The sequence below is a fragment of the Balaenoptera acutorostrata genome, chromosome 3 (assembly GCF_949987535.1).
Source record: "Balaenoptera acutorostrata chromosome 3, mBalAcu1.1, whole genome shotgun sequence".
NCBI classification, from domain to species: Eukaryota; Metazoa; Chordata; class Mammalia; order Artiodactyla; family Balaenopteridae; genus Balaenoptera; species Balaenoptera acutorostrata.
The window spans coordinates 76,336,750-76,591,057 of NC_080066.1; the positions used below are offsets into that span (position 1 = coordinate 76,336,750).

Consider the following 254,308-nt stretch of genomic DNA (forward strand, 5'->3'; position numbering starts at 1 on the left):
GGAGAGTGAGTCAGGCCCACAAATCACGCGTGGTAGACAGCGCCACAGAAGCAGACTCACAGCTCCTCCAAGTTGCTCCGGAAATCATCATACCACAAACATAATTACGTTTCAGGAGGGAAAAAAAGGATAGCAGATCAGAGTGTGTCGAAATCAGAGAATATCAAATTAGAGTTCATGAACTGTGAAACTGAAGCCAAAAGTCTTCAACTGAATGCTGGCATATGCAAAGGTCTTCCTCTGGGAGCAGAAGTCCTTTCTCTAATATTACTAAGTGCGACGGGCCCCTCTTCTCATTGCCCTTCGGAAGAGGGAGACAGAAGGGGTTGTGCTTTGAGATTTTTTTTCCTTGATAAATCTGACCTCCTGTCATGCTGCTGGCACCTGTCATCTGCCTTAGGTCCCTGTAACCAGCTGACATTGCCAAGATGAAAGCTCTTAGCCCAACCAGGAAGTACTATTCCAGGATACTTTGGGACCAGGGGGAAAAGCAGAAAAGTGAATCTGGGCCCTACACTTAGCCAGCAGGGAGCTGACATCCCTGTTCACCCTGACTCCCACAGCCTGCACAGCTCCCCCACCAGACTCAGTCCCTACTTCCGATAGCATCTCTTTGATCCCTAGATGACTTCTTAGAGGTGACAGGGAGCAAGATAATTAGGAGCGGTGACAGCTGAAATATGCTAGATGCTGCCCTGGTGTGAAGGGCATGGAGACATCTCATCCACTTTGTGTTTAGAATTGGGAATGGAGGATTCAGTTGGGCTTGGACAGTCAAGTCAATACATATTTCTCTGATGGTGAATAATCAAGCTTCCTGTTGGTGGCTTTGCTGCTTCCAGATATTTCATCCCAAATGGAAGTGAGGAATTGAATTTTATCTTAAAAAACACCGAATCGGGCTTCCCTGGTGGCGCAGTGGTTGAGAATCTGCCTGCTAATGCAGGGGACACGGGTTCGAGCCCTGGTCTGGGAAGATCCCACATGCCACGGAGCAGCTGGGCCCGTGAGCCACAACTACTGAGCCTGCGCGTCTGGAGCCTGTGCCCCGCAACGGGAGGGGCTGCGATAGTGAGAGGCCCGCGCACCGCGATGAAGAGCGGTCCCCGCACCGCGATGAAGAGTGGCCCCCGCTTGCCGTAACCAGAGAAAGCCCTCGCACGAACCGAAGACCCAACACAGCCAAAAATAAATAAATAAAGTAGCTATAAAATATAAAAAAAAAAAAAAAACACCGAATCTTGTCTCTGTTGTTCTGCTTTGCTTATATTTCCTGCCAAACTTCCGTGTGAAATTTTACCTACTGAGCAAAGCTCATCTCTTCCATGGAAGTTTCTCCTGCCACATTCTAATTCACATGGAACTTCTCTAAACACAAACATTTCAGTACTGAACTTCTGTGTACCTTGTCTCTTCTGGAAGCCAAAGTGGTCCCTGCCTTTCTTTTTTTCCTGAGGGTGCTTAGCACAGTTCTACAGATGGTGGGCACTCAGTAGTGTAAGTGTTTTGCTTTGTTTTTTATTAAATAACGTTAGTCTCTATCCCTAAATATATAGCAAATTAAGCAGGTAGGTATAGGTGTGATATACTTTCCCAGACACAGATTAGAATGTCTGCCACAGATTCAATAACACTAACTGGTCTTTCTCTTCTTCAAAGAGCTACAGAAATAGTGTTTGGCAATATTATATAAAAAAAACAACCTTTTATAAAGCAAGCTATGTTTAGTTAGGGGTCAGATGATGCTTTGTTCAGTGAAAGACATTTCACAGATGTCTTTTATCGTAAGCAACAAATCTTTCTGTGTTGGTGAACATCTCTGAAGCTGATGTCCTGTGACCCAGGGTGGAGGTTCATTCTTTGTTCTGTGATATATTTGCCTTCTCTTGAATTGCAAGCTCAGTGACTCAGCTTCTTTCTCTCCTCTACAGAGATGTCAGTGACTGTTGTTTTGCTCTCTGATGCTTTATACCTCACAGGGATTTGCTTTTGTAAACTGCATGGCTAAGGTGCACACCTTAAATAACACCATTAAATAACTCTCTTTTATACCCAACTGTGCTGCCCACAGTTGTCTACAAGTCAAGTCTGAGTGCACATAACAAAGAACATGAAACAATAAAAGCAGTATAGAAACACACACGAGAGTGATATATTGGATTGCAAGAAAACAATTTAGTTAGCCATTGCCAAAAGTTTCACAGAAATTTGTCACCTGAAAGTGGCCACATGATTACCATGACATTATACACAGAGCTGAATGGCCGTTTTGGAAGAGTGCACTAGACCATTCTAAAGCATGGTACGAAGGTGTGGGTCTCTCAAATCACAGAAACCTATTTTTCTGTGTCTGAAAATGGAGGGAGAACCTCCCCCCAGCATACGGAGAAGTCAGATGTCCAGAAGCCTAGTAGTGGGTCATTACCTTGGTGACTCTCTCCTCTTGGCAAGGACCAGCTTTCAGCTCCCCCAAGCTCAAAGACTTGTCTTTGCAATATTCAGAGATGTGAGGACAGACTCAAATCCCACAGGCTCCCAAACTGATGTATAAAACCAGAATGTTCTTGTGTTTATGTAAATGAGAGATTTTTCCAGCTCTTTCTTCAGTGGAGCTCCAGATGCAGTAGTTGACTTGTGTTTAGGGCAGTGGTTCTCAAACTTTATCGTGCGTTGGAATCACTGAGAGAGCCTGTTAAAACACAAACTGCTGGGCCCTACCCACAGAGTTTCTGATTTAGTAGGACTGGGTGGGACCCAAGTTTTCATGTCTAACAAATTCCCAGGGGATGCTGATGCTGCTGGTCCAAGGATCACACTTGGAAACACTGGTTAGGGGTCATATTGAATGAACAATAGCTATATTTAAGCACAGAAAATCGCGAAGCACAGAGAGATGCTAATAGGCTCAAGCACTGGGGCTGATTGAAGAACCAACAGGGTCACCTCCCCTGTTTTCACCTCGCCCTCCCTTTCTCTCTCCTCCTCCGCTTTCCTCTCTCCTTCTCTTCCTCTTTCTCCTCTCAGTTGCCCCCTCTCTTCCTCTGTCTCCCTTCTTCTTTCTGTCCCTCCCTCCATCCCTCCTCCCCTCCCTCTCCCTCTCTCTCCTAACTCCAGTACCTCATCGGCGTGTAGGTAGTTGAATACACATAAATCAGGCAACTCAGCTTCCTTCCTTGCCACTGGGAACAACTGATTGGGGCCTTCGGCCTGAAAAATCCCTAGAAGGGCATTGCCCAAGTTGGTTTCCATAAGCTTCCTTTCTCTCTGCTTCCATGGTCAGACTTCATGGTCATATCTTCTTTTGATGTATTTCTAAATCAAGCAGGTTTCAAATTTTGTCTTCCAGAAAGACTTCTGTAAGGCAACTGCATATCTCTGCTGTGACTTTTTATGTGGGATAATATAGTTTAAGTTTCAGGCCGTGGTCTTTTTTTCCTCCCTAGGACTTATTCTTGGGGGACACCTCTGTTATCCCCAAATATTGGCAACATTACTATTTGCACTTTAGTTCAAGTATAAAGATCTCCTGTATTGAAATGTTATTTTGCTTGGGAATCTCACTGTGATACTGATCATTCCTCAGTGAACTTGGCTTGGCCCTCACTTGCCCGTGAGGCCTTAACCATATGCTTATCATACTCAGAGTACCTAGTTTGGCATTTGTTTCCTCACTTGTCCCCTTTCACATCTCAGTATGGGGCCCTGTTTATGGTGCTACAGTTGGCAGTTTTACTAAGTCAAAGAAAGCACCCCATGAAAGCAGGAAAAAAAAAAAAAAAGATTGAGAAATGAGTAGGGGAGGAGGTTGAGAAGGACATTGACTAATGTATTTCCGTATTTAGCTCTATTTCCAAATTTAGGGAACTCATAAGAAGCATAATTGAGTCTCCTACTTATAAAAGTTCTGAGCCAGTATTCCTCCAGAGGAACAGGCTAATACCATCTCGGCAATAAAGGGGCCGACGGCAGAGCAGGTGTGTGCTTATTTTCCACATGGTCCCCAGGGCTTGGTGTTGGTGAGTGTCCCTCTAGAAGAAGGAGATTTCTATCAAAGGAAAGTCGTTGCTGTTGAGAAGGAAAATAATATGATGGGGGAGGGGCAATATCTGAGTCTGCTTCTCTGGGGGCTGAAGATAGGACAGTGTGTGTAATGTGTGAGTGAGTAGGTGTGTGAGTAGATGTGCGTGGATGTGTGTGTGGATGTGTGTGTGTGTGTGGATATGTGAGTGTGTGAGAATATGTGAGTGTGAGTACACGTGTGAGTTTTCGTGTGTACATGTGTGTGAGTGTATGTGGGTGGCTGTGGTATGAGTGGGTGAGTGAGAGAGAGACAATGAGATTAATTATCCCATCTTAGACAGGCTGGATAGGCTTGCTTGACCTCCCTCTGATATGATGAACAAAGCTGGTCAAATCAGGTAAGGGCTTCTTTTTTTTTTTTTTTATAGCTACTTTAATTATTTATTTTTACTTATTTATTTTTGGCTGTGTTGGGTCTTCGGTTCGTGTGAGGGCTTTCTCTGGTTACGGCAAGTGGGGGCCACTCTTCATCGCGGTGCGGGGACCGCTCTTCATCGCGGTGCGCGGGCCTTTCACTATCGCGGCCCCTCCCGTTGCGGGGCACAGGCTCCAGACGCGCAGGCTCAGTAGTTGTGGCTCACGGGCCCAGCTGCTCCGTGGCATGTGGGATCTTCCCAGACCAGGGCTCGAACCCGTGTCCCCTGCATTAGCAGGCAGATTCTCAACCACTGCGCCACCAGGGAAGCCCAAGGGCTTCTTTTATTTGCTGATTTTTTTTTTTTTTTTTTTTTTGACTGGGACAGTTTCTGCCCTGAAACTCCGGGAAGGCTTCCTAAAATGTGATGGTAGATTCTTCGGTGTGCCCTGGGTGCAGGAAGCCAGCTGCTTGTTGAAGATTCACCACAGGGAGGAAAGCTTTGGCCTGAATTCTGAGCAGGCAGCCCAGCTTTGCCCCCTCTCCAGAATCTGGAAGGTGCTGGCTCATTCTCACCTACCTTTCCATCTTACATTACCCAAAAAGTGGACACTCACATCCCCTTACCCGTCAGATTCCATTTCTGTTTTCCTTGATGATTGCCATATTTGAAAACACTGTATCATAGTTTTAGATAAGAGGTTCTTTTACATGTATCTAAGTTGCAGGGGGGAGGTGCATATGCAGAAGCTGCACTATCCAAACAAGACTTTTTAAGGCAAACTTTTTGTTAATTCTTGAGAGCTCTTAGATGGAGTGTCTGCTGGAGATGTGCTCTATTCCATTGTACGGTTCATTTGGGCGATCACTCAACTCAGTACCTGCCATCCATTGGATGTTCTCTTGGGCTCTAGGGGAACAAAGCCATTCCCCTTGCAGAGCTTCCAGTCTGGTGGGGAAGGATCCCAGTTCATTAGCTCAGAGGCCTCCTGTTTTCCCTGGGATGTGTCCTCTGCAGATACTTGACTGAAAAAGAATCCTAACAGCAGTTTTAAGGTTATGCAATTGCTATCCGCTTGTGAAATTCAAACCCATGGTTGGTCATAATGGAGACAGTGACTCCCATAAATGAACGACAAACTGGATTTCATTTGGGGCACCAGCTAGAGTCAATGCGTAGTGGCCGCCTGGAGTGCTGAGTACAGAAGAAATCTGAGGCCGCGTCCTGGTTCAGTGGGAAAGAATGCCACAGTAGATTAGTGATGTCTGCCATAAACAGGAGTGGGGGTGTTGGGATGCTTGCTGAATTTCTCCACCTCTCCTCTGTTCTAGTCAACAAAAGAAAGCCACCTCCTTTATAAAAGTCTCTTTTTATTTGCTTGGTGAAATTATCTTTTGCTTGTAAGCAGTTGGGGCCATCTCTAGACAGGTGACTGATACTCAGCTAATTTGGAAATCTTACTGTTTTTATTTTTTGTTTTCTTCTTTAGGCACATCCCCTCTCTCTTGCATCTCTCCCTCCCCAGTTTTAGAATCCTCTTCCACCAGAAACACTCAATGTTTTCAGATTGAATCATACTTTCTGGGAAGGAAAGCACCCAAACAACTAAGTGGTTGCTCGTTCCGAAAACATGCATGTTTAAAGAGAATGTTTAAAAAAATTTAAAAAAAAGAGAAATGTTTAGAGTTAGCCATGTTTAGACCAAAGGAATGAATTTCTATTGGTGAAATTCAGGTGTACTATCTGGAGGTTTGAGGTATGGCCCGTTTCCTGACACAATTCAAATGACCATATTCACCATCGCTGATAGCTGTTCGCCCCATACGGCCCATCAGAGTTCTCAAGTCTCTTGAGGTAAAAATGATGCACTGCTTCACTCTGCTTTACTACTTGCTACTGTTTAGCCCTAATATATGCCAGATTATTGTCAAGAAACAATATAAATACTGCTCTTTCTGTAGAAGAAGCATTCCTTTCCTACATAAAGTAGCTAACTTCTGAGACACAACAATTCAGACTGTAATACACCTTTCAATTTATTCTAAATAATACTATACAGCCGTTGGAAAGAACTATGCAAATATAGATATATCAACTTGGAAACCAATCCATGATATATTATTTTTTTATTTTATTTATTTTTTATTTATTTATTTATTTATTTATTTATTTATGACTGTGTTGGGTCTTCGTTTCTGTACGAGGGCTTTCTCTAGTTTCAGCTAGCAGGGGCCACTCTTCATCGCGGTGCGCGGGCCTCTCACTATCGCGGCCTCTCTTGTTGCAGAGCACAGGCTCCAGACGCGCAGGCTCAGCAATTGTGGCTCATGGCACTAGTCGCGCCACAGCATGTGGGATCTTCCCAGACCAGGGCTCGAACCCGTGTCCCCTGCATTGGCAGGCAGATTCTCAACCACTGCGCCACCAGGGAAGCCCCGTGATATATTATTAAGTAAAACAAAATAATCACAAAACAGTGTGCAAAGAAAAATATAAGTGAACACACACATACATATATGTATACATATATATATATATTTAAGCCTATATTTAAAGCCTATAAAGTAGCCTAGAAAGTTTAATATTAAAACCTTTTACCGTAGAAGAGACGAGAGGAGTTAGGGAATGTGGGAGGAAGTGAATGCGGTCTTTTGATATTTTTATTCTACATCTGACTGTATTTTTTAGCGTTTACAGCCAGCATGTATTACCTCTATGTTTTAAAGAAAGAATGATTGAAATTAATTGGAAGAGAGCAGCAAAGGAACTCAGGCCATGAAAGGTTAAGGCCATTGGACCAAATGCAGTTATTCAGAGTAAGGAGAATGGCATTTCCTATGTCCTTGATAATCCTAAAGTTTCCAGCTGGTAATGATCATCTCCTGGGGTCCTGTACACACACATGAAATGAGAGAGGAAAGCCATCTTCCTTTATAGTGAAGAGGGCCTTCTAGCATCTCCTACTTCAGGCCCTCTCCTGTGGTCAGCTGAAGGAAGGTAAGATGCTAGGGGCCTCGTATGGAACTGCTGACTATTTTTAAATGATATCAAGGTCTGCTCTTTAAAAATTGCTTCCCACACGCTAGCTTTTTACTCTTGTTTGTGGCTTTATTTTAGTACGACAAGAGATAAGCGTAAAGAGTGACAGGTCACGACAAGGGCCACTTTGATTCAGGGCTGTTACTACCCCAAGACATGGGACCAGCAAAGAGGGAATCTAGCAATTTTTTAATGTTGAAGCTACATCTTTGGTCAGCAGCTAGCCTTAAAGCAGAGAGATGAAATATCAGGTGGAAAATATTACATTATTAGCGCTACTCCTGACTATATAAAGCGCAGTTTGGATTAAATGCATGATGAGAGGAACAAGTAAACAAGTGACTGCGTTTTTATTACAGTCCAGCTGGGATGGATTCAATGCCATTTGTTGTCACAGTAGGACAAACCTACTCAAAGTACTGTAGACAGGGCTCCTATCAAAAAGATTCCCTGCACGTGACTAAAGTTCCCATTCATGGTTGTCTTAAAATGTGTCCATATACCTCGTGAGAGATTTGTATTACATATTACGTATAACATGGTGACTCTGCTACTGTTGAATTTTAACAGTGAAGAAAACAGAGGCTCAGATAAGTAAATGGGTTTGTCCAGGGTTACTATAGTGAGTGATGAATGTAGGACTTGCACCCAAGACTCCTGACTCTACTCTCTCCATCTTTCCTCATACGGAGTTTGCTTTTGGTTCAGGACTCATCCCCGGAAGACCTTGTTAAAATATATTTTGTTGGAGGTTGGAATAAGGAAAGCGACCGAGAGATTGAGCCTTTCCAGTTCATGTGTTGGCATTAACTGGAATGCTCTTCATTGGCATTTGTGGGGTTCCTGAGTGATGAAGTTTTGATGAAGCGGGAGGCATCCAGCGTATGGGGTGGAGTGGAGGATCTGGGAGGGAGGCCAAAGTGGGAAACTGCAACCTAAAGAGAGGGACACCAAAAAAATAGCAGGTAAAGATCAGCACCAGCTTCAGCTCTTCCTATGGGCTTCCAGCTCCTGTTGCTAATACTAATTAAACATAGAATAGATACCCCACCAAAGAAAGTTGTAAATATCCCATGTATGGAAACTAGAGTATCACTTTGTATTCAAACGGGATAATTTAAGAGGAGACCCCTGCCAGATGAGATGAATAATATTTTATGTTTATATAGCAACTTCATCATTTTATAATTTTTTTTAATCTGCACCTCTCTTATGGTACTTTTCACACTCTGACTTGCAATTTAATTATATGTAAGTGTGACTTGCTCCCCCTCAATCACTCTCTAAGCTTTTTGAGGGCAGGATCTGCACCTGCCTCATCTTAGGTATTGGGAAATGACTAGCACTCAGCATGTACTTGTTGAATTAATGAGCTGAGCAAGGATGTCGACACAGATCTTTTTAACTCTCTTTAGTGTATGATAGTTGTACGTGCATGTACTCATAAAATACTAAAAAGTGGGAGACTCATCTATCCTTCATTTTTAATCTGCTTGTTCAACTTTATAAGTGAATTGTGTGTCTTTATGGGAGTTTTGGACGAGAAGAATGATGATTTATTGAGTAGTGATATTTTAAAATCACACAGACGAACATATGTTTGTCTGTATTAACAAACTATAACTTGCTGCTCAACCAAATATATAATCACATAGGAGCAACGTAGTCCCCACACAAGCAGGGACAATATAATCCCTATTCCATATTGCCTAGATCCCAGGGCAGTGAGCATATTGGAGATCATTAATCAGTACTAATGAATGGTAAGAGAACATCTGTCTCTCAGTTATGGATTCGGGTTTAAAAAAAATAGAAAACAAACAAAGGAAGCATCTTCATATCATGTTAACTCCTACACAAAGAATAGTCACCCAGATGGGAAGTAGAAGTAAGATTTTAGTTCCAATAGCATGCAAGAAAAAATGGAAAAATTCCTTTGGCGTGCATTCTCTTGATACAGAGGAAAAACACTGGGCTCAGCGTTCCACAGACCTTGGTTTCCTAATCTCTGGTTAAAGGCAGGAGGCAGCCTGTTGTGAGCAAGCAGACCTTTCAAACCCGTTTACTGTGTATTTGGAGGGAGGAGGGGAAGCCAGGCCCAAAAGAACCTTCAAAGAGGGGACAGATACCTTCCGGCTGCTGTGACTGTCAGAAGCCCTGTGAACCTCTCCTAGGGTTTCACTTGGCAGCCAGGCGCCCCATTGAAACCACTCCCTGGGGATCTCATGGGATCTGAGATCCTGCTCCTTCTCTTACTGGGTGGGATGAGAACACTGGGCCGGTTCATGTGAGGACAGGGACAGATTCTTTTCATTTGCATGCCTTAAAAAAAAAAAAAAAAAAGGGCTTCCCTGGTGGCGCAGTGGTTGAGAATCTGCCTGCTAATGCAGGAGACACGGGTTCGAGCCCTGGTCTGGGAAGATCCCACATGCCACGGAGCAGCTGGGCCCGTGAGCCACAGCTGCTGAGCCTGCGCGTCTGGAGCCTGTGCCCCGCAACGGGAGGGGCCGCGATAGTGAAAGGCCCGCGCACCGCGATGAAGAGCGGTCCCCGCACCGCGATGAAGAGTGGCCCCCACTTGCCGCAACTAGAGAAAGCCCTCGCACGAACCGAAGACCCAGCACAGCCAAAAATAAATAAATAAATAAATAAATAAATAAAATTTAAAAAAAAAAGGCCCAGACAACCTGTTCCAGGCCTTTTTCCTTCGCAGCGTGGGTCCAAGCTGCCTTTTCCTTTCCATCTTTCTTCCCAAGGATCCCTGCACACCTGAAGCATAGAGCCGTGTGCAGTCTTTCCCTGCTCTGTTTTGCTCCTGAACTATTCTAGTTGACAGCTTGGAGCTTCAGTTCGTAAGAGATCAGCTGTCAAGGGCAAGGAATGTGAGGCTCTCAGTTTGGACCGGATTTGGGCACAGTCTGTCTGAATCCTTGCTTTTGTCTGGAAACATTAAGAACGATTATAGCACTGTGTGCCCAGTAGCCTAGGAGTGGAGGTGCATCCAAGCAGGGGTCTGTTAGCTGAGGAAAGTATGCTGGGAATTCAGTGGGTTTGCAACCGTCGGGATTCCAAACCATAGTAAAGGCTCAAGGAGCACAGGGAAGCAATTACAAGGAAGGGACAGAACGGAGGCGCAAGTATTGTTGCGCTTGGGGCTATTCCTGCCAAAAAAAAAAAAAAAAAGCAATGGGCTGAGTTCAACTGAGCAGGGGAGTTAGCTGAGGGCAGAAATCTTTCTTTCTGGTTGTGGACATGTAATCGTGAGGCTTGCTGGGGAGGAAAAGCGGCCGACCTGCACGGGCTGCTGTTTGTGAGGCGTTCACCGGAGTTTGCCATCCAAACGATTGTGAATGTGAAAGTTATTACTGCTCAAAAAACACTTTATATCAGGGTTAATTATAAGGAGATTCTGGAGTATAATTAGTGTTCTTTCTATGGAGGATTAAGGGGCTCTCCTAAATGGCCTTTTTGATTGCCTTCTTCCCTTTTTTAATTTCCTCCTTGTCCTTTTTTGATTATCTACCCCACGACCCTCAGGGCTCCTCAGTGTAATACAATTAAAATAACATTTTTGTGTTAGAGGGTTTTATTTTATGAGCTATTAACCCCCTGCTTGCCTGCAGTCTGGTGGCGTCTGCTGCGTACCCGCCATCCCCAGACACCTGGCGTGTCTGCAGCCCCGCGGGAGGGAGGTGAGGCTGGGGACCAACTTCGCTGGGTCTTTCAAGACCCCATTGGATGCTGACTTTCAGGGGGGAATGGAAGGCAAAGGGAGCCCTTCTGGCTCATCTGGACTTAATGCAAGTCTGCAGCTGGGTGATGTGACTGCGTCCAGAGTCTGTTCCACTCTGCACTGTGGCAGATTGCCTTGCACACAGTAGGTGCTCTAAACTGGCTGTGGATGACCAGTGTTGAGAACCATTTGCCTTCTTTGTTTTTGCAATGGTACCACAACCAGGGACTTAGACCTTTCAGCTTCTCTTTCCTTTTGGTCCTGAACTCATTCATTTATTGGTCTTGCCAGCTAGGCTTCTTATTAACCTTTATTTCCCTCATTCTGAGCCTGAAGGAGGATTCTAGCTGGTACATGCATTTCAGATGAAGGTGACTCTGAGAAGCAGTATAAAGAAAACAAGTATAATTTTGGAATCAGAGAAACCTGGAGTCCTACATGAACCCCACCCCTGTGTGACCTTGTCTGAGTTATTTAAATTCTCTGAAACTCATTTTAATCATAGGTAGAAGGAAAGGGGCATTATGTCCACATCCGAGGGTTGTTGTGATTACTAATCAAGTGCACAAAACATTTAGCCCGGTGCCTAGCTTATGTGGCCATTCAATAAATATTGAACAACGCCCCATCACCACCCTCACCTTCTGCCTTTCTTACCATTCATATTTGACCAGAACTTCTACAGTTCTGCCTGAAGACTGCTCTATAGAACCTCCCTCCACTACACTTATAAATACCCAGTAGTGGAGGACATTTCTATTCAGTTTATTAGAGGGACATAACCTTTAATGACATTCCATGGACTTTCCCAAACCACCATGGAACCAATACTTGAGTGACTAAACTCTGTGAAGAGGCACAAGTCACGATGGTCTCTTGTCAAGAAATTTCCACAGGAGACAGTCAGGAACGTGGGACCATGAGTTAACAATGCAAGAGCCAAATAAGAAACGGGCACAATTGGAGCTTCCCTGGAGGCGCAGTGGTTAAGAATCCACCTGCCAATGCAGGGGACACGGGTTCGAGCCCTGGTCCACATGCCGCGGAGCAACTAAGCCCGTGCGCCACAACGACTGAGCCTGCACGCCACAACTACTGAAGCACGCGCGCCTAGAGCCTGTGCTCCACAACAAGAGAAGCCACCGCAATGAGAAGCCCGTGCACCGCAAGGAAGAGTAGCCCCCGCTCGCTGCAACTAGAGAAAGCCCACGCGCAGCAACAAAGACCCAACTCAACCAAAAATAAATTTAAAAATAAATAAACTTATAAGAAAAAAAAAAAGAATTGGGCACAATAGTCTATATCTCTAAGTAAAATATGACTAATTGTCGAGTAAATAGCCCGGGAAATAAGAGCACAGACGATGAAAGAGGGGAAAGACCATGTCAGAGCAGGAGAAGGAAGCCTTTGGTGCTGCTGGTGTTGCTTTAAGATGAATCGTTGTGGGAGTGGTACGGGGGGGAGAAAATGTTGAAATGCCTGAACTCATAAGATAATTAAAAATGCCCATTCCAATTTTTAATATAGCACTTTTGAATATACTAAGTTAGACTGAAATCAAGTCAATTTTATAATCACTAATCAAGAAGACCTTTTCTCCCTGCAAGATGTGCTTCTCTGTGTTTGATAAAACCTGGATGCATATGCTTTGCAACTCACAGATTAATAGTTGCTTAACTTCAGAAGCAGCACCTAGACAGGTAGAACTATCCAAATACAAGTAGGTGAAGCCCCCGGCAGTTGCCACCATGAAGGGACCAGTGTGGGGAGGAGGGAGACAGGACCTGGATGCTTCTCTCCGGGAGGGCTGTACAGTGTTCATGGGAAAGTGATGGAGCCCTCATGCATTCAGTCAACCCACACCAGCCTTGATTAAACATCTGCTGTAGCTCATATATGCTACCAGGCACTGACACCTTGAAAGTGAGACGGACACAGCCCATGATCTTGAGGAGCTCACCCTCCAGAGGTACAAGTGCTCAGATGTGGGGACCTCCTACTAACCCAGCCACAAGGTCAGGGAGGGTCACAAAGAAGATGAGGCCAGTATTCCAGAAGGCCCCCAAGACTACGTAGGGCCCAACATAAGAGTCCTAGGGTCAAACAATAGAGTGAGCCCAGTAAGCAAAGGGCTTCTCTACCACCTCCTAACACATTACATCAACTCTCTGTGCTTCGTTTTCCTCATCTATGAAATAGGGATAATAATCGTGACAGTCTCACATGATGATCATGAAGAAAAAATGAGAAAATGATTGTAAAGTGCTTGGAATGATACCTGACACACTGGAATCCTCAATGAACATTACTTGTGATAATAAAAATTACCATCTTTGTTATTGTTATTACGTGACCTAGTAGGGTAATTGTATTTATTTTTTAAGAATTTAGACCTCTTTATTTCCCAAGAGGCTTTGAGGTGGCTTATAATAATAGAGACAGTACACAAGATACAAATTCAGTGAATAAATCAGGGTGGAAAGAAAACACGGGTAAAATAATAAAATGAAGCCAGAGGTAAAGTATACAAATTGCATGTTATCAGATCTTGCTAAGCTTTGAGAGAATTAACACCTTTACCTAAGTACCTAGTCTCTCTAACACAAGGTCAAGGGCTCCAGAGTTAGTTGGGCTACACAGATAGAACCACCTGGTCTCTAGTGTGGCTGAGGAGAGCCCTACACATCTGCACATACTGCAAACTGTTGCCTTCCTCTCACCCTCCTTGAGGACTGAGAGCTTGCCTTGGTCCTTCTTGTAGCCCCCAGTCTTCAAGCACAGGATCTTGCACATAGTAAGCCCTCGATAAATACTTCTTGATTTGTTATTTGAATGGATGCATGCATGCATGCATGCATGGGTGAATGCATGGATGCATGATGGTGTTGAAGATAGTCCTGCCTTGAGCCATCACGCTGAGGCTGATAACCTCTCAGGAGTTTATACCATATTTGTTTGGGTTGTGAAAATCTCCAGGAAGAATTATTTGTTTAGAATCTGCCATCTGTTTTATTTAGGGAGATTCAAATCATTTCAAGTCATTTTCCAGATTGTTTCATTGAGAAAGTGCTTAACCCATCCAAACCTACCTTCTTTTCCTTTGCTTTTCCCTCCTTCTGACTTTTCCAAGAAAATGGCCATTTGTGTGTGTGTCTGTAAATGGTTTGAGAGGGGTATATTTGTCTATATCTATCAGTTTTGAGGTGACAGATGATCTTTTTCTCTCCTTTCAGGCAGTCTTTCAACCTCTTCACTCATCTAAACCAAGGGTAGCTGCTATTGCTGAAATAAAAGTCCTCATATTAGGCCATTTATAGCTGCATAACTGTTAGGTTTTTAATAAAATCTAGCCTTGGCACTACCTTCCTTGGCTTCCTTCCTTAGATAAGGAGACCTGTATCCTAAGAAAACTTTTATGTTTTCTTATTTTATGATTATTGAAAAAAGTGTAAGTCCGTTACCTCCACACCCTTAAGGTTCTCAGCAGCCTGAGGACAGCTACTCCAGAGAATCCAGCATTTCTCTCCAACTAGTCTTGTTCCATCTTTGCAAAGAGTAAGTGAGACAAACTCAATAGTCTGTAATATGTTCACAAGCAGAATTCCTGTGGCTTCCTGTCTCACTGGACCCTGATCACCTCTCTGGGAAATGTTCTCGTTGTTTGTGAGACATGGAGAGAGAAGGGTGAGGAATGGGAAGGAGGACTCTGGGGTCTGATGTTGGACATCACTGATGCAGAACAAGAAGGTCTGCATCCTCCGAGGGTGTGGTCCTCCTTTCCCGTACTCTTCTGGGATGACTGCAGGACACGGCTGCCCAGGAATGACCAGAGTCCAGCCTTGCTTGAGGGATCTGGCATGTAGACAGTCCAGGCCAACAGGGAAATGAGTCCAGGGAAGTCAGCTGAACCACAGAGGAGCAAGTCTAGGTGATACCCTAGGTGGGCAGGGCCCAGAGTCCAGGAGGTCAGACAGGTGACAAGAGCAGTAAAAGTGAGCCACAAACTCTGATTCTTCAGAAGGAAGCTTTCTTCTGGTGTCATCAGCCTCTTGCATGTGGGTACCCAGGTCCCTTCAAGGTTAATCAGAGTCAGAAGTTCAGAGAACTGCAGATAAGTCCTCTATAGGAATAAGGCAGGGCAGAAACACTCATTTTATTTGTGTATATGTAAAGATAAGAGTTCTAAGAAATAATGTAGTGGGTGACAGGAGCGAGCTACCACTTTAGCTGCACCTCAGCTTGGTAGTTATCTCCGAGATTTCATTTCCACTTAGTTTGCTAACTGCAGCATAAGCTCAGTTCTTTAATGACATGTAGATAATGTCATGCACTTATGTTAATGATATACATTACGTTGATAACACGTAGACATTTTCTTGGAATTCAAGACTCAAGAAATTAACCAGTATTTGGCAAACCGAAAGGGAAGAGAATGGAGTCAACGGTGAACAGTGATAACATGGGCTATTGTTATTTCTTTGATAGGCTTTCAGTAGAAAAGGTGTTGGTATAATGTAGCCAGTTGTAATCATGTAGACTTTGGCTGGGCTAAATCCATAACAAAATGATTTGCTAAACAAACGAATATAGGTATATAGTTTGTTTAAACAACCGATGTGTTTCTAAAGAGCTGGTTGTACATGTTCTATGGTGAATTCTTCTGTAAGATAAATCACCAGCCTCTAAGGAATGACCCCCAAAGCGTGAAGCTCTGTAGGAGCGTCAGGCGCTTCTCACAGAGACGTCCCTTTGCCGAAATCATCTTTGCTCAAACTGCAAAGGATTTTGTCTTTTGTTTTAATCAGGAAGACCTATCCTGATTCATCTGTAATAGATGTGTTTCATATATAAATGTTTCCTGTGTCGGATTTGTTTAAATACCCCTGTACATAGATAGTGTAAATAAGATTTCCAGCAATTATTTTTTCCTACCGGAAGAGCACTTAAGAAATAGCTATTTACCAAGTTCTTCGAAGATACCCAGATCTGCCTTCCTGATGGCTCATCTTACTATGAATTGCGCATAGTGGTACTCAACAAATCTGGTTTGTATGAGTAAATAAATATTACTTAAATAATGTACGTCAGAATATGTAAATAAGAGTATTATTGCAACGGAAGCAGCGCCTCGCTGTCCTCTGAGAGGTACTTGGCTATTGTGGTTTCAGTTTCCTCTTATCTGTTTGTGAATCAGAACTTACACCAGGCAAGTTTATTTGTCTCGCTCTTGAGACTGGATATAAAATAACAAAACAGTATTTTGATCATTCAAAATTTTTGTTCATTTGGACTGTCCACTCCCCGGCGATCAGTCCATTTTTTTTTTTAACATCTTTATTGGAGTAAAATTGCTTTACAATGGTGTGTTAGTTTCTGCTGTATAACAAAGTGAATCAGCTGTATGTATACATATATCCCCATATCCCCTCCTTCTTGTGTCTCCCTCCGACCCTCCCTATCCCACCCCTCGAGGTGGTCACAAAGCACCAAGCTGATCTCCCTGTGCTATGCAGCTGCTTCCCACTAGCTATCTATTTTACATTTGGTAGTATATATAAGTCCATGCCACTCTCTCACTTCATCCCAGCTTACCCTTCCCCCTCCCCGTGTCCTCAAGTCCATTCTCTATGTCCAATCAGTCCATCTTAATGGGGTTATTTTTCTGTACAGGCTGATCTCTCTGAGACACGGAGTCAAAGAACCCGTGGCCTCTTTTTCTCTCTTCTGCCCCTGACTCATTCTGTGACCTTCAAAACGAATGCAGTGCTACCCCAGGAAAGGTGGTTGTATTGATTGCAGTTGAGAACGGAGGCTTCTGCGTTTCTCTGGTTGTTTGATTGATGATGTGGGATGCAGGGAAGGAAAGCAGCATCCGGGGAGACTCTCGGGGGTGGGGGCGGGAGGTAGTGAGTTTTCGAGAACCACAAAGTTCTTTCTCCCGGCTGAACTGAGAGCCAGCAGGGGGTTTTGGTTAAATTGTGTTTGAAAACCTTAGCATCCCCCAGACGAAATATGGCAAATTCAGACGTGAGGAACACTGTCAGAAGTCATAACCACAAACTCTGGGAAATTACAGCCGACAGTTATTAGTCATTCTTACGGGCAATAGAGAGTGTTGTTTAACAAAAAAATTCAAATCTGATGCTGTGAGTAAAGAGATGTTCATTCCTGGACCGGATAATAATATTTCCAGGATCGATTCAAGAAATTAATAGGAGACCTTGCTCTGGGCTGCCAGCAAGCTTCCTTTCTTGTCAAGTTCAGGCGGCACACAGGTGTTCTTAAGTTCGTGGGGAACCATTAATACATAGAATCCCAAAGCACTCGCTTATTTAGGCAAAAGTGCAGGCACTAAGGGGGACTGTTAAATCTGCTACTGAGAAAGGTGATTGGACCCATTCAGATATTTTTGACTGAGGAGTCTAGATTTTTTCAATTGCTGACTTAGATCCTGCTGGTTATCTTCTGCACCTCTCTGTTCACTTTAAACTTAGCAACCCAAATAGGACTCTTGTTTGCCATCTAGCTCTAGGGGAGGGAGATTTGGGCCGCCCTTATGGTGGGAAGGGCGTGGGTGTGAGATGCTGTTCCCGTGTCCCAGAGAGGCACCGAGGCAAGGTCATTGTCTAAGATTCACAGTAGCACATGGCAGTAGGGGGCTGAATTCTAGGTTCCTGCTTCTTGGTTAGCCCATAGCCCTCCCTTCAAAATGCTGCCTCTGTCCAATTTTTTGAACAGAAACTGGGAGAAGAAAAATAAAGGTAGGTGGGAGGTTTGTAGACCAAAGGCCTCTCCAGCAAGGTAGTCTATCCTGCATTAGATAACAAAGCTATGCCCCATATATTCCGAGCCATGTCTCTGCTCCTTCCTAAGCATATGACACATCTATTTGACCTGTGAACATCCACCCCCACCCCCAAATCAATTCTGCCAGTACCCAAGCACCTCCTCCAATCCTTGAAGCAGGAGTCTGCAAGGTGAATTTCCTAACAAGCTGACTTTTCAAAGGTTTTACAGCTCTCGAAAACATGAAAGCCGTGTTTAAAAATTTAAGGGTCTGATATGTACCAGTTCTGTGGTGCAGCAGCAGGACGTAGCTCTTTGCAGTGCCATGATTCCCCAAACCCCAACTCTTTAAATTAAGATGTTTATGACAGCTGCTTGGGCTTAATGGAATGCACGTAGGATTGGCCATTAATTATTGCTCTCGGGTTTTTTGCACTTTTTCCCTGTGTTTTACCGCAAAAGGTGGTATTGTTGTGTAAACTATTTTTAGTGCTTTTTAAAGAAACCCTCTTTATTTGGGGTTGGATTTTTTTTTTTTTAACCTGTATTGTAAAAATTTCTGAACATACTCAAGAGTGGAAAAACAATGCAGCTCTCCAAAGGACCCATCATGCAACTTCAGTAACCATCAACATGGTATCAGAGTTGTTTTATCTACTCCCCCACCCCAAAAACACACATATACTTTTTAATTTTGCTGGAGTATCTTAATGAAAATCCTAGACAACATGTCATTTCACTAATAAATATTTCAAGGTAGACATTCCTTTTAAGTTGTATATGTCCATAAAGCCATTATCAAAATGAAAGAAAATTAATAATTCCTTAATGTTGTATAATTTTGAGTCCATTTTCAAATTTACAAAGAGCCAAACAAGGAAGAAAAGCAGTGAATCATAACTGAGTGGTTTGCATGATGTCTTTTAGCAGCTTTAATTTTGTCAACCCTCGTCTAAAAGTGCCACACACACATACACACATGTACATACAAACACACACATACACACATAGAAACATACACTCACACACAGATGATCTTTTTTTTTTTTTAAAGCTCAAGAAGGGTCAGTCCTTGAACTCTGACCTCCACACTTCACTTTCAGAAGGGATCCAGAGCCTGTACTAAACAGAAACTTTGCCTTGGTAATGACACAGTGTCCTGTATCTATTGTGGAAATTCCTCAGCTTTGTGACAGAACTTATTATTTTATTGTGGTAAATATTTGTACAGTTGCTTTTGATGTTCATCAGTGAAAGGCACACAAGTCTTGGTGTGCCTTTGAGAGATCCCTTTTCCACATATTAATGACTTCATCTGCTTTCTGCCAAGTTCTGTGCTTTGGGTTAGAAGGAGGTCAAGACGTGGATGTTTAGATGAATTTCCTGCAACCCGAGCTTTGTGTATTATGTTCTCACTATTCCACTCAGGCTCTAGTTATCTTTTTTAAATTTATTTGCAACATGGTGACAATTTTGACAGGAAAGTCAAACTTAGCAAACCACTATTCATCTGAATGTGCTTAAACCCAAGACTTTCATTCATACCCAGCCAGAAAACCCTCTTCTAAAGTGGTTTTTCCTATTCAATTTGTAAATCTAACTTTTTTTCATTGACTGGACGAGATTTTATAAGTGGGGGGGTCCCCTTTTTCTAGGTGAACGTCTTTACTTCTCTGCTGTCACATTCACCTTGAATTCCACAGCAAGAGAAAGACGTTTAGAAAGTTGGCAGGTAGAGTGGCTGCATCTGAATGTAGCATCAGGGACGAGGTGAGAAACTTGAGCATTCTAGAAAGATTCTTCCACTGGTGACTGATGGATGACCAGAAGGATAAATATCTTCCTAGTGATGTTCAGACCACCATTTGTTTCTGCCTGTATGTCGAACTAATTTTTATTATGCCAACTCTGCCATGTTGACCTACCTTCCCTGTTAGAAGGTCCCAGCTAGAGAACATCAAATACTAGAATGAAAATGCAACATTTTGATCAATTATCCAAAGTTTTCCTATGTGAAATCCGACTAATCGGGAAGCTGGTCACATTTGGAGGCATCATCCAGATCAGGGGTCCCCAACCCCCGGGAACGGGGCCGCACGGCAGGAGGTGAGCGGCGGGCAAGCACGAGCGAAGCTTCATGTGCCACTCCCCATCGCTCTCATTACCGCCTGACCCATCCCCCCGACTCCCTGGTCCGTGGAAAAAATGTCTTCCACGAAACCGGTCCCTGGTGCCAAAAAGGTTGGGGACCGCTGATCTAGATATTTGATTCAGTGTCTAGCACATAATAGGAGCTTTAATAAAAATATGTTAATTAAGTAATTGATGAGATCCAAAGACACCAATTTAGGAGTGATGACAGAACGTAATGCAGGACAAGGATTTTATAACTTACCTGCCAAGAGAGGAAGATTGTACCTGTATTTCCACCCACCTTGCCTTCCAACTTCCAGTGTCCTGGGCAGATCTTAGTAACATGATTTAGGTGTTACAAACCCCATCCCCTCTTCAAGTCTGTGCTGATCAGGCCACATATGAAGCGCTGATTCTGGGCATGACACTTTAAAGGAAGGAGGAAAGGGGCCTGATATTTGCTGAACTCCTATTTTGTGCAAGGCACTGTGCGGGGGTCTGTACATTCCCTCATTTATTCCCAGTGACAAGCGCATGGGTAGGTGTCTTAGCCCCATATTACAGATGTGGCTCAGAGATGAGAATTGCCTGGCTAGTAAATGGTGTTGCTGAAATGCAAACCCAAGTTTGCATGCTTTTTTCCTTGTGCCAGTACAACAGACTGCATCCTTTAGGTTAGGGACTGCAAGTACCTTCAGAAGAGTGGGAGGAAGATGGTACCGAGGCAGTACTGCAATGAGGGAAGATTCAGAAGGAACACAGTGGTTCCTAGAAGCCCGCTCCTCTGTAATTGTCTGTGGCCCATTTCCTTCCCTGGTGAGAACAACGTTAAGTGGGCTTCATCTAGAGTTGTGCTTCCCAAAGTTTCATCCATGGACCGGAAGTTGTGGTATCACCTGCACACTTGTAAGAAGTATAGATTCTCGGGGCCCAGTCTAGACCTACTGAATCAGAATCAGCATTTTTAACAAGATCTCCAGGCAATTTGTATGCACATGAAACTTTGAGAAGCACCGGCCTAGAGGCTTGTGGGAAATGATAATTAAATATGCTGACTGAATAGTTCTAGTGTAGCGTTAAGATCATTTCTGAGTAAAGGCACTTCTCCTGCATTAGGCTGAGAGGGAGAATCATAATTTTTTTATTAAAAAAAAAAAAGTATAACAATTTCTTCCAACTGTGAAGCTCCAGATTGGTGGCTTGAACTAGGAAATGGGTCTTTCCCTTCTCCAGCATTTAGATTGCTTTTGGACTACTAAACCTGGAGTATGTGTGCGCCCACACACACACACAACTAGAAAAAACTAGCCTATGAATTTATTAGAAACTGTTGTTGGGCAGTGTTTGGAACATTAATGGAAACTCAATTGTGTTTTCATTACATTCCCTTTCTAAAAATATGATTTTGGTTTTGTTGTTTTTCAACATGCAGAACAATTTGCCCAATTTGTGTGAATGCAAACCTTAAGGAATAAGTAAAATCGTGGTTTTTCTAGCTTTGTTCGCTCGGGCTGCCTCTACTCTCCTTAGACAATCTCCAAGTTAGCCCCCTTCAGTCGGTCATGAGACACCATGTGAAGGTCTTTGGAAAAACAGAGTTTACCACCCAGCTGTTGCCAGGAAGCATTTCAAGGAAGTTAGCAAAGGAAAAAGATGTTTTGCAGTTGAACTTGCCGCATCACCTTGTTGATAGGAGGTTCTCAGTATTCGGTGTTTTCAAACTTTGATCACAACTGAAATTCTTTTTGCCCCAGATTTGTGCCTTTCCCCCTCACTGTGTCCTTGTACGTTGGATTCCTGCTCCTTGTAGGTCTTCTTGTAGAAATGATTATACACTGGAGGCATAGCTGAGGCATTGCATCACAGAGCCTACTAGAGAAGGGAGGGGGTGTGTTGCATAGCTGCTGAAGCTGATCCTCTCTTGCAAGAAAGAGCTAGAATTAGAGTCTTGCAAGGCTAACACTCTCCAACAGCATAGTCAATCAAGCCAGCTGCCAGACTGTGAAATGAAAAACTCATTTGACGGGAAAGCCACATGACGTGCATGCTGGCCCCACCCTTGCCTCTAAGTAGTTAAGAGATTTTGGTCCTATTTCTTCAACTCTCAAGGGTTGGCTGGCACTTCTGCAAAAAGAGAGCTGGTACAACCTCTTCTGGCCTTGGAATTTAAGGATTCCATTATTCAGTCTACAAAATAAGGAGACCACGTTTTAAGTGCAGCAATAGGCTCATTAGATGATCTCCTTTTCTATCTGGTCACAGGTCCACGTCAGTCTACTATCAAACTGGGAAGGCAGAAGCCCATTTTGACACATCCCAGGATTCCCCATAAATACAAATTTTCTGTGTGGGAAGAATAATCCTTCTTTAAACAAGAAAGAGAATTAAGAAGGTGCTAATTCAATTGCTCTTGGGTTTCTGCAGGGTCCAGTTTTGCTAAACAAGGGCACCTCACTCATTCGAGATGGTTGCAGAACTTTATTATTCTATGAAATCTTAGCCTGAGAGGCTCCGGGTCAATGGTCTACCAGCTGGCAGCTATTACCATATATTGTAAATCCTGTTGTAAGGTGCATGTCTGAGAAATCAGGTGCTTTCTTTAGAAAACTGAAAGGATAACAGCAGCTCCTGTATATTGAGCCCTTCCTATGTGACGGGTAGTAGAATCAGGGACTGACGTTAACCTCACTTTACTGACGGGGAGACTGTGGCACGGAGATGTTTGTGTACTTACCTAAGCCCACCGGTACCCGAGTGTGGTGATTAGGATTTGAACACAGACAGGAGGGGAACATGACATCCGCCTCCCTCTTACGGGAATATCCCCAAGGGCCATCTATCCCTTGGCTGGGGAGAAGAGAAAATTGAGGAGCGTGGAATATATGGGGAAGTGTATTTTAAAATGTTTGTTTAAGTTTGGATCTTTTCCTCCTCGTTACCGCTGTTCAGTGTCAGTTTCACAAAACTCTTCAAATATATCTGTTCAGTGTTCTCTGATCACTGGGAATGCCGACAGTAGGAACCAAGAATTTTAAGTACAGAATTAAACATTCCCTTTGTCCTTTTGCCAAACTGATAAAAGGCGCCATTGGTTTTCTTAGTGGGTAAAGAGGGGTGGGAGGAGGCGAGAAGCCATTTCCTTGAACCGGATGACCTATTGAGCCTCATTGCTGTGGTCTCAGGAATGACTCTCCTGCTCCTGGGTGGCCGGGCAGCCTAATAAAAGGCGGAATTCCTGGGCTCCTCTGGCGTGGATTGCTGGCTTTAGCACGTTCATTTTCTTAGGGAAGATGACTGTATTAATGACTATCATCTTCCTACCTAATTTAGAACAATTTAGTGTGATTGTTTACAATTACAATTTAGTGTCAGTGAAACCCTGGCCACAGTCTGAGAAAAGTAAAAGAAATGAAAAATCTGTTTGCCTTGCTGATTAATGTAACCTTAATTGTTGTTTTTTTCTAGCTTAACTGGGGTTCAGAGTATCCACCCTGACTGTTGAATAGGGTAGAGGCCCAATATTTTGGAGCAGAGAGATTTGGGGCTTGCTAGTCTGAGAGACAGGATTTCCATCTTCAAGATAGGTAGATAGTTAGATAGATAGATAGAGAGATATAGAGAGAGAGGTAAACTCCGCCTTTTCTTGAATATAGAAATAATGCGGGACTTCCCTGGTGGCGCAGTGGTTAAGAAACCGCCTGCCAATGCAGGGGACCCAGGTTCAAGCCCTGGTCCGGGAAGATCCCACTTGCCGTGGAGCAACTAAGCCCGTGAGCCACAACTACTGAAGCCCGCGCGCCTAGATCCCGTGCTCCACAACAGGAGAAGCCACCGCAGTGAGAAGCGTGCAGCAACAAAGACCCAACGCAGCCATAAATAAATAAATAAATAGATGACCTTTAAAAAAAAAAATATGGCAACAGAAAGCCTATATTCTATCATTATACACTCACATTATACAATTGATCTGAATGACATACTATGTATATTCATCTTAAAGGAAATATCTGAATGTTTAAATATTGGAATATAATTCAGTTTGTCAAAAGTGCTAAACAGCCATTTGTAATCCAAGTAGAACATGTAGGGAACCGCTGGTGCGTCACCCCTGGAGTAAACCTTCCTCCCTAAACCAACACAAGGATATTTTCAATATGTCCTATTTAGAGTCTGGATTCCATTTGAAAATATCAGCCAATTCTTCTAAGATAACAAACATGACTTCTAATATTCATAGAAGGAAAATTACTGTTGTTGACATAGATTTCACGTCTAAAAGAGAAAGAAATCCATGTATTATTAGATTACCGATCACAAAATAGTTTTATTGTACTGTTGCAGGAAAAATGAGAGTTGAAACCACTGTTCCTATCATTTATAGCATCTTGAGGGTGAGCGTGGGAAGGCTGAGGAATTTGGCATTTTATTATCATATAATTTGTTTCAGTAAAGGTGTTTTACATTTTGGATTTTTCTAGTAGGTACTGGATGCGAAAGTGTGTTGCTGGACACTTTTGAAAAATGTGGAAGGCTAATCTGAAATTAAACCATCTGCCCTAAAGGAATTATCATCTCCCCATAGTCCTTGAACTAGCAGGTATCAGGACCGGAGGAGGCAGCAGGGTCAAAAACAGTGAGAGGGAATAAGGAATGAATGGGAACAGAACAAAACCCACCACTAGGGGCGCTTCTCACGAGATGGGCAGCCCTCCACCTAGCTTCCTTTTCAACCGTAGAATAGCTCCCGAAAAAATAAATCCTCTGGTTCATGGTGCGTGTGTGTTCATGGAAGGCAGGGCACAGTAATGGGGAAGAAGAGTCACCTTATATTACTGCTTCTTGCTCTTGGCTTCTAATTAACCACTGCCTCAAGCTGTCCATCTTCTTGAGTACCGTAGGCAACTTTTTGACATTTATTCATTATACATTCATTTATTTAATAAATATGTATTGATTACCTGCCCTACGCTGGCAGCTATTTGGGCAAAAAGAAGTTGGCAGTGAAGAGAGAAAGAAACATAGTCCCAGGCCTGCAGAAGTATGCATTTAGAAGTAGGAGTGAGAAATGTACATTCATGACTAATTCCAGGTGAATGAAGAGATACATGTGGCCTTGAGGACATGTGCTGGGAGCTGCGCATAGGAAGGGCAGCAGTGACCCATCGTTATGAGGCATTAGAGAGGCAATGCCTCTCCGGGATCAATTTGCCTACATTGGGCTCCAGGGGAAGAAGAGAGGCCTGGCACCATGGGGTACAAGGAGCTCTGGGATTCTAGACTCAGCACACCACTCCCTAGCCGTGGGACTAGGTATGCAAGGAGCTTCCTTTCCCATTGCCTCGGTTTCCCACCTCTAAGTGATGGAGCTGGAGGAACCATCCCTGAGGCCCCTTTCTGCTGTTGGGGCTACATGTCCTGACTGCATATGTGTCCCGGAGTGTGGAGGGGCAATGGTTGGCTGGGGTTCCTCCTGCTGGGCCTGCCCTCCCTCTTCTCTGGCCTGAGACCAGTGCAATGAGAGAAGAGCCTTGCTTTCCCAGGCACCATAGAGCCATCCAGAAGGCCCATCGTGCTCTTCAGGGGGAACTTGGGCCACAACAATGAGAATATGAGTAAATATGCCAAGTGAAGGCCATCCGGCCATTAACAGCCAACGTCTTGTGTCTCACGGTTCTTGCCTTGGTAGAGATTTAAATGTCTCTTATGCCACATCCTAGATGGATATCTATCTACGATCTGCCTGAGCATTTACAGTGGAAGGTTATCTGCTCTATTGTTTGGTATAGATCATTCCTAGGGCAAGGAGGAATCCTTCTTTCCAAGTCCAAGTGCAAGACAAGACAGGGGCTTTGTCCAAAGTGGCAGAGCCTGGCTTAGAATCTAATCTCCATCTTACCAAGTCTCCAACCCCAAAGTGTTCCTGAGACAGTAAAATCAAGGTTAAAAACTCCAATTAACCCAACACTTGATATTTAATTACTTCTTCCCTCCGCATCAAAACCCTCAGGCGCCACTCTCTAGCTGTGGCCATGGCCTCCTTTGCATCATGTGGAAAGGAGGGTGGTCTAAGGGAAAGCAATGGGTTTTGGAATCAACAGGCCTGAGTTTGAGTCTCCAGTCTGTTACTTCATAGCTATGAGATTTTAGGAAGTTACTTTGCCTCTGAGTTCCTCAATCAGTAAAACGAGAGTAGTAATAATGATTTCTCAGTGTTGTAGAATTAAATGAGATCTGTATGTAAAATACCTGGTGCATAGTAGAAACCCAGTGAATGGTAGTAGCTGTTAATTACTGCTGCTTAAGAAACTTACAGTTAGTTCAAAGAGGAGTTTACATGCAGTTCATCAAGCAAGGGGAGGAAAGATTAAGGTATATTATGTTGTAGAATCCTACCACTGATCTTTTTGAAATAAGTTTGGGGGTGGGAAGGCCTGGAGGAAGGGCCTACGGCTCAGTGGTTTCTTGACAGGCTCTGGGATTCCCCCCATCCTCGTGGACTTTCAGGAACTGCTCTGAGATACTCATGTCTACCTGCTCACACAGCCTTTGCTGGCTGCTGACACCACATCAAGGCCTTTTCCCTGCATGCCCTTGTGTTGTTCAAGGTCTGCAGTGAAGCCAACTGTATAGCATGGGGTTTTACCTTATCATCAGTACTTGTTTTCAGCCTGACCCCTGGATGCCCTGTTAGGCGACAGATCTCCTGATTCACTTCCTTCTCAGAACTCTACTGCATAAACAAGCCTAAGCTGTAAGATGTAAATAATTCTAACTCTAATACCAAACAGACTTAGCCGCAGTGTAGCTGCTATACCCTGGGAACAGGGAGGGTGAAAGTGTAGGGAACATAAAGGGCTTGGGAGGGAGGGGAAGGTGTCAGAATTTCTATGGAGAGTCTGGGGAGCTGAGTGAAAGAATTTTTGTCCAAATAGTACGGAAAATTCCTTCCTGGCCCTTTATATAATAGAAGCTATTTCTAAGTGTTTCTCCCACCCACCTTGGGACACACACAGGCATAAAATGACAAAGAAGCTCAACTTCTAATGCTAAGTCACAATGGAATGCCACTTGGATGAGAAGTTGGTGACATTTTGAGTTTTAAAAGAAGGTAGGAGCCTAGGAAAGTCCCAGTTGGTCAGTAAATACAGATAACACAGAAGGACCCTCTGTGGCCAGAGTGCTGTGGGGAAGTTCAAAGGACCCGAAACATACTCTCTCTCCCCACCAGAAGCCTAAAATTTAAGCCTCAGTCCAAGGAGTCCAGAGTTTCTTTGCAGGGAGCAGGTTGAACAAACATCAATAATCATGTATGCAAATGGGTGATAAACATGAACTCAAGTATGTGTGCAATTAGTTTTATGTAAATCTTACAGGGCTCCTGAGATGATCAGGATGAGAGCAGATCTGGGAGAAATTAGAGTGGGATCCCAGTGTGGATAAGGAGGAAGGTGAATTTTTTTTTTTTAATTTATTTATTTATGGCTGTGTTGGGTCTTCGTTTCTGTGCAAGGGCTTTCTCTAGTTGCGGCAAGCGGGGGCCACTCTTCATCGCGGTGCACGGGCCTCTCACTATTGCGGCCTCTCTTGTTGCGGAGCACAGGCTCCAGACGCGCAGGCTCAGTAGTTGTGGCTCACGGGCCTAGTTGCTCCGCAGCATGTGGGATCCTCCCAGACCAGGGCTTGAACCCATGTCCCCTGCATTGGCAGGCAGATTCTCAACCACTGTGCCACCAGGGAAGCCCGAGGAAGGTGAAATTTGAAGTGATGGAGTGGTATTCTAGACTGGAGAATGGCCGGTGTACAAGCTAACAACGTGGCATAAGGGGGGAACTCAATAAAGTAAGAGAAGAATTGTTGGAGAGGAAGGAGCCAAGGAGAATAATAAAAGAGGATTTATGTGGGAGTGAGAAAAGGAGGTGGTCCTAGGGACCACAAGAGTGACTTCAAGAAATAGAGGATCATGGATGCTTAAAGGGAATTATTCTTGCTTTCTGAGGGGCAGACTAGAGTCAGAGAGTTAATTCAGGGATTGGAGGAGAGGTCTTCCCTTTGCAATAGCCAGCAGTAAGCTAGTTTGCCATTCTGAGTTGCTTCAGCAGATGCCCAACTCTGTACTAGCTAAGCAAGACCCACAGACTCCAAGGACCACTTGAGGGCCATCAACTGACCTATTAAGTTCCAAGGTTGAGCCAAGTGGTATCTTTCCTCAGAACACACCATATACCTCCTCCATTTGCTAAACAAATGACATTAGTAGTGCCTTAAAAACAAACAAACAAACAACAACACAAAACAAGTAACAGTTTCTCCTGAGCTAGGTAAGTAAGAATCAGAAACTGTTTATTATCTCAACATGTCAAAAACTGTAGTTCACATCAGAGGCGACTAGTTTATTAATTTGAATTTTCTCTTGGGGGTTTTTCCTTTTCAAAAAGTGATTTTAGCTGAGCCCAATTCCCCAGAGAGCTTGGCACTAAAAGAGTTTGAAGTTGAGGAAATGCTACCCAGGCTGTTGTTTTCAGGCTTGCTCACTCCTTGCTGAAGCACCCTCTTCAGTTCATCAGTTATTGATCAAAACGCTGGTATAGGCTTCAGTCTCCAGAGAGGGTGTGTAACGATGGGAAGCTGAATTCTGCCAGTGGAATGTTTACAGATGAAATGGAGCATTCCTTGAGGCAACAGGGCCAACACATTCTCTCTCAGGACTCCCAGGATTAGATCTCTCTTGATTCAAGAGATGAGGACTTATGGCATGTTTCCTATCAATTTCATATCAATAGATAGAAAATAGCAAACCAGTCATCCAACCGCCCTGACCCCCTGAGCCCTTCTTACCAAGGCACCACACCCCAAAATACCACACACAAACCCACATTGCAGAGGGTCATGGACACCAGTGTGGTCAACCAGACCAAACCAAAGGACAATGAGAAGCAAAACTAGAGCCACACGGCTGGTGTGCTATTTGAGAGTACTGTGTCAAGCAACACATAGAAAATTCGAGTTATCCGCAGCATTGGTGCTATATCCAAGTTTGCCTTCTGAAGAGACCACCAGGCTAAAAGTCAGGAAATATGGGTTCTTTCATTGGCAGCCCCATTAAAGCTCATGACGCATGAGCACACTTGGGGGAAGGGCAAAGCATGCAGTCAAACTGTCCTGTCCTGCTGTTCATTCGTCAACAGTATCAAACTTGATTGATTCTTTTTTTTCAGTGAGTTGATGAGGTGCTTTGAGGTCATGCAGACGTAGGCGTGTACCCTTTTTACCACTCTTTATACAGCTCCATTTCCTCACCTGAGACCTGTTGATGATCTTGATGAACCTTCATAAGACTGGCCACCTCCCTTCCACCTGGGGACCCTAGGAGGATTAATTAGATAGTATCTATAATATGCTTATACTCCTTGGAGAAAGATTCTACATAAAAGCAAAGTAGGGGCTTCCCTGGTGGCGCAGTGGTTAAGAATCCTCCTGCCAATGCAGGGGACACGGGTTTGAGCCCTGGTCCGGGAAGATCCCACATGCCGCGGAGCGACTAAGCCCGTGCTTCACAACTACTGAGCCTGTGCTCTAGAGCCCGCGAGCCACAACTATTGAGCCTGCGTGCCGCAACTACTGAAGCCTGCACGCCTAGAGCCCGTGCGCCACAACAAGAGAAGCCACTGCAATGAGAAGCCTGCGCCCCGCAACGAAGAGTAGCCCCCGCTCACCGCAACTAGAGAAAGCCCGCACAGCAACGGAGACCCAACACAGGCAAAAATAAATAAATAAAATAAATAAATTTTTAAAAGTAAATAAAATTTTTTAAAAAGCAAAGTATTATTATTTCTAAGAGAGATGATACTTATTAGCTCCTTATAGGATAATTAAGCAAATAAATTATGCTTCCCTTTAGAGAAATTATCTCCCAATTTTCCTAATTCTTACAGTCTCTAGAATGGAAAATACACTCAAAACAAGAAAAAAAAAAAGAGCAGGTTGGTTGGTGAAAGAGAATGGGTTGGTTTCCTACCCGTAACTCAACAAGCTTGTTTTTAAGGACATAGTTAACAAAGAAAATAGACACTGCTATCACCTTCCCTCTGATTTTATAAAATGCCCTTGTCTCCTTTATAATAATTACATGGTAAAGATAGCTCTACATTTCTCTGTTTGTTCATTTTATGGCCTTTTGACCGTTCCAATTGTTGAATCCTTTGATTAAATGGCATTGTAGTTGAGTAGCTGTTCAGAAATCACAGGTCATCATTGCACTCATACTTGTGGTGATATTTTACAAATTGATAATGTGAGTTATGAGTGGAAATTTTTAAATCCAGACTCCAGTCCACAGAAATTTCAGGGAAAACTCAAACCAGTCTTCATTTTATATTCACCTCATTTTCCAGATCGTGTCAAAATGCCTTATTCAGCATTTAATACAAGCCCAGCCTTCACATGAAACCAGTTCGACGTGCCCTGTGTTTTGGATAACTTACTACAATGAGGCGCAAACTGCCTAGGTTTCTTCACTACGTGGGTAGGGAACTGCTCACTTTTTCTTCTCCTTCTCTTTGTCTGACAGAAGAATTTCATGGTGAGAATGAGAATCTTTCTGGGGGAAAGCAAAACAAAGCACGAAGTAAAAAAAAAAAAAAAAAAAAAATGAGACCTTAAAGTAAGTTGTTGAGTGAATTTTAGAGAAGAAAACCCAAAGCAAATGTATGTAGTGCCTCTGTGTGCCCACAAAGAGCATTGCCAGCCCTAGCCATCACAGGTCGAAGCGCATGCGAATCAGATCTTAATCCATTAAACTCATTCACAGGAAAATGTAATGTAGGTCACTGTGGAGAGCAACGTGGTGTCATGTGCAAGCTCATTCACCATCCCAAATGACATGAGTCAGGGGCGTTCAGTGTGGAAGATCTGAGGCCGGTATATTGCAGTCCAAAAGGTAACCGTGGAACGAACTGAATGAGTAGCCAACAAGGCCTGGTGTAAAGTGTCTCTAATACAGCATGCTGTGAACTGGCACCCATCCGACCTAGATGAAGCATTTGAAGCACCCACAATTTCAGTACTATCTCCTCTTTCTTTCCAGTGCATTCATGGCCATCTTTTTCAAGCGTTTATCTTTTCCACTTTGTTTTATTTATTTTATTTTATGAGAAGGTTAATGCTTCTCTGAGGGATTTAAGCAAAACTCAGTCAACTTCTGTGGCCAGTAAGGGCAGGGAGAAAGGAGACAACAGAAAACTTTGCCCGAGAGAGCTTGGGTGATTCTTTTTATGATTGTTTTTATTTTTGCATCTCAGCCTCCTCAGCCCCACCCTCTAGGAGTATGCCTTCAGCATCTCCAGGGAGCCACCCAAGCAGTCTGACAACAGGGTTTGTGGGTTGTGTTTGCTCTTAGGATGGGTATGGTGAAAGGAGCATGGCCACACCCTTCTTTCTTTGTAACCACAGCCTGATATAGCTCCTCCCACAACTCCTCTCCAACCCAAAACCATGAAAAAGCTCCAGGAAAAAAAAAGCCAAAATGTAGACACTTTGGAAAAATCCTCAACTTTCCACTTTGCCCATTCAAGTTTGGAGTCACCCACTGTGACTTTGTCACAACTGTGTTGCCTACAGTGAGAGGTAAACTTCCTTGAGGGCGCTGACGGTGTTTAAAGCATATTTTGTCAGAATTGATTTTTTAAGAAATTTTAATAAATTATCAAAATCAAATTAATTTTATTGTCCACACTATAAAAGTAAAACAATACTCATTATTTAAAAATTGGAAAAGATATAAAAGCAGAAAAACACTAGACATGTCACAGTTAAAATTTTGATATATTTCCTTCTAGACCTTCTTTCTTCCTTCTTTTCTTCCTTCTTTCCTTTTTTGTTTCTTTCTGCACAGCAAAGGAAACCATCAATACAATGAAAAGACAACTTACCAAATGGGAGAAGATATTTGCAAATCACATACCCAATAACGGGTTAATATCCAAAATATATAAAGAACTCACACAACTCAACAAGAAAAAAACAAACAACCCAGTTTAAAAAGTAGGCAGAGGAGATGAATACACATTTTTCCAAAAAAAGACATACAGATGGCCACAGGCACATGAAAAGATGCTCGACATCGCTAACTTTAGGAAAATGCAAATCAAAACCACAATGAGATGTCACCTCACGCCTGTTAGAATGTCTGTCTTCCTTCCTTTCTTTCCTGTAAGTGCTCAGATTTTTCTTAAACCCCAGGTAGTATGTTTCCAGGCTCAAATATGTGGTATTTGGACATATATTGCTTTAATCAAAACACAGGGGTGAGTAAGGATGCACCTTACATTACCCCATACCACCTCTCCTCCAGCACCTTCCCCACTCACATTGGCCCAAAAGGATGTGTGATGTGAGCTGGCATCCTCTCGGTCCCTAAAGCAACTGGAAAAAAATGTTAGTGACATCAACCTAATTGCCCTCAAGCAGATTAAGTCTCCTAGTTCTAGTGGTAAAACCTGCTGGTGACTGTCCTCATCTACACCCTCCATATCCAATGTTGATTAATTGCAAATATCCGTGCTTCAAGACAGGGGTGAACACTTGTGCCCCTCTGGTGTTCTCTGCCTGTTCTCTGTTCTTTGAGGAAAGTGGAGCCAAGTGGGAATGTGGCCAGCAATGCAACTGGCTCTCTGATGCATGTTTCTGTAACACATCTTAGTGCTATATTTGTCAGTGGACTTAGGGCCTCAGAGAACTTTCCAAGGTGAAAACCTAACGTTGCTTCCATGGATGTTGAGGGTAAAGCCCTTAACCCTAGGACTTAATGAGAACAAAATTAAGTGCTTCTTTAAGCAGCTTAGATTTACCCTGTCAATATAAGTGATGGGAGACTTCATCGTGTGCTTTGGAAAAGACATTGTGTGTGTGTGTGTGTGTGTGTGTGTGTGCGTGTGTATTAATCTAAAGCATCGTCTCCTTGCTTCATTATGTCACCATACACACTGTTCCTTTATGATAGACAGGGTTCATCTATTCCCCTGCTCTAAACTTAATTACTTTGCAATTAATTCTTTGTTGAAAATAGCAAGGCTCCTAAACTCAGAACATCTCATTGTGAGAAAGGCTGTTTATGGATAGAGGTCAAGAGGATGTATTGGAATATTCCGTAGCACTGCCACAGATATTTTGAATGAAAGCAGCAAGAGAGAAAAGGCCCATTCCAAACGAGTTTGCCATGGAAAGTGAGGCTTCTTCCCAGACTGAGTTCAGAATTTTAAACTTAACAGGATAGAAAAATCTCATTGCAGTCATCTTAACATTTCACATTTTTCTAGGGTTTACCTTGTGGCAACCACTCGCACATGAATTGTTTTAGTTAATCCTTATAAAAGTCTTCCCAGTTAGGTATTATTAACACTATCTTATAAATGACATAATTTCTTAAGATTATACAGATGGCCCCTAAAGGAATTCATTTCACGTGGTCATTGCTGAATAGTCTGCATACATAAGATCGTTGAATCCATTATGCCCGTTTTACAGATGAGAAAACTGAGGCTTTGAGAAGTGACTTGCCCAGTGTATTACAGCTGGTAAGTGCTAATCCCAGCCTCAGACTCCCTTGTCTGCCTGCGTTGTCAGCTGTGACCCTAAATTACCTCCCTCCCAAAGTCCTTGTCCTTATCTTCCACCAGCCTGGGAAGACAGTCTTTCAGGGAGGGCCCTTCATGCCAGTTGGTCAAATAAGTGTTCCTTGGAAGGAACTCAGAGGAAATTACAGAAGTGTGCCCTTTATGAGAAGATGCTTCTGTCTTATGTATCCTGGGGTCTGTGAGGATCCGAGGCTGACTAATCAGTCCCTGCGGTACCCACAGCCCTTTCCAAATGCTACCTCAACAGTCTTCCCACCAGACCTTGGAAGTCAGTGATGAGGACACTAGTGACACCAGTGGAGGAGGCCACCATCTTTCTCTTGTACAAAAATGGGTACATAGGACAAGATTGGGAAAAATCAGAGCCTCAGCAGTCAGGGTCTGGCACTTCCTGTAGCACGTGCTGCAGAGCAGGGTCTGGGCGTTGCTGGGGGTTCCACACATAGTAAATAATAGATAAACGTTGTTGAGTGTGCGAATGAATGAATTCTCACAGTTATAAGGGCAGAGAAGAAGCAGTACATTGGTGAGTTCAAAATACTTTGCCCACTTTACCCTAACTTTAGAGAAACTGAATCTCCAGTGAGAAGTTTCTCTGTGAGACCCTGTGAGGCAGTGATACCAGCTCACTTCCTCTGTGCAAATTTTTTTAACTTCTACTGACCCCTCTGATCTTCAATGGTTCTTGTCCGAGCCCCTCTTCAGAAACTTAACATATGAGCATTATTTTGTGTGTTACAATGCTTACAGGAAGATAAGGTACTCATATAGAACCGTGCATTTCTTGAAGGCATTCCCTTTTTTTTTTTTTTTTTTAATTTTTTTTTTTATTTATGGCTGTGTTGGGTCTTCGTTTCTGTGCGAGGGCTTTCTGCAGCTGTGGCAAGTGAGGGCCACTCTTCATCGCGGTGCGCGGGCCTATCACCATCGCGGCCTCTCCTGTTGCGGAGCAGAGGCTCCAGACACGCAGGCTCAGTAGTTGTGGCTCACGGGCCTAGTTGCTCCGCAGCATGTGGGATCTTCCCAGACCAGGGCTCGAACCCGTGTCACCTGCATTGGCAAGCAGACTCTCAACCACTGCGCCACCAGGGGAGCCCGGCATTCCCTTTTTTAAAAACTTTTTACTTATTTATTTTTGGCTGTGTTGGGTCTTTGTTATGCACGGGCTTTCTCTAATTGCGGCGAGCGGGGGCCACTCTTCGTTGCGGTGCACGGGCTTCTCATTGCGGTGGCTTCTCTTTGTTGTGGAGCGGGGGCTCTAGGTGCTCAAGCTCAGTAGTTGTGGCTCATGGGCTTAGTGGCTCTGCGGTATGTGGGATCTTCCTGGAGCAGGGCTCAAACCCGTGTCCCCCTTCATTGGCAGGTGGACTCTTAACCACTGCGCCACCAGGGAAGTCCCAAGGCATTCACTTTTTTCCCTTTTCTTTAATTGCGGTGTAATTGACAGAAGGCATTCACCTTTGATTCATTCAGCAAATATCCCAGAGGTATTTTCTAAGGAGCTACCATGTGCCAGGCACAATGGCAGGAGCTTAGGACTCAGAAACAAAAGATAGCGTCCCCGTACTTAAGAGGAAGGAGTAGTATTTTCTGACTTTGAGAGGGAGGATGGTGCGTGATAGAGGATAGGGGCGTGTTTAGACAGATAAGTAAATAAAGATCATGTGGCATGACAGCTACGAAAATGGTAAGCACAGAGAAAAAAGGCAACTTTGGGGGAATTTAGAAAAGGCACCCTTTCCTAGAGGTGGATGCAGATGCAGACCCGCACCTGGGCTCATAGATTCGTGAAGGAAATATGTCCCGCCCATCCTTTAACCAGTGCCCGTGAGCTGTGACCAAGATGCACAACAGAGCAGAGGCCCAATGAAGGGTACGCTGATGGCAAAATGCAGTTTGCACTGAGTCTTGGAGGTTTTGTGGGAATTAGCCCAGGAGAGAAAAAAGGTATCGCATTCCTGGCAGAAGAAACAGAAGACCAGAAATCTCAGAGTTCTTTAAGAACATGGAATACTTGGGGAGCTATAAAGGCTGAGAAACCAGGAGCCTTTCTTCATTAAGTAACTTCCTCGATGCCTTGGATACAGCATTATATTAGGAAAATGTTTATTGCTGGTGAAATATATCAGCAGAAAGATTCCTGATTTTTCTTGCTTTATCTACTGGGCTGTCCTTTCACACACACACACACACACACACACACACACACACACACGAAGTAGAGGATGACTAGTTTACACCTGGTTCCCACATCCATAAGGAGTGAGTTGAAAGTGTTCCCTGTGAGTGGAATGAAAAATTTCCCTTAAGCATCATCACATTGTCTCTGCTTCCTCCAATTTCTACAAAACTAAAGATGTCAGGTGTTGGGGCTGTGGTGAGACAGGATCAAGGTCAAACCCCTGCTCCCCTTCTCTTACTGCAGGCTTTACTTTTCCTTAAGGAAAGCATGCTGCTGAAGATGGTGTTCTACATGACCTCTTTGCTGGCAATTGTCCTGGCGAAAGGAGTAATAAGGAAGAGTTGTTATATTTTAGACACTTTTGAATAGAATGGGAAATTGTTGTTCATATCCCATTCGATGACCAGGGTGCACATTATTTTTCCCATGCTCTAGTTTTTTCATAAAATGTATGCTTTCCCCACCTACCCACCCCCCTCATTTCTCCTAATGAGCACAGTTCCCACATCTGGACAGGACAGGCCTCTCTGCAAGGTCCTTCCTGTCTCTTTGACCTCCCTGGCTTTCCTCCTGGACAAAAAGCAGATCAGCTAGTGGAATTGCATCGGGAGTGTCACATCGTGTGCTCTGTGGGAAATCAGTGAATGGGGCCCTCTTAGCTTCTGGAATATAAAGTTCTGATCTAAACAAACTTGGGTCAAGAGCACATGGGGCCTAAGTTATAGAATCAGCTCTATTTAGAAAACTCTTGGTAACTATTAAAACGTCACCAGTAATTTTCACTGCAGGCCAATACGAAATATACTAAAGATAAAAGGGAAACTTTGTATGGTGCCAGGGATCTGCTATAGAAAGTGTTAGAAATTGGTGCTGCAGTTCTCTGCTTCTCCCCGTAATCTGCATTTTACACAGAAATCGGGAAACATGCCCAAGTCTACTTGGTGAAAACAAATTTAAGAAATGAATGCTTCAAATCTTAATGTTGGCCTCATTTTCTATAGGAGGGGTGAACTGACTCAAATTCTATATATAAAGCTTTTGGGCTAGAATTTGGCGCTAAGCCTTTTGATATTTCTGGTTTTTTTCCTGATGTGACAGGCACAGTGACATACCTCACTTGGGAGGAGAACAAAAAAAGACATAAGATAGTTGGTGTATTGTTTAGACTCAAATCTCAAGAAGTGGAGTGGAATAATTTATCTACAAGCTAAGCTAAAGAAAGAAAAAAAGGAAAGTATATCTAGATAAATTCCATTTGAATTTTAAAATTAAATATGAAGAATACAATCATAAAAGTAATTTTTTTTAAATATAGGCAAATATATTTTTGGAATAGACAAAGTCTTTATAGGCATATAAACAAAGGCAGAAACTATAAATAAAAGCCTGCTAGATTTGATTCTATCCCCTTAAATAAAATAAAATTTCTTAAATTTGCACATGTAAAAAGAATAACCCAAACAAAATTTAGATAGAAAATAAGCAACATACGATTAACTTTGCAGAATTATTTTAAATTGGTAAGTAAAAGACAAATACTACCGTAATACAAAAATGAGCAGAGATTATGAACAGGCAATTAGCAAAAGAGGAAATACAAAAATCAACAAAGTTAAACAAAGCAATCTCATAAGTAAGCAAAGAAATGTAAATTAAAAGAAGATACCTTTTTAGCCAACTATCAAGATTTATTTTTCATGATGATGTTCTGTATACAGTACTCTAGGAATTATAAATCATAACACTTTCTACAGGATGCCTTAATATATATTCAATTCTTTTTAAAAGTTAAACTATCAAGAATGTACTTTTTAAAAAATCACCTGTTAATAAACATCTGTGTAACAAGGATATTTATAGTACAATTCTTTTTAATAACAAAAGGAAATGGCAGAAAGGGCTATGATTATTAATAAGTGGTAGAGTTAATGGGATTTTAATTCTCTCCTTAAATCTTTAAAAAATTTGTCCAGATATTCTGCAGTAAATATGTATTACTTTTTTTTTTTTAAGTGATGATGGATCTTAAGAAAGATATTGGAGGGCTTTCACAGTGCCATATCAAACAGGGGCAGGTGATGGGAGTGGCTGGCCCTGGGGAAGGAATATTTCATCCCTGGCATTGTTTAGAATTGTCAGCCCATGGTAATCATCAAAAGCAAACCAGCTCTTAGCTGGGATTTTTATTGTTTTTAAATTATTGCCTGCATCCTGGGCCATTGCTCCCACGGCATTCTCCCCTCCTCGGTACATAACTGTGTCTGCTGATGCTTCTGGAAAGAAAGAGGAAGGGGTGACACATCAATTTCAGCAGCAAGTATGTAAAAATCACTCAAGATGGGTACTTTCTACCAGTTTGTACCATAAAATACATAATCATTTCATGACTACAAACACGGGAGCTTTTTTCCAGCTTACCTGGGTGATCCTACTTCAAGAGTGGAGTGGCACCGTTTTCACTTTGTCGGCTTTCATATTCTGCGTGTGTGTGGAATCCCACAGGAGTCTCATTTGTCCTATCAGACAGGAACTTCACAGGTGAGAGTTGTCAGCTGACTGAGAGGTATAACTCTGCGTTTCCATCCCGGAGGAACCGTGAATGAGATGCCATATAATATGAATGGCTGTCCCCCTAGGCACCCTATAAATTTATTATAAAGCACTGGATTTTGCAATAACAAAAATAACTTATGAAACTGAAGGAACGTGTAAAAATGAGAAATTTCTGTCTCTTGAGGGTCGCAGTAGACCCCAGATTGTACTGAGTGGCAGGCCTGATTTCATTAACACAAGAGCAGGCCTGGTGTGACCCAGACCTGGCAGAAATTCTGCAATGCGTGAGTGGCTCTGTAGTTTCTAGTGTTTGGGAACAGAAAGTTAGATGTGAGTCAACCAGTTTTTCTGGAAGGAAAGAGCAAATGCGGGACAACTCTGTAGATTGAGAGGATGAGGACAGCTGGTTAGATGATACTTTGTTTGCTTTTAACATTCACTTTGTAAAAGATCCTTAGAAAGGTCCGATTTGGGGTTTTGACTGTACTTGGGAGATTGGGGTGAGGGGAGGCCTCATTTGGGCAGCTGTGTGGCATAAAGAGCATCTAACTTAGGCTTTTGGTTTTTGAAAAAGCAGTCTGTTGGGGTTTATGTAGCTCTGTAGACGTTTATTGTCGCAACTGGCTTGGCATTTAGTTACCTTTTAAGGAAGTCCTGAGTAGAGGTAAAATTTGTAATATGGACATTACTCAAAATCCTACAAAAAGCAATCTATACCAGCTGGAGTTGTGTTTCGTTTGTTGTGGCACAAAAATCTCTTCCCCTCTTTATTGTGTCACCCAGTCAAGAGCAAGGGCAGAACATAAGGCCTCTTTCAGACGTCGGACCTTCATTTTTGCTCCCCTGAAAAACCCTTTAGAATCTCAGAAAACAGTTTCCCAGTTTCAGTTGCCCACCCTAAGTGCAGGTATTGTTTATCTATTATATCAGTTTAGCGAGAGGACCATCTCACACTCATTAAGTTGACTGAAAAATGATCAGAAGAATCGCAACTGTATCCTTCGAGAATATAAATGCCTCCGAGGCCATCTCCATTTTAGGAAAATCAGGTCTTTTACCTTTGCTCTTGCTTCCCCTCAGCATTTTCTCCTGCAGCAGAAATAATGCGTTTAGTCATTTTGGAACAGCGGTTTAATACCTTAATGATTTCAGGTGCTGTTTCTAGAATTTTGGCTCTGCAAATGTGATCTGGTGAGTGGGTCAGAGGCGGTGAGTGAGGGTCCTGGGAAGTGAGGATTTTATGAAGCCAGGATGCACTGCAATGAAAGCACAAGCATCCCACGTAATTAAAACACATGAGGCATCCGTGCTGTGTAGCCTGTCAGAGACACATGTGGCCTTATGGTGGGCTGAGAGGAGGGGAGGGGAGAATGAAAGGGGCATTAAAATGATGCGAAACCAGAGAAATATGAGCCTCCTGTTCCCCAGCTTCTGGAATTAGGGAATTGTTATATAATCCAAGCCAGCAGCATGAGGGGATTTGGCTAATAGTTAACTTAATTTTCTGGAATGTCCTTTTTTTCTGTAAGTCAGCCTAAGTGGAAAGAAAGTGGAACTCTTGTCAATGAATCAAACGGCGGGAGGGGCCGGCTGGGAGGGCTGATTCCCCCTGGATCTTGTACATATTACTCCATTCCTTGGCTGTACTTCCAGTGTAGGTTAAATGAATTGTTCCCATTAGCGAGCGGATAGGACAGCTCCTTTAGATGAAGGAGACTCTGTACTTTGAATGTCACCGTGAGGAAAAGGTAGCCCTCGTAGAAAAGTTGACAGTGCCACTTGTGGCGGTATTTTACTGTCATTGTTAAGACTATATCAAATGATGACTTACAGTGAGGCTCAGAGTTTCAGCATAATATATAGTAGTAATAATACTTCTGTCAGCTTAGAAGTGATGTCAGGTTTCCGTGCAGCTTCGTGCTTTATCTGAGACATGGTGTGGTCGTGGAAGCAGTACTTGGTGCCAGACTTGCTGTACGAGGCTGATTCATTCTGCCATGGATGCTCCTGACTGAGTCACATTCACTCTGATTAGTCACTTTGCCTTCATGTGCTGAAACTAAAATCCTGAATTTGCTTCATCTGTGTATTTTTTAGAGCCATATTTAAAGTACCCTTCAGTAAGTGACACCAAATATGACTGTTGGGGGGAAAATATTAATAATCAGGAGGACGTTGAGTTGGCTGAAAGGTTCCTGATGTCTAAGTTCAAAGCCATGTGACATCATATTGACATTCCCATATTGGCAACAGGGAGATGGCTTGTTTTATTTGTTCTGTTACCTTGGAAACTGAGGCATAGGCTTTATTTGTGTAAATAAAGAGTAACGAGATCAGTTATCTTCATCATACAGCAGTTGTAGGAATTATTTGGAATATTCAGATCATATATAAGAATCTTTTAGAATGCAAATTTAAAAATCAAGATGTTTGTATGGGAAAATATATAAGCAGGAAGAAACCCCTGTCACATACATTCTTTGATGGACATTGGTACCCGAAAAAAGTCAAATAGTTTCACACTTTCCTTTGGTTCTGGGACCACATTAGTGACGGTTCTGAAAATAGAAGTAACTAGAGCTACCTCCCTGGATAGGGGTTGATTTCCAAATTCATAAAGGCCTTGAGAGCGCTGTTTTAATGTTGCGTGGGTGAAAGGGCAGAGGGTGGGATACGTGGCTGTGAGTGGCAGAGTGGATCACCATGCGTTTGCATAACATAATATCACAGGAGTCCAGTCTCTCCCTCTGGCAGCAAGGACTGTCCCAGGGGCTTGGGCTAGTCTCCTCCTGTGTTGTTCACAGATACAGGGAGCAGAACAAGAGGCACTCACTTGTGCAGCAGTAAACCATCTAAACTCTGGGTTATCAAATCCCAACTGCACAGAATGAGAAGGGACAGCCAGAACGTAAAGCTAGGAGAGCCTTTTGGTGAAAAAGTTAGTGCTGGTGGGAGGTGATGGGAGAACACAGGGAGCTCTTGGAGCCAGGATTCAGATGTGTGTCTCTGGTACCGTTTGCTGGGTGCCTTTGGTTTTTGGTGTGGGCATGGGAGGAGCCCTTAAAGGGTTCAGCCAGAGGAGGAAGTAACTGCAAGGACCACTGAAAACATCTCATGGCTGAGCCCTGGCCCCAACTCTGTCACACAGGGGCCAGTTGACCTTGAGCATGCCCCTCAACTTTTCGGACACCGTTTCCTCACTGTAAAATTGTTTGACAGTATCCTCACTGCTTACATCAGAGGTAAGGTGAGGTACATCAGAGGTACAGAGGGAGGTGAGGGAATCAGAAGATGGGGTGAAAATATGCTGTCCACTGTACAAGAGTGAATACGTTGTTACAATGGTGAACTGCAAGTTGCCCTTGAATAATCTTCAAATGAGCTTTTTAAAGGACTCAAAAAATAAAACCCTCATGGAGATTGCTCCATCTTGTTTAAATGAGGATCAGATTGCTATTCTGGATGATGAATTGAGATTACCTGCAGAGGGACAGAGAGAACAGACTTCTTGTTGCCAATGAGGAGGGGAGGTGGGGGAGGGATGGATTGGGAGTTTGGGATTAGCAGATGCAAACTATTATATATAGAATGGATAAACAACAAGGTCCTACTGTATAGCACAGAGAACTACAGTCAGTATCCTGTAATAAACTATAACAAAAAAGAATATGAAAAAGAATATATATATAAATATATGAATCGGGCTTCCCTGGTGGTGCAGTGGATAAGAATCCGCCTGCCAATGCAGGGGACATGGGTTCGAGCCCTGGTCCGGGAAGATCCCACATGCTGCAGAGCAGCTAAGCCTGTGCACCACAACTACTGAGCTCACGTGCCACAACTACTGAAGCCCGCGCACCTAGAGCCCGTGCTCCGCAACAAGAGAAGCCACCCAATGAGAAGCCCGCGCACTGCAACGAAGACCCAATGCAGCCAAAAATAAATAAAATTAAATCTTAAAAAAAAAAAAAAAGAATCACTTTGCTGTACAGCAGAAATTAACACAACAGTGTAAATCAACTGTACTTCAACAAAATAAATTTTAAAAAAGAAATTACCTGCAGAGGGACTGAACTGCAAGTTGGAGACAGCCATTTGCCTTAAAATAACCATTTAAGAGGGTAGCCAGGATTTCTCAGGTTTTTGTTTGGAATCATCAACCAAGAGACTTCTGATTCTGTTTAGGTTTCTGTGTGGTTAAGCTGGCCAGCTTTTAAGGGTGGCTGCTATTATATGGCACTTACGGGACTCCATCCAGCCAACAAAATGTGGGCTGCTCAGAACAAAGGGAATCACGCAAAAGATTGTCCAAGAAAGCAGAGCCATCAAAACTCTAGTAGAAAGATGGTGGAGGGCTGGTGAGGGGCCGGTGGGATTCAAAGTCAGTACTCCTGATTTATGTTCTACTGCGTGCTTCCTTCACACGGCTTTAACACATTCCAGTATTCCCTCACCAACCAATGTTCCTGCAGTGTATCATGGTGGAGAAAATCATGATTGGAAAGACTAAGACCTCATTGGAAATGAGAATTAAAGGGGAGGAATAAAAGCGATGACATATTCCTTTTCATATAAAAAATAAAATGAATGACTAAATAAATAAGTAAATATTCTACGGGTATCTGCTCTACAAAGTATGCAAACCTGCTCTAGTGACTAACACTTTTTTTAGCTGCTGAGGAAGTATGACTGCTGCGTATTCACGCACACGGGCAGAGTCACCCCCAAACTCTGTCTGAGGGAGACCGAGCCGCTTTTTAATGTTTTCCAGCCAATAAGGACTTTTTTATTATGGAAACTTCAAACATATGTAAACGGAGGCAACAGTGTAATGAACTCCGGTATACCCAACGCTCAGATTCAACACAAGATTTTGCCACACTTGCCTTATCTATTCCCTTTTTTCTTTGCTGAAGCATTTTGAAGCAAATCTCAGACATTGTATCATATCACTCCTACATATTTCATGTTCATTACAGCAACTAGATGCCTGGTGCACTCACATTTCCCCTTGTTTCCTTTTCAAGGCCACTCAGAAAGGTTTTGTGATTGTTGTGTTTTCTAAACCTGCTGTGTAGCATAAACTGGTTTTCCCTTTCAGTACTACTCCCATAGACATGCCCTGGACCATGCGGTCCAGAAGGGTATGAATGAAGAAATGATGCTGCATTATTCAATTTAAGAAGAATGACCCCAAACTCACATATCAAATGATAATAATAATAATACAAGGATTTGAACTCTGGGGTATACAAATATAAAACAGAATTATCTTTAAAAAATAAAAATAAAAAACTAAATTTGGCAAAGAGACTTTTGCCAAACTGCTATTTCCTCTCGGTCCCAGCATAATTCAGTGGCGGTGGTATCCTGACTTTTATTTTTAAGTCACTTTGAATAGAAGGGAGATTGCTAAACCCAACCTCTATCTAAGAACCTTGAGTCCTGAGGTCACTGCTTCCAAAATAGCTTTCTCCATCTCAGCAGTGGGAGAGTTAAACTATTCTGAATTGCCATGTATGAGAAGCCACGCAAGCCCTTACTTCTTGCTATAACATATGGCTAAGTGGGAATTTTTCTGTAGGTTCTTTGTTATCCCAGAGCCAATATGAGATTAGCTTTACAAGTTGGGTTATAACCTTTACAGCTTCTATGTCCGGGATCCGTTAACAAGATCATAAAGATCTTGCTAACAGATAAGGCCGATGTGCCCTGTGTTCAGCTCCGGTAATGAACAAATTGATTTTATGAGAAGTGTTTAAAAGGGCCATTTTAACTTTGCTGTTGATTGCCTGACCTCTGCTGTGGGTACTGGGGTCGGTATGTGTTCTCCCCCCTCTCACTTTTTGTATGGAGTCTTCCACTTTCTCTTCACCTGGGCAAACCTTTCCTTCTGTGCCCCTAAACCGTCTCATTTAGCACTTGGCCCACCATCTATATATTCCCCTTGGGCCCTCTGTACATTTCTGGAGGACTAAGCTTTGGGGTCACAATCGGTAAACTAGACGCATAGCTTCCGGGAGCCGTCTTCGTTCCCTGGACAAATTTTCTCGAGCTTCTCCTTTGTGCCAGGTACATTCAAAGCACTAAAAAGTTCAGTGATAAATCAGGAACACGAAGTTCCAGCCGGCAAGAGCTGACCTTGTTGGAAAGACACACGTCAACTATTCAATAGGATGTCAGAAGAGAAATAACTGTGAAAAGTAAAGCAAAATGGAGAATGGGGCAGGGAACACAATTCTGGATGAGCTGGTCGGGTAGCATCCTGAGAGGACGTGACCTGTGAGGGGAGATAGGAGTGGGTGTGAGGGAGGACTCGGAAAATCTGGAGGAAAATTGAACCAGGCAGAGGGAGTCATAAGCAGAAAGGACTCAGGGCCAGAGCAAGCTCAGAGCTTTAGAGAAAATCCAAGTGTAGAAGAGTGAGCTAGGCCAGGTAGGGAGCGGAGAACACGAGGTGGAGACCCAGGTGGGCTGGGTCGCGTGGAGGACCTTACGAGCCATGGAAGGAGTTTGAGCAGGAGACTGATGGGATCTGATTGACAACTGAAAAAGTCGGTCTAGCTTAAGTGATGCTTCTAAATGATGTGGGTGGTCTGTTGAGGTGTCTTGTATGATTGTGGGGAGACTTGAACACAGCCAGGCCTCAGAGCCTGCAGAGCTGAGTGCCATTCTCTGCCCTGCTTCTCACTGGCTGGTTGACTTGGAACCAATCCCCTAATTGCTCTCAGGCCCTAAAGTTTCTGAGTCCTTATCCAGGGAGAGGTACAATTTCTTAAGACTCTTCCAGATCTAACATTTGGTGGTTCTAAACTGTAAATGAGAGTTACTTCCTGATCATTTGTATTTGTTAAGGTAAAGGCTAGAAGCTGCTGTAGCAAAGAGACCCGACAACACAGTGGCCTCTATGAGGTAGGGACTGGCTTCTCTCGCCTGTGGGGTTTGAGCCAGTGGAGGCTGCCAGGGAAGCCCGGCTCACGAGCTCCGCGGTCCTGCCTCCAAAGATGGCCCTTCCCGCATGGTTGGAACTGGGTGGCGGTCTCATGCAAGTTCCAGTCTACGGGAAGAGAGAGAGGGGGGAGATCTGGGCAAGCAGTGTCCTTCATTTCCTTCTAAGTGACGTGGAAGTTACACACCCTCCTTCGGATCACAATTCTTGGGGAGAACCTAGTGTTGTGGCCGTACCCAGTCCCAAGGGACTCTGGGAAATGCAGACTCTAACTGGCCCCTCTGTCTGCCCATCTAAAATGTGCCTGCTGGGACTTCCCTGGCGGTCCAGTGGCTAAGACTCTGCGCTTCCAATGCAGGGGGTGCGGGTTCGATCCCTGGTCGGGGAGCGAAGATCCCACATGCCGCATGGCACAGCCAAATTTTTTAAAAAATGAAATGAAATGAAATGAAATAAAATGTGCCTGCCATGGAAGATGGGAGAATGGATTTGAAGGGGTAGCAGGAAAACTGCCACATCCTGTTTTTGAAAAATTCCAGAGTATTGTCAAGATAACTTAAACTCTTAAAGTTTCCTGGACCTTTGTATTAATTTCCTGGGGCTGCTGTAACAAATTGCCACAAACTGGGTGGCTTAAAAGAGCAGAAATGTGTTCTGTCACAGTTCTGGCTGCTAAAAGTCCAAAATCAGCAGGGCCATGCTCCCTCTGAAGTCTCTAGGGGAGAATTTCTAGAAGTTTCTCTCCTAGCTTCTGATAGTTGTTGGCAGTCCTTACCATTCTTTGGCCTGTAGCTACATCCCTCCAGTCTCTGCCTCCATCTTCATGTGACCTTCTCTGTGTATCTTCTGTGTCTCTGTATCCAAATATCCCTCTCCTTTCTCTTGTAAAGACAGCAATCACTGGATTGAAGGCCCACCTTAATCCCATATGACCTCATCTTGACCGCATCTGTAAAGACCCAATTTCCAAATAAGGTCACATTCACAGGTACCAGGGCTTAGCACTTGAACATATCTTCTTGGGGGATGTAACTCAAGCCATTACAATCTTCTTAAGACTAAAAGAAGCAGGAAGAGACAGAGAGAGAGGGAGGGAGGGAGGGCTGTGCTAACTGAAATCAAACAAATTATGACAAGATATATCAGTCTCAAAAAGAACCCATAGTTTGTTCCGAAGCTCAGTGCCACCTTAATGCCACAGTCTAAGGACGCATAGGCCTTTTTTCATTCCCTTCTCCATGGGGACATTCCAACGCATTGGTGTAAGATACCTTGCTTAGGTAATGGAATTCAAGAACCATTGACAGCTTTCAGCTTTGCGGTGTGTGTTCCATTTGATGATCAAAACAGCCCCACAAAGAAGGTATTCTTACCTCCATCCCACAGAAATTGAAACTGCAGCTCAGGCTAAGTAACTTGCCTAAAGTGAAATGACTTCACTGTTGGTGGTGAAGCCGGGCTTGCAGCCTGGGTCTCCTGTCTCCAAAGATCCTGCTCTTCACATTACATGGCTCTGAGTCCCAGCGACTTCTCAGGGGATACTGACAAAAGGGCTCACTCTTGTCTTGAGGGATTTGTGATCAGTGTCTGAGACCACACATGCTCTGCAGAGGTCTCCACAAACCCATGGGGGACCTGAATGCCAGAATGTGCCGACAGCGCAATCAGATACCCTTAGTCATCAGGATAAACAAAACCTCTATTAGGTAGCTATAGGACGCTTGTTTGCCCAGGAGTCAAGGCTTGTCCAACACCAGAGTCCAGGTTTCTCACTGCATTCTAGAACATTATGCATTGAACTCAAAAAGGCTTATTTTTCAGACCTTCATCAGCATGTTGATTGGTGATTTGATTACTACTTTACCAAGTCCAACTGACCCTTGAACAACATGGGTTTGAACTGCACAGGTTCACTTACAGGCGGATATTTTTCAATAGTAAAAACTACAATATTACACGGTCCAATGTTGGTTGAACCCATGGATGTGGAGGAACCATGGTTATAGAGGGCCAACTATAAGTTATATGTGGTTTAACCCTGAGTTGTTCAAGAGTCAACTGTATTATGAGATTGCCCATCACCATGGGGCCCTCCTATAGTTGCCAGCTATGCCATCACACATATACTAAAGACTTCAGATAGAGTTCCCTGGAGTGTGTAATGCAATTAGTAGTTGCCATAGGAAACTGGGTCTCCTAATGGTCCCAGAGAGGTGATGTTTGTGATAATAACCAATATTAAGTCACATTTCCATTCATTATTTCATTTTAATATTGACTTTTCTTTCTTATTATTAAAATCTTATCTGTACAGCTTTATTATAGAAATTTAAAAAAACATAGACAAAGAAGATAAAATACTAATCATTCATAATTCCTCCACTCAGAGATAACCAATGTCATTAATCTGGTGTATATTTTTTAGTCTTTTGTTTTTCTTAAGACATCTTTCTTTGCGATTTTTTTTTAATTTTAAAAATTAATTTAATTTAATTTATTTATTTATTTTTGGCTGCGTTGGGTCTTTGTTGCTGCACGCGGGCTTTCTCTAGTTGCGGTGAGCCAGGGCTACTCTTCGTTGCAGTGCATGGGCTTCTCATTGCAGTGGCTTCTCTTGTTGCGGAGCATGGGCTCTAGGCGTGCAGGCTTCAGTAGTTGTGGCACGTGGGCTCGGTAGTTGTGGATCGCAGGCTCAGTAGTTGTGGCGCACAGGCTTAGTTGCTCCGCAGCATGTGGGATCTTCCCGGACCAGGGCTTGAACCTGTGTCCCTGCATTGGCAGGCAGATTCTTAGCCACTGCACCACCAGGGAAGCCTGCGATTAAGTTTTCATTATTTTAATAATGGTAGAGTATTCCATTATGTCAACATACATCGTTTACTTAACTCTTCCTCTACTGTTGACATGTGAGTGGTTTCCCCCCTCATGTGTTGCTTATAGAAACAATGTTGTGATGAAAGCCTGGTGTTCATCCATAACTACTTCCTAAGTCTACATTTCCAGTGTTTGCACTGCCAGATGAAAGGAGAAAAAATTTTCCCTTGTTTCAGAGATGAGGAAACTGAGGCTCAGAGAGATGAAGTATTCTGGCCAAACTCACACAGCTGGCAAGTGACAGAGCTATACCTGGGATCCAGTTTTCCTGACTCTAAATCTCATATGGGAGAAGAGTTTCTGCATCTAATCATTATCACACTAGATAAATTCTGTGAATGCAAAGCAAATGCCCTGGCAACTACCTTCTTTTCTAGAATTGTCACCCAGCAGTGGTCAATCCAGACAAATTGCCAAAAATTGTCATCAGAGGAGAGTAGAAAGGCTATAGACAGTTAATTTAATTGGACTTGTCATCTTTCTTCTTCAAGATGATAATAATGTTGACATTTTTAGAAACCTTTACAGACCCCTGGTATCCTGTACATTCAGGAAAAACTGAAGCCATCTCTCCACTTCTAAATACTTATTTGATACCCCATTGGATTCTGGGGCTTTTAGTTCATCCTAGTTCTGAGAGTAGAGCTCATTTCCTCCAAATTTAGAGCCAAATTCCCCTTGTTTCCACTTCAACAGATTCCCTCTCCTTTCTAGGTGATTCAGCACATGAGTGAACCCTTGGAATTGTTTCCTCCTTTGCCATAACTAGTATACCCTTGCTTTATCTATGCTTCTGACATCAGTAGCAGACTTTGGTTTGGGATGGCTGCAGACCAGGTGAGATTTCTTCAGTCATTACTTGCCTTGACCTGGTATGCTGACCAGGATCCATGGTCCATGAGGTATGATTATGTTGAGTATACAAGGACATAATATATGAGGAGTATCCATATACAAGGACATAATATATGAGAAGCCTGACTTGCTTCGGGACCCCAACTCCATAATCTTTGGGTCATCCTTGTCCAACCAGTTCTGGTAGCTTTGATTTGGGGCATTGAAGCTAGAGCCACGTGTTTGACAACATCCAAGCAAGTCACCTACAGATCATTCAAGTCAGTCCCTGCCCTATTAGTAGCAAAGACAGACAATTTCAACAGATTTCAGAGGCATATAAGTAAAGCGTTTCCTGGAAAAGCACGGTAAAATATGTTGATCGTTACCTGAGTTGGATCATTCACTTAAAAAATAAGACTACTCAATTCCAGAAGGCTAAGCTGGAAGTGTTAATAGTTGTCAGTTCACATCTCTGCCCAGAGCTCTCCAAGATCAAATTTAAGTTAACCAAGTAATATCTAATGGGTAACTCTATTTTCAGGATAGAGACTTGATAAAAGGAAATCAATGTGAAAGAACAAAGATTCTTACTATTCTTAATGTCCATTAGTGCTAATCATACATTTGGCACCAGCAAGTCATAAGAGGAGAAATTACCCTCCTTAGGTATGGACTTTTCGTAATGCAGTGAATAGTCATCTCTAAGAGAGAAAGTGGATGTTTCCCAAATAAGTTTAGTCTCAAAATTTCTTTCTAGGATAGACTGATGGTCTCTTGATGTTGCCTTTGCTGGGGGACCAGGAATGATGTTTTGTGCTTGGAACTGTTTTGTCAAAGATAAAGGGAGGACTTGAAAGAGTGTATAGCTCTGTCCTGCCTGCCCAAAACTAAAAGATATTTCTGGGCACATATGTCAGGAAATATGACCTAGAGATTGAGTGCAATCATAAACATTTTTTTAAAATTCACAAACCAGAAACAATTTCTCTTATTCATTCCCATAACCATTTTTCAAACTAAAATTAATTTTTGTGTGTGTGTTGTAAGAAGTACCTCGATTGGTAAAGGAGCTGAAGTGTTATCGAAACAGCTCAACCTAGGCTCAAATCTAACATAAAAGAAACCTCATGTTAAAGTATTATTTATCTTCATAATTAGTATTTCTAAATGACTTTTAAAGGCTTTTTAATGCAATTAAAAAATGTTTGATTGTCGTAATGTTGCTAATGTTTTGATGCCTTCCAAGTGTTGTCCTTGGTCCCTGCAACCCTGGCACATAATTTATTTCTCTTTTGAGTGAACCCTAAGCATTAGTGTCCATTAAGAATTTTTAAAACAAAGTCCAGAGATTACTTGGAGCACTTTCAATAATATGTACTGATTATCATTAATAGCTCTTTTGTCCTAGACAAGGACATTGTTTTGTAACATCATTTTGTTTGGCAAGGCCCTATTCGGGCTGTGTTCCTGATCTGAATCCTGCACTGATTCTCTCCTTGACAGTGTGGAATAGAGCAAGCTCATGGGACAAGTCAGGGCTGTGGGGAGTGGGGACAGAGGCCAGCACAAAGTGATAGGTTTTCTTTATGAAACAATTGTTAGCCATTCAAAAAAAAAAAAAAAAAGAAAACAATCCTACATACTGGGCCTTGTTTCTTATCTCATGTTCTTACACTGCATATAAATTGCTCTTTTAACTACCAGCTCCTTACAGTGAGGAAGTGAAAGAGAAGGACGGGAGAGAGCAGGTGGACCCAGACGATCCCAGCCTTGTCACTGTGTGTGTCGGTTTTATGGCAGGAGGGAGGTCTAATCTTCCAGATTTTAGTTTGAAAGTTCTGCCCTTGCTCTCAAACGTTTATTTCCCAGATTATCCACCTGTTTAACAGCAGGGCTCTAATTAATGGGTATTGCCTGTCTTCACCCAAGGAGTAGCTCTCTGTTTATCCAGTGCAAAGGATCTGCGATTAGAAACATCTTTAAAAGGAAGGAGACACTCTGCTATGTGTCCCACGTGAATTGCCTTATTTAAGTCTTACTATAAACCTAGCACTGAGAATTTTATCCCCGTTTTATGGATAAGAAAACAGAGGTTCAAGAGTGGTTAAGCCATTCTCCCAAGACCACGGCTTGAATAATGGGTGTCTTATTTAATGCAGGCGTCTTGTGAGGAGGGAGAATAAATCTTGCAAAGGCCTTCGTATTTTGAGCCCTCCTTTTCTAGAAATGAAATGAAGAGTTAGTGTTCTGGGGCTTGTGTACATGCCTGTAACAAGCGGGCCCATTACAGAACAGATTTTGTTAATTATCGTTCAGCACCTCTCCTTCTCCCTGCCACACACACTCACTTGAAATAGAGAAATACTGATCTATTTAAAAACAAAAAGAAGAAAAGAAAAACTTATTTTTCACAGCATCTTATTTTAGGTATTTTTTTATTGAAGTATAGTTGATTTACAATGTTGTGTTAGTTTCAGTTGTATAGCAAAGTGATTCAGAGATATATATATATATATATATGTATCTATATAAAACATATATATATATGTTATTTTTCAGATTCTTTTCCCTTATAGGTTATTACAAGATATTGAATATAGTTCCCTGTGCTATACAGTAGGTTCTTGTTGTTTATCTCTTTTATATACGGTAGTGTGTATCTGTTATTTCAGGTATTTTTTTGTTGTGTTTCTTTTTCTTTCTGTTTTTTATTCTAACACAGAACTTATACACGTTGCATATATCTCTGTCTCAACAATTGTTATCTCATTGTGAGAGAGGACAAGAGAAGGCACACAGGCTGAATATTAGCAAGGTGGCAAAAGGGCATCTTTGTAGCTAGGGACTTGTCCAAAATGCAGGGCCTCTGGAAATGCCATTGTGGTAATTGGTATGTCTGGGGAGGAGAAAAGATGCCATTTCTTACCAAAAAAAAAAAAAAAGTTAAAATAAACTTGGTACCCAGAAAATTGCCTAGAAACCAAGAGACAGTAAGAAGTCCACCAAGGAAGTTAATTGGTCCAAGATTTGGCACTGATTGGAAAAATCAGATTCTATCCCTCAAGTGCTCTGCTCTGCCATAACTGTAACTCTGAAACTGCTGATACCCTGACAGTGATAAATTTGTGGTATTTTCGTGACATTTCCTTTGCTTTACTTTGAAGCATAGTCGGCTAAATAGAGTCAGGGAATCTTGCTGTATTAGAGGTCCTAGTTTGGGGAGAGTCGTTGTGGAGATTTTTTCCTCTTCGTTTTAAGGATATTACTTGTCAATTTAAAATTGTTATCATAGCGTTAAGTTAGAAATTACTCTAAAGCATTACCTGGGAATGTTTCTCTCTCTCTCCATATATATGATGGGCTGGGTAAGATTATAAGGAGTCTCACAACTTTATCAAAAGGTACCATTTTTCTCTAGCCCAGATAATTTAAAAATATCACCCAAAAGAAGTGTATCTTTTACTTATACAACGTTTTGTGGATACTGCCTTCTTTCTTCTTTGGTTTTTAAAGGCAAAAAGAAAAAAGTTTCAGGGGGTTGCCCTTGATTGTGAGCTACATTAGATTTTTTTCACACTGAGAAGTAGATCTGGCAGCCTGTTGCTTAGAGGAAGTTTGGTTTGATAGCTTGAAAGCACGGCAAGGAGTCATCGATCAAGGCTCTAGAAGGGAAATCAAGAAAGCGTGTAGTTCAGCTATCTCATTCTACAGATGAGAAAACTGAGGCCCAGAGAAGTTAAGTGACTTTCCCAAAACATCCAGCAAGGTCACTTTTGGTTCACGGTTTGTGAGTGCTTTGCATTTAGAGAGTTGGTCCCACCCATCACTCTTCCACAACTCCACGAAGTCCCAATCTCTGTGGCGTGCATGCCTCTGATCAGTGGTCTGTTTGTGAATCTCTGGGGAAGGATCTTGGTGTCACTTCCCAGGCATTGGGAAGTGTATCAAAACCTTCACAACATCTGGACTTGGCTTGACACCCTTTGGTGGTGGTGATCCAAGTCCTTTGCCCACTTAGCTTACCTGCCCCTGAGCAAGTATCTTCCCTTGATTTTAGAGAGTAGAGTCCAGGGGAGTTTGGGGTCTAGAACAGAGTACACTTACTTTTAGAAACTCGGTTCTCTGTCTTACGCTCTCCTCCATCAGATATGAATTTTGAAGTCAGAGCCCTTGGTCCGAAAATCAGAATCCCGGGCTATGAGTCAGTGTGAAACCCAGGAAATCATGAGCAGCTATGGCATAGCTTTCAGTAGAACATTCTAATTCACCTTTGTTAAAGTAAGACTGTGTGGGTTGCCCACCTTTTGTGAAAGTTAATAATTAACATTTATATCACACTTCCCACTTTGTGAAGGTCTTTACACATCCTTATTTTGTATGGATTTTCACAACAGCCTTTTGAATATTATTATGATTATATACAATTGTAGAGACCTGGAAACTCAGGCCCAGAGAAGTGAAGTAAGTTGCCCAAGGTCTCTCAGCCTTGGGTAGGAAAGTGGATGGACTAAGAATGTAAGTTCAGGTCAACTTGACTCCAAATCCAGTTATCTTAAAAACTGCCTTTAAAAAGTTTATTCTTTTCCACTTCTGGGTAGAATTAGAGCTATTTGCCTCCTAAACACTCATCATAATTTATCTTTAGAAAACCCAACTCTCCCAGAATAGTTGATTCAGGGTCACTGCTAGTAGCATTAGGTTTGGATAAGTCTTACCCCTTCCTACTTGAGGACAAAGATGGGCAACGTAGACTGCTGTGATTTCAGAAAGGATGAGCTCTATGGCGAGAAAGACAGGAATCGTGCAACCTCTGGGGAAATGAGAAGAAAGAGAAATGGAAGACCCAGCCACCCCATTTAAGGAGGAGGGAGATGAAGAAATGGCTGCTGGTTGCAAACCAGGGCACACAGACCTCTCAAGTAGCTCTTTCACCCAAGCCCTGATGGGGATTCCTGGCTTAGCTAAGGCTGGGGCACAGGACCCTGTAGGTTTAAATTAGTTATAGAGCTGACTGCTGAGTGATATGCTTTGGGGAGTAAATCTTTTTCTTTTTTTTTTTAAATATTTACTCTTATTAGATGCACTATCTATACCAGGGTTTTTCTGGTTTTTATTGAAGTATAGTTGGTGTATAATATTATGTAGTTACAGGTGTATAATATAGTGATTGACAATTTTTAAATTATACTCCATTTGTAATTATAAAATATTGACTATATTCCCCGTGTTGTATAATGTATCCTTGTAGCTTATTTACACATAATAGTTTGTACCTCTTAATCCCCTGCCCCATCTCTCCCCTCCCCTCCACTGGTAGCCACGAGTTTGTTCTCTATATCTGTGATTCTGTTTCTTTTTTGTTATATTCACTAGTTTTGTTGTATTTTTTAGATTCCACATATAAGTGATATCATACAGTATTTGTCTTTCTTTGTCTGACTTATTCCACTGAGCATAATACCCTCCAAGTCCATCCAGGTTGCTGCAAACTGCAAAATTTCATTCTTTTTTATGGCTGAGTAATATTCCATTATATATGTATGTGTGTGTGTGTGTGTGTGTGTGTGTGTGTGTACCACATCTTTATCCATTCATCTGTTGATGGAAACTTAGGTTTCTTCCTTATCTTGGCAATTGTAAATAATGCTGCTATGAACATTGGGGTGCATGTATCTTTTTGAATTAGTGTTTTTGTTTTTTATTCAGATATATTCCCAGGAGTGGAATTTCTGGGTCATTTGGTAGTTCTGTTTTTAGTTTTTTGAGAAACCTCCATACTGTTTTCCCCAGGTGCTGCACCAATCTACGTTCCCACCAACGGTGTTCAAGGGCTCCCTTTTCTCTGTATCCTCACCGACAATTGTTATTTGTGTTCTTTTTGATGATAGCCATTCTGACCAGTGTGAGGTGATATCTCATTGTGGTTTTGATGTGCATTTCCCTGATGATTAGTGATGTTGAGCATCTTTTCATGTGCCTATTGGCCATTTGCATGTCCTCTTTGGAGAAATGCCTATACAGGTCTTCTGCTCATTTTTTAATTGAGTTGTTTGCTTTTTTGATGTTGAGTTGTATGAGCTGTTTATTTATATTGGATATTAACCCCTTATCAGTCATACCATTTGCAAATGTTTTTTACCATTCAGTAGGTTGTCTTTTCATTTTGTTGAAGGTTTCCTTTGCTGTGCAAAAGCTTTTAAGTTTAATTAGGTCCCATTTGTTTATTTTTGCTTTTATTTCCTTTGCTTTAGGAGACAGAGCCAAAACAAATATTGCTACAATTTATGTCAAAGAATGTCCTGCTTATGTTTTCCTCTATAAGTTTTATGGTTTCCAGTCTTACATTTAGGCCTTTAATCCATTTTGAGTTTACTTTAGTATATGGTGTTAGAGAATGTTCTAATTTCATTCTTTTACATGTAGCTATCCAGTTTTCCCAGCATTACTTACTAAAGAGGCTATCTTTTCTCCACTGTATATTCTTGCCTCCTTTGTCATAGAAGAATTGACCATAAGTGCATGGGTTTATTTCTGGGCTCTCTCTTCTGTTCCATTGATCTATGTATCAGTTTATGTGCCAGTACCATAATGTTTTGATTACTGTAGCTTTGTAGTCTATTCTGAAGTCAGGGTACGTGGTTCCTCCAGTTCCATTGTTCTTTCCCAAGATTGTTTTGGTTATTTGGGGTCTTTTGTGTTTCCACATAAATTTTAAAATTATTTGTTCTAGTTCTGTGAAAAATGCCATTGGTATATTGATAGGGAATGCATTGAATCTGTAGATTGCCTTGGGTAGTATGATCATTTTAACAATATTAATTCTTCCGATCCAAGAACACCATGTATCTTTCTCTTTGTGTCATCGTTAATTTCTTTCATCAGCGTCTTACAGTTTTTGAGTACAGTTCTTTTACCTCCTTAGGTAGCTTTAAATACATACCATGGATTCACTTCCCATCAGATATTAACTTTCTACAGAAAATTTTTATTGTGATGATTGAATTGTCCTTAGTTGACCCATCTGTGAAATGAGAAGGACATTTTCTTTTTTTTTTTTTTTTCTGCTTTTTTTTTTTTTTTTCCACTTCTGTGGAGTCAGTTAATATGAAGTACTGGAGCTTCTATAGAGAAAGGAGAGACACAAGACATTAGTGTGAGCACAGTTATTTTTCAGGAGAGGAGAAGGAAGGGAATTCCAATAAATTTTCTGATTGTTTCGTTAAATTTGTCTTTTGTGTGTTCACATTGTTTCAGTTCGTTTGCTTTTCCTAGAGAAATAGAATTTTGTCTTCATAATGGCTATTAAGTAAAAAAATTGAAAAAAAGAAAATATTATGCACAGTTATGTCTCCATAATTAAGAGTTGTAATGCACTTTAAAAAATATTGCTTTTGTGAGAGGGATGTGTTTTTTAAGCCTTTCTCCGTAAAAGTGTATCTATTAATTTATTGGTATGTTTTTCCTTGCATGTGATAGATATAATTTACATTTTATTTCTATAGGTTGGGGTTGCCAGATAAAATACAGGATGCTCAGTTACATTTGAATTTCAGATAAACAACAAATTGCTAGTGTCTGAAATTTAAGTGTAACTGGGGATCCTGTATTGTTTCTGCTAAATCTGGCAACTCTTGTGTAGGTATATCTCCCAATTACTTATACTCATCGCTAATTGGCAGTTAAACGAAACTGAGGGGCCGAGTTTGTGCTGTTACAGAAGTCATGCTGTCTCCTGGAGACAGATATGAGAAGTTTTAGCTCAGTGCTGCTGTGATCTCAAGGACCAGGCAGCTTTCCTGGAAAGATTTTCAAAATCTATTATCATTATAATCGTCATGAAAATATTTGATGAGAACACTGCATCACACTGTATAATAAATTTAAGTAGAAAAGTCAAAGCAGTGGTATTTTCATCAGGCCTTTGGTTGTCAGGAGAAAATAGTTCCACACTCAGCGAATATAGATAGGTCTGTTTGGGGCTGTGTTAAATCCAATTGTGTGAAGGTTCTGAATAATCAGGAGTGACAGCATAAGCACTTTCTCTTCAAAGTGATTTTACCGAAAGCATCATTTCCTAAGGAAAGTACACATATAGGTCTCATAATGCTGAAAGAGCACTACAGTATCCATTTATTGGTGCTGGTGTCATGAGCTGGAGTTGCAAGTGGTATTCAGATTTTCAACTTGATTCACTGCTGCTGTTGGGGGCAGTTCCCTTCTCATGAAAAAGCTTATTTCAAAAACTCCTCAAACCCTTTGGTTAGTTCCCATGTGAGAGAGCCTTCAAGACTCTTTGCAGAAGCTTCTAACTTCACTGTGCAAAGCCAAGTCAAACATGATGAAAAACAATAGTTGTGCTTTTCTCCTTAGAAAGGGGGGGGGGGAAAGAATTTGAGTTGGGCTATGTAATTTCAGCTTCCCTAAATAAGTCCTGTGGAAATTTGTGGGAGAACAAGTGTGTGATTTTGGTCTTGGTGCACAATTTTGGCACTAGCTTTTTTTTTTTGATGTCTACCATGGATTTTTTTTTTAACATCTTTATTGGAGTATAATTGCTTTATGATGGTGTGTTAGTTTCTGCTTTATAACAAAGTGAATCAGATATACATGTGTCCCCATATCTCTTCCCTCTTGCGTCTCCCTCCCTCCCACCCTCCCTATCCCACCCTTCTAGGTGGTCACAAAGCACCGAGCTGTTCTCCCTGTGCTATACCATGGATTTTCATAACGGATTTCTTCCCTGTCCAATACATTCCATAGCTAAGTAATAGGTCTGATCTGAGTGCCAAATTTTTCAACAGTGTTACTTTCCAGAGGGGGGTTAAATAGTTCTCTTAATAACTTGAAAGAATAAAAGACATGCAAGGTTTACCACACTTCTTAGTCACAAGCTAAATGTTTTCAAGAGCTTTATGACTTTGAGCCTATTTGGTCTCAAGAATATCCCCCAAGAAGAATGAAGCATACAGAATTCAAAATGGAGCACTTCTGAAGTGGCGATAGCACTGTTTGCATTGAAGTGTGCATTCACGTTATCTTTCTGCGGTCTTAGGTGCAGAATCTTGCCCAGTTCCATTCTTCACCCGCTCTCTATAAAGCATCTTAGAAGTATCAAGGGTGCTGACTCATGAACCCCTTATGTTTCCACATAGTTTGTGTTCATTGTGCTGCCATTTGCCGAGAAGTAGCCGTCATTCCCCTTCTGACTTTAACAAGTATAGACAGAGAGGTACAGTTTGTGGATGTATTTTCCCTCACCATTAAAAGTGATGCTTCATGTGAGCACAGAGTCATTTTCATTAAAAAGTAAACACAAAATCAATGGCCAGAGCAAATTAATTGCTCTGCGGCTCAGTTCACTCTTGTCTGAGTAAGTTGGCTTCACTCTCTTGTGCCTTAAATCTTCCCCACTCTGCCTATAAACATGGTCGTCTCCCCTATTTAAAATCAAAAATAAGTCTTCTCTCACTCTGTTTAATTACTGTCCATGCTGCTACTTTTTACCACAGAACCTCTTAAGCCAGTAGGCAATGCTTGCTGGCCCCATCGTTAATGGTTTCGTTACACTGGGGTAGATCCAGTGACGCTGTATGTGAGGTGAGAATGCATCTTGCCTCTCCATCCCCATCTGAACAAAATGCGTTTCTGAGTACACTGGGGATGATGTACATTCTAAGAAGTACACACAGGCTCCTTTCTTACCTTTGTCACTGTTTCTTCTCTTCTAGGTATCTCAGTAACAAAGAAGACACATACATGTAAGTAATGCATTCTTTTTTTTTTGTCCAAAGTTTTCTGAAGAGTTGGAATTCGCATATGTCTGGCTGCTGTGGCCTTTCAAGTATAAACTAATGTTTCAGCTGTGATCCATGGTCAACAGAGGTCATACTTCTCTACCTGTAGTGGTCGGAAGTGGTACATCTCCACCTGTTTGTACTGAGTGTGTGTTAAAGAGAGTCTAGACATAGTGTGATAAATTCTAGCGATTCAAGCCACTCATCTTTAGAAAAACCATAAAATCTAGCCAGGAGGATCATTTAATTACTTACTGATCACCCTTACTCTGGATCCTTCTTAGACGAGTTGGTATGTTTCTAGGAAACATCACCTTGATTTCTTTTAAGCTTTGGTCTCCTTTTCCTCACCACTAGTTCACGATTTAGGCCGTTTTGTACTTGTGTCTGTGGAGCAGAGATACTGACCGGGAATCTAGGCGCTGCCGCTCGTGTGGCCTTTGGGAGCCCTGGTAAATGGCATGGGTAGTTTGATGTGGAAATGTGCGCTGGATTTATCCTCTGTATTCATTCCCACCTCTCAGGTTCAACTGCTTTCATCAATTGCCTTCATTCGAACTCCACCATAAGTTTACAAACTCACGTCAATGTAAAGTGTTGTGATCTGCATTCTGAGCAATGATGTTTGACTGTGCCTTGATCCTCAGGATGAAACCAATACGTCATTGATGGCAGGCAGTCAACTTTCACTGTACTTGACCAGCATATTATTTAGACTTTCACTTAAGAGTGTCATTAGAATTTGATAACTATTTTAGACCACAGATATGTGCTACCTACGAGATGTGTTTGGGCATCCTTCTAAGGCAAGCTATGGAGATATTTACAGCACAATTTAGGGCCGACAAAGACGTGTCCCCCAATTTTTCCTATTTATGCTTTGAAAATTTTTGATTTCATGTGAACCATTTGGAGGAAAAAAAAAATTCTGTGTACCATCAAAGTAGTTTATCTTGTGCCTCAGTTGATTCTTGAAATCTGCTCTTGGGTTTGTCTGTCTGTCTATCTGTATTTGTAGAAAACAAACATAAAAAGCAAAAAAAACCAAAAATCAAACAAAAAAAAAAAACAAAAGCAACTCCACCCAATTTGATGGTTGCCTGACTTTTAGGGCCCAATCCTGCTGTCTCTCCACGTGGCTCTCCCGTGGGCTTCAGTGGAATGTTGGAGGAAAGAGGCAAAGCTCAGGCCCGTAATGGACACATGCTCAGGACAGCACCTCGTCTCTCAACACACGGTTCCAGTTGGCTGTCCCTCCACCAGGGTAGTCTGTGGCCCTTAGCTTTTTGGGGGTTGTTTTGTTGTCGTCGTTGTTGTTGTTCTTGCTGTTGTCGGTGCATAATTGAGCTCATGATGACTGAGAGATTGACAGTGCAGGAGACTGAAGTCCTCTGTATATCCGCAGGGCAGGCATGGTACAGAGCGCTTCCTTGCACAGCCTTGCCCATGAGCTCGTCCCTGGCCTGGTGGGACCCACTCTAGAGGTGGTAAGTAATTCAGTCTTTCTGCTAGCTCAGTCCTGGGCCTCTCCTGAACAGGGGCGGATGGTTGTGCCTACTGTTTATGGCGGTTTGGGGTATGGACTCCTGGCCACCTGGCAACATACAGAAAGCCGCTGACTGTTTGCATTATGACTTGGCTCCTGGATAAATGGACAAAAACCACTAGTTCAGCTCCACTGGATACAAAGAATACCCCTCAACGAATAGGAGAGAGACCATAGATGTTACTTAATATAGAGACCATCCATCCATAAGGACCTTTAAGGAATTGTCATCCCTAAGGATAATTTCATTGGCCTATTGCAGAAATAATAACCCGTGGTTGGATTTAAATTCATGGAAGGATGTGGGTGACAGCATGAGAGTGGTAGCTAGTTGAAAACAAGTGGCACTCCAGTAACAGGCAATAGAACAGGTTGGTCTTTCAGCAGAGGCTTAATGAACTCTATCAGCTATACCTGCTTTAAAACAAAAGCAAGATATAGCCAGAGTGGATAGATTTTGAGTGCCTTTCTAACTGTGAAAATCAGCAGGAAAATTCTTAGGGATTAAGCATAATGTAAATGTAGAAAGATTTAAAGCTTCCTTTATGTAGTTCAAATATTAAATTGATAGAAAGATTTAGATCAGAAGTCATCTTGGTTTTTGTGGCTGATGTTTACATTCATGATTTGGGGGAGAGGGCCCAAAATAAAATGGCCCAATGACAAGTTGGGGAGAAAGCTCCTGAAAAGACAGTTGACACAAAGCTTTGCCCATGCCAAGGAGAAATTGAATTGTCCAAGCTGCATGTTAGTGAAAGTCTTCTATGCCACATAAACATGGAAATTGTTTTTGTCACCCAACTCAGCAGGCAGCCCATCATATTTCTGATCTTAGCATCTCTACAGGCCCCACAACTGGTGAGGAGGAGGAAAATCAATCAGTTCTTTCTCTAATAACTATCACCCAAATGACTTCTTCTTTAGCATCTGTCGGATTTTTCTTGAAAACTGAACTGTCTTAATTTGCTGATAAGTTTTCTTAAGATGTTAAATTTCAGCTCCTCTTAAATCATCTTGACATCTGCTCTTTAAAAAGTTTCACTATCAGGGAAGTGTGCGAATTCATTTTTGGGCCGTCTCAAGACTTCCGATTTTAGCCAGGGTTCAGGAAACCTTGGTCAAGGCTTGACTACATAATCATCAACAGCTGAAGTCAGCTCACATTAGCAGTTTCAATCTGGGTTTCCTAACTGCCCGCACAGAGAGATTGTTCCACTTACAAATGAACATGTACAGTTGCAGAATATATTATCAGACCCGAGTGTCAGCTCACAGGTACACCAGTCAGAGGTGCAAGAACTACAAAATGAACCTGAATAGTTGTGACACTTGATAATATTTTAGGCCACCTTGTTATCTGGAAAGTACAGGTATTGCTTCTTTAAAAAAATGCTTTGGGTGAGTTAAGCAAGAAATTCCCAGGAAAGGAAATCTGATTGTTAGCTTCAGAGAAATCCACAAGCATGGTCTTTGGAGAACACAGATTCTCCTGAGTTCCTGGGATAGGACCGTCAGTGTTTGTCATTAACTTCACTTGGCAGGTGGGGGAAGGCAAAGCTTGGGGCTTCTTGTATGAAGTCATCATGACCAATTGGTCAAGGAATTCTTACATTTGCGACGTTCTTCAGCTGTTGACAGGAAATGTTGCTGCTGGGTTTTGCTGTGTGAACATAAAAGAGAATTTTTACTTGTGGGATAGGGATGTACTCGAGAAATTTTACACCGTGGTGTAGAATTTTAATTTAATTTTTGTGGTTGATTATATAGCACCTGTATTTGATTGGACACTTGCAAGACTGCTTTTGCTTTGTGATTCACAAGTTTGTTCTGGTCTCATTCCTGCAGTAATAGTACTGTGTGGATAAGTATCTTTCTCTGGAATCAACTGCTGTCTTGGTTTTTATTAGTTGCCATATTTTATTATTTGCCAAATCTGTTCATTTGCTCCTGACTTCTTCATCTAATTCTGCATGGGTAGTTCTGCATTCACTAAAATGTTAGAAGATGACATATATAGAGATGAAAAAGTGAAAAATACAACAGAAAATAATCTTAGCTATTTCCAGCTACTGGGAAGTTTGGCATCATAGCTCATCACCTGAGGGAATCTATCAGCCGGCCACCAGAGCGCAGACCCGAAAGATACCTGGTTGGCCCCTGGATTGCTTCCAGAGTCAACAGACCATTGTCACTTCCTCCTGTTCTCATCCTTGTTTGTATTTCTTATTCTTTTTTGTAGAGTTTGTTTTTTATTGAATATGGTTGATTTACAATGTCATGTTAGTTTCAGGTGTACAGCACAGTGATTCAGATATAGATATAGATAGATATAGATATCTACATCTATATCTATCTATATCTATATATCTATATCTATATCTATATATAGATATATATCTTTTTCAGATTCTTATCCCTTATAGGTTATTATAAAATATCGAGTATAGTTTCCTGCGCTATAAAGTAGGTTCTTGTTGGTTATCTATTTTATATATCGTAGTGTATATATGTTAATCCCAACCACCTGATTTATAATCCTAGATTATATTCCTTATTCTTCTTGTTTAAGGCTCTTCTGCTTACTTTCTTCCACACTCGGGAACTTCCAAACATGTAAAAATTACAAGTTACTCCGTAAGCAATCAGGAAAATATGTCAGTTTAATCCAACTGAATGTCAGTTTTCCCTAGTACATAACAAAATCAAATATGCTTCTGAAGCTTCTGGAATTTTTAATCTTAACCCAAATAACCATTAAAAATGAATTTAGTACGTTTGCAAATGTTTGGTTGCAGCAGGCTCATGCCTAAGATGTAAACTTAAAGCAGTGTATTATTTATAAAGAGATTTTAGTTCTCTAGAGTAAAAATATTTTAGTACAAATCAGAATATTTCTTTGAGAACTAATCCTTTGTATTTTTAAAGAAAAAAAAAAGTATTTATTGCAATCATTTAAAGTGGACTAAGTTAATGTATTCACTTCTTACCCCTAGAGGCTTGGCTTAAGTTTGACTTAGAGAAAATGAGTTTTGAGGCCTCGACCACCTCTCCTTGGGTATTTGCTGATATCACAAAACCAACCCAACAATTTGTCACAGTTGTTGCCGTTTACTCAGGGGGCCCAAGAAGTACAGTCACCTTATTTTCTCGTTTTCTTTTCCTTTCCTTGAGGCTATTCCTTTTGGTTGCAGACTCTTAGCAACCCCAAACTTGGGGCTCACCCACATTATTTTCACAGTCCAGGAAAACTCAAGAACCATTCTTGGCAAAGCTAATGGAAGGTGCTTTGGTTATATAGTTAATAGGTTGCTGTGGCAACCCATGTGACCCATGGTGTGACTCACAGTGTGACTCACGGCAATTATAATTTCAATTGCTGGCTGGATGTTTCATTAGGACAGACCTGAGAAATAGCCACACTCAAGTTCTTTCAGGAGGCTTTCATCCAGCTCCCGTCCACCCATTGACAAACAGTCACAAACTAGTACTCACAAAGTTGCCAGAAGATTCATCTCTTAGCTTGCAGACACTGAGCTTGCTGCCGATGGGGCATGACCAAAATACAAGTGCTGGCCTCTTCTAGAGCTAATCAGTGGACAATTGTTTATTGAGGACCTACTATGTACTGACAGGTTCTTTACCCTCAAGGAGCTTACAGACTAGGTTCAAGGTTGGGACTGCGGGAAAGTGAGGACACATAGTCACAGAAAATAATCTGAAAATACAAATGCTAAGTGTACCCTTTTCAGAAGATTTGGCTCATAAACTGGAAAGCAGACTAAGCCGGAAATGTGGGAGAGGAGAGAAGAATTAGAGAGACCTCCAGGGTTCTGACACTGTGATCCAAGTATACAAGAGCAATGAAGGGAAAGGTAAATATTTAACTCTAGGTGCTGAAAACTACCTTTGCTCCTCCTCTCCCCCTATTCTCACCCAGAGGAACATCTATGTCATTCCTTCAAGATCAGTCAGCCCAAGGAAGTAAAAATGCCCCGTGCTGTCTGGAGATGTTTGCCTTGTTAGACTTGGCCTGTATATCTAGAGCCAAACCTCTGAACTTAACAGGATTTCTCTGTCTCATCATATTAGGATATAAATGGATAGCACTTGGCCCTGCCAGTCAGTTCTTCCAAGGTAGAAGATTTGCATAGTCTTAAAATCCACAGTTCATGGTGGGGATCTGTGAATTCCATTTACAAATCTGAATAGTTATGGGCTTGGAGTGAGTTTGCTCTGATTCATAAAGTTTCTGAATAGGATTTGTGATGGGCATACTCTACTGATGTAACAGCATAGGTATATACTTTATAAGTATATACATATATACATATATATTGGTGTTTTAGAGGCAACTGAGGCTACAGTAGGGTCAGAATAGTCATCTGGATCCCAGCAGATTGTTGAGCGGATTCATATTCACATCCACAGAGAGCCATCTGCAATTTTCCTAGTTGTTTGAGAGGCCCTTCCTTGTCAATAGTAGTAGAAAAGTTGGGGGTGGGAGAGGGATAAATTGGAAGATTGGGATTGACATGTACACACCACAATATATAAAATAGATAACTAATAAGGACCTACTGTATAGCACAGTGACCTCTACTCAATACTCTGTAATGGTCTATATGGGAAAATAACCCAAAAAAGAGTGGATGTATGTATATGTATAACTGATTCACTTTGCTGTATACCTGAGATTAACATAACATTGTAAATCAACTATACTCCAATAAAAATTATAAAAAATTAATTGATTAAACATCTGAATATTTAGCTAAATGTTTCCATCAGAGCATCCAGTTGGTTCAAGTTTGCTGTTCATAGACCTCAGATTTGTGAATTGAATTTGGACAAAAAGTATTTGTGTTCTCATCTCAGAACATAGGCTCAAAAGGGTGTATTGAGATGGGGAATGGCTCTTTAAAATCCACCATCACCGCTAGAAAATAAAAATGCCTAGCCTACCAAGTACTGGTGTCTACTTGACGGATTTATTGTATATTTAATGAAACTCTTGTACATGATTGAGTTGATCTTTAAAGAAGGGCCGATGTCTTTTCAGGATTTTGTGTTACTTCGAGTTCAATAATAATAATAATAATAATAGTGTAATAATAATCAAAGTGGCGATAGGAAAGGTCCAGGTACCAGTAGTCTCTGTAGCAGCAGCAAGAGCAGGAGCTACCACCTACTGCGCAGTTCTGATATTCCAGGCATTATGTTGAGCGCTTTACATGCATTATCTCATTTAATCTTCTCATCGGCCCCATGAGCTTTGTCCTACTTGTACCCCCAGTTTAGATGAGAAAACTTGTCTGAGGGGGTCAGTAACTTAACTTCGAGAAGTGAGAAAACTTGCAAACTCATCCAGCTGGAAATGGGCAGAGCCAGGACTCAGAGTAGATTGACTCCTTGCATGCACACGAGTACCACACTGTTATCTCCAATATCAGCATTAGGTAATCGTTGTGGAGCACTTACTAAGTGCTGGATGCTTCTCTAAGCGCTGTGTACGTGTTAATTTATTTCATCTTTACCACAATCTTGTGAGGGAGGTGTTGCTACCATCCCCATTCTACAGGTGAAAACTGAAGCCCAGGGTTCTACAGCTAGCTGGTATGTGGTTGAGCCACGGTTTTGTTTTGTTTTTTTAATTATTTATTTATTTATTTATTTATGGCTGTGTTGGGTCTTGGTTTCTGTGTGAGGGCTTTCTCTAGTTGCGGCAGGTGGGGGCCACTCTTCATCGCGGTGCGCAGGCCTCTCACTATCGCGGCCTCTCTTGTTGCGGAGCACAGGCTCCAGACGCGCAGGCTCAGTAGTTGTGGCTCACGGGCCCAGCTGCTCCGTGGCATGTGGGATCTTCCCAGACCAGGGCTCGAACCCGTGTGCCCTGCATTGGCAGGCAGATTCTCAACCACTGCGCCACCAGGGAAGCCCGAGCCACGGTTTAAAGCCAACCCATAGAGCCTACGATAAAGAACTTCATTCCTTAGAGTGGTCCTTCCACTTGAAAATATAAGAAGAAAGCCAAGCGAGCAGTCATTCCTACAATTGACTCAGGTTATCTTTTACCTTAGAACTATTTTACCTATAAAGGCTCCTAAGCTTGGTGAACCAACTGATTACGAGAAGGAGGTATGCTATTCCCACCATATGAAAAAGTTCATTTAAATCAGTTGACCTAAAATGATCATTACTAATCTTTTTGACAACCTAACCTCATTCATCAAAGAACTGACATCCATTTAACATCACTATTCATTCACCTCAACTGATTCCATAATAAAACAAGAGTTCAAATTGGTTATTTTTGCTTCTAAGATAGTTATGCCCCCCACACGAGTAGTAACATGTATTTCTTACAGCATGAACTCATTTTCCACTGCAACAAAGCCTTTAACAGACATTAATGACATTTATAAGAAAATTGTACGTTAGCATTCTTTTGTCAGATCAACTTGATAATCCATGTATAACTTTCACTGCCACTAAGAGGTAGTATGATTCAGGATACTGTGGTTTCCCTGAAACCTAACCAAAAACAAACAAACACAACCATGAAAGCTAAAAGTTCCTTAGGGAACTGAAATATATATCAAAAGGATGCATAAGAGAATTAAACATCCAGGTTTCAAGTACGCTTGAGAGTACCTGAATTTAGGATTGGATTTACAGTTACACCAACTTCTCTCTTTATTGAGACCTGCATCCAAAGGACTGAAAACTGAGGAGCAGCAGAGATGTCAACGTGTTTGAAATATGAAGAAAGTTATTGGTCTACATTCACTTGCTTTATGAATTATACAAAAAATTTTACACTAGGTCTATCAACTGCACTTCCAGGAAGTTAGTGTATTTGTAGTCTCATGGTCCTTTTGATTATAATTGATGTCCATATCTGCACAAACGGTGACTTTTTCATTTCCACGCATTCAATTACCCTTTTTCCTGTGACTGCCCGAGATTCCTCACAGTGAAATGTTCTCCACCCACTTCACCTCCAACTCTGGGTAAACATTTTTCTTATGTGGGAGTGATAGCTCTTTACCTTGTTCGACTTTGTTGAACTCGTAGGCATGGACTTTAGCTCCTAATGTCTTAAATAGTTAACAGCCGAGCATAACGATTAGAGGGCATATTGAACAGAAGAGCAAAAAATGCAAGAATGTGCAAGATTCAGGTTTGGATTCAGTGAAAGAGACTTAATCCATACATCTTTTCTTATAATTTTTTTGTTTCAGAGGAGAGAAGGAGCAGGCTATATGGTGGATGATCCAGATACCTGTTATACTGGAATCTAAGGAAGGCAGGCTGGAAAGCAGACCACAGCCAATCCCTGTACAAAGGGCAGGCGGCTGGGAGTCAGAAAGATTTTATTAGCTGAATATTTCTAACCCCTTCTCTGTGTCTGGCAGCGTGTTAGGCACAGTGTAAAATAGAAAGTTTAACTCAGTCCTCACACTCCAATAGTTTACATCTGAGGAGGAAGGATAGACCCACTTGAGGGACTTTTAGTAATGAAAGAATTGCACGAGACTGCAGGCCTGTGATTCAGTTGGATTGTCTGTCTGAGTGGAGAACACGGCTGGGGAGCTGAGCTGGATCTGGAAGGGTAGCGAGGTGTAGGTGTGATCAGGTAGATTGATGGAGGACTTGGAGGGGGGAGGGGCGTCGTAGAGACCTGTCTGACTACAGTAGAGTATTAATAAGAAAAGAAGAGGACGTGGACGACAGAGGTAAGGTTTTGGCTTTGTCTCATAACCAGCGGGGAGCCACAGAACGGGCGTGAAAAACACAGTGACCTGTAAACAGTGTTTTTATTGCTGTCATTTAGTGAGCATCATAGCAATCACAGGTTCCGTACTTCATTCCCTTCTCTGAACTCGGACAAAATTCTTATCCTCAGATCGAGGTTCTTTTCTGGTCTTTCCTCTGATCACCTGTGTAGAAAGTGCTTCTTGAGCAGGAAAGATCTAGTCCAAAAAGAGAAGGCTGTTCTAATTATTAAAGCAGAAGCGTTTCTTTTTTCCCCTCCATCTTCCCAGTTTGAAGGTCTAATTGTCAGACCAATGCTTGCCATTTCATTAAAATCAGAGGAATGAAGCAAGCAGTGAAACTTGAAAACTACTTATGCACTTTGAATTGCCTGGCTAATGGTTCTTTTTGCTTTCTTTCCTTCCTGCTGCTAATTGGCTGGAGACGGCTGTAATATACTAGGACTCGGCCACACGTAGCTTTCCAAACATTTGAACCCCGCATGCCCAATCTTGCTCACTCCTTACGTAAAGCAAACTGCATTATTATTTTTTCATAAGCACAAAGAACTGTTTCCCTTACATAGCTGGACAGTACAGTTAGAAGATAATGATACTCCCTTTTCTCTTTGTTGGTCTTTCTTCATTTTCCAAGAACGAGTTTCTATTGTTTCACTTAAAGAACACCAAGGTTCAGATGAGGCTTTCTGTTGGCTGCATATTCAGAAAAGTCTTCCGTGTATAATGAACCGAATCACGTTAATTTATCTGTCTCTCTCCACCGTGTCTTTTTGTGTTGACAAAACTGAATATTCACTTTCCCTCACCAAGTTGGGGTGTCAGGATAATTGATTGTTACCAATCTCTGCTGTTCTTAGACAGGATAACACCAGTGCCTCTAGAGAACAGGTGAAAACTAAACTCTGTCCCCCGAGGCCAATGAAATAGCTGTTTGGTCCCTTGTGTGAAACTTCCTAATAACTTAACTGGGCAGCCTCTGGGTCCCTGGAGGCTTTCTCCACCAGAGTATTCCCTTTCTTTGTTAAGATTGCTTATTAAAAATGATTTTATAATGAAGTTGCCTCAAATAGCAGCTCTTTTCCTGGTTGTCCTTGAAGCTGTGGTGAAGAATCTTAGAGACAACTGTCTAGGGTTTTCCTCCTTGTTAAAAACTTCTCTCTTACCACTGTTATTCTTGATTTTTAAGGAGACAAAGTCTAACTGACACAAGTCCCTCTCCGGTTGATTATGTCGCTTAAAATCCTGTGCAAGGCATTATTGCTAGTTTAGCATGTCATTCGGGCTCAGGAATCGAATTGATCTACATGGATTCAGGCAGGACATTTAAGTCTGCGGTGGGAACAAGGCTGTCGGGCTTCGCTGGGAAAGCAGCAGCCCAGGAACGCGATTGCTAACTCTGCCCCAACTCCATCAAAACAATGAATTCCAATTATTTTATTTCTTTGGTCCTAGGTGTGTCCTATATGCAAACTAACCACTTTCCTGCCACAAGGGACTGTCGTGAAGGGGAATCAAATAGTGATAAAAAATCAGTGTTGCATTCTTTGCTACCCATATACTGTATAAATTCAAAGACTTCTGATAAGTGTGGGCAGTTAGGAGAAAAATCACTTTTTGGTTGTTCACATCATCAGCTTGGCTTCCTGGCTTGAAAGAGCTTCGATATGCTGGTCTATTGAACATGAAGAATGATAAAGCAGTTGTCAGTAAGGCTCACCATTGGAAACGTGTTCTTCAGACTTGGTCTCCCAGTGGCCAGACGACTCAGGAAACAACAAACTGTATAAAGCTGTTCGTGACAGATTCAGCTTGGAATATTTTTCTAACTTTAAGGCTTGTCAGGCAGTAAATCTGCAGCAGAGTACTCAGGATGCAGCTTGGCACTCCTCTTGCTTTGCTGTGTGAATATAGTAGAACACCAATAATAAGAAGGACTGTTGTGAATCTCTTAGTGGAGAGATCAGTCTTGTCTCATGGTGCTAGGGTTGTGTGCTAAGAACATGCCTTGGCTAAATTCTGTTCTCTGAGACCAGGTATATTAGAAAATTCTACCTTTCCATTCAGCAGTTCCTACTCCCTCCTCCCCCGGATAAAAAGAAAAGAAAAAGAAAAACTATGGCCTGCTTTGGGATTCCACTGTCAGCAGGATCTTCTTATTCTACCTCCTTAATGACCCTCTAGGGCTCTCCATTGCCTGAGGAGTCTAAACTACTTAATATGGCAAACAAGGCCCTTCACAACCTGGTCTTAATCTTTCCATTGCTCTTTCCTTGACTTCTATGCCAGCAGTTTTTGCCACACTGAATGACTAGTTCCTAGAAGACTCTGTGTGTGGGTATGTCTCAGTGCCTTTGGTTCTACTGTATTACCTTGTTTGTCTAGGAATGTCTTTTGCCAACTTCTGCACCCGTGGAAGTCTTACTGCTCCACCAAAGGCCAACACAAATAGCAACTTCCATGCAAAACCTTCTCCAACCCTACCTTGTTAGATTAATTGCTGCAGTTCCTTTGCTCCCACAGGACATTGTTAAGGTCACAGTACAGAAAATGTATTATAGAATAGTTGTTTTGTAGCTTTGTCCCACTAGATATGCTTTAATTATCTTGGTATATCTTGGACTTAGCAGAGTGATTGGTATCTACTATGTGCTCAATTAATTTCTGTAGACTTGATGTGTGTGTGTGTGCGTGTGCACGTGTGTGTGTACATACACAGTTTTATGACCACTCTTCTTGCACATTTGAATATGGAGGAAAATAATCATCTTTTCCTTGTTAACAGCTATAAGGAAGAACAGATATTTATTATGTGAAACTATTGTGAGATTTGTACTATATTACTTTGGAAACCAATGCTACAACTCAAAGGGCTTCTTGATGTCTGACAATTTACTGTACGTATTTTGAGTCTCAGTTTTAGGACTGCTTGCTTTTTTTTTTTTTAAGTTGATCAAACTGCTCTGTTTCATGTTTTTAAATTTTTTTAATTGAAGTAGAGTTGATTTATAGGACTGCTTGCTTTAAAGTTTCTGTTAGCAGTTTGTAAGATTTAAATCAGAATCTCATCCAGAAAATTTAAGAATATTTTTATATCATCTAAAGATGAAGAACGTGTGACCCCTTAGATACCATTTGTTTGCATTATCTATACAAGATTTTATAAAGGAAAGAGACATTTTCAGTTACCATTGGCATCTATGTAAATGCAAAGGAGAAAACCACCTACTAGAGAAGAGAACTGGCTGGTCTTTCCAAGAATGGAGGGTATATTCTGTCAAGGGAAACATCCTGTATTTGTCTGGTCTCTAGAGGAAAAGGTGATCCTGATATGTTAAAGAATCTGGGAAGTAGATGTTCTGATAATCCTAGATTACTTACTGAATCTTAAAGTAAATTCTGAAAAGAAATGACATTTATTTATTCAAGGTCAGAACATGTGACATTGCTATGTTTGTCTGGTCTGGAATGTAAGTATGTTCCCTTAACTTAGCAGGGACCATTGATTTCAAAACCATTATCCACTTCATAAGTAGCTGCACACAACCATGGTTTCTGTCTGCTATTCCTTAGAACTGTCTGTCTTTTAAGCTTTATGTGCAGCTTCCTCCCCACTTTTGTTTGTAACTTTTACTTGAGTCAAAACATGAGGAGCAAAATTATCCCCTGCAGTATCAATTCCTTGAGTGGAAAGCTTGCTTACCAATGAGAGGATGAGACGTGACCCAATAAAAGAATCTATTTTAATTTTAATTTATTTCCTGATGGCCTTTTATGCCTCCTTAGGCGATAACCTAACCAATTCCACCTTAACACTGATTTTTTTTCTTCCAAGGTCAAAAAGCACTTTAGAATGATTATAATCAGAGAATAAAAGTCCTTTGCCTCTAATGTAAAGTCCATCTCTTCATATGAAATCTAAATCCTAGTTATCTCAGCTTCACAATAATTCTTCTGTCATTATGCATCTATTAACAAGCTCAATGACAACAGGATGAACTTATGAGATCTTTAGGGACTCGGAAGTTGCTTTTTCATAGAAACACCATCTCTGGTAGTCTCTTTCATCCCTTTCCTTTCTCAGATGGGAGTTTTTAATAACGCAGGGAGAGGAGCTATCTTCATTTCGTGCTGCAGTTTCACACAGCAAAGTGCAATCAAGGTAGAAACGGTCCTCAAAGGCACCTGAACCTATGGTTTTCCAGGTTGGAAAAGGAAAAGCTGTTATGCCATCACACATACATACACACCACCATCCCTCCCCTCCGCCCCACCCCCTGCATAAAAAAGAGTTCTGACTGATATCTCTAAATCAAAGAACTTTCCATGGCCTGATTTGTGGAAGTTACCTAATCCTGTGTATAATTGGGGTGATTTGAGAGATGGGAAAATGTTCTCATTTTCATTATGGGAGCCACTGGGGGACAGTATCATTTAAAGACTATGTTTTTATTGCCCTAAATTGCTTTACCTGATATTCTATTGATGTGTTTCTCTTAAGTTAGGTTTCTAATGAATAAAATGACCAATATGGGTCCCATTCTCACAGATTCTCCTAGTGCTTAAGCTACTCTTTAATGGTCAAACTATCCCAGAGTCTCACTTATAGGGAAGAATTCTAAAGGGTTGGGTTAACTCCTAACCCAAGAGAGAAGAGCCAACTTCTAACATTCTGCATACAGCCAAAGCATCCACATACTGTCCGTGATTTGTCTGTATTAATACAATAGTAAAACCTCATCATGAAATTTCTTATATGGTATGATCACCATTAAGTGAGCTCACCTTGCAATGCCAAACTTAGGAAACTTCTGGAACCAACCCTCTTGGCATCAAGGCTAGGCTGGGACTACCTCACACTGAAGATAGTGAAGTTCTACCATATTCTCATCTAAAAACTCATCATTATTCCCAACTTGTCGCTCTATTAAAGTATTCTTAAATAAGTGGATATCTTAGATTGGGTTCCCCAGAAAATAGACTCGGAGACGCTGAGATTTATGTACAGAAAGCTGATTGGGGAGTGCACTTAGGAACAACACCTATAAGGAGTGAAGGAAGTTGAATTGGACAGGAGAAATTGAACTGTCATACAGTTGTGACCAGAGTTTGGCAGATGCCACAGAGAGATCAGAAGCAGGGATACAGCCTTTCAGAGATGTCCCAGATGGAGGCAAAGGGACTGGATATTTTACCCTGCATCAAACCAGCCACTGGATGCCAGCTGCCCCCAGGGAAGGGCATCATCTTGGGCAAGGCAGCTCCCTTTAGCTAAAGATGAGGCTCAGAAAATGACTCAGCTGTGAGCCACTGGCAGTCAACACTTTGGGCCAGAGGGGAAATAAGGGCTTCAATCCTGAAGGGAGGGATCCGGGTGGCACACCATAGCATCACTGCAGGGGAGCCAAAATGGACATTAAATTTAACTTTTGTGAAAAACATGTTTTCTTTATTTAAAATGACACACATTTTATTGCTTAGCTAGGATTTAAACTAATAAAATATATGCTTGGCCTCAGCATTATGGTATACCAGAATTGCAAATGCTGAAGAAAAAAAAAAATTTTTTTTTCTGTTGAATAAGGTTCTTCGTTAGAATTTCTGGTCCTGGATATGTGCATTATAAATCATGTGTGTGCAGTTCCATATAATGTATTATTTTTCCACACATGGACATTCCAGAGAGTTAACACATTTTTCTCAATTATAAAAATAAATAAGCCATTTCCATCTCTTTGGGCTCATGTGAAATGTATTCATATAGGAACAAAGAACATGCCTGAAAAGAACTAGTTATACACATTACGTGTTACTTTTCAGATTTTAACAGTCTGCTACTGTTTTATAATTGAGATACAGTATCTGAAATATTTTGCAGGGCTGATTTATGTACATAATGTCTCTCTTTTTAGTGGCTTATGGGACTCCACCCTCATTTTGCCTGTTAGCAACTACTTGCCAAATAAACTCAGAATTAAGTTGGAGATTAGTGGTGGCTTCAGTGATGAGGACCATCCTGAGCCAGTAATCCCAGCCCCCAACTGCTGTCATGGAAGAAAAGCTTCTCAATAGGAATTAGTGATGGAGTACAGAATGAATTGTAGTTTCATTCCTTAAAATCGCAACATAACCTCTGATTTAGCAAATTTTGACTTCAATTTTACTTCTAAGAATGAGAGATCCCATTCTGAGAAAATCCAAACTGTCTTCACGGAGTATTATAAATGGAAGGAAAGACCTAAGTGTTTCCACTCTTTTCACCTTGGTTCAAAATAATCCCCCCAACACGAACCCCAACCTTCTAAAGCCCCAGCTTTTTCTTCATGTGTTTCTGAGGTTTCCACGGTTCAGAATACCCCTATTCCCTCCAGAGCCAGAAGCTCAAGACACCTTGCAGATCTGAACGGGAGCTTTCCAGTTTCACAGATGCTGAAGGTATACATTTCTGAACCTTTCGAGTTCAGATGGAGTCAGGGTTTATCTCAGTGGAATTCAATCTTCATGGATTTCCACGGTTTAGCTTCTGTGCCTCTGCCTTGGAAAAGAGGGCCCCTTTCAGGCTGATAGTGAAGTTAATTCAGATTATTCTTTCCCTTATTCAAAGAGAATTAATAGATTGCAGCAACACTTTACCTTGTCTAAAAGCTTCCATGGTTCCAAAAGCTCCTACCTGGGAAAATCCCCAGCCATTATTTTGGAGATCGCTGTGTCTGAGGCCTTGTGAAAGGAATTCTGAAGCTGCCCGTGAATGTCAATGGCAGCCTCATCAGTCTGCCCTGGGTATTACCATAATAATTACAAGGTCCTCACAGATGGCAGCTTTTCAAGTGGCAAAATCATGGGGAGGATAGTCTCCTACTCTTGGGCTCTTGGGAGAGGAATCCCATATATATATCAAGTAACCCATCTAAATTTGCCATTTCACAGATTATGTCTGACCCAAACCATCCCATTGCATGAGCTGTGAATCCACACTACTTCTTTACAATACATGCTGATAGTTAGTGCAAATCACAGTGATTTTTTTTTTAATATAAAGGTAGCTAATGAGCTGACATGTAAAGTAATTGCTGTTTTCAATGGACAGGATGAATCTGCTCCTTAACTTTTTCCTGGAAAAAAAATAGCTCCGTAATTTTTTTTTTTGCCAGAATTTGTGAGCGGTTCACATTCCTGTCAATTACACGCCCTGATTACGTAGTACAACCACGGGGCAGCTGTCCAGGAAAACACAAGTCTGAAAATGCTTCTGTTTTAAGAAAATTAAATTCATGGTTGCTCCTCGTGTGGGCATGTGCAGCAGGCAGGAAGCTTCCACTTTCTGGCCAAGGAAAGGGATAAGGCCCTTGCCTACCTCACCTGGATTCAATAGCCACTCTGACATCTTGAGATCTTGATATCAATGCCCCGCTGCAGGGCTTGGTTTTGGTTTCTAAATAGTCTTGTTTGTTTGTTTGTTTCAGTGTGTGTTAGAAAACACAGACTCGTGTTATAAAACAGTGTTTCTAGTTATGAATCACAGCAGCTCCTGTGTATTACCAGAGAGGCCTGAATAGAGAAATTGTTCACCTTCCTCCTTCCCAAAAGTCGGAGTCTATGACAGTTTAGGGCTCCTAGCCCTATTTACAAAGCTGGCCTCTTTGTTGCTGTGTTCCTTCAGATGTGTCTTTTTCGAAGTAGAGATGAAGCTACAGATGAAAATGCTACATTTGCTGTTGGGCCACTTTACGGTTTAGGACATTCAGCTTTTATATGGGTAAAATAAAGGCCACTAGGGTTTGTCAGATGGGATTCTTCCTGGGAATGTTATAAAGTTTAACAAAATAGCTTTAAAGCATGCAGTTAAAGTTGCCCAAATTGTTTACGCGTTTGAGAAAACTATGAGAATTACTTGATATCTTTCCAGTTGTGGGTCTTTAACTACATTTGTATCTGCTTCATAGAATAGGACATTTCAAATAATGAAATATTAAGTAGCGATGAAAGTGGCCTTCACATTATCTGTGTCCAGATACACTGTGTCTAAGTAATGGTAGCGTCTAAAAGAAATATTTAAAAGACAAAGAATTGTGACCTGGGCGAAATCAGTTTCACCTCTGCCCTGAAAAAGAATTTTTTTAGGTGGTTGATGAAGTTTGAATATGAACTGGTATTTTAGATGATGTTAAGGGATTTTTTATAATATTGTCAGTCATAATAATGACCTGGCAGTTGTTTTTGTTTGTTTGTTTTTGTTTTTGTTTTTGTTTTAATCTCTATCAGTTAGACATGAGTACTGAAATCATTAGGGGGTAAAATGACGAGATGTCTGAGATTTACTTCAAAATGCTCCAGAAAGAAAGTAAATTGGGGATAGGTGAAACGAGAGTGACCAAATGTTTTACCAGGGAGGAGAACATGAGGATGTGGAGATGTGTTATACTATTCAATTTTTTAATAAGCTTGAAATTTTTTTAATAGATTAACTTTTTTTCACCTTCTTGTCTGTGATTTATAAGCTGATTACTTTTACGTTGGAGGTTTGACCATCTTGGATAATTAGTCTTTAAGGAGAACGAGGTGACACTGATGAGCTTGTCAAATTCAGGAAACTGATAATAATCTCTTAAAATCCCTGCTTTGCTATAAAAATTATGCATGAACTGTTAGCAAGCATGTAAGAAAAATTATCTTTTATATTAAGGTTCCCTCACCTTCACTTCAGGTAGGAAAAAGGTATGAGTGTTAGTTGCTCTGCTTTTAAATCTCTTCAATGTTATGGTCATAGAGGCCCAGATTTGAGAGTTGAATGGATCAGAGAGTTCATTTGGTGGTCCCCACCTCCAATATTTGAGATGAGGACAGTTTCTCAGGGAAGTAGAAAGTGTCGTGTTCAAAGACAGTTGTCTTGTTCAAAGTCAGTTCCAGTTGCTTTTACAGAAGTGGAAGCAAGACTGGAACCCTTGGAAACCAGTACCCTTTTCTACTCTTATCATGCTACCTCAATCTTGTCCTTTAAAATACTCATTAACAATCTACTCTCTGGGGATCAAAGCAGTTTTCTAAATCCAGACCGGTGACTGTGAGTCAGATGTTCATGCCGGGTAGTGTGGCCCCAAATTATCTTTTCTTTTATTGAATACCATTTCCAAGTTGTGTGATAAGTCCCAGAAGTGCTAATGTTTAATTCTGTTCTTGTTAATGCTCTGCAGCAGGTTTGCAGCCTGTTCGTCCCCCTCTGGCTTTTCATAGACTTTCCGTCAAGGAAGGGTCAATATACTCAAATGACAGTCCAGGCTGACAGGAAGATACACTTGGCCTAGTGATTCCACAAGAACCATCAGCCTCTGCTATAAAGCCTTTCCCAAGGCCTTTTGTAATGTAAGCTGAAATTCCAAACATCACAATTGAAATAGGGATGTTTTTCTCTAAATGGAAACATTCATCCTGTTGAGCATTTGTGGCCAAAATCTTTCAAGCACAAACTTCCCTGCTAAATTTTCTCTTCTTTGCATAGTACGTAGTAGCAGCTCATTGGGATAAAGTAGAAGATCAGACTGGCATTTATAAAATAATTTTTACCCAGTCTTTTCAAGAGTTTTACAAAGAGCAACCTCTGATTCCTAAAAACATGGTTATACAAGTGGATAGGAAAATAGAAATAGAGACAGAAGGACTGCCCTGTTGGTGTGGTCTGTGAGGAAACCAGCCACTGGGTTTGTGTGTTCATTCAGGAATTGCCCTGCGCTTACTGACCTCCTAATGTGTAGAAAGCACTGGGGACAGAGAATCTGTATCACTACCACCACCCCCTTTTTTTGGAGGAGGCAGGGGCACAGAGACAGAAAAGTACACAAATGCAGGACCTAAGTGCTTTGGAGGCAAGTAATAAGGAAACAGATGACCTAGGACACCCCCCTGCAAACTGGGGGCTCCTGGAAATCACCTTGGGTGAAGATGTAGCTAAGTAATATTTCAGAGCATGAAGGAAGGTGAAGGAAGAGCTGAGAGAATATTCCAGGCAGAGGTAGATGGGAGCACGGTGCACAAACGTGGCTCTTTGTCTTGTCCAAGGTATACTTAATCCCAAGGAATTGAAAAATTCATTTCAACTTTTCCTTTTTTTCTCAAATTATACCTACTAAAAGACATCTACTTAACTTTCTAGAACTCAAGATAACGATCCCGTAGAGGGGTCTATCTTTGGACAAATGAAAACAGGGAAGTGCTTGATTTCAGTAATGGGCTCCCAAGAAGTTTTTGAAGGGTACCCGCTCTGGCTCAGCTTTTCAAGAATTGGTTTTGTTGTCAATACAGGGAGGTTTGTTCCTTTTTCAGACCTTTGAATGCCGCATAATCTGACAGGGGAATAACTCCTCTAGTCCTTGAGGGGCAAAAGAATCAGCTTCCCTTGGTTTTATTCATGGAAATATGGTTTGTCCCATTGTCCAAAGCTGCTTGTGGATTCCTAGCTGGTTGTTGTCATGGAGAGGGCCTGTTTCTTCTGTGGGGTTGGCAGAAGCATCATTAGCTACAGTTAGACACACCGAGATGCCCATATCCAAAATGAAAGGAAAAGGAGGGGAAGATGAAGAGGAGAGAGTGGAGGAGGAGGAGGGGGAGTGAGGGGGGAGAGAAGGAGAAGTAGGAAACGCACAGGTAGCATCTGAGCTCATCCAGGGGCTTTGTTCATGAGCTGACCTCCGACCAGGCAATCCGTAGACAAGGCCTTTTAACTTTGTTCAGGAAACTCTGGAGATTTGTGGTTTCTAATATTCACGGTGCTGTGTGCCAACCCACATAGCCAGTTCTGCAAGCAACTAGTGCTGCAGACACATGACCCATATTTCTCACAAATCCCACTATTCAATGGTCTTTCTTTTCTTCTAATTATACCCAAAAGAGAGTCTCTAGTGGGTAATAATCTCTCTTTGCTAATACTTTGTAGTTGGGTTCCAAACCAAGAGCTTTCCTCTATCACAGCTTGAGTGTGTTATTTTTATTTTAGAGCCAGCCACGACTAATAGGGAGGAGAGAGTGTCTTGGCCTCCTCAGGTGGTGGTCAGTGGATTTATCCTTTACTCGTCCTTCCTTTTTGACCCAGTGCCTTCTTTGGTTTGGCTTTCCTGGATAGACAGGAGATACCTGCCCAGAAGATCTCATCCAATGTGCATTGTGTGGTCTGGCTTGGTTGTTTGTTTTTTCAAATCAGATACCCAAATACGGTGTTTTGTAAAATCCTTTACTAAGTTAAAGTCCAAATACTTGGTTTCAAGGAATCTTGGAAAAAGGAAGAATTTCACTATTTCACAAGTGTGATTACTATAATAAAAAAAAACTGAAAAAAATGTTCAGGGGTCAGTGACTTAAAGATTCCTTTTTAATCTCTACCACTTTAGTAGAGCCTATCTCTGTTTGCTTTGTGTCATAATTTATATGTATACGTGTTATCGCCCCTGCTAGAGCATAAACGCCTTGAAAGCAAGATTGGTGTCTATTTTTATGTGCTTCAAACTTGTACCATCATCTGATGACACAAGGCAGGTGGATATGCATATTGGATTCAGGACTCAGAAGGCCTGGGCCCCATTGCCAGAGAAATGTTGTTATTTCCTAGCCAGTGTGATCTGGGAAATGCCCCCTGGGCCTCAGTTTTCCTCATCTGTGAAGTAAAGAAGCAGGACTAGATGATCCCCAAGGCCTCTTCCTTTCTAAATTATGACCTTAAGAGACAGCCATATCTTAAATTGGGAGAACTAGAGTTATTTTTAGTTGTTATCATTAATTTTTTTCCATTCCTATGTTTCAAAAATGAATCATCTAAATCTCTCCAGTTTGGTAGAAGGTATTGATTTTACCTCTATGATAAATCTAAAAGAATCCTGAATGAGAAGTTACTGTAAATCACTAAAATGATCGTTAGGTGTTAAGTTCCTTAGGAGAACTATTCTTCAATCAGCCAGAATGGCTTAGTTTATTTTTCTTTAAATTATAAGACTTGCAGAAATTGAACAAGCGAGAGGGTCTCAGAAAAGGTGAGGTGTATTACTGTGGTCTGCAGCCCCTGTGGCCAAAATACCTGTGGCTTGTTGGGTTTGTGTGTGTGTGTGTGTGTGTGTGTGTGTGTGTCTGAGGTTAGAGGGTGCTTTCCTTTGCTCTTCTTTAGTTTATATGAGTAAAATCTGATGGAAATGACATCCAGGGAGGCAGAGCAGGCAGAGGTGGGGGGAGATTGACATCTCCTGTAGAAGGCTTTGAAAAGGGGCTCGGGGCAGGGGTGCAAGGTCACGATTATACACTGGCTCTAATGTCATTCATTCTACCATTTTCTTCTCTTTTTTTAAGATTTTTTTTTTTTTTTGATGTGGACCATTTTTAAAGTCTTTATTGAATTTGTTACAATATTGCTTCTGTTTTATGTTTTGGTTTTTTGGCCATGAGGCATGTGGGATCTTAACTCCCAGACCAGGGATCGAACCCTCACCCCCTGCATTGGAAGGCGAAGTCTCAACCACTGGATCGCCAGGGAAGTACCCTCTACCATTTTCTTCTTGAGTGCCTACTATATACTAGACTTTCTTCAAGGTGCTGGTATTTTGCATTGTACAGTATGGACACTGCCTCTTCTTCCTCCCTGTCTTCCTGGGGCTTTGAGTCCTTGGAAACACAGAATAGTTATTCTTAAAGCAGTCAGCCTCTAAAGGCTGTTTATCATGCTCCATGCCCTCCTGCACCTGCTCCCAGGAAAGAGCTTGCTAGCCCTGAAGAGCTAATGCAAAGCTGCATAAACTCTGGGGTCTTGTCATGGATTAACTGAGTAACCGTCCACCCAACTGAGCTTTAAAGAACTGTTCTTCTCATCCTTAGAAATAGGGAATTTTTTAAACCAAAAAATGTTGCCTGAGTTGGGTACATTCCATTCTCATGATTTCCTTCATTTACATTTTCAATTTATTCAGTAAATATTAATTTATGAGTCCATATATATGCCAAGCACTATGCTAGATGTAAGAGGCAATAAATGATAAACGAGTTTATTAGTTTCCTATTGCTTCTATAGCAAATTACCACAAGCATGGGACTTAAAACAACGTACATTCATTCTCTTAAAGTTCTGGAGTTCAGAAGTCTGAAATCAATTTCACTGGGCTAAAGTCAGGGTGTCGATAGGGCTAGTTCCTTCTTGAGGCTCTAGGGAAAGTCTCCTTCCTGACTTTTCCAGCTTTAGAGCCACCTTTATTCCTGGCCGAATGTCCCCTTTCTCCATCTTCAAGACCAGCAACATAGCATCTTCTGGTGTCTTTCTCTCTGTTGCTCTGCTTCCATGGTCACTTCACCTTCTGTGTCTCTGACCCTCTTGCCTACCTCTTAGAAGGACCCTTGTGATTACACTGAGCCCACCAGGATAATCCAGAATAATTTCCCCATCTCAAGATCCTTAACTTAATCACATCTGCAAAGTCCCGTTTGCCATCTGAAATAACACAGTCACAGGTTCCGGGGATTAGGATATGGACATCTTTTGGGGAGGGAGGGCCATTTTCAGCCTAGTGCAACAAAGTATACAATATTTCTAACCTCAAAGAGCTTAGGTTCTGGTTGCCTAGCAAGGGGGAAATGGAGTAGGTTTTTTGTTTGTTTGCTTACTTGTCTGCTTGTTTGTTTTTGATGCTTTATTCCAGCCATATAGTTTCAGTGGAGTAAATGTGGAAAATAAAATGTAGAGAAAATATGTCTGTTAAATTCAAATTGTGTCAAGTTTAAAAATAAACCTTCCTCTTACAAAACTCTACCTTGAAAACCAAACATTAATGGTACCATCAAGAACTTTAGAGTATAAATCTTAACTGTCACATTATCCATATTTCCGAATGAAAAGATTTGAACCTTGATTTACAAAGGGAAGAAATAAGATTCCTCCATCCTTAGCCTATGAGAAACTTCCGTAAATGAGTCTTTATTCCATAGCTTCTTTGATTAAGATGATAGATATTCTGAATCCCAGCTATCCAGAGAGGCAGCGTTCATGACAAAGGAAGAGAAGCCACTTCTTTTTCTTTTTTTTCTTTTATTTATTTATTTATTTTTGGCTGCGTTGGGTCTTCGTTGCTGCGTGGGCTTTCTCTGGTTGTGTCGAACGGGGGCTACTCTTCCTTGTGGTGCGCGGGCTTCTCATTGCAGTGACTTCTCTCGTTGCAGAGTACAGGCTCTAGGCGCGTGGGCTTCAGTAGTTGTGGCACACGGGCTCAGTAGTTGTGGCTCGCAGGCTCTAGAGCGCAGGCTCAGTAGTTGTGGCGCAGGGGCTTAGTTGCTCCGCGGCATGTGGGATCTTCCCGGACCAGGGCTCGAACCCATGTCCCCTGCATTGGCAGGTGGATTCTTAACCACTGTGCCACCAGGGAAGTCTGAGAAGCCTCTTCTGCATCTTCAGTGTCAGCTGCACAGGTCGGGATCTCCTGGCACAATCGATGCTCTTGATGGCATTTTAATTGTCCCTAAAGTGCTTTGTAGCTTTGAAAGTTTGAACGTGAAAAGACGCCCTTGGGTACCTGAAGCATAAATTATAACATTAGGCAAATAAGAGAACCGACTTGGGGAGGGAGGAATCTGACCACAGATAGCAAGGAATATAATATCAGAGACAAACATGAGACAAGGTGGCTAAGGCAGGGCCCGAGAAGCAGATACAGTCAGACTCTGCACAGAAAGCTGGACAGTGTCGTGAGGCCTCCGAGGCATCATCGTAGGGCAACCTTGCATCTCTACCACCACCTGGAGTAACGTGGCTGTGGGCAGGCTGCGTGACCTTTCGGAGCTTCATCTGTAAAATGGGGATGACGGTATCTAGCTGAATAAATAAGGTCACGTGGGTAGAAGCACCTGCTTCCCCAGTGCCTGGCTGATCAATGTGTAATCACTGTGTAACCATCATTTTGTGATGAGGGTTAGGCTGGCAGCCCTAGTCTTATTAGCCCTCCTCTCATTCCCTATTGCACGCTATCCTTCATCTTCTGTGGCCCTCCTTCAGTTTAAGACTGGTCTTGACATTCCCTTTGGCCACTATTTGTAAGGTGCACTTGTGATTCACTTCCTGTCCTGGTCACATTCAAATGCACACACAAGCACAGGTTCACATTCTCCCAGAGGATGACCCTGTGTCTGTGACTCATACGTGACAGCCAGTTTTCCAAGCAAACTCAAGCACTAGACCGAGGGTTGGGCTTTGCCCAGTCGGGTGGGATTTGTCTGCAGACTCACAGGTCATTTCTCCTAGCAAGCTAAAACATTCACTTTCAAAGTGGTTCATCACCTGTAGAAATGAAAGCCCATGGTGTAACATCTCAGAAAAAATCCGGTGTCACTCAGATCGGGTTCACTGGCTGAACCCAGGTGATTACGGAGTGAACTCTGTTGTTGGAAACCTGCATGAGCGTCCAAGTCTGTCATCACTTTTATTGGCAGGTGCCATGGGCTCCGACGGCACGAGGGCAGGATGGGAGAACACTGCTGGGCTAGTCCAACAGAGACGCGGTGGACAGAAGGAGACCAAGAGGCAGCGTACAGAATTTTGACCTTTCTAAAAATGGAACTATTTGTGTAGTGGGAAGTAATGAAAACATATGGCCACGTGCTTTGTGTTAAATGTTAAGTGTTTCAAAATGGTTAAATGTGTTCTGTGCACTCGGTAGAAATGCGTTTCTCTACCAACTGAGTGGAGGGGAAAAAGGCATGGGAGGGATTAGTTTTCTAGAAGGAAAATGAAAAGGAGAAAAAAATAATGTCATTTTACTTTTATTCTCCACTGTGGATTTTGAGAGGATTTATCTTGGCTTTTCTGGAAGGACACATATGTAAATCATAGAATCGTTGAATTTCAAGGGCAGCAGGGAGAATTGCAGTAGCCACTCGTAACTCCCACCTGTGCCCAGAATCCTCCACCCAGCATCCAGGTTAGGCACAAAGCCTGCAGTAGCTGGTATTTACTTCTTCATCTCTTTTCACAGCAGCCCATTCTATTTTTGAGCCAACCTCGTTTTTAGAAGTTTCTTTTGTTTGCTGAGCAGGAAATCTAGCTCCCTACAACCTCTCCCTTTTGGCCCTAGCTATACCTTTCTTATACTATTAATTATCTTTAATAATTTTACAGTTGGAAAAACTAGAGCTAAGACAGGTTAAGTAATTTGTGCATTATTTCATGGCTACCAATGACAGAACAAGGACTTAAATCCAGCTCTGCCTCACCGCCAATCTCCTGTTCTTTCCATATGTCACCTAGACTTTCAATCTAGGTAAGAGAAGGTAGCCTGCTGTCTGGCACAGGGGACAAATCCTAAAGACCGAACGAGAACTGAGTTCCGAGGAGGGAGGGATGAACCAGTGAGTGGAACCATGGAGCCAGAGGGGAAAGGGTACCCGTCTCTGATCGGGCTACACTTTCTTAAGCCGGGCTGACTGTGCTTGTCTCCATGTAACTCACTTCCAGCTATTGACAGCTCTCCACCTGGTGACACACTTAATGGCCCATGAAATTCTAGCCCTCAGGGCTCAAGCCTGATATTTATGGTTCCCCACATAAACCTAAAGTGGATTGTAAATTTATCTCTCTCAGATTTAGGTGACTAAAATGGCTGTTGGAAATTCTGGAAGGGATAGTCGACTTTATAGACATGTTGTACCAACTTTACAAAAGATTAGGGTGGGAGGAGGGTACCTCCTGTAGTGGAAGCCTTCTTGTGTACTTGAGGGTATTGATGTCATGGGAGAACGGAGGCCACTTAGGGAATACACATCAATTTTGTACTGTAGAAGAGATACATAGTTTGTATTACCAAAATATATACTTTCATAATGAAAAAAAGGGAAGTTGTTCAGCATAGGTAGGAAGCTTTTTCTAAGCTCCAGAGTAAGCCAACTAATTGTATAGCAAGTCGTGTATATGGTGGGAGATACCTAAAGAAAAACACTCTGCTTGTGGAAGACTCATTCTTTATTTTTTACTTTATTTTATTGAAGTATAGTTTATTTACAATGTTATGTTAATTTCTGCTCTACAGCAAAGTGATTCAGTTGTACATATATACGTTCTTTTTCATATTCTTTCCCATTATGGTTTATCACGGGATATTGAATATAGTTCCCTGTGCTATACAGTAGGACCTTTTTCTTTATCCATTGTCTATATAATAGTTTGCATCTGCTAATTCCAAACTCCCAATACACCCTACCCCACCCCACCACCCCCTGGGCAACCACAAGTCTGTTCTCTATGTCTGTGAGTCTGTTTCTGTTTCATAGATAAGCTCATTTGTGTCATATTTTAGATACCATATGTAAGTGACATCATATGGTATTTGTCTTTGTCTGACTTAACTTCACTTAGTATAATAATCTCTAGGTCCATCCATATTGCTGCAAATGGCATTATTTCATTCTTTTTTATGGCTGAGTAGTATTCCATTGTGTATATGTACTATATCTTCTTTATGTATTCATCTGTCCATGAACATTTAGGTTGTTTCCAGGTCTTGGCTATTGTGAATAGCGCTTCTATAAACATAGGGGTGCATGTATCTCCTCAAATTATAGTTTTGTCTGGATATATGCCCAGGAGTGGGATTGCTGGATCATAGGACAACTCTATTTTTAGTGTTTTGAAGAACATGCATACTGTTTTCCATAGTGGCTGCACCAATTTACATTCCCACCAACAAGGTAGGAGGGTTCCCTCTTCTCCACACCCTCTCCAGCATTTGTTATTTGTAGATTTTTTAATGATGGTCTGACTGGTGTGAGGTAATACTTCATTGTAATTTTGATTTGCATTTCTCTAATAATTAGCGATCTTCAGCATCTTTTCACGTGCCTGTTGGCCACCTGTATGTCTATGGAGGACTCATTCTTGCTGACGTATGGGTAAACCTTACTGAGACCTTCTCCAGAGGCAAGCAATGTGGGTATTTATGTGACTTTAGGTGTGTGCGTCCTTCAGACTTGACCCTTCTGGAGACAGCGGCTTTCTCATCTCTTGCTTCTCTGATGTGAATTTGCACCATATGCAGGATGGGACTTAAGTTTTACCACGAAGTTCCAACATGCAGATTTTGAGAAGAAATCTCTGTATATTTCCACGAAAAGATGCAGAAATAGTAACAGTGACTGAAGTGCCAACATTTCCCTCTGCGTCGTGCCCACTCCCCAGTCAAAACTCTTTCCTATTCTTCTCCAAAAGTTTCTCTCTCTTCCCATTGGTAATAATACGCTTTGTTAGGAAGGATGTAGTAAGGAGCTGATGTGGCATGTTAGAAAGACCTCAGGCATTAGAGGCAGCAAGACCCAGGTGTGAATCTTAGCTTTTTTACGTATTTGTTGTGTAACTTTGGACTTAATCTCTGAGCCTCAATTTTCTAATTCATCAAATGGGGATTCAAAACACCACCCAAAACATTGTTCTGAGCATGAATGACCCTAAGAACTAAAAAGTAATAGGTTTATGAAACAAGAATATTGTTTGCAAAGGGTGGGCATCGTTCCTCTTTTATTCTGGAAGACAGTTTGCTTGAAAAGTCAACTGTCTACCAAATCCTCCTCCCCAGGGACCATCAGAAAATTGCAAGCTCCTTCTGAGTGGAAACCTTCACAAGGGTTCCACAGATAGCCTCTCTCATCTCCTGGTTTCGTCTCACAAGAAGAGTCATTCTCCTCACAGGCACATTCACACCATGAGAAAGCTTTCTCGCCCTCTCTCTCTCTATGGAATTTCTCTCTCCAGTTTTTGAGATGTCTTCGCCTCAAGGACAGAGCAGTAGTTTGGAAACAAATTCAAATCTATGTGCTTCCCCTCCCTCACACTGGGGTTGGGATGCTCAGACCTTCTTTTCTGAAGATACTTTGTGAGTAACCTGAAGTTGGAATGCCCTCCTGAGGTCGGTGTATAAAAGCCAGCAGCATAAATAGGAACTGAGGCTGAAGTGAGCACGAATGTTCTCAAACAACTTCAATAGAGAAAGGCTTGTTTGATCCTCTCTAAACTTCCTGAAACCGAGCTGAATATTTGTTTGTTTTGTGGTAGCTCAACTTTTTTTTCAGGCCTTGTAGTTCATGGCTGTTGGTTTCTCTGTTTAAAAGGAAAGTGCTTTTTCTCAGTAACGATGCTCGCATTCTGAACTCGGCGATACCCACTTCTAAAGGCCACTTCATCATAAAGATAAAGTTCTGCTAACTCTCAGGTCCCAACAGATAAAGGATGTGGCCAGTTACCATGACTTGTGCTTACCTCCCGAGTGTGTCATTCGGGGCACACACCTACAAGCGTGTGAACAGAAAGTTTCTAGATTTATTTTCACATTGAAAATTGGAAAATATCAACGTAAATGACTATGCAAAAATGACAAAATAGCATTTTGACCTTTCATTTGCCAGAGAAACAAAGGCCAAGTTGAGGTGAGTTTGGTATTCTCTTGCTTTTTGAGGAACCTACTGGTAATTATAGCACTATTGTTTATTATTTGAATATTCGTGGAACCTCAGGGCCACAGATGCCCAGTCCAGGTTAGACAGACAGCCCAAGAACAGTACATGGAGAAACGGCCCAGGGGCAAAGCAGGGGGCTCATTTGCAGAAGATAGCGATGGAGGTGAGTCCTTCCTTTTGGCCTCCTTTCTGGTAGATGTGAATCAACACCATAAAACCAGAATATGAGGTCGAGCTGACAACTCCTGAGACAGAATGTTCTGAAGCTGGAAGAGCTCACAAGTGGCATGTCAGGGATAAGGTGCTTGGCAGAGGTTTCAGATACATGTAGAGTCTTTTTCTATACCTTGTCTCCAAAATGCCAACATCCCCAGCTTTCTGGATGTCGCAGGGCCCCTCAAAGTGTAGGAGACAGCACTTCAGGCCGTGACAGCAATGGTCAGATATCCTGTCTGTGGCCTGTGAACACAGAGGAAATTTGCCAGGTGTCAGATGCGAGAATCTTATACGCCATGGTTTTTTTTTTCCTGGAAGCAACTGGAAACCAACTGAGTGACACTTAAGTCCTTCACCTGCTGCATTACTGTAGCCAGTGGGTGTGAGCCTAAGTGGTACCAAGAAGGGCCCTCATCTGAACAGCCGCAAGAGTTATGGACTCTGGCTTGGAGCGGAATGTTATACTATGTTCAGAGTCATGGCAACTTGAACTTGGCAGCCATATCTGCTTCTGAGATTACGAGTGCCTCCTGGCCAAGTGCACCTGTGACGAGAGTTGACCTTGGAGTGGGATGTAGATTGAGAAACCTCCCTCTTGTAGCTAACAATTCATTTGAACTCCTTTAACAGCTAGATGCTTAAGTAGCAGTTTAAGTGTTGGAATTACCTGGCGCTGCTTTCCATCCTCAATTTATTGAATGTAAGATATACATGGAATCGCTGAAAGCTCCCCTCGTCCCAAAAAAGAGAGGAGGTGCTCAGGACTAAAAGGATGTTTCCAGAGTATCTTTTGTTTCCATCACCCAAGTACATAAAATGAACCTTATTTGAAACTGAGATCCCTCAGTGAAGTATAAGAATAAGTGCTCCTTGCAGAAGAGCTATTTTTCAGAGGATTGTTAAGACTGTATTTCACGGTAGACATGTTTCAACATATTTGCACTTCTCAGAACACGCTACATTTCCTTTCATGTGTTGTGATTAGCTGGTTTCTGTGTTTAATCTATAGCATGTGGTATTTTTCTATAACAGTGCTTCAGTAGAAAATTTTACTCTAGGCGTATGGGAGACCAGTTATAATGCTTTGGCTTGAAAAAGATCTAACATTTCCAATAGTCACATTTTCCTAAGAAAATGATCTATGGGCACTCAAGGTTAAAGTTCCAAAAATTATTTTTGCATTTTCTTTTTTTTAATTTTTATTTGAGTGTAGTTGATTTACAATGTTATGTTAGTTTCAGGTGTACAGCAAAGTGAATAGTTATACATATATGCACTCTTTTTTAGCTTCTTTTCCCATATAGGCCATTACAGAGTATTGAGTAGAGTTCCCTGTGCTACACAATAGGTCCTTATTAGTTATCTATTTTATATTAGTATAATATATATGTCAATCCCAATCTCCCAATTTATCCCTCCCTCCCCCCTTTCCCCCTGGTGACCGTAAGTTTGTTTTATACATCTGTGACTCTATTTCTGTTCTGTGAATAGTTCATTTGTACCATTTTTTTAGATTCTACATATAAGCGATAGCACATGATATTTGTCTTTCTCAGTCTGACTTACTCAGTATGATAATCTCTAGATCCATCCATGTTGCTGCAAATGGCATTATTTCATTCTTTTTTTTTTTATTTTCATTTTCTTCATGTCATTTTTAAATACATTTGAGAAATTGCATTAACAATGCATCCAATATTGATGTAATTAGGATATATAGCATATTCTACTGATAGCAACCTTCTTTAATTTGTGTGTATATATTTAAGGTAGCATGTGGTTTACTGCATATCAAACTTCCCATTTATCCCCACCTTCTTCAGGACTGTATTTGGAAGACACCTTCATATTCACTTGCATACAAATGAGATACTGTCATGCTTTCAAAAGTGTCTTCTCTCCCGCTCTCCCCCTCCTCCCTCAGTCGGCCTCATGTTGAGTTAGCCAATCAGAATCAACCTTACATCTTCCCCTTTGGCCTCCTTCTTACATAAGCCTTGGTGGTCCCACACATTTCCACAGCTACCGCCACACCTGGCTGGGCACCTGCAATAGCTGTCCCACTCTTCCACCTCCTCATCTGATCCCTGTGGCTGACCCAAATGCCTCCTGGGGTATGATGCCAGGGATTCTGAAGACAGCGAGGCAGGATGAGGGTACAGAGGAGGCGCTATGGAAATAATAGCCACCTTCTGGCCTGTATTCCTCTCTTGACAACAAACACTGCATGCGAAGTTTGTTTGGGGTATAAAGCTTTAGAATCTTTTTCTCCTTCTGAACAGTTTTGGTCTTTGAGTATCCCTAGTACAGCAATGGCCTCTGTGATTACAAAACAAGCAAGCAAACAAAATGCAGTAAGGAATAAGAAGGTTTTTCAAAGTAGTAACTCAACCCACTGTTTTGGTTTGTTTTTCTGTCTCTCTCCTACCTTCTCACTGTTACCTCGGGATCAGTTGTTCTTTTGCTCAATCGTTCAGCAAAAAAATTGGCAATGAGGCTGCAGGCTCTGGCAGTGATGGAAACAGTGAATCTGCTGAGGTCTCCAAGTGCTCAGAAGAGAGATGCGTGTCTACGAAGCCAGGCAGAGTCGGGGGGGTCACTTGTGCAAGGCTTCACAAGTCCCTGTGTCTTCTGGCTCAGGGACCAATCCCTGTGGGTTCACTCACAAACTTTTGTGTACCATCTGTGAACCTTGTTTCTTTTCTTTTTTTTTTTTTTTAATTTATTTTTGGCTGCGTTGGGTGTTAGTTGCGGCACGTGGGATCTTCATTGCGGCACTCGCATTTCTCTCTATTTGTGGTGTGCGGGCTTAATTGTCTCAGGCCATGTGGGATCTTAGTTCCCCGACCAGGGGTCGAACCTGCGTCCCCTGCATTAAAAGGCGGATTCCTAACCACTGGACCACCAGGGAAGTCCCTGAACCTTGTTTCTGAGTGTGATCTGAGGGTCTGGGGACTGAGATAAAAGTTTCAGTCATCACAATACATCTGAGCATAAAGGAATCATAGAGAAAGTCCTTGGAGTCAGGGAAACTGAGTCCAAGAGGTAGCAAGCTGTCCCCATGAAGTTAGCAGCAAGGGCCACAGAATGTACTGGAATAAAAGAAATAAATATGTGGTCCTTGCCCCAATCAATACAAGTGAGCCATTTTAGGATGAGAATAGTAATTATAGTTTTTGCTAGACTCTTCTTCCAGCTTATAAACATTTCCTACCACAGGCTACTGAGCCCAAAGATAAATATGGGAAGAAAACCCTTTGCGTGTACGAAGCACTTTGTATTTTCTGCCTCAATCCTTAATTAAGCTTTGCAGCCACCCTGTGAAGCCGGTCATTACCACTGGGTGAGGAGTCCCACGGGAGCTATGTGACTTGCCCAAGCATACGAGCCAGACAGGCCCGGCAAGGTGAGACTTCCCAGTTTCTGATGCCCACGCCCCGTGTGCAATCCAGCCTCATCACCCTGGGTCTTGGCTCAGGGAATAAACAAATGACTATTACATTGCTTTTACTTCTGGGGAGCAAGGGGTTCTTATTTCAAAATAGGAACAAGGGGCAAGACAAATGGCATCCAATAACAAAATTATTGGGGGAGAGTGGTACCGCCATTTAGGGGCTTGGAGTTCTGCTCTTTCTGAAGCTGTGTGTCTACTTGTAAGTTTCCCTTTATTACTCACATCCCCAGGTTTTATTCTGCAAAGGACCCGTATGTCTTGCTGGGCAGTGGGGATTCAAAAGTGGTACCCTGAGGTCTACTTTGTTGTGTGCAGGTTCAATCGCATGTGTATCATGTCATACGTGGTGTATTAGAGAAAGATATATATGGAGAGATACAGAAGTTCAGAAGAAGAAAATTACCCTCCCTGGGGGTCAGGGAAAACTCCACAGATAAAGTGACATTTAAATAGAATCCAAAAAGATGAGTAGGTGTTTGCTAGTTGGAAACAAGGGAAAAGAACATTTCGGCAACCGTGGTAGAGGTTCGATAAATCATGACTTCAGAATGCACCCCTGTATTCAAATCATGTCCCCTATTACCTAGAGTGTAAAACTGAAACAGTAAGCTCTGCTCCCAACTCTGATGTCAAATAAGCTCTCTCTGCTCTTTGAGACGTCTCTCAATGCACTTTCCCCAGGCTGCATGGAAAGCCAAGACCTTGACGGATTTCTGAGAATTCTAAGGTTTGAGAGCGTAAGGGGGAGGCACCAGGGCTTGGTTTTCATGGTCACCTCTGGTGCTGAATTTCTGCTTTTCACTGATCCATTTCAGTTTATCCAGTGTCTTTTAGGTACATGTACGTGTATCTATACACACACGTATATATCATGTGCACATATATATACGTATACATATGTGTACATGTATATAAAATTCATCCCTTAATTGATTTAAAAAATCTATTTCACTTAACATTTTACTGGGGTGTAAAGAAGAGGATGGGCACCGAACAATGGATTTCTTTCACAGAAACACGCACAACCTCAAATTGATCTTTAGAGACCTTGTTGTTGAAGCCCTCCAGCACCTGAAACACCATAATTTTTATTTTCACTTTAGCCACTTTGCCACAGGTCCTTTTGTCTTCCCCCTTTGTCCTTTTTCCCACTCACATCTCTCATCTCTCCCTCTCTCTCTCTCTCTCTCTCACCCTGAGATTCCTAGTTATTTCTTTCCTCCCTCTCCTTCTCCTTTCTCCTCCTTCACTCCACAATCCTGCTCAGCTCAGTGAAGTTGTCTCTTGGTTCTTATTGCCCACCTCATCATGGTCATGGCTTATCATGGAATTTTCCTAAGCAAAGACAGTTCCTTTCCTAAGAGAAGCTTTGATATTACAGCGGTTATAATTTCCATTTGTCTGTGACTTACATAGCATGGCCCCTGGCAATAAGTGGGCAGTCAATATCATTTGTCCTATGAATTGATTAATCAATTAAATAGTACTTTTTAAAGGTTTGTCTTATCCTAGTGTTTGACTCTACTGTAATTCTGCCCTGAATGCTGGATGAAAAGAAGACTTGCCATTTAGTAAGACAGGCCCAGTGACTGCCCACTGCATGGTGATGCCCATCCCTCACGGAAGCCTAGCTGCCTAGATACTCCAAAGGCCAAGTTCTTTAAACCAAATGGCTATTTGGTCAGGCCTGCAGAAGGGCCAAGGGTGGAAGGACGCACACCAGTTGAACAGGGTTTGCCTCTTGGGAAAGAGGAAGAAAGAAGCATGGGAATAGGAAAGCACAACCATAGCATTTTATTTCTTTTAAGAAGAGCTCAAGTAGCAGTTGTGACATCTTGGGAATAGGATATGCATTTACCAAGTCTCTGCATTTTTGCCTATTTTAGATCTTTTGTAGTTTAGAAAAGATTACATCATTGTAAAAGGGAAAAAAAATCCCATATCCAAGATGCCAATTGAAAATGAAGTTGCCTTTGCTAATGAAGAGACATTTCAAAATATGTTACTCTTCCAGAAAGAGAGGCCCACAGCCCCCCAAAACAGGAGATGGCTCCCAGTGAATGTTATCAGCATGAGGCAAAACCCTCAAGTTTCACGAGAAGTCTTTATTGCTGGCGGTCTTTGTCTCTTACCACTGTAATGTGATTAAATCGTTACAGGTCCGTGGTAAAGACTCCCGTACTTGTCCACAGAGGCATTTGCTGGGTGTTCCCAGCTCTTAAAAAACCCTTGGTGAAATGGTCCTCTCTTCCCTCCCTCACCCTCCCTGTACAGGGCACGTTGCAAAGGGCTCTAAGGAATTTTCTCAAACTAGTCCCGTCCCCAAGTCATTTTCAAAGCACCGTGGAGCTAGGTTTTCAAAGTGAATCATTTAAGAAAAAAAAAAAAATCCCAGTGGCTTCCCGTGTTATTCTAGTAACTTCCCGGGAAGGTGAGAGAAATGTACAGACATTCCCACAGCCACTTTTGTTACTAATAAGTCTCAGAGAAGCCGCGTCACGAGGTTCTGTCCAAGTGACCACACACTGTCCTGAACCTTCCTGCTCAGTTTATTTATTTATGTTTTTCCCATTCTAGAACAGCCAGCAAATGATTTCACACCTTTTTGTTTAGCTGCTAAAAGCAACACAATAACTCCCCTCAGGGCTGCCTCTGTGGGTTCCAAAAATAAAATGGGCTCATTTTCATGCTAAGCTTGCAAAGGCTCGCAGGGATTCTAATGAAAGGCGAAGGAAGGAAAGAAAGAAGGTGAAAAGAGGGGTCAGGCTGGGGGATGTCGCTGAGCAGGGGGTCAGCTTCTGCCCGGAGTTTCCAGCCATCCTGCCAGAAGGGAGAGGTAAAGGGTAACAGAGAGTTCTTAGACCACAAATTAAAAGGCGAGCTAATTCAACTCTTAAACTCATCCAGCCTTATCGTCTATCCCTAAACCCAGGGTTATTTTTGGAACACAAACTATTATTCACCAAGAGAAGAAGTAACCTGCTTCAGCCTTCCAGATAAGAAATCTCTTGGGTAGGATATAGCCAGTAACTTCCTTCTGGGTCAGAAAGTAAAACCGCGGATCTATGAGATTCTAGCTTAACTTTTGAAATTCGAAATCTCCTGGGCCTGAATCATTAGCAATAAGAGACTCATCATATTCTGCACATTACATACTAGAAAGAACGCTGTGTGATGCAAATCACACAATATTAGACCCCGCTAGTCAGCCTGGAATTCGTGAAAAGAGCTCCGTGAGAACTTGCCCACCTATAATGGGAAGAATTCTTGTAGGACATTGCTCATTAGTGGTCTGCCTGTCTGGAGTTGAAACATCCAGTGATGGCTCCCGCTTATTGTATTTTTTTTTTTTTTTTTCCGCTTATTGTATTTTCTAGCAGACCTTTGCTTATACATGAGGGCAGACTGACTGCTAGAAGTCCCCTCCATTCATGGCACCAAAATCTGCCTCCCAGTGGCTTCTACGCATCAGTTCTAGATTTGTCCCAGGGCATGTGCGGGACAGCATCTTTTCATGAGAAACCTCCAGATATTTGACAGTTATCAGGCTCCGGTTCAGCTAGGCCTGCCTTCAATTAGGCCTTCCCGTTTTCTTCTCCTAACAGGGTTTCCAGTTCCTTCCCTAAGATTGATCCATTTTGTACGGTGTCCCTCTCACAGCCCAGCCCCAGAAGTGGAATGAATGACTCCCTGAGCTGAATAACACGCCATTCACGCAGTCTGTGCTCACCTGAGCCATTTCTTTTATCAGATGTGTTATGCTGTGGAATCATACTCCTTTTCAAGATCTGTGAACTAAGGATGTGCTAAGCCAACTGTAAATAAGATTGTTGGGAAAACCTTAATGCTACTGAAAGGAACACAATTTTTAAATAGTAGTTTAAAAGGATCCCTTGACATGCAAATTATAAGTCCTTCTTATTTTTTTTCATTAAAGCAGATAGTGTTTCAACTGGGTAAACCTAATACGAATTAGTATATGATGAGTATTTGAAAATTTCCTAACTACATTTCTTTTAAATTATTCTGGGATTCAGTCTTGCTGTTCAAGGCGTCATAGAATCTTTAGAAATGGAAAGATATAGAAAGACTGCCAAATCCAGTCACAAACTTTCAGGAAGTTATCATTACCCCATTTTACATATTTAATCAGAATTCGTTCACCACATGCTGCCCGAGTGTTCTGGGTTTATTCAGGGGTAAAAGGTATAGTCCCCTTCTTTGATGAAGTTTACATCCCCAGTGGGGGAATCAGAGAAGCAAAATTTAAAATAATTTCATGCAGTAATAAGTGCTATGAAAAAAAAATGAAATAGGGCTGTGATAGAGACTAGGTCAGGGAAGACAAATTTTACGAGAGAACATTGGACCTAACTGTTGAGAAGGTTTCAACCACAACACAATATAGAAAGAACTTCTTCCAAGCACATGCAAAGCCCCCGAGGTAGAAATAAACTTGATGTGTTCTGGGGAGTTAAATTAGGCCAGTACAGCTGGAAAATATTAATAGAAGAAGGAAGTGATACAGATGAAGTCAAAGAGTAAAGAGGTAGGCAGGGGCCGGATCGCAAGGAGCCTCGAAGCTTGTGATGAGGTTTGGATATTAGTCTCAATAAGAAGCCACTGGAGGGTTTCAGGTGGAAGAATGGCATGATTTAATATGCATTTTTTTAAACTTCTCTCTGCCTGCTGTGTAGAGAGGGATTGTACAGGGTTTAGAAACAGAAAGAGAGAAAGTAGTTAGAAAGCTGTTGCCTAGACAAGACATCCAGTAGCTTGTACTGGCATGGTAGCAATGGAGTTGGAGAGAAGGGGACAAATTCTGAATATACTTTGGAGGTAGAACCCAAAGGACTTGATAAGAGAAAAACAAGTAGAGTCCGGGTAAGCTTAAACGGTTTGCCTCAAAGGGGAGAAGGAGATGGGCACCAACAGAAGTTGAGCGCTTAGTAGTGCCATGTACGTTAATCCTAATGTTAATCCTAATAACACTGTGAGATATATTATTTTACCTGTATTTTATATATTAGGACTCTGAGGCTCAGAGAACTTAAGTAATTAACTCCACATCAAACGTAGGGTCAGATGAAGCCAGGATTCAAACTCAGGACCATCAGACACCATGTCTCGTAGTCTCTTCTCACTGTTACTACATTGCTTCCAAAGCGGTAGTAGAGAAGGAACTTGAACACAGACTCCTGGGAGAGCGCCCCTTCTGTATCTCTTTTCTTTTTTTTTTTTTTAAAGGATTTTCTTATTTATTTATTTATTTATTTATTTTTGGCTGTGTTGGGTCTTCGGTTCGTGCGAGGGCTTTCTCCAGTTGCGGCAAGCGGGGGCCACTCTTCATCGCGGTGCGGGGACCGCCCTTCATCGCGGTGCGCGGGCCTTTCTCTATCGCGGCCCCTCCCGCTGCAGGGCACAGGCTCCAGACGCGCAGGCTCAGCAATTGTGGCTCACGGGCCCAGCTGCTCCGTGGCATGTGGGATCTTCCCAGACCAGGGCTCGAACCCGTGTCCCCTGCATTAGCAGGCAGATTCTCAACCACTGCGCCACCAGGGAAGCCCCTGTATCTCTTTTCTAACAAGTTATCGATGTTTAATGAGATTTTTAAGCCGATACCATCATTTGCTATATACCCCGCAGTGTGTCATTATATATTTAACCAAAACCTAGACTCTTTTCTCCCATTTCATTCTACCCTCTTCCCTAGCTCCCCACAACCCCCAGGTCTGGGTCAGATCCTCTCTACGCATTTTACCTACCAGAGACATGAGCCCCAGTGCCTGCTTCTCTTCCTAAGGAGCTGTAGCTGGAAATTGCTTGTGCAACCCGATGACAACTTATCTATATTTAGCAGAAAAAGTGGTGGCAAGGATCTGTCCAGCTCAATTTTTTTTACACTTCCAATGTTCAGAATCTCACAGACAGTCTCCTGAAAGGCACATTGGCCCTGACAGTATCTGAGTGGAAAGAAGCTTCCTGCATCTCACTGGGTTATCCACTGCAAGCCTTATTCCAAGAAATTACATGGACATCCATGGTAGAGCAAAGACTACACATGCCTGACACTACCCCTGCCCCAGAAATGAGGAGCTACTTGTTCTGTGGGTGCTTTGATGGCTTTTAAGTCTTATTCTAAGATAGGAAGACAAGGTTTTCCTTTTCCTTTCCATGAAAGGTTTAAAGGAGAAATGGACTCTTACCTAATTGTTTATGTGTTGAAGTGATATGTACGGCACTTGGTTTTTATTTCTTTTCAGTGTGGCATGGAAAGGAAATACAGAGTGTGGCTTAGGGTTTAAGAACAAAGATAAACTTGCTTTGGGGCAGGGGGATGTGAAAAAATTACACCAGGTATTCTCAAGCGCTTACGACAACGAAATGATTGCAACCATGGAGGCTGACTGTCCCTTGTACTTAAAGTGACTAATTTGAGGTTGAAGCACCGTTTAACTTTTCTCCAGCCAGACAAAACCAGATATGGTGTATTGTCCCTGACTCTGACCCCCATCACTGTTTGTCAAACAGAGAGAATTATCTACTGATGAAAAGCAGAACAATTAAGAACTAAGAAAAGAGGAAAGGAGAGACCATTAAAGAAAAATGGAAACATTTAAGACAGTAAAAGAGCACCAATTGTATCACAAAAAGGGCATTTACAAGGAAAAAAAATTGTAGCCAGTGAGTACTTACTCATAGTTCTGTACTTTTTAACATGCAAGATGTATCAATCCTTGGTTGTCAAGGAAAGAAAAAAAAAAAAAGCTATTGCAAAAGAATTCCTATAAGCTTTAGAAACAGAAATTTTAAGAGGTAGTTTTTCATACCTTTTTCCAGTTCCCAGCCTCATTTTGGGTTAAATCTTATTCAGAGGAAAAGCACTTGGTTTAGAAATGTCCTTTCTCATTTTCTCAAAATCTCTTCTAATGAGATGAATTTTGGTGTTGCTGTGTCTATTAAGAAAAGAGGTGAAGAAATAGAAAATCCACTTTTGGTACCGTTGCACTTCTTGGGACTAAGGCTTCCAGTACTGTATTTTCAGAAGTTAATTAACAGAACATTATGAAGAAAAAAACTTTTATGCAATTTGGGGGGAAAAATGCAAATGTAATGAAATTTAAAAAGAAAAAAGTCAACTATAACCCCATCATCCTAAGATACTCACTGTTAACAAGCCTTAAAAACAGAAAATTATTCGGCACATACCTCATAGAACCCTAGCAGGACCATGAGGCTTCCTCTCATTTTTCATTTTGTGACAGTTTCTGGAAATTTTCTACAGATACATGGGTTGAAATCTTTACTGGTGCCCTAGAAGGGGAGATGATCTTTCAACATTAAACATCTTAATCTCCTCACTGGAAATTTTCTTTTCTTGAGGTGAATAAAAAGATATGTAACTTTTCTTCTTTATATTACTGTTACTATGACTATCAAGAAACTAAGAAAGTCCTTTTCTGATTTTCTGTGTCATAGCGGGAATCCCACCCTTCATAGACACAAGAAAAACTCACCTTAGGTGAAGCCTTAGGTGAACTGTATCTTGTTCACCTAAGACCCAAAACTATAAAGGCAGAGATTCTCTTTCTCCAATAATTTTAAACGATCTTCTTTGTACATAATCTTGGCCACCTTTTAAGTGGAAAGAATGCAATATAAGAGATAAAAGAACCTCTAAAAACAAAAATTAGGGGTGGAGAAACTACTGGTTAAAGAATAGGCAAAGAAATCAGTAGAAAACCCGGAAACATAATCTTGCATTTTTAAGAATAGTCTTGAATATGTTTATACAGAATACGTATAAAAACTGTGCAGAAAACAGTTGACAAGTGGTGCCAGGATAATTGATGGTTTATTAGGAAAAAATATATTTTTTCTCATACCATGTAACAAATTAAGTTCTAGGTAGATTCAAGAAATATTATTTTTGAAAAATCGATTAAATAACTAGAAGAATATATTTCTGCATATTTATCTAGTCTAGATGGGTAAAGATTTTCTATACATTAAAGCAATGGAAGAAATATCAGGGTAAAATGCCAATAAACTGAAATATAGAGAAATATAAAATTTTTATACCTCAAAAATAATCGTAACAAAATCAGAGGACAAAAGCAAACGGGCAAGATGTATTTTTTTCAAAAACTGGGGCACAAAGAAAGCTAATGACTGTAGTTTATAAAGTGTTACTATAAATCAATGAGAAAATGGACAAAGGTCATGAACTGATCATTCATAGATGAGAAAATACCAATAGCTTATTATATACTAAACAATTTTTCAGCCTCACCAGTGAATACAAAGTTAAGTAACAGGGACCTGACAGAAGAGCAAAGATTTTTAAATGACATCAATCAATGCAGTCAGAGCTTCAGGAAGACATTCATGTACTGTGTTAATGTAAATTGATACAACCTTCCTGGTAATATTTACTAAAGACCTGAAAAATGATGATATCCTTTGATCCCATATTTTTCTGCTTCTAGTAGATTATCCTAAGGAGATAATTTGAAATGCTAAGATTTATTCACATACACAAAGTATTTATTTAAGTATACCCTAGATGTCTAATATTAGGAAAATTATTAATAAATTATGGTATAGTCATATGGAAAATGATACTACCATTAAAGTAATATTTAAAGAATTAATAATAGCATGAGAAAATATTTTTGGTTGATTGAACAAAAACATGGTATGTGAAATTCTGTGTAAAGAATGATCTTAATTATGTGAAGAAAAAAAGAGCATAGGAAAAAATACTGGAACCATTCCTAGATGTGATTGCATGTGACTAATAAGATAAGATTTAGTCATGTTTTTGCATGCTTCTTGTAACTTCTATATAAATTCCAAATTTTCTACCAAGTATATGTCTTATTTTTAGGAAGGAAAAATTAAACTTGAATGGGATTCAGAGTATGCCACCCCAAAATATGCCACTCTGGCATAAGGCTTATTTTGAGCTGAAAACACAATTGAGAAAAAGCAGACACAAGACAAACTCTACGGCCTCCCCCTCACTACCAGGAAGGGCAGGCCAATTCTTAACCACCGGAGACAGCTCTAGACTCTTAATCAGCCCAGAAACTGCACCAGAGGACTCTACGTAATAAACTTTGCTAAAACAATCCTTATTTTCCATTGGTTTTCCCCATATATTTACCTTCCTACAGTTTACCACCCTTGGAAGCCTAAAACCCTTCTCCTTTGTATTGTCACTTCTCCATACATTTATTGTTCTTTGCTAAGATGCCATAGAAGCCCAAGTTGTAAGCATTCCTTTGAGTTACTCATCACTGAGTATTCTATGTGTTGAGTTCATAAACTTGTTTTTCGCTCATTAATCTGCCTTTTATCAGTCTAATTTGCGGGACCCCAGCAACGAACCCAAGATGGGTAGAGGAAAAAGAAATTTTTTCTTCCCCTACAAATTACCACAATAATAAAAAGAAGAACCGATGGTCGGCATCCTTCTTCAGCAATCTTAGATTGCGTTCTGCTTGAGAGTAGAGATAACTGGATACTTTCAAGCGCATAAAGGTACTCCTACCTACTGTGAGTCAGTTTACTGCGAAGGGCAGATTGCTAGGTGACTTGGGGGAGGGGTGGCTACTTTCCCTTCTTCTGCTTCGTCCAGGTTTAGTTTCCGCTTCTCTTTTACCCACACTTGATCCAAGTAAAAGCAAAAGCCAGGGAATATGAGCACCACACCCCTCCCCCTTTCCAAGAGTGGCGACATAGGGTTGTTTCCATCTGTCCTTCCCAGCCTGAGAAGAGAAAAGTGAAAGGGAGTGGTCTCTGTAAAGACCTGCACGAGCTTCTCTGCCCTCCTTCTTGTAGACCACTTCTAAATATGCAGGAACATGCTTCCTCAGGGAGTTTATTTGAGAAACAGGCACAGGGAATGTTTAACCTAAAAATATATATATTTTGGTGTTTTAAAATGGTGACTCTTAAAGTGATAGACCCTCCATGATCACTACCGCTATTAACAGCATTACAACCACAGTGAGAGCCAGATCTGAAAATAAAGAAACTGAAAATGCAGTCAGTCATACCAGAGTTGACTTGGGTAGAGGAAGGGAGATGAAGAGGCTCAGGATTTTTCTCCAGACAAGTCCAAAATGAATTGGGTTTATTTTTTTAAATAAATTGATTTATTGATTATTTATCTTTGGCTGCATTGGGTGTTCGTTGCTGTGCAGGCTTTCTCTAGTTGCGGCGAGCGGGGTCTACTCTTTGTTGCGGTGCCCGGGCTCCTCGTTGCGGTGGCTTCTCTTGTTGTGGAGCATGGGCTCTAGGCACGCGGGCTTCAGTAGTTGTGGCTTGCGGGCTCTAGAGCACAGGCTCAGTAGTTGTGGCGCACGGGTTTAGTTGTTCCTGGAGCAGGACTCGAACCCTGCATTGGCAGGCGGATTCTTAACCACTGCGCCACCAGGGAAGCCTGGGGTTTTTTTTTTTAGTTGAAATTAAAAGCAAGATGCAGATTGTTTCTGTTTCTAAGGAAATGGAGGGCCGAGTCTCTGATTCATTTCTGTGATGCCACGCCACATCCTTGAATGAAAGCATCGCTGTCCAAGAAGCCTTGAACGCTTTTGGAAAGCCTTTGAACCTGTTCTTTTCCCTCTAAATCTTGTCGTTGCATTCTGATTGCAGAAAATATATTTTAAATCAGTAGGGGCAAATGTAATTGAAATCTGAGTACACAGATTTTGAGTGTCTGGCCAGAAACACCTTGTTCAATGATCACAACTTCCTACAGTTTGATTATATTATTCATCATGTTTTCTTTATGTCTAGAACCCAGGAATTAGGAAAACCTAGCTTCTTCATGTAATTTCTTTGGATTCAAAGCTCTCTTTTCTCCCCTCTCTCCAACAACAGCAACAAAAATCTGATTTATTCAAGTTGGACTAAAAGACATCATTCAGCAATATGCCACCATCACCCTAAGGTTTAATGTTCTCTCCCCTGAAAATAAGTAAAAATAGCACATTATCCTCAAGCTTGGTGGTTAGGAAGAGAAAAATATGGGAAGAGTATAACCTAACAGCTACCCTTAAATTGCAATTTGAGGGCCACACTCATTTGCATCCCTCCACCTGCCCTGAGGCAGCATCCCATGTGCAGAGTTCTGGACGCGGCAGCTTGGCTGGGATGACAGAAACCATTACACCATTACAGAGAAGCAGAGGGCCAGGCCGTGCTCCATGGGTTTCATTAGCTCACTTGTTGTGTAGGATGCAAACGATGTCTGAAGGGCTCTGGACTTGCTAACCAAAATGTTCATCGCTTAGAAACAGCGAGAAATTAGTTAGTGAGATGTTTATCAAGTACCTGGAACCAGAGCTGACTTTCTGTGAAACATCATTGTGGAATCCAAGCCAAAATCTCTCTCTTCTGTTCAGTTGAGCCTGAAATAAAACATCGTGTCAGAATTAGTAAGGCAAACAACAAAGAGAAGGGAATGAAAACAAGCTGATATTGAAAAGGGCTGCGGGGAAAATACCTGAGCTACAGTAATTACAGAAGATCTGAGATTCTGAGAGGTTAAAAAAAAAATTGGTTGCACTGCTTCTTTCAGAAAGACAAATGTCTCAAATACAAAAGGGATATTGAGTTTCTCAGGTGGGTCAGGGAGAGGACTGTGGTCAATAGGGTGTGATTATGAGGTGATGCTAAATGGTCTCCTTAAAATTCAGGTTGAAGTGAGTTTTAATGGGAGAGTATGTGTTTTGTATCTTTGTTTTTTACTTATTATGAAAGTAATAAACAATTACAGTTATTTCAGAAATAAAATATATACTTTTATATATTTTATAAATGTATAAGTAGAATAGACTAGAATAGAATCAAAAGACACCAAATAACCCTATGACTAGAAAAAAATAAAATTATATCAAAAATTTTTAAAAGTTAGGGGTATTTTTCATGTTTTTAAGCATATGCTAACATATATTTCAGTGTGTGTGTGTGTGTGTGTGTGTGTGTGCTGTGTGTTCAGTGACTACTTCTTTGCCTCTAAGAGCCCCTAAAAGTTTCCAACTTCCTAGCCATGGGGAGAAGGAAAGAATATCTGAAGATCATTTGTAAATAATACTTTGAATCTCTCTGCGGCTTATAAAATTGAATTTTAGTCCTATTTAAAGAAAAGTTCCTGTGGTAAAAAGTCTTTGTGTGTGTTTCTCAGGCAGGAGAAGGACAGAAGAAACTACCCACAAGACATGGGTTAGGCAATGATTTTAATCGTGGTTTCTATTAATTACTCAGCAATTTCAGGCAATTCTCCACTTTCACACCATCGTTTTCCCTTATGTAATGGGAAGGGTGATAGAAACTCTGAACTTGGGGACTCGGTCTCCCAGCACTGCTACAAGCTACACCTGTCTTTTGGCCAGCTCTTCTCAGCTGGGGTCACACGTTCTGCCAGCTCACAGGAGCCAGGAGGCTTCATTACCCGTGGTTTCAAAGACCTCTGAACTCTCTTAGGAAGGGGGCTGTTGAAATGCAATGTCATATTATCCAGTTCCTGAAGCATTCATTTTAGAGAGAGAGAGGAAGAGTACAGAGATTGTGCTGTGCTCCAAAGGAAATTTAGGAATTAGCTGGCGGTGTTCACCTTCTCTCCCCTTTACCAGAAGCTGCTCTGTGATTATCTCTTACCAGCACAAACCTGTAAGATGTGCAGCGTTGCTGCAGGGCTTATGCTGCTATGGCATACCCTGGCTGGGTGTGCTCAGATCCCAGGGCCAGCACCACACTTCGACAGTTTCCACAAAACTGAGAGTGGTACATTGGAAGGCTGCCAACTTTATTTAAGAAGTATTATTCTTTTTTCTAAGACTGTGTCCTTCCTACTTTGGGGATATTCAAATGTTATTTTCTTTTATGAATTAATGATCATTGAAGATGGCAGTTGTGGTATTTTTAACATTCTTATTTGATCAAATTTAAACTTGGCAACCATATATTGATCTTCTCACAATTTCACAATTTCCTTTTCTTTTTACATTTTACTGCTCTGCAAAATCCAAACTCTGGAAAACATCAGTCTGTGGCTAATTCTGTCTATATGGTAATAGGGAGAATGCAGATAATCACCATTTTCAATCCAAAGTATCAAATTCTTCCCCTACTAAAACATGAGCCTCAGCTGATGGTAAGTAGGACACGCAATGTGCTTGAATTGTATTTCTCCCTGCACCCTCTAATAGGGTTCCTAAAATTAAGCCACCAAAAGGTCAAAAAAGAAGGAAGCAGAGGCAAAAATTATCTGAATAATAAATAAACCGACTGAGTAACGGACCCAGTGTTGATTAAAAATGAATAAAAATATGTCCTATGTAATGTTTGGAACATACTTACACTAAAAGTTTATTCACTGTTTATTTTTAATTCAGATCTAACTGAATATTCTGTATATTATCTGGCAGCCCTACACCCAACACTTTCTGACCCTTTAGAAAATACATAGATAGTAAAACATGACTTCAAGTAGCCCGTACATATAAATGGCTATTAATGAAATACACCTAAGTGGCTATTAATGACATACTCTTTTGGTTATCTTTATGTTATCTAGTTTTCTCATCTATATGTGAAATATTTAGATGATTGGGTTCTCATAAAACATAACAACCTTCAGGGCTTCCCTGGTGGCACAGTGGTTAAGAATTCGCCTGCCAATGCAGGGGACACGGGTTCGAGCCCTGGTCCGGGAAGATCTCACATGCAGCAGAGCAACTAAGCCTGTGCGCCACAACTACTGAGCCTGCGCTCTAGAGCCCGTGCTCTGCAACGAGAGAAGCCACCGCAATGAGAAGCCTGTGCACCGCAATGAAGAGTAGCCCCCGCTCGCCGCAACTAGAGAAAGCCCACATGCAGCAACGAAGACCCAACCACAGCCAAATATTTAAAAAAACAAAAAAACATAACAACCTTCTATTAAATCCAGAGAGGAGTAAAACACGTTAACTTGCCCTCAACTGGCTTACCTTGCAAATGAGCTGATAACCAGTGTTTACAGGCAGGTGCTGCTGAGTAATTCCCTTCAACCCGTGTGATGTTTCAGGATCTGAAAGTTTGTGTGTGGGAAGTGAGGTGGAAAGCCAGGATCCTGTGTGGTGCTCTTCCAAGTACTCAGCATGCAGCCAACACACTCGTTCTTTGTTTTGCCCTCTGATGTTAAAACGAATACAAAGTTAAAAACTCTGCCTTTTGAAATAATGCCATTTGCAGCAACATGGACAGACCTAGAGATTATCATACTAAGTGCAGTAAATCAGACAAAGAAAGACGAATACCACATGATATCACTTATATGTGGAATCTAAAAAAAAAACGGATACAAATGAGCTTATATACAAAACAGAAATAGACCCACAGTTATAGAAAACAAACTTATGGTTAGCAAAGGGGAAAGGGAGGGGAGGGATAAATTAGGAATTTGGGATTAACATATACACAATACAATATATAAAATAGATAACCAACAAAGACCTACTGTATAGCACAGTGAACTATACTCTATATTCTGTAATAACCTATAAGGGAAAAGAATCTGAAAAAGAAATATATATATTTCTTTGCTGTATGCCTGAAACTAACACAACGTTGTAAATCCACTATACTTCAATAAAAAAATAAAATTAAAAAAATTAAACTCTACCTTTTTTCACCAGACTACCTGGCAAATGTAGAGTTCCACACCTAAGCCTGAAACAAAAGTAATAATAAAACTGTCCAGTAGTGCTAGTAACCTGTCTGGTAATATTTACAGGGAAATTACTTTCCATCTGCTAAGTTGACACCTATTTTCTGTTAGGGAAATGAATTGATATGAGATGGAGATGGGCACTGAAGTAAGAGTCCAGGTCAGATACCTGGTGTATACATTTCATTTAAATGAGTGTGAATGTGGGTAGTATTTTCTTTTGTTTTTCCCCCGGCCACCTCAAGGTTATTGTGGAAGTAGTGTGAGGGAAAGAAAATATATGGTGAACAGTGCTTGATATATTTGAATATATTCAAATGAATGTAGAGTCAGAGCCAATTTTGTGGTCAGTCTCCAGGTGAGTTGCTGAGGATTGGGAAAGGAAAGCTGGGTTAGAAGGTCCCATCCTGGCTCCAAAGCCATCTACCCAGGTGACTCTGGGCATATCACGTTGTCCTCTGGGCATTAGTTTCCTCCCTTCTCAAATGAAGGGATCACAGAGGTTAATACCTGCTGTCCCTTTTAGGCCTGATCTAAGGAGGTACAGAAGAGAGAAGGAATTCCTGCGTTACAAGTCGGTGAACAGGACTCACCTGCTTACCTTCTGGGGGTTCAAAGGCTGTAGATTTAAAATAGCAAAGACACATTGCTTGATCTCATGTTCTGACCTTCAGATGTAGAAGTGCAGCCATTCTTCATGCCTTCCTCTGCCCACTCTTACCTTGTCAGAGGACGATTGGTTGGACCGTGTTCTTGGTCCTCCTGGGGAACCCTGTGAGCTCTGTCACTGACGGTCCCTCTTGACTCCCAAACACACAGGCCGTTGTTATCTTTCTTTTTCAGGGCTGTTACTTGGGTTGGATGAGAAAAAGGCAGAGTTCAACCATTGTAATTATTTATATAGATATACACAGATGACACATACCACTTCAGTTTCTAAATCATACTCTGGACTCAGAGTTTCTTTGCCATATGCTTTCCAGGCCTTTTCCCACTGGGCTTGTTCCAGTCAGAATCTATGAAACACTGCCCTTTGGTCAGCATTTTTAAGCTGGACTCAGATGGGAATATATATATACTTTTGGAGGTAATCAGCATATACTACAATTCTGTCCTTTGTAACCATGTAGAAAACATGGTGGATATTATCCAAGATTTCAGTGGGGTCCTTTCCATTCTGAGCCCAGAAGCTCATTTTTCTTCCTGCTTCCAAAGATCGCTGTCCTTTCCTAGTACTAAATCCTAGAGCAAAAATCACATGTCTTCATCTTCCATTTTTTATTTCTCACTAAGGAGCATTGACTTGAGTGCCCTTTTTTCTCCTTGGGTTTATGCCAACACCAGAGAAGTTAAACCGGGAACCCCCTTTACTTCCAGGAGCTTTTGTGTTATTCTCATTCATGGGGTACATTCTCAACTTAAAAAGACGTTCCTATGGCCCCCAGCCCTCCCTTGACTCCACTTATTCCTTATCCCCCACTTTTTGACTATGAACCCTTTTTGGCCTTCCCAAGATGGAAAACTACTGGATTGCCTCTACCTCTGTGCAGCCCACACCTAGTACATTGCTGGCGTTTGCCCAAATTATGCCACCCTGTTTGGGATCAGCTGACACCATTGTGATCAGTCTCATGACCTGGCAGCATTCCACTGCCTGCCCGGGCCATTGCTCCATCCCAGTGCCTCTTCCAGGGCTCATGGATTTTCTCACTGCCTCATGTCTTGTCGGGCTCATCCAACATCAACCCTTTTACTTATTCAGCAAGATAACTTGAGTACCATTATGTGTGGGTCATGTGCTCTGCCGGGGTGAATTAAAAAATACAGTCCTTGTCCTCAAGGAGCTGAGACTCTAGTGAGAGAGACAGACAATAAAGAAATAAACAATCAGTATAAATGTTGACAAAGGCTATGAAGAAAACAAACAAGGTTGCTGAGAGTGACAGGTGGAGTCTATTTTTGATAATGTGGTCTGCAGGGAGAAGCCAGCCCTGAGAAGAGAGGGGTTGGAAATGCCTTCCAGACCTTGGGCTCAGCAGGTAAGCAGACCCTAAGGCAGGAAGGAGCTGGGTGAGTTTGAGAACTGAAAAGGGCCTCTCTAAATTCTCCCTGCTTTTTCAGTCCTTTCTTTCACGTAGACGTTGCTGACTTCACCCACTCACGCTGATTAATCCATCTCCTAAGCTGCCACAGGTCATTCTCCTGGCTCCCCTCATTTGACACATGCTGTCTTTTGTTATTTAACAGTGTGGAAGATCTTTACAAGGCTTGGGTTCCATACTTCATCTCTCCAAGAGCATCGATCGGGGTTCTATTTATATCGAAGGTGCTAAAGAAACACTTGAATTCTAGTCAGTTCATTAACCATTAAATCAAAAGCCTGGTCTATGCTAGGTGGTACATGCTAGGTATTTTGCTCAGTGCTGGTGTTTAAAAATGAAGAAACCCCAGTCTAACATGATAGAAACCCCAAATTGAACAACATTCTACAGCATACCTTACCAGTATGCCTCAAAACTGTCAAGGTCATCAAAAACAAGGAAAGTTAAAGGAACTGTCACAGACCAGAGGAGGCTAAGGAGACATAATGACTAAACATAATGTGGTACTTGGATGACATCTAAAATAGGGAAGGACATTAGGGAAAAACTAGTGAAATCTGAATAAACTGTGAAAATTAGTTAATAGTAACAACCTAGTGTTGATTCCTTAGTTGTAACAAATATACCATTGTAAAGCCAGATGTTACAACGAGGCAAGGGGTATAGAACAACTCTCTGTATTATCTTTGTATCTTTTTTTATAAATCTAAAACTATTCTAAAATAGTTTATTTAAATTCAAAATCAATAAATAATTAAGACATAGAACCTGCCTTCTGTGAGTTTACACTCCCGTCAAGAAAACACACATCTAAATAAACATTTGCAATACAGCATGATAAGAGCAACAACAAAATTATGTACCAAGTACAGAAGTAGCCCAAATGAGGCCATGATTGTCACTAAGAATTTAAGGAAGGATTCACTGAGGAGGGAAATGCCTGGAGCTGGGTTTTGAAGGATTATTAAGAGTTTGAAGAATGTGGAAGACAAGCCTGGAAAGGTTTGTTCAGGTCAACTCCTTGACAAGGCATGGAATCCTTTCAAGCAGTTTGGCATTGACAGAAGAGAAATAAGGAAGAAACGAGAAGAGCACCACTTGGGTATTTGCTGACCAGTTTTGGTAGAATGGTTGGTAACCTCATTATTTGTGGCTGGGGCTTGAGCACTGTCCACCAGAATTCCCTCCCATCACTCTCCACCCTACTGTGAAGGCCACCTGCTTGGTCACCTTGGACTCTGTAGTACACTGGGCCAAGTTTCTGGAGGTGGCTAGAAAACCAGGAAAAGGCATGAGTGCAGGGAACCACAGGTTCCAGTGATGTAGGGACTGAGACAAGAGCTCAGTGGTCAGTCATGGTCATTGTCTCCGAAGTGGACAGGCCAGAATTCTGCCACCCCCATCACTGCAGGTCAAGGAGGTAGAAGGTGAATCCACGGAGAGCAAGGGCTTTGTGCTCTGTTGGTGCTGCACCCCCAGTGTCCCAGTGCCTGGTTTGAGGTCAGTTCTCAAAAAACAAGTTTCGATGAGTGAAGGAGAAGACTTAACCCCAAGAGGCCTGGTAGCCCTCAGCCACAGGGAAGTGAAACAGAACGGGAACCTGACCTGGGACAGCCCACCCTCGTGTCCAGAAGTGGCTGGCCACCAGTAGCGATGACCTCTCACGTTCTCTCTCATCGGAATAGACGGGACGTCTGAAGAGGAGGAGGCCGTTAGGAGGCAGCTGAAGCCCAGAGGAGAACTTGAGGTGGAGGAGGGTCTCCAAGGACCGTCCTTGAAGGACTTGAGCAAGCAAAATCAATGAGTGAGCCCAGTGGGCAGTGAATAAGCCAACTGGTATCAGAGAAGCAAACATACAGGGAGAAGCTGCAGCCCTGAGGGATACCGTGTTGCCCAGGGGAGTGAGACTGAGGGAGAGGCACGTCTTCCATTTCCAAGGGCCCCGTCGCTCCGTGGCACCCGGGACCTCTGCAATGTTCTGTAAAATGGGGGTAATGGCAGTGACAGCATCATGGGTTTGTGGTGGGACTGAAGTGACATTATCCGAGCAAAGCACTTGGCACAAGGCTTAGCACCTAAGTGCTCCATGTTGTTACTTTTGAGATTGTTGTTGTATTATTCTTATTGGATTCTCATGAGAAATATTCTTATCACTCCACATATAACCTTGTGATGAGCATCCCCTAGCTTGGTGAGTCTTGGTTCCTTGCAACCCCCAGAAAACACAAAACCTAATTCCAAAATTATCACTGGTCAGACTTGCAGCAAACGTTTGGCATAGCCCAGTGGAGGTCCTAATCCCTAGGGATCATTTCCCCTGTCAGTCCTACAGGGAGGGTCCCTGCATCCTCAGATCTATGTTTGATGGATCTGGTGCAGATCAGGTACTTCCTGGTTTGGGGACTGTTAGCTCAAACAGGTGCCAGGTTGACCCACCCTGAATTGAGCTGTGGGCAACCAGGGAAGTCAGAGACTGGGAAGCCAGGTGTTGAGAGGAACATGGGAGAGCTCTGAAGACACACCTCATCCAGCCCCACCACCCAAAAATGGTAAAAGGTTCATTATTTTACTTTGGCATTTGATCAGTGGTTTCACACACATTAACATTATTTGTTTAGTTTTTTTTGAAAAGGTCACATGGGTACATGATACAGCATTCAAAAGGATATAAAGTAGAGGTAAACCCTATCCTTTGGCCACTTACCAGTTTCTTATGCAGCCTTCTAGAAATCATCCATTCTATGGGACTTCCCTGGTGGTGCAGTGGTTAAGAATCCGCCTGCCAGTGCAGGGGACACGGGTTCGAGCCCTGGTCCGGGAAGATCCCACATGCCGCGAAGCAACTAAGCCTGTGCACCACAACTACTGACGCTGGAGAGCCTAGAGCCCATGCTCCACAACAAGAGAAGCCACCACAATGAGAAGCCCACGCACTGCAACAAAGAGTAGCCCCCGCTCGCCGCCACTAGAGAAAGCCTGCGCACAGCAACGAAGACCCAACACGGCCAAAAATAAAATTAATTAATTAATTAATTATTTTAAAAAAAGAAATCATCCATTCTATGAATATATGAGCATGATGAATCCAAACATATATATTCAAATATATTTATACATATATACACACACACACTGGCTGTGTATTGGTCCTTTTCAATTAACACTGTATCTTTAGAGCTAATTCTGTACAGTGCATACAGAGCTGCCTTATTTTTTTTTTTTTTAAGTGTTCTTTTTTGTTTTTAATTTTTTTAAATTTATTTATTTATTTATTTATTTTTGGCTGTGTTGGGTCTTAGTTTCTGTGCGAGGGCTTTCTCTAGTTGCGGCAAGTGGGGGCCACTCTTCATCGCGGTGCGCGGGCCTCTCATTATCGCGGCCTCTCTTGTTGCGGAGCACGGGCTCCAGACGCGCAGGCTCAGTAACTGTGGCTCACGGGCCTAGTTGCTCCACGGCATGTGGGATCTTCCCGGACCAGGGCTCGAACCTGTGTCCCCTGCATTGGCAGGCAGATTCTCAACCACTGCGCCACCAGGGAAGCCCCCTTATTCTTTTTAACAACTGTGTGATACTCCATTTTATGGATACACCAGCAGTTATGTAATCCCCTACTAATCAACTTTTAAGTTGTTTTCAGACTTGACTGATACAAACAGTGTTGCAATGAGTAGCCTCGAGCATATACCATTTTGTACATATGCAAATAGATGTACAGGATAAATTCCTGGATATGGAATTGTTAAGATAATGGGAAAGATACATTTGTAATGTCAATAGATACTGCAAAGTGGTCCTCCATAGAGATTTTACCAGTTTGCGTGCCCACCAAGAATGTATGTGAGTGCCTGTTACCCTGCATCCTCAACCAACCCAGAATGCGTAAGTTTTTTATTTAGAGAAAAAAAAAGATTTGGTTTTGCAGCAAATATAAACATATGGGCAAAAGCCTTTTGCCCAGTTTTTTTCTGAAGCCCAGTCTATCTCTCTGAATGTCTGTCTCTCTGTTCTCATCTCCTGTGCAGGTATGTGCACTCACACAATACCTTGCCCTCACCCTACTGCAGTTTGATTTTAAAAGCTTTAATTCTTTCTTTTTCATATTGCAGTGGGTTTTCATCTTTGGTGGTTTCCATTTGCAAAAAAAAAGAGAAAAGTAATTCTTGGGTGAGTGTTTTCACTGAGTCCTACATTTCCCAATGCAGAGGGTCTCTTAATTTTTCCAGAAGCGACTGCTGCTGCCAGTATGCCAGGACCCATTTCTTCATTAATTTTTCCAAAGCCCTGATAATACTGAGGAGACAGATACTGGGGCCGATAATGCCCAGTAATTCTCAGTAGTTACAGAGCTTCTTTGTCTGAGATCTCAAAGCACTTGAAAGTATTAAATCATCATTCCCTTGGCTCTCTCAAAAGCATCTTTGAACCTAAATGGGTGATGAACAGAAATGAAAACTCTGCTTTCTAGTCAGATTGTCTGAAAGGTGACCGGGAAGAGAATACAAACGAACCAGTATAGTTTCTACCATAGCAGCATGTGATTTTGGTTACTCTAATTTTTTTACCTTTTGTGGATGCTTTTCCAGTGAATCGCCTGTGTATAAGCAGCAAATAGAAAAGTCTCTCTTCCATGCATGTGGTAAAGGGGTTAAATGATATCTGGGGGGGTGAGTCCCTGGATACAAAGAGAGGTGTGCTCAAGCCTTCAAGCCTCTCACATTCCCTCTGGTCTGAGTCTCTGCTTGTCTTTTCTATCTAAGAAAATGTGTAAATATGACAGAACACAACTTCCACTGGCCCAGAAAAAGAAAGAAAGAAGAGAGAGACGGAGGGGGGAAAAGAGGAGTCAGGCAAGGTGAGGTGAGGGCCTAATTCAGATCTGATGTTTTCATTGAATGTTGGACTGTCCCTTATGAACAGAAAGCCCAGCCCGGCCTCATGCATTGCATCGGATCCCACCAGTGAGTAATCGTCCTCAGAAAGAGATTTGCCGTCACCCCACCATACCCCTCCCCACCTTTTCCCACCCCCTAGTCTCCACAATCTCCATATCCTACACACATCACACACAGAATATCAATCATAGAGCAAGTAGTTTAGTGGGAAAATGTTAGCAAAGATCATATTTCAGATACAGAAACCAAGGCACAGAGAAGCTGTAATTTACCTAGTGACAAAGATTCTATGTTAGGCACACATATCCCAAACTGCATCTACTGAGTCAGGAATTATCCATCGATAGGGTTGACTTTTTAAAAATTAGTACACAAATAACACTGAACATGGAAATGAAAGTAAACATCACTGCAATCTCACCACCTCCAACCAATCATACTGCTTTCATCCCCCCCTCCATGTCCTTTGAAATTCTTAGTCCACATGCACATAAAGTAGTAACCAGAACCTAGAGAGTATAAAATTGTGGGCAAGAGCCCAGGCACTGGAGCCATACTACTTGTGCTTATATCCAACTCCCCCGTTGAGTCGCTGGGCCTTAGTTCCCCTGTCTGTAAAATGGGAATTTTAACAGTACCCACCTCATGGACCTGTGATGGGGAATCTATGAGATGCTCATGTTGGGTAGTTAGCAAAGTGCCAGGAATATCGTCTGCACCTGGTAAATCTTAGCTGCCGCTGCTGCCGCTGTTATTATTAAATTTTGCTTTCTGCTTTTTAAAATGTATTAAAAACAAGTACAACAAAATCGTTGGATAGATCACAAACCCTTACTAAGCTGACTGCCCACTCCTGGTGGCACTGCTTCCTCTAGGTTCCTGGGGGTGGGCCCTTCCACTGCAGAGAGACAGGCAGCATCTTTTAGCCCCTTTCCTTTCAGACCCTCTGCAGACCACACCTGCTATGAGCTTCACTGCTATCCTGACCCTCTCACCCTACAAATCTCAAGGTTTTAAGAAAAAAGAATAGGGTACGGATATCGTACATCAACTATACATCAATTTTAAAAAAGAACAGGGTGGGGAAGTGAAGAAGGAACCACAGAAGACACTGCACTCCTCCACACTGTTCTCCATAGTGGCTGTATCAATTTACATTCCCACCAACAGTGCAAGAGGGTTCCCTTTTCTCCACATCCTCTCCAGCATTTGTTGTTTGTAGATTTTCCTTAAAAAACTAAAAGTAGAATTATCATATGACCCAGCAATCCCACTACTGGTCATATACCCAGAGAAAACCATAATTGAAAAAGACACATGCACCCCAATGTTCACTGAAGCACTATTTACAATAGCCAGGTCATGGAAGCAACCTAAATGCCCACCAACAGACGAATGGATAAAGAAGATGTGTGGTACATATATACGATGGAATATTACTCAGCCATAAAAAGGAACGAAATTGGGTCATTTGTAGAGATGTGGATGGACCTAGAGACAGTTATACAGAGTGAAGTAAGTCAGAAAGAGAAAAACAAATATCGTATACTAACACATATATGTGGAATCTAGAAAAATGGTACAGATGAACCAGTTAGCAAGGCAGAAATAGAGACACAGATGTAGAGAACAAACATATGGACACCAAGGGGGGAAAATGGGGGGGAGGGAGGAATTGGGAGATTGGGATTGATATATATACACTAATATGTATAAAATAGATAACTAATAAGAACCTGCTGTATAAAAAATAAATTAATTAAATTAAGTTTAAAAGAAAAGAAAAGAAGACACTGCACTCCTCAGAGTTCCCAAGGCCTAGGTGGGTTGCTGCATCAATCTGACCAAATTGTGTTCTGAATATTGCTTTTCGGAATGATGGTAATAAAAGACTTCGTCATTCTGGTAGTTTTAAAACTAAGTTAGTATTTTTTGTACTTTAAATTTTTTTAAAACTTTTTGTGTTGGTGTAATTTCAAAGTTATAGAAACTTGCAAGTATAGCACAAATGCCCTTTATCCAGATTCACCATATGCCCTTTATCCGGATTCACCAGTTGTTAACATTTTGTCTTCTTTGCTTTATCATTCTCATTCTCTCTCTCTCTCTCTCTCTCTCTGCCCCCCCATATACAAGTGTGTGTGTGTATATATATACAAATATATATATCTGCATATATGTGTGTGTGTGTGTATCTAGAGAGAGAGAGAGAAAGAGAGAGAGGGGGTATTCCTCTTTATGCTTTCTCAGAGTAGATTTCCTCGGAACATGGTCTTTCTCTTCCGTGACCACAGTACAGTGATCATAATCAGGGAGGGTAATGTTCATACAATAACTGTTCTCCAACCCACAGTCTGTTTTTGTATTTTTAAAACCTCACTTGAAAAAGCAGGTATGGGACAAAGATGGTACATGTACATCACAGCCTAATTAGGCCACTTGCTCAGCTGGTGACCTTCTCGCTGGAGTCATTCTTCAAAGCCCAGCTCTCACAAGACTCCCCAGCAAGCCTTTGTGGCTTCTCTCCCACCTGGCAGAAAAAAACTTCTCTGCCGGGGGGCCCTCTGTGCAGCCGCAGCGATAGCCCTTCATAACATACAGCTGCCGTTTATACTGTCTTGTCTCCACACCAGACTGTGAGCTTCTCAGGGTTCCCAGGGCCCCCTTGTGTAACTGACAGATAAGCGATGCGTAGGAAATGTTTGTTTAGGGGACATATGTATACATACAGCTGATTCACTTTGTTGTACAGCAGAAACTAACACAACATTGTGAAGCAATTATACTCCAATAAAAATAAATAAATAAATATTAAAAAATAAAATAAAAAAATGAAAGAGCAAATAGACAAAATGGAAGCCTCCGGTGAGTTGAACTTGTTTAAAAGAGTTAGATTATTTCTTTAAATCTATGAGCTGAAAATTCAGCTGTACGCGATACCGTGGGTGAGATTATTCATTGATCTTAGGAACATCTTAGGGCAAGCAGAAAAAAGCATACATGGGATCTTGGCTCATGGCCTTACTGCCACTCCCTCAAACTTTTTTCTCCTCCCTCTGCTCCAAAATATAGTATCTGCTGAAAAGAATACAGTTATGTGCCGGGGACGTGTATAGACTAGACTCTCCGAAGAGCCGTGCCTGTGAGCGTAAGAAACGCAGCCCAGGATTTCAGCACTTGGCAGCCCTGGGCTTTCCATCGTTCCTGCCACGTTAGCACGCAGTAACTTTCCGTGCCGGCTCCGGGCCGGGGAGGCGGGGGCGGGGCTCCGGGCTGTCCCCCTCTCCGCGGGAGCCACCATCAGCGGGCGCCAGGGTGCCCGGCAACCCCTCCTCCTCGGGCTATCCCGAAAAACCACATGTCCCCATCCAGGGAGCGCTCCAGCTGAGTTTGTGGCAAAACCTGGGAACTTCCAGGGCCCTTGAACTGGAGCATGGAGCTTGCTGTGTTCACAAGAGCTGCTCCTTCTGGAAGATGCTGTCACCAACCAGCCCATTGGTCCTGGCAGCCGCTCCATCCCAGGCCCGTGCTGGTTCAAGTGTCTCAAAACAAAGACCTTGGTTGAGTTCAGCCTTTACTGAGCAGGCACTGTGGTAGGTTTTGGCATTGTGATGGTATTTCATTTTCATTTTCATGTTAATAAATGCCTCTGTGGCGTTTGCTGCATGCCTGGCACTTGTTTTACAAATATGAACTCATTTAATCCTCATGACGGTCTATGAAGTTGGTACTATTATTGTTTCAATTCGGGGGCACACAGAGAGGTTAAGTAACATAAGAGGATAGGACTGGGTTTCTGCCTTTGTTTAAACTAATACTGTGATGTCTTTTTCTCTTTCACATTTTCTACACTGTTTTCACTTACCTCCTTTTCCATTTGACAATGATCTCATCAACCTTGTTGTTTGAATCAATCTATAAATATACGTTAATACTTCCCATGCACTCCAGAGAAGTCTGAAAGATATTCCTCACTTTAAATACAATAGAGTTTGGTTAGGGAGGCGAAACATCTACACTTTAGCAACAAAGGGAGAGGGTGAGAGATGCTGACCATGGAGCTGAAAGGAAGGGGAGAGTCCTCCCATAGGCAGGAATGGTTGGGAAAGGCCTTTGAGAAGGTGGATGGAACTCTTTGAAATCAGATCAGCTTTGGATAAATGGAACCGAGAGGATCAGCCTTGGGTGGACCATGGCTTCCTGGGCTTTGAGACCTGAAAATACAGGCAAAGATGCTATGTACCGTCTGCAGAAAGTGTCTCAAGTAATGTCTGTGGTTCTACACCTGAAAATCATAAAGCCCTAAAATCTTGGGTAGTTTGCTTGTTCTGCCAGCTCCCGAGCCCTAGTGAAGTGTTGAAGATGGCTGACCCTTGTGCTACAATCCATCGCGATTCATATGATGAGGTGATGATACGGAGAAGTGTGGGTGAGAGCAGACCTCCAACTTGAATGTAGACAGATTTCAATGCTATGAGACCCATGAAGCAGGAAAGCAGTTAATGTGTTTAAGTTTCCAGGATTGTGACTTTCTCAGTTTCTTTATACGTTGTGGTATTCTTATGCAGTAAAATTTAAATTTGTTAGCAATTAAAGCAAAAACAAATATTTTTCAAACCCGCTAATTACAAATGCACCCAAAAAGAATCATCATGATACATCATTTGTGATATGGGGTGACCATATTGGTAGCCCCAAGATATCTTACACCAGAATTGGTCAAAAGAAGCTGAAATGACTGCTGACAATGCAAAACACTAAATTCGATCCTCTATAATCAGAGGACTCAGAACTTACCTTTGTCTCCAAAGAAAGATAATCTACTGAAGAAGATGTGTCAATTTTTGTAGTGGTCTTATTACCATAATCATGGTTTAAATCAAAGAAGCCATTACTGTGTATTAAATTCTGGAGAGTGCACTTTTCATTATGAAACATTACGGTAAGCAGCATATGTCCGACATGATTGCAATTAGAGTTTAGTGAACCACAAGAAGGGACGATCCATGTAGGATACATCCGTGTAAACTCCTTTGCCAGGAACAAGTTTTAACCTTCGTACAGCTGTTGAGGGAAAGTTTTCCCTGTGAGAATATCTGTCAAGTTTTCATTTGAACAGGGAACACCTAGTTTAGGTTTTCAAAGACCACTCCCTTCTTAAGCTGAGCGCCTTTGGGTGTGTGTCAGCAGGAGGTGTTGGGAAAGAAAAAAAAAAAAATTGCACGAGCTTCAAACCCAGCAGATTAGCAAGACTTGGGGAAATGGCAAGACAGAAAAAAAATCCAAAGATTTTGTCCATTCTAATCTCATATATGTAAATTTGGGGAAGTGGTCTTTGGAGAGTTATTACAGGGGCAGTGAGGAAGGGATTGTGTTTAAAAAATAAAATTTACAAGAAAGATGACTTTCTGTTCTCTTGAAATGAGAAAGTAAATTATTTTTATTTTTGTCACCAAGGTACGAAGGACATATTACCTATGTATCCTGACTTTCATAAAGCTCTTTTATGGACAATAAATACGTGAAAAAAGTTTTGTCCACATAATTTTATAGTGAGTTAAAGCTTGGTAGGGTCAAATGTAGCATGAGTGGGTACGCTGCCTCCTAATATTTTAATCCAGTCATTCAACATTTGACATACAGTTGGCCCTCCGTATCTGCAGTTTCCGCCTGCACGGATTCAACCAACCATCAATTGAAAATATTTGGGGGAAAAGAATTCCAGAAAGTTCCAAAAAGGAAAACTTGTATTTGCCTTGGACCCAGCAACTATTTACATGGCATTTATATCGTATTAAGTATTATAAGTAACTTAGAGATGATCTAATGTATATGGGATGATGTACATACATTATATGCAAATACTATGCCATATTGTATAAGGGACTTGAGCATCCTTGGATTTTGGTATCTTGGGGGTCCTTGAACCAATCCCCCACAGATGCTGAGGAACACCTGTACTTATTGGGCACTGCTGTGTGCCAGGTGCCTGTAGTGCACAGAACACGACATGCTTCAGGATGTGTATTTGTATGTGTGTGTGGGCTCTGTGTCAGCCTGTACTCGGAGTGTTTGTGGGGGGCTGTGTGGGTAGGTGGGGGGCAGCAAAGCGAGGAAGGTAGCAGCGGTCATCTCTTGGCCTTGGTCAGAGTTGGGAGAGGCTTGAATCCTGCCACCCAGGCATTGCTCCATTGCTATTCCTGAGCATGGCATTACCATCACATTCTTGGAGTTCTCATTTACATGTGCCTCACCTCCAGGAACACAAGAGGGAAAATCCAGCCAAGCTAAGTGTTAATGGCCAAGAAAAGAAAAATATGTGATAATAATCAGAAGGATGTTTAACAACTTATCTGTGGCCTATAATTGTCATGTCCCAATCGGATCATTAAAAACTGCCCTCAAATACAAACCCCAGTCACTTCTCTATGACTTAGTAGTTTTAAGAAGCAGAGTTTGACTTACCATCATCGCTCTTAAGAGCACAACACCCTTTCCAGGGATCTCTCATTCCCAACTGCCTCCCTCTTTCCCCCATGCACACAGGGCCACCCCAGTCCCTAACACAACAGGGCCCTGCCTCTGAAACAGCTCCGTCCCAAGTTAGGCTTAGCAACTGTTGTCAAGGACCAGAGGAAGCCAGGCTTTCTGCCCTCCATGGGGCCGATCTGCCCATCACCAGGTATGAAGACTGGGCTGTGGAGAAGCTCACGGTTACGGGTTTTTCTGTGTGAGTGTATATATTTTTTTGCTTTATTCTTTCTTCCTGATTAATAGGGCTCGTCACCCACTGTGTTAGGAAACTGTAACAGGCATTGAAATTGGTGCATGGCAGCTCTACTGCCATTCCCTCTGAGGGAGCCTGTGAACAGGGTGTTCTCTGAGAGGGCGTCTCACTGTCACTGTTGTGCTTCTTGATGAGTTGCCACCTCAGACCTTGCTGCCGTTCAAGACTCCATACCGAGTTCAGCTGTTGCTCCTGTATTTCCGAGGTAAAAATAGAGACCCCACATTTCACTGGCGCCAGGTATAATATTTTTTTGCTTCAATTAGTGGGCAAGCACTTATTGGGAAGCCACTGGATTCCCCACGCTGCCTGATTGATTGATTGATTGATTAAGTCAACAATTACAAGCAACAAAAATGGCACCCATTGTGCGCCTAGCACTGCAGTGGGCTCTGAGACCTTCTCACTGAGCCAGAGACAGTCCCTGTCCTAATGGGCTCCCCAGCAAAGACTCTATATAGCCCCTGCCTTTGATAAGTCATGGTAAGATTGAAAGGAAAGAACACGGGGCTGCTGGTGGTTTTTGTTTTTTTGGTTTTCGATTTTTTGTTTTGAAGCATTTCTATATTGTAGACGTTTTCCCCCAAATGCATTGTCTTTTTAAATGAAGTTTGTCTGTCACAGTAAGAGCATTTCCATCATATCTTTTAAGTTGTTTTCTTAGAGAACTGCTCCAGAGGTGTGTGTGTGTGACACTGGGCTGAGAACAAGGGGTTTCCTACAGCCTTGCCGTGGACTCAGCAAACCTTTGAGCTAGCTGGGCTTACCCTGGATCTGTCCCAGCCATAGAATGGAGGTGTGGTCATTTTTATTTGTGCAAAGTACAAGATTATTCAGGGAAAATCAGTTTATTTTTACCTGACAGGCTTCCTTTTCCCAAGCTGTTTTCCTGGAACGTAGTTCTGACATATTTGGGGTCTGTTTTGGTTCCAAGATCAGAATCTCTTAAACCCTGTGACCACGGGAATTCCTTGAGACTTCCCCTAAACACTCCTCTGGGGCTCTTCCAGACTCTTGATTTCTTTGTGAACCTTTCTAAGGACTACAGGGAATATTTTCTAACTTTTGGTTAACACCAGATACCAGTAAAACAACAAACAGAAGTCGAAATTTCTCAATCACCGCCAACCAGCAACAGTCCCCGTGCAACTGGGAGGGTGCCTGGCAAGTATGGGAGACAGATTTTAATAGGCAAAAAAGGGAGAGAGAGGAGAGAGCACGTGTACGTGCTGGCATCCGTCTCATATGCACTGAAGACAGGTCCCCGCACCACCCTGGAGAAACACACACCCTTCTGGGGTTTGATCACCACTTGTACTTAATTAACACTATCAAGACACATGTTCTCGAATTGACCTCACTCTTGTTGATCCCCAAACCACAGATACCTATGTGTTTATGTATATATGCACCCATACATTAAAGAGGATATAAACTGTATTGTGTATGTAAGTGTGTATGGATTTACAAAACTTTCTGTATTTTCTAATCCTCTTCATACTGAGTCTTATCAGTCAAATGGAGTTGCATTTGGTTTCCCTGGAGCCGTGACACTATAGGGATGAAATAAATGCAGCTCACCCGAATGAGACAGAGCCATACCCAATGCTTCTGGGTTGCCCACGTATAAAGGACTAGGATGGAGAGTGAGAAAACAAACTCCCTCCCAAAGCAGCCCTCTCACCCTCGGTCCACCAGGCTCCAGGCAGCTAAGGGTTTTCACAGCAGCAGGGCTTCATCAGTCCTTCTTTACTCATTAACAAAAGGACTTGTCATCTGGAGAACTGGTTGCCATGTGTTTATTATTAGGAGTTCAGGACAAACAGGTTCAACAACGCACCAAGGCTTTTTGGCAAACAGAAAACATAAACGGTTTCCGTATGAGCTGGATTGGGAGGGAGCAACTTCCCCAGACCCTGGTTCTCGTGCGCTCACATTCTGCCCATGCCCACCAGACGCTGCCTGTCGTGGGTTTTACTGGGTAAACTCACGTGCCATCGTTAGCCTTCTCTTCCCCAGCTGCTGACGGGAGCTCAGGTACAGAGTCACCTGCCAGCTCCCAGGAAGTCCTCAGAGCCCTCATCCCAAGAGACTTCGGGCAGAATCTTCCCTCCCTTTCTCATTTTCTACATGTTGCAAGGTGCAGGTTAGAGATACCGGCCGGGGTGTTATTCTTTTCTATTGCCGGCCTCCCAGATAGGCAAACCTTCACAACTTAGAAACAGTCTGTGTCGGGGCTCAGCAGAGAACAGAAGTCACCCTCTGCCCCTTTATCTGTATCCCCTGACCCCAAGCGTGGGGTATTACAGGATTCACAATACAGGAATCAGAGCGATCAGCTCAGCCAAGTGCTCCAGCCCCAAGACGAAGAAGCACGAAAGAGCATTAGGACTTTTGACTGTGGATAATGGCAGCTAATCCACCACCACGGAAGCAGAGTGGGTGCCTGCGGGGTGGTTCTGCCTCTTTTCACTGGCAGCTCTTAAACCATGGCTCCCTGAGAAAGCTGTCCTGGTCCCTCCTTGTGCATAGAAGCCTGCATAGAGGCACAACCTTAACCTTATTCATTTTCTTATTATCTCAGGATGGGAGTTCTTATTTTTTTCCTCACCCCTGTAGCAAGAATAGGTAAGTAATTTGGGAGCTTACTATGTTCCAGGCATTTTATATGTATGGAAGTGTGTGTGTGTGTAATCTCATGTAAACCTTATGATAACTATGACTATTAAGTATAACTATGAATATTAATTGAGGAAGCGAGTTTCAGATGTTAAGCAACTTGCCCAACCCAACCCCACATAGCTAGTGAGTGGCAGAGGTGGTAGCTACTTCTGTCAAACGCCGAAGCCCTTGCCCTTCCTACTGTGCCAGGCTGCCCTACACTTCCCAAGGGTTGTAGGACTAAAGCCAGAGTGTCAGTGAGCTATATTCTTTTTTTTTTTTTTTTTTTTTGCCCACGCTGCACAGCATGTGGGATCTTAGTTTCCTGACCAGGGATCGAACCCACGCCCCCTGCATTGGAAGCACAGAGTCTTAACCACTGGACTGCCAGGGAAGTCCCAATGTGAGCTATATTCTAAACTCTTGAATACTTGGGGCTTTCTCCAGAGGTACTGAGCTCATCAGTGCACTTTATGGATGCCTCTTTTCTTCAAAAATATACACACACAGCCCAAAATAATCAACCCCTTAATGTTCCTCCCCGTATTACTTGCCTTACCTCTATAACTTTCTCATTTCCATTTTCCACCGACTCGTGCTCCTATTTAGAGCCCACTTTCTCTAAGTCTGCTCCCCTCAGCAGGTGGCCATCCTCCAAAATTGTCCTTCCTTCCTCTCCCTCAACTCCATCAACACTCGCATTCACTCCATGCTCTTAGGAGGAAAGTATTCCATGAAGCCAAACTTGATTTAAGTTCCATTTCTGAGATATTTACCTTTTGACCAGATAGCCCACCAGTCTAAATGGGTGAATCGCCAATCATAGGATACTCTATTTTTCACCTAAATGTCTAACCTCATTATACAAATGATAAAGCATATTATAGAGGAGAAAAAACATACCCATTTTTCTCAATAACCTACCAAAAAAGTTTCCAGTTTTCCTTTTTCATGTTTTATCATACACATAGGTCATTTTTATGTTTTTGTGGTTATAGTATAGATTCAAAGTGCTATTATTTTTTTCCTATATAATTTCTCTATATCAGGCATCACCTATTTGAAGGAAAGGCTGACTGAGGTGGCAGCAGCAAATTTTTGTCCCCTGGTGCTGCCTTTTCATGAGTTATTAACATGGGAATTTGAGGGTGCCCCTTTACTAAACAGTAAAGGTAAAGGGAGAAAGTCCTTCTCTTTGACACCCCCTTTTCAGGTGAGTTTGGGGACCCTGATCCTACCACAAAAACCAGACATCAGATTTGAAATGTTATAAGTAATAATCCTCTCTTACATACTAATGATTTTTAGGATTTTCAAAGATCAGAAAGAGACATTCATTGAACACCACGTGCCTGGCACCCTGGTGGGCACGTTACAGTGAGTTGTCGCATTTCAATCGTACAGCAGTCCTGGGGGGAAGGTACTATTACTCTCATTTACAGATAAGGAAACCAAGGTTCAGAAGGATGAAGCTCCCTGCCCCGGTGACAAGTGACAGGACAAGATTCAAAGCTCTTTTCAACTTGCCACCTGACTTCCCTCTTAGAAAAACCTTCACTAAATAAATAAGTGTTAGTCCATGTGACATTTCCAAGACATACCAGAGCAAACGTAACAAAGAAAAGGAAATGGACAAGGTTTTACAGTCAGTGACACACACATATATTACAGGCGCACAGAGAATATGAAACAAATGTAAATTTATTCAAAAATTATGAGAGAGGCAGCGGTAGTGATACATGTTAACAGGAGACCTATTACTCATAATTGATTTTACTAATATTTTAGCATCTGACCTGTTTCTCTTAATTGAATTGAAATGTCTTATGCGACACATTTGTTTTACTGACTTTGGAAAGATATAATCACCTTCACCTACACTTTTCATTTTAAAATAGAGGTCTTTAAAAAAAATAGTAATTCCTGAACAGTGGCCTTAAAGATAAGTAAAATGCAATTAGAGTTTTCTTCGCTAAGAAATGCCTAGAAAATGACAGTGACTTTGTTTCAAAGGGAAAAAATAAAGAAATGGCATTTTGCACAAAGATCAGTGAGGTCACCCTGAACGAAAATAAAATACGTCCATTAAACTCTTCCCAAGAATCACAGATCAAGTCACTTGGAGTCACTACTCTGCCCTGTTTAACTTAGTCAAAATTAGTCATTCCGAAGCCCTTAAATTACAAACTAATTTCATGTTTGCAGAAAATACTTTACCACCGGGAACAGGGTAAATCAGAGAGACACAGAGAGATTCTTACAGGAGCAGAGGCGTCTCAGATCTTGGCTTCTCAGGACAGATGACTTGCTCTGCCACACTGCAGAGAATGCCAGTCTGCTGGGTTTGCTAATGCCTGGGCTGGCACTATACCAAGGATGAGAATTCAAGAACATACCAGGAGATTGTTCACGAAAGCAAGTAAAAAATGATGGCTCTCACCTCAGGCTTCAACTGGGCTCACGTCCACCAGTCTCTGCCCTGGGTTAGCTGAGGCTTGGAGAAACATGCCAACACTAGGGGAGGTTCATTTTTGTTTTTCAAGTTGGCAGGTCTTGTCTTGGAAAAGAAACCGAATTGGTATACTAGCTTTAATGGATTATAAGATGATTGAGCGTTGGCCGAGAGCAGAGGGGGGATAAAGGCAAGCCAAAAAAAAATTTTTTTTTGAGAACTTGCAAGTAAGAGGTCTTGCTGGCCAACAGTGGCCCTAGGTTTACATCTGTTGTATGTTAGTTTCAAATGCGTCTGTTTCTTAGTAAATGATCTCAGAACTTCAGTGATAGCATCCAAGGGAAAATTACAAAATGAGCTTGAGGAAACATTTTTCTGGGTTCCTTCTCCCTGTGCCCAACAGGGAAAGAGCAGAGAGAAGCCCTGCCTAGTCTAACTTGAGGCCACCCATTGGCTGGTAGGACTAGGATGAAACATCAGCACCTTTAATGTGGGGTTGAAAAACGGAATGCCAGGAAGTTAAAAGGACTTAGGGGAAAATGTCCTTTGGCCTTCCGCTGCGTGACAGGATTCTGAAGTGACAGCTAGTGAGCAGAGTAGACTCAGTTAGTCCAGTCAGAGGAAAAAAGCAGCAAAACCAGAGGACCAACATCAGTAATATCTTTGAGTACAGTGATGAAAGAGTGAGGATGGCTCTGCCAGAAAGGCGGGCCTCTTCATCAGGTTTCCCAAAGCAGTTTGTGTCTCTGGGCAGCTGTCGGAGGAAATGAGCCCTGCCTATTGGCTGGTATTTATTGAGCACCTACTAGGTGCTCAGAGTAGTCTAGACCCATCGTGCAAAGAAGACTTCATCCTTCTTTGTTGTTGCCAAGCTTAAGATTGTTTGAGATGGAGACAAGTGGTGATTTTGTTTCCTACTGGGACAAAGAAAGTAAAATGTAGAATGGAATAACGAAAAAAAACCATATTCTTGTATTGATAGGAATCTAGTAGTGTACAAACACCAAAATCTTTGAGGAGGGTTAAAGCTATGGTAAACTGAATCCGTTTTTCCCTCCGTCTGTGTCCTATTCTCATGCTGATTCAGTGCTGGATGCCTGGTGGGGTATGGGATGAAGAACCAAAGGTAATAGACAGAAGAAATCAGAATCAGGCTCCAGCCATTCCTGTTCTAGAGACTCGCTTGGGGATTTCTGAGATCTGAGAGATTGAACCCATTCAAGAGTAAAGAATTCTCCGTTCCCTGCTGCCTATGTAATAATACTCAGCCCGACAGAGTGAAGATAATCAAGTGGGAAGAGATGGTTTATTTCCCTTCATATGCAAACTCCCTTTGACTTATCCCTACTAAGGAATACCTCCTCCCTCCCTTTTGTCCAAAATTAGGTTAATAGTTAGCACAGGAAAAACCACTGGCCCATAAACTTTTGATGATGCGACTTCTTAGCTTTACTAACAAATACATACATCACTTTTGATCATCTGAAGATTTTGTACCTTACATGAACCAATACACTCTCAATCCAGAGGTGTTATAGACAATTATCTGCATGAAAAACAGAATAATTTTTAAGTCTATATATTATATCTTCATAGAGCAATTTATCTGCATTGTATTTGAGTGAAATTGTTAGTTTTTATTCGGATGATTGCCCTGGGTTGGACACAGTCTTAAAGAGTCTCTCTGATCCTTTAATTTTCTCTTTCACTCTCTCCCTTTCTCTCTGATCTGGGTGTGCTTGCTCAATTGTGCTGTTTCTATCATTGCCTACTTAGTAACAGCAATGGGAAATAAGCCATAAAAGTGATAACCCATCGTATTTTTTTTATTCTGCTGGTCTCATAAAAAAACTACCAGTCACTTATTTTATCTCACTTATGGTCGATCAGTCCCGCATTTTTCACCTCCTTACCGTGATTTTCTTTGTGCTGTGGTTCCCAGCCATGGCCCGCTTCCTGCTGAATTAAACTGCAACCCACACAAAACCAAAGAGCATATCTCTCCCCAAGTTCACTCAGAAGGTCACCCCTGGTGAGATGGACATTGCAGATGTGCTGGAAAGATTAGAAGCTGCTTTGATAAAACCCACGTCTGTTCTCTGCTCCAGGTCCTCAGAGTGGAAGATCGGATGGATTGCCATCGCCTTGCATTATTTAAGAGTTTTGATGAGCAACTCCCGTCAAAATTCCCCACAGACTCTGGACCATGCATGCGTGTGTGTGCATGTGTGTGTTTGTGTGTGTGTGTGTTTTAAACAGCATTTTAGAATGATTGAGATGTTCAAAAGGACATTGCCGTGTGAGCTCTTTGCAGGGCTCATGTTCCATTAGGTTATCCTTCCTTGAGGTCTCTTGGTGGCCCTTCTGTTCTATTTGATGGCAAATTCTGTTCATTCCAGATTGTATTAAATCCCTTTAGCAGCTTCAAACAGCTCTATGTGCTGCAGTTTTAGCATGTGGGTGCTGATCACTCCAGCCCCTGAACTTTTGTTATTTTCCACACCTTTGATGGTTTTCCTTCGTTCTTCTGTTTTCATTGGTCTCCACTTTCATCTCTACTGTCTGTTCGTGATGGTGTTATCTATTCATCCGAGCAAGTCCAGCCATTCAGCCCTCTGAAGAAAAGGCTATTTTCTCCCCTCTCTGGCCTGGCTGCCCCAGTGGGTAGTCCATGATTTGTGCCTTTCATCACACAACTGTGGAGGCCCCCTCTTTGGGCAACCACTTTGGTGATAGGATAAGGATGAATGTATCATGATTGCATTTTTATCAACCTCTTCTGTGTCTTCCCAGTTTTAGTCGAGATGCAGCGGTTTCTGTTATGGCAGGTATTTTATAAATGGCTTCAGCTCCGATCATTGCAAATGATGAAAGTTAGGCCACCTCATTTCCATCTCTGGACTTTCCACAGATGTATATTTATTGTCTCTTCCTGGAGTGTGACTGAATGATCAGAACATTGAATAGGAATGAGACCTTGAGGATTTTATTCCTGGGTCTGTCAGTATCTCTACCTGAGACTTTTACCCCTAGAGCTACCACATTTTTGTTCTGTCTAAAATCCTTGCCATAAATATTGCATGTTATTTTGCCTAATTAAAATTTTCACATTTTACTTCAAAAGCCCTACTATCAAGTAATATAACTTTTAAAGGTAATATAACCTGTTATGGTTCTTTAATAAACTAATTCAGTATTTTATACCAAGCAAACGCTGGTAAGAACAAAGTTATGGGGGGCAGGATGCCAACTGAGCACCCCTTAAATGTGGAAGAAGTTTTGGAATTAATCATAGGAATCACTCCCTTATGCTATTGGAAGACACGTGTGATACAGCTTGCCTGGACCCCCCTCCCCAACCTGAATGGATAAAATGTTAAATGGTACCAGAAAAGTTTAAATTAATTAATGAGAAAGAGATCCATAATAAAGAAGAGACATAACTTCAAAGCATACTATTCTTAACTTCTGAGGCCATTGTAGCGATGGGCACCGGGGCCCCTTGCAAGCACTCCGTGTATCTCTTTCACTCTGAAAGGGCAGAAACTGTGAAACAACCATCATATGACCAGGCTTGGTTTGTAACTTGCATCATATGAGCTAGTTTTCTTTGGATTGTCTTGAGACCCAATAATTAACATTTAATTGGTGATTTATTGGTGGCATATCGTTGAAGAGCCATGTAAATTATCTCTTGTGGCAGGAATGAATAGATAACACAAACATGTATGAACTGAAAGGAAGATACAATTAGTGACAAAAGTCTTCTGAAAAAATATGACAGACTCGGGTTTCATTTTCAGAAATCCTACAGTGGAAAATTTTCCTTATACTTGCCAATCTGAGTTTCTCAGAATATAAGTTCTTAAAGAATAGGAAATCAGTTTTCAATACCTAGCAAGTGGCAACATTTATTGAGCACTGGACTGAAAGTCAGAAGCCCGCACTCAAGTCCCAGCTCTCCCTTTCTCGATGTCCCAGGCTAAGCTGGAAAACCTCTCCAAGCTTCATTTACCCAATCTGCAAGTGGGGATATTGACTCTGCCTGCTGTCTTCCTGGGCATTGGTGAGTGCCGAACGGTAGCCTTTAAACTGTGTTCTCACTAATGAGGACAACAATAGTGATGAAGATAATAACACATTTAATAGCAATTTAGAGGTAGCCATGGTGATTTTAATGCAAAAAAGCATTACTCTGGAGCCTGGACAATAGGTGGAGTGAAAGAGGCAAAAATCCAGAAGTATGGTCCAGGCAGTTCCGAGAGGTGGCTTCCCTTTCCTCCATCTAGCTTGGAGCGGAGAGAATTCATCTCGGGACCTTCGGCTCCTGCATCGTAGAGTCTGTACAATGTGGATCTAGCTGGCAGGTATAGAGGCAGCAGTTTCCATGACTCCAATAAATTAACTAGTGTTCACGGATGTTTTGCAGCTGCCCTGGAAACAGGCTAGCAGTTTTGAAAAAGGATTATTGCAGCCATGAAGAAGGGTGTTGTTGTCATGAGTGTGCATGTAAAAAGCGTACTTTTAAAAACCTATCACTTCACCTGCCCTGAATGAAAACAATACCAAGTTGTGCCGATGTTTTTCTTCTTTTTTTTTTTTCCCCATTGAACTTATTGTACTAACTTTTCCTTCTTCAGAGTTCCGGCAGGTTAAATATTATTATATAAATAGCCTTTACTATTATATAAATAGCAAGTATCTTAATATAATGATATATATTTAAACCTCAGCCCCGAACACTCATAATTCAAGTAAGCATTTACAAAAACATTGTCGCTTTAAAAATGGGGTATTTGAACAGTTTTTATTTTATTGATATTTGGCTAATAATGAAATTGAATGAAATACTGGGGTACAAAACAGTTATTCCTACTATGGAAGCCCTTTATTTTTCCATCCGGCTTCAGAGTATTGCTTACTGAAACTGGAATAACCTAGACCCTAATTGTAAGGTCTGAAGTAATTAGGGTTATTATTTGAAGTATGTATATCAATGCCAGATTCACAAACATTATTAGAAAATGAGATATTCCATGTAAATTAATTTTCTGGAATGTATCTGTCTAAGTGCCTAAACTACTTCACTCTGTTTGGCGGTGGGGGAAGCCTTTCAAAATATATTATGTAAGTCCCTGGCTTCTTAGAGTTCATGGGCTAATGCATTCTTAATGTTTCAAAGTCATTATAAACACTAATTATGATGGTGTGTGCAGTATGCTGTAATACAGGATGTCCTCGGAGACTTTGCAGGTGTGGCTTGTTGTTTGCCCCTATGCTAAGTAGTCCCAAGCTGCTATACTTTTTGAGTTCTTATGTCTAACATTTTATCATTTTTTATCTCTTCCTTCAGTATTTATTGTTTCTCCTTGCTCCTATGAGCAGAACTTTCTATTCCTTTCTGCTGGGCTTTTTTTTTTTTTTTTTTTTCTAATATATCCTGTATACTGGAAAATCAGATATCAAGGTTGTCAGAACTGTCTTACATAAGAGTAAATAGTCTCTGAGCGAATGCCTGAGGGATTTGTTTAAGCTCAGACACGAACTTTAGTTACTGGAATTTTAGTGGTATCTTTGTGGATCTTTCTTTCTGTTTTGTTTTCTTCCATGTTGCATTTCATAAGGTTTTTGAATGACAGTGCTCTAATTATGAAACGTGTGATAGCAATTATTTATACTACTTTGATAACTGTTCTAACTTAGTGTCACTTAGATAAACATTTGCCTCACCTGTGGATATTCTGGAACCTGCACACCTTCTACTATCCTTAATGACAATTCTTGGTGCGTCAGCATGGGTAGGATGTTTTTAACTTTATTTTTCAAATATCTCACACAGTACCTCGCCCACAGTCTGTTCTCAGAAAATATCTGGTGATTATCTGAGTTTTAAAAATAATTATCATGCACAAGCTACATACAAATGAAACTTTCAAAGAACTGTACTTGTCTTTCATGTTCTGGAAAACGCTCCAGTGCTTTTGACACCTTAGTTTAAAAAAAAAAAAAAATCAAGAAAGACCAAGTTGAGCATATCATTGAGAAACGATAAAAAAAATTGTAAAGGGGCTGAAAATAGAACTCTTCATAGATATGAATTCCAAGTACATTGCTGCTTTCCTATGGGATTATTTTGTTGATGGAAGAATTTGTAGCTCATAATTAGAAACTCATTAATTCATTCATTTGTTCCAACAATAGCATTTATTGAATGCCTTCTGGGCCCACCAGGGATGCGCAGACCTATCAGACACAATCTCAGGAAACAGATATTTTGGCCAGAATTTGAAGGTTGCTGTGAGTCAGAGCCCAGCGGCCATATGTTAGAAGCATCTCCCCCAGTTAAAACTGACGCTTCATATGAAACTAGCCTTGATTACATTAGAATGATCCCAAGTATTTCATGTTCTGGGAAGAAATCTGGAGAAGTGGTGTCATAATGTTTTCCTGTTCCCCGACAAGTCATTCAGTAGCCCTGTCCAAGATCATTTAAAATAACATGGAAATAATCGGAAGTGATGTCCCTCTGTGGAAAACACTTGGAGGATGCCTGTCAGCAAATAATGTTTTAAACTCTAGGTTTAGTTTAGGCCTGTGGTTAGGTTCCTTATAAGAATTTATGTGTTGAAAAAATGTCTCAAGAAAAGTTAATATGAATCTAATTTAGGAAACAATGAAAGTTTCATATAAAATAATGATTATTGATTCTGAGGTTTTACTATCTGTTCTGCTTTGTAATCAAATACACAAAGTTAACATCTCTCCCTCCCTACCATTAGCTTGCTTTGCCAGTGAATCATCATGCTTTGCATCTACTAAAGACCAACAATCTTAAATAGTGTCACTTAGTCATATCTGATCATCATAATTTTGTAAGGCAATCCTCTGTATAAATTTTGAGTGATGTAACCATTGTATTGTTTATGCAATTTCTTTTCCACAGGACCTGAGCATTTACTTTGTTAGCCTTAGTTACACACAAAAGGATTGTGATGATTTTATAGAAATTATTGATTTTTATTGCCTTGAAATCTTAAGGGAGGTAACAGATCTTTGCAAGAAAACATTTCAGGCAGAATCATGGTATGGTTATTAATTAAATTTAATTCTTTGTTTTTTCAGTAGTGTTTGAAAGAGAAAAAAATCTTGTTTCCAAAGAATACAAACTCTATGTTATTGCAGAGTGACTTTCAAACGTTCAGAAAATATTTTTGAAATGGAGTACATAAATCATCAGTTGCTATGAAGATATATTCATAGTATATAGTGTACATAACCTTTGATCTTAAAGAGTGTGGCTTGATGGAGTGCCAAAACTTCTTAACTATTGGAGTCCCCTGAGTTCATAAAACCAAATACATGAAGAGTTGGTAGTATGTGGATGGCTAAATAAACTTGCTGTTCGTAGTGTTCATCAGTATATTTTATACTGCTCATATAGTTATAAAAGTCTAGTCGTGGTTCATAAACCATTCCAATCCAGTGACTAGGATATCAACAGATACTAACGTTTTCAGGTTTGTTGTCTGACTTCGAAGGCTTAAATTTTTTTTTGAAATATGGGTATTGTTTTTCCAATTTTACAGGTGAGAAAACTGAGGCTCAAGGAATATAAGTAACTTGTCACCAGTTACACAACCACTAGGTATTAGAACTGGGATGGTAAGACAGATTTTCCAACTCCAATTCTAGTGCTCTTTCCACCATACATGCTGCTTTCAAAGAAGCATTCATTTATTCAACAAATATTTATCCAACGTGTAGTGTATACCAGGCAGTGTGCTCAGCCTTCATGTTACAAGAGGTACAAAGGCGAATCCCTGCCTCTTAGAGAGTAAAGTCCAGTGAAGAAGACAGAAAAGAGAACAAATGATTACAAAAAACAAAAACAAAACAGTGTGAAGAATCAGGTTTACAGAAAGGGAAGAACAGGATGCCAATGGGAGCCCAAAGCTCATCTGATGGAGGCTAGCAGTTTGGACAAGACATCCTCAAGCCTGTGACATTTAAACTGAAACTGTAGGATGGCAAGATAGATAGATAGATAGATAGATAGATAGATAGATAGATAGATAGTTGATGGTAGAGTTGATTCATATTATTGGCAGATTCTGTATTTGCATATTTGCCTACTCACCAAAATTTATTTATAACCCCCAAATCAATACTTGCTGCCATTAACATTACTCAGCCATGAAAAGAATGAAATAATGCCATTTGCAGCAGCATGAATGGACCTAGAGAATATTATACTTAGTGAAGTAAGTCAGACAAAGACAAATACTTTATGATATCACTTATATGTGGAATCTAAATAAAACAAATTAAACTATATACAAAACATAAACAGACTCACAGACATAGTAAACAAACTTTCCCAAAGGGGAAAGGGAGGGGGGGATTAGGAGTATGGGATTAACAGAAACTACTATACATAAAATCGGTAAGCAACAAGTATCTACTGTATAGCACAGGGAACTATATTCAAGACCTTGTAATAATCTATAATGGAAAAATAATCCGAAATAATATATAACTGAATCACTTTGCTATACACCTGAAACTAACACAATATTGTAAATCAACTATAATGTAAATCGATTGTACTTCAACTATAAAAAAAATTACTGGCTGCCTTTCTCACACTTAGGCAAGCGCAAAGCATACTGACACACATGCCCCCAGCTGAGGTTGGTTGAGGCAACGTTCTGCCTTCTTGTTTCAGCTCTCATACTGTAAACAAGTGTCCTTTTCACAGTCTGTTCAGTGCCACATTTTTCTAATTTGTGTGCTTTTTGTTGGTAATATTGCTGTTTAAAGTAGCCCCCAAGCATAGTGCTGAAGTGCTGGCTAGTGTTCTTCCTAAGTGTGATGTACCTTACAGAGAAAATACATGTTAGGTAAGCTTTGCTCATTGCTGTTGGCTGTCGGTTCAGCGTTTTGTTTGTTTGTTTGTTTGTTTGTTTTGGCTGCGTTGGGTCTTCGTTCCCATTACTAGATATTTACCCAAGTAAAATAAAAACATATGTTCACACAAAAAACCTGTACATGAATGTTCATAGCCACTTGGTTTGTGATTGCTGAGAAATGGAAACAACCTAAATGTCCTTCAATCAGGGAATGAGTAAACTGCAGACTGGAATACTACTGAACTATAGAAAGTAACAAATTATTGATTTGCTCTTGGAGTGTATCTGAAATGCATTGTGCTAAGTAAAGAAACCAGAGTCAAAGGGCTACATTAATATAGTTTTCCATTTAAATGATATTCTTTTTTTTTTTTAATTATTTATTTATTTATTTATTTACTTTTGGCTGTGTTGGGTCTTCGTTTCTGTGCGAGGGCTTTCTCTAGTTGCGGCAAGCGGGGGCCACTCTTCATCGCGGTGCGCGGACCTCTCACTATCGTGGCCTCTCTTGTTGCGGAGCACAGGCTCCAGACGCGCAGGCTCAGTAGTCATGGCTCACGGGTCTAGTTGCTCCGCGGCATGTGGGATCTTCCCAGACCAGGGCTCGAACCCGTGTCCCCCGCATCGGCAGGCAGACTCTCAACCACTGCGCCACCAAGGAAGCCCTTAAATGATATTCTTTAAAGGCTAAACTATAGGGATAGAAGAGACAGATCTGTGGTTACCAGGGTTTGGAGAAGGCGAATAAGTTGGCTACAGAAGGACACAAAAGAATTTGGGAGGAGAGGGAGATGGAACTCTTTCATATCTTGATTGTGTTGGTCATTATGAAATTAAAAACCTTTGTCAAAATTCGCAGAACTGTTCACTAAGAAGAGTGAGTTTTGCTGTATGTAAATTATAGTTTGATAAGAAATTTTAAAAAACTGAGGTCTGAAGGATGAATCAAAATACAATTCCTCTAGTTTGCCACAGCAACATCAGAAAATACTATTAAAACGTATTTTACTACAGTTCTCATTGACAGAACACTGTTAGTGTAAAATAAACACTATGTAGTAATTTATGTTACACCATAATTGAGCAGTGGATACAATGGACATAAAAAACATGTTTTCTTTTCTGCTGTTTTGTAGTGCTTAAATTTAATGTGGTTCTTACTGGTTTACAGGAAGTATTTTCTTACTGGTTTTTTTTTTTTTTTTTTTTTGGCTGTGTTGGGTCTTCGTTTCGTGCGAGGTCTTTCTCTAGTTGCGGCAAGTGGGGGCCACTCTTCATCGCGGTGCGCGGGCCTCTCACTATCGCTGCCTCTCTTGTTGCGGAGCACAGGCTCCAGACACGCAGGCTTAGTAGTTGTGGCTCATGGGCCTAGTTGCTCCGCGGCATGTGGGATCCTCCCAGACCAGGGCTCGAACCCGTGTCCCCTGCACTGGCAGGCAGATTCTCAACCACTGTGCCACCAGGGAAGCCCCTTACTGGTTTTTGACAAGCGGTGAAATCTGCAAACTATACTGTAACTCTAATATTCAGTATATGAATTACTCATAAGAGAACAAAACTTTCCTTTGACTTGAATTACCCAGTGAAATGGCATATCGTCCCTGGGATAATAGAGAAAATACAAAAAGAGAAAAAATAGAATATCACTTATCTTGCTTATATATGATTATTTAATGATAGGCAACTGTCAGACATGGACGGTTTAGCTGCTTACATCCTTGGAAGCAGGAAGACCTACCACATGACCTCTCTGAGTGTCTCACAATTCTGATACGTCCTTTTAAAAATTTTTCCTTGTTTACCATGGCTCTACCACATTATCTCTGTTACATTTCAAGGAGTAAAGATGTGGTAAAGTAAAAAAAATTTACTTTATATTTTACTTAAGATGTGTTGTCAAAACATCTTGAGGCTATGTATGTACTATGTCTTTGTATAAATAACGAGGCCATGCATGAGTATAGTCACTTTAAAAATGTAGACAATGATTTATTGAAAGTGTATTGAAAATTAAGTAGCTCTGCTTATTATACTATGGAAGCCATTTATTGGGTGATTAAAATAGGTGAAAGAAATGCTATATTATATGACATGTTGCAAAAACTATTTATGAAAAGAGCAGCCGTGATACAATTTGGAAAAGTAAAAACAGTAACTATCTCTATCTTGTGCTTTTCCTGTAGAAGAGGATGAAGTATAAAATTATTTTTTGTGTTTCTAACAGATTTGTTACTTTGTTTGGAGTCTTTTAGAAACACCAGCTTTGGCTTTTGTAAGTTGTTAGTTTCCTTCTATTCCTATGTCACATTCTATTGCCAGTATTTAGAGTTGTTTATTCCAAAAGTGCAAAGAATTCCCCTCAAGAGTTAATGTGTAGCAAGTGTTTATTAAATGGACAAATGACAACATTGTTTTCAAACAGGATAATTACAAACCTGTACAGTATGTTTCTTCATTAGTAAGTAATTAAGTAATTTACTAAATTGTGCAATAATTCATAATGACACATGCTAACCCCGCTCAATTATGAGAGCTAGTGATAAAAGAATTTCTTGCACGCATGCCTAAATTTTATTAGAGTAGTCAACTTTGATTCCTGAAGAAGTCAGCTTGCCTTTTTCAAAATACTGAGTAGTGCACAATTCAAGGAAAATTCAGAAAATGTTTGAGAGTCATAACGTAGTTGTTAAGAGTGCATACCCTAGATTCAGTTCACCTGGGTTTTCCTTATGGTTCCTTGTGTTCTTGGACAAGTTACTTAATTTATCTGTGCGTCAGTTTTCTCACCTACAAAAGCCCCTTTCGAGTGAATTCAGTGTTAAAAAGCACCTGCCACAGAGTAAGTTCCAAGGAGTTGTGAAGCAATGGGTGAGGTAAAAGCAAGAACAGCAGCAGTGTGATATAAGTATTGGAAAGCCATTTTGATTTCAGAAAATCATCTCTGTGGAACACAAGGTTTAACTGGAATACTCAAAATCTCATGTGAATTTTGGAGCCTCTGAATGGAATGCCTAATTTAATGAACCTCCATCTTACAAAATGCAGGAATCGTTTTTTTAATTCAAGAGAAAAGTGTTGATTTTTTACTGTGAATCTAATATATTTAGAAGAAATTAACATTTTTTATGAAAACAGAAAGACACACCCAAGTCTGTTCTTGTTTCAGTCCTCACAGCATACTTCCTCAGTGCAGGACTGGACATAAATAATAAGTGTACTTCTGAGGGCAGAGAATAGACTTCTGACCCAACATTGTCAGCCCAGTGAATTCCATCCTATGAGCTGGAGCTTAAATGTGAGCCTCAAAACCATTATTGACATGTGGCACAACTGTCTGAAATGTCAATAGTTATAAAATGAGTATTTCATAATGCATAATAATTGATTACTTGGCTTGGCTGAACAGAAGCATATTTTCTCTGCGAAAGCAAAATAATGCCAGCATTTTCTCCTGGGACGCTGCTAGCTGCGAGACTCGGATTTCCCAGTGAAACCCACGTTACACTGTGGTCCTTGATCATGCGTGACAAAAATAGGGAAAACCATCTGTAACTGCTTATCTTCTCCCCATTATTTGAAAATATATATTTTAAGAGTCCTTAAAAAATAACATATCACCTCTATATGAAGCATCTGTATTGATAGAACTGTCTCAGATCATTTTCAGAACTGAAATGGATGAGATACGAAATCAAATAACATTCAGTTTACCTAGTTCCTCTTAAAATGCTCTGCTTAGCTTTTCACTCTGATGAAATAACACCCATTTCCAGTTTTATTCTTCCTGGGTGTGCTGTGATGTGGAACTCTTTTGCTCTATGTGTTTTATTAAGTGCAATTTAACTTTATGACTATCAAACCAACTATTAATCCTTAGAATAAGACTATGAAATAGGCAAGCTGCAAAGAGATTTACTTTCTAAAGCACAGTTCCCTTCTTCTGCCCTCAATTCTTTTTTCAAAACTCATTCTCTGACTGTGTACACTTTGCAAAGCTCTGTACTAGGCACGTCGAAGGAAAGTGAAATAGCTACAACCTATATTCTGAGCTTTCTCCCCTCCTTATCTATATGTACTTCATGATACTCTAAACCGTCACTACTAGTTGTTCCTTAAGTTAAAAATGCATTTTCTATTCTGTTCTTTTACCTGTGTTCTGCCCTCCTTCTAAGATGTCCTTTTGCCCTTTATTCCTTTTTCTATCCCCTAAAATTTGATTTGTCTTTCAAGGTCTGGTTCAAGTGGTACCTCCTCCATGAAGTCCTTCTGCTTATAAAGTATAAGATTAACCCTGCACAGAGTAATCTCTCTTACTCTTGGCTCACATAGCACCTTACTTAGAGTATGTGTCACACATTCTGCCTTACATTATAAGCATTGAATTCATTTTCCTACTAGATTGCAAACTCCTTGAGGGAAGGTCTGACATCTTACTCTTTTTCCTTTCCTCTCCATGTCCCAGCACAGTGTAATGCACAGATGTTTATCATTGTTCATTGGATGGGAACTTGCATTCTTACAGGAAACAAGACATAAAAAAGCCTGCACTCTTATAGAAAATAATACATTTTAAAAAGAGGCCCCTTATGCCAAGGGGTAATTTAATATTTATTCATCTTTGTATTCCCAGTACCTAGCAGGTACTTAATAAATGCTTGCTACACACACACACACACACACACACACACACACGCACACACACACATTTCAAAATTGTAGAAAGCTTATCAAAAGTGCGTGCTGATAATCATGTCAACACATCTTTATTAAGGTCAATAATTTTTGCCAGGCACAGGACCTGCGTGTATAACAATGTGGGAATGGTGATGGTATTTCCACTTGTAAGTCTACTAAGAGATAATCGCTGTGTCCTTTCTTTAAATTGTTTCATTTAATCCTCCCAGTGTGCCTACAAGGTTCTACTATCCTTCTTTCACATATGAGGAAACAAAGATTTGCTCAAGATCATTCAGCTAGTGAGTAGGATGAAGGTTGGTTTGGAGCCCAGTTTTGTCTAATGCCAGAGCTCATGGTACCCTACCGTGGGGTTCAGTGAAACAAGGAAGGCTCCTTGGAGAAGGAAGTGGACATGGTGCCCCAAAAAGGAAGGGATGAAGGTGTTTCTGAGAAGGGGCTAGGACATGGTCCTGAAAGTAGTCACAGGATGTTTGAGTTGCAGGAACCCTTTGAGGTCTGTTCCCATTTCTTCATTCTACAGGTCAGGGGCCTGATGGCCTGAGAGGGGAAATAACTTGCCCAAGGTGACGTAGAAAGCTAGTGACAAGTGTGAAATTTGAACCCAGGGTTCCAGGTTCTGAGTTCACTTCTGCTACCCATATTCCTTTAACGTAAAAAAGAAAAGAAGAAGAGAAACATCATTTCCTATGCTCTTTACAACAGCCAAGACACAGAAACAACCTAAATGTCAATCAACAGATGAATGGATAAAGAAGGTGTGGTGTATATATATACGATGGACTATTACTCAGCCATAAAAAAGAATGAAATAATGTCATTTGCAGCAACATGGATGGACCTAGAGATTATCATACTAAGTGAAGTAAGTCAGACAGAGAAAGACAAAAATACAATATCACTTACATGTGGAATCTAAAATATGAAACAAATGAACTTATCTACAAAATAGAAGCAGACACAGATAGAGAACAGATTTGCAGTTGCCAAGGGGCAAAGGGGTGGAGGAGGGATGGATTGGGAGTTTGGGATTAGCAGATGCAAATTATTATACATAGAATAGATAAACAACAAGGCCCTACTTTATAGCACAGGGAACTATATTCAATATCCTGTAATAAACCATAATGGAAAAGAATATGAAGAAGAATATATATTGTGTATCTATATATATATACACATATATATGACTGAATCACTTTGCTGTACGGCAGAAATTAACACATTGTAAATCAACTATACTTCAATAAAATAAATGAAAATCATCATTTCCCGAATGCCTGTTCCACTGCCAGCTGTAGGAGTGGGGTGAGGACATCTCATGGGAACACCAGGGATGGCAGTTCCTCTGGCCTCTGAGGTGAGTCTCCTTCCTTGCCGCCTTGGCAGGTGTGTGTGTAGTGAGGCACCTCCCACCTACCTATTCTGTGGGGGTTGCTTGGGTCTGAATGCCTGTGAACTTTACCCTTTCCCTCCTTGTGATGGTTACAACACATCTGCCAGTTCTTGAATTTCCTAATAGATGTATGAGATATGTGCTTCCAGAAACTCAGAATCCCTTCACCATCGTCTCAATGCAGCCAAATCTTTCACCTCTAACATCCCATTACACTAACAGCCACACTAATGATTTGCAGCCATCTATCAACTGTGAGGGGTGAAGTGCTGTACAAACATCTTTTCAATGGGTGACCGACCAGACACTGCCTTTCTTTAGGAAAGTTCAGACTCAGGGAACTGACTTCTATATAGAGTTTTCAGAGCCAAGGTCAGCTGATTAGGGAGCTTCTCAAGATCAGAGCTATTGTCTTGTTCTTGTTTGATTCTCCAGTATAGGGCCAGGAGCATAATAAGTATTCAGTAAATGTGCTTGGTAAAGTGAAATATGTATGTGTGTGTGAGTGTGTGTGTAAAATTGAAGATGTCTCTTGCTATCAAAATATCATTCATTTCACTATATTTCATGGACTATGTATGTGCATACATACATGTACATTTAAATCTGGCATCTATATTTGCTTTAAAATCATGAATAAAACAGGTTATATTAATCTGTTCATCCCCTCCCCCTTAACACACATAAATAGGGGGACCCCTCTGTCACCTTGGTCTTACCAGTATTATTCCATTTATAAATGTTTCTTTATGAGACATTGGCTCCTTCCAGACTCAAAACTAAGCAAGGCTGTGATCTACTGTAGGCAAGTTTGTGTCTACTCTGGAGCTTCCCAAGCAGTCTTGCTCAGAACTCTCTAAGTCTGACCCTGTTTGGTCTGTAGGAGACCCAGTCCCCTGGCTTTATGTCGGCCTGAATGGCCCAACTCCTACAGATCACAATGCCATGGAGGCTAAGGATTCAGCTGAATCAAGCTGCCTAGGACCACATTAACCTTTCACTGATCCCTTTCTTGTTCGGCTAGGAAGAAGTTAGTTGAATTAGCAAGCTGCCACACACTGGAAAAAGAGAATCAGGGCCCAGGCGAGACAGAACCTCAGAGCCAAAATGCTCCCTCTCACATGCATCAGCCAACTTTGAAAACATCTTTGTACTGCGAGCCACTTGCCGATTCTGGAAAAGTTTGTCAACCCATTGTTTTGCCATTCTCCCCAATAGCACTCAGTGTGTGAGTCGGTGTGGTATACCGTGAGATCAGATTCCGTTTGGTAGAAAACCAAATGTACTTTCCTAAAGTCAAGGATCATTTCTTTATTTAACCTCTGAAAGTGGGAAGACAGACACCAATTTACTGATTATACTCCAGTCTAGACCCCTGCAGAAATCCAGCAGGCTTTCCTCATAGGCATTTTGGAACAACCTGACATCGGTCATGTCCCTCCAATTCCTTGCTAAGTAACAGATCCAATGTGAAACCCAGTACATAGGGACACCATGTGGGGCTTTCTCTAGAGGACTCCGAGTTGAATTACATGTGTTTTAAGTATGCAGCGTGTGCCTTCTTTTTCTGAGATTAGCCAACAGAAATATTTGACTTGAGAATGCATGTATGATATAATCCCATTCATGGTAAAGAGGTCCCATCCTGTTTAATTATCTTCATGTAAGCAATATTCTATTTATGGGTTTTTTTTTTTTCAGAACGCTTGGTAAAAATTTTTCAGATGGGAAGAGTATACTGCTTAACACTGTTTTTCCCCCATAGCAGGCACTCCAGGAGTGTGTATTTAATGGAATCCAAATAATTATTCCTGCATTTTAATATTTAGCTGGTAAAATTTTGCACTGAAATGTGCATCTTTTTTGGCTCCAGTTTAGTAGTATTGAAGGGAAATACAGATCCTTTCATTCCTGACTGATTTACTTGGTTGAGGACGTATAACTCTGTAGAAAAGTTGTATTTCAAGAGGTTTTTAAAAACCTCTCATTTTTACTTTTGAAGTTTCACGAGAGCTTTGTGTTAATATAAAGAACACTAATATACCCTGGGTTAAAAGCTGTGTTGAAAATAAAAGAATACATTTAGTAGAGGCATGTATTACTAATAGCATCTAGCCACACAGGAAGGTTACGACTTAATATCTGAAATTCTGTTGCTCATTAGTTGCAGGGTGAGAATGGAATACATTTCTAAAGGGCAAGGTCAATATTACATTATCCTGGAAATGTCTTTGTTGAATAAATGTGTAAATATTTCAAATAAGTATTGTGAGAATATATTTCTATTGGGGACATATCTATAGGATGAATGATTCTTCTTGTAATTGCAGGAGCACATGTCATGTTACATGTCATTCCCGATTACCGATTTCATTTGAAATGGTCTGGAAATAAATACCAATTACTAGTAATGTAAGACTATTTACCTTGGAGTCAGATGTCTGACAGGCAGACCAAATGGATTTGGTCATTTTCAAAGCATTATTTTCTAAAGCAGCATGCTGTTTTAAAGTAACACTGAATTTCCAGAGTGGTATATCTGGATTCGTTTGCAGCGAGTATGGACAAACACCCCTATGAGCATGCACTCTCTGATGTTTTTCCATCCTTTAACAATACAAAGGAAAGAAAATCGTATCCAGGACCTACCAACAGGACAGCTTGGCATTACCCATCCTTGTTAAAGTCGTTAGGACGAGGGAAATCAAGAACCAAATATGAAGTATAGTGTCAGTGTAACTGAGGGGTGTTGCCTCACTGGGAGATGCAGTTGCATCATGGGAACGTGGTGTGACTTAATTTCATCATTATAAACATCACAGTGGGTATGGTTGATTCATTTGAAACCCTTGTCCATTTTGCTATGGCTGCACAGCTGAGTTAACATGGGTAGATCTTGACTCCACGCTTTTAGGATTTCTTATTTTTGTGGTTTTATTTGGGAAAAACTCTAAAGAAAAAAAACTGTGTTAGGATGACTTTAGTTGAAGTCAAACTTTTATAAAGCTACAGCTTGATTTAATGTACGATGAATTTTTTTTTGACCTTCTAAATCAGAGCGCTCTGTAAATTTTGCCTTGAAGGGGGATGCGGGGGTGGGAGTGAATGAATCCTAGTTTTTCCAGTGTTGATTGTCTGCATGTGTTTTAAATTATGGCCCAACTCAGAGTCAAGGACAACTCATTTATATGGGAAAAAATGTTAGGACTCTCCTTGTTTAACTACCATGAATGCAACAACTAATAACCATCTAATATTTGAGTTGTAAATGGAGACACAGACCATCAGAAAAGAAAGCAGAGTTGAAATTGTGTGAAGGAACTGGAGTAGGTAACAAACTTGGCTTTTGATAATTTTTTCTGCTACACTCAATACTGTTGACAAGCCTGCCGAAATTTTAAATAACACAGACTATGGGTATGTAGCATCTGAAATTCATAGTAAAGAGATTCATCTGATAATAATATCATGATTTAAGTTTCCACAAGACCAGTAAAAAGGATTAAGTATGGAAGGAATTAGGTCTTAGCTGCAAGTTAAAATTCACAAAGTTGACCTTTAGAGGTTGTTTGCTTTTTTGTTGCTGTTAGTTTTTTGTTTTTTGTTTTCCCTGTCAAAGTACCACAACATCTCATTTTTAGGGTATGACAATTAGAACCTTTTCCACTTGTGATGGGTTCTCTGGAGAGAATGGTGGATATGGAAGAGCCTGGGAAATTAGTGGCTCAAATCGGCTGGCGACGAGTTCATTTAGGTGATTCACACAGTTTTCTGCTCTCCTTCCAGGTATCAGTGGTCCTGGGGGAAGGGCGAGGTGTAAACCAGGACCTTAGGTGTCGGTGTAATGAGAAATATCATCGTCTGGGTGGGCGGAGTTCCCCCTTCCCAGGCCGAGCCTCCCAGGCTCTTACTGAGGAGGCGCTTCCTCCACTCCCCGAGCAGTCCGGATGACTGCGTTCTCCACGGCCCCGGAGGGGGCTCTACCTTCCGAATAAAGCTGGGGCGATCAGGGAAATTGGAAGTGAGGGTGACTACAACACCACCCCCCCGCCAGACGGAACAAACCCCTCTTTTCCGCCAACGAGTTGGCACAGTTATCACCCCTGGGAGATCCGGAAAGAGAGCAGGAAAGTAGCGTCGGGTTGCGCCCCTCTAGCCCAAGGGGTGCGGGAGAAAGTAGACGCGCGATATTCCGGACGCTGCACGCAGAAAGCGCCCGGGCGGCCACAGGTGCCCAGGGAGGCGAGCAGAAGGCCGGGGGCCCGGGTGCGGGCCGGGGGCGCGGGAGGGCAGCGCCAGCGCGGGTGCGCCCGGGAGCCGCCGCCGCCGCCGCCGCGCTCACCTGCCCGGGGGGGGCGGGGCGGGGCGCGGCGCTGGGGCGCCCCCGCCTCGCGCCGCCCGCCTCCCGCCCGGGGAGGAAGCGGAGGGGCGCGGTGTAAACAGAGCGGCGGCCGTGATGTCAGCCGGTCACATGGAGCCTCTTATGGCTCGGGATGGCTCTCGGCGGACGGGCAGCTGCGGCAGCTGCTGCTGTGGCTCAGGCGGCGGCGGCGCGGCGGCGGCGGCAGAGGGGGCTCCGGGGTCGGACCATCCGCTCTCCCTGCGCTCTCCGCACCGCGGCTTAAATGATGTATTTTGTGATCGCAGCGATGAAAGGTGAGCCCGGGCGCCCCGCCGGGGCCGGGTGGGCTGGCTGCTCCGGGGGGCGGGGAGGCGGGCGGGCAGGGGGAGGGGTGGGCGCGCCTGCCCGAGCGCACGTACTGCCCGGGGCTGGGCGCTGGAGCCCCGCCAGGGCTTTTTGGGCCCCTGCAGGGCGCCCCCTGAGCCCGGCCGCGGGATCTGCTTGCCTCCTGTCGGGGGCAAAGGCGCAGGGGCTGGACCCCCCTCTTCTGTCCCCTCCGGCTCCTGTCAGTCGCCCGGGTCCGCCTGGCACCCGGCGGGGCTCCCGGAAGAAAGTTTGCTGGGAGTCGCCGCGCTTTTGGCAGGGAGGGGAGGGTCTGAGGAGCTCGGAGGAAGCCAAGGGGCGCCCGCGACGGGTCCCCAGGGCCCGCACCCCGGACAGCTCCGGCCTACGTAGGGAAGGCGCCGCGGCCGGGCCGGGCCGAGCGTGCGCCCGGGCGCGGTGTCATCCCTGGGGACTGGTCAGCGCCGCGGGCCTTGCGCCCTTCCCCCCCCCCCCCCTCCGCCGCCCGGCGGCCCCGAGCGCCCGGGCGGCTGCTTGCAGGGGTAGTGCGGCCGGTCCGCGCTGCGTGCCCGCCGCGGCCGCTTCCGAAAGCGCGCAGGCCCGAGCGAGACGGGCTTCTGGAGCGTGCCAAGACTCCCTGGGCGGCAGCCGCAGCGCACCCTCACTTGATACTTTGCGTTGTGGATGGATGTGGGGAGGCAACTCCTCCCCCCCCCCACACAGGATTCGCGGGCAGTGGTGGAGGTGAGACGGCGGCGAGGGCCGACGGGCGCGGGTTAGTCGCGGCCAAACCTCCTCGCTCGGCCTTCCGCCCTAATCCGAAGTCCTTTGCCGGGCTGGTGGCGGGATGGCAGCGGGGACTGGTTGCAGAGAGGACTGGCTTCAGGTCCTCTCAGGTGAGGAGGAAAGAAACCGTGGCAAGTCAGGGAAATTTCTAATGGGAAAGCCGAAGTTTGGAGGTGCGCAGCAACTCGCCTGCGCGGTCCGGACAAGCCGAGACACGCAAACAGCCCGAGAGAAAACTCAGCCCGCAGCCCTCCGCCGGCTTGTGCGCCAGCAGGTTCTTCGGGGCCGATAATCTGCCCGCAGACCCGGCCGCTGTGAGTGGGGATTTAGAGCCCCATCTGTTTGCGGCGGACAGGGCTCCCCTCATACGCAGCAGTTTTGCAGACGCAGACTGTACTGCGGGTTCTGCCCATCCGTGCGGGCGCGGGGCGCTCGTTAAACGTTTGCTAAGGTTGAGGTTTTGTTGCAATCCTAGACGAAGGACACCAGTTCGGTATCTGCACTGGGTTTACTTTCGGATCACCGAGCTTTGCCTTTCTTCACTAGAGATTGGGTGGCATCTCTTTTATTAATTATTAACAGGCCGAAACGTACTGGACGCTAAGATGAGCAGCTTGAGATGAAATCTTTCTATACGACGTGCCCAGAACAATTTTTTTGTCTTTTCCCCGGTGGCTTGCGGGAAATGAAATTTAATCATTTTTAGAATATGCAACAGATAAAGGAAAGGGTAGGAGACCTCCACTTTCTTAAGCACTTAACTTTTTTTTTTTCTTCCCAAAATGATTTGAAGATTTTCTTACCGACTTCTTATGTAGACGAAACGTACGCTCCTCCCCTCCCCCTCAAAAAAACTTTTATGCTATTTCCAGCGGTTCATTAATCCTGTAAGAGTAAAACGATTCAGATAGCCTTTGTAGTTAAGACATTTTCCGTTGTTTTCTTTAAGGCGTGAAATAGATTTGGGGAGGTGTCAAGGTTAGTCCTTATCTATTTTATTTAGTATGATTGGTGTCGATTGGAGAAGGGTGAGAAGCTGATACTATTTCCCCTAATGAACAGTAACCACCGAACAATAAGGAAAGTGCGTTTGAATATTTTAACTTAATTTTGATGTTTCTGAGTACATAGGCTTTTGCTTTTGTAGTTCTAGCACAAAATGAAGTTCCATACTATCCCTTAGTGATATAATCATGGGAATCACACCACCACTATATCCCCCAAAAGCTCTAGCCCACACATTTGTCTTGGAGTGACCTCTGGCTGCCAGAAGATAATAGATGCATAGTATTGTGCTTTGAGAAAAGTAGCTCAGATGTATTGGCAATTCAGTTTTTCTATAAGCTCAGCTGCGAGGGGGGGGGGCGGTGAGGGGGGGGGAGGTGTAGAAATAAAATGCATCTAGACAATTAGAATATTTCATTCCCAATATCATAATATTCTGTGTCTTAATGGGATTATTTTGCTTTGGAGCATATTTAAACTGAAGAAAAATAGTTTGTGGGAAAATAAAGAATGCTGTAAATGTTTCCGTATCAGATTTAAGGGGAAAAAAACTGGCCCAGAGTCATATTAAATACTTCCCTACTGCCTCTCAGTTTTAATAGTTAAATTGGTCCCATATGTAAGAGAGTTTGTGTAATTAGGTTTTTTATACAAAACAGAAACACTCTTTACAATATAGTTTTTTGGTATGTGTATGCATGTGGCCAGGGGAGGAGAGAACAAGCCACCATAAAAGAGAAATGTTCTCTTTGTTGGCTGATTTACTGATGTTTTTAAAACATCATTAAAGCAGGCCTTTTGAACTCGCCAAAGAAGAAAATCCTTCCTCTGTGTTAGTTGTCAAATAAGTTTAGGCTTAAAGTGGGCTCATGCTTAGAAGTAATAAAATCTTCATTTGAGCAACTCGAGTCTCATCCTTCAGTTTTGTTTTTGTTTAATTAACAACAGAATTCCAGTACCATTTGGATTGCTTCTTGAGCAAATGGAGAGAGCCAGAGATAACATTTATAATCAGGGGAGCACTTGTTCCACTCATCATAAAAGTGCTTTGGCCAAATGTCAGGCAGCAGCCAGTGCTGAAGGGAAATGCGAGCGCTTCATCAGTTTTAGTAGATTATACCCCCTTTGCTTCCTAGGAGCGGAGCACTCAGCCTGTGTACATGTAAATGGAGTTAAGGGAGTGAAGGGAGGCTTAAGGGGAATGTCTGTCCCATCATAGATTCTTCCCTCAGCACAATCCATGTGCAAACACAAGGCATGTTACCGCCTTGAAAATACTGTATATGTGGGTGATAAGGGGTATTTCCAACTCTAGTAAATGTGATTTTATAGTTTTAAAGAATTTGGCCTTTCTCTTTCCCAAATGAAATTTGAATTTTATCCCTCGTCTTATTTTAAGTACTGTGTCAGTGGTATCCCTTAGCTGGGATTTTTGTTCCATTTTCATGACCTTTGATGGGTAGGATTGGGAGAGGGTGATGGCTGGATCTTGGAAAGAGAAAACTCAAATGGCTATTTCAGCCCCCAGAGTGCTTAGCAGGCAAAGAGAGGTCAGTTCTTTTAAAGAAAAAGGATCTCTGAGTCCATTTGTCCACTGGGCGAGGAGGGAGCTCGGACCTTCTGTGAAGTAGAGAATATTTTAGAAGCACCATTTTCATGAGTAGTCTCTTGATTTTACATATTTCAATCACATCACTTTCAATTTATCATACTCAAGTAAACCACTTTGCCCTCGATTTGAATTGAGTACCATATAATTTCTTTAATGCTGCCCAGTTATAAAATAATACAATTTCTAAACAGACTTAGTCCTTTAAATATATATATGATTTAAATATTAGGGTTTTTTTTTTTTTTACTATCTAGTAGATACATTAGTAAATATATTAATAGTTCTTACTAGACTCCTTTTTCTCCCAACCTTTCCCTCCCAGCCAAGTGAATCACAATAAAATGGATGAGGTCAGCAAGTAGATAATTGCAAAGCATCAGCAGTAGCACCTAGCTACTTTGTAATTTGCTCTGGGGCACCTAAGAAAATAATATTCACAAATGACCATTTACTGGGAGAAAAAGTTACTGGATGGTTAGATACATAGATAGATAGCTAGATCTTTAGAGGTAGAGTTGAGTTTTCTTAAAATTTTCTCAGCTTATTTTAGTGATCAATAAACCCCTTGTGTTGAACAAATCTATGAATACTTTGTCATAGAAATTTTCTGCATGGATTCTAAGTATTCACAGTGTTTATTAATAAGAAATCAAACCTGCCTTAACCTATATATTTCATATTTATTAATTTTAAGAAACCATAATTAGATGCTCAGAGTTAGCATTTATGTTTCTCTGCTTTAAAAATAATAATAATTTGGAGGGGTCCACCAGTGACAACACAGGTGTGAATTCACATTTGGTATTATCTCCAAGACCACATATTGACCCTTTGAGGAATGATTTACTTGTTCTCTCTCCCTCCTCTAGCTCCTCCACTGACGATACCTCCCTTCCACACCAGCCCTTGAGTCATGGCCTTAGAGATTTGCAATCAGAGATTTTTGTATCTGTCAGTATTGTCTGTGACATGATGGATCATGGGTTTTCTGTTTCTTGTCAGAGTGTTATATCCAGAAATAAGACGTCTAAATAGACAGATACCAGCATATATTAGCCAACAGGCAAAACGCAAGAAAGCAGTTGAAATCTTTTGTTTCTGGATTTTCTAAGTGGCATTTGTTAGCCCTCATCATAATATAAGGAAGAAATATGATGACTTTAAAATCTTTGTATAAAAATTAATGTCAAACCTATTCCCCAGGTTTGCCAGCGATTTCATTTTTTGCTTTTGATTTCATTGCCTCTGAAATTTACTAAGCATTTCATAAACAAATAGCAGTTTGATGTTAATCTATATTTGTTTTTTGCTTTATGGTTTGCAGCCATTCTTGTCTCATTTAATCCTCCCTGAGAAGTCACTGACACTGTCGTGGTTTTTAGTCAAAGAAACTGAGGCTCACAGAGGTTATATGTTGGTTAGCCAAGCTTGACAAGTGAAGCGAGGACTAGAGCCCTAATTTCTACTGTCTTCACGCTGCCTCCCCTGGAGGAAGCTGTGAAAATGTCCTGGATATAACTTTGTCTCTAGTTAGTGGAAATTATAACTCTGGCATTTATAAGGGAAAAAAATAGATTCAATTATGTAATGCTTTGCTGAGCCTAATATCTTTAAATTACTATTTAATAAAATCAATTTGATACAAATAGGGTTATTCTTATTTGCTTACCATTAGCTCTCTTCATCCACGATTTTCATTAAGTCTGCTTGTTGTAAGAGGATCTGAGTGAAATGTAAGCATTACTTTCCTAAAGAATATGGAATACTATGAAATGCAGCTAACCTGTGTAACCTAACTCCATTATGAGAGAATCGAGCTGGACATTTATCTATATGGTCCACTTAGCTTTAGGCAAAGGGAGCATTCACAAACGCATCTTCTAAATTTCATCTCCCTTTATGGAGTAGAAAACTCATGAATCCTTGGGCTTGTGAGTGCTGTCCTGGTTGTTTCCATGACAGCTAACGGGCATGATCATGGGCGTATTCTTGAGAAATCTGTTGTCTTTTAGAAAATCAGAGTCAAAGTTTCCAAGTAGATAGATCTGCAAAAGCTCATTTCTCACTTGATGGGGGTTTATTTCTCTGGCAACTGGATTGAGTGGTCTTTGCCTGAAAGCAAATAAGCATGATTTCATAGAGTCTCAGGGAGAGCAGAAACCTAAAATGTCATTCAGATACACACCCTCTTGGCATTTGGTTCCTCTCCACAGCGTTCCTGGCAAATTGTCTGGTTATGCTTGAACACCTCCTATGATGGGGAGCTCACTATCGTTAGAGGAAGCTTATTCCATCTTGAATAAGAAAATTCTTTTTATTTCAAGCATAAGTCTCTCTTTTGTACTTTTAATCCCTTCATTCTGATCCTTTCTTTTGGGGCTGTGTACAATACATTTAATCCATCTTTCATATGAAAGATTGAAAGATTGTCAGTTATTTGAAGACTAAGTATGAAACACACACACACACACACACACACACACACACACACACACACACACACACACACACACACACACACACACCCTCCCTCCCTCCCTCCCTCCCTCCCTCCCTCCCTCCCTCAATCTTTGCTGTGCCTCTCCACTGCATTCTGTTCACAGTCAGCCTTCTAGCAACCTTGGTCATTTTTTTCCTCAAACACATTTCAGTTTGACTAGAACCTCTTGAATTTTTGTACTACAACCCGAGTCCTAGTTGTGCTTTGATTGACTCAGCACTTAACCCATCAGGTAGTAAAGAGAAAAGAGTTTAAATTTTGTTTTTAATTTTTTAAGATTCATAAGCTAGGCTGTATCTTTTGAACGTCATGACTAGCCTTTGTGCTACCGTTGTAATTTGTGAAAGTGGACCTTTGACCTACTTAGAAATACTCTTGGATGAACTGAAGTTGATATTAAATATCCAAGAAAATCAAAGATATTGAAAAAATAATTAAAGGAACATTAGAAGCATTTCTGAGGTGCGTTTCGCCAGTGTGTCAGAGCTGAAATAAGGCTGCCCTCTAGTGGTTACTTTCTCATGGAATGCTAAAAGCGGTAACAGTGCCAATGAATTTCCCATCAGGCTAGTGGAGAAGGTCAAAGGTTGAAGTTATTTTCTCGATTGCTGTGGGACTTTCTACATCAAATTCAAAAGTGTAATTTATTGTTTTGCATGGTTATTAGAAATGCGTCTGTGGGAGAGATAATGAATGTTAAAAGTTTGCTTGGAAGGAAGGGAATTTTTTTTTAAACTTAAGGTTGACTTATAAAATTCTGTTTGGCTCCATATTAAAGTTAAATATTTAAGTGAGATTTGGTTTGTGAGTAAACAGTTATGACCTTTGTGGTAATCCTTGTTTTTTTTTGTTGTTGTTGTTTGGTTGTTTGTTTTTAGAATTTCAACCTCAATTCTATTCCCATACCCTCGAATATTTTTTTTTTTTTTTTTAATGAGGATCTTGAATCAGATGCGTATGTTTGATTGATTGATTGATTGATTGATTTTTGGCTGTGTTGGGTCTTCGTTTCTGTGCGAGGGCTTTCTCCAGTTGTGGCAAGCGGGGGCCACTCTTCATCGCGATGCGCGGGCCTCTCTCGTTGCGGAGCACAGGCTCCAGACGCGCAGGCTCAGCAGTTGTGGCTCACGGGCCCAGCCGCTCTGCGGCATGTGGGATCTTCCCAGGCCAGGGCTCGAACCCGTGTCCCCTGCATTAGCAGGCAGATTCTCAACCACTGCGCCACCAGGGAAGCCCTCGAATATTTTTTAAAAAGAGATTGTCAGTCATTTTGATCAGAGAAATCCAGCATTTTCCCTTTTTAAATCTAAAGCTTTTATTTTTTTCAAAAAAGGGAAACATTTAGAAAGAAGTAAACTATTGTAGATCTTTTTGGTAATAAAGCAATTTTTCAATGGATGCAAAACTATTAACCTGCTGGTTTCTGAAGACAGGGGTAGAGCATTTTGTTCACTTAAGTATATACAATTTGCCAAAGAAATTGAGTATATGTTACACAGGTTTTTAGAACATTATATCATTTATGCTTTAAAACAGTGCACAAAGTAGATAAGCATTCGTTTGTGTAATTTTTAGGATAATAGATAATACAAGTGAAATGTGTGCTTAGATTTCAGTGGTATATCGAGTGTGAAACAATTATGAAACAATCTGGTTTCTGTATTGGAATCAAAGAAATTATTATTGACCTTCCTATTTCCTTAAATATCTTTTGTTACTGATGCTACGGGGAGAGATGAGAATTCAAGTTTACGTGAATTTTGCGTTGCTCAAGTAGTCGAGGCTTCTGAGCTGAGCTAGAATAACCAGGGTGATCTTAATGACAGATAATCACCAGGATTTTAAAGGACGACAGTGCTTACTTGTTCCTACCGGAAAGATTAAATTGCATCTTTACATGAAAAAAGAAGGAAGGGAATTAAAAAAAGCCAGGAAAACCTGCTGTTTAAACCTTTTCATCATAGAAATAAGGTAGTGGTTCAGAAATGAAGACTTGTGGTTAAGTTTCAGATCAGTTATTGAAGCAAACCGTTTTTCAAACTGCGCCACCCAGAAGTGTGATTCTTTCACCACATGAGAAATACTCTCTTTTTCACAGAATGTTATTTTCATTTTGCAGTCGTTGGGTTTTTTTCTCCTTTTCTTTATCTCATGTCAAATCTTCGGTAGAACCCTGGGTATAAATAACGAAATAAAGTTGTTTCAGCAAATACTTACTAAGTGCCTATTGTGTGCTGCGTTGTTTAGGCGCCACCTGTGTGCTTTTATAATAGAACAAGGACACCTTCCTCCCTATCGTGTATCTTAAGCCATGAATCAGCGTTTAAAGACATGCACTGAGAAATTGCCTGCCACGCTTAACTAGAGAAAGCTGCTTTAAGACTTTTGAGCTTATAGGTTTGTAGTTTCTATGAAGTCCGTGCCATTTAAAACAAAGATTTTGCAACACGCAATGAAACATTAATGTAATTGGATAAAGTTAATCCTTCTATTTATGTGTGAACATGATTCCCTTCCAAATAAGCCATAAGTTAGCTCTAAAATCCTGCCTAAGCAGTGGCTCTGAAACTTTGGAGAGCAACCCATAACCCGAAGAGTTACAAAGGCAGATTTCTGGGTCCCACCCAGGGAGACCCTGTCAGCCTGTCAGATTCTGTCAGCCTGGTCTTCCCAACCCAGGAAGGTGAGTATTTAAAAGGTGTCTCAGGTGTTGCCAATTCAGATGGTCCTCCTCACTCCCTCTGTGAAACCTCGCCCTTGCCTGTCAGAGCTCAGATGGGCAGCAGAATCCTCCAACCCTTCAGTGGTTCCCAAATATCATTGATCTTCACGGTTAGCTGAGAAGCATTTAAAAAAAAATAAGGGACCGGTCTCTTATCACCACCTATACGGATCCTGATTCCGATGGTCTGGGGAGAGGCCAAGGAATTTGAATTTGTGAAAGCTCCCCTTGGTGACTGAGGATCTGACAGGTTTGGGAACTACTGCTCGGGTCTAACCCTCTCCTCTTACTAGTGAGGAAAGGATGCTCAGAAGGTCAGTGATATTGAGTAAGCATAAACTTTCCTTTGAGGCCACTGAAATCTCCTTTCAGAGTGGGCGAGGTGCACACCATGAGCAGTTTCTGCCACTGTGTGGATGTTATTAACACATTTGAGATATTCTTCTGATTATTTCTGGCCTTTCTATCAACCAGTGTGTAGGAAAAAAGTGGGCAGGCTCCCAGTCTGTTACCCCAAATGATCCAAACAGGAGAGGCCCCTGTGATACTTTCCCAACCCTGTATTCCTTTTCTGCATAAACCTTTCCCGGGAGCTCTGGCCTTCTAGCCCTCAGTGAGCCCCGGGGCTGGGTCTTGCCACCATTGTGACCACTCAGTGGGGGCAGGCTGGGGATTGTGCCTCAAAAGTCAAGGCCAACTCCAGTGGCAACAGTGATGCCTTTTCTATGTTGCTTTTTTTTCAGCAACAAAGTACAGGTTTTAGAGCCCTGCAAGTTGTGAATGCTTCCTATTTATAAGGTGGTGTTTCTGAGGCCCTAAGCGCCTGGCGTGTATCTGCCCCCTTCCAGGCACTGGAATGGCGAAGTTTGAATGACACAGACACCACACTGCCTTTGTGCAACTTAGATTCTAGTCTGGTGACACAGAAAAGTGGAACTACTCTGGCTGAGGTGGAGGAAGGCCGACCCCCTTCTGCACCAACTGCAGCCCCTCCTTCTTTGGAAAATGGCGGTACCATAGCCCATCGTGTGGCATATGTGATGCTGCCATGGGGGCAACAGCAAACACAGCAGACTTCACCTCTGGTCTCTCCGAGTGTATGTTCTCGTGGGAAGAGGTAGATAATACCTAAGTAAACATATAAATGAACTAGATAAATACAGATAGTGACAACAGCTCGGCCAACATAGAAATTGTAATGGCTTAGAATTGCTTATGGCCTCATGGATGAACAGCAGGGAATGAAATCCAAGAATTTTTTCTAACCAGTGATGAATGTTCCGCCGTAGACCCAAGAGGGAGTTTAGAGGTCATCTGGTCTCTTAGTTCTCAGCCTTGTCTGCCCACTAGACTGTCTAGAGAGCTTTTTTGAAACACACCAGCCCAGGCTCCACTCCTGGAGGCTCTGATTTTATTGGTCTGAGGTGGGTCTCAAGTATTGATAATTTGTTCAAGCTGTCCAGATGATTCTGGTCGAGAAACCTCTGAGGTCCAACACCCTTATTTGACATGTGAGTCATCCGTCCCCAGTGCAGGGCAGTAGTGTTGGATGGTGGAAACCCGCCCCCCCCATGTAGGGTGGGAGAAGACATGGGTTCTCCTGCCAGGTCAGGCTACCTCAATTGCTCACTTTCCCCATTTGTAAAATTAGGGAAAATTGATAGCCATCAAGAGCTTCTCCAGCTCTCTCATTGTGTGAAAATGTTTCTCTTAAAACAGAAGGAGGGGGCTTCCCTGGTGGCGCAGTGGTTGAGAACCTGCCTGCCAATGCAGGGGACACGGGTTTGAGCCCTGGTCTGGGAAGATCCCACATGCCGCGGAGCGGCTGGGCCCATGAGCCACAACTACTGAGCCTGCGTGTCTGGAGCCTGTGCTCCGCAACAAGAGAGGCCTTGATAGTGAGAGGCCCGCGCACCGTGATGAAGAGTGGCCCCCGCTTGCCACAACTAGAGAAAGCCCTCGCACAGAAACGAAGACCCAACACAGCCATAAATAAATAAATAAATAAAGGAAATGTATACATATATATTAAAAAAAAAAAAAAAGAGTGAGCCGAATTATTAAAAAAAAAAAAAAAACAGAAGGAAAGGTCTGGTTTCTCATCCAAGACTGGGAGGAAGAAAACAAATGCACTCTAGTTTCCTTATTCCTTGTCTCAACCCCTAATTGCTAGAGGTGCCTTCATCAGCTGATTAGTTCCTTTGGGGAGTGAAAATTTAAGGTAGAAAGAGGTAATTACTTTCTGCCAATTATTTAAATAAATTTAAGAATAAGCAAGCTTTCATTAATATTTATGCCCTGACTTAGTTCTGGTAAATTAGTCATACCTTATTTATCAAATTCTAACCCAAAGCCTTTTTTTTTCTTTTTTTTTTTTTTTGTGATTAATGCATTGACTTTATTTTTTTTTTATTTTTTTACTTTTTTACCAAAGCCTTTTTTGATGGTTGAGTTAAAACCGAGGAGGGTCAGGGTAGGGAGGTTGCTTAAAAATGGAAGCCCTGGAATAGTCTTAACCATCACACACCACAGTATTTTTATTCCTTACCAAATATTCCAGGCCAGAAACCCAAAGACATTGAGCCTCTCCCAATATATTGTTTGCAGTTTTTTAACAAGCAGAAACAGTGTATCTCCTGTGTTGCCAGCTTAATAAAAGAAAACTACAAAACTAAGTTCTGTCATGAAAAATATCATTGTACTTCCTCATCTGTGACCCTGTATCTCTAAGAACTTGGGTTTCGTTGAAACATTTATTCAGAAAGATACCAGTTCATTATAAACCAGCATGGTGTGATGTAAGCACCTTAACTTTATTTCCTTTTTGTGTGGAATCTCCCAGTGGGGTTTGATGATATTCAGCAGTTGCACAAATGATAAAGGAGTTTGAAAAGTAAATCTGATGGGAGCCCGGTAAATGAAATTAGAGCCGTGTCTTTTTCAACAGAGATTTTTTGAGGATGAGCACATTGCCTGTTTTGCATGTATATATTTAAGAAATTGGACACATGTTGATATACATCCATATGTTCTCCTTAGACAGAAAATTACAGAAAGCCATCTTCCTGTAACTTAAGTTACATCCATAATAGCAAGCACCTTCTGAAAATGATACCGTTTGACAAAATAATTGGCAGAAATCTATTTCAAAAGCAATGTTTCTATCACGAGCATAATCATGTAGAACAGAAGTGTTTTGTTTCCCCCACTGCAGAGAAACAAAGTCATTTAATATGAGTCAAGACGTCCCAAAGTTTTGGCAGACTTTCTAAGCCCCCTGTTGCTGTTGCATTCAGAATCCCTTTTAAAGTGGCTTGGAAGTTTCTGTGTGATTTCAATGGCTGCTTAGGGGAAATATTGGCTAAACTCCTCATTTTGACTGTTAAGATGGCTTGAGTGTTTTCAGAATGTTTTCATTTGCTAGAAATATGTTTTGCGCTCAGCCTTCTCTTGTTGCAGAAGGTTGGTTACCAGCCATCTGATGACGCCTCAGGGTGTTTACAGAAGATGTGGGTGCTGTAGTTATATTTGAGCACAGCCCTCCTCCAACGAAGAGTGTGGTAGTCAGCAGAAATGCGAAAACATGTACTTAAGGATTGATGCTTGTAAAAAGACGTGCCGTAAAGAAAAATGGTTGTTCAGATGTACGACATGACTGACAGCTCTTCTTGTAGGCGTGCTAGTAACAATAAAGTCTAGAAGTTCAACATCAAAGCGATCACAGCTTACTCCACCAGTGACTTACACATCAAAGAGGGAGCGCAAAGACAAAGGAAGTGCACCGAGGTATGTTTCTGCCTCATAGCCAGATGCTCAGGGGGGGCTCCCAGAGCTGCCTTCTTGAATGCAAAGTGATTCTTTTGCAGAAGAGCGCCTTCATTTCATAAATGACCAGGAATATAAAAGGAGGGCAAATGAGCTCTATAATTGCTCCCCATCGCTCTGAGTTTGTTTAGGAGAGACTCATCGCAGGAGAGATTGGTCTCTGGTTTCCTTAAGAAGCGAATTGTGTACCGGCGTGGGCAGCTCTAACTTCACCTAATAGGGTCCAGGGAATTATTCACAAAATAAGAGAGTACAAATTGGATACATTTCAAGTTGGTTGTTTTGAATTATGCTTGACATAAAACTGGACCTAAGTTTCTGGAGTTGTCCCCACCGGCACCCCCCCGCCTCCACCTTGCTTTAAAATTTTTTAACATTCGCCTTGTGGGTGGATTTTCTGCTGAATCAGGTGTGCGTTACCTAACAGGTGTGTGTGATAATGAAATTTAGACCTGTTAAACCGGCTCTTAATTAATCGCCAGATCGGTGCCTCAGTTCTATCAAGCAAATGGTGTGTACTCCAGAATGCTAAAGGTAGAACGGGAAGAAGAGTCTGGATTTGACTTTCCCCCCCCACCACCACTTCTTGTTATTAAATTGAAAATAAAATTAACCATGCAAGCATTATGGGTGGTTTGAAATAATGTGCTTGTTTTTTGTTTTGTTTTTTTGCTTGCCTTTGACATTTGAAGTTCTTTCATAGTTCATCTTCAGTAATTTACTCATTTTCAAATGTTATCGAAAAATAGTAGCGCTCTGTGTAGTCATTAATAAATACAATGCAGCTTTCTCAAGGCTCTAGGGAGACCTAATAAACAACTGTGTTACTAATTGATGCTATACTGAGCTGACAAAAGTAGTGCATCGGTAAACAGAAGTTAGAAAGCAAGAAGTTAAAGAACTATAGGGGATTATGTAGACATCAAGGGTTGGAAATTATAATAAGGCCTCTTTAGGGGAGCATTAATTTGCATGTGGCTGAATTAGGACACCCAATTATTTCTGAGGACACTATGAAGAGCTCATCCAGAATACCCCCGAAGTGAAAGGTTTGGGAGGGTTGGGAGTTAGACGGGATAGAGGAGGGACTGAGCATGTCATATTTCCTATAACTCACAATAGTTTTCCCAATAGCTTGTTAGAGTAGCTTTCTTTGTTAGGGAGAAAAATGCTGATGAACTCAAGAGTACTGCAATTTCTTTGTTCTATACACACTATTTATGTTGGATTGCCACAATGGAATTTTTTTTGAGCAGGGAGGGCAGGAATGTGGAGACAGAAATAAACCTTTTAAATCTTCTTTCTGTGAACCCCACAAGGACATAAGCATTGAGCAGATTAGAGAGTGGATTTATACTGGTACTATCCACCACAGCAGTGGTCCTCAACGTGTGATCCAGGCACCCCTGGGGGTCCCCAAGGCCCTTTCAGGGGTTCCAAGAGATTAAAACACTTTGCATAATAACACTAAGACATTATTTGCCCTTTTGACTGTACTGGTCATTTGCATTGATAGTGCCAAAGCGCTGGCGGGTAAAACTCCTAATACCTTTGCAGGAATCAAGGCAATAGTCATTTTTGCTATTACTGTGGACTTGCTGGTAAGAAAACATTACCAAGTTCATTTGAGACTGTCCTGATGAAGCAGTAAAAATTATTAAGCTTATTAAATTTTGACCCTTGAGTACAAGTCTTTCTGACAAAATGGAAAGTACACATAAAGTACAGAGCACTTCTGCTCTGTACCGAAGAAGGATGTTGATCTCCAGGGAAAAGTACTTGTGCCATTGTTTGAGTTAAGAGCTGAACTCACTGCTTTTTGAATGGAATGCCATTTTCTTATTAGAACCACTGATGGCAGTTCTTCAAACTTAGGTGTATGTCCTACATTTTCTCAAAAATGAACCAATTAAGCTCATCATTTCAAGAAAAATAGTTGACAGTATTTATTACTAATAGATTCAAGCTTTCAGGCAAATATTAGAATTTTGGAACACTTGTACCCAACACTGTGAACTTGACAGCATCCTAATATATAAAAAATTTTCTGATGATACAGGTGGTGATATCAGTAAATGTGATTACTTGATATAATCCCATTTGGTAATGAAATTTGGTAATGCAACATGTCAACATCTGGAAGAGCTACATAACTCATTGAACTAATAGCTTCCAAGTGACCAAATGCATGCCATTATAAAAATATGCATGGGTGTAAAAGAGTCATTCAAAGTACAAAATATACCAATGTATTTGAATTTAACAGAATACAGAAAATTACTGGTATGGTTTCAGGTTCCATATTCCAACTAACCTTTAAGAAACTACCACTTGTTGAGTTTTGGTGTAGTATCAAAGAAGAAAATCCAGAATTATTTGAAAAGCCCAGTAAAATGCTCCTCCCTTTTCTAGCTGCATATCTGTGTGAGGCCAGAATTTCTTCACATACTTCAACCAAAAGAACACAACAGATTGAATGCAGAAGCAGATATGAGAATCTACCTGTCTTCTCTTAAGCCAGAGATTAAAGATGCAAAAATAATGGCAGTTTTTACTAACTTTTTTGTTTTGTAAATATATATTTAAATACTTTATGTCAATATGTAATGAATTTATTCCTGTTATTTTCAAATTAATTATAGATAAATATTGTTAAATGTTCTCAATTTTAATTCCTTGTATGGTAATTACTGATATCTAGCCCACATAAACAAAAGCACTCTTAAGAGCATGAAATGATCCAGACACCAAAAGTTTGAGAACTCTTTACAATTTACTCTAGGAGACACAGAAGATTTTGTGACAAAGCACAAGGTAACAATAGAAGGGGCTTTAAATTTATACAGATTTAGCAGATAAACCCCCAGCTATATATTAAACAAAGCACTTTCAAACATGAATTCAAGAACAAATTTTCTAATCCCCATTTTCTTTATAATGTATTTCCTCTTTATTGGCCGTGGAAGACCATTGCTGATGGTTACCTTTTTGTTGTTTCCTTTTTTAATAAAACAGAGGTTTGGCATAAAATTGTGGTTTATGGAGGCTTTACGATTTATCTTTAATCATCTGCACCCTACGTTAGCAAACGTAGTAGTAAATGACTGCCATTTGTCTTTTCAGTTTGGACTTGTACCGAGAAAAAAATATTTTGTACAATTAGTACAACTTCAGGAGGGATCCCAACTCCTGGTAGATGTGAGATTTTGGTCACTAATGTGGGCGCTTTGGGGAATCTTATTGCTGTGTGTAGTGATGGAAAGGTCTCGAGGTCCTGCTACCGCTCAAGTGATGGGTACCTTCCCCTGAGGTTCATCAGTCACACTTCCCTCAGACCTTCTCCGAGAGAGAAGAGTTTGCCCAGATATCCATTGGCACCTGGAGTGACAAGGAGGCTGAGCCTTCGACTGGCTTCCGACACACCTGGCAGAATCAGTTCCGTTAAACTAATGAAATGTATGAAAGTCCATCCTTCCCCGAAATTTCTTGTGAAAAATAATGGGCAGTTAGAAAGCAATGCTCAGATACTTGTTCTTAACTTTATAATTGCTTTGTTGGCATCTAACATATAGACATTGACATTGCCCTTTGTAGCTGGGCCATCGGCCTCTTTGTTGTTACCAAATAAGAGGCATGCAGGTCTTGGTTCCATTTGGTTACCTACCAACAGACCATCAGTTGACTGGGAGCAAATGTATTTTGGCACATTGTGCATTGCCAGGGTCTTGCTCCTGACTTCTCTTGCTAAGAGAAGAGTTGGTGCCCCTAGAGCCAGATCAGCGGCAGAGTATCGGGTTACCTCGCGCCCCACATGGTTTTATTAGCCAATTAAAGGTTAGGCTGAAACACACTCACTGTGTAAACAGTGGTTGTGCAATGGCCCAGAGTGAGGCTGGCGAGGAGAAAGAGCGCCTCATTTCCTCTTGGATCTGCCCAAAAGCAGGAGGGCTAAGGCGAGTGAGAGAGTGAGATGGTCTCGCTTCAGAACAACACGCAATGATGACGTGAGGGAAGGATGGGAGTGGAGAGGAAGGGAACAAAGATAGCGTCCTCTCTCCTTAGAAAGGCTGTGGGGAAGGCGAAGCCCTCACCTTTGCCAAAACGGTTAGAGAATGAACTGCATGCCTACTCATGGTTACAAAGAAAACAAAACTTCCTCCAAATTTCCGAGATAATTAATTCTCTTTGAAGGAAAATGGCTCTTCTTAGGCATTGTATTTTATTAAATTTCTAATATTTTCCTGCTAACTGAACTTAAAATAATACATTTTATACCTTCAGTTTTGCATTAGTCGGTGGTTTTGACCCAAGCATAGAACAACTAAAAACCAAAAGGCATTTTTTTTTCTTGATCTGGAAGTGTTTACTGTGAAAATTCGTCAAGCTTACATTTGTGAGTTGGGCCTATTTCTGTGTATGTTGCACTTCGACAAAAAGCTTACTAAAGGGTGGGGGCATTCTAGTACCCTTTGTGTAAATAAGACACTCACAGTACTGAAAATATTCTCTGGACTCCAGGCTTTGGAATTTTTCACTGTCATTTAACACACATTGCGTTTATCCTCAATTTCTTCGTACCACTGCTTCACAAACAGAAGACTGAATCTGTGACCTGACGAAAGGGAAACTAAAGGCATTTGTATACTTCAAATATGTGTACAAAGCCATAAACTATATCACAATAGCCACCTTTACATTTTTCTTTTCTTTTCTTTTCTTTTTTTTAATGTTGGCTTTTGAATGATCCAGGAGGAACGTAGGAGGAGAAAGTGAATCAGAAGACGCGGTGATATTGTTATGGGTACAGGAGGTTCTTCTAAGACTTAATGCTTTCTGTGTACTTTTTAGCTCTTTGCTAAGGGTTCTGGTTCTACGTAAGGATGGCTCAGCACACTGGCTGTGTTTTCAAAGTCCATCATCTCCTATCTCAGCACTCCCAGTGATCTCCTGGCTTAGCAGCCCAGGGCTGAGTTGCACCACACCCCGTCCCCTGCCCGGCTACATAAAGATCAGTAGTGCCTCTTTTCCAGACCGCCTCCTCTTCCCTCTCCCCAGACTCAGTGTTTCCGTCTTGTGTCCCATTCTCTCCCAGCTCTTCCAGGTGACATGAGGGAAATGAATAAGGAAGGAATGTAAGAAATTCGGCACAAGTATAAGAGCATGGATGGATCTGAAAATTTTTCCATATAGGTTTAAATCCCATAAATACTGCATGCCAGCTGAAGGATCTTAGGCAAATCATATTAACCTCTCTACACCTCAGTTTTATCAACTGTAAAATTAAAAAATAATAATAACATGGACCTCATATGGGTTTTGGAAAGTGGGAAGTAACATATCCAAGGTGCTTTCTACAGTGTCTCACCAGTAAGAGGTGCTTAGTCCATCTTAGGCAGTGAACAAGCATTATGATGAATACGGTCCTCATCATGTTCACGTGGGGAATGGGGCACACGCCATGTACACAGATTTGAAGTCGGGGTAGTGGCTTCATCGAATCTTATCTCAGCTCATGCACACTGGCATTTTAACCGGGGCCTTTGCCGGTGCCCAAAGACGTGAGTTATGTGATTTGGTCACAAAGGGGCTGGTGGAACGGGCACTTGGATGATACTTCTCATCATACAACCTAAGAGGCTTCCAATTCTGCACGATCCAAGCCCTACCGCTGTGAACAGTAATACAAGTCCTAAGCCTGTCATTTTTAAAGTGCTTCCCCTGTGTGCCAAGTACTGTGAAGTGGATTCCCACATTTCATACTCCTGTGAGCCTTTCACTGCCACCCCTCGGAGGCAGGGACCTGCCCAATGGCCACAGAGCTAGCACGGAGCTGCCCTTGGAGGCCAAGCCTGGCTGACCCCCAAGCCCATGTTTCGAACCTCCTTGCTGCTCTGACCCAACAGCGCAGCACCATGGGAGTCTCACAAAGATACATTGTTCCAGACTCTGAGCTTGGGTGCAAACTGGGGTGGCAGGCTCCTTCGGAGCACTTTCGTGGAGTGAGAGGTAGGCAAAATATGCGCGGATATTTATTGAGCATCTGCTGTGTGACAGGAACTGTACAAAGTGCTAGAAGCAGAGAGAAGGGAAGATGTAGTCCCTGCCTTCAAGTAGCTCACAGGCCAGTGAGGACCCGAGGCGGAAATAAAACCATGACACAGTGTCCGTGCCAGATTGGAGGAATGGGGGGTTTGTTGGGAGCACAGAGGAGGAGCCCGAATCAGACTGAGGGCTTAGGAACAGCTTTCTGAGGGAGGCAAAAGCTTAGCTGAGCTTTGAAGCGAAGGAAGGTCTTCCCAACAAAGAGTAGAGCTTGGGAAAATTCTCAAAGGCTAGACAGGGAAGGAGGCGAGTTTGGGGCTGGCAAGTACTTGAGTGTGGCCTGTAGGGATTGCAGGAGATGAGGCAGCTAGAGGAGGCCGGTGGAGTTCAGACCATGAAAGGCCCCAGCTGTCGCTCTAAGGGAGTTGTTCTTTAGCAAGGTGACGGTAAGCCCCTGGGGGAGGTCGCCAAACATTTTCAAGGCACATGGAATTCATTAGGAACAATCAGATGTTCTCAGTATCGTCCTTTCCCTTAATCATTTCAGGGAAAGAAAAAAAAAAAACGCTTTTTGGATGTTGCAAAAGACCCTTCTATGGTATGATTTGGGTTTCTGTGCAGACAGTTTGCCTCTCGTATGCTGTTGAGAGATATATGAAAGGCATCAGCCACGAGACTCCTTCAATGGATTTTTGCACTTTGCTTGTTAGAAATTGATTCCGGGACTTCATTTTGATGTCGCGAAGATGAATGGGGCAGTAGTGTTTTGGCTTGCGCTGCCAGGAGGAGGGAAAACAAGGTTCTGTGGTGCCGCAGTTCAATCACGCTGCTTACAGAAGTAGGGCCATGAAAGGATGCAGGAGTGTGTCTTTGATACTGGAAGCCCTGTAGCCCTGTTGGTGCTACAAGCGAATGCTTAAATTAAAGGTTGGAGCCCGCTTTCAAGTACTGACTAGCAAGCAAAAAGCTCAGCCCACACTCATGCACCTACTCAAGCTTGTTAAAATAAAAATCCACTCTCGGCTAGGCTCGTGTCACAGCCAGCGTAATTATGACATGGAAGACTACTGTTTAAATTTGAGAGGCTGGAGCACACGTTTATTTAAAGCTACACTTGGTAATTGAATACGTGTTAGTCAGGACGTAGGCCCAAACTGCGAAGAAGTAAATATCATTGCCAGCTGCCTCTCAGGTTGTTTCTCCTTCATGTATTCAAGATCAACACTCGGCACTGGGCAGATTCATCCAGAATAGAGGTGGTTTGACTCCCTTACCTTAGGACGGGTTACTTACCTCTCTCAGCTCTCACCCACCAACGGGGATAATCATGGCATCACCTCAGTGGATTGTTTTGAGGACTAAATGAGATAATACATTTAAGGTGCTTGGCAACCATCACTGAGTGCTTCATGATGTAGTTTTTTTGTTTGTTTGTTTTTTAAGGTTGTAACTCTATGTACTGACATATAGTTGATTTACAATGTTGTGTTAATTTCTGTTGTACAGCAAAGTGATTCAGTCATATATATATATATATATATATATATATATATATATATACACACACACACACACACACATTCTTTTTTTTTATATTCTTTTCCATTATGGTTTAATCTCAGGATATTGAATATAGTTCCCTGTGCTGTACAGTAAGACCTTGTTGTTTATCCATAATGTAGTTTTATTATCAGTATTATTTATAGATTTTTTTTTTTTAAACAATGGGCAGGAGTATGACTTAAATGCCCCTCTTTTTGTCTGGCTACCAAAGATAAAGGCAGAACAATGCAGCTATCTGTAATAGCCATGACCTTATTAGGCCCGTTGAATTAGAGTCCCTGCATTTCTGGTGGTTAGATAACATGCTCAAATTATCCATGTGTTTGGGGAAGCCGTGGTATCATGCTCATTTTGAGAGCATGAGGTATCATGCTCATTTTGTGATTGGTTTCTCATGGGTTCTTCCCCTTGCCATATATATTTCGAAGTCATTCTCCCTCCTTGCCTTGTATGGACCATGTGAAATGCGGGGTAGCATGTTCTCCAACCAGTGAATCCCCTTTATACCCACTTTATACTGAGCTACTTTCTACATTTAAGGTATTCAACCTTGCTATGTCATTTTAAGACCCCAAAATTCAGATTACAGATACTGAGGAACAGAGGAGAGTGTGCCTCGTATCTTTTCTGCAGAATCTATGGAATCTCATGCATGGGACTTAGAGGTTAGGCCTCCGTCTCCCCATCTCAGAGTGCTGGGATTTATGACCTCTGCAGCATGCTCTGGTATCTTTAAGTTAGGGCATTATTCTATTTATATAACTCACACTCTGCACTTTTGTGTGGATTATTACATTTTTTAAAATTTATTTATTTAAGTTATTTTTTGTCTGTGTTGGGTCTTCACTGCTGCGCGCCGGCTTTCCCTGGTTGCGGCGAGCGGGGGCCACTCCTCCTTGCAGTGAGTGGGCTTCCCACCTCAGTGGCTCCTCCCACTGTGGAGCACGGGCTCCAGGCACTCTGGCTTCAGTAGTTGTGGCACGCAGGCTCAGTAGTTGTGGCTCGTGGGCTCTAGGGCACAGGCTCAGCAGTTGTGGCGCACGGGCTTAGTTGCTCCACGGCATGTGGGATCTTCCCGGACCAGGGCTCGAACCCGTGTCCCCTGCACTGGCAGGCGGACTCCCAACCACTGTGCCACCAGGGAAGTCCCGATTATTACATTTTAATGAGAAAAGTAGTGAGGTCAGTTTATGAGTTGGCACAGTGTTCTGATGAGTGAATTTTGATAACTCCCCAGCTGGGAGCAGGATTTTGATTGTGGAAGATGACATAGCTAAAAACAACAGTCCCTTAGCTAGTCAGGCATTTTATAGGATATTTGACCTATAGCAACTTCAGAAGTCATCTAATCCAATCTGTGTGCTTTGCACAGCAAGTACCTGGGAGATGAAATGCCCTGCCCGGGCTAAGCTAGTGGCAGGGTAAGGACTAGAATCAGAGTCTCCTTACTCCTCTTCTGGAATTGTTTTCACTGATCATGTTTCATCTGAGAGCTGCAAAGAGTTTACAGCTGCAAAGAGTTTACAGTGGAATATTCTAATTTCAGAGAGGGTTGTAAGTGATGTGTTAGGTCTGTTTAACTCTTTAGTAACAAGGCCATTCATTTTTATCAAAACGTCTGATTGCATCATTATTTGTATTTTCATAGAAAATGGACAAAAATTAATTCCAGCTAAGCGTAACAGCGCAGAGAAGACCTGGGCTTTAATGTAGTCTTTAAAACATGGAAAAACACAGGAAACCACTTCAAATATACCATCACAATGGGTTCAGACTGTGTCAGAGAAGCCAGCAGAATGGTGTCCCTTCCTGCTGAGTATTGTGAAAATCTATCCTCGTTGTTTGCTGTGGTCTCCCTGCGAGGGACACGTCGAAATTCCTCTCCAAGGGAAAAAAAAAAAAAGCAGGAACAGTAAATAACAACCCTCAGATAATACAGATGGGTAAACATTTCCAGCATTGATTATATAAAGTACTGTTGACAAGCCACGAGCAGGCAAAATGAGAAGGGAGTGGAAAAGAGGACTTTTATCTGCCATTCAACTCTGGGCTTCTGAGGCAGGAAAGAGAGCAAAAGACGTGATTAACATGGTAATGTACATCATTGCCTGCGTAGGATCACAAGAGGGTCCTGAGAGTTATCTGGTCTGGGCCACTCCTGTTAACTCCAGAGGAAACAGAAACTCAGAAAGGTTAAGTGGCTGGCCCAGTGTCACACGCTTCACAGCAAAGCCAGTTTTGGAACCCTGGTCTCCTGCCTGTCAGTCCAGTGTTCCAACTGCTGTAGCATGACCCCCTCACTGAATCTATGACAGGAGCTGCATCAGGGGTACAAGATGAGGCTCATAGAAATTTCTCTAAATAGATAGATGTTTTAAAGTCATCCCCAAAGGGCAAAAACTTGTTAATTCAATATTGTATAAAATCGTAAGCTGTCATCAGATACAGAAAAGAAGGGACTTTTCATGTATATTTAGTTATGCAACAAATATTTACTGAGTGCCTGTGCTGTATTTGTGTGACCTGTGGTCCATGCTCAATTATCCTCTCCCCTTTCTTGGAGCCTGATGCGCAGGGGGATCACTGGATCTGTCCGCTTCACCTCCCTTCTGTCTAAGGATGTCACGCTCACATCGTTCTCTACTTTTTCCTATCCTTTTAATCTAGTCTTTAAATGTCAGTTTCTGTTCTCGTCTCCTTTTCTAGCCAGTGTGGGTTTCTCCTGTTTCTCTTACTCTCCATTCGCTGACGTATTTGCATCACTTTAGCTGCAGTTAATATCTGCTAAATCAAACCATATTGGATTGAATAGCTTCCATTGATTTGTGAACAAAAGGATGCTTCAGCTGCCCAACCCTGCTCTCTGTCCCTTCTTTGTTACCAGCAGGGTTAACTTACTCAAAACCCTCCTTGTTCTTGTCCCTCTGTTACCCCTGTGTTGTTCATCATCCCCCTGTTCAAGCCACCTCATCCTTTTGGACTGTCGTTACTATCAACACTATCTCTGTTTGCGGAGGTGCCTGCTATTTCATTTACTCATTATTTGCTGAACGAGAAGACCAGTTGTCATTTTTCTTTGCTGGTGTCCTGTTTTTACTTTTAGCCATCACCCCTCCCCCAAATGATCGTGAGGACCACAATCCTTATTGTCATGAGCTAAGCCATATTGAGCATCTACTCCCTATTTGCTAAACATCGGAAGACTTGAATTTTGTAAAAAATGGAGGCTTTGGTTTCTTTTCAGAAGGGGTGCACAACGAACAAGCCACTTTCACTGATTAATTCAACCAATTTTCTCTACATAATGCCTCTCCCCAGAGGGAAATGATTAGATTCTATATGCCGAAAGAAGGAAATGTGAAAAGCACTAACCACAAAAATAGGATTTTGTAAGTCGTATCATCAGCCTATCTATTTTACACTCCAGGAAATGCCATAATCTTGATATTTCTTTCTTAGTTCAAAACCAATCCAACCTGAAATCCATATGAAAAATACCAACACTCTTCCATCAACTTTTACCTACTTCTTGCCTTTGTCACTCAACAGTTGCCCACTCTTTACCTGCAGGAGAAGCTCATCTTTTTTACTTATACCAGGAAAGCATACAAAATCACACTGACAGGTTGCTGATAGAACAATAATGCGTAGATTCAAGAGAAACTTATATTCCTGGAAAAATGAAGGAAGCTTTCAGATGATTGAGCTTTGTGTTGGAGGCCTTAGAGTTGGAGGACCGGGAGGCCCTGGACGTGGTCTGATGTGTTCCGAGGTCTGCACCTGGCCTCTCCCAGGTGTTAGCGCAGCAAGCCCTGCTCTCCCCAGTGACACCCAGAGTGGACCTCGCCACTGCCTCATTGGGGTGCAGAGGCTTTATCTGTCCTAAGAGACATTCTGACGCCACACTTGGCCAGGGTATGTGAATGCGGAGGTTTGGGTCTTGAGTAAATCATGTAAGTTCCTGTCTTCTTTCCCTCAACTACATCAGTAATTAAGAGCATAGAAAGAGGGGCTCTTGGTACAAATGAACTTATTTACAAAAACAGAAATAGAGTCACAGATGTAGAAAACAATCTTATGGTTACCAGGGGGAAAAGGGGGGGGAGGGATAAATTGGGAGATTGGGATTGACATATACACACTACTATATGTAAAATAGACAACTAATAAGGACCTACTGTATAGCACAGGGAACTCTGCTCAGTACTCTGTAATGACCTTATTGTCCTGGAAACCCTCCTCCCCATAGAGCAGCAGTTCTCAACAGGGAGTGATTCTAACTCCTCGGGGACATTTGTCAATGTCTGGAGACCCGTTTGATTATCACAACTGGAGAGAGCTACTAGCATCCAGTGGGCGGAGGCCAGGGAAGCTGCTGAACATTCTACAGTGTCCAGGGAAGCTTCCCAAAATAAAGAATTATCCAGCCTTAAATGTCAATAGTGCTGAGGTTGAGAAATCCTGCTATAGAGCGTGTTCTTTACCCCATGTTCACTGTGGGCCCCTCACATATGACATCTGCCTTTTCAACCCACATACATTTTATTTAAAAGTACTTATCTTCACTTTTAAATAAAGGTATAAATGGAAAACCTCATTGGCAGGAGGGGCCCAAAAAAGGGGTAAAGGGATGTACTGGCCAAAGAAGCCAGAGATCATCAGTATAAATTAACTCATTGAAGTTAATGTATGCTGCTTGCAGTGGTAGAAAGACACGTGCTGTTGAAAGAGGACATCTCTTTAAAAGAGAAGGCACAAACCCAAATGTTTAGTGCCCCTGGGCAGGTGGTATGAGTGTGGCAGAGAGAAGAGGCACCTGGGCCACTGGACAGTACATGTACCATCTGGAGCAAGCCACCTCCCTTGGCTCTGACCAACTGTCCCCATTTAGAATAACGGGTCCACCATTGCCAGGCCTTTTGATTTTTTTCAAGAGAATCTGGAGATCTGAGCTTTTATTGAAATTCCCTGGTTACTAACTGTTAGAAACAAATTTTAAAACTCATAAGCTTTGTGCCGTTGAACATGGATCAAAATCTCTTCTAATACATGGACCTGAATAGGCTGCCCAACCCCTCCATTCGAAATCTCTCAGTGACTTAGAAAATAAGTCCACATTCCTTTGCAAAGTATTTGAGACCCTTTAAGATTAGGTCTCACCAAGCTGGCTACCTACTTTCCATCTGTTAGCTCCTCTCCACCCTCCTTTGAACACACCACGCATGCGTATGCAGGGACCTCAGCCTGGCTTTTTCCCTCACGGCCATCGCAACTTTCTCTGCCTATTGAACTGTGATATTCATTCTTCATGGCCCAGATCAAATGACAAAGGATCTTCCTGAATTCCCTCAAAAAAATCTGGTTTGGTGTTTTATGTTATCGTGATCTTTACAACTTACCATGTATTCATCTAGTCATCTCCCCACCTCAAGGAAAATATAAGACTTGGAGGCTGGGAACCCATTTTATTTACTGTTCTCTCCTGAATGTAAACTTAGGTTTCAGTATATTTCAATCACCTTCTCCTTAACCATCCACCAGTATGCACTGTGATTAATATGGCAGTTTCGGTATGTAACACGAAACTCTCTCTCTTTCATTTCTGTAGCCAAATTCTCGCCCCAAATTACAGTAACATTGAAATAAAGTTATTAACGGCAATAAGGGAATTGTGAAATTTTTTGCATCATCTAGGACCTTTTATCAAGAGAAAAAAAGTAAAACTTCAGAGATGAGTAATACTTATTAGACACTTGGAATAGCATTAAAATAGCTACTTTTACATAGTTAAATATTTGCATCTATACTTAGATATATAAATTACTATTCTTTGAACTTGAAGTGGATTTTGAACTGTACTCGCCACAGTTGTAATAATCATACAGTTTATTTGTTGGGCTATATAGACATTAACCAATTAATTCTTGATCACATTGCCTAATAAGGAGACTTTCCTTGGGTACCCTCTTTTTAGAGTACGCATAGGAGTGTGTGTTAATTATAGACCTCTGTTACTAACTTTGCATTATATTACCCAAATGCTTACTTAATAATTTACCAATGTCGAGGGGTAGGTGGGCAAGAAGCTTGTATCCAACTTAACTTCTGTTTTCAAGCCAGTAGGCAAGTGACATTTATAAATCCATCAAGTACTTGGCCTGAGTTCAAGGACAATTTATTTTCTTTAAGTGTTTGAGTGGTTGTTCAAGGGGATGTGTTGACTTTCGCAATTCAGGTCACATCATAATTAGCTAATTTTTGTTGGAAAAAACAGGGATGATAGATATATGTGTCTGAGCCAAATTGAATTTTATTATGATCCTGGTTCTGTGTAGAGGATATAACTAATAATTAAGTTATCCCCATTCGGTTATGCTTTCAGAAGTTGCTGTCACCTGCTGCCTATGTCATTTAAAAAACTACCTTCCTTATTAATTTTAACATGAAACAGATCCATTTGGAGAAAATCCATTATGAAGGAGACAGTGTTGTTTGTTCAATAACATAGGTTCAGGCTCAAGGCTAAACATAAACGTGGTACAAATGGGAAGATATTGGACAAATGCGATTTATCTCATTATTTAGCAGCGAGGTATTCCAAATGCCTAATGAATGCATAAAAACAGATTGCATATAACATGCACACTGTGAGTCTCATTTGCAGAATTATTTTTGCCACCACTATCACTGTCTGAAACCAATCCTGTTTGAATAGCAACAGTTCTTGAGCTTCCCAAGATTACAAGAAGCAGCTCCTTTAAAGAGAAAAAAGAAAACTCAGTGTCTTATCTGTGGAATTTACCTTTATGGAAGAATTCTTGGGAATCCATCAGTTTTATCTAAGTCCGATTGTGTTGTCCCCTGTTAAACCTCTATTGTCCCTTGAAATCGGCCCACATGAAAAGAAGACAGTGTTCTTCTTCAAAGCTCTGGTGGACGAATGCAGAGACTGAGGTTTCTGGAACACTCAGTCTCTTTGCTGAGATATTGTTAGAACACAATAGATAATATTCACCGAGCTCACGGCGAGGACACTGCTTGCCCATAGCAGTTTGTAAGCAGTTGGTTGTGGCATTGAATTTAAAAGCCCCAAAGAGTGAAGCAAAAATGTGTAATGATGCTATTATTGCCCTGGTTACAGGGTTCTAACTCAGGTGTTATTCGGGTACTGAGTGATTTAAATATCACTATATACTCTCCTATAATTTTCTGAGACTAAGCATTATTTTATTTTTTTAATTAGTTTATCTATTTACTTATTTATTTATCTGGCTGTGTTGGGTCTTCGTTGCTGCGCGTGGGCTTTCTCTAGTTGCAGCGAGCGGGGGCTACTCTTCGTTGCAGTGCACGGGCTTATCATTGCGGTGGCTTCTCTTGCTGCGGAGCACAGGCTCTAGGCGCATGGGCTTCAGTAGTTGTGGCTCGCGGGCTCTAGAGCGCAGGCTCAGTAGTTGTAGCACATGGGCTTAGTTACTCCGGGGCATGCGGGATCTTCCTGGACCAGGGTTCAAACCTGTGTCCCATGCATTGGCAGGCGGATTCTTAACCACTGCGCCACCAGGGAAGTCCCAGCATTATTTTACTTTGAGAAAATAGTGTTTACTCTAGAATTCTCTCAGATTCCCATTCCCCCAAATATGTTTGAACAATACATCTGTTGAAAGTTCAACAAGTCGAAGATGACTTGCTCTTGTGGGCCGCCATCTTTCATGGTTAGAGGATTGTCCTAATGAGACCGAAAGATCAGATTTACGACAGCCTAGGAGACTTCAAACACAGGAAAACAATTTTTTGCAGCCCTCCATTGTACTCTTAACCCTAGCCAGCTCTCTCCTAAGTGGAAGTAAAAGTAACCAGATGAGAGAGTGTGGATAATTCTCAGCAAGTTATCGTCCCTGCATGTTAAAAAACAGCTCCAGAAGAAGATCCTAGTTGGAGGGCCAGATGTGTTACCATGTTAGGATAAAGTCAGCAACAATAACAACACAAGCTGTCAATTATTGAATCTTTTCTATCTGCCAGGCCCTGGGCTCAGCAGTCAACATGCATGGTCACACTTCACTTCTAACAGCTCCCTAAGTAGGAACCATGGTTACTCTCCTTTTACAGATGAGGGAAGCTGAGGATGGGAGAGGTCAAAGTGACTTGCACGAAGCCACATGGTGCTGTCAGCTGGGATTTGCATTTAGGGGTCTAACCCCGAGGCCTCTCAACCATGTCTCCACAGCCATGCTGTGTACCGATTGTTAAGTGTACACATTTCTCAGATGTCAGAGTCATTGTCTGGACATATAGTTCACAGGCTAAAGGAATGAAGTGTGTGGTGACAAGCAGGCTTAAGTTAGAAGGCCTGTGGAAGGCTGTACTGAGAGGACAAAGTGAAGGCTGGATATACTTCAAGCCCACAGAATACCGTGAGAGCATTTTACCCAATCCTGAGGGCGTGATCGCTGTTCAATAAATATATAGGCCATCGTTATCAATGTGTGTACTCGCCGTATTGGAAGCAATTTCCCGATGACAACTCAAGAGTGAACCACAGTGAATTAAAACCGATGTCCTCTGATAAACAATGTCTGTGATGTCGCCACACAGGAAAAGCCACGGTTTGCACCTCTGGGAAGCCAGTTTACTACATTTACTGAGAGTCCTGTATCCCCCAAGCACTGTACTATCTCATTTCGTTTTTAGGACACCATGAGATGAGGTGAGTGGTAAGATCCCCTGTAAATAAAATTTTTAAAGATTAGAAAAAAATGAAGCCTCTTAATTTGTTAAATTTTCTTTTTGCTTTTCCACTGTTTGTACAATTTTCCCTAGGCTATGGGATATGGTAAAGAAGAAAAATATATATGAAAATATCAACTTAAAAAACTCTTCTTATGATGTGCTATTTATATTTACAGAGAATTTTTGTAAAGAAAAATCTTGAATATTGGTATAATTCGCATCTGCATCATTCTTTGAAAAACATGAATTAAGGTGTTTAAAAAAAAAAAAAAAAGATCCCCATACTACAAGTGAAGAAACCGAAGCTGAAGGAAATTTTCCTAAGATCTATTTATGTAAGTGGCAGAAGAGAAATCCTAAGTGTTCTTTAGCACTGCAGTAGATGAAAATATACACAGGGGCTAAAATCTCATGAAGCTTCCCTAATCAAACTCACAAGGTAGACTTCATTTTGAAGTGAAGTGAGACACCTTCTAAATCAAAGCCTGTTTAATATCTTCTATCCATTAGAATAAATGTACACTTCAGCCAAAATACAAGAAGTGGAATCCCACATGGAAAACCGCAGGCATATCCAGTTAGGCAGAGAAGCACAAAAGGCTGGGCAGTTGTCTGGCCCACCTGGTATTTGCATAATCAGGATCTTGCACATAGTAGGTATTCAGCAAGTATTTGTGGTTTGTTTCAGGAACAGGGATTTTTGTCTGAATATTTGAATACTCACCTCATTTCGGATTTGCTTCAGTAGACTGACTCTGTGCTCACTTTGGGAGAATTTCAACTTCTATGGACATAGTTTTGGATTGACATTTACTTTCCTTCCGTTTTTCTTGACCCTTTTTAAAAATGCATTGGTATTTTACGATTTGGAATCTATGGAAGGGGGTCCAAAACCTTGGGGGCCATCTTGTGGTTAAAGCATCTTCCTTAAGTTTTCCTGCATCTACAGCACTGGGTGAAATTCTTGTGTTCATTTCAAAGTTAAAGAGTTTAAATTTTTTTTTATTACTTTTTTTATCACAATTGCAATTATGTCTCAATTATTTATAAATATTTGCATTTTCTAATATTACAAAAGTACAAATTAAAATCCTGTGTATGGAAGCACTTGTATTTTAAAACATTAAATGTTTTAAAACATGTGTGAGGATGTATGTATAAAGGCATGTACATATTTAAAACTTTGATTATGTCTAGGAGTGAAGACTGTGAAAACATATTTTTTAGACTTTTATTTTCTAAATTCTGTCCAATAAGCCTGTGTAACTTTTAAACAGAAAAAATATTTAGCCTAAAATTACAGTTAAATATTAGCAGCTGCTGCTAAGGGCAAATCGACAAATTGTCCAAGCAGCCACATTAGAGGGAGAATAACTACTTGAATCCAGTTATTAAGCACAAATATTAAAAAAATGGAATAGCAGCTCAGTTCCTGTGTCAATAAAATATTAAGGGTGTGACTGGGGCAAGTTGACCCTGGTTGGGTCACATGATTTTTGATTGTTTCAGAAAGCACTTTTGGAAACAAAAAGAAAACCGAAAGAAGAGAAAAGAAAAAATAATTTTTAAGTACTCTTGTTACTCGGTGTTTTTTAAGTGACATACATCGTAACATACAGCCAGAGTGCACTTCGTGGCTGTATAATCATTTTCAACCTAAATCTCCTTAAGAAGTGAGTCAAATTCTCTAGAGAGATTTAAAATTAATACAGTCTCATAGGAAACATAATAAAGACTTGCTCTGATAAACTTCTTGCTTTGCCAGATATGAATGACACATGATTGGTTGATGGGGTCCAAAATGAACTCAAGCCACACATTCAAGTCATTCACAGACATCTTGTTATAACTTAACCCCTTAAGAAAAATCAACTATAGTAACTTTTGACTATCAGTAATAAAGAAGAAAAGACAGTAGCCAGAATTTATAAAGTCTATATATTTGGCTTGGAATATTTGGGGGGGAATCATAAAATTTGTCTTGCTAAAGTAATATCGAATCAGTTTGCTGTTCCTTAAAACATATCTACTTGAAGGCATTGAGAAGGGTCTGAGAAACTTTCTCAAACTTAATGTGCTTTCGATAATTATCAAGCCCTAATGCCAATAACAGAAAGGTGAGAGTCATACTCTCTGCACACACTTTCTCTGGGTAACTTGAAGAACATGGTCTTACAGTCACTTTGTTTGCCTTCCTACGGTAGCAATACTTCACCTGTGATAAATCTGTCCTCTGGCAACCTCTTTTATCAGGAACCATCTGAGGGCTTAAGCGGTAAGCAAACAGGCCTTTGGGTTGCCAAAACAGAGTCCCAAAGTTCAGGCACAACAGCTCATGCACTTGACCCAGAGGAAATCCCTGTAGACCCGATACATCCTATTTATAATTGGTCTTTATACAGGTCCTCTGACAAGTTTGGGTGTCTGGCTGGGTTCCAAGCACATAGCAGATTCTAAGATGAAATATTAGTTATAAGTAAGAGGGCCTCATGACATGTAGCATATGGCTACAGATGGAAGGAAAACAACTGATAAAGGGGAAAAAACTGTAAAAGAGACAAGAGACTAGGGCATTTAGCTTTGGGGTAAAATGTCATATAAACCTTAGAAGGCCCTCAGAGTATTACAGCATATAAAATAATTTTGTACTGTTTTGATAAGTTTCTATTTTGTACTGTTTTGATAAGTTTCTAATAAGTTTTAAAAATAAGTTTTGAAATACTACTTCATCATCAGGAAAGAGTAAATTATGTTCCAAATACTCTAAGAAGAAGAAAAATATATCATGATTTTAGAAATATTCCATAAAAAAGATTTACGATAACTACCCCCTTTGTTTTGATGTGCTTGCTTGGATAAAACTCCAGCTATGAGAAAATTTAGCTTTACTTAGTAAAGCTCTAATCAGCTGAGATTCATTGCCATTTGCTCTGGTGATGCTCTAAAATACATAATGTTCACAAAAGTTTTCTGCAGGTAGGAGAATTTACTTCGTTGAATTCTTTGAGAGAACTATCTAGAAAATGACTATTTGTTTCCAGTTTGCAAGATGTGTCTCTTTTAGCCCAAGGGAATATGCTCCCAATGAATGGTGGGCTTGACAGATTGGAGGACGGAGGACAGAATTTCCTGTGTTTATCCTCCCATCCCAGAGTTTTAACAGTTGACTCTGGTTATTTAAACTCAAGCAAGGCTGAGCTTGTACTTCATTACGTAATAGTACAAAGTTAGTTACTTAGCCAAAACACAGTGTTCACTACCCTGGCCCTTCCTGTCATGTAACCACGACCCCTGTGATTTTTGCTGCTTCCAAATGAAGGCCAAACCACATCTTACACATTCTTTTCTAGGGCCAAAAAGCCCCACTCTCTAGTTCCCAGGTAACCATAACGGTTGTGTGCAATTTAGATCTTACTTAATTAAGAAAGTGGGTTAATTTTAGGTATGACTATAGAGGAACAATGCAAATTCTTCCATTGCAACTTGAACTTCAGCCTTCCCAGAATCAAAGAGTACTGGCCAGAAAGAATACAGGTAGCAAAAAAAATTATTACTGCCAGCAAGGAGAAGGAGGAGGAGGAATTTCTTTAGAAAAAAGGAGAAAAAGACATCCAGTGACAGTGGGAGTAAATCAAAGAGTCGTCAGAGTTGGCTATTTAAAGGGTATTTATGAGGTACTTATTGCTGTTCAAGCATTTGGGGATGTTCATTTGGAGATGATACAGAAATATATGCTCCAATAAATCTGTTCCTTGTCATTTATCGTTGAATTAGGGTGGACATACAAATATTCCTGGGGGGAAGGTGGGAAGGCAACATGTTCACAAAAGGAGGGTAAGGAAGTTCACACTGGCTACATGAATGGTGGTGGGAAACATCTGTTGTAATTTACAAGGTTTCTTCATTTTACAAGACTTGCAAGAGGAAGTAAGGTTTGAACCAAACATAGTCTATGGTAGAACCTGAAATGATGGGTAGAGAGGGGAAGCCATGAACTTCTAGGCATAGAGGACCTCATTAGTGGCCAGTGGATTTGTGGATGCTGTCTTGGCCCACAGCACTTTCTCCTACCCCACCTTCTCAGAGTGTGGGCAGTAGTCAATGGCACTGTCTTCACCTACAGAGTAAATGGAACCAAGAAGATAGCCTGGATCCTCAGAGTAGGAAAAACATTTCCCTAAAATATTTAGATGAGTAATACAGAACTTGTTTTCAGATAACTGCCTTAGGTCTCTATTTTTGCATGATGTGCTCGTGAAAGAAGAGGGGCATGGGAAGAGGAGAGGATCAATGGTATAAATTCAGAAGTTGTTACTTAGGCCAGATTTTTTTCCTCCCTGTTCCTATTCATGAAACTATCCATAGCACCTTCAGTTTTGAGGATGGATTTCATCTGGAGATGGTGAGGGAACGGAGAGCCTCCCACCCACAATTGGATGCATCTAAAGGAGAGAGAGCATGAAATAAAGATGAGAGACACCCAAGAGGTATCCCATTTTTTTTCCCCCCTAAACACTCACCTGAGATGCCAGATGCTCTAAAAGCGTTCATTACAGATAACGCGAAACCTCTCTGTTGTCTGTGCTTCTTGGGAACATAGATGGACCCCTCTTTCAAGTGGGAGAGATTTGTGTAACAGAAAGAAATAGCAGAAAATAGGTCAACAAAGTCAAGTGACCCACACAGATGGGTGCTTTGAGATGTGTAAGCCGTGGTTCCAGAGTCACTACCCAGATTCACTTAAAGTAAAGGCCGGAAGTGGAAAAATATTCTCTGGGCAGGTGGGAGAGGGGAATATGGAGAAGTGGGTTATCATTCTTCTTTCAAGTAACTACTACTTGAAACATTTTTTTAAAGTCATTTTGCTCAACAGACGACAGTATTTCTCAGAAAAGAAGCAGAAGAAAATGTCAAGCAATGTGAGTGTTCTCCCAGCCTTCCCTCTCTTCCCACCTGTGAACACAGAACAATTCCTTTGTCCTTTATTGGCCCCGTTCTGCTTGAATATCGCAAAGTCGTGCAATCACTTCTTGTCTGAAACAGTAACCTAATACCAAACAGAATTTAAACACAGCCACTAATCCTTTTGAACAAGGCTGTGTTGGCAATTATGAAACAGGGCAGACGTTGGCAAGCGCTTTCGGAATAATTATAGGGTTCCTTGAGTAGTACAGTATAAATAATTGCGGGTTTAAAAGCGGTATTGTGAGCAGCAATTTATACTAAAATTTATATTTGCTCCTTGAAACCAATATACGTCAAGAGTGCCTCACTCCCACCCCCACGTCTCCACCTTGAGGTCTCAAGGGCTTTGGAAGCTTTTGATTCCATTGCACTTTTCACTCAGCAAGGCAACTACAGGGCACATCTGGGCTGTAGTGAACAAGGGTAAGAGTGATGCATTTAATAAACGGGCATGAATGAAGTAATGAAACTCTTCCAGCTCTGGCCACCCGGCCTGCTCCCAGGATACTGGCATGCAGAAAGGCCATTTTGGTACAGAGAGAAGCTAAGAAGTGCAGTGGTATCACTTTTGCCTGGCAAGTAGGGCACACCAGAGAAGATTATCGCCTCCTCTTTGGCTGATGATGGGGTGGCTGCAAGGCACAGAGGACAGAGACATGTCCACTGCGGAAACTCGTGGAGATAATGCAGCTCTAAAATAGCCACAGAGACTTATTAAAATATCTGTTTTCCTCTCTGTGGAAATTCTCATTTTATCCTATAGCACAGGAAAGATGGGTAGGGATGTCAGGAAAGTAGGGGGTGGGGCTGGGACGGGGGTGGGAGAAAGCCTGGGTGACGGAGGGAGCTGTTTTTAAAGGGCTCTGCTCTTGGGGTGAATGCTGAATAGAGGCCTTTGTTTTTCCAAGTAGGTGACTGTACGTGGCATCTTCTTGTCTTTCTCTTGATCCTGGTGGCTTCTCTTACCCAGTCTGAGAACTCCCCTGAGATGTTCACATCCTGAATATTTCTCACCAAGCTAGCTAGTGTCCTCAGATAATGTGGTTTTTGTTTCAATTGCTGTTCCTGGTTTCTGCTCTCTAAAACCCTTTTAAACCATATTTTCCATTGATTGTTCAGTGCTGGCTTTGGTATTTAAATAAGGCTTTCAATGGGTCATTAGCTCTGTAATTAATTCCAGCTATTTTTAAATGGTGCCTTGGTTATTAAAGAGCTGCCATATTCTCAACAGCCTTGCCTTTCTTGAAGCATCCCTAAGCATTAGCTGATCTTTCCCTTTTTTTAGTGCCAAAAATATGGTAATTTTTTTTTTCTCCTTTCAAATATATTCTTCATGGGTAGGAAGAGTCAAACTTTTTGAAGGAGGACAGAAAATATTGAGCTGTTACACTTCTGCATGACAGCCTTGGGCTTTTATTTTTCTTTCAAATGATCTCAGCAGATAACCATCAAGGACTTCCTGTAGGCCAGGCCCTGCCTTATGTATTTTTCACTTATGTTTTTAAAATCAAGATTGGTAAATCACAGGATTTGAATAGAAAGTGATTTTATGGAGAAGAAGTGACTGGAACAAAATCACTTTAGCCAGTTAGTTACAGAGCTAGAGTTAGAACCCAGACCACCTGACCCTTAGCCCCTTCTTTCCGTTTCTTTGTGCTTTGTTATATAATATTAACATAGCTGTTAGTCTCTGTGACACTAGGAGAGGCTTACCGATTCTAATATTAGCACCAATGAGCCTGGCCGCATACCCTTGGCAGACATCACAATCAACCACAGCACAATGCATCGCATCCAACATCCCAGGGATCCACTAGAAATCCATCTGACTTGGAAAATGAGCTGAAACCCACTTGCCACCTTGACCTTTTAGTAATCCCAGGATAAAGCAGTAATGCCTGGTTCAGAAAAGCAGATGGAGATTAACTTTGATTATTGAGTATTATCTGAGATCAGATAAAAATACCAATAGCTCATATAATAATAGTTAATAGGGCTACCATTGTGTGCCAGGCACTGAGCTAGTTGTTTAGATGTCTTCTTGCATTGAGCCTCCTAACAATCCTGTGAAATCGTTACTATTACCTCCATAGTACAAATTACACAATAGAGGATTGGAGAAGTTAAATAACTTGCCCCTGATCACTGATCTAATAAGTGGCCAGCTCAGCTTTCGGACCCAGATCTCTCTATCTCTAAAGCTACTCCTTGCCTTCTGACAGCCCACACAGGGTATCCATGTGCTGACCACTTGTGGACCAGCCCTCGATGTCAGAAGAATATTCCTACATTTCTCATCCTGAGAGTCCCCCTTGCCTCCACCCCCAGCCCCAGCGTTTTTTCTTTCAATCCTGTGAGGTTCTAGTAAATGTAGTTCCGAAAAGAATGCTTGCCCCAAGTGATTTATGTTTGTTTCGTCTTTTACGATAAATTAGGAATCCTTTCATTTATTTTGGTTCTCGCCATGGTTTCCACTGCTAGAAGGAAATGCCTAGGGCTGTCTAGGATAGCTTTAACAACCCTTTCATTCCCTCTAGGGTACCAGAGAGTACATGCTAGAAGCAGGTGATAGAATCTCTAATTTTTTCATTTTTTTGGAGCCCCTGCTGTGTGTCAGGCACTGAACTAGGCACTGGGAATATTGGATAAGGAAGAAAGACTCATCCCTGCTCTGTACCCCTTCCATTCTCAACATGTGGAGACACCTAATAATTATGTAGCATTCCAGGGAGTGATAAATGCTGTGAAGAATGAATCCAAGTATTATAATGGCAGATGACTTGGGGGTAGAAGGCTAGGAATGCCTCTGGTTTTTTATTTCCTGTGGACCCTAGCACAAATATTAAGGGAGACTTTAAAAGGCAAGTTAAGCTTCTGTATCTCTAGATATGTCTGCAGTGCACGGTGGCCAGGACTGAGACTGGGGGAAAATGTCCAGTGGACACAGTTTTATTTCGATACAATCTTCCTCTTTGGTACCACCATCATTTTTTCAATCTGCCGGGACCGTATCTCCCTGATAGCTCTCTCCACCCTCAGCTGCCCGGCATTGTGTGTGTGATGCGAAAGCTCTTTGCGTCTCCCTACCACCACCACGGTGAACCATGGACTGTCCTGTGTTTCGTGTCGTCAAGGTCAGGCCCCATGCGGCTGCCAAGCCCTCGACTAGCCACCCTGATAAATTAACCTCTGCTCACTCCTCCCAAGTGAGTGATTTCTGTTGACACTGGTTCTGTTTTTTCATCTGTGAAATGGGGAGGTTGGGGTAAACCTAGTTGGAAAGATGGCAGGAGAGTGAGCACATGTGGGTGGAAATCTCTCCTGGGTTTCCCACCAACTTGGTAATCTCGGGATGGTCATTTTACCTCTCCGAGCCCCGGTTGTCTTGGCTAAAAAGTCAGGGGTGTGATTGGGTGATCTCAGAGGTCTTTACCGCCTGGAATTCTGTAATCTGAAACGTTAGGTTTAGCTCTTTAGAACACACTAAACAAAACAAAAACTATGATTCACGAGAGGCGAATCATACCTTTATTGTCTAACCCAGAGAAGGAGTTTCAGACAAGGAAGGGGGCCAGCAAGGTATCATTGCAAGGGCAGTAGGAGAAATTATTCGGGGTTTTCTAACTTACCTCCCTGAGAACAGTTAGTGTGATGGACTCTTATTGAGATTGTTAATGTAATGAGAACTGAGATGACTCTTCATATACCCAAACTATGTTTAATATATTAAACCTTGGAAATAGCAGGTTTTAATTAAGTCTGCCACATCTGCTGACCAAGATGTGGGAACTGAGCAGAGACCAGAATGAGCCAAAGCATCAAAATCACTTACTTGTGTAAGTGACCAGCTTCTGCTTCCTTGGTATCTGTCATTGTACTCCACATTGAGATCAGAGTGGTAAAGCCCTTATGCAGTATACGTCTCCTTTTGCAGTATACGTTTCCTTTTGCCTAAAAGATATGAGATTATCAAGACAACAGGCAAGGGCACTGAATCACACTTACCAGTCATTTCCAAATGCTGAAGATAAATGTGTCGTGGATATAGTCTACATGGGTATATCAATGTATTGCTTATGCCTTGTATAGCTATAATTATCACTCAATTGATATCACTTATGGAATCCTGAGACATCTCCTTGGAGAAATCTGAAAGATGAAAAGATGCAACTTAATTCACAGCTGTCTTGTCTTCTTCTAAAAGTGTTGGTTTAGTGTGATAAAGAACAAGTGGTCCACACAGCGCATCTTCTGCACAAACTAAATTAGCAGAAAGAGCAGCAAAAGCAGTGTGGTTCTGCAGAGTGCTTCTCTTGTTTTCTGTAAGTGTGGTAATGATTTCACACAACTGAAAACTTATTTTTGTAAGCCTGTGTTTGGTGTAATATTAAGGTGTTAATTCAGTCATTCATTGCTTGAACTGTTATTGTTTTAGAATTAAAGCAGCATTATTTAGATTCCTTCTTCATCTCTTTTGAGAGTCACCATTTACCTGGTAATATATACCTCTATTTACATCTTTTTCTGACTGTCCTTGAGAAAAACAAACAACGTCAAGAAAAAGATTAATTCTTTTCCAATGAAAGCTTATTATACACTGACATTGACTTTAATCTCCTTAATGTCCAAATGAAGAGGATTGATAACTGGTAACACTTTCATTGATGTTTTCCAGAAATGATTCTATGGCAAAAAAAAAATTTTTTTAATGCCTTTTTGGTGAGCACTAAAGGAAGAAACCATTGATATACAGATTATAAATTCTTAGCCTTTAAACGTTATTTTTTGAAATGAATGTGTTGTGAATTTTGAAACTTTAAAATGCCCATCCAGATTTCAAGCCTTAGATGTTCCTTGCCTATACTTTTTACTAGGTCAAAAGCAGCTCAAATATAAACAGTTATGTCCTTTGGTCATTTAGTTTTCAAATATCAGTTATATTTTGTTTTACAAAGTGATCTACGTTGTCCTTGTGAGTTCATTCATGGCTGGAAGAAAATCAGACACTTTGTATAAAGCAAAACTTGCAAAACCCTGGAGTCCTATTTGTGGCTGTTTCATAATACAAGTGATAAAATATAAATTTTTGTTTTGTAGATTAGAAAGGACATGGGAGAGGATGGAGAGTGACACTGTAGTTTGAATTTATAATTTGAAAGCATAGAAAATAAGTGATATAAAAAGATTACCATAAAAGTATCACCATTTTGCCACCCACCCTGCCTCCAACACCCAGGCGATCTGTGAGAATTCACCTTCGCTGTTTAAAACTCATTGCAATAAAAAAGTGATATTAAAAATAGTATACTACCACTTTAGCTAGTACAACACATATGTGATATCCCGGGAAATTGCAAAACATCTTCTTATCCAAAGTTTGGTACCTCGCTCTCAGAGTTTTGCAACCAAGGAATATAGCAAATACTGTTTTACATTTCACCTATTCCCTGATGCTTTGCTTGTTTCTTAAATTAATTCACGGGCAATGCATGGCGGGAGGAAAATAACGAAAGCAAAATACACTGATGATATGATAGCAAATACCACTTCCTAACACTACCAACCTAAGAAAATAGCTTTGTTTTCTTCTCTCTTGTGCCCAACTTGATTGCATAGAGCAAAAAAATAGATGGCAACTGTTTTTTAATGTACTGTTAATTCCCTCCCAACCCAATATGCTTAATTCCTCATTCCTCATACCTTTGGGATGAAGTATAGTGTTTTGTTGCTTGTTTACAGTATAGTCAGGCAACAGACACCGTACATAAAAGGTGTTACATATCATCAAACATATCAGGAATGCCAGAGAGTTTTCTGCTTTCATCAATAAGACTGTTCCACTGTACATATCAAGACGTTCAAGGGGAGCAGTGTAAAGCTACTCTGCTGTTGTAATATTTTTATCCACTACATTATTTTTGAACCAACCCTATGTACCTTTAAATGTAGTATTCATACTTCTTGCCATCCAAAGTTTGAGGATTTCATCATTCACTTACGGTATTCCTCAGAAAGGAACACGTTCTCTCGTGGAAATTAGTGGCTAACATTAGCAAATTCAGGCCACCTGTTCATTGAAGAGTGTTGTATTTATTTGATCACCTAGAATGGATTGCCCAGAGGTTCTCTTTTGGAAAACTGCCAGTACAGTGCCCGAAATACCAGAGAGTGGAAAGTCGTGGTCTGGACGGGGAGTGACTGCTGCACTCATGAAAACAGTGTTTGCGCGTGGCTGACATTAATGACAACCCAGGGCTGTGCGCTCACCGAACGTTTTCATTTCAGAAGAGCATCAAAACTACCGAATCCTTTCAAGTCATCTTCTTTTACTGCGAAACCAGAAACCATGCCGACGGCGACTTCCAGTAATAACCTGGGTCTCAGCTGCAGGCTGGATTGAACTGCTTGTCGTATAATTTTCTAATTTGTGTGTAGGTAGTTGTAGCAAACAACTTAGTTTATTTCAGAGCATGACATCAGAAAGCATATTTTAATGCAGCAGTGATGGGTCATGAAGTCAGAATTTCCACAAAATCTGCTCGAATTGAACAGTAACATAAGGAGGAGGAAACGGGAGACTCAGAGGTTCCTCCCGAAGTCAGTTACATTATTAGGTAAGGAGGCTGATTTTAGTTTAACAAATGTACTAGAAGGTATGCTTCCACGGGAACATTGCCCCGTCAAAGCAGTCAACCGGAGAGGCTAAACCTCTGTACCTAAAACACTGTCACGGCCCAAAAACTAATACGTGATTTCTCTTCTGGAACCGCTTTCAACTCCTTTAGCAAAGTTTTAATATTCTCTATAGTGACCACTGTTCCTCTGAAAAAGTGAATTTGATTTTTGAAAACAACCAACAGTTAACTGCGATGAATAAAGAGAAGAAACCAAGCGAGGCTGTTTTCCTTTTAAAAAAAAAAAAAAGTGACTCTAAAGTGACAAAGGTGTCTTTCTCATCTCATCTCATTGGCACTGAGAGCAGTTGCCAAAGAAGGGACTCAAAGTAGTCCTGTCGCAATGACAACATCACTACTTTGAAGATCAGTCCTTATTCTGGGGTAGAGGTTGGTGCCAGTGATCTTGCTGGAAGAAAATACTGGCCGCTCATTTTCTTCTTCCAGAATATTAATATGGTAGATAATGGCCACAACAGAAATAAAGGATGGTCAAAAGCCATCCTCTGCCACAGCACAGGAGCACCTCCACGCATCCAGTATGTGCCCAGGATCCAGACGACCTTACCCTGATTGTACGTGTTTTCGGTTGTGTCAGAATTACCGTTCCCCTGACTAACAGAATTGTACAGCAAGTGGCAAGGGTGGGAAGTCGAATGGAGGAAAAACAAAAGGGAAACTCCTGCCCAGGAGGACCATGGAATGGTGACTTTCATTGTCATAATCTGATGGTGGTCACAGGAGAATTCTGACTGCAGCCACCAGTTGAGAAATCACTAAGATGAAGCAGGGTTTGGCTGTGGGGCAGCTCGGTGCTTTTACTGCAGTCAACATAGAGTTCCCTGGTTCTGGGCTGGGCGAACCTCACCTACTCGGCAGGGTTCAAGACAAGGGCACCCTGGGGAATTTGATGGAAACGTGAGTTGTGGCATTGAAGTTTTCTCCATGAGAAGTCCTTTGGAACTGCCCATGTTTTATCCTGTTTTGCAGTTTGATGTGTTTGGGGGTATAAAAATGGGCTTTCTTAAAGTTTCCTTTCTTTTAATGTCTATGAAATGCTACTGGACGATATGCAGAAATGCTACCTATCTTCTTGTCCCTATGCCTTTCTCGCAGGGGTTGTTTTGACTTGTTGCAGATGGAGAAAAACAACCACACGGGAGTGAAGTGAGCGGCAGCAGAGTCCTGGAGGAAGCACTCTTACATCTGCCCCTCATGATCTCAAACCCCTCGGCCCACTAAGCCCACTGCTAAAGTCTTTGTGACTAATCTCCCCCAGTTTAGCAATTACTCTCTCCATAGACTGACCAAACATTAATTCAAATAACAATTAATACGAATTTAAATTCCTAGAATATTAAAATACATCATTCGTTTAGGAACTAAAACCGTCGGGGTTTTTAGCTTTCTCCTATATCATCCTTTCTTCCTCCCCGTCTCTCGATTGTAGTTGAATAGAACGTGGGCCTGATAAAGTCAGCAGGGATGGAGAAACCACACAGCTGTTTATCAGGTTAGAAGAGGAGTGAAAAAACGTGGTATCCGGTGGGGTGAAGGCTCCCCAGCCCTTTGACCCCTTGACGTACGTTAGGTAAAGGCAGCCTGATCACCACTTTCAAATTTTGGTTTTCTCCATTTTAATCTCTTCCTGAAAGCCCCTTCAAGGAAAGCCCCTGGAATGACGCAATATAAAAGTCACACAGACCTTTTTTTTTTTTTAACATCTTTATTGGAGTATAATTGCTTTACAATGGTGTGTTAGTTTCTGCTTTATAACAAAGTGAATCAGTTATACATATACATATGTCCCCATATCTCTTCCCTCTTGCGTCTCCCTCCCTCCCACCCTCCCTATCCCATCCTTCTAGGTGGTCACACAGCATCTAGCTGATCTCCCTGTGCTATGCGGCTGCTTCCCACTAGCTAGCTATTTTACATTTGGTAGTGTATATATGTTCATGCCACTCTCTCACTTTGTCCCAACTTTTACCCTTCCCCCTCCCCGTATCCTCAAGTCCATTCTCTAGTAGGTCTGTGTCTTTATTCCCATCTTGCTCCTGGGTTCTTCATGACCTTTTTTTTTTTTTTTAGGCTCCATATATATGTGTTAGCATACGGTATTTGTTTTGCTCTTTCTGACTTACTTCACTCTGTATGACGGACTCTAGGTCCATCCACCTCACTACAAATAACTCAATTTTGTTTCTTTTCATGTGAGTAATATTCCATTGTATACATGTGCCACATCTTTATCCATTCATCTGTTGATGGACACTTAGGTTGCCTCCATGTCCTGGCTATTGTAAACAGAGCTGCAGTGAACATTTTGGTACATGACTCTTTTTGAATTATGGTTTTCTCAGGGTATATGCCCAGTAGTGGGATTGCTGGGTTGTATGGTAGTTCTATTTTTAGTTTTTTAAGGAACCTCCATACTGTTCTCCATAGTGGCTGTATGAATTTACATTCCCACCAACAGTGCAAGAGGGTTCCCTTTTCTCCACACCCTCTCCAGCACTTATTGTTTGTAGATTTTTTGATGATGGCCATTCTGACAAGTGTGAGATGATATCTCATTGTAGTTTTGATTTGCATTTCTCTAAAGATTAATGATGTTGAGCATTCTTTCATGTGTTTGCTGGCAATCTGTATATCTTCTTTGGAGAAATGTCTGTTTAGGTCTTCTGCCCATTTTTGGATTGGGTTGTTTTTTGGATATTGAGCTGCATGAGCTGCTTGTAAATTTTGGAGATTAATCCTTTGTCAGTTGCTTCATTTGCAAATATTTTCTCCCATTCTGAGGGTTGTCTTTTCGTCTTGTTTAAGGTTTCCTTTGCTGTGCAAAAGCTTTGAAGTTTCATTAGGTCCCATTTGTTTATTTGTGTTTTTATTTCCATTTCTCTAGGAGGTGGGTCAAAAAGGATCTTGCTGTGATTTATATCATAGACTGTTCTGCCTATGTTTTCCTCTAAGAGTTTGATAGTGTCTGCCCTTACACTTAGGTCTTTAATCCATTTTGAGTTTATTTTTGTGTATGGTGTTAGGGAGTGTTCTAATTTCATTCTTTTACATGTAGCTGTCCAGTTTTCCCAGCACCACTTATTGAAGAGGCTGTCTTTTCTCCACTGTATATTCTTGCCTCCTTTATCAAAGATAAGGTGACCATATGTGTGTGGGTTTATCTCTGGGCTTTCTATCCTGTTCCATTGATCTATATTTCTGTTTTTGTGCCAGTACCATACTGTCTTGATTACTGTAGCTTTGTAGTATAGACACAGACCTTTTTAAATCATTGCACTCTCTATGCCTGAGAACTCCCTGCCTTACTGATGACATTATGTTTTTGCAAAGTGCCCTGAACTTTGGTATAGGTTCTCAAAGAATATCTGTAAAATTATGCCCGAAGAAAACATTCTTTGAAATGAATTAGTAATGTCCAAAAGTCAAGAAAGAAAGGAAGGAAGGGAAGAAAGGAAAATAATAAATTCACTTTAAAATGAACTGTACTGTCTAATTGCGCAATGAAGTGTATCTCTTGAGCACCATTTAGCTCGACAGACCAGAAGAGGGGAAAGGATTGTTCTTTCATAGATGAAGTAATTCACTCTCAAGAAACATTTTGAAATGGACGGATATTTCTCTGGTAGAGTTACCTGCTTTGGTAAATTTTATGGTAAAGTAATCAGTTCATCTTGTCTAACTGACAACTCAAAAAGCTGATTCCAAGAACAGGAAATTGGCTTCAATAGAAATACTATTTGTTTATTTTAGAGGGTGGGGATGGGTAAGGACCTGGTCAAGCTTATTCTCCTGACTTATTTTAAAGGATGTTTTAAATGAATAATAACTCCTCATAAGTCATCCTTTTGATTATTGGTGGGTGTGTTTGAGGTGTGACTGATTTTTTAAACCTACCAAGGTTATGCACCTAAAAGAATCCTATTCCATTCAGAATTTCAATTTGAAAGTCTGTACACTTATTCAACTTATTTTTTTCTAAGCCTTAATTTTTTTTGAGCTCCATTTTTTGGAATTGCTTTCAGTGACTGGTTTGGTTTCCCTTTAAATAACAGGGAAGGCAAGATCAGGGCAGGTCATGGTGAGTAGTTAGGTTGATTTTCCTGGAGCACTGGAATGACTCCAGTCACCCCTCTGGGCATTGGTTCCTCAACATCTCACAGGGAAGGCTCTTGTCTGATGAGTACATTTTGGTGTTACCACCAGACCTTGCTTCAGAATTTACTTCTCTATGTCCTAATGGTCCCTGACATGGCCTTGGACTTGGTCCTTGACATTTAATGCCTTAGACAGTTATAGCTGGGAACCATGTAGCTTGAGAGCCTAAAATGCTTCATTGGTGGAGATGGTTTTGTTTTGAAAAACACATATCAATGGGAAATAGATTTGCATTACTGATGCTACCTGCCAAGGGCTTTGCCTCTATGGATTTAAAGCAAAAGCGTACCTATTGTGGGCTTGGACGAGAGAAAAAAAAATAAAAAGCAACTAAGCCCCTGCACAACCAAATAAATAAATAAATATGTGAAAAAAACCCCACCTAATTTGGTCCCAGAACCGTCAATTGAAATTGTTTACCTTGAAAGGAAAAAAAAATACTTTATTTTCCATTCACACCATTTTAGCATTGTGCTGCCCTGTCTCTTCTGTCAATATATGGCAGGGTGTGGTATTGAAAGGAATTCTCTTAGATAGTAATAAACACTATTTTATTTTTTAGTAAGGCCAAAAAAGGAGGGGGCAGGTGTGTAGAAACAGAGTGTTCTAGCTCCAATGGGTAGTCTGCCAGAGCTTTTACTCTGGACCTTGACGAGAACATTTCAGTGTGTTCCCTTGTCTAAACCAAAATGCAATTAAAATGGACAAAGTGGTTGCCAGATGGGCTTCTCTTCCACATTCTATGACTACTTTTCCTGACTAGTGACACCTGGTGGGTTTCGCCATTGACGAGATCCCAACTGTTGGGGAAATGACTGTTCAACTCACTCGCAATCATCATATCACTGTGTAACATAGCAGGACCGGATCTGGCAGTTTATCTGGTGCAACACTACACCTAGGGGCAGGGAGTATCTACAGTATTCCCTAAGAGGGAAGCTGAGCCCTGGAGAAAGAAGGTCACAAAGGTTCACACATGTCTGGTAAATTTCACTTGTTAGCAGGTAGATTTAGAAGCTTCCGAACCCTGCAGCTGAGTCCCTTCCCTACTTCACCACACAGCTTTTAGAAGCCTCCCACTTCCTCTGCTTACCACCTCTTCAATATGCCAGCCTTGCTGTGGGCTTTACTTAGAAAGTGGGGAGCTGCTTAATACCCACTGGTTTCTTTCCATCATGCTTTGTACCTGCTTAGTGTTACTTCTCATATTAGACCTCTGCATTAGAAACAAAGCCGCTGGGACTTCCCTGGTGGTGCACTGGTTAAGAATCCACCTGCCAATGCAGGGGACACAGGTTCAAGCCCTGGTCCGGGAAGATCCCACATGCCGCGGAGCAACGAAGCCCGTGCACCACAACTACTGAGCCTGCGCTCTAGGGCCCGCGAGCCACAACTACTGAAGCCCGCGCACCTAGAGCCTGTGCTCTGCAACAAGAGAAGCCACCGCAGTGAGAAGCCCGTGCACTGCAACGAAGAGTAGCCCCCACTACTAGAGAAAACCCACGCGCAGCAGTGAAGCCCCAACACAGCCAAAAATAAAATAAATTTTAAAAAATAAATTAATTTAGAAAAATTTTAAAAAGAAAGCCACTGAACTCCATGTCTTTATCTGAAAGGAATATAATGACCTATATCCCTCTTCAATTTTCTTGCTCATTCCCGCAACTCCAGTAGCAGCTCTTGCCAAATACTACTGTCCTTGAAAGATAGGTGGTGATGGTGATGATGATGATAGCTAATATTTATTGACCCCTTACTATGTGCTATGCACTGATTCTATAAGCACTTAGTTACCCTATAATAAGGACGTAGGGGTCATTTTAAAGGCTAGGAAAATAAGGCACAGAAATTAAGAAAGCTGTCCAAGTTCACATAGCTAGTAAGTGACAGGGCAGGGATTCAACCCCAGCCTCTAGCGCTTGCAAAGTGATCCTCTCCACTTTACTTCAAGGTTGTACTTTTCTTTCTTCTTTAAAAAAAGTGTCCACTATCATCCTTAATTCACGTACAGTGAAGCTAATGTAACAAGATGACGTGGGCCAGTGGGTTCTGTGTACCCTCTTGGCATCCCTGGTACCTAGTCGTGCAGGCTCCCAGCAAGTGGTGGTAGGACTTAACAGCTGGAGAGACCTGTGTGTAAGGGTGTGGAACGTGTGTGTGTGTGTGTGTGTGTGTGTGTGTGTGTGGTGATTTAAGATGGTAGCAGCCATTGGCATTAAAAAGGACCTGCTATTCTGAGCTCTGGCTGTGACAGTAAGATGTGCCTGTAGCAGCTGTTAGCAATCAGAGTGTGTTTCCATCTGATGTGAAATGTGCTGCCATCACTTGTGAAGTGGATTTCAAAACCTCGCCGTCCTGAAGTACCAAAGTGTGTGAATGGTGCGCTTTTACTGCAAATTAGAAAGATTCACTTATGCCAGTGATAGTGTCACACTCACTCAAGCTCTCTTTAAGTGACAAAGACGCACATTGCCAAGTGCTGGCTAGCTGATAGGCGTATGTGCAGGACAGTCATAAAATGTCATCTGAAATGTTTGTCTGCAGGCAAAAGAAGCTCCTCAGATTGGAGGAGCAGAAACTGAAAATGGAAGAGGAAGGACAGTGTTGTGAACCTTATTTTGCTATCTTTCCACGGCTGTGGTGTTCTTACCCCACCCCTAGTGCATGACTTACATAAAGATAGTTTCAAGGTAAACCCCCAAGATATACATTTTCTTTTGTAGCGAAGAATGACATTTATTAGGTGTTAACGGTCTGGGAATTGATGCTTAGATGTCAGACCTTCTTAAAATAAATCTGACAATCTCTAAGCTTGGGCCAGAGCATCCCTTCTCCTCCTGTCTCACAACTACTTAATATCCTCAAGGCTCTGCTGCCTTTTTCTGTATTTGCCTTTCCAATGAAGAAATAGCTAGAAGCTCCTGCTTTCCCCCCTTGGGAATAGACATAGAAAACAACTCTACTTAAGCTATCAGCCCATATTGTTATCCATTGTCTAGTTGATGTTATATATTATAACTAAGAATGGAAACATTTCTTTAATAAGCAAGTTTAAAGAACATGCATTTAGATAGTCAGAAAAAACTCCTCCGGGCATTTGTCTGGTCATTCCTGTGTCCGGCTGAACTGGTTGTCTTAGAAAAGCATTATAAAAGAGAATTTTTAAAAAATTACCATTGACCTGCAGTCCAGAAATACATCTCTGATGTTTTCGAAGGCTGAGAACTTGCCATATCTGTTGTTTAGACGTCATTGGCTATGTCCTGGAAATTGGAGGTGGAGAACCTAGTAGAATTTGTCTTCTAGGAATTGGTCACTCATCCTGCAAGATCTTAGAGTCTTATAACGATTAGTATGACAACATCTACACTTCTGCTTCTGGCAAGTCTAAATAATTTGCTTGTGATTTTTAATAAAAACCAGACCTTTCCCTGGTCTCTTGCCCGGAGTTCCATTCTGCCTATTAATTCTAGGGAGACTTTGTGAAGTGGGAAACAGCACAAAGGTAGAATGGGGATCTGGGCTGTGAGATAATCCTCTTAGCCATCCTCACCCACTAAAATGATCTGTGGACCGAGAAATTTTTGGTATCACCAGTCTGTGTCCCTGTGGCTGTGGGTGTGTTGTCATCTTAGTCCTCAGTGGCTCAACATAGAGGAAAGCAAATGTGTTTTCAAGGTTTAAAGTTACAAGTTATTTCCAATTCTTTTGCCATGAATCCAAACAGTGTGGTTAGGGAATATTTCTTAAATGACATGGTCTAATATTCAATGAACAGTAATTGATCTTCACAAAAACTACCTAAGCTAATGGAAAGAAGCAATAGGTTCCTTTGCCTGGTGAGCTATGATGACTTAACCTGGATTCTTGTTATTTTGACCCACTTCTGCACATCTTCAGCAGGTGATGTCACCGTTAAGGAGGATAGAAATTGTGCAGTTAGAGTTAGCAATCAGTAGCTGACTTTTTAGGCAGGAGACTTTGGCCCTTTAAAGAGAATTCTGAGACAAACAATATTTTGACTGATTTATTCAGTGAACTATGATGCTATGTGCTAAGCATACAATGGACCAGACTCATAGGAAGCCGTAGAACAAATAGATTTAAACAGATATCCTACTTGTTTTTTTAATTATTTATTTATTTATTTATTTATTTATGGCTGTGTTGGGTCTTCGTTTCTGTGCGAGGGCTTTCTCCAGTTGCGGCAAGTGGGGACCACTTCTCATCACGGTGCGCGGGCCTCTCACCGTCGCAGCCTCTCTTGTTGCGGAGCACAGGCTCCAGACGCGCAGGCTCAGTGATTGTGGCTCACGGGCCTAGTCGCTCCGCGGCATGTGGGATCCTCCCAGACCAGGGCTCGAACCCGTGTCCCCTGCATTGGCAGGCAGACTCTCAGCCACTGCGCCACCAGGGAAGCCCTCCTACTTGTTTTAAGACCCACTTCTGTGTCAATGGATTTTTCTGTCTTTGGACTTTGGAATTGAATCACCAGGTTTGTTTCTTTTTGTAACATTCTGTGTATCCACTGAAAAACTACAATCTTGTAAATTGAAGTACCAAGATCATACAATACCTATAAGTTGAGGTGTGCATAGGCAGGTGCAAAGTTAAGAGGGCTGTAAAATGGAGTGCTTATCTCTTGGGCTTAGGTGTGAGAATTTGGGGGTAATGGTGTAAAGTAAGGTTATTTCATAAAACGCAGTAAGAGTAATTTTGATGTTTTTGGTAAAGCAGAAACTAGATAAGATCTCCAGATTTGGTTTGGTTTTAAAGATGTTCTTTTCTGTTGTTGTGAAAAACAGACTTTGAATGATGAAAGCAAAGAGCTGACCCCATTGCTCTCAACTGTGAGCAAAGGAAGACGTAACCTAAATGTGGCACAATTGCTCTTGTTAAGGGGAAAAAAGGGATTGGTATCTAGAGTGAGGTTGATCGCTAGAAAAGATTAGCTGCAGTTCTGTGAGTCAGATGACATCTTTTTGGGTCTAGTATTATCCAGAATTATATAAGGGACACATGCCTATTGTTGGAAAAGAAGTTTTTAAGAAACTCTCTTGATCATAATCTAACAACTTAGTAAGATAAGATGGATTCTTTTTCCTGCTGATATGAAATGGCTTAACCCACCCTGAGAGATTCAAGAGAAAGATTAGACATTTCTGAATTCAAGGTTCAAGAAAATCTGCAAGAACTTCATCCTGAAAAAATGTAGTCAATTCTAGAATCTTAGAAGGACCTTGAGAATAATTGAGAATAATTGGCTGAATGGCCAGTTACCTTTGTCTTAGTCCCTGATTTCACGTAACCCCAGAAATCCTCAACAACAAGGCTGCTCTGTTGTTCACAAAAGTGATAGAGATTAGATTAGGAAAGACCAAAAAAAATAAAGAATATGTTGCCTTAAATTGAGGTCTTCTGTGCATGACTGTGTCGTAGGAGAATTCTAGAGAGAACTGGATCTAAAAATCAAAGCCATCCACTGTTCCTCTATATGAAAAATCTGTTTCTTCTCTGATTTGACAGAATTTCCCCATCTAGGGACAAAAGTACTCATTTGGATTTGGCTTTTAGCAGAGATACATGTGCATCAGGGAATGCGAGTCAGTTTCTCTGGAAAGCTTAATCCAGTAGAGATAGAAACATATTACAAAGGATTAATATCCAGTTCCCATTGTCAGAACTACCTGCACATTCACAGAAAGCCACGTGACAACACATACTTGTCTTCCTCATTCTTCAGGTATTTCCTGCATACACAGCTCAGCTTTCTCTGAATTCATATGGGCTTTAACTCTTAGGCTCCTAAGTCTTACATGTGTAAAGACTGAAGGAAATAAAGTTTCAAAAATCTAATTTTGTCATATTTTAGCTTTAGTTTGCAAATGCTTGATCTCTTGAAGAGTTTGAGGTGTGTTTATGTGTATGTATTTGGCAAGTATATGTAACACTTTTTATTTTAAACAATGATTTCTAAAAAGCTGTTACATTTTCAGCAGAAACCACAATCAAGTTAAAGCTTTTAAGAAGTGGCTTTAAATAGTATGTAAGGTGTAGGACTTTGGTGGGGGGGAGGCAGAGTAAGGTACAAGACCTTTTTTTGGATGGCTATAATTTGACAGGGTCCTTTGAGTCAGACATGAACTTAATACCAAGGGTCAGAATGTGGGAGGGCAACATGTGTTTTTATTGTGTATAACAAGTGGGAATCATACCATTTCCATGATACCTCTGCAAGACAACTGAAGCCCTGGTGAAGGGCTCAGTTCAGTGACTTTGCTTGTGACAGCTGTTACACAGAGGTGACTTCTCCATCTATGTGCTTTTTCTCTCAAGCTGAGACAAAGATAGTAACATCTGGACCCATTAGTCCCTCAGGAAGGCATTTTGGAAACCAACAATTAAAAAAAAAACTTTGAGTCTAGTTAGCAGATGAAAATTACAGTTCTGTGGACTTTTCTTTATTCTCTTTGTGGCAGAGCCTGTAGTGGGTAGTAAGGGCACAGCGTCCTGGTCCTTGCCAAGAATGATATGCCAAGCTTCCTAAAGCTTCCCATCTATATAGGTCTTTTCATCTTCAAAGAGCTTTGTGAGCATTCGTTTACCACCACCTGCCTGGGAGGTAGGGGTTATCCCCATTTTATAGATGGAGGGAGTGGAGGTGTAAGTGACTTGCTTGAGGCCACTCAGGGAGTTGAGTATCAGAGGGAAATGCAGGAGTGCCAACTCCACTTTTTAGCTGGATCAACCTCCAGCTCTTTCTCTCTCATGGCATTTCCCCTTGAGAGCCCCAGATTGATGATAACATAAATCTAAATGCATCAAATAATCCTGAGCAGGAAAGAGACACTAAGTCTGTCTTTTTTTTTTTTTCTTTGGTGGCTGCTTCTACAATTAAACCCTGAGAAACCTAGACATAGAGAAGAAGCCATTCAACCCTCCTGAGGTTCACTTTCCACATCTGTAGAATGGGGCTAATAAGACCCATCTGCCTACTTCAGAGTTGTTGTGAACACCAAAATCAAAACAAGCTAGTGTGGACAAAAACTTTGAAAACCGTTACAGAGCTCTGCAAATATCAAGCATTATTGTTGTTGCCAGAAATGACCACAAGACTGCTCTCAAAGTGGTAGGACTTTTCTAATTAGGGGGCTAACTGCTTTGCTGATGTTCAGCTAGGATCAAGTACTATCATGAACAAATCCAAAAATCAGTAGAAGAAAAGACTGTACCGGGGACACATACCAGTATTATATTTAGTAGAAAAAATGGCGGACCAAGTTGATTTTTAGTTTGCAGAGTGTGTAGCTGGAACTCAGCCCTCCCCACCCAGGATGCCTATTGAACATGCCTGCACTGTGAAACAAATCCATGTTATACTCCAAGCCTTAGGTCCAGGGACAGAGTGTGCCAAACTGTTTGAATCCCACGGTCTGTTCTTCTACCATGAAGATGTATCGCGAGTTCTCTGCAAACCCTGATGGTGGCCTGGGGCCTCCAGCGGCAGCGCTGAGAGAGTGGAGAGAGAAAAAGGCTCCCTCCCTCCAAGCTGTTCCAGCCACTCTGCAGCAGGGCTCACAGGCAGGCGAATTTCAGCCCCTATTTTTGCCGCCTCGGCTGAGCCCCATGGGGCAGAGTCCTTGGAGACCCTGGAACTAGAGGTGGCCAGACCCAGAGGGGCTACAAAACTCTCGAAGTCAGGAGTTGCCAAAGTCCCTCCTCCAGGAAACCAGGTGAAGACTCCCTACTCCCCCCTAGCCACCCCCCCCCCGCCCCCAGCTGGCCTTGACATACAGGCCAGACTGCCATCCAGGCAGCTGCAGAAGCCTTTAATACCCCAGCAGTTTTAAACAGGGGATAAAATAAAGTGACTAATCCATAAAGGACTCAAGCCATTTTGCTGAAAATAAAATCAAATGCCTTAGGGTTTTTCTTTTTAATCTTTATTGGTTTTTCTGCTTACAAAAGTAATACATGCTGGTTGTAAAAAATTCAAACGTTAGAGAAATATGTAACATAGCAGGGGAAAAGTCCTCCATATTCTCAGCCTTCCAGGAAAAACACGGTCAACAGATTGGTATAAAGATAGCTTTTTTTTTGTTTTTTGTTTGTTTGTTTGTTTGTTTTTAGCAGCAGTTCTTGACAGTTTTTGCAAGACACACAAAATTGCTTGGCATTCGTATGTGTGACATAGTGTCATGGGTGTACCCAAGGTTTGACCATTTCCTGGCAAGCCAGCAGTAACCCCACCCTGTTCCGTCCAATTTGAGAAAGCATATGGTTGTGCAAGTGAGCGAGAGTGAAAGGTCTTATGGGGGTGGTCTTAGGTCCATGTTAGTTTATTTTTTTATATGAACCAGTAAAAAAGTTTATTTTTTTTTTACTATTATTAGCAACAAACGCCTTGTGACACATCCCACACTGATTACAACATGCTGCTATGTTGTAGCAGTTAAGTGCCAACGTTGTAAAGGATCGCTGTGGTAGCTGGTATGAACTGCCTGTCATATTAGCTGGAGGCTAAGCCGCTTTTCTCTATCCCCGCTTTGGAAAGAGCTTAAAGTCTGCAGAAAAGAATTTCATTTCGCTATAAGGCAGGATTTCTTATCAACAATAACAATAATAATAACTGTGTTTTGAGTGCCAACTCTTTCTAAGGATTGTGTGTGATGTGCATATATATAGAGTACATGTATAAAATAATCATATGTGCTGTGTCATTTATACATTATATCATTGAATCTTCAAATAGAAAACTGAGACTCAGAGAGGTAGGTGAAGTAATTTGCCCAGCCCTAAGAATTGTTAAACATTGGTATTGGTCAGGCTAAGGTCAAGAACTCGGAATTTTATAAAATTGAGAATGGTCTTAGAAGGTTGATGATTATTTCCAGTTATAAACTAGTCAGGTAACTCCCAGAAAGACCTCTTGACGTCAGTTCTGAGTAGTATTAAGATTAACCAGATTACTTGTGAGATGCCTTTTGATCCTTGGTTAATGGTTTCCTACCAAGAGCAGTATATTCCCGATGTTTGTTATTGGAGTGATTTAGCTCGGCTATTCAGTATGATGAGAAGGGGGGTAGGGTGGAGAGGGAATAAGCTTTTGAGTTAGAGAAAAAGACCAAAATGTGTCCAAATTCCAACCTTACCTCTTCCAAGCTCTCTGACTTTGGGCAAGTTATTTAGCCTTTCTGAGCTTCAGTTTTCTCATCTAAAAAAAATGCAGATAATGATGATAATGATAATAATACCACCTACCTCACAGAGTTGTTGGAGCAGCAAATTAGATAATGCCTGAGACTTTATAAGCCCAAATACATGTTAAATATTATTGATTATTAATCAATCTATTTAGATTATCGTCGAGACATCACTATTCACCCATAGAATGAAGTGATGGGTACAACTCTTGGGCAATTATATATTTTAATACTTGGGCAGAATGGGCATTTTTCTCTGGACCACAATAAATCCAGAAATAGGTCCTGAGGAACAAGTGAGGTGTTAAGAATGCCAGTGTCTTGTTACCTTTTATAATGAAAAGTAAAAAGCAAACTTTTTTACAGAGGTGCAACGCTATATGACCGCCCAGCCTAAGGACCACTTGGCTAATTAGCACACCTGCTTTCCAGGATTTCCTGACGCCCCGCTGCCACTTGTTGTCAGCTCCTTGAAACTGCAGAAATTTGCCTGTGCAGGTGTGGAGAGCCTGCTTGAATTATTTAGGGTGCGTGAAAGAGCAAATTATTTAGGCAATAGAGCTGAAAATGTGGGCAAATTAGAATTTTTCATAGCAAGATTGTTCATTGTTAAGCCAATTCATGATTATATGTGTGCGTGCATCTTGCTTCAGATATTCTGCTACAAAATAAACCTCTTTGCTGCAATGAATATGGATGTGGACTAATTTAATCAATATACTTGTGACAGTAGTGGTGTCTGACAGATTTCATCCTTTGAAATACTGGCTGAGTCAATGTGTGCAGTATATATATGGGCCAAGACTCATAATTTTTGTTACAAGAAGATTATTTTGAAAAGACACAATGCTGCCTGTCAGAAAATGGAAAAGCCTGAGGGATAGAAAGCAAAGGGCAAGGGGATTTTTGTCCTGTTCCCTCTTATTGGTCTGAAAACTCAAATTTGTGAAACTAAACTGCTCTCCTTTTGAAAAATTTGTAAGGCATTGACTATGTTTCTTCTCCTTGATACATTTGAATTCTGTAAATTGACTAAAAGGTGAAGGGAGGTGGATTTTGTGCATTGTTGGATTAAATGGAAGATTGAGTAAGTGCCCTGCTCCAATCTGCAAATGTTTACTTTCTGGAAAGATCAACACATGTGATAGATCACTTTCAGAGAATCTGCTTTTTGGAGCAAGTGGATTTTAGTCATTTCCTAAAGAGCACTTGCACCTGAAATTGTCTTCTGAGATAAGAGAGCCACCCAAGGGGGAAGGCTAGTAGAATAGTTTAATCCAACCAATCAGAATATCGGAACCTGGCTTTGGAGAACCCTCCCATCACCTCACCATGAGATTCCTAGGGAAGCTTGTTCTAACTAATTTGGAATCTTTGGCCAGCATTGCCCACTGGAGCCAAGCACAAACACAGTGCGGCAGGGGGCAAAGTTCTAGGCAAATGGCCCCTCGCTTGAAAATGCAGGTCAGTCTACAGCGAGTCCATTCATACTAAGCATCTTGGCCTCCATAAAGTCTCGTAAAATATGTCTCAGCTTGAGTGCCCTCCAGATCTGAAAGACCTTGAGAACTGAGGGAAGGCTGAAGACCAAGAGTTTGGGAGCCTGACTCAGGCCAGTGGTCCTATGCAGTAGTGGCACCAAACTCTGGATTTATGCTACAGTGACTTTCCCAACCCTCACACCCACCCTCTCCCCAGCCGGCTGAGAGCCATTCCAAGGGTGGAAGTGCTGGGCCAGGATGTCAATCCCAGGGGCACCCCCATCATGATCAGACCCCTCCCTGCCAGACCTCCAGATCACTTGCAAGATTACAGGAGCCTTTAGTAGGCATTTTGGTCACTGCCTTAAACATCATGATGTCACTTCTCATGGATCATCCACTAGGTGTCCAGGCAGAGTGAACAACAGTACACCATTTTCCATTTGATCCAGATACTTACAGTTTTACTCAGTGTTCCCTGTCTGGCCTGCCCAGAGCTTTCCTATCTTACAAAGGACTAAATAGGTTTGCTTGATCTCTCCATTACTAAGATGGAATGAAAATAACTCTTGAGAGGCCCGAGTTTAGTGTTAGACTTGCTTTTAGTTTTGATGCTGACTTAAACTATAGGGCCTAATGAGGTTTGTCTAGTTTCTGTGACTACAACTTGAGGTGAGACATAAGCAGAAGCAGCTCAGTGTCTGTCTTCTTTATTTCTTGTATGAGTTTTATTTAATAGATGGTCCAAGTCCTTTGTGTTGTCTAATTCTTCTCTTCCTTAGGGGTTGGGGTAGGGGAGGCTGGTTCTCATTACAGACTAGTTGATTCCTATGGGAAAATCCTTTCAGCTGATGTCACCTTTCAGAATTTCTCTACTACCACTTGGCTTTTATGAGTCTCTGAAAAACGTGGGGCATAACCATCTCTCTCTAGAGCTGCAGACAATCTGTGGCACAAAACTTTACCTTAACTATGTATTAAAAATATTGGAGGAGCCGTAAGTGTGAAACATTATTAGAGTTTAGATTTCATAAAGAATTTTCCTTGAAGAAATCAAGCTAGGCTCTAAGATGAGGAGGCCGACTTGAAGATGACGGTTTTTGTTATGCGTGATCTTATAACGTATTAAGTTGCAGAACTCAGAATAGACATATTAGATAGTGTACAAAGATGCCACTATTGGAGTATTAGAGGGCTTCAGGATTGTGGCACATTTATTGGAGGTGAGATTTTGAACAGTCTCTAACTCTGGATAGTGAAACTCAGGATGTCAACCCTAAAAGTGACTGATAGGCAAAGGACTCACTAAAGGCACTGCAGTTACTTTTAGTCCCCTTGAAAGGAAGTTAGCAAGGACACATGGTTTATAATGAGGTTAAGTCCAGTAATTTAATGTGTCCTCTTTTGAAGTATTGAATACAATTTTGTATTAAATCCAGAGTAGGTGGCTGTGGAATTTACCCCAGGATATGAGATTACGTTGGAAGAAAGAATGGGCTCTGTGTATGTGTGTTACTTACGTCGTGCAGTACGTTCGTTAGACTAGTCATTGCCTTGTGTGAGGCATGGCACTAGGTAGGGGCTTTATGAAAATGAAATATACTTGGGCACTTGCAACTGCCTTTGTGTGTGTGACTTAGTAGGTAATGTGACATGATATCCAGTAGTGAAAACCATGGAAAATAAATTGAGTGTAATGGAGCATTCCAGGTAAACTGGTGAAAGTTGTCATCCTATATATGCAGCTCAGTGTTGGTTCTTTATTTCACATATAAATTGTATTTAATAGGTGGGCCAAGTACTTTGTTTTGCCTAATTATTCTGTTCCTTAGGGGTTTTTTAAATCCTTAATTATGCTCTTTCCAGCTCTGCTCAAGATATAATGTGTTTGCTTAGAAATGTGCTTTAACATATTTGAGAACTTTGGTGTAATATGTATGAATTATTTGGTTATTCTTCCAGTATGAGGCAACTGTAAGTAATCAGTTAGACAGAAACACACGCACGCTGTACCAGAAAATCAATTTCCAATGTAAAGAACTCTGAAGCTACATATTCTATTTGTCCGGATTCATCATTATTAAATTCAAATAGGATATGAACTTTATGGTTGAAAGGTTTTGATCGTACACAAGTGGACTAATTTTTTAACACGTGGCAGGTACATTAATTTAAAAAAGATGAGTAAGGAATTCTTACCATCATATGTAACTTATTAATATTTAGAATTGAATCATTTTCCTAAGTAGTCTTGGCTTTTTGGAGTCTACTTTTCTCCACCAGCCGAGCTACAATGCTCAGCCAAGACAGGTTTATGACCTTTTAAAAATAATGATGGAAAATGAGATCGGAGGAAACATTTTAGTATCTGCTTTGCTCTGAGGCCTAAACTGCGAACTCTCCAGTTCTTGAAGGCTTTGAAATGCTGATTCCAGTCTTCTTGTGGGTTCTTAAACACCTCCTCAAATGACCCATTTTAATAACCCGAAAGCTATTATATAACGAGCAGCCATAATTTAGTCCAGGGCTCTAGGGGGACCCTCACAGTTCAGCAATGAATAGTTAATGCAGTATAATGTTTAGCAGGTTATTAGTTTTCACTATACAAATGCTGATCAGGGAACGCTTTTATAAGGTGTTTAAAAGAAAATGTAATTAACTGGTTGCGTGCTTCTGTTGCAGCTCAAATTGAAATTATTCCATGCAAGATCTGTGGAGACAAATCATCAGGAATCCATTATGGTGTCATTACATGTGAAGGCTGCAAGGTAAGCCTTTTTAATTGTTGTTGTTGTTTCTATTAACGTTAGGATGTATCTTTGTGACTTCTATTTTTTACTTCTACTATGCCTAAAAATTCACCTCCTTGGCATTCTGAGTGACGAGAAACGACAGGACAGAATAAATATTTGGGTGTTCATTACAATCAAGGAAGTTATATATATTTTTATGCCTCCCATCACAATAATGAGAGGCTGGAGAAAAGTATTCGAGCATGGCTTGTTTGTCACTTCCAATCCCAGAATTGATTGAACTGATGAAAAACTCTCTTTGGTTATCTTTTTTCAAGAAAGAGATGACTCTAGACTTCTGTAAGGTCCCTGTTATAAGCTTTATAAGAAGGCGTTTCCAAGAAGTTTAATGGGAATGTGATTGAAAGTCTTATTGCTGGCACACAGATGTTGACACATCTGGCCAAATCACGGCAAGGTTTTTAGAAAGCACTGAGTTCTGGTCCTGGGGCCGCCATTTGTCCCTATTGTTTTGGACATGTCTTCATCTTTTAGTGACTCTGTTTCTTCATCTGTAAAGTGGCATTCTTCCTACCTTTTAGAACTATTCCAAGAATAGAAATGATAACTGTAAATAAAAGTCCTTATAAACTGAAAAGTGCTGTTTAAATCTAATAGTCTTACTGCTGTTGTTACTATTTTAATTATTACTGATGCTGATCTCAGGGCAACATGGACAGCACATGCATAATGTGAGAATGGAAAATAGAGATGTTTTTCCTAATCATTCAAGACCCCCGAACCTAGATTGCCTCCGTTATTCAAATTTCAATTTATTAAGATTTAAATCCTCCTGCTTATCTTGGAAGGGCCTTGAGACAGCTTATAGGATAAAACAGTGCAAAAAAAACAGGAGAGAAGCTATTTAGACATGCAGGAGGCCTCTGAGATAGTTTGCCACTGAACCAGGCCTGAATTAGCCCTAAAGCGTTTGGAGGCTGAAGCAAAAAATAAAATCCACAAATTTGGTTAGCTTTCGTTTAGTGAAATTAGAAAAATACAATGTCATAAAATACAAAACCACCTTCAGACACAAATAACTACTGGGAGACTTCAGGGAAATTCGCCTTGTAATTTCCTTATGTCTTTGTTTTACTGTTAATCATCATAACACTTGCCACTTTGTACCTATACAAATGCTTCATATTGATCCTATCTTGGGGAAGCTTGAGATTTTTGCACACCACCTACCATACTTCATTATCCAGAAATCCATCTCGGAACAGAAAAAGGACATTGTCAGAAAAACTGATGAAATCCAAATAAAGTCGGTGGTTTAGTGAGTAGCACTGCACCAATGTTAATTTCTTAGTTTTAATAAATATAACATAATTACATAAGGTGTTAACATCAAGGGATGCTGGATGAAGGCTATAATGGAAATCTCTGTGCAATCTTTGCAACTTATTACTAAATTTAAAATTATTTCAAATTAAACAGTTTAACAAAATAAAAAAAAAATTCACCCACCTTTAGGAATAGAGAGCTTTCTACTCAAAGGGGATTTTGAATTATTCACCTCTATGGTACCCTCAAGACCTCAAGGTTCTGGATTACCAAGGAAAAAAATTATTTCCTCAATTTGTCCTCCCTCCAAATTAATTAATGAATTAAAATTAAACAAAATAAAATCAACTGCCTGGCCTATGTTATCCCAAGATGTAAGCAAGAGAGGTACCTGCCTGTGACAGCTGTCCCTCCATTGATTTGGGGGGGTTAATTCGGCTGATGTGGCTTGGCAGCTGTCACACTGCACCCTCACCCACTCTGTGTACGCACCTTCTTATCACTGGTAGAGGATGGCATGGTCTTTCTTGCTGAAGGGTATATAGACAGCAGTGCTCCCCTACCAGGAGTTCCAAGCAGACTTGATTTTTGTGCATTGCCTATCACCTAGGTATTTTCTTAAGTGGTCTGGGTCCCAGGGATTAACCACGTGTGTACCTTCATGCTGTTCACGAAACTGATCGCTCTCTCTGTGTCTGTCAGTAATGCCACATGTAGTTTTATGTGGCAAATTGAATACGATACCTAGGAATGGCGCGCAGGGCAGGACCAGGGAGAAGATGGGGGCTACTTCATAGGAAACACCTCAACAATTCAGAAGATTAATTAACAACACGCTATTCAATAAAATCTGAATTCTCTGAGTACCACTGTGTTTACTGAGGCATAAACAATGTGTGTTTTCTTTTTAACCCAATGTTTATTTATGACAAAAATAAAAGCAATAAGAAAACAAAGGGCAGCTATTATTTCACTGTTGTCATTTTTCTAGATTCCCTTCCAGATCTTGTACAGCCTCAGTGCCAGCGTGTTTTTCGGTCATCTGCAGTTCTGCTTCTCTTTCCTATTGACTTTATACAATGAAAATCACAAAAACAATCAATTAAAACTTCATTTTATTAACAGATTGGGCCTGTACCCAGCCTGGGACCTATACGGTAGTACGTGTTTATATTCAATGCATATAGTATTTGCCCTGCGTCATAGTTTCTGCTACAACTAACATTTTTTTTTTATTGAAGTATAGTTGATTTACAACGTCATGGTAGTTTCAGGTGTACAGCACAGTGATTCAGAATCTTTTTCAGATTGTTTTCCCTTACAGGTTATTACAAAATAATGAGTAGAGTTCCCTGTGCTATACAGTAGGTCCTTAGGTCCTTGTTGGTTATCTATTTTATATACAGTAGTGTGTACATTACAACTAACATTTTTATCTCTAGTTGTGGTGAAGTCAAGAGACTTCTTTTGCCACTGATGTTAATGATTTATCATGTTCTAACCAGGTGAAGGTGGTTGTATTATGACAAATTATAAATAATTTGTCTCTGTAATAGTATCATTAGACTTAAGGAAAATTTCTGATTAGATATATAAATAGAAATCTAATGAGAGAGAAAAAGTGACTCAGTCATTTTCTGAGCTAATCGCCTTGTGAATGTATTTTAAATTGCATTTTAAAATCAACAACCTGAAACCACAAGAAACCAGAGAACCTATTTAATTGCTGAAATGATTCTCTTTCACCACATACTTGCTCAACTAAGCATTGCACATGAACGGCAAAAGTGGTGGACGTTTTGGTAGCTCTTTTTCTGGTTCCTGAGTATTCCCAGCTCACCCTCTCCAAATCCCTTTGGCCCTGTGTAGAGAGACGGTATAGTGTCAGGCTTATGCTCTGACTCTGGAACCAGACTGCCTGGGTTCAAACTCCAGTTCTGCTATTTACCAATTTGAGCAAATACCCAACCTCTCTGTGTCTCTGTTTCCTCATCTGTAAAATGAGGACAGTAATTGTAGTTACTTCATATGGTTATCACGTGCATATAGGTAAAGCACTTACACGAGTGCCAGGCACGTAACAAGCACACATTGAGTGTTGGCTCTTGTTATTATCATTCCTGGGCAAACTCCTCATGTCTGAGTAATGTGCTCTGTAGAGTCAGATACTATTTCCAGGATATCTGTGGGTCCAGTCTTGATTTTGTGAACATTTGTGATTTGTAATGTAGACTCTGCCAATAAAAACAGGGAAAATACGAGCACCCCCTTGGGTGTTCTATAAGCACTATTTGGAGTCCAAAGACATAGAAGACCGAATCCTTCCCTCGAGCAGCTTACAGTCTAGTTGTAGAGATGAGGCCTTCATAGCAAACGAAGAACTAGATACTAGAGTAAGGCCGCAGTCTGTGACGTGACCCAAGAAGCACACATCCACTAGGCAGCCAGAGCCTAAAAATGGGGAAGTCTTGGTTGTATAACCCGGTTTGACTGGAGCAGAGAGTCACTTTCTGCAGATAGTGGAAGATAAGGATAGACAGGTATGCCATTCCCAAATTTTTAAGAACTCTGTTATGCCAAGGTTTTCACTGTAAAATTAGTTTCCTTGTTCTTTGGAGATCATGAAGGAACAGTATACGAGCACTGGGCCAGCCCTGAATATTGCATTTCAGAAGACCGTTGAATCCAGGCCTGCAAGGGCTTAGTTCTGCCAGTAAAGACGTTCCTGAGCTCTTGGAACAGAATTTAGTCCCAGCCCTGGGTGAGCGCTAGCAGGGGTGTAAGGTAGGCTGGGTAGGCCTGCCAGGGAGGAGGGGCCGGGTCACGGAGCACGGGGACAGCAGAAAAGGCCAGAAATAAAATGAAAGGCTGCAGATGTTAGGGTTAAGGTTCGATCTTCAGAGTGAATACAAGTGCTGAAGTGTTTATAGAAAAACGACGACTGGTTGAGGCTTTCTTTCCAGAAACGGTTCTGTTTATCATTCAACTTCATTTCCTAGCTTCAGTATTAGATACAGTGGCTGCTTAGAGGAGGAGGATGAAAAATGTATCTCAAGATTAAAAAAACACACACACACAGAATTTTTAATCCATGTCTTTTTAGACTTTGGGCCTCTACCGTAACTTTTTTCCCCAATTTTGTTGAGAAATAATTGACATACTTTACTGTATAAGTTTAAGGCATTCAGCATGACGGTTTGATTTACATATCTTGTGAAATGATTACCACAATAGTTTCAGCTAGCATCCATCTTCTCATGCACAGTTGACCCTTGAACAACACAGGTCTGAACTGCATAGGTCCACTTACACGGATTTTTTTTAATAAATATATTGGAAAAAATCGTAAATAAATATGAATTTCTTTTTAACATTATCTTTTCATTTTTGATGTCTAATGTCGGTAATACATATAACATCTCCTTTATCGTATATGACAATATGGATGTAGATACTGACAGACAATTCACCTTGAAAACAAAGGACATAAACTTATGGTATTGGTAAATACAGTACAGTACTGTCAATGTATTTTCTCTTCCTTACGATTTTTTTAATAACATTTTCTTTTCTCTAGCTTACTTTATTGTAAGATTATGATGTATAGCACATACAACATACAAAATTTTTGTTAATCAACTGTTTATGTTATCAGTAAGATTTCCGGTCAACTGTAGATTATTAGTAGTTAAGTTTGGGGGGAGTCAAAAGTCAAACTCGGATTTTTGACTGCATAGGGGTCTACAAACCCTAACCCCCGCATTGTTCAAGGTTCAACTCAGATACAATAAAAAGAAAAGAAGAAAGGGAAAGAAATATTCTCCTTGTGATGAAAACTCTTAGGATCTACTCTTGTAGCAGCTTTCCTTTATATCATAAAGCAGTGTTAGCTATGATTATCATTCAACTATAGCTTCTTAAATAATAATGTACAGTTGAGTATTGAAGTTAGTGAATTGATTTCTGATTACATCTAAGACCCTTTGCCTCGTGATAAGTCTAAGAATAGAGTCCATTCATGTGTCAAATATTTATTCATCAATTAATACATTTAAGATGATGTCTTATGCAAAGCTTCCTCTTCCACCCAGGAAAGGGAGAACTTGGAATAGCTTCTTCACATTAACAAATATGCTCTCTGAAATTAATAATAAAAAGTCTTCAAAGATATCAAGAATGTATAATTGGTACTTTTTTTTTTCCTGAAAGAGTTAAAGCATTTTCTGGAGCTTTTTATGTATTAGGTTAAAAACCATATCCATAAATGTTCCTTTTAGGCCCAAATTGTTTTTTAAAGGATTCTAATATTTTTATTTCAGTTGTAAATATTACTAGCCCTGGATCAACTTGTCTGCTTTTCAGCATTGGTACATTCATGCTCAACATTTTTACTTTAATATTTTATAACACTTGGCCCCAGTATTAGAGCTAGCCATTTAAAATGAAAATTAGACCTGGCTTTTTATTACATCCTGTGACATCAGAGTTTCATTTCTGTTATATACAGGTGATAAGAACAAATTTTTTATTGAGCAAAATCTTCCAGGCCTGTGATGAAGTAAATGCACAAGTGGTAGGATGTGTTAAACCCCAATTTGCATCAAGATGATTTGAGGGTTTTTTTTTTGTATTTTTCTGGTTTCTTTGGTTTGGTCTTAATCGTGCCTCAGCTCACAGAAGATGCTGGGCTTCTGACCTTGTCATAGATAGGGTCTAACGTGGTGTCTGGCTCAGAGTAGGGCCTCTCATGCTTGCTTGGGAATCACTGTTGCTGAATGTGCCCACTGGATTGGATCTGAGGATGGCAAATCACCGTATGGCAAAGCAGACATCTCCACTTACCAAATATAACACACGAGGTCAGCTTTAATCAGAGATCATTTGCATATACAGTTCTACGGGGAGGCCAGTCACTACTGAACAGGAAAGTAGTTGAGGAGCTCCACATTTCCATGACTTATTGCTGCCCGATGCCTGAGTGTGGGACCATACCAGCTCACTTTGGAGAATGAGGTTTCCTGTTTTTTTTTTTTTTTCTAAAGAACAAATTTCCTTCTTACTTGCTTCCTTGGGGACTGTTATTCCTGTCTCCTCCCCCCATTTTAATTTTATCATTTCTTCTGCCTCTTCCTCTCTCTGATTTTAATCTATGCATGCCCTCTCTTTCCCCCTCAATAAAATTAAGTTGCCAGTTACCTTCCTTCTTAACTTTAAATCCTTAACTTTCTGCCCACGTTTATCCAAAGATATTTCTTGTTCCTCACCCCCATACTTCCGAACATTCCAACAGAAACTTCCCAAAATAAATAAAATTGAAACAGAGTTCATGCCTCCCCAACTAGGATTCTCAGCTCATCTCAGCCACAGAAATGGAATGAGAGGGATTCCCACGTCCACAGTCCCCCAAATACCAACATTTCCGTTGGATTGGAAAATACAATAATCCGCTCAGGCATATGAGCATTCACCATAAATCATAGAGTTATGAATAAATCTTGGTTGTCAAAAGCAAATGTGTAGCCGTTCCAACGCGTCTGCCATTAGAATTCAGCAAGGCAGCTGTCAGCTGTTTTCTTGTAATTAAACAGCCAATGAGCAGCTAATTAAGACATATGTGTATACAGAAGTGGAAGTGGGTATGTTAATGAACTGTAGGAATCAATTCATTAAGTGAAAATTGTCAAAAGACCAAACATCAGATCAGCATTTCAGCCTGTGCCTCACTGGGAAGGAGCCCTGAGCCGGAGGGGAGCCCCTCAGAGCTCTACCCCACTCCACCCCGGCACCTTTCCAACCACACCCACAGGTCTCTGTGCAGCCAACACCCTCTTGGGGGCAAAACTGTTAATAACCCCAATAGGAAATGCCATGTCTATTTCAAAGCTTTTTATCAAGGAGACCTAGCAAAGGAGAGCATTTTCCTACTTGTGTAAACCTGGTATTCGATACCCTATAAAATGCCATCTCCCTCACCTTGTGTTTGAACCATTACATGGATCTTTGTACAACTGAGAAGTGGGGCATTTTTACTTGTTTGTTTTGTTGTTTATCTGTTTCTGTTTGGTCTGCCCCACATGTTTGTCTGGATGCTTTTTGGATAGTGTATTAAGAAGTCTCTGGCCTTTGGGTTAAGATGCACTCAGGGTTCAGGGATTCAAATCCTGGCTCCTCTCCTTACCTGCTGTGTGACTTTGGATACATGGTTTAACCTCTCTGAACTGTCATTTTCTTATTTGTAAACAGATATAAAAATACCTACTTTGCAATGTTGTTGTGAATTGCAAATAAATCATGGTTGTGAAGTGTCCTCCACGGTGCCAGGTATAGAATAGGAGCTCAGCATATGATTGTCACCACTGTTTTTATCACTGGCATCATTTTTCCTCTGGTCATTCATTTCACAAGTGTTTGTTGACTGCTCCAAGTACTAAGTTAGCTACTGGAAACAAGAAACAAAACTGTTTGAGGGAGACAAATTAGTAATACAGCAAGTTAAGGGCTATGAGAGGGATAGCTACAGGGCTCTAGGGGTGTACATGGGAGGGACCCCTCAACCAGCCTTGGGAAGGGCAAGGTCAGAGAAAGTGAAACCTCAAGAGAGGAGGAGAACTTCCAGTAAGGTTGCGGGGCCGGGGTTGGGGGGTGTGTGTGTGGAATCCTTTGAGGAACTGTGGACACAGTGGTTTAGGTTTGGCCAGAGTGTGACTTTGAGAAGAGGAGAGAGCTGCCTGGACGGGTGGTCATAGCCAGGTCATCAGTGAGGAGCGATTGAGGGCTCATAAGCATGGAAGGGACTTGATCAGGGTTCTGTTTTTAGAAACAGAACATCTTCGGTGACTGTGTGAGGATGGATTGGAGGGAGTGAGGATGGAAGCAGGGAGCAGTGGGGAGGCTGTGTAATAACCCATTCAGGAGGTGGTAGATGTGGGAACCTGAGAAAATTGCAGTACAGATGGAGAAAGGTAGATGGATTGGGGAAACATGAAAGTGACCAGAAACAGCCTAACTTAGTGAGTGCATGGATGTGGGTGGCGAGGAGGCAGGGAAGCCCATCTTTGTGCCTCGAGTATCCGGGTGATGGTGGTACCCTTGACTGAACAAGAAAACACTGGAGGAGAAGAGGCTGGGAAAATGGTCAGTGGGTGGGGAAATGTTCTGTACAGAATGAAGATCAAGCCATTCAGTATGTATTGAATGGGTAAACAACAAGGTCTTACTGTATAGCACAGAGAAAAACTCTACAGTATTTAGTATCCTATGATGAACCATAATGGAAAAGAATATTTAAAAAGAAGGCATATATATATATATATATATATATATAGCTGAATCGCTTTGCTGTACAGCAGAAATTAACACAACATTGTAAATCAACTCTACTTCAATTAAAAAAAATAATAAAGCCATTCAGCTGAAGTTTCTGGAGAGTGTGTGTGTATGTGTGTGTTGGTGATGGGGGTGACAGGGCTGTAGAAGGCCAGGCCACGACTTTGGGTGTGTGCCTGTCCAGAATACGGGGGAGCCGCTCAGACAGCCTGGTGGGAAGCGAGGGGTCCAGCCAGGAGTGGGCTCAGTCCAGTCACGTGCTGGTTAGTTTTTAGCAACCAACAGTGTCTATATGTATGTCCATAACTTTAATGTATATGTCACTGATGTAATTTCATACATTTTATAAATAGTAAAATCGACAATATTATAAACAGAGAATATAGTATATAGTATATATATAGTATATAGTATATATATACTATATAGTATATATATACACTATATTATATATATATATATATATATATATTATACAGTATATATATAGATGGCCAATTCTCACGGAATGTGCTCATTGATTTTTGCTGAACTCTCACATCCATACCTGTGGTTGCAGCTGACGAAAGACTGTAGCACCAACGTGATTTTTCGTTTACATTAATGAATAAGAGGAAAGTGAAACATGTTTTGGAACTTCACTCATTTGTCAGTGATGACGTGAGCAACTTCTTTGCTGAATCAGATAATAGTTTTTAAAAACTGGAAGAATATTTCTTTACATTCTTTTTTTGTGCTCTTCACAATGTGATGGCTACAGACATGACATATTTTTAAATTGAACCCACATCATTATCATTTTCTTCCTCACTTTTTAAAAATTTTTATTGAATTATAGTTGATTTACAATGTTGTGTTAGTTTCAGGTGTACAACAAAGTGATTCAGTTATATATATATATATATATATACACATATATCTATTCTTTTTCAGATTCTTTTCTCATATAGGTTATTACAGTGTATCGCGTAGAGTTCCCTGTGCTATACAGTAGGTCCTTGTTGGTTATCTATTTTTATATAGTAGTATGTATATGTTAATCCCAAACTCCTAATTTATCTTCATCACTTTTTAAATCTAGACAGTAAGCAAAGCCATAAATCAAGCCGTGATCCATAGCACTTGTCAGTTTCTGTGGCGGAAATACTCTCAGCACATGGTCAATTTCAAACCTCCCCACACGACATCTCACTGCACGCAGGATAAGGAAGAGGTGCACAGTAGCACACCGTTATGCAGTGAGCTACCATTCAGATATAATTGATGTAAATAACCTCAAAAACAGGGACAGTAGCAAAATAGTAATAAAATAATAAGTTAATGTTTAATAATGGTGATGTTTAACAGTTGGTTCACGAAATTCCTGAAATGTTAACATTCAACTCTTGCAACCCCGTATCAGCCTTCTCCCACACCCATGGCCTCAGTCTCTGTCCTGGGGAGCTCCAATCTAGTGGAATCGATGAAAAATTTCATAGTATACAGCCAGATTGTTTTTTAAAAAAAATTAGGCAATAAAATTTTCCAGGGCTTCCCTGGTGGCACAGTGGTTAAGAATCCGCCTGCCAGTGCAGGGGACACGGGTTCGAGCCCTGGTCCGGGAAGATCCCACGTGCTGCGGAGCAACTAAGCCCGTGCACCACAACTACTGAGCCTGCGCTCTAGAGCCCGCGAGCCACAACTACTGAAGCCTGCGTGCCACAACTACCGAAGCCTGCGTGCCTAGAGCCCCTGCTCTGCAACAAGAGAAGCCACCGCAGTGAGAAGCCCGTGCACCGCAACGAAGAGTAGCCCCCGCTCACCACAACTAGAGAAAGCCCGCGTGCAGCAACGAAGACCCAATGCAGCCAAAAATAAATAAATAAATAAATAAATAAATTTTAAAAAAAATTTTTTTTTCCAGAGAATAGAGGCAGAAATCAGAAATAAAACTCAAGGAAAGGCACTTTGAAAGAGTTGGTGAAATAAGGGGAGATACACTTGAGAGTTCTCTTTGAGGCAGCAGGAATGGGGGCAGAAGGCTGACGTGTGTGAGGAAATCAAGACTGTGTGACATCGGTTTTGTTAGCCCAGCACTGCAGGAGAGATGCTTACGTGGGAGGACACTGCACTTAAAATTAGGGCACTGGAGTTTGAGTCCCAGCACTAACACGTAGCCATGGGACAGCCTTGGACAAGTCACTTACGATTCTGAGCTTCATTTTTGTTATCTGCAAAATCAGAAAACTAGAGTATAGACCTTAACAAAGGGAAGGCAGCAGAGTCTTCGGAAAGCTTTGTTAAATTGTTTGCCATACAAAATGACATTTCTTCTTTTTTGACCTATAAAAATGGTGCTTTCACATTGTTCAAACTAGTTTGTATGTCTGTGACTATACTCCCAAAGGTTGTAGTTCAATAGATCTCATGTGTATTTTATAAAAGCTCCATGGGTGATTCTCATACACCGTCAGTTTGAGAACTACTGAATCTGATCATCTCTCTACTTGGTTTCATCTCTAAAGGCCTGTTTGTATTATTCTAATGTATTGCAACAACTGCATGTGAGTATGCTGCCACTAGGTGGTGGTAGTGTGCCGCAGTCACACCAAGTGCTGTATCCTACCCTGCAATTCATCATGGTGGCCCTCTCTGCTCAAGCCCACCATGTTTATAACGGTACATCTCTGTGTATCTTGACATCCATAAAAAGTGAACTTTTAAGAAAGCCAAAGAAGTCATTCATTAGCTCAGCTTTTAGAAATAGAACTCCAAAACTGTGTACTTAATATCTTTGCCAGCTGACTCACAGCTTCAGCACTTTCTCCTTTATGTATACCTCCTCAGTTCCACCCCCAAACTCCAAATGCTGCCTTGTGCTGTCACTGCTCTTTGTGTGGCCTCAAGCTTCCTAGCCCCTAGAACTGGTGTCTCAGCTTACTCATTTCTCAGTGTGACCCTCTCCAGGATTGCACCCCAGTCAGTCAAGATCCTGCTTCTACATTTATGAGCATACTTCTCCCTTGAGGAAGTAAGGTACCTACCATACCTTCTCCCTTTCTTCCTCTTCTTTCTTGCTCTTCTAATCCTTCTCCTCTTACGTGTTCATCAGCTTTAAATACTTTATCAGTAATACTGCCCAAATCCTCTGAGAAACCCCAAGGAATACTGAAATGAAAAGTTTTTTTTGTTTGTTTGTTTTTAAGGGGAAAAAGGGGGCAGGAAAGGAAGACCAAGCCCTCATTCTGTCTGAAATGCAAAGTTTAGTGTGTCTGAGTCACCCAGGCTTACCCTCTTTCTCCCTTCACAGCTCTCACCTTATAACCCCACCTGACCCCTCCCACTTGGTATTTGATAGCTAGCCTTGTGGGCATGACTCTGTCGATTTAATCCAAAAGAAAGGTCTCTTCTCTGGGTCTCAGCACTGCCACTCCCTGAACTTTCCACAGGCATTTGCTCAAATGACTCAGTGAGAAATAAATGGTGTTGTAAAGAGTAAGGTGAAGCATCCATGCACAGGGAACTATATTCAATATCCTGTGATGAACCATAATGGAAAAGAATATTTAAATAAAGGATGTGTGTGTGTATATATATATATATATATATATATATATATATATATATATATGTAAAACTGAATCACTTTGCTGTACAGCAGAAATTAACGCAACATCATGAATCAACTGTACATCAATAAAAAACAAACAAAAAACAAAGCTGAGGGATCCGAAGAAGTGTAGTCCTTTTCCAAACGTTGGTTCCAGCCTCAGTGCTGTCGCTCCAAGAGCATGTAGAAAGCCTCGTGGATTTGCCTTGCAACTGATGGCATAATTTCTCAGACATCTTTAATGATAGTGACTGTGTGTCCTTGAAGTCAGTTTGTTGTTGTTATTGTTTTGTTTGTTTTCTAAACGAGCCAGAGTAATTTAGAAATAAGTAACGTGAATAAAAGGGGACATAGTCCTCCCGGTCAGAAATGAGGGAAAATCACGAAATCGTGAGACTGGTTTCCTCATGTGAATAACCCACGTCAGGAGGTGGCAGTAGAAGAGGAATCTGTAAAATGCCTGGACATTGGTGCCGTGACCAGCCAAAGGGGCTAACCTGAAGGAAAACGCTAATTTCAGAGCAGATCAGTCTTGCTCTTTTGTCATGCATACCTTGTGCCTTGCCCCTGCCTCCTTTCAGGACTGCCTTCTGTAAGAACCCCCAAGTGGGAATCCTTCTGATACTCAAAGGAAGCAGAAAAACAACAAAAGGGATAAACGTGTGAGTTCTGGAATTAAACCACCTAAATTCAGATCCTGGCTTTACCCCCATGCTGGGGGGTAGGGGGGAAGGGGGTGGGGGGTGTTCTGAGCTAGTGCCTCTCTAAGCCTCAGGTACTTTGACCTAAAAACCAGGAAAATGATAGCACCTGCCTCGTGTTGCCCTTGTCAAGATTACGTGATGGAATCCATATAAAGCACAAGGTGCCTAGCAAATAATAAGCACTGTTTTAACGATTCCTGGGATTGGTTTTAATAAAGTAGGTGAGACATATAGACAAAAAATGACTGCTGTGAAGAGAGAAGTTTGTCAGATTCACAGACTTAGAGAGTGAACTTGTGGTTACCAAGGGGGAAGGGTTGGTGGGGGGGGGGATAGATTGGGAGTTTGGGATTGACATGTACACACTGCTATATTTAAAATGGATAACCAACAAGGACCCTGCTGTATAGCACAGGGAACTCTGCTCAATATTATGTAACAACTTAAATGGGAAAAGAATTGGAAAAAGAATAGATACATGTATATGTATAACTGAATCACTTTGCTGTACACCTGAAACTAACACAACATTGTTAATCAACTATACTCCACTATAAAATAAAAATTTTAAAAAAGAGAGAGAGAAGTTGGTTATAACATAGGTCCCTTGAAACAGGAGGCACAGCATGCCACACAGAGGACCACAGTGGGAAGCACCAGGGTCAGTCAGGAGGCAGATGGAATGAGGGGGAAACATGGGAGGAGGTGGCTGGATGTTAGGGCTCTGGATCGGTTGGTCTGCATTTAAAAGGTGTGCTCCCAGGCAAGTTGTTTGCTATTTCTAGGAATTAGGTAGTCCTGGGAAGCATAATCTCTCCTGGGTTATCAAGACCTCAAGATGTCAAAGCATTAAAAATACAGAATAAAAAGGTATGATTAATACAGACACTCATTAAGATCTCTCTCATCATCACCATCATCATCATTATTATGCCCTCCCAGAATTCTCTTGTAGCAGAGCAAACTGGTGGTTGTATATAGCGTCTGTGCTAACATCCTGGAATTTCATTAGTGGTGGTTTGATGTTAACTTGAGTTTAATATGTGAAAACTAAAGAGTAGCCTTTTTTTCCTTTGATAATGATCCAAGCATTATTCAAGAGCTGTGTCTAGTCCTGGATTTCAGATTTTTTAAGAAAGTGGAGAAACTGGAAAGGATCCTAAGAAGAAATACTAAAGGTACAAAAGAACCTAGAAAGGAAGCTGACAGATGCTGTGATTTGGTCTACAGACAAGGTACTGGGAGATAACTTGGCAGCCTGCAAGTACTGGTTCCATTTAAAGAAAAAAGAGAGATTGTGTAGACATTCTCCATATTCGACGATTATAGAATGAAATGGAGCAGGCTCATTCAGCCTCAGCTAAAGGAAAAGCAAATAATTCCTGATCCTAGGCACCTGCAGTGACAGCAAACATGGAGGGTCTGAAGGTGGTAGAGTCTCAAGAAAGTAATAAACACCTTTCAGCCTTGACAGAGATTGTGTGTCTCAGACTCAACTGAATACCTAGACAGGTGACCTCTTGGTATCTCTTTCTAAGGATTATCTGCCTCTGTTACCATTTATATTTTCTTGAATTCTCTCCACTAAGCCCCAAAGAAAGCTTTACTTCTCACTTTCTTGTCAACAGAGAAAAAAAAAAAAAAACAACCCAGAGCTTTTTAGATATTTTGAGAAGAGAGAGATTGCCTCACAGAAGAGGCCAGACTTGGTATCAGGGAGATTTGAAGTACAGTAGAGAGACAGTCTGAGACCCTGGGCCCCCAGCCTTGCCCATGTTGGTCAGTGAGCAGCCTGGCAGAGAGGTGGTAAGAGGTCAGTGCCTGTCCCTCCCATCCTAAGTTGGTTTCCAAAAGGAAAGAACTGGGAACTGAGGTCATATCCATCATAACCATGACTTAATCCACAAGGTCCCCAGCCATCACAGAAGAAAGCAGATGTACTGAATAGTTCTTCCTGAGTAGCCCACATACCTTTCTACCCACATATTGTAGAAAAATCAGAAAGCACAGATGAACAGAAAGAAAATTAAGATCAGTCATGCCCCCACCAACCAGTGCCAGCTGTTCTTTTCATTCGAGGGCATAATTTTCCAAAGTTTCTTCCATGTTAAATATATGGATTTTCCCTACAAAATTGGATTATATTGTGTTCAGTTCTTTAGCTGTTTTTTTTTATTCAACAGTATATTTTTAATAACCTTTTTATGTCAATAATTGTATTTCTAAAACACCATTTTTAAAGGTTGCTGAATGTATAGATATCCAGTATGACTCTTCCAATTCACTACTGTTGGACATTTAGCATCTTTCTAAAATTTTTTTTTTACCTTACCGATAGTGCTGGGATGAACATCCGTGTAGGTAAATCTTTGTACCATTCTTAACATTCCTTTAAAATATATTCCTTAAAGGGTAATTACTGGTTCAATGGATAGGCATGTTTTTAAGGATTTTGATAGAACTGCCAAGTTGGCCTCCAGAAAAATCTTCTGGTGAGAGAGTGCTCTTATCAGTTTGCCCAGCACTCTGTCGCTCTGTTAGTTCTTCAGGATTTTACCTTACCTTCTCCACTAGTGTCCCCTTGGTTGGGATCATCTGTCTTTGCCATTAAAGATTTGAAGGTGACTATACTCTTTTGTACCTTCCATGGCTCTGCTTCATAGAAATGACTCTGGTTACCTTCTTTTTTTTTTTTTCAGAGTACATCCCTAGTTTGAAAAACCACTAAGTAAACAATCAAAAGATAACCAGAAACAAACCCCCCATACGTTTGGAAATTAAGAAATGTGCTTGTATAGATAAACAACAATATCCTACTGTATAGAGCAGGGAACTATATATATATATATATATATATATATATATATATATATATACACACACATACACACATACACACACACATACATATATATGTAACTGAATCACTTTGCTGTACACCAGAAACTAATACAACATTGTAAATCAACTACACTTCAACTTTTAAAAATGTGCTTCTCAAGAACATGTGGATTAAAGGAGAAAGCTGTTGAAAACTAGAGCATGTTTCAGGTTGAATAATCATGAAAATACTACATAGCAGAACCTGTGGGTTGCTACCAAAACGTAACTAAAAGGAACCCTTGCAGCTTTAAGAAAAGAAACAGCAGTGAAAATTAATGAGCTAATAAGAATCCAGCTCAAGAAGTTAGCAAAAATGAATGAGTCAATGAGTGAATGAATTAATGAAATCCTTGAGGTCAGTACTCCTTACGCATCTCAGTACAACTCCTCATTTCCAAAACAGTGCTTAACAAATAAGTGGAACTGGATGAACATCAGATTGGATTTGTTCAGTCTTCAAGACCATGATTCTATACACATGGTATTTCCAAACTGTCAAGGGTAGAGTATTCCCAGTCTGATTGATCTGCCAAGATAATCCTTCCAAGTGTCACTTAACTTCTTGGGGCAGTAGATTGTGACTTGAGGAATGGAAGACACCTAAAAGATGGTGAATTTACATGGTCTGGTTGACATGACCACAGTGTACCAGGATTGCAGCCACCTGGCTTATGGTGAGGCTGCATTTTCTTATCTCTGGACACCCCAGAAGAGTGTTTTGTGTGTATTCTACTAAAAATGTTTTGGAGATATAGGTTAAAGATAAGTGCCTTTGTACCGTTTCATTAAGCACACAGCTTTTGATCATCAGAGACCAAGTAGAGGGCCCAATCCTGTGCCTTCTACATAGGCAGCCATCTGCTGCAGTTAAAGAAAGTTTTGCATGTGTAAGGGACAGAGGATTGGGCTCTGGGGATCAATTTTACTCGAGGAAAACGAAGTGACTTTAATTTCATTAATGGTCTCCAGGATGATTGTGCTACAAGTTTAATTCTCCATTAAATATGCATGCTGCGTGGCACTCCGTTTCTTGCCTTTACTATCATTCAGCCCCAGCTGACACTAACCTGTTTTCTATTTCATAACTGAATCACAGGGCTTTTTCAGGAGAAGTCAGCAAAGCAATGCCACCTACTCCTGTCCTCGTCAGAAGAACTGTTTGATTGATCGAACCAGTAGAAACCGCTGCCAACACTGTCGATTACAGAAATGCCTTGCCGTGGGGATGTCTCGAGATGGTGAGCGCCCGCAGCCTGCGTTGTACAGTAGCACGGGGTTGTGAAAGCGCCCTCGGAAGCCTGGACGCAGATCTGCCAGAATATGTCCCCTCTGTCCCCCCACCCCCTCCACCCCTCCCTCCTCTGGTGGTTTTGTGGATGTCACAGCAGTTACTTCTCCTCCATAAACCATTCCAGTCAGTTCACTGGCTGATGGGGGGCTGGGGGCGGGGGTGGCATGGAAGAGAAATATCTGTGTGGTCAGAACAGATTTTTCAGATTTTTGACGTTTAAAACAGGGGTCCCCAACCCCCAAGCCATGGACCACTACCAGTTAGGAGCTGGGCTGCACAGCAGGAGGTGAGCGGAGGGCCAGCAAGCTAGCAAAGCTTCATCTGCCGCTTGCCATCGCTCCCCATGGCTCACATTACCGCCTGATCCCCCCCCAGCCCTGTCCGTGGAAAAATTTTCTTCTATGAAACCAGTCCCTGGTGCCAAAAAGGTTGGGGACCGCTGGTTTAAAACATTACATGTGGATGGATTGATGGAAGGTAAGTGTCACCTGAGGGTCTTAAAAAGGATACCTTCTAGAAGCATTTTTCCCCACAAAAAACACAAGCCAGAGCTAATTGTTACATGTCTTACACTAGTAAGGTTATTGGCAATTGGGATGAATTAGCTTTTATGCTAACTGGATCCAAAGTCAAACATTTGTACATACAATATGTGTGAAAATAGTGCAAGGCATGCCCAAGTGACAAATGTTGTTTTCGTTAAGAGAAGCTATTTTAAGAACTAGAGACCATCTACCATTCATTTGCAAAACAGTTCAGGATCTTCCTGGAAAACTGTCTTAAGTGCACGGAATAATCAACACCAGACTTCAAGACTATTCTTATATAAGGAAATTGGGCAGATAGTGTAGTGGATACATTTTAAGGACTTTTCCGAATATGCTGGCTGGCTGGTTCTCTTGAGAGATCCCTTTGAAGGAAACATCTCTTCCAATGGAGTTTCAGCCTGTGGAAAAATAACTTCAGACTGCTGGGCAGGCATTCTGAAGGTCTCCTTTCCCCATAATCAGATGTTCTTGGTGCCTGTGGACCCACCCAGGCACAAGTTGTACACAGGGTGACCTCTTAGAATTTGTAGGACCAAAGTGAAGTTTTGGGGATTGGAAGATGCAAGTCACAGAACTTACACTGTATTCTCAGAAATTCCTGTGATATGCAGCTCTGCAGATTTCATCTTCCAATGGCACTAAACTCACAAAATTAGGTATATATCTTATGAATCTGTAAGTTAAAAATCACAAGTTGTGTGTGCATTTTCTCAAGACCCGATCCTGGGACTTCCCTGGCCGTCCTGTGGTTAGGGCTCTGGGCTTCCACTGCAGGGGGCGTGGGTTCGATCCCTGGTCAGGGAACTAAGATCCCACAAGACGCACAGCACGGCCAAAAAAAAAAAAAAACCTGATCCATTCATGTCACTTATGGGATAGTATGATTACTGTTGTTAATATTAAGAAAAGAGTTAAAACACAATTCAGAGTCATAGCAGAACAAGTTTCCCCTATGGGTATTAATCCTCTTGGGGGTTCCAGAGTATTCTTTTCAAAAAACTTAAGTACCTTCAGTATGCCTTGTGGAGATTTCTCGTATAAGTGACAGCACACGTTGTTGTGGACTTGGAGTGAATTTGGGGACTTATACAATTATAGGCCTGAAATTCAGAGCCCACATCAGCCTGACTGCTATCTAACCAGCCCCACCCAAGTTTGTCACCTGAGTTGTGGAAACTGGAAATTGACCAGAATCCAGCTCACTTGTTTCCTCTGTGCAAAATGAAAGTACATCCTCCTTGGCAGGAAAAAGATCCACCAGCTGGCCTAGACGGTGGGCCCTGATTCCCAGCTTCACTTCCATCTATCCTGCCTCCTGCCCCAAGACTCATAGAATTATGTTGATGGTCAGATGGGTGAATTCATCCACCTGGTCAGGTATCAATTTAACCATAATCAATTAGGAGGTCTTAATCCCTCCAGCAGCGGCTTTATCTATACATACAGAGTCAGGCTGAGAAATAAATGGGTTAGTGGGGGGTTCAGACCAGGAAATCATAGGATTTTTTTCCTCAATTATCTGGGTGTTTTAGGAGAAATCATTTGGGATTCTAAATGAACTGGGAAATTACTCCAGTCACTGTTCCACTTTAAATATGGGGACACGTCACACGGAGAAGGGCTGCACACACAAATTCTCCCAATGGGGATCTTCCACAGTCTGCCCTTTCCAAAATTCTGATATTCTTTTTACTTGAGGCTAAATGAGAACAGCAGAAAGTGTCCTTTAAAGATGGGTCCAAGGCATGGAAGCAACCTAAGTGTCCATCGACAGATGAATGGATATAGAAGATGTGGCACATATATGCAATGGAATATTACTCAGCCATAAAAAGAAATGAAATTGAGTTATTTTTTGTGAGGTGTATGGACTTAGAGTCTGTCATACAGAGTGAAGTAAGTCAGAAAGAGAAAAACAAATACCGTATGCTAACACATATATATGGAACCTAAAAAAAAAAAAAATGGTTCTGAAGAACCTAGGGGCAGGACAGGAATAAAGATGCAGATGCAGAGAATGGACTTGAGGACACAGGGAGGGGGAAGGGTAAGCTGGGACGAAGTGAGAGAGTGACATGGACATATATATACTACCAAATGTAAAATAGCTGGCTAGTGAGAAGCAGCTGCATAGCACAGGGAGATCAGCTCGGTGCTTTGTGACCACCTAGAGGGGTGGGATAGGGAGGGTGGGAGGGAGGCTCAAGAGGGAGGGGATATGGGGATATATGTATGCATATGGCTGATTCACTTTGTTATACAGCAGAAGCTAACACACCATTGTAAAGCAATTATACTCCAATAAAGATGTTAAAAGAATAATAATAATTTTAAAAAGACAGGTCCAAGGGTCTCACAGGGACCCCAAGACCCAGGAGCAGGAGAGGGCATAGACTCAAGAGATGTAATTCATGGAATTGCAAATGCTTTGTCCAGTCTGTTGAGCTTTCTCAAGGAAGCCCCAGATTTGGCTGTTTGATCAGGAAGAAACTCATGTAAGCATACGGATCAGTGAAATGAGTGCAAGTTGAGGTTTGACTGCTTGTGCTCCGATAACACCTCCGTGAGTCTGTGCGTCCCTGTGCTCTGGTCTGAACACTGGGAAGAGAAACGTCTAGACCAACTGCCTAGGTAGAGAGGGAACAAGCCCATTAAGTCGCATTTCAGTAGCTCCCACTGAGCCTAGGGTTATGTGACAGCACAAAAACGTAGGTGGTCATTGCTCTGGGTCTCTTGTACCAGCCCTGGGTCTGTTTCTGAAACGTAGCTCCTCTGGGATGTGTCTTTGCTGTTCGGGATGTGGAACAAGCCTGTGTGAGGTGGGACCATTTTCACCTCGGGATCACATCCTTATTTTGTGGTTGTGTGGTTTTTGATGGAATTGTCTGCAACTTCAAAGGAACTCCTAAAGCACGCTGGAGAGGATTATGGAGAAAAGCGTGTTGTATATGGTGTGCCTTGGCTTTCTTCTTCCAGCTGTAAAATTTGGCCGCATGTCGAAAAAGCAACGAGACAGCTTGTACGCAGAAGTACAGAAACACCGGATGCAGCAGCAGCAGCGAGACCACCAACAGCAGCCTGGAGAGGCCGAGCCGCTGACTCCCACCTACAGCATCTCGGCCAACGGGCTCACGGAGCTTCACGACGACCTCAGCAGCTACATCGACGGGCACACCCCCGAGGGCAGCAAGGCAGACTCTGCCGTCAGCAGCTTCTACCTGGACATACAGCCTTCCCCGGACCAGTCAGGTCTTGATATCAACGGAATCAAACCAGAACCAATATGTGACTACACACCAGCATCAGGCTTCTTTCCCTACTGCTCTTTCACCAATGGAGAGACGTCCCCAACTGTGTCCATGGCAGAACTAGGTAATGGCTTCCATGTTTCCATTGGGATGGACTACTTGTGCCATTTGAAGGAAATGGGATTTGTCTGACTTTCCTCTAATGAGTTATGTTATTAAAATAATGCATCTAGAAGGGCGAGTCACCTTTACCATTTGGACCACTTCATAATTCCAACCTGCCCCCTTGTTTTTGACTGTCCACTGTTTCCCATCATATATCCAAGAAACTCAGTGACCTCTCAGCATCAGAGCTGAAACAATATGAACTTAAAGCAATCTTTAAATTCCACAGAAAACTGTAAGTTCAGGGAATGGCCCCATTAACTCCATTGATTGAGTTATTTTCTAAGTATTGCTTTATACCCAAAGTTATAAAAATAGCAACCCACAGACTTAACCTGGCGCATAGACATGGTTTTTTGACCAGTGCAGAGCTTTACAATTTTTGAACTGGTTGCTAAAATTTTAAACCTGGACAATTCCATCTGAAAGTTCAGATTTTCAGTTTCTTGTGGAAGGAAAAAAAAAATGATCTAGTTGCACTGGACCAGCATTTGGGAATGGCAACAACCAACTGGTACCACTTAGGGCCTAACGCCTTGAAATGGGCCCATCCCACTCTCAGCATTTATATCACTGCCCCAGTCCCTGTATACATCTAAGTTTTGCAACTCTGGCACATTCTATAATCATTAAAGGGAAATTGGCTTCTTTAATGGCCAAAATGTTTTGGTGATGGATATTAATGCAAAACTGATGTATTTCATAGAAGACTCACCATGCCAAAAAAAACCCCACAAAAACCTGTCATTTCCTTATTCCTGTGACATTGGTGCTTCTTGGGAGATGTGACCTAGAAATGTTAACACAGACAATGGAAAACTTTTCATTTCAAGGAAGTTGTTATAACATCGTCTGTTATATTTAATCGATTTTTAAGTACAGCACTATTATTAGAGAAACTTTGATAAGGACCTTTACTGTTTGAGAATTTGATCTGTTCCTCCCCATGGTTCCTCACACAAGGTTATAATCCTTTGGGATATTTCAATTAGTTGCTATGAAGATGACTAAGTTAAGACGAAGAGAGAATGAAGACTTCACATGGAAAAGAACCAGCAGGTTCTGACTTGAGCACAGACGTCCTTAGTTCACAGAAATAACGGTTGTGTTCTTTAGATGGTTTTTCCACCTCTGTACCCCATAAAACATTTTTTAAGTGAAATTTATATTTCCAGTAAAATCTTTCTCCAAATAGAACAAATTGAATGTTCTTTACGGTTTTTACACAAGCACCTCTTTATGGGTCTAAATTTAAATCCACAAGAGCAGGGACATTTTAAGCCTGGTCTTTAACCACTGAACAGCATTAAAGGTGTATCACAGCTCTTTTGATTAACAGAGAAACCTCTGAACTAGAAGCCAAGCTGAGCAGAGCTAGGCTTGATTTTTTTTTTTTTTTTTTTTCTTGAACTAGAACAAAAACCTTCCGTTTTTGTCGTGAGATCTTGGTTGACTGAGCCTTAAGCAGAGCTGTAATGAAAGTAAAATTGTCAGAAATGAGTAAGGATTTGATTGAAAACTGACATGATACAGTGAAAAATGACCTAGCTCGCTTTAGGTTTGCTTCTACTTTATCATAAATACTAGTGAATCTATGCCATTTGCTTGTCGAATGTTCAACCCAGAAATAAACTCCCACCGCTTGGCCTAAGTGTGTCGCTTGAACATGGCACTTGGGCTAAATGTGCACTAATACCTGAGTGGAGCCAGAAGTGGCTCAGCCGATTTCCCCAGCCCCTCCTTCACCCACAAATCCCTTTCCTCTTCTACAGCTGTCACCTCCCAGTGAGTCTGGGAGCCCTGCGCCCTCATCCATTGTCCATGTTCTCCTAAACTAGGGATTTTTCACACGTAACTGTGGCATTTTTTCCACGATGAATAAAACTAACTCATCACTAGGATTTGCCCCAAACCCAAAACTAAACAAAAATTTAGCTGAATGGGATATAATGGAGCTCTGATTTTCTGTCCCATTTACAGGTGCAAAATAGTTTGAGGAGCTAAGAGTAGCGTAAAAGCAGCCAAAGACCTTGCTGCTACTTCTTCAAAGCTCTCTGAAGTTCCCTGACATTTCCTTGGGGGCTTAAGTCCGACTCTTTCTTTAACTAACTTGACTTCATTTTAGGCTAAATTTTATCATCAGATTTGAAACAAATGAAACCATTTGTGCAATTGGAAAATAAATTGTAAATTAACATATCCTAAGCTCAGTTCTGTCTTTCAATAATAGTATCTACTAATCCATTACTGTTAGTGGAAATACATCTGCATTCCTGGCTACAGAATTTTGCCCTTGATGTACACTTAGTACCTGAATTATACATTCCAGATAAACTATCTAGGTTCCTTTTTTCAAAAAAGCTAACTGGGGAATTCCCTGGCGGTCCAGCGTTAGGACTCGGTGCTTTCACTGCCATGGGCCCAGGTTCCATCCCTGGTTGGGGAACTAAGATCCCGCAAGCCGAGCTGCACAGCCAAAAGAAATAAAAAATAAAAAAGCTAACTGCACTTATTAGTATAATTAATAACTAAAGCCTTGTACATAAGAGACAAATGATATGTTGGGCAAAGCATGAGACAAAAAGTCAGCTTATGCGGGTTGTGGTCCTAGCTTTGCTGTAGGTTGTACAACCTAGTATAAGTCATGTTACCTCTGCAAGCTGCAGTCTCCCTACCCATGAACTATAAAGATTCAGAGCAGAGACTCTGGAGCCAAATTGTGTATGTTTGAATCACCGTGCACTTGCCAGCTATGACACCTTGAAAAGTCACTTAACCTCACTGTGGCTTGGTTTTTTCATCTGTAAAATGGAGATAATACTAGTATCTTCCCCCTAGAGTTGTCATGAAGATTAAGAAAAAATATTTGTATATATACACAGTATATATATATATATATATATATATATGAAATGTATATATATAGATGTAGGTAGGTATGTTATATGAGTCTGTTATATGAGTCTATGTTATATAGAGTTTACATAGTAAACTCTACCTAAGTGTTAACTTTTATCATCATTGTTAATGTTATTATCTACAAAGTGATGAGAGTTTGGACCAGATGATATCTAAAGTTCCATACCACTGTGAAAATCTGTGACTTTCTCAGAAGACAGGATTTTCCATCTGAAGTATCTAGACCTTGGCTGTCCTGATGAAGCCATCATGGTCGAGGAGGTGAACTGATTTGCCTGTCACAAAGTGAGTTATCCAGCTGAGCTCAGACCAGAAACCAGGTCTCCTAACTCCTAGTTCCAAGGTATTTCACTATTCCAGACTGTTTGTCTGAGAGACCACACTAACTTCTTAGCTTTTGCTCAGTCTGACCATATTCTCCTTTGCTGAAATGGAGACTTAAAAACAGCACAGTGTCTAAAATCTTACACTTGCCAAATCAAGTATGAATTTTGATCAAAGGCAGCTGGTGAGAATGCAGCCACTGCCCTCTACTGGTCATTGGGCATGGCATCATTTGTTGTTGCTTCTGAAAGCTGGGCTCAGATAGGTAGGGATGGGTGGGGACAATTTTTAGGATGAAGTGAAACAAGAAGATGCAGACCATATTAACTGGAAACAAAGCATGATCTGGAAGAGAATACTGTGAGCTTCTTCCCATTCTTCCCTTCCTAGGATTCTCCCAGCTTCCCTGTGAACGCTTTGCCTTCATCATTTCTTTCATATTTACAAAAATTGAATTTACTATGTACACATTTATTTTCTTGTTTCTGATCCCCCATTATTTTGTCTTTATTCCCCTCTTCTCTTCACACACGTCACTGATTCTAAGACATAATTTCTCTTTCTCTCTCTGTTTCTGTCTCCTTTAAGTTTTTTTCTTTTGTTTATGTTTTATTTTTTATGATATTTACTTATGTTGTTTTCACGTCTGTGTGTTGCCAAGTAGAGCTGTTAAGGTTTATCGTGCTTCAGTGTTTCAGAATCTCTGAGGAGGTTCTAGTCTCGAGCTTTGTTTAGGTGAACCTGCTCTGTTTTCACACAAACAAATCTGATTCTGTTTGACGTAAGCAGTAACAAATTTCCAAACAAATAGACACTCTTACTAGTGTTGCTAAGTTTGCCCTCAGCACCACTGTTGTAAATAACTTTCCTATTATATATTCAAGACCTGGGAGGGGCATCACTTTGGGGTATGGTTTTGTATTCTTGGAGTCTTGTCAGTTCTTCTTCTTTTTTTTTTTTTTAATTTATTTTATTTATTTATTTTTGGCTGCATTGGGTCTTCGTTGCTGCTCACAGGTTTTCTCTACTTGTGGAGAGTGGGGTCTACTCTTCGTCGCGCTGCGCAGGTTTCTCATTGCAGTGGCTTCTCTTGTTGCGGAGCACAGGCTCTAGATGTGCAGGCTTCTGTAGTTGTGGCTCGCGGGCTCTAGATCGTAGGCTCAGTAGTTGTGGCTCACGGGCTTAGTTGCTCCACAGCATGTGGGGTCTTCCCGGACCAGGGCTCGAACCCGTGTCCCCTTTATTGGCAGGCGGATTCTTAACCACTCTGCCACCAGGGAAGCCCGTCAGTTCTTCTTTTAAAACACTTCTTGAATTGTCCTTCCCTTCCATGACAATTATTAGCAGCCTGTTTCAAGCTCTTAGTCCCTTACGTCTAGATTTCAGCAGCCTTCTAATTGATCCTCCTGCCTCCAGTCTGCCAATGACAAAACTGCTTGTTCTGTTGCCCCAAATACAGTGTTCAGCATGTCAGCTCCCTCTTGAGAATCCTGCTGACGCCTTTTGTTAATCAAGTCCATACTCTGAATCTCAACCTTCAAGATCCTTCAGGATGTGGACTCTTCTCTACCCATATTTCTGTTTTGACACCATCACTTTATCACATCTTCCTGTCTCCTGTAGATGCCATAGCCATTCTTTCATCTACCATCCCTTGAACGTGGAACTGGTCCACTGCCTCACATACTGGCCTCTGCCTACCAAATCCTCCCCTTCCTTCAGGATCCAATCCAAATGTTCCTCCTCTGTCAAGAAGCATCCCCTAATTCCCCTCACCTCTCCCTTCTCTGATAGCACCTAGTATGTTTTTATTTTTCTTTCTCTTCTAGTAGAATTCAACTTCATGCTTTATTGTCTAGTGTCTTGAATTGTCCTTTCAGCATGTGTGTACATGTTCACCAGATTATAAGTCCCTAGAGAAACTTATTTGGCATCTATTTCTTTTAATATCTTCAAATTCGGTACACTTCAGGATAATAAGAACAAATGTTTATGTAGCAGATGCTGTGTTATCCTCTCTATTCTAATTGCTCAACTCACTTAATTTTCACAGATGCCCTATGATAAATAGGAAATTAGGTACTATTTTCCTCATTTTACAAATAAAGAGACCAAAGCGCAGAGAGGTTAAGTAACTTACCCAAGATCACACAGCTACTAAGTAGCAGAGCTGAGATTCAAACCCAAGCAGTCTGGGTCCAGAGTCCATCTCATCTCTTAACCACCACACTATATATATATATATATATGTATATGTATATATAGTGACATGGTAGACTTCAGTAATGCTTGTTCTGCCATTTTTGCAGGAAAAACAAAAGAAATACGTTGTTGTTGTCCCCAAAAACATACCATTTTCTAATTTTTCAGGAGTAATCCTTCCCCAGTCAATGTATATGGCAGATCTGTCTTTATAAAAATACCAAGTACAGGTCGTGTCAGTCATTTTTCACACTTCTCTAGGTCAATATTTTCAACTCCAACATTCACTCCCAGACGCTGGTGTAAAGGCACAGAGAAGGTCAGGTCAGGAGGGTCTTTGAAGACGCCAAGCCTTATTGCTAAATGTTGGCTTTGCCTGTCCTTCATCCTCATGTCCCCAAATATAGAATAGTTCCAAATTGATTACTTAAATATGTCGAGATCATTAAAACTGGTTCAGCCATGTTGCTTTATACTTGTTACTTTTTAAATCACATATTAAGTAGGGAAAACCCTGAAGAACTTGGCTTTTCATGTTGTGATCTCCTGTTTTCTCCTCAGAACACCTTGCACAGAATATATCTAAGTCACATCTGGAAACTTGCCAATACTTGAGAGAAGAGCTCCAGCAGATAACGTGGCAGACCTTTCTGCAGGAGGAGATTGAGAATTACCAAAACAAGGTAGACTGAAGAATTTTACCTAAGATTGAGGCAATGTTGGGAAGGGTGTTTGTGCAGGAGGCTTGAATACAAACAGACCAAGGAATGAATGTTTTTCATCAGATAGCAGATTTCTATTTAAAAATCTTTCTTCCAGAGCTGATCACGTTCTTGGGGCTTTGTCACCTTATTGAGATGTCAGTGTGTGAAATTTCAGAAATAGCAATCAGATTCTATTGTTCCTATAACTATACACGTATGTCCTATCATTTGTCAACAGGGAGCTAGATTAAGGAGTTTCCAAAAGGCTCAAAGAATTGGGATTTGTCCCGATATCACAATGGAAGATTTCACGGTCCAGAAGTTGATGTAAAATAATCTCAGCCTCATGGTTCCGAAGTTAAAAAGGAGGAGTTTAGAGAATTTGTGTAGAAACAAGTTTGGAAGCTATGATTCTAATTCCAGTCTGAATCTAGCAATATGAGACTGACAAGTAGTGCTGCCAGTTTCCTTCTTCTATAAAACACTCTGATCAACAAATTACCTAAACGGGAGGGCAGGGCTGGAGAAGGAGGGCTTTTAATTTTCCATTCTGCCTTTAGTAAAAGAAAATGCTGTGATTTTTCCCAATAATCATAGAAATTCAGGTTTAGGAAGTACCGTAGAGATTATCAAGGTTAATCCTCCCCTTCATTTTACACATGAGGAAACGAGCATCCCTTGGCACATGGCTGAGGGTGAAAACATCAGGACTAGACCATGAGTCCTGGTTCCTAATTCAGTGTTTCTTCCACCCTGTTGTATTGGTAGAAACAGTCTTAAACTAAGATTGGGGAAATAAGTGAGCAACAAGATGGATCCAGGTTGGCCTGTAACTAAATTGGAGAGTGGGTATATAAAAGGAATTAAACAGGACAGGTTGGGGGAATAGCAGTGCATCACCTTGTTTACCTTTGAGAGAGCAGGTAACACCAGCAGCCAAAATTACAAAGGGAAGCAAGAAAGCAGTAAACAGCAGCAAGGTGTGTGAAATGGGATTCAGAGTCAGAAATGCTGGGATTTGAATCCCACCTCCAATACCTTTTAGCTGTGAAACCTCTGTGAGCATTTGTGTCCATTTATGGGAAATGGAAAAACGTTCTTGTGAAAATGAAATGAGACAAGGATGTCATAAAGCACCCAGCTCATAGCAGGTGCACAATAAATATAACTGACTCCCCTTTTCTTCCCTTCCCCCAGTAAAGTGGTGTGAAATTCCCCAAGGCAAAATAATTGCTTACAAGGAGATTCTACTTTGCTACTCTCCATGGCCCAGGGTTAAATCAGTGGCGTGGGTTGCTTTCTTGACTCCCGTTTTCATCTTCCGCTGCCTATATGCTCATAACATCTTCCCCCTGTCCCTTTGCCACCAAAATGGTAAGAGAGGAATTGGAGGAGACCAGGAAGAACTCGGAAGCAATCATTATAACCCAAGTAACTGGCCAACTGATTATTTTTAAATCCTCTAGCTTTTTTGGATCCATTTCCAAAGAAGGATTTTACACAATAGGAACAGTTAAAACAACTGTGTCAAGGGTATGGGTAATGGGGATGTTAATGCGTTTCCCTCTTCAACAGCAGCGGGAGGTAATGTGGCAATTGTGCGCCATCAAAATCACAGAAGCTATACAGTATGTGGTGGAGTTTGCCAAACGCATTGACGGATTTATGGAACTGTGTCAAAACGATCAAATTGTGCTTCTCAAAGCAGGTATGTGCTTTGCAAGTGAATTTTGAGATCTCTGACTAACCTGCTTTCACCGGCTTATTAAAGAAATGCTTGGTAAGGAAGGTGTCGAGAACAGTTTTTCTCCAAATGATAATAGCTCAGTTTCTCTTGGCAGAAACTGAAGAGGTTTTTTTTTTTTTTTTTTTTTTAAGGTTTTTGAGCTATTTGCAGGAAACATTCCCTCCATTTTGCTTCTCCTCTGGGTGAAAAGATTAATTTGAAAGACACCTGCATTCCACATTTTTAACCATCACCTGTGTTTTGTTTCTGTGCCCCAGGTCCTCAGGAGGTTTTGGTAAGCTGTTAGGAAGAAGGCTGTTTGTGGAACTCAGAGAGACATCCCCGGGTTTTTGTTTGTTTTAATAACAGGAGTCCATGTTTTTCTAGCAACTCCGAGATTCTGTATTATTGCAGGACAGAGAAGTGCCCAAGAAGTCATTCATAAATCAATCTCTCTTCAGTAATACAGGCCTTAGCTTTGGCACAAGTCTTTAATTACTCTAATGAACTCTGCTCTTTTAAATAGAGAGCTAAGGTGACTGAGAGTCTGCTAGTTAAGCCCCGCCCCATTGACTCAGAAAGGGGTCTCTATGGTCAAAATCAACTCACCAAGACAATAACCCACCCCGTTTCTGCCTTTGCTCAGGTTCTCTGGAGGTGGTATTTATCAGAATGTGCCGTGCCTTTGACTCTCAGAACAATACCGTGTACTTTGATGGGAAATATGCTAGCCCCGACGTCTTCAAATCCTTAGGTAAGGAAATCTCTGGGTGCTTTGTCTTCAAATCAGGACTAGGGGAAAAGATGGGAGTTGGGTGAAAGCTCTTCTTGAACAAAATGGAGATTGGTTTTTTGGACACAAGAGTTAAAGGATTTTATACCTATGTTACTTTATAGTTAATCACCGTAGAAAATATACACAGCTCAAATGCTTTTTGTGTATATTACACGTAAGGGTCTAGAGTCTCATTTTATCTAATTGGTAATCGAAGAAATTTATGTTATATATCCTTCCAGTTCCCTTCTAGATTTTAAGAACCAGGTTTGCAGGGGATATTATTCAATAAACTAGAGGATGTGATTTGCTACATAAAATCAAGCAAGGAGCTAAAAGTCTGCCCTTCCATACCCGTCAAATAACAACCGTTAATGAGATATCAAAGAAAGAAAGTATAGCTAAGTGAAACTGTGACATATACTTTAAAAATAAATTACTTTAGATTTCTGTAATTTAACTAAAGTAAGACAAAGTCATTAAGAAGAATGGGACGGTATCCAAGATATGTTGTTAAGTGATTTTAAAAACAGTTAAATGATGGAAGGTATGTATACTTGAGAAGAGCCCGTTGACACTTTTTTTTTTTTTAATTTATTTTTGGCTGCGTTGGGTCTTCGTTGCTGCACTCAGGCTTTCTCCAGTTGCGGGGAGCAGGGGCTACTCTTCCTTACGATGCACGGGCTTCTCATTGCAGCGGCTTCTCTTGTTGCAGAGCACAGGCTCTAGGCGCACGGGCTTCAGTAGTTGTGGCGCACGGGCTTAGTTGCTCCATGGCATGTGGGATCTTCCCAGACTAGGGCTCAAACCCATGTCCCCTGCATTGGCAGCCGGATTCTTAACCACTGTGCCACCAGGGAAGTCCCTAGCCTGTTGACATTTAACTATACGTACATAATATGGAAATCTGAAAGAACAGACCCCAACTTAACCAGCTTTGTGGGGGTGGGTTTTTATTTTATGGGACTTTCACATTCTATGTTTTCAGTTCTGTAATAGTTACAATAGGGACTTCCCTGGCGGTCCAGTGGTGAAAACTCTGTGCTTCCAATGCAGGGGGCATAGGTTCAATCCCTGGTCAGGGAAGTAAGATCCCACATGCCATGTGGCACGGCCAAAAACAAAAAAAAAATTATAATGGTTTTACCACCATAATATGTCATTTGTTTTCATTTTTAAGCATGTTGTACATAAAATAGAGTAGAAAACAAAAAAATGAGTGAAGTTAACATTTCAGTTAGATTATAGCTGTTAGACTCTATTGGTTAAGAGTGTGGACTCTGAAGCCGGGCAGCTGGCTTTGAATCTCAGGCTGTCACTTCCTACTTGTGGAATCTTCAGCACATTCCTTTTCTTTCCAAGTCCATTTCCTTGCCTTTAAAATGGGGATAGTAACAATAATACCTCCCTCATAGGGCTGTTGTGAAATAGTAGAATACCCAAAGAATCCTCTCAGAGCAGCACCTAACACAGTAATCACACAACAGAAGTTCACTATCATTATTGCAAATGATGATGATGGTGGTGATGTTGGTGGTAATGGTGATGGCGGCTAAACTGATTTTTCTTTTAACATTTGAAAGTATTAAACTATAGAAATGTTATTACTATTCCCTCTGATCTTCAACTGCTAGATCCCTCTTCACCTTCTTCCATATTTTTCTCCTAGGATAATAAGCAAAGTCCTAACCTGTCTTTAATTTTGGCAGGTTGTGAAGACTTTATTAGCTTTGTATTTGAATTTGGAAAGAGTTTATGTTCTATGCACCTGACTGAAGATGAAATTGCATTGTTTTCTGCATTTGTCCTGATGTCAGCAGGTAAGATAACCAAATACAATGGTTTTTAAGTTGTCCAGGTAAAGAATTTCTACAAGTACATAACTTACAATGGCTATAGACTATTCAGAGGGACTGCCACCCTTACTAAGTCTAATTTTAAGTTTTTCAGACAACAGTCCCCTGCTACACACGTACATATACATGTACGCTTCTAAGAGGACCTCATGCCATTCTGATAAAATCTTAAGAAATGAGAATTGAATAAAATCCCGTCTACAATTAACCTCCTGCTACCAAGAGAAATGCTGTGGTAGAGTAGGTGTGCCCTTCTCAACACCAATCTCCAAGATAACATGGTTTTTAAAACATTCTGCTTTTTAAAACAAATCCATTTGGATGTCATCCACAAGCCTATCTGAATTTAATGTATGTTTTCAACCAGTACTGCCTCTTGGTGATCATCATTTTTGCAAATTTGCTATCTTCTTTTTGGAATTCTTAAACATAAAGCCTTTATCCTAAATTAACAATCCTTAATTCATTTGGCACTCTCTTGACAATTTAAGTTGCCTTGGACTATAAGGCAATTTTCATATTTGCCAGAAAGACTAGCAGGATTGATATGAGTATGTCATTCAGAAACGTAACTATTAGAAAGGCTTAAGGGCCATGGTGGTTTCATTTGCACTCGTCCGAGCATGGCCTTAGATTTAAATGGCTGTCTTTTTGGAAAGGGTGGACCCTTCCTTCTTTCAAGTGTCAGTAAAGATGGGAAAGGCTTAACACTCTGTTTTGTAACTGTCCTAGATCAGTTTTTCACTCCTTTAGGAGCAAATTTTGAAAGAGGGGTGAAAGTGGCCTGTTAGTCCCTGACTCTGCAGTGTGGTGTAATAATCTGTATCTAGGAGTCAGGAGGAGTTGGGGTGTTCTGACACCATGTTGGAAGAATACTCAGGAGTATGGTTTTTCATATTTAGATCGCTCATGGCTGCAGGAAAAGGTAAAAATTGAAAAGCTGCAACAGAAAATTCAGCTAGCTCTTCAACACGTCCTACAGAAGAATCACCGAGAAGATGGAATACTAACAAAGGTGAGAGCCGAAGGTTTCCAACTGGCAAGCCTGAATTATCCTTGCCCAGATCACGCCAGGCACGTTTATAAGTCATGCCACCAGACCCCAAAAGTATCAGTAAGCAACGGCCTACTGAGAAGAGAGAAGTATCCTCATTTCAAAAAATTATCTTGGGCCAAAATTCAGGTTAAATTCTATTTATTATCATTGGTTATAAAGTGTCCTGGAATAATAGAGCAATGATAGAATTTTTTTTAAAGCATTAATACATTCTGAAGAATCCTCCACTTATCCCATCAAAGATGGGCAGAAGGCAGAATTAATGTTCTGCCGTGATATAAACTAGAGAATTTAGAATTTAAATCTTTGATTTTAGAAAGACGAAGTTATGAAGGACTAAAACAACAGAATTAATCTATTCTAATATTAGTTCTAGTTCCATTAAAGTCATTAGTAATCAACAGTAAATGACTTTTGTATTTTCTTCATCAGTCTCTCATTACTACCCTGTATTCAAAGCATAGAGTTTCATTTTTGCTAATTATTATCTTTCGCAATAAAAATATAATTAGGATGTCAATTTAAAATATGATAATATCCTTCAGTGTTAGTGCTAGTAGTATGTATTTGGTCTTAGAAAAATCAGCCCTATTCTTTCTTGGATTATTTTCTGTTTTCTTTCTTTTCTCCTGATAGCTAGGTTAGGTCAAAAAGGGGAAGTTGGGGGGTTAAATGTGGTTTTTTGTTTTTTTTTTTTTAATAGTAATCTTTTATTTTTATTTATTTATTTATGGCTGTGTTAGGTCTTGGTTTCTGTGCGAGGGTTTTCTCTAGTTGCGGCAAGTGGGGGCCACTCTTCATCATGGTGTGCGGGCCTCTCACTATCGCGGCCTCTCTTGTTGCGGAGCACAGGCTCCAGAAGCGCAGGCTCAGTAGTTGTGGCTCACGGGCCTAGTTGCTCCGCGGCATGTGGAATCTTCCCAGACCAGGGCTCAATCCGTGTCCCCTGCATTAGCAGGCAGATTCTCAACCACTGCGCCACCAGGGAAGCCCTGTGGTTTTGTTTTTGACTTTGCATCTGTTAAATGAGACACTGAGGCAGGATTGGGAAAGAGAAGGAAGAAGAATTTTCTCCATCTTCTTGCCCCAGTGCAAGGGTACCATTAGGGTCTTTGATTATAGAGAGCACCTAACACATGGCCAAGATCGATGCTCTGGTGAAAATGTTTCTTAGGATTATTCTGGGTGGAGATAATAAATATTTTGTGCGGTACAGTGCTTTAGAGTTTAAAAAGCATTTTTGCAAGTCATGTTATTATACTCAACAGGTAAATAGTCAATGCTGAGACTTCCACCAGGCCTGCTGACTATTTTTTTTTGTTTTCCAGGCAGGGCCTCTTGCTCAGACCCAGAATTGCTTTGTTCTAGGCAGAGCTCTTTCTCCAGAAGAAACTTGTTGTCACTGGAGTTGACTAGTACTCATTTTGCATAAAATATGTAGGGGATGCCGTCATCTCTAGTTGCAGTGACCTCACCTACTGTTGGCTGTCCCCTTGCCCACTTCTCTGTTACCACATGTCTTCCTTTTCCCCAGTGGTAGAGGGCGGGGTTCAGGATGGTAGAGCAGAAAGCATGTTTGAATAGGAGGAGGAGGTGAGACACTTGGGTTCTTTTGCTTATGAACATCTTTTTGGGTTACAAATTATTTGTCTTCAAAATCATATTTGATGTATACCTGGTATTCTATGATATGACTATATCATCATTTATTTTTACCCTCCCTCTATTACTAGACGTTTAAGTTGCTTCAAGTGTGTTTCACCATTGTAAACAATGTTGAAGATCATCCAGGTGCCCTGATTTTTGATTCTCACGTCTCTTCTCTCCTGACCCTATGTCCTTTCTTCCACTTACAGTTAATATGCAAGGTGTCTACATTAAGAGCCTTATGTGGACGACATACAGAAAAGCTAATGGCGTTTAAAGCAATATACCCAGACATTGTGCGACTTCATTTTCCTCCATTATACAAGGAATTGTTCACTTCAGAATTTGAGCCAGCAATGCAGATTGATGGGTAAATGTATCACCTAAGCACTTCTAGAATGTCTGAAGTCCAAACAATGAAAAACAAACAAACAAACAAACAAATTAACCGAGACACTTTATGGCCCTGCACAGACCTGGAGCGCCAACACACTGCACATCCTTTGGTGATCGGGGTCAGGCAAAGGAGGGGAAACAATGAAAACAAATAAAAGTTGAACTTGTTTTTCTCATGCATATGATTTCCATTATGCCTACAGATACGGACCCTTTTTCTGTCTCGACTTCTTGATCATTGACCTCTGTTTACAACAGAAGGCGGGTACTAAGGTCAGAGGATGTCCTTTTTTTGTAGCTCACTGCCCACAGACTTTCTGCATCTGTCGGTAACAACAGAGAGTCCAGCACTAATCGGTGACTGGTGTGCATAGCGGAGGTTGCGGCATTACTTTGCACAACTTGCTGTTTGTCTCATGAAGGAAGTTTTTATTTTTTCACCGATTATTGCCAGTCAGCAGGATGGCACGAAAAGGGTCCATAGCACTAGCAACAATAGCATTATAATATATTACAGGGTAAATGGGCATGAAGACTATATATAGCTAAAAGAGATATTGTTTATATATTGTTTTAATTAATATAAAATGTAGTTACTGGTGTAGCTTTTCCTGTTGAATTGATAAGGCACTTTCATTTTGCACCTTTTTTCTTTAAATTAAATGCTAGCGTGTTCACTGTCGTGTCGCATGTGCACCAGAAACACAAGTTTAACTGAGAAGGCTTGGAAGGTACGTCGGGAGGTATTTATGCTGCTGTTTACACAATTACTTTTAAAAGACTGGCTGGTCATATCTAGAAATCACGCTGTTGGATTAATTTTTTTTTTTTTTTTTACACATGAATTTGGAATTAGAAACAGAACTCTCCCTAAATTGTACTTTGCTTTTGGGTCAGTTTAAGGATAGATGTGTTTATGCTTCATACAAAGTTGAGTGATTGATTGATTGGTGCTGGGGACTTACACCCTCGTGCACAGTATTTTTTCAAAGCTTTTGAAAATGCCACCTCACTGAGGCAGGGGAAGGGAGGCTCATTTTGCACAGCTGCGTAGTTATATGGACTCAGCCTCAACTTGGAGTTCTTATGCTTTACGAACAGATCAGTAACCAGAATATTTATCAGAATCTAGTTTTTATTAGAAGAAGGACCCAAAGATTATATCTGGAGCAAATGCACACTCCCCATGTGAAAACATGAAGCATTTACTTTGTGAATGTTTATGTTCTTGGTATAATCTAGGAACCCTGAGAGTTTATCTCAGAGTGAATGGTTTCTAGACTGCCTCTAGATGGTGTCATTCTAGAACACTGTGTTCTCCATATTTCATAGTCGATGGATAGGAGGGCAAAGGAGGCGTGCGATGTTGAACCAGTTTCTCTTATTTAAATATTAACTATTTTAAGCCTTTAAAGTGAAGTCGATGCAAGCTGCAAACATTTACTTTTGTATTTATCTTCACTAGAAAACTGTGGACTGTAATTTATTTTATTAAATCTTTAGAAGATTGTTTGGCTTTTGTGTTCAGGTAAGAAATATTGAGTTGTTTTTGTTTAATTTTGTGGCTTTTTTTTTTTTTTAATAATTCCCAGTGGGGGAAGGGAGAAGGAACAGTCTGATAGACAAGTGTGCACATTTTAAAATAAGTGACCTTTGGGAATGTAGGCATTTAGATGATGATTTTAGTCACACTCGGAGTGGGATTCAAACTTCTGGTCTGCCATCGAAGACCATGTTTGTACAGAAAAGAGAACATTTCCCATAGTGTAAAGGTGGGAGTTTCCAAGCAGCCCTTTACAGCGAAGAAAGCATCTCCCCTACCACCAGGGTCCCTCCCAAATCTTCTGCAGGAATTCGGCTCCTGCTGTCGTGCTGGGTCATCAAGCACGAGTTTCCCAGAGCCTTCTACTCTGTTTTTAACTGCACTGGCTTTCTGACTTGTTTCCTGAGGGACTTGGAAACGGGGAAGGAATTATTCACACCGAAGTGTGTATGAAGCCTAAATGACATCTAAAAAATTGTTTTTTCAAAAATATAGTAAGGGTTTCGCCATAAATAGAAGACGAGAGTAATACTTACTTAAATTTCTTACAAGCATATAAAACTTTATGTGACTTTATATAGAGAGGTAACTATCAGCATATAGTATTTATATTTGGGCAAGAAGGGTTAAATCAAATTTTTTATTTAAATAAGCATAGTTCCTTGAAAGATCAATAGTATTTATACTCTGAAAAGAGTACCAAGCTTAGTTCGGTTATTTATTTATCCTTTTTTTTTTTTTTCCTGTTGTTTCTCCTTTGGGGGGAAATGGTGTGTTTTTATTTTGGTTTTGGTTTGTTTTTTGTTTTTGTTTTTTGGTCATTCTGATTCACTAAATTTGGGGATGGTTTTATTAAAGTCTATTAACTTCTTTTTAACCAAAGCTTTCTGAATATGACCAGCCTCAGGTGCTAGCGCGTTAAAGAGCAACTAAACCTAATTCCAGTGTCCATTTGTGAAATGATGAGAGCTAATTGAACTTCTCTGAGGGTGAGAGAGAACGCAACGTTGAACTTAAATTCCTTTTCCCCGGAAAGGATTTTGCATGTACCTAATGCAAAAAAAAAAAGCTCTAATCTCAGTAATAGTCACACCATGGTGACATTGCTTTTAGAGTAAACCAAGATACATTGACATGATGCTGCTACTAGGTCTTTGTGAAAGAAAAACAGGGTGTGAGACTTTAAGACTAAGTACATCGACAGTGTAGGAACAGAGTAGAGAGTAATAGAGGCGTGCTAGGTGAAATGAGGGAACAACTATTATTCGGATCGACGTTGGGATCTGAAGTTAAACAATAATCTCTGTTGAAAAAAATATGAGGTACAGAGAAGGATGTGAAAAACTTCGTATTTTTATTTTCTTCCTTATTATAGAAACACCTGTGTGATGACACAAAATACTTGGTGATATAGAACAATTATTATTAATCGTTCTTATAATTAAAATTTCCTAAACTTAAATGTGCAACAGTCTTTTAAAGATTGGAATCACATCATTGTTATCCCGGCTGCTGTAATGCCTTTTATACATTTTTTAACATAGGGTAAATAAGGCTTTTGCACAGAGCCTGAATACCTTCGGTTACAGTGGTGTCCAAATGATTGCATTATATTGTGAAGAAACTGGCCGTGGTCACAATGAAATCAAAAGTGCAGGTGAAAGTGCTTTTGGGGGCAGTTTGCAAATTGTGGTTAAAGCTACGGATTTTTTTTTTTAAGTGTTCAGCATCCCAGTTTGCTTTAAAGGTGTGGGTTTTTATTTTAAGTCTTCAGCATCCTAATTCACCCTTTCTAACTTAAAGAAAACACGACTTAAGACACTGCTTCTAAGTTTGGTTGTTCTTTATAGTGTGGATATTCAGATCTCTGTGAGTGTATGGGGGTGGGCTGAGGGTCAGATGAGGAGGGAGCGTGTGTGTGTGTGTGTGTGTTTATGTCTGTGTGTATGGTTTTCGTGTGTATGATGTGTGTGTGTCGAACCGCTTCTAGGCTACTAAGTGTCAATGGAAAAGAAAATGTATTCAAAATACTTAAATCAAAACTAGAAGATGGGGAAAAAAAAGATTTATTCTATACAAAGCCTTGTCTGGACCACTTTAGAGAGACTTCTATTTTTTTAACCCTTCTATAAATATTTGATGGCACTTGAAATATTCCTGCAATAAAATGTGATTTGTGTAAAGGAAAAAAAAAAAAGATTTTGTAATGTGAAACAAAGAAAGAAAGTAATGTAATTTTCTAAAAAAAAAAATACAAACAAACAAACTTTGTATTATTTTCTTGATGGAATTTGTCTATCTGTCTTTGGAAAACTTTTTATTTCATTGAATGTGCCATTGTAGAAACACGTGTTTTTAGTTTTAGACTTAAGGAATAACTGTTTGCGTTCCGACATTCCAAAATGCAAAACAACCTAGTAGAATCTTTAATGAAAAGGTTTAAGTAGGATGTAAGCTTCTCTCATTGTTGCTTTTTTGCACATGTTCTTCATTCCTCTCTAGTGCAATATGTACATAGAGCACTTGCGGGTGTACCTTGATCCCTCAGGGAAAAATACATATTTGTACAGTTTTTTTTGGTTTTGTTTCTTGTTTTGTTTTTTTGTGGGTTTTTTTTGCCTTTTGTTTTTGGCTAAGGAATGTCGACTGAATCACTTGTTATTGTTGAGGGGCAGCCAGATAATAATCCTAAAGCCACTGTTTCAAACATTGATTGTTTAAATCATGTGTCCTTCCAGTGCTATTATTTGAAGATAATAATAATAAAAAGTTATTTTCTGACAGTTCTTTGTGCTGATTGGTGAAAAAAAAGGGTAAATAAGCACCTTAAAATTGACTTACTGTGAATGACAATCCCTCTTGATATCAACAATAGAAGCCCTATCACTTCGGAGTTGGGGTTAAGAGTCAGAAATAATGTGCTCAGGGATCTTCTAAAACTCTTAAAACAGGGTGGCCAGTACTACTGGGACAAAATTGTGTTTTGTATTGTTAATAATAATGATAATACTATCCCTCCAAGGCACAAGTGAACTGTGTAGAACTGCGCGTGTGTATGAACTTCACTGTTGTTCATTTTGTTTTGTTCAAAATGTATGCGTTCTTCAGTCTTGTATGCTTAAAAACATTGAATAACTTCCAGAGCAGTACAAAGTGATGCCAGTATGTTCAAAAGATAAATTAATAGGTCATATATCAACAAAGAGCATCATTCGAAGTACAGTCCTGCCTACTCCACTTACCATTTCTCTAATAATTAAAATATTCTTGATAAGTATATTTATAGCATTATATGTTAAAAACTATTCTTCCAAATCCTATATAGCATGGATAAAAATTTTTTAAAGCAGTAATGAGATGAGAGCCCTACCTATCAGTGCAGTGAGAGAGGTAAAAGATGAAACATTGGTTTTTTTTTTCCCCAAATACCAGCAAATAACTCCCATTTTCACCATGTTCTCCTCTAGAAACAAACCAAAAAAATCTCTTTATGTAACACAATTCTTCTACTTTCGCATTTGTAATCTGTACGAGAGCTGATGTTTAAAGACAAACAAAACCCACCAGTGTAACAGCAATGTGAGCCAGCTTTTAGGGTTACATTTTACATTTTTGAAACATTTTGAAAGTAATATTTCGATATGTTACTTTCCATAAGGTCAGTGAACATCACTGTAATTGTTGGCTTTGGTTCCTGCACACCTAGAATACACTTTCAGAAGAAGCTTTACATGTTTTCTTACCACCATGGAAAAGCAAAATTTGGGATAACTTTCCATGTTGTTTAGATAAAAAAGAAACCATCACTTTGTTTTGATGACAGACTATGGGAAATGGCAGAAATCTCTCTCTCTCTCTCTCTCTCTCTCTCTCTCTCTCTCTCTCTATATATATATATATATATATATGCACACACACAGACATTACTGACGTACATATTATAACATTTGGTTGCCACTTCTTACTTACAAAGATATGACACAGCAGAACCCCATAAAAACAACTTTATACTGTGGATCAAATTATATGCCCATAAGTGCAATTGCAACAGTAAATCTTCATCTGTTACTAAAAGTCTGTGATATGGGTCTTAATTGTATTCCCAAAACAGTAGTATTGTTAAAGAGGTTCCACCAGACTGGACGAAATCCAATTATTATTGTTTTTTCTTAAGAAAAGAGCAGGCTGGCAAGAAATGTCTTTACAAAGCAATTGGTTTCACTTTTGGGTCTGTTTGCTTATTTGTTTGTGTAATTGTGGTCATTTTTGTCAGGCTCTCAGTACAGTTTTTAAAATAATCCAGAAGCCTGGCTTCATACCAAGGAGACATCGTAGATGGGGGGGAATCTCCATGTTTAACCAGACCCTCAGAACTTAGAGCAATAAATACATTCAGTCATTTATTTATTTATAAATGAATGACAGAATATTCAATCCAAATAGAAACAATGTTTTTTCAGCAATGCAACATAACATGGAGTCTTATGTTAAGAAGGTGAATATGAGAATATTAAGTAGATGCCTAGAAAATCCATGTTTGCTGTTGACATTTAGTGTGTTTGCCACATTAGTAATATCACACTTATTTTTTCTTTTTCCCTTCTAAGAACTGATGAAAGATCGCTTGCTGTTAGCTTTGACATGCTGCACATGCCATTATGTTGTTCTGTAAGAGCAACTAAATTCTTTGCAGTATTCGTGTGTGATTCCGTTCTCCCTCGTTATTACTTTAATGTGGATGAATACTATCTCTAGGAACTTGGTTATCATTGAACAGATTGCATATGTAAATGCAGATAATTCTTGAGCAATATAGTGAATCTGATTTCACACACACACACAAAATCCGTATGTACTGTACACATCTTCCTGAATCCAAAACTCTCTCCTTATCCACAATGGTTTGAAATCTCATATAATAACAGTGGTAAATTTTTAAACGTTAGGACATTAGCTGGCTGCTTCTTTAAATGTACCTGTATCGTCTGCCTGCTCCTTTTGTGGAGATGTGTTTTTGTATTGGATGTTTGGGCCAATGGGAGGCTTCAAGCTACAACATATTTTCCCAGTTTAAATATATTTAACATATGACAAACCCCAGACAAGGCTTTTAATATGTATAAAGAACTGCAGTGTTAGGTGGTTTATTTGCAAACCGTTTTCAATGTTGTCCATTTTTATGGCACCTTTAACAATATTCTTGTTTCCAAAGTACAAAAAAAAAAAAAAAATAGGTTAAATAATCTAGCCATAACTGAATGTCAAGCAATAAAACAAATGACTTCTGTGCATAGACTTAAAAAGAATACAAATTTTAGACATCTGCATGTAAATGCAATCTCTTGTTTACTGCTTTCTTCAACTTGAGCAATTGATTCCTTATTTACTATTAACTTAAGAACTTGTAATGGCCTGTAAACATTTTCTCTCTTACTCTTCTTTCAAATTTACCTTCGTCCCTGCTTTTGAGTCATAATATTTAATGTTGTTCTGCACATCTCTATACAGTTAACTTTTTGGCTTTCATTCTGTATAGATAAGAAAATGTTATATTATAAACAGCCTACTCAGTGCAAATATTTATCTGTTTATCAAATCCACAATATGCTGTATGATACTGGTTTTACTATATAATCTATTTTAGACATAGCTGTTTAGAACTAGAGTGTGCTATTTTTGTGTTTTTCTGATGTGTGGTGCTAGATAAGTTACTTTTGTGAACAAAAAAAAAACCCCTTTTATTCCTAGACAATACCACCTTTGGGTCTTGTTAATTTCACTGAGTATAACTATATATTTGTGTATATATATACATATATATATATATATATATATATCTACCTGTGCCCAACTGGCAGCTGTATCAGAGTGCTGGATTTGGGACATGCTTTTCTCTTTAAATACATAATATCATTATATAAATTATTCTAGAGTGTATTTAATTAGGATAAAATTACTTCCTTAGTATGGATATTTGACATCTATAGGGTGAATTTGTTTATAACTATGGATATGTAAAAACGTATTAGCATTTACTTTATGTTTGCTACTTGGCTTTATACCATATCTCCTAAGCTGAAAAATAATTTGCCAGGCCTTCAAGATCCTAAAGAAACACTCTAGTTTAATGGAGTAATATTTTTTTTCTTACTAAGGCACCTTATTATTGGCACCTGGCAGAGTTATGTATTAGCTCCTATTATAGATAATAGGCACTTATATAAAGTATCCTTGGTGGCTTGATGGGAGAATAAACCTTTCCCCTCCTACCTGAGCCATGAGAAGTATATAGACGTCCGCTATCATGGCAGAACATTGGCCATAAAGCAACTTTGACAAGGGGTGTTCTGTGTTAACATGACCTCAACCAGTTCCATGAACTGAGTGAAGGACCTTCATTTTAAAAGTCATTTAATAATGAGCTTAGTTAAACTCTTTCACCTGTTCTTCCAAGACCTATCGGCATTGTTAAAAAATCAAAGTATATCAAATATCTAACTAAGGATGTAGTTAACCTTATTAAATATTGATTAGAATTGTTCTGTAATATTACTGAATTTGTAAGATCTTTAGCAAAGATTTTTGAGCAATTTATAAATATAGAGCAAATGTTTCTGTTTATTGCACTTTTTGTAATTGAAGGTGATAAATTCTCAAGCCATGGTTATTGGCTTCCGTGCACTGAATATTTACCCACAATTCTAGACATTTTCCATTTTTATGGAAGAGTTGCTGTTACCTTAATTATAAATGCAATCATGTGGTTAATGAGAGCTAATGCTAATAGTTAACCTTTTAAAGTGAATTGGCTACAGTTTAGGGAGAAATCTCTTTTAATACAAATCACATCATTCCTTATTGCTTCTCTTAGAAAGGAATTGAAATCTTTTTTTTTTTAAGCACCATTTAGTATCCTAAGCTTCCTGAGGATAGAGATTGTATCTCTTTGTGTCTGCACAATGGCCAGAACATGTCAGCATTTGATCATTGTTAAATGACAAAAAGTATGCCCCAATTCAAACTTTTTTCCTGGGTTGTTTTGGTAAATTTATAAAGTATGCCAAGCCTTATGGTTAAAACTTTCTTCTACAACTAAGTATTAAAGCCACATTTTAAAAGACCACATGAAATGCTGATTCTAATTGTGTGTAGGTCTTGAGGATTAAGCACACAAATTTCACAAAACTCTGTGAGTAACAAACTCAGCCTTCTGTAAATATACATGCAAGTTTGGAAACAGTAATACTGTACCTATAAATATATGCTGTCTGTTTTGTGTACAGTATGTAAAAACTCTTTTTCTGCCACACTAAAAATGCAAGCCATTTATGGGAATCCTAAAAATAGTATTGTACTAAAACTTTGCTAATGATCTTTATTAGAGGATCATCCAACTTTTCACTTACATTGGGTTTTCTTTTCAATTCACTCTTACAGTAGTCTGCTTATTTCCAGCTGTTTGTTATTTTATTGAGTCCTGAATTTAAAAAAAAAAATATTTTGATTCATTTTGTACATACAAGCTGTAAAAAAAGAGATTTAATGTTGTCTTTTAAATACTCCGATTTTCATTCTAATATGAATGTTGTTATATTGTACTTAGAAACTGTACCTTTAATATTACATTACCTTTATTAAAAGTGCATTGAACACATCAATTTTAGATGTGCTTTATGTACTGTTATCCTATAATAAAATTTCAGCTTCTAATGGAACACTTGCCTTGTTTTTATTCTTTTTTCTTGGTTCTTGAGTTGCATTGTACAGAGTTTTCTAGCTTACATCTTGTCTCCAGAGAATGGAGTAGTAGAACCTTGCTACTCAAAGTGTGGTCCACAGACCAGTAGCACTGGCATCACCCGCGACCTTGACCTTGTTAGAAATGCAAAATCCTAGGCACCACCCCAGACCTACTAAATCAGAATGTGCATTTTCACAAGATCCCCAGGTGATTGGTTTGCATATTAAGGTTTGAGAAGCACTGGTCTATAGTGTAGTACTTTAAAAAATATAATTCATTTCTATTTTGCAGGGAACAAAACACATATACAAGGATCAAGCTACCCTTTGATCAGAAACGGGAAAGAAAGAAATCTCAACTTGTGAGTTAACGTCTATTGATTGATAGTAGCTGCCAGAAATGCAGAATTGAGGATTCTTAAAGGAGGACCATGACTGATCAGTGTTACCTGCCCTGAGTGCAGGAGGGGAGAAATCATGAATGCACACCACACTTTGTCATCTTTGCTTTAGAAATCATTAAAATAGAATGTCAGAATAATGCCAAAGACTTTAATGATGCCAAAGACTTTAAAAATCTGGCTTTACTGCGCTATCATTGTACCATCCCAGCCCCACCCCCTTCTCTTGAGTAGATCAGATAAGAGTAAACCAACAGGGGCTTCCCTGGTGGCGCAGTGGTTGAGAATCTGCCTGCCAATGCAGGGGACACGGGTTCGAGCCCTGGTCTGGGAAGATCCCACATGCCGCGGAGCAACTAGGCCCGTGAGCCACAACTACTGAGCCTGCGCGTCTGGAGCCTGTGCTCCGCAACAAGAGAGGCCGCGACAGTGAGAGGCCCACGCACCGCGATGAAGAGTGGCCCCCGCTTGCCGCAACTAGAGAAAGCCCTTGCACAGAAATGAAGACCCAACACAGCCAAAAATAAAATATAAATAAATAAATAAATTTATAAAAAAAAAAAAAAAAAAAAAGAGTAAACCAACAGGGTTAACATCAGCTAAATATCACACTATTTTAATGATGCAAAACCTCATCATAAATTATTTCCAAAGTAATCTCAAGGACATTCAAATTATAAAATATTCAGAAGTCAGAACAAAGGCAACTGAGTTGGGCTTTCCCTCCACCCACATTCTATAATACCTAAGCGTCTCTTGCACTTTATAAAATAAATATTTGAAATGATCCCAGAAGTCATTGCGTATAACAAACATCATGAATCGCATTGATGGATCCCCAGATTTTCTGAAGGCAAGCCTAGATTCCCAAGAGTGGCAGAAGCCTCTTGCTAGATTAACAGGCACTCTATCCTTTCCCTGTACCACCAGTTGTGAGCTGGAGAAAAATCCAGTTTTTTGCTAATGTCATTTATCTATGATGTGAGGAGCTAACAAACTAGTGTTTGTGTGTTTACTTTGATTCTGGATTTTTTTCTCTCCTTTGAAGGGGAAATATTGACTCTAGTAAGGTATAGTCATGTCTCAGTAATCAATTTGTTGTTTATCTGCTTGATAGACTTCTCAAACAATATTTTTAATTCCAGAATGATTTCTTTGTGGGGGGAAGTTGCTTCAACTATGAATTGTTCTGTGCTTAGAGAACAAAAATTAATTTTAGCCTCACTCACAATTAATTATGATAGTCACCTCCTAGCAAGTCTCACATCCATCCTCTACCATTCTCTCTTTACCCCTCCCATAAAATGCACACTTTATTGTAAAGACAAATATCAATAATTATTTAGTTATCCTACTTGGAATTATTTCTGCTATCATTACCTTCTCTCTGTGGGATAGTTAGATGCTACCTATAAAAGACCAGCATTCATAAAGAGGGTGTGGAGAAAAGGAAACCCTCCTACACTGGTGAGCATGTAAATTGGTGCAGCCACTGTGGAAAACAGTATGGAGGTTTCTTAAAAAACTAAAAATAGAGTTGCCATGTGATTCAGCAATCCCACTCCTGGGCATATATCTGGAGGAAACTCTAATTCAAAAAGATATATGTACCCCAATGTTTATAGCAGCACTATTTACAATAGCCAAGACATGGAAGCAACCTAAATGTCCATTGACAGATGAATGGATAAAGAAGATGTGGTATATATATAATGGAATACTAATCAGCCATAAGAAAGAATGAAATAATGCCATTTGCAGCAACATGGATGAACCTAGAGATTATCATATTAAGTGAAATAAGTCAGAAAGAGAAAGACAAATACCATATATCACTTATATGTGGAATCTAAAATATGATACAAATGAACTTACTTACAAAACAGAAACAGACTCACAGACAGAGAAAACAAATTTATGGTTACCAAAGAGGAAAAAGGGTGGGGGAGGGATAAATTAGGAGTTTGGGATTAGCAATTAGAAACTACCGTATATAAAATACATAAACAATAAGGTTCTACTGAATAGCACAGGAAACTAGTCAATATCTGTAATAAACCACAATGGAAAAGAATATGAAAAAGAATATATATATTTATTTATTTATAACTGAATCACTTTGCTTTACACCAGAAACTAACACAGTGGGCTTCCCTGGTGGCGCAGTGGTTGAGAATCTGCCTGCTAATGCAGGGGACACGGGTTCGAGCCCTGGTCTGGGAAGATCCCACATGCCGCGGAGCGGCTGGGCCCGTGAGCCACAGCTGCTGAGCCTGCGCGTCTGGAGCCTGTGCCCCGCAACGGGAGGGGCCGCGATGAAGAGCGGTCCCCGCACCGCAATGAAGAGTGGCCCCCGCTTGCCGCAACTGGAGAAAGCCCTCGCACGAACCGAAGACCCAACACAGCCAAAAATAAATAAATAAATAAATAAAGTAGGGGAAAAAAAAAATTATTAAAAAAAAAAAAAAAAAAAAAACTAACACAGCATTGTAAATCAACTATACTTGTATTTTAAAAATTTTTAAAAGAAGACCAGCATTCAGATGAACAGTTATTTCTGGGTCTTTTTTTAGCCCAGGGACAATCTTACACAGAATACAACAAAATATACTATAGAAAATATTATCTTCTGAGTAGAAAAATTTGAATACTTTTAGACATTCCGTTCTGACACAGTATATCCTAGACACAGCATAGCCAGTATTTTTCTGGTTTTCAGGAGTAATAATAATTCCTCCCCACTTGAAATACCATTTATTGCTGAAAAGCCTGATTGGAACAAACTACTATTGGCAACAGTATTTCCCCCACTAGTTTCTGAATCAATTACTAGATTGAAACCTCTTTGCTAGAGGGCTATTTCTGGATTCTCACTTTGAAAGGGCCTTATGGATGATTGTAAATTCATGAAGCAATTCCCTGAGTGAAGTAGTTACCAGCCATAAACTCTCCAAGGCCAAGTTCACCCCAGATCAAGCAAAGGAAGCTCGTTAGCCGAGAGGTAGGAAAATAACTTGGTACTGATAAAAAATAGATGATCTTGCACATTTCTCTGTCTTGATTTGGTCTAAAGAAATACACATCTAGAACAACTCTGATAACTTCACTTAGCCAGGTGCTTGCAGTTTTAAGAGTTATTTTTGAAATTGTGGTCCACTGAAACATAAACTCAAAATAAGTAACTACTGTTTTAAATTCTTTCAAAAAGAAATTGGCTTCTCATTCAACTTCAGAGTTTGTTTATTTCTCAGTTTAGAAGAAATGGAAACCAAATCTTTTTTCTGCTTGAATATCCACAGAATAAGATGGAACAATCACTTTGGAAAACAGTTTGGCAGTGTCTTAAAATGTTGAACACAAATTTACCATACAACCCAACAATTCTATTCCTAGGTATCTGCCCAAGGGAAATGAAAACACAAAGTTCACACAAAGACTTGTATACAAATGTTCATACCAATATTACTCATAATAGCTAGAAAGTGGAAACCATCTAACATCCATCAAGTGTTGAAGGGTTAAAAAAATTGGGACATATACATAAATGTCATGCTACTATTCAGCAACAAAACAACTACTAATACTTGCTACTACGTGGATGATCCTCAAAAACGGATAATCTACTAGGAGAAAGAATCCAGATGCGAAAGACTATATACTGTATGATTTCATTTACATGAAATGTCCAGAAAAGGCAAGTCTGTAGAATCACAAGCAGTTTAGTGTTTGCCCTGGGGCTGGGGATGGGAAGAGAGATTAACTGCAAAGGAGCACACAGGATTTTTCAAGGCAATGGAAATGTTCTAAAACTTGGTAGTGTTGATGGTTGCACAACTGTACATGTACTAAAAATTAGTGAATGATAACTAAGTGGGTGAATTTTATGGCACTTAGATTACACCTCAATAAAGCTGTTTTACAGGCACACACACACACGCGCGTGCACGCACACACACACACACACACACACACACAGTGGTTTCCCTATCACCCAGAGAATAATGTCCAAAGTTCCAAATTATCTAGCATGGCATGAAGACCCTCTCAGTCCCCTCCTCCCCTGTTCAGTCCAATGGCCTTCACTTCCCCCACAAGGCAATACAGTAGCTGTTCCCCTCCCCACAACACGCAGCACTGTTTCACACTTCTGGGCTCTTTGCACCCCCAAAACCACAGCCCCTTCTCAACCCAGTGGACTCCTACTCGTCCTTCAAGACCCAATGTAAATTAACTTTCTTCTCTGAAGTAGTCTATAAATTGTCTGTCAGGATGAGTTCCTTCCTCATTGTGTTCCCATAGAATCTATAATATGTTTGTGTGCGTGTGTGTGTGTGTGTGTGTGTGGTCGACTGAAATAAAAACAAAATGAGAGGTGTGAGTTTCAATTTTATTTAGGGACTTACTGAGGAGTATAGCCCAGGAGACAGCCTCTCAGAAAGCTCTGAGGAACTTCTCCAAAGAGGTAAGTAAATATGTGAGAGGTCAGTAAATATGTGATTTTGTTGAAAGGGGGTATGTGCAATCAAGCACACATCTCGGTAGAAGGTTGCTACTGGTCACAAGCAACAGACAGCTTAGTTAATGGTTTTAGAGATTTTCTAAGTATGGGAAGATGCAAGAATCCAGGTTCATAAGAAATTTCTCCTGAAAATATCTATCTAAAGGCTTGCTCTGCTCTCCCAGAGCACAGAGTGTCTCATTCCTGATCTCTGCCCTGAACTCCTTTCAGGGTGTGTTAAAGGTCAGCGGCTACAGTGGCTAATTACCTAATCCTTGGAGAGCCAGATGGAGAGCGACATTCTTTAGTTGGCAGTGTATATCATTTCCTATTTATACTGTATTATAATCATTTGTTAAACAATGCCACCACCACCGTGAGTGGTCAAATGTATTTGCTTGTTTGCTTTTGGCATGAAAGTATATACTAATAGCTACTACTTGTTGAGCATTTACTCTTTGTAGTGAAATTTTTACATGTTACTTCTAATCCTCACAACAATCCTGTAGGTGAGATATTACCTCACGCCTTACCCAGATGAGGAAACTGAGGCCCAAAGAGGCAACACAACATGTCTGGGTCACACTGCCAGTAAGCAGGAAAACTGAGATACAAACCTATATCTGCTGGACTCCAAATCCATGTTCTTTTCTTAAACTGCTTAAACTGCTTCTGGTTTACAAAGCAGCGTGTAAAGAGGGAAGGATGCATAGACTTAACATATTTTAATGGCAAAAGTTATGAGACCTGATTTGTAGTATCAGCTTTATCACTGATCATGTAAATGTTAGAAAAGTCACTTGACAATGTGGGCCTCAGTCTCCTTATCAGGAAAACAAGAGAGTTGGACTACATAACCTCCAAAGTTCCTTCTTGTAACCACTGGCACTCAGATACACTGAACCAGAGCAAACTGATGATAATCTGTAATCTCAACACAGGCCATGTCTGGTGATGTTACCATGCCACACTACTCTGGGCTGGTGCACCCCAGCAGCATGAGTGCTTCAACAATTCTTGAGCAGTTTTTTTTTTAAAAGGAAATATAATTTTTTTATTTTATTGATGCATAGCTGATTTACAATGTTGTGTAAATTTCTTCTGTACAGCAAAGTGATTCAGTTATACATATATATATATACATTCTTTTTTTAATATTCTTTTCCATCATGGTTTATCACAGGACATTGAATATAGTTCCCTGTGCTATACCATAGGGCCTTGTTGTTTATCCATTCTCTATATAATAGCTTACATCTGGTAATCCCAACCTCCCACTCCATCCTTCCTCCATGCCCCCTGCCCCTTGGCAACTACAAGTCTGTTCTCTATGTCTGTGAGTCTGTTTCTGTTTTGTAGATAGGTTCATTTGAGTCATATTTTAGATTTCACATGTAAGAGATAATCATATGGTATTGGTCTTTCACTTGAGCGGTTCTTGAGCAGTTGCTGAAGACTAGGACATGACTCCCAACTCTTGACTGCATGCTTTGCGAGATAGTACCCAATTCTTAAACTTCTGCACTGCCTTGATGTCTGTCTCTGTCCTAGAACATGAGTCAGCATCGCTCACCTAATAAGAAATGCTGCCCCACAGTGCTGGGCACTGCACCAGTTGATTTGCAAGCATCCACAAGCACTGTCTCCTAACTGGCCTCTTCCCTACAAGTCATTCAATACATTGCCAGATAAACATTCCTAAAACACAGAAGCTCTGATTGTGTCATTCCTCTCCTTATAAGCTCCCCTCTCCCCTCAGCATCCCATTTCTTATACAATAAAATCAAAATCCTTACTCTGGCTTGTAAGGTCTTCTGTGGTCCATTCCCAACCTAATTTTCCAAACCCTTTCCTCTACTGCTCTTCAGAGACCTTGTAATGCAGGCAAAGTAAATTACCTAAGGGTCCCTGTATTCAAGGGAGATTTTTCACGTACGTGTGATTTTTATGTAAACATAATTTTAAACAATATCACAAATCATTCTAAACTTTAGAACATGCTTTCCTGCTAGCATACAGACTGGACTCTGTTCATGCAGTAGGTTTATGCAGCTCCCTGTGCCGGTCTCTATCTAGAACCATCCTTTCCCATCTTCCACATACCTCGAATTCTTCAAATGAGCTGACATGTCAAGTGCCCAAAGTGGTAACTGACATATAAGTGCTCAGTAGATGTCTTTAGCTATTCAAAGCTGCTTTCTGTTTCTCTCACTAGTGATTTCTCTCCCTCCCTGAACTCACACAATCTTTTCTATAATACCTTTCTTATGTAGCTCATCACTTTGTATTTTATTTTGTAATTATTTAATGTGTATATCTTAGATTCCCAATGATCAAAAGCTCTTGGAAAAACCAGTATTGGCTCCGAGTCCTATGCGTACGCAGCACCAAGCACAAATTGTAAGTGCTCAATAAATCTTTCCTGAGCGAGTGAAAATCTTACACTTAGTGAGTGTAAGAGCCAGAGTGACCGCTGGTAGAAAATGACATCTAAAATGGGAGGAGAATGGAGAGGAGATGCTACTGCGTGCCGGGTAACTGTGCTGAGCACAGCTTCATCCCTCATTTCATTTAATCCTTTCAAAAAACCCTACTAAGTAGGTGCTTATGATATCTCCATTTTATTGATGAGTCAGTTAAGACACTTAAGTAAGGTCACAACCAAGTCTGGGTCTTTCCAGTACTGTACTTGTCACCTGTCCTCCTTCCAGTTTATGATCTC

General features: G+C 41.0%; 1 protein-coding gene across 2 annotated transcripts; it reads left to right on the forward strand.

Moving 5' to 3' along the window:
• The first annotated feature begins 58,889 nt into the window (after positions 1 to 58,889).
• Positions 58,890 to 241,730, forward strand: LOC103012995 (nuclear receptor ROR-alpha). 2 transcript variants are annotated; one of them, XM_028166473.2, is made up of 10 exons: positions 58,890 to 58,911; positions 202,648 to 202,733; positions 219,643 to 219,784; positions 223,362 to 223,757; positions 229,805 to 229,926; positions 231,523 to 231,655; positions 232,320 to 232,427; positions 234,158 to 234,268; positions 235,207 to 235,319; positions 237,218 to 241,730. In XM_028166473.2, the coding sequence occupies exons 3-10, from the start codon at positions 219,772 to 219,774 to the stop codon at positions 237,380 to 237,382; spliced, it is 1,161 nt and encodes a 386-aa protein (XP_028022274.1). In that variant the 5' UTR covers positions 58,890 to 58,911; positions 202,648 to 202,733; positions 219,643 to 219,771; the 3' UTR covers positions 237,383 to 241,730. The 2 variants fall into 2 exon arrangements, with proteins under 2 accessions (XP_028022274.1, XP_057399437.1); XM_057543454.1 differs by lacking the exon at positions 58,890 to 58,911 and adding an exon at positions 144,503 to 144,653.
• Positions 241,731 to 254,308: the final 12,578 nt, after the last annotated feature.

What these genes read in the sequence shown, in the direction of transcription:
- LOC103012995 (XM_057543454.1), top strand. Translation starts at nt 144,623, where the DNA reads ATGATGTATTTTGTGATCGCAGCGATGAAAG. An exon ending in TGTGATCGCAGCGATGAAAG is followed by an intron (nt 144,654 to 202,647) that starts GTGAGCCCGGGC and finishes CTTCTGTTGCAG; the next exon opens with CTCAAATTGAAATTATTCCA. An exon ending in TGTGTCCATGGCAGAACTAG is followed by an intron (nt 223,758 to 229,804) that starts GTAATGGCTTCC and finishes TTTTCTCCTCAG; the next exon opens with AACACCTTGCACAGAATATA.